Consider the following 256,264-nt stretch of genomic DNA (forward strand, 5'->3'; position numbering starts at 1 on the left):
AGAGGCTCTTTAGTTCTTCTTCACTTTCTGCCATAAGGGTAGTGTCATCTGCATATCTGAGGTTGTTGATATTTCTCCTGGCAATCTTGATTCCAGTTTGTGCTTCATTGATCATTTAGGAAGGCTTTCTCATCTCTCCTTGTTATTCTTTGGAACTCTGCATTCAGATGGAAGTATCTTTCCTTGTCTCCTTTGCCTTTCACTTCTCTTCTTTTCTCAGCTATTTGTAAGGCCTTCTCAGACAACCATTTTGCCTTTTTGCCTTTTTTTTTTTTTTTAGGGATGGTTTTGATCACAACCTCCTGTACAATGTTGCAAACCTCCATCCATAGTCCTTCAGGCTATGAAGAACTTTTAATTGTCTATCAGATCTAATCCCTTGAATCTATGTGTCACTTTCACTGTATAATCATAAGGGATTTGATTTAGACCATACCTGAATGGCCTAGTGGATTTCTCTACTTTCTTCTATTTAAGTCTGAATTTTGCAATAAGGAGTTCATAATCTGAACCACAATCAGCTCCTGATCTTGTTTTTGCTGACTGTATAGAGCTTCTCCACCTTTGGCTGCAAAGAATGCAATCAGTCTGATTTCGGTGTTGACCATCTGGTGATGTCCGTGGGTAGAGTCATCTCTTGTGTTGTTGGAAGAGAGTGTTTGCTATGAACAGTGAGTTCTCTTGGCAAAACTCTGTAGCCTTTGCCCTGCTTCATTTTGTACTCCAAGGCCAAACATGCCTTTTACTCCAGGTATCTCTTGACTTCCTTCTTTTGCATTCCAGTCCCCTATAATGAAAAGGACATCTTTTTTTTTTTGGTGTTAGTTCTAGGTCTTGTAGGTCACCACAGAACGTTCAGCTTTAGCTTTTTCTTCATTATTGGTTGGGGCATGGACTTGGATTACTGTGATATTGAATGATTTGCCTTGGAAATGAACAGAAATCATTTTGTCATTTTTGAGATTGCACCTAAGTACTGCATTTCAAACTCTTTTGTTGACTATGAAGGCTACTCCATTTCTTTTAAGGGATTCTTGCTCACAGTAGTAGCTATAATGGTCATCTGAATTAAATTTGCCCATTCCAGTCCATTTTAGTTCACTGATTCCTAAAATGTTGATGTTAACTCTTGCCATCTCCTGCTTGACCACTTCCAATTTACCTTGATTCATGGACCTAACATTCCAGGTTCCTATGCAATACTGTTCTTTACAGCATCGGACTTTACCTCCATCACCAGTCACATCCACAACTGGGTGTTGTTTTCGCTTTGACTCTGTCTCTTCATTCTTTCTGGAGCTATTTCTCCACTCTTCTCCAGTAGCATATTGGACATCTACTGACCTGGGGAGTTCATCTTTCAGTGCCCTATCTTTTCGCCTTTTCATACTGTTCATGGGGTTCTCAAGGCAAGAATACTGAAGTGGTTTGTCATTCCCTTCTCCCATGGACCACATTTTGTCAGAACTCTCCACCATGACCTGTCTGTCTTGGGTGGCCCTACATGGCATGGATCATAGTTTCATTGAGTTAGACAAGGCTGTGGTCCATGTGATCAGTTTCATTAGTTTTCTGTGATTGTGGTTTTCCTTCTGTCTGCCCTCTGATGGATAAGAATAAGAGGCTTGTGGAAGCTTCCTGATGGGAGAGACTGATAATAGGGGAATCTGGATCTTGTTCTGATGGGCAGAGCCATGCTCAGTAAGTCTTTAATTCAATTTAACCCAAGCAAAAACTAGAAGAGTTCATCAATACTAAACCTACCCTAAAAGAAATTTTTAAAGGTCTTTTCTAAGTATAAAAAAAAAAACAAAAAAAAAAACTACAAACTTAAGTAAAAATCTAGATGAAAGAAAAAATCCTACTAGCAAAAGCTGTGGATCAACCACTTAAATGAGCTAAATAAAGATGAAAAATCCAAAAATTGTCAAATGAACTATAACTATAATAAACAGTTAAGGGATAAACATGAAAGTGCAATATATAACATGTAAAACATAGATGGGGATAGTAAAAAATATAGACCTTTTAGAATGTACTGCTGTTGTTCAGTTGCTAAATTATGCCTGACTCTTTGCAACCCCACGGACTGCAGCACACCAGGCTTCACTGTCCTTCACTATCTCCTAGAGTTTTCTCAATTTCATGTCCATTGAGTCAGTGATGCCATCCAACCATCTCATTCTCTGCTACCATCTTCTCCTCCTGCCCTCAATCTCTCCCAGCATGAGAGGCTTTTCCATTGAGTCAGCTCTTTGCATCAGGTGTCAAAGTATTGGAGCTTCAGTTTCAGCATCAGTCCTTCTGATGAATATTCAGGGTTGATTTCCTTTAGGATTAACTGGTTTGATCTCCTTGCTGTTCAAAGGACTCTCAAGAGTCTTCTCCAGCACCACAATTTGAAAGCATCAGCCCTCTTTACAGTCCAACTCTCACACCTGTACATGACTACTGGAAAAACCATAGCTTTGACTAGACCGACCTCTGTCAGCAAAGGGATGTCTCTGCTTTCTGATATGCTGTCTAGGTTTGTCATAGCTTTTCTTCCAAGGAGCAAATGTCTTCTAATTTCATGGCCGCTGTACCAGTCTGCAGTGATTTTTGGAGCCTAAGAAAATAAAATCTGTCACTGTTTCCATTGTTTCCCCATCTATTTGCCATGAAGTGATGGGACCGGATATGCCATGATCTTAGTTTTTTGAATGTTGAGTTTTAAGCCAGCTTTTTCACTTCCCTCTTTCACCCTCATCTCAAGGCTCTTTAGTTCCTCTTCACTTTCTGCCTTTAGAGTGGTATCATCAGCATATCTGAGGCTATTGATATTTCTCCTGGCAATCTTGATTCCAGCTTGTGGTTCATCCAGCCCTGCATTTCTCATGATGTAGCCTGCATATAAGTTAAAGAAGCAGGGTGATGATATACAGCCTTGATGTACTCCTTTCCAAATTTGGAACCAGTCCTTTGTTCCATGTTGGGTTCTAACTGTTGATTCTTGTCCTGCATACAGGTTTCTAAGGAGACAGCTAAGGTGGTCTGGTATTTCTGTCTCTTCAAGAATTTTCCACAATGTGTTATGATCCACACAGTCAAAGGATTTAGCATAGTCAATGAAGCAGAAGTAGATTTTTTTGGAATTCCCTTGCTTTTTCTATGATCCAACAGATGTTATGGATTTGACCTCTTTTTCATCTTCCTTTTCTAAATCCAGCTTCTACATCTGGAAGTTCTCAGTTCATGTACTGTTGAAGCCTAGTTTGAAAGACTTTGAGCATTATCTTGCTTTTAGAATGTGTTTGAACTTAAATTACTACCAATTTAAAGCAAATAGATGTAGTTACAGGTCAACATAGATGAACATCACAGTAACCACACAAAAAGCCAACAACAGATACACAAAAAAGAGAGAAATACAAATACACCACTAAACAAGATTATAAAACCCTAAAAGCAGAAACTAAAAGAGAAAAGAACAGAGGGAAGCTACAAAAACAACCAGAAAACAACTAAGAAAATGGTAATAAGTACATATCTATTAATTAATTTATGTCAATGGATGTGCCAAATGCTCCAATCAAAAGACAAAGGATATAGATATTTCACCTCTTTGGTTAAGTTTATTCTTAGGCATTTTATTCTTTTTGATTAATTTTAATTAGATTCTTCAAAAAACTGAAAATAGAACTACCATGTGACCCAGAAACTTCACTCCTGGGTATATATCCAAAGAAAATGAAAACACTAATTCAAAAAGATACATGCACCCCCATGTTCAAAGCAGCATTGTTTAAAATAGCCACAATACTGAAGCAATCTAAGTGTCCACCAACAGACGGGTGAATAAAGAAGATGTGGTGTGTATATAATGGAATACTACTCAGCCATAGAAAAGAATTTAATTCTGCCATTTGCAACAACATGGATAGATCTGAAGGGTATTATGGTTAGTGAAATAAGTCAGACAGAGAAAGACGTTTGAGTGTATGTTATCACTTGCATGTTTCAATATAAAAAATAAAACAAATGAATGAGTATAACAAAACAGAAAGAGACTCACAAATAAAGAGAACAAACTAGTGTTCACCAGCGGGGAGAGGAAAGGGGGGAAGCACAAGATAGGAGTAGGGGATTAAGGGATACAAACTACTATGTATAAAATAAATAAGCTACAAGTATATATTATACAGCACAGGGAATACAGCCAATATTTTACAATAACTTAAAGTTGAATATAATCCATAAAAATATTAAATCATTATGCTACTGCTAAGTCACTTCAGTCGTGTCCAACTCTGTGTGACCCCATAGATGGCAGCCCACCACGCTCCCCCATCCCTGGGATTCTTCAGGCAAGAACACTGGAGTGGGTTGCCATTTCCTTCTCCAGTGCATGAGAGTGAAAAATGAAAGTGAAGTCACTCAGTCGTGTCCGACTCCTAGCGACCCCATGGACTGTGTAGCCCACCTGGCTCCTCCATCCATGGGATTTTCCAGGCAAAAGTACTGGAGTGGGGTGCCATTGCCTTCTCCGTTAAATCACTATATTGTAGTTAAAACTAATATAGTACTGTAAGTCAACTATACCTCAATAAAATATTTTATATATTAGATATGTGTGTTAGTCACTCAGTCATGTCCGACTCTTTGCGACCGCATGGACTGTAGCCTGCCAGGCTTCTCTGTCCATGGAATTCTCCAGGCAAGAATACTGGAGTGGATTGCCATTCCCTCCTCCAGAGAAATTTCCCAACCCAGGAATCGAACCCTGGTCTCCTTCTTCACAGGCATATTCTTAACCACTTGAGCTACAGGGAAGTCTATTTTTTATATATATATATATATATATATATATATATATATTCTCATTTTTAGGCCAGTTTGAGTCAAAATTGTTGTTATTTAGTCAATAAATTGTGTCCAACTCTTTTGTGACCCCAGGAGACTGCCAGGCTCCTCTGTCCGTGGGATTACCCAGGTTAAAATACTGGAAGAGGTTGCCCTTTTCTTCTCCAGGGTATCTTCCTGACTCAGGGATTGAACCCACCTCTCCTGACGGCAGGCAGATTCTTTCCCACTGAGTCCCCTGGGAAGCCCACCTGGCTACAGCAGTTCCTTGATCATGGCTCCCATTATGAGGAACACTACTGTTCTTATATCTAAGCCATGTCCCCCAATCTAGTTTCTTGAGAGTTTTTTATGTCCCCCAATCCAGTTTCTTGAGGGTTGGTTTTTTGGGGGGTTTTTTTGGCCTCAACACATGGAATGTGGGATCTTAGTTCCTGGACCAGGGATGGAACCCCATGACCCCTGCCTTGGAAGCTCAGTCTTAACCACTGAACCATCTGGGAATTCTGCCAATCCAGTTTTGATTAGTACTAAAACTGAGGTTACAATCTCCAAATGCTTGACTCTATATCTCTCCCTTAAGTGGATCTGAACTCAAGCAAGTAAAATGTGTGTTATTGTGAAGCCTCCTCAAATCCCCACTGAAACCAAGAGAGACACATAGCTATAGCCTTTGCTTGGAGAGGTGCCTGTTATAGATGAAGCTACCTTCCTAGACAGGTCCAACACTGATTTATCAGTGGTGTGGCCAGAGCACAGGGCTCAAAGGGCCAGTGAAAATCAAGAGGTTTTAAATATCCGAGGTGGACACCATGGAGGAGAAGGAAACCACTGGAAGCCTTGGAACTGATGATGCTCTCCCTGAAAATTTACAAAGTGTACAAGACAGATGCCATTCGCTAGGGCACTCAGATAAGTAGATTTTCCCCAGCACATAGTGCCACATTTGACCTTCAGATGGAAACTAACCCAGGTTAAAATTAAGTTCCACAATGGACTCTAGACAGTGACCAACAATTTTTCTTTCCTCTGTGGTTTGATCTGTTTGTTGCTCACACCCCAGATAAGAGGAAGTTTTTACTAGTGTATAGCCATTGGTGTCCTGGGATCAGATTATACATTTCTAGGTTGGCTTCAAATTTTCTTGGTTTTTTTTTTTGTTTGTTTGTTTGTTTTGATTTCTTTGTTTAATTCTGTGGGGTGGAACCAGACTTGTGATATTCTTGTTAGTTCTGGTTACCCTCTTGCTCCAGGGACTCAAGAAACACAGGACACATAAGAGACCAAGGCATAGATGACACTGGGTTGGCAGAGCGAAAAGAACCACATCTTCCAAGAGGCATAGCTGCTGCAGCCCGGACACTGAGAATCCAGACTCTACCTGGTCCTCTGCAGCTAGGTCTAAGCGAGCAAGGACATCAGCCTGGGGCACTTTGGGCTACAACCCCTTTGGGAGCTTAACTTACAAAACAGTTCAGTTCAGTTCAGTCGCTCAGTTGTGTCCAACTCTTTGCGACCCCATGAACCACAGCACACCGGGCCTCCCTGTCCATCACCAACTCCCAGAGTCCACCCAAACCCATGTCCATTGAGTCGGTGATGCCATCCAACCATCTCATCCTCTGTCATCCCCTTCTCCTCCTGCCCTCAATCTTTCCCAGCATCAGGGTCTTTTCAAATGAGTCAACTCTTCACATCAGGTGGCCAAAGTATTGGAGTTTCAGCTTCAACATCAGTCCTTCCAATGAACACCCAGGACTGATCTCCTTTAGGATGGACTGGTTGGATCTCCTCACAGTCCAAAGGACTCTCAAGAGTCTTCACCAACACCACAGTTCAAAAGCATCAATTTTTCAGTGCTCAGCTTTCTTTATAGTCCAACTCTCACATCCATACATGACCACTGGAAAAACCATAGCCTTGACTAGATGGACCTTTATTGGCAAAGTAATGTCTCTGCTTTTTATTTTTTTTTTATTTTTTTTTTCACTTGGATAATCACTGTTAATATTTATTTTATATCTACCATATTCTTTTCCTCTAGAAATCATAGCTATATTGTATCACATAATATTTGTATTTTATAATTATAAAAATACAATTTTGGAGTCTATTGATTTTTAATTTGCTGTTTCACTAAGAAAATATTTTGATTCTTTTTCCATTGTTAAATATTCTCCTACAAGAGCAAGTAGAACAGAATGTTGAACAGTATTAATTATTTGAATTTGCCATAATTTATTATAATCTTAGCCTTTTTGAGATCTTTCCCCAAAGAAGGTAAAACAATGAGGGCAGGGGCTTAAGTTAAAGCTGCCTGGACTTCAGACAGACATAAAGAAGAGGTTACATGCTAGGACTGCACTAGGGGATAGTCCTGGATGGTTGCAGTGTTCAATATTCTGACAGTAAGAGGCCTAATGAAATGATCTCTTGAGATTCATTTCTCTCCCTCATTTGTTATTTCTGTGATAATTTAATATATATAAAGGAAACTGACACTTGATTAATCATTAATCAATTAATTATTAATTAATTATCATTGCTGCTGATGCTGCTAAGTCGCTTCAGTTGTGTCCGACTCTGTGCGACCCCAGAGACGGCAGCCCAACAGGCTCCCCAGTCCCTGGGATTCTCCAGGCAAGAACACTGGAGTGGGTTGCCATTTCCTTTTCCAATGCGTGAAAGTGAGGTCGCTCAGTCGTGTCTGACTTAGTGACCCGGTGGACTGCAGCCTACCAGGCTCTTCTGTCCATGGGATTTTCCAGGCAAGTGTACTGGAGTGGAGTGCCATTGCCTTCTCCAATGTCTCTGCTTTTTAATATGCTGTCTAGGTTGGTCATAACTTTCCTTCCCAGGAGTAAGCGTCTTTTAATTTCATGGCTGCAATCACCATCTGCAGTGATTTTGGAGCCCAGAAAAATAAAGTCAGCCACTGTTTCCACTGTTTCCCCATCTATTTGCCATGAAGTGATGGGACTGGATGCCATGATCTTAGTTTCATGAATGTTGAGCCTTATGCCAACTTTTTCATTCTCCTCTTTCACTTTCCACAAGAGGCTCTTTAGTTCTTCACTTTCTGCCATAAGGGTGGTGTTATCTTACAAAACAGGGGAGATTTTCTTTGGGTCCTTGGTGACTGCAGGCATGAAATTAAAAGATGCTTGCTCCTTGGAAGAAAAGCTTTGACAAATCTGGACAGTGTATTAAAAAGCAGAGACATCACTTTGCGGACAAAGGTCCATATAGTCAGAGCTATGATTTTTCCAGTAGTGTACGGAGGTGAGAATTGGACCATAAAGAAGGCTGAGCACCAAAGAATTGATGCTTTCGAACTGTGATGCTGGAGAAGACTCTTGAGAGTCCCTTAGACTGCAAGGAGATCAAACCAGTCAATCCTAAAGGAAATCAACCCTGAATATTCATTGGGAGGACTAAGCTAAAGCTTCAATACTTTGACCACCTGATGTGAAAAGCTGACTCACTGGAAAACACCCTGATGCTGAGAAAGACTGAGGGCAGGAAGAGAAGGGGACGACTGAGGATGAGATGGTTGGATGGCATCATTGACTCAATGGACATGAGTTTGAGCAAACTCCAGGGGATAGTGAAGGACAGGGAAGCCTGGCATGCCACAGTCCATGCAGAGTTGGGCACGACTGAGTGACTGAACAACAGCAACAATTTTACTATGGGGCTTAATTATGCGAGGGGGAGTCAGGAAAGATGGCAAAATGTCAAGCTCCAAAGTCTGTCTCTCCACTTAGACAACAGCTGTACTAGCAGAAACTGGCCACAGGGTGGGAGGCACCCAGCAAGGTCTCAGAGAGAGTGAAGAGTGAGATCCTAACAGATCACTCAGGTCTTGACAAATATCAGCAACTTCTCAGAGCTACACCTGAGCTTCCTATTCTGCTGGTTTCAACAAACTCGAAACAAGCTCCGGCAGAAAGCACTGGTCTCCGCTTGAAGGGAGCCTTCCAGGGGGCCCTCCTCCTCTTTTCCCTAAATTTCATCCTGGGGTGAACTAGGTGTGGCCAAGATGGACTTAATGGCAAAGGTGAAGAAGAACTCCTGTCCGCAAAGGAAGTAATCATGATCGGATCCAGACAAGGGACGAGCAACTGAAGCCGCGCTTGGGTAACAGAAGATCAGACAGAAGATCAGGCAGGAGCGGTTTTCGACCAGCAAACACCGGATGTTGGGGACGGGTAGGGACTTCCCCGCCGGCACAAGGTCGCTTACTGGAAGTCAGCTGCTAACGCAAGCTCAACCCCCTGGTAGCCAGCCACGCACTTTCCCAAACCACCCTCCCCCTTGTAGGGCAAAAGTCAGCCAAGACGTTCCTCTAAAGCGATGCACGTTATCAAACGTGGTTTTGACCCAGTGTGTAAGTAGCCGCTGCCCTGAGCCCCTTTAAAGGGCCTCCCTCCACTCCCTGCTGCTCTTGCCACTCATCTTAAACCTAAACAGCCCCCCCCCCACCCCACCCCAAGACCTCTCCAATTAGCAACCAATCAGTCCGGGATCCTCCAGGAACCTGCTGCAAACTGCGGCCAGCGTCAGTTTTCATCCGGAGCACACAGAGCAAGATGAAAGGAGAAGCATGCTACCGGGGTTACTATTTTAAAATTCTAATTTTAGCAGATGAAACTTCGCTTTAAATCTGCATTTTTCAGGGTGGGATGCGGGGACGTAGGAGGGATGTTCAAGTGGCAGGGGACATGGGTAGACCTATGGCTGATTCATGTTGATGTGTGGCAGAAACCAACACAATACTGTAAAGCAATTATCCTTCAATTAAAAATAAACAAATTTAATTTTTTTTTTCATTTTTTAAGGTTCTTCACCCCGTTCCCGGCTCCAGAACCTTCAGAACGTCTACACTGCCCCCTGGTGGCTGAATGTTGTTATTGGTCAGTTCCCTTTAGAAATGTCTTAAAACTTTTCCTCTCCTAATTCATCCTGTTGTCAGTCCTGAAAAAGTAGAACTCATTTTTTAATCCTCTAAACAAAGATCCCAAAATCAAGGTTAGAAGTGATAGAGTTTGTTTAGTTGCAAAGCCCGTCTGACTCTTTTGCCACCCCATGGGCTCCTCTGTCCATGGGGTTTCCCAGGCAAGAGTACTGGAGTGGGTTGCCATTTCTTTCTCCAGGGGATCTTCCCCACCCAGGGATGGAACCCAGGTCTCCCATGTCTCCTACTTGGCAGGCGGATTCTTTACCAGTGAGCTACCTGGGAAGCCCTAGAAGTGACATTATGAAAGTCGCTCAGTTGTGTCAGACTCTTTGCCACCCCATGGACTACAGTCCATGGAATTCTCCAGGTCAGAATACTGGAGTGGGTAGCCTTTCCCTTCTCCAGGGGATCTTTCCAATCCAGGGATTGAACCCAGGTCTCCCGCACTGCAGGTGGATTCTTTACCAGCTGAGCTACAAGGGAAGCCCAAGAATACTGGAGTGGGTAGCCTATCCCTTCTTCAGCAGATCTTCCTGACCCAGGGGTCTCTCTTCCCCATTCAGGGGTCTCCTGAATTGCAGGTGGATTCTTTACCAACTGAGCTATCAGGGAAGCCCAGAAGTGACATTATTTCCTTCTAAATAAAAGGGAGTGAAATAATATAAGAAATTGGTGCCTGAGATGGTTTTCCTGTTTGGCAGTTTATATGCCCATAATTGGATTCATGACCTAGACAGAGAGGTCTTAGTTCAAATTGTGAGGATCCTATGTCTTTGACTCTTTTCCACTCCCACTTCTGAGCTGTCCCTGAGAATGTCCTTGGGCCTAGAAGTCCTCGAGGACCAGACATTCCTGCCCTCCGGACTTCCCCCTTAGGCTGGGAATGCTATGAGGTGAGCTTCCCTCAGAGGACTCCAGCAGTGAACCAAGGGCTATCTGAAGCTACAGAGCAGCGACATGGTGTCTGCACATTCATCTGGACAGCCTCCACCTCAGCACGGAGCCTGTTGACTTCCACTGGCTTGCCTTACAGATTTTGAATCTGAGAATGCTTCTTAGGAGTCTCAATGGTGGCTTGCACAGAGAAGAAAGATCTGGGTATTAAGGTGAGCATAACTGCAGCTGACAGTTGTCTTTTAAGGGGAGATGAGAAGTGGGTTGCTGTGGGTGGACATTGTCCTGGGGAGGGCTCATCCGTGCACTGTCGTAACTGTTGTCCAGCGCGAGTTCATGTGCAGGATGTGACCTCTGGAGGTGATGTGTGTAGAGAAGTGGCTTCACACCAGAGGTCATGTTCCAGTGGGAACTCCCTCTGTGACGTGTGTGGTTGGCAGACGGAACCAAACTCTTCGTGCATTCATGAGGAGTCCCACACAGAGAACGGGGTGGGTTTTCTCAAACTGACAGTCATAACTAAGATGGCATCATGGCTCCAGCCCCAGGAAATTGTATCCACAAAAAGCATCAGGCAGATTCAAGCAAACACTGAAGCAGGAGCAACGTGCCCGGAGATGCGTGTTTCCCAGTCTCGTGACGAGGAAATCATAAGCAAAAGAACTTCACATCACAAGTCCTGAAAGTTGAAACCAAATAAAAATAAAGTCTGTTCAACAGGATGTGAACTGAGAACTTCCAGATGTACAAGCTGGATTTAGAAAAGGCAGAGGAACCAGAGATCAAATTGCCGACATTCGATGGATCATAGAAAAAGCAAGGGAATTCCAGAAAAACATCTACTTCTGCTTCATTGACTATGCTAAAGCATTTGACTGTGTGGATCACAACACACTGTGGAAAATTCTTCAAGAGATGGGAATACCAGACCACTATACCTGCCTCTGAGAAACCTGTATGCAGGGCAAGAAGCAACAATTAGAACCTTACTTGGAACAAAGTATGGGTTAAATTCAGAAAGGAGTGAGTCAATGCTGTATAGTCACCCTGCTTATTTAACTTATATGCAGAGTACATCATGAGAAATGCCAGGCGGGATGAATCATAAGCTGGAATCAAGATTGCCGGGAGCAATATCAATAACCTCAGATATGCAGATGACACCACCCTAGTAGTAGAAAGTGAAGAGAAACTAAAGAGCCTCATGATGAAGGTGAAAGAGGAGAGTGAAAAGGCTGGCTTAAAACTCAACTTTCAAAAAACTAAAATCATGGCATCCAGTCCCATCACTTCATGACAAATACATGGGGGGAAAATGGAAGCAGTGACAAACTTTATTTTCTTGGGCTCCAAAATCACTGCAGACAGTGGCTGTAGCCATGCAATTAGAAGACATTTGCTTCTTGGTAGAAAAGCTATGACAAACCTAGACAGCATATTATAAAGCAGAGACATTACTTTGCTGACAAAGGTCTGTATATTCAAAGCTATGGCTTTTCCAGTAGTCATGTGTGGATGTGAGAGTTGGACCATAAAGAAGGCTGAACACCGAAGAAGTGATGCTTTTGAATTGTGGTGCTAGAGAAGACTCTTGAGAGTCCCTTGAGCAGTAAGGAGATCAAACCGGTCAATCCTAAAGGAAATCAGTCCTGAATATTCATTGGAAGGACTGATGCTAAAGCTCCAATACTTTGAACACCTGATCCAAAGAGCCGACTTATTGGAAAACACCCTGATGCTGGGAAAGATGGAAGGCAGGAGGAGAAAGGGCAACAGAGAATGTGAAGGTTGGATGGCATCATTGATCCAATGGACATGAGTTTGAGCAAACTCTAGGAGATAGCGAAGGACAGGAAATCCTGGAGTGCTGCAGTCCACAGGGTTGCAAAGAATCAGACATTATTGAGTGACTGAACAACAATGTGTGTATGTCTGTATGTTTGTGTGTGTGTGTGTGTGTGTGCACCCGAGCTTAGTCATATCTGATACTTCGAAACCCCATAGACTGTATCCAACCAGGCTCCTCTGTCCAGGGAATTTTCCAAGCAAGAATACTGGATCTGGTTGCCATTTCCTTCTCCAGGGGATCTTCTGGATCCAGGGATTAAACCCAATCTCTTACATCTCCTGTACTGGCAAGCGGACTTTTTACCACTGCACCATCTGGGAAGCCAGTATGTATGTACATAACAGTTATATGTGTATATAACTGGATCATTTAGCTGTACATCTAATGCACAATATTGTAAATTATTATATTTGTAATTTTATCAGTTATAAAAATGATTATAAATACCTTCCATGATGCTGGCTAACTCTTATAAATAATTCTCCATGTAAATAATTTTTAAAGAAGCAGTCTCAGTGGTTGCTAATCAATGAAATAAGAGTTGTTACAGAGAACAAGGAATAAGACTATGAGGAAAATAGAACAGAATGATTTTATAGACTGGGAGCATAGGTGGCGCAGTGGAAAAGAATCTGCCTGCCAGTGCAGGAGACTCAGGAGACACGGGTTCCATCCCTGGGTCAGGAAGATCCCCTGGCGTAAGAAATGGCAACCCACTCCAGTATTCTTGCCTGGAAAAATCCCATGGACGAAAGATCCTGGCAGGCTAAAGTCCATGGGATCACAAAAGAGTCGGATACAACTAAATACACACAGCCCAGCACTGTAAGGAGGGAACACTTATCCTGTGACCCAAATTTTCATGTACAAAACCATCCAGACACAGTGGAGTCATCCGTGGAGGGAACGGTTCTGATAACCCCTTCAGTCCCTTATTGGCACTCTGTTATAATGTCTACCATGGGGCTGTCATATGTAATACTTTTTTATCTTGCCTACAAAGTTACCATGGATGATTCACTTGTGCCTCAACTAAGGCTACATCCCTCACTGGCACACTGGACCCTGTTTACCTCCTCAAGGGCATCTCTTCTGCAATCCTACCCTCCACCTACTGCATCATCAGGTTTTCCACTAGTTCTGGCTCTTTCCCAGCAGCATAGGAACACACTATTATCAGTTCAGTACAGTTCAGTTCAGTCACTCAGTCACAGGACAGTCACTCACTCTTCGAGACCCTGTGGACTGCAACACACCAGGCTTCCCTGTCTATCACCAACTCCCGGAGCTTGCTCAAACTCATGTCCATCCAGTCGGTGATGCCGTCCAACCATCTCATCCTCTGTCGTCACCTTCTCCTCCTGCCTTCAATCTTTCCCAGCATCAGGGTCTCTTCCAAGGAGTCAGTTCTTCCCATCAGGTGGCCAAAGTATTGGACCTTTAGCTTCAGCAATGAATATTCAGGACTGATTTCCTTTAGGATGGACTGGTTGGATCTCCTTGCAGTCCAAGGGACTCTCACTATTATCTCTTCCTAACATCACCGTTTCCTGTCCCGTTAGCCCCTCCACCCACTGCTGCATTTCTGTCTTTGCCTTTACAGCAAAATGCTCCAGAGAGGTCTCTGTTCACTCTCTCCACTTCCCCTTCTCCCTTCTCTCTTGAACCAGTGTAGCAGGGCTCTTAGTCCCACCACTCACCAACATGGCTCATTGTTGGGGTCATGAGCCAACTTTTATGTTGCTGAATCCAATGGTCAACCTTCATCCTTAATCTAACTGAAACTTCTGGCACAACCTGCCACTCCCTCCTTATTACACTTGCTCTTGGCTTCAGAGACTTGACTCTCTCCTGGACTTCCTCCAGGACTGCTTTCTCCCTATCTCTTGCTGGTTTCTCCACATCTCCCTGGCCTCTAAGTGAGGACATGGCCCAGGGTTCGATTCTTGGATTTCATTCCTTTCCTAACTATTCCTCAGAGATCTCACCCAGCCTCACAGCTTTCGATACCATCTCTGAGAGGATGATTCTCAAACACATCACCTAGCCAAATGTCTCACCTGAGCTTATTTGAATATATGTGGGTATGTATGTATGCATGTGTGTGTGTAGTCACTCAGTCATGTCTGACTCTGTGAGACCCCATGGACTGTAGCCCACCAAGCTCCTCTGTCTGAGCTCCAGGAGGAGATGTTAAACAGGCAGAGGCTTCCCCGATGGCTCAAGTGGCAAAGAATCTGGCTGCCATGCAGAAAATGTGAGTTCAATCCCTGGGTCAGGAAGATCCCCTGCAGGAGGAAATGGCAACCCACGCCAGTATTCTGGCCTGGGAAATCCCATGGACAGAGGAGCCTGTCAGGGTACAGTTCATGGCATCTCAAAGAGTCAGACACTGCTGAGTGAGTGAGCATGCCTGGAGCTAGAATGATCCTTTAAAGGGTGAGTTGGATGCTGTCACTCCCTTGCTTAAAATTCTCCAGTCCTTGCTAGTTTGCTCAGGGTAAAAGCCAAGGTCATCAAACCAGTCTGTAGCGTCCTCTCCCTGAACTTCCATGACAGTCCTGGATTCATTCTAAGATCTGCTTGTGCTGTAAGAAATTTTGCAGAATTGGAAACCAATGATCAGATACTAGTTCAAGTTCCCACAGAGCAGGTGAAGGAAGTCCCCACAAAAATGCCTCTTTGTCATTAAAATTATTTTGAGCTGAAGGCAATTAAGAAAGAGCAAACACAGGAAAAGCTCTCTCTACCCTCTGCTTTTCTGCCTAAACGCATGCGTGCTAAGTTGTTCAGTCACATCCAACTCTGTTCGACCTTATGGACTGTAACCTGCCAGGCCCCTCTATCAGTGGACTTCTCCAGGCAAGGATACTGGAGTTGGTTGTCATTTCCTCCTCCAGGGGATCTTCCCGATCCAAGGTTCGAACCTGTGTCTCTTGGGTCTCTTGCATTGGCAGGCAGATTCTTTACCACTAGTGCCAGCTGGGAAATCCCTTTCTGCCTAAAGATAGAATATAAATTATCCCTGGGCTGGCCACAGACTGTTAGCAGCCCCAGTGGAATCTGCAAGCAAGCTTTACGCCGTCAGCTTCCTCCCATGTATTTATTTACCTTATTGCCGTTTGTCACCCTAGAAAACCTAAACCTGCTTTCCCCTGTCCTCTCATTTCTCTGCAGGTTTTTGATCTTTGTTGAAGATGCTAATAAGCCAGGGTTGTAAGCCTCCACTTTGAGTTACTTTTTCTGGCGGTTTCTCCCACATCCTACTCGAGTTAATAAACCAGTTTTCTCTTGTTAATCTGTCTTTTTATTAGATTCCCCCATTGCAAGCTTAAGATGAGTAGAGCTAAGATTTTGTGTCCCCTCTGAGGACCAGGAGCAGGTCATTTCTTTGAGAAGTGGACTAGGACACACACATGATGGAGGGACTGCAGAGGGGAGGGAAAGACAGAACAAACGGCCTGTTTTTGAAGTAGGGACATCAGTGGCTCTGTCTCTGACAGAACTCCCTGAGGAACTATGGCCCACGCCGCTGAACCAGCTCATGAAGGGAGGAGGTGGCAGCTCCACGGGCTGACTCCTGTTCTCCACTCACTGATTGCTCCCAGGGACAATAACAGCTCGGAATTTCCAAGGTTTGCTGCCTGCAGCCCAGCCAGCTCCCACAGTGTCGCAGAAATCCCTCAGCTAGACAAGGGAGAGGCCAGGCACTTGGGGAGGAAGCTGTGAGATGCTGGACCGTCTTCCTCAGCCTCCATCAGGGAGGAAGAGGGACTCACAGGTCGGCTGTGAGCCCACACCAGCCTCTGATGGTTGAAGACCATGACATCAAACATCTGAAAACTTGACTTAAATGCTATTCCTGGCCCTTTCCTTTCAAATATTCCTCTTGCCCCATATTTTCTTCTCTTTCTGTTTCTGTCCTCTAGGTCTTTTATTCTGGCCTTCGTCCCTGGGTCTGACACTTGCTTTGGCACTAAGGCCCCACGGTAGAGACCAATGTGACCAGCAGACCAGTGAAGGGGGAGCTGGTGAGGTGGTCTCAGAGAGGAGGCAGATAGACAGATGGCGGAGGGCCTGGGAGGCTGTTTTAGGACTTTGCTTGAATGTGAAATTGATGGACTGTGTTGGATGATTTTAAGTTGAAATTTTCATGTTCTGTATCATATTCACAGGAAGTAAATTTTCCTTTCACCTTCAGAATCTCTTCTGTCTCTCCCTCTTACATTTCTCATTTCTTCTTTCTCTCAATTTCTTTCCGTCTCTCCCTTCCCAGGGTAGTTCACTCCATCCCAGCTCCTCCCCGCCTCCCTTCAACCTCAGCCTCTCTGCTCATTGAACTTTCTTCTGCTAAGTGCCCTGTAAGCCCTCTGGCTTCTCCCTTGGTCTGGATCCCTCCCAGTCATCACTGCTCTTCTCTGCTAGTATTTACCATTCAGAGGCTTTGAGCCATGCTGCTTGCCAGCTTATGCAACAGTGAGCCTTCTGAAATATGACTCTGTCTCTGACATTTTGGATCAAAGCTATCCTACCAGAAAAAAAAAAAAAATCCAGATATAAATTCCTGATGTCAAATGCATTCAGCATCTTAGGCAGTTTGCGAGTTCGGGTCACGTTGTTGGTGTGACCCTGGGATCACAACACAGGGGAAAGGCATCAGCATCTGTGAGGAGTCCAGGGGGCCATGAGTTGTCTGATGACATCACACCCAGCCTATCCCAGGCCCTGCACCAAGAAGAAGCCTGCTTCTTGCAGAAATTGCTCTAGGCAGAGGAAGGACCAGAGACTACAGTCTTTGATCCCTCCAAGTTGGGAAAATTGCACACTGAAATTAAGAAGCATTTTTCCATCTCCCAGGAAGTAAGATCATGCTCAGTCACTACAGTCATGTCTGACTCTTTGCGACCTCATGGACTGTAGCCCACCAGCCTCCTCTGTCCATGGGATTCTCCGGGCAAGAATACTGGAGTGGATTGCCATGCCCTTCTCCAGGGGATCTTCCAGACCCAGAGATTGAACACACGTCTCCTGTGTCTCCTACATTACAGGCAGATTCTTTACCCACTGAGCCACCTGGGAAGCCTGTAAGTAAGATCTGAACATACTTCCGGACCATGCTTGTCCTCTGGTCCGGGGAAACCTACTTTCAAGGTCACTGAGGTAGGCAGAATTTTGGCCCCTATAACTTTCACACTCTGGTGTCACAACCTCAATTATTTTGCCTTACATGACAAAAGGGAATTTGTAGATGTACTCAAGGCTATTAATCAACTGCTCTTAAAATAGTGAGATAAGCTGGATTGTCCAGGTGGACCCAATGTGACCACATTAGCCCTTGAAAACAAAAGAAGAAGTCAGAGATATTTAGAATTTAAGAAGGACTCAACACATCAACACCACTCAACATCAGTTTTGGCTTTGAGGACAGAAGAAGGGCCACAAGTCAAGGGATGCAGGCAGCTTCTGGAAGTTGAGAAGCTCCTCCAGCTGATGACCAATGAGGACATGGGGACCTCAGTCTTGCAACCACAAGGAAGTGCATTCTGCCCACAACCTGAATGAACCTGGAAGCAGATTCTTCCCAGAGCCTCCCAGTAGGAACACAGCTGGCCAATACCCTAATTTCAGTCTTAAGAGACCCTCAGAAGAGGTCCCTAGCTGAGATTTCTGACCAACAGAACTTTGAGATAAAAACATTCATTGTTTTAAGCCACTCGATGTGTGGCGGTTTGTTGCAGCAGCACTGGGAGACTAACAGGTCCCCTCTGATTAGACCACTATAAGCTGGAGCTATCTGCCTGACCTCTGCAGTTGTGTTCCTTCTGGCCTGACCTCTGCAGTTGTGTTCCTTCTGGAGAGGTCTTTCTTTGCCAACTGTAGATTGGGTCAACACTGCCCCCGAGCTCAACAGGAAAATCCTCTCCCATTTACTCTTGGAGACTTGACCAAGATATTCTTCTACTTCGCCCTTCCTTATAGTAATATGTGTGAGGATAATATAAACTTCCCATCAGTTCTAGATGTTATTGAGACCAGAGACATGATGTCTTAATCAGGGTTCTCCAGAGAAATAGAACAGAGGCTGTGTGTGTGTGTGTGAGTGTGTGCGTGTGCAGAGAGAAAGAATTTATTTCAAGGAATTACTGATGTAATTATGGAGCTGGCAAGTCCAAAATCTGCAGGGTGAGCAGGAGGCTGGGAACCCAGGGAAAAGCCAATGCTGTGGTTCAAGTTCAGAGGTCATCTTCAGGCAGAACTTCTTCCTGCTTGAGAGAGGCCAGTCTTTTGTGTTATTCGGGCCTTCAGTTGATTGGATGAGGCCCACTCACACCATAGGTCACACTGTGCAGCCATGTTGGACAAATAGCTGAGGAAAGAAGAGAAGCAAAAGCAAAGGAGAAAGGGAAAGTTACACCCAACTAAACGCAGGGTTCCAGAGAATAGCAAGGAGAGAAAAGAAGGCCTCCTTCAATGAACAATGCTAAAAAATAGAGAAAAACAACCGAATAGACTAGAGATCTCTTCAAAGAAATTGTAGATATCAAAGGAGCATTTCATCCAAAGATGGGCATCACTGATTCAATGGGCATGAACTTGGGCAAACTCCAGGAGATGGTGAGGGACGGGGAGGCCTGATGTGCTACGGTCCGTGGGGTCACACAGAGTCGGACACGACTTGGTGACTGAACAACAACAAAATGTAGCTGTATTACCTGTTCCTTAGAATGAGATGGATCCATATGTGTGGACATGGGAATTGTGCTAAGATACATCATTAAGCAACGAAGGCAGAGTGCACAGCAGGGCTATTGCATAATCCAATTTGTGGTGTTTAAAGAATTCACGTGTATTAAGTTCTACATAACCACTGTGGAAGAACTTTTTTTACTTTACACACTTCTGCAATTCTCATTTTTAACTGCATGAATGTAAAACTTTTGTTTTTTAAAGTTTATTTTTTAATGAGAAAAACGATGTGACAGATATTAAAATGGAGTGATATTATGTGGAAAAGGTTACACAACAGGATGTATATGATAATCGTATTTCTTCATGCATCTGTAATTATTTCCAAATGTATCTATGTGCATTAAAAAAAATCTGGAAGAATTTGGCCAAAATGTTAATTATAAAAATCCCCAGTAGATACTATTTTTACATTTGTTTCTTCGAAGTTCCTATTGTTCTACAAAGGATGTTTCAAACTTAGCAGTATTGACATTTGGGGCAAGACAATTCTTTATTGTGGGGGCTGTCTTGTGTCTTATAGGATGTTTAGCAGCATTACTGGCCTCTACCCACTAGATGCCAATAGCACCCACCAGCTGTGACAAACAAAAGGTCTCCAGACATTGCTCAGTGTCCCCTGGGGAGAAAAATTATATCCCCACCGACCCACATCCCCACTGTAAATCACAGTAAACATGATTTATGTATGTAATTAAATGGTTAAATATGTATAGATTGGACAGAAACATAGATAATAGACAAATGGATAAAATGAGAGAGGAAGAGATGGATATATACAAGACATGCAGGGTAACCACAGGGAGGCAGAGAAGTTAAGAAGCTCTTGGAAGTGTGTTAGTCACTCAGTCGTGTCCAACTCTTTGTGGCTCCATGGACTGTAGCCCCCCTGGCTCCTCTGTCTATGGAATTCTCCAGACAGGAATACTGGAATGAGTTGCTGTTCCCTTCTCCAGGGGATCTTCCCAATCTAGGGATTGAACACAGGTCTCCTGTATTGCAGGCAGATTCTTTACCGTCTGAACCATCAGGCAAGCCCAAGAAGCTCTTAGTGAGCAGCTAATGAGATCACTCCACAGAGATTTTCTTCTGACCTTTCTCCAGGTTCCTTTCAGAGGGAAATAAAGATAGTGACTGTCCCCATATTCACCAGAAGGTACTTATCCAAATGAGTGAGTGGCCACAATATCATTCTTTGAAGGCTCTGCCTATATGCTAATGATATTGTCAATGTAAAAATATTTTTGATACTCCTCTTTGGAGTTTATCTTCAGAATAGATAGCATGAACTTTTGAATAACTTCTGAGGGGGTTAATATTTCTTCTTGCTTTCTTCTTTTAAGTGAAATTGCTTATGAGAAATAAGCAAATGTCATTTTCATTCAAGTGTGATGAGTAAATTACATAATCAGATTAAATGCTTCTGTGTGAAAATAAGCTGTGAGAATAGTTTTACATAGATGTCTGTTGTTGTTATGAGTTGAATGGTGTCCCCAAAAAAGGTATGTTGAAGCCTTAATCCTCAGTATCTCAGATGGTGACTCTACTTGGAAATAGGGTCATTGTAAGTTAAAGTGAGGTCATACACTAGTAGAGTGGGTTTTTAATCCAGTCTTACTGGTGTCTTTGTAAGAGAAGAGAGCATCTTGTGAACACAAAAACACTCAGAAAACAACATGAAGATGCACAGGGAGAGGACAGCAATGTGACTACAGTGACATATCTATAAGCCAAGGAATGTCAAGGGTTACCAGCAAACACCAGAAGCTAGAAGGATCCTCTCCTACAGTTGTCAGAGACAGCAAGGCCCGGCCAACATTTTTTTGGTCACAGCACGCGGCTTGTGCGATCTTAGTTTCCCGATCAAGGACTGAACCCAAGCCTTCAGCGGTGAGAATGTGGAGTCTTAGCCACTGGACCCCCAGGGAGTTTCCCCTGCCAACCTCTTGATTCAGACTCCTAAAACTGTGAGACAGTGAATTTCTGTTGTCTTAAGCCATCCAGTTCAGAGTTCTTTGTAACAGCAGCCCTAGGAAACGAATACAGTTGACTATGCATCACCCTCTTTCTAACAACACCTAGTTTTCATTTGTGCATTCACCCCTTCTTCACACCAACCATGTACTGCAGAGGAACTGATATGCCTCCGGTCATATCAAGTCAGACCCTGGGAGGCTTAGCCAATCAGCATCTTCCCTCCCCTCACCCGTAAGTCCCTGGTCCATAAACAGGTATCTTAAACTGGGTCAATCAGAATGACTCCCAGGATCCTCCCTTAGAGTGGTGGGACAGAGAGATCTCTGGAGAAGGAGGGAAACTGCTCGATGTGAAGCAGAAGACAGGAAACCTAAATTGCATCTGCAACAGTCATCTTCAGACGCAGCTGAGAGGGTTAGCAACAGAGCAGAGAACGCAAAGCCCCTGGGTCTTGGGAGAGATCTTTAAACTACAAGATCAGTCTGCCCTGAAACACTCTTATCTTGCAATTTAGAAGCATCATAGTTTAAGCCACTGTGACTTGGATTTTGCATTACTCTCAACCCAAAGCTTCTAGCTGACAAGCTGGCGTCGCAAGGCAGTACAAACTACCTCAAGCCACCGAGGGGAGCTTTAAGAGAGACCTTTGGAAAGCTAGATACGAAAAGCACAGGACTTGCATCAACATCCACAGAATCTAAAGATTGGAGGTTGTCGCTGAACTCCCCGCTGTGAGTCGTAGGAAGCTGGCAGCTTGCAAGAAGAGGCATAACCTGAGTGGGAATGGGAATGGCTATAACTTGGAGAGCCTGATGGGACAACAATGGGTGTGCATCTCCCAGAGGCCAGAGCTAGACTTGAGGAAGGGAGCTGGACCAGGTCTTCTTGAGAGTCTGCCCAGAGAACCACAGTGAAGTTCAGCAGGAGACTGAAACAGAAAGAGGAGGTCGGGGGGCACCTACTGATAATCAGTTGGCCAGCAGGGGGAGCCATTGCCCACTTCAAGGGAACTGCAGGTGCAAGACACCCAGCAAGGTTAGAATCCCTAAAAAGCAGCAACCACCCGAAAAGCAACCCCCCCACAAAAAAATGCTCCCTGAGAAAACTTGTCATAGCAAATGACATCTCCACCATGCAGAGACCGCCAGAGCCAAATTGCAAGGGAGCTAGTCAGGTCACGCCTTTCCTGCCCCTTTTGTCTCCTCCTCTACTGCAGCCCTGCAGAGACCAACCAGAGCAAGTAGTAGAGGAGGAAAAAGATGGAGACAGAAAGACAAACAGTTAGGTCATCTTCCTGCTGGTGTCCAGACCACGGAAGGCCTCAGCTAATGGCACGGGAAGGATTTAAGGACAATAAAGTATCAAATATGATGAGACTTTTTTGACCTTTAAGAGGAGTGAGTCTTCTCTTGTGACTAAAATGGCCTGGAAAATCTGTGGACCCTCCCTATATCTTAACCCGTTCTAGTGAACACTCATGACCATACCCCTTGGATTTCACCCTGTGCAGGAAGGCCGTGTTGCCAATACCTGCAACTCTGGCTGAGGGCTTTTATCCAAGCCTTGAGCAAGGCAAACCAGATGTGCCACAGAACTCACATATCTGGAAGCAGTCCTCAACCAGGGAGGAGCAGCGGGGTGTTGGTTAAGTACCAAGCCCCACAGCTGGCAGGGCTCTGTGATCCCTGGCCAGAAAAGTCACTCTTCACTGGCTCATTCCCTTTCCTGTCTCACCTCCTCACTCCTCCTACCTGTGTGTTCTGGGATGGTCTCCATATGAATAGCTTGCACTCAAATTCTGTCTCAGAGTCTGTTTCTAGGGAGAGGCAAACCAAGAGACCAGAAAAAAGATAAGATGATCTCAAAGAGCAGGTTTGAGTTGTCATGAGGGGACAAAGTGGCACCTTGCCGCTTATCCAGTCAACACATCAGTCACACTGGTGTTCTGGATGTACTCATCGCTGAGCTTCCTGTCTAGAACCCGGGGATGGGAGGCCTTGGGGTTTTTCCATTCCCTTCTGCATGCTCATCAGATCTTGAAACTGAATCTAAATAGAGGCAGATACTCATCACACCACTCTTCTGACTTCTTCCTGCCTACTGAACCCTCCACTTCCTCTTACGCTGCCCTCGGAATGGGATGAATTGTACATGGGGTGGGGCTCACATGATACACCGTTCATCAGGTTGGACTTGGTGACTGACCAGTGTCAGGGACACTAGCTCTGATCAGCCCTGACTTACTTTGCCTTTTTATTTTCCTATTAAAGTGTAATTTACTCACAGTAAAATGTAATCATTTTCGAGTTCTTTTACTTCTACCTTGCTTTCCAAATAAATTTTATTGTGGACTATAATTCAATGATTAGAAGAGCAAAAAACACACATATCTGGGTGGATGAACTGTCATGAAGTGGACAATCATATAACAAATTATCCCACCATATACCACCACACTTATTGTTTTCAGCTTTCACATTTAGGACTGTGATCCATCTTAAACTAATTAATATATTGTGTGAGGTAAGGGTCAGGATTATTTTTTCCCCATTCAATTGATCCACATCATTTATTGACAAAAGTCTTTCTTTACTGACTTGCCAAGGAGCTTTGGCCATAAATCAAGAACCATGTATGTGAGGACAGTATTTTTTAAGTCCAATTTTATTTTTTTAATATTTTTATTATTTATTTATTTGGTTGCAGCAGTTTTTAGTTGCAGCATGAGAGATCTTAGTTCCCTGACCAGGGATCAACCACCAGACCCCGGCACTGGGAAGACTGCATGAAGTCTTAGCCACTAGACCAGCAGGGAAGTCCAGGACAGTTTCTTGATTCTCTTTTCTATTCTGCCAATCTATTTGTCTATTCTTGCACCATCACCAAACTGTCTTAATTGTTGTAGCTTCATAGTAAGTCTTGAAATCAGGTAACATGTCTTCTTTGTTTTTATTCAGAATTTCCTTGCTTGTGTGCTAAGTCACTTCAGTCATATCCAACTCTGTGCAACCCTATGGACTTTAGCCAGCCAGGCTCCTCTGTCCATGGAATTCTCCAGGCAAGAATACTGGAATGGGTTGTCATTTCCTTTTCCAGGGGATCTTCCCAGCCTGGGATCAAACCCATGTCTCTTATGTCTCCTGCACTGGCAGGCAAGTTCTTTAGGACTAGCGCCACCTGGGAAGCCCAGAATTTCCTTGGCTATTCTAAATTATTTTAATTTCCACACAAATTTCAGAATCATCATCTCAATTACCACAAAGTAACCAGCTGGGATTGTTACTGGGATTGCCCTGAATCTATAGGCAGATTTAGAAAGAACTGTCATATTTAACTTTTTAAAATATTTAGTCTTCTAATCCATCACCAGGGTAGAGATCTTCACTTTTGTCCTTCTTTAAATTCTCTCAGTAATGTTCAGTATATTTACTATGCAAATCTTAAATAACTTTCATTGGATTTTTTTCCTGGCTCTTTGATATTTCTTTAAGGTCAAGACTAGAGTAAGGTGAGAGATGAGAAGGAGAGTGAATTCTTCCTTATGTTTTTATTTGTTTACTCTATGGAAGTATTGTACACAGTGTTGCGGGTATACAGCAAAGTGATTCAGTAATATATGCATCTTTTCTTTTTTAGATTCTTTTCCACTATAAGCGATTACAGATACTGAAGCCAGTTCCCTGTGCTATACAACAGAACCCTGTTGCTTGTTTTATATAATATAGGATGTCTGTGTTCATCCCGAACTCCTAATGTATCCCTCGCTTAAATTTTGCACCCTAGATACTGCTCTAACTTTAGCCAAAGTCCTAGCTGTGGATGTTCTCAGGTCATTTCACTTCAGTCCCTCAGTCATGTCTGTCTCTTTACGACCCAATGAACCACAGCACGCCAGGCATCCCTGTCAATCACCAACTCCCAGAGTTCACCCAAACTCATGTCCATTGAGTCGGTGATGCCATCCAACCATCTCATCCTCTGTTGTCCCCTTTTCCTCCTGCCTTCAATCTTTCCCAGCATCAGGGTCTTTTCCAATGAGTCAACTCTTCGCATCAGGTGGCCAAAGTATTGGAGTTTCAGCTTCAACATCAGTCCTTCCAATGAACACCCAGGACTGATCTCCTTTAGGATGGACTGGTTGGATCTCCCTACAGTCCAAATGACTCTTAAGAGTCTTCTCCAACACCACAGTTTAAGAGCATCAATTCTTTGGTGCTCAGCTTTCCTTATAGTCCAACTCTCACATCCATACATGACCACAGGAAAAACCATAGCCTTGACTAGATGGACCTTTGTTGACAAAGTAATGTCTCTGCTTTTTAATATACTGTCTAGGTTGGTCATAACTTTCCTTCCAAGAAGTAAGTGTCTTTTAATTTTATGGCTGCAGTCACCATCCGCAGTGATTTTGGAGCCCCAAAAAATAAAGTCTGCCACTGTTTCTACTGTTTCCCCATCTATTTGCCATGAAGTGACAGGACTGGATGCCATGATCTTAGTTTTCTGAATGTTGAGCTTTAAGCCAACTTTTTCACTCTCCTCTTTCACTTTCATCAAGAGGCTTTTTAGTTCTTCTTCACTTTCTGCCATAAGCGTGGTGTCATCTGCATATCTGAGGTTATTGATATTTCTCCCGGCAATCTTGATTCCAGCTTGTGCTTCCTCCAACCCAGCGTTTCTCATGATGTACTCTGCATATAAGTTAAATAAGCAGGGTGACAATATACAGCCTTGACGTACTCCTTTCCCTATTTGGAACCAGTCTGTTGTTCCATGTCCAGTTCTAACTGTTGCTTTCTGACCTGCATTCAGGTTTCTCAAGAGGCAGGTCAGGAGGTCTGGTATTCCCATCTCTTTCAGAATTTTCCACATTTTATTGTGATCCACACAGTCAAAGGCTTTGGCATAGTCAATAAAGCAGAAATAGATGTTTTTGTGGAATTCTCTTGCTTTTTCAGTGATCCAGCGGATGTTGACAATTTGATCTCTGGTTCCTCTGCCTTTTCTAAATCCAGCTTGAATATCTGAAAGTTCATGGTTCACATATTGCTGAAGCCTGGCTTGGAGAATTTTGAGCATTACTTTACCAGCATGTGAGATGGCAACCCACTCCAGTACTCTTGGCTGGCAAATCCCATGGACAGAGGAGCCTGGTACGCTGCAGTCCATAGGGTCGCAAAGAGTCGGACACGACTGAGCGACTTCCCTTTCCCTTTTCACTTTCATGCATTGGAGAAGGAAATGGCAACCCACTCCAGTGTTCTTGCCTGGAGAGTCCCAGGGACGGGGGAGCCTGGTGGGCTGCCGTCTCTGGGGTCACACAGAGTCGGACACGACCGAAGCGACTTAGCAGCAGCAGCAGAGATGAGTGCAATTGTGCAGTAGTTTGAGCATTCTTTGGCATTGCCTTTCTTTGGGATTGGAATGAACACTGACCTTTTCCAGTTCTGTGGCCACTGCTGAGTTTTCCAAATTTGCTGGCATATTGAGTGCAGCACTTTCACAGCATCATCTTCCAGGATTTCAAATAGGTCCACTGGAATTCCATCACCTCCACTAGCTTTGTTCATAGTGATGCTTTCTAAGGCCCACTTGACTTCACATTCCAGGACGTCTGACTCTAGGTGAGTGATCACACCATCGTGATTATCTGGGTCGTGAAGATCCTTTTTGTACAGTTGTTCTGTGTATTCTTGCCACCTCTTCTTAACATCTTCTGCTTCTGTTAGGTCCATACCATTTCTGTCCTTTATTAAGCCCATCTTTGCATGAAATGTTCCCTTGGTATCTCTGATTTTATTGAAGAGATCTCTAGTCTTTCCCATTCTATTGTTTTCCTCTATTTCTTTGCACTGATCACTGAGGAAGGCTTTCTTATCTCTCCTTGCTCTTCTTTGGAACTCTGCATTCAGATGCTTATATCTTTCCTTTTCTCCTTTGCTTTTCGCGTCCCTTCTTTTCACAGCTATTTGTAAGGCCTCCTCATTACAAAGGGGAAACAGGGGTGGTTCACAAAACTGCCTACAAAGTGGCCAGATGAAACTAACGTATAGGGAAACCGGAGGGAAGATGGGGAAATGGCCCTAAACTGAAACCAGGAAGGGTGAGCAAAACGGTAGCGAAAAACAGGTCAGCGCCAGGGAGAGTTGAAGGCCAGAACCAGACTGACTTTAGAGCAGACCCAAGGCTCTGCCTTACAACTTAGAAAGTCAGAACTTATTTTGACGACCATCATCTCTTATCCGGATGACTACACTAGCCTCCTATCTGTTCTCCCAGCTTCCAGTTCTGCCCTCTTCCCACAATATACTGTCAAAATAGTAACCACAGCGATCTTTTGAAAACACAAGTCAGCTCCATAATGGGGTAAAAATATCTCCAAGTCCCATATGTGATAAGGGTATTTGTTGTCTTAGTTGCTAAGTCATATCTGACTCTTTTGCAACCCCTTGGACTGTAGCCCACTAGGCCCCTCTGTTAATGCGATTATCCAGGCAATAATACTGGCATGGGTTGCCATTTCCTTCTCCAGGGGATCTTCCCGACTCAGGGTTAGAACTTGCGTCTCCTGCATTGCAGGCAGATTCTTTACTGGTGAGCTACCAGGAAAGACCTAAAATTCGGCATATTTAAAAAATAGTTGCAACACATCAATTAAAAAAAAATTGTTTTAATGGGCAAGGTTTTGAATAGAATTTTCTCCCCCAAAAAAGACAAGCAAATATCCAATAATTGCAAATCTTGCTCAACATCACTAGCCATCAGGGAAATGCAAAGCAAGACCACAGTGGAACACCAGTTCATACCCATTAGGAGGACAGTAATTAAAAAGACACAAAATAACCAGTACTGGTGTAGATGGAGAGAAATTGGAACTCTCACACTATGTTAGTGGGAACTTAAATGGTGTAATTGTCTTAGGAAACAGTTTAGTAGTTCCTCAAATGTTATCATAGAGCTATCACGTGGCCTAAAAATCCTATTCAGAGGTACATACTCAAGGTCACTGGAGGCAGTTAAAGTGAAAAAGCCACTGCTGCGTACAACATGGATGAATCTCACCAACCATTGCATCAAAGAGACAAGGACAAATGGGTACAAATTGTGTAATTCTATTCATACAAAGGTCAAAGACAGGCAAAACTAATTTTTTGGCCCATACCAAAAGTACTAGCCCTGGGGCCTTGGGGATGGCAAGAATCGGAGCCTCCATCACCACTTGGGCTCTAGAGCTTTCTTTGCCTCTTGTCTCAGCTTCTATGTAGGAGTCAGCTTCAGTCTCTTTGGGATTTCAAACCTAGCTGTGGCTCACTGGTAACTACTCTGCCTGCCAAGTAGGAGACACAGGAGATGTGGGTTCCATCCCTGGGTCAGGAAGATACCCTGGAGAAGGGAATGGTTACCCACTCCAGTATTCTTGCCTGGGGAATCCCATAGACAGAGGAGCCTGGTGAGCTACAGTCCACAGGGTCATAAAGAGTCAGACACAACTGAGCAACTAACACTTCAGTCTCTCCAAATCTCTTTCTCCACAGTGCAGAAACCATGACCCCTGGTTGACTCTAGACACGCATATTTCCAAACCCCTCACCTAAAACAAGACTTGTCTTCCCTTGAAGTGAAGCAAAAGTCACTCAGTGGTGTCCAACTCTTTTCAACCCATGGACTGTAGTCCATGGAATTCTCCAGGTCAGAATACTGGAGTGGGTAGCCTTTCCCTTCTCCAGGGGATCTTCCCAACCCAGGGATCGAAGCCAGGTCTCTCACATTGCAGGCGGTTTCTTTACCAACTGAGCTAACAGGAAAACCCTGTCTTCCCTTACTTCCCATTCAAAAGTGTTAGGGGACTTCCCTGGTGGCCCACTGGCTAAGACTCCATGCTCCCAACGCAAGGGGCATGAGTTCAACCCCTGGTCAGGGAACTAGATCCCATATGTTGCAACTAAGAATTCACATGCCCCAGCTAAGACCTGGCACAGGCAAATAAATAAATATGTATATTTTTAACGTTAGGGAAAGCTTCCAGTTAGCCAGGGATTATATTTGCTGACCCTTGGCTCAGCCAGCAAACAACAGCATGGGCAGCTCCTACAAGAACCTAGTGTTTGAAACTGGGGGAGGAGGAAGGGGTCTCTCTCAAAGGGACTATGTTAGACACACAATTTCAGAAATCTCCCTCTTTCAGGCTTCAACTTACCTGAGATTCACTCAAGTGATGACTGTCCTTTCCAGACCGACAGTTTATCCTCTCCTGGGTTAGTCCTCACACACAAAGTTGCCTCAACTCTTGCAGGCAGCTGAGGAAACACTTCCAAGTTACACCCAAGTTGGACCTCCACTCCTTCCCGTTGTGAGCACTGGGAAAGTATCCTGTGGCATTCCTACCTTCACGAAATCCACGAACTGAACCCTAGTCACGGTGCTTAGTCAGTTGGGCAATGCCTACTAAAATTTAAATGTTTATACCTTTGGTGCAGCTTTTCTGCTTCTAGAAATATACCCTGTACTCACAGAAACACTCTCACAAGTATATAAAAAAATATGTGCAAGGATATCCATCGCAGTATTGTTTACGTAAAGTAAAAATTGGATTGGAAAGGGTTGAATTCCAAATATCTATCAACAGGAAGCTCATTAAAAATGATTACTCGTGGACACAATGAAACACTGTACAATTGTTTTAAAAATGAGACCCTAATACAGAAAGAAGTTCTGCATTAAGTCAAAAAGCAAATAGCAAAATCACATCTATGGTACAATGATAAAAAAAGAAGGCAATGATACTAATATGTATGTCAGTAGGGGCAGAGAAGAAAAATCTGAGCAATATATGCCAAAATATTAACAATAGTTTTCTGACACTGGGGAGGGGGGAAGGGGGGAGGTGCACATTTCTGAGGGACTTTCATCTGCCAATGTCTATATTTTTATATTATCTGAATTTTCAAAGAACGGTAAATGTAAAACAATGACCTGCTTTTTAAGAAAGGGTCTTGGAAGTTGGGGAGAGTATGACAGATGTTTGATTGCCTTTGAGACAGATGTCTTGCGTTCACCAGTTTGTTTAAGAATTCAGACTTATCTCCTTGCTCACTGACCCATAACACAGCAGACTAAATGTTTGACATGGGAAAATTCTCTGTGACAAAAGAGCTTATTCAAGCAGACTTAACAGCCATGAGCTATCTCATAATCAGCAGAGAGACAGACGTCGCTGTGCCTGTGCTGGGGGTGGGGAGAAGCCCGGTGGGGACCGCCATGGGCTGGGAAGGCAACTAACCCTTTTCTCCCAATTTCGGCTCTGGGGCCTTGGCTTTGCTGAAACAGCTGGGGAGCTCCTGCTCTGGTCTTGACTGCTGGGGAGGCCGCAGGAGGAGGTCAGGAAGCTGCTGCAGGGAGGAAGGCAGCTATGCACTTCAGAGGCAGAGCAATCATAGCAAAAATTCAGAGTGGGGAGTTGCATGTTTGGATGGTGAGGACATGGCATGCCATTGAAAAGGCCTAGGAGAGGGACACCTGTGTAGAACCTGCATCCTACCTGAGCTTTTCTGATGTGGAGCAGGTCATCTCTGAATCAGACGATAGTAATAATAAATCCCCGATTCACAAACCACCTTCTATTTTTCCAGTTATATGGCCATCTCATTCTTATCTCCATCGATCATCACAATGTTGGAGAGAGAGGAGCAATGCAACCCTCATCTGTGCGGGCAAAGAAATCAAGGCTCCCCCTCACGGTGTCCAGTTCCCTCGTCCCTCAAGGTGCGGCATCCCCTCCCAGAACCCATCGGACTGTGCAGGTCACTGTAAGCCTGTTGCTGAGACCCGGCTGAGACGCAAGTAGATCTTCTGTTGCTGTTGTTCAGTCGCTCAGTCGTGCCCAGCTCTTTGCAAGCTCATGGACTGGCAGTGCCCCAGGTTTCCCTGTCATACACTGTCTCCCAGAGTTTGCTCAAACTCATGTCCATTGAGTCATTGGGGCCATCCAGCCATCTCATCCTCTGTCGTCCCCTTCTCCTCCTGCCATCCATCTTTCCCAGCATCTGGGTCTTTTCCAGTGAATCAGCTCTTTGAATCAGGTGGCCAAAGTATTGGAGCTTCAGCTTCAGCATCAGTCTTTCCAATGAATATTCAGGGTTGATTTCCTTTAGGATTGACTGGTTTGATCTCCTGGCAGTCCAAGAGACTCTCAAGAGGCTTCTCCAACACCACAGTTCAAAACCATCAATTATTCGGTGCTCAGCCTTTTTTATTGTCTAACTCTCACATCTGTACATGACTACTGGAAAAACCATATCTTTGACTTGACGGACTTTGTCTTTGTGTAATCGCCTCTCTTTGTGGGAACAACTGAGAAAGTAGAGTTTGCATGTCTCCTTAGATACACACAGGCATGGCCACTGTCCCTTCTTTCTGGGGAGGCAGCTAGGTGGGCTGGGCACTGGCTTTCCATCAGGTTTAATTCCATTAAAGTTTATCTGAAATTTGCTCCTGCCTTTTACCAGGAATGCCAATTTCTTACCAGAAGAAAATTGCTAATTCCATCATTCAAAAAAGTTTTGTTCATAATCAATTTGGGTACCCTTCTTTTACAGATAATTGGCATATAATCTGTATTAAAATCACCCCAGGTGCTGATGAAAGAGCCGAATGTGTTCACCAGGGAGGATGGGGAGCTGACTCCACCACATCCCAGGTTCATTCAAATGACCCCCATTCTCAATGGGGACCCCTTCCCAGAACTGTCTGTCCTCAGAGGACCACCAATCGTTTTACTACCTCTCCCAGAGCCTCCCTGAGGGCCAGAGGGCAGGAGTTTGAGCTTGAGATGGAAAGAGTCTCCCTTCAGTTTCCAGGGGGAGCCCTCCAATTTGGGTGCAATCTACTTTATTGAAAGTTTGGGGAGACAAACAGGGCCCACCACACCACAATGACAAAGTGGGCATCCTTATTCTTATACAGTCCTCTGGCCATCCTGCACGCAGTGGCTCTACCCTCCCCGCTCACCCCCTTGACCAATCCCTGAACGCCTATCCCCAAATCCAGCTCCAGAAATATTCCTCCCCTCGTTAAGCAGAGCCATTCCACTCCATGACCGGCTCCCACGGGGCTCTTTGCATATTTAGAGACTCATTACTGTGCTCTTTCAGATAGTGCAGAGACTTCTGCAAGGCTCAGGCTCACTTCCAGCCCCTACTCACGTTGAGGAAGGAGCTGGGAGGTGGGTGGATCATTACTCGAATCCATCCCTTCTGCTCTGAGGCCCCTTGAAAGGTAGGATCTTGAGGTTTGGGATTTGAAAGGGAACAGGTCCAATGAAGCTACTGACCCACACTCAGTGGTTGCCCCCTTTCTGTCCTCTGTGACACGTTGAGAGGCTATCTCAGCAAAGGCTGGGGGAAATCTGCCTACTATGAAACAAAGGACAGAGCAGATGCCAGCCAGGCTTCAGCGTGGTCTCCCAAGACCCAATTCTTCCCCTCCAGTGTCCAGACCCTTCCAAGAGGCACCCTAACTTGGATCCTGTTATGAATTTGAGCAGACTCCGGAAGATAGTGAAGGACAGAAGAGTGGTCCTTGGGGTCACAAAGAGTCGAACATGACTTAGCCACTGAACAGTAAAACAACAGCAACAGAAGTGAGGAAGAGAAAATGGAATAAAAAGCATAAATTGGACAGGAATGGGGGGCCATAGAAAGTGGATTTTCTGGAATTGGCTTAAGTATCCACCTTGAGGCAGAAAAGGGGCTCCAGCTAGAAAATGAGTTGTAGAACTCTTTAATATTTTAATTTAAAACATTCAGACACTTATACCTATAGCTTACACTTAGTCCTATAGCTTTGAAACAGAAGATATGTTAAAAATATTTTGATGAATATTATTATCAAACAACCAAAATAATTCAGGAACTGCTGGGTACTGAGGATAGAACATTGAGAAACTGACAGGCATGAACCATTATAGGTATAACTACCTATGTGCAGTTCAGAGTCACCAGGGAATCCAGATTGAAAGCGCCCAGATGGGAAAAGAGGAAGGCATTGCAATGCAGGGACCCTGAGCAGAGTTACCATGCATTACACCAGTAGCCAGCAAACACTGTGGACATTTCCACTTAAAGAAAAAAAAATCTACAAGTCATATAGTGACATAAACATTGAAAATAAAAGTCAAGATAAGTAGAAGTTAGGAGGGAGAAAAAGGTCTGGGGTGAATTAGGTATTCCAGGCAGAGGGATCAGCTACAAATGTGTGCGGGTTCCAAGAAAGTAAAGGTCCAGGGGTTTTAGGGGGGAGATTTCAGTGGACCTGGGCCCCCAGGTCCAAGAAATGGGTGGGCAAGAAGGAGAGGGATAAGCTGAACATGGGGAGGAGGGCTTGTTGCTAAGGAATTGGAGTTTTAGCTGGAAGGTAAGTGAAAGCCATTAAGGGGAACTCTGGCAGTGGGCTTTGCGCTTCTAAAAAGATTCTTGCTTAGCTGTTTGGAGCAGGGCCCTGAAGGAGAACATCTGGAGGGGGGCCAGACACTGAAAGGCTAGTGTAATAACAGACAGCAGGTAGGAGAAGACGAGGGCCTGGGGGAGGAGGGGAGGGTGAGATGAGCCCTAGTCCCTTGGATATGTGTGGGAATGGAGTCCCCAGGCAGGCTGGGAGATTAAGATCTGCGTAGGTGACAGGTCTCTGCATGGGGAGCAGGTTTTGGGGCAGGGTCCTCTGAATGAGGCCCTGGCTTCTCTGAGTTGAAGTCAGGGTGGAGTTTCCTCATCTGAGTTCTGAAACACTCTCCAAGGTGCCTTGGGGCAACCCTGGGCTAACCGAAAGGATACCTGGACCCCACTTCACTCTGGGCAGTAAAGGCATCGCTCCAGAGGCTGAAGCAGCCCCAAGTTTCACAGGAGCTGGCCCCCAGCCCTGTCCCGTATCACCCCCAGAGGACAGGCCCAGGCAAGGTGAAAGGACGCCTTCATCCACTGGAGTGGGGTTCACGTGTTCGTGTCTGGGCCGGGGGCCAGGGCAGTGGGGCTGCCATGCCACCACGCTGGGTCTCAGCTCAGAGGAGCTGAGCTATGGAGGGCTGGGTCCACCTGGGGTCCAGCCCTGACCCTGGGGGCAGGAAATGGGTTAAAGGGCAGAAAGGGTGCAAAAGGGCATCCAAAATAGTTGTTGTTCAGTTGCTAAGTCATGTCCGACTCTTTGTGCCCCAAGGACTGCAGCACGCCAGGCTTCCCTGTCCATCACCAACTCCTGGAGCTTGCTCAAACTCATGTCCATTGAGTTGGTGCCAATGGATGCCATCCAACCATCTCATACTCTGTTATCCCCTTCTCTTCCGGCCTTCAATCTTTCCCACCATCAGGGGCTTTTCCAGAGAGTCAGCCCTTCGCATCAGGTGGCCAAAGTATTGGAGCTTGAGCTTCAGCATCAGGCCTTCCAATGAATATTCAGGACTGATTTCCTTTAGGATGGACTGGTTGGATATCCTTGCTGTCCAAGGGACTCTCAAGAGTCTTCTCCAGCACCGCAGTTCGAAAGCACCAATACTTCAGCGCTCAGCCTCCTTTATGGTCCAACTCTCACATCCATACATGACTACTGGAAAAACCATAGCTTTGACTATGCAGACCTTGGCCAGCAAAGTGATGTCTCTGCTTTTTAATACAAAATAGGCTGATGCTCAAAACCCAGGGCACCGGCTCATTTCACAGTTTGCAGGGGGGGTTGCAGTGGGGGGCAGGGGTCCGGCTCCTGGTCATAATAACAACTGCCATTTGCCAACTGCTCACCCTGCGCCAAGCCTGGGGCCAGTGCTCCAGAGCCTCTTTCACACCCTTATTGACTTGACAAGCCCTACCCTCATTACTCTAGCTGTTGTCATTTTAATTGTGATTGCTCAGGCCAGTTCTCACACCACCCCTTCCCTCGTGATCCTCGCCCCCTGGTATCTCAATCTGAGGCCCACACTACCCTCAAGGCCTAGTCCAAGGCCACCTGCTCCATGGCCACGGACCACCCCACGACCCCACAGTGGAACCCACATTCTGTGTCTGCTTCTTTGGGTGCCTGGGCCTTTCTGCCTCTTGTTGGACTTGTCACCTTCTTCCCCAGTGTCCTGCACACATCAGAGTCTTTGTGGCATCTGGAAGGAACTACTTCATGAAGGGAAATGTCCCCCAAAAGGGAGTGATGGGTGAGTGGTAGCCAGTGCCCCTGGGCTGGGGCCGCTGACCCCTCAGTGGCCGTGTCCTAGCCACAGTTCTCGGCCCCAGTCCTGCGCTGACTGACCACACAGCAGATGCCCCACAATGACTCTTTCCTGGACGTGAGGACCATCCCTGCCCTGCCACCAACCCCGCTCTGGGGGTAGCACCCTTCATGGAGTCAAGGGCCCTGCACCCGTCACATCCTCTACAGACTCTTCCGAAGGAAAATTCTTCATCCGGCAGACAGAGGCTCAGGCTACCTGCTTCCTCCCAGGCCTCCAGTGACTCCTCCACAATCTTGACGGGGAACCAACAGCAGCTGCCCTGAGCAGGCCATACAGCGATGTCCCTGGGACGCTCAGCTACGGGTCTGGGTGACCAGAACCCCTGGGACAGTCTCTGCTCCACGCCCGCGCTCCCATTGAGAATGGCACTGCCCAGACTGGCATGCCCTCAGCCTCTGTTGAGGCTGAAGCAGCCAGGCCTCTGCTGCCCTCTGGGGCTTCCCAGATCCCTCCCACACCCTCCGGCGTTGCCTGCCTGCCCAGCTCTCCCCAAGCACCCCAGTGATCTCAGGAACCCCGACCTGCCTAGTGAGCCTAGTCCTGCTCTTCTCTTCCTGCCCTTTGAGCCGCAAGTTGCCAGAGGTGTCCTGTGGAATCATGAGGTCTGTGTTGCCCATTTCCCTGGGTGGGGGTTGGGGGAGAGAGAAAGCACCTTTTTAGAATGCAGCGGGTTTTAATTTCTAGAACTTGCAGAATCATCCCGAAAATGAGAAACAGGGTGTTGGGTGTCTGCTAAGTGAAGATAGGGCTTCAGTGGCTGACAGGTTCCAAAGGCAAAGGCAAGTTATGCTATTTTTTCTAAAGAAGAGCCCGAAGCCAGCCTGTAAAGTGGGATACGTGTGGTTAGGAGGGCCCCGCCCGGACCCACGGGGACCCCCCCCTCCTCGTAGTGACCCTCCACCAGCCTGCGCCGGGCCCCGCCCCCTCAGAGGTGTGGCCGATGGCACTTGCCCAGCGGAGGCGGCCCTGTGGGCACCTGAAGCTGGGGCCCTGCTACTTCCTCAGGCTCGGTCGGGCGGGCGGGGCCCAGGGCAGCCTCGTCATGTCCTCTGGCTTCTCCCCAAGGCCGTCCAGTCCACCTGCCCTCTGCATCCAGCCGGGTGACACCACTGCCCTCTTCCTGTGCCAGGCACCTTCCTGGGGGTGGGGGGGCAGGGAATGTGCAGGGCAGGCTGGTCAACAGGCAAGGGCCATGCTCCTGGGCTCCATCCCTGAGGACCCCCTCCCCTAACATACACACACAGATGGCCCAGTCCTCACGGGGGTGGGAGGCATGCCAGCCCCATCAGTCTGCCACACTCACGCGTGGCTCACAGGCAGCTGTCCTCCAGGGAGGGGTTAAAGGAGAGCCTCCTTGGTCCACCTTTATCCAGATTCTGACCCGCAGAGTGTCCAGGGCTGGGAGGCCAGCAGAGAGGACTGAAGTTCCCAGCAAGACTGCAGAAACCAAGCTCACACAGCAGATCGTCGGGAGATCTCAGGAGGCTCCCCTACTTAGCAGTCTCAGCACAAAAGGAGCCCCTCACACTGTCACTGAAGGGGAGGAGTCCTGAGGGAAGAGCACAGGAGGGTCTCTGCCCAGGACCCACAGGCCTGGCTTCAGACCCTCTCCAGGTTGCCCTGGTCGCCCTGGGAAGGCCCGAACAATCCCCCATCGACTGGTGACTGACTAGGCTGTTCCAAAGCCGGCTGCCGACCACGGAGAGCTGGTGGTAGGGGCACCTCCACCTCCCAGTGACCCTGGCCAAGATGAGCACAGGGTGGCCTTGGAGGGGAAGACAGGCCAGACGGGGCAGACAGCCTCAGCTCCCAGGTGGAGGCGATCTTCGAGGGGTGGTGGAGGGTAGGCATGGGAGATTGCCAACTACTAGTTCAGACCTTTGTCACACTAGTCGTCAGAGTTTCCATCCTTTTTTCCACGAATTTCTTTCCTAACTCTCTAGAGCAAGGAGTTTGGGGAAAAGGCCAGACCATCTACAACCCAAGGCAGCACTTGGCAAGGAGTACAATCAGCGTCAGTTCATGGTGCAGGGACCCAGGGCTGAAGTCAGAAGGGATCGCAGCCCGACCACATGTGAGTCACTGGAGCTCGTTGAACCTCCGCTTCCTCACCTGTAAAGTGGCGATAATATCAGTGACCCTCTCACAGGGCTGCTCAGAGGATGAAAGGAGAAAGTCTCCATCATATCTTGAGGACAAAGCTGGGCACCTGGTGGGACCTCAATGAATGCCAACCACTGCTGTTATCCTGACTAGAGGTGCTGTCTGAAGAACTTCTCACACCCTTGTCTTGGGGGGTTCTGCCTCTCGGGACAGGCCTGTGGTCAGTACATCAGGACTAACTGCTTCCAGTTAGTCTGCAGAAAAATGCTTCTCCCCAAAGCTGTCTTCCTTCTTCTCCTCCCACTGGCCTCAGTGTCAGAACCATAGACACTTGTTTCTTTGGGTGGCTCTCAGATTACAGGTCTGTACAAAGCTGCTGGGAGAGCAGGTTAGCTGGTGAGGGGTCTAGCATAGACCGGTTCAGGGGTGGGATTGGGAGTGGGGCAGATGGAGGTCAGGCCTGACTGTCCACAGAACTCCAGATGAGAAGGAGGCCCTGGTGGGTCAGCAGCTGGGGCTCCCTCCCCGCAGCTCCAGGAGGCCTAGCACCCCAAGCTGTACCCCCAGCAGGCACCCCCATCATCACTTCCTGGGCTTCAGTTTCTGCATTTGAAAAGTAAGTACTTATCTCTCAAGGTTGCGGTTAAGATCAGATGAGACAACCCGTACAGGCCTTTCACACACAGCTGGGTGCTACTTGGGCTGCATAACAAAGGAGCACAGACTGGGTGGTTTAAACTAGAAAAATTTATCTTCTTACAATGCTGGAGGCCAGAAGACTGCAGTCAGAGTGTCAGCAAGGTTAGTTTCTTCTGAGGTCTCTCTCCATGGCTTGTAGGTGGACTTCATCTCTCTGTTGTCTTCACGTGGGCTTCCTTCTCTGTGTCCTAGTCTCTTCTTATATGGATGCTGGTCATACTGGATTAGGGCTCACCCTAAGGGCCTCATTTTAACTTTATTACCTCTTCAAAGACCCTGTCTCCACATACAATCACATTCTGACATACTAGGTGTGCGGACTTCAGCATACGAATTTTGGAGGGAATACAATTTAGCCCCTAATGGTTGGTGCCCAGGAAACATCCCAATTTAATTCAGTTCAAATACCTTCTTTATGCCAGCATTATTCTAGGCTCTTAGAATGTATTCGTGAGCAAAGCAGACCAAGACCTTTATTTCTGTGGGGCTTACATCTGGGGTGGAGAGAGAGGTGACCGACGTGGTATAGCCAACACAATAAAAGTAAGTTAAATACTCTGCTAGAAAGTGACTTAAAAAAAAATAGAGTAGGGTAATAACATCAAGAAATAGGGGTTTGAAATTTTTTAAGAGTGGTCAGGGTAGGCCTCCTTGAGGAAACATTTGCAAAGCCTTCAGAGAGGTTTTGATCTACTATTTTTATTATTATTTTCCTAAGGAATCACATCAGATTCACTGACCTGTGAACACCCACATCTCTGCCCACTCTCACCCACCCTAGTACTGGAGAAGAAATGGTGCTGAGACTGAAGATCTTACTTTGACACTTACTCTGTTCTTATTAGCTGTGTGATGCAAGACAAGTCACTTAACCTCTCTGAGCTTGTGCCCCTACACTCTGCACTCTTCTGAGCCAAACTGCCTCAGGGGGCTGGGCTCAGGGTAGAGGCACAGCTATCCTTGGGTGGGGCTGCTCTAGGGTTGGCTGGGGTACATGCTGAGATTTCAAAAGAAGCCACCAGAGTTTGTATAGGAAGGGCTGTGTGTCAGTTAGTGCTATGCGTTCCTGCAAGTACCTGAAACCTAGAGTAAAAGGAGTTTAAACAAACAGGTTTTCTTTTCAGTCTCTTGAAAAAATAAGTTCAGAGTTGGCAGTAAAAGGGTCAGTGTTGACACAGAAACATCAGCCAGATTCCTTCTATATTTCTCCTCTCCCACACTCAGCACCCGGTTTTTGTCCTCATGGGTGAAAGGTGGTTGCTGCACCTCCAGGCATCCAAATTGTCTTCCAGGAAGGTTGAAAGGGGAAAGAGTGAATCAGAGGTAAAGAGCTGACAAATGTGTCAGCTCTTGAGTCAGATCCTTTTTCAGTATCTACTTGCTGACTTCTCCTCTTATTCTATTGGACAGAAGTAGGTCAACATGGTCACCACTAGCTACAGAGAATCCTAGGGAGTATTTTAACTGGGTAGAAAGAAGGGGAAACTAGACACTGGGTAGGTGCCTAGAGCACCGCTCTTAGCAGAGCTCAGAACAGGCAGGGAGGGTGACACATCGGACCCCTGGTGATGTCAGGGCTGTCGCCAAGAGCCTGGCCCAAGACCACGCCCACCAGCAGCACCACCAGGGCTGGCAGGAGAGTCCAGAACTGGTAGAGGTGGGGCCTAGGGCTATGGATCTAGAGCGGGTGAATTTTGCTTCTTTAACAATGTACCCTCCTGTCTCATTCACACACGTGGGGCCCCTGTGCACCAGCATCCTGCAACTTCCATTTTTACCCCTCACCCTGGGGTCTCCCATGGTGAGCATGATACCCATGGCAGCCGGGCAGGGGGCAGTTGGAGGTGAGGGGAAGGGGTGGCCACCACTTCATATCGCTGCTTCTTAGAGGTTTTGTCCCCTTCCAGTCTGCCAAAGAAGGGATGTGAAGCTGGGAAGTGGGACTTGTGTACCAGTTATAATATTATTTCTAGGGGATCACGGCTGATTTGCCATCTGCTGAAGTCTTTGGTGGACAGGCCATTCTAAGTGCCATCACTTCCCGAGGCCAGGACATACAAACATGGTGTGCTGGGAAGGGGGTGCAGGCAGGCAGGTGGAGGGAGGAACCTCAAGATAATATTTCAGTAAATTCTGCTGCCAGGCATGTGGGATGCTTAGCAGGTCCAGGGGACACGGCAGAGCTCCGACGACTCTGCATAGAATGGCTCTTGTTATCATTAGCTTAGAGTGAGCAGTTTGCGACGGGGCTTGCGATCATCACACCTTCTCTGGAAGCCTTCCTGGGCCCTCCAGCCTGTGCTCGGTTCTCCAGAAGTTTCCAGCACAGCTGCAGACAAGGAGACCTCACGTCCACAGATGGCATTTGCAAATTAGAGCCGTGTGAAAGTTGGGGTGGGTGACGCAGGAGAAAAGATGGCAAGAAAATGAATGAACAGAAGGCACCAGACAGGGCATTCTGGGGAGAGAGACTGCTGGTCCACCTGGGCCGCCATGATAAGCACCACAGACAAGGGGGCTTCCGCAACCAACATTTATCTTCTCATAGTCCTGAAGGTAGATGTTCAAGATAGAGTTGGCAGGGCTGGTTCCTTCCAAGGCCTCTCTCCTGGGCTTGCAGGTGGTGTCTTCTCCACATGTCCTCCTGTGGTTGTCTCTGTATGTGTGTGTCTGTGTCCTGACTGCCTCTTCTTATAAGGACACTGGTCACATTGGATGGGGCTTCCCTGGTGGCTCGGTGGTAGGGAACCCACCTGCCAATGCAAGAGATGTGAGTTCGATCCCTGGGTCAGGAAGATCCCCTGGAGTAGCAAATGGCAACCCACTCCAGTACTCTTGCCTGGTGAATTCCATGGACAGAGGAGCCTGGCTGGCTACAGTCCATGGGGTCCCAAAGCCTTGGACATGACTGAGCGACAAAGCAAACAGCACACACATTGGATTCGGGCACACCTTCATTTTAACTGAATTACCTCTCTAAAGATCTTATCTCCCAACATCACATTCAGAGGTGCTGGCGGGGCTGAGGGTTTCCACAGATGAACTGGGGTGGGGGTGGAGATGTAATATAAGAGGAAGCACATGGTGATGTCTGATGTCGGGGATGGCCCTGCACGGGGCAAGGGGTAGAGGGCACCATAGAGGCTGCCCAGCTCCCCAGCCCCGACTCTGCCGGCATCCCCAGTCTGAGCCGTCTCCTTCTCACCTCCCTACCCGCCCTCCTTGCTACTCCTCACTCGCTCACACCGGCTCCAGGGCCTTCTAAGGCAAGATTAGCTTCTCAGACAACTTCTAAGGCTTGATGACAGCACCCTGCTCTTTGCCCGACGGTGAGTAATGGAGGGAATTTCAGGCAAGGTCGGAGAGGAGACTGGCACAGGGGAGCTGTGGCGGGGGGGGGGGGGCGGGGGGGGGCGGGGGGGGGCGGGGGGGGTGGGGGGCGGGGGAGGGAGAGGGAGGCTTCTGATCCCTCCTCCCCCATCGCCCCCGGAAGTTGCCTGCCCCAGGCCTCTGCCTCCGCCCCGCCCCCCGCTCCCACAGTGAGGCTGGCCCCGCCCCCGCTGGGGCCGGCCCCACCCCTGGCTCTGGTTTGCAGGGGGGCGTGCTGACCAGTAGCTGGCCCCACTCAGGCCCGCAGATCGGGTCGGACGGAGCACGAGGACGCCAAAGAGGAAGTGGTGTCAAGACAGAGAGGGGAAGGTGGGGGGCAGGGGCTCCCCCTTCTCTTTCATCAGGCTCTGCAGGGCTTGGGGTTCTCCCATGGGGGCGACCACATCTCTGCCGGGAGCTGCCCACCCCCCACCCCTGCACCCCGCCACTGCCCAGCCTGGCCCCGGCTACCCTGTTCTGCTTGCTGTGACCTGGGCAAAGCACGAGTGGTCCGGGCACACGTTCCTGCTCTCTGAAACCTGAGGAGGAGGCCAGGGCGGTAAGGGGGGAGTCCCACACCATCCGGACCCAGCTGGTCAGGCTAATTTTAGGTTTTTCCCAGCTTGACCAAGGCCCCCTCGTCTCCATTAGCCCAGAGAATGCGCACTGATCAGATGGTGCCTTCACTCACGGGGCCCCCCAGCCACCAAGAACGCACCTCCCTTTGTCTCCCTTCAAGCCCTGGTTTACCTCCTCTGGTCCCCACCCTTCCGAACAAATCTGCCCTGACCCGCTACCTCCTCTCCCATCCCCTGGGGCAACTGCAGTGTGAAGGCACAGTTGGGGCCCTGTGTCCCCAGCACTGGCGCAGTGCGGGGGGTTGGGGGGGTAGAGGGGGGAAGGGGGCGAGGGGGCCAAAATAAGCACTCGGTCAGTATGGGTGGAAGGAATGAATGAACACTATTCCCCAGGGTATTACGTGCTATGTAGAGGTTAGGTCTAAAGTTAGCAAATAAGGTCAAAAGAGCTCAGATTCTAAATCACCCTTGAAGCGCCATCAGGAAGACATTAATCTCTCGATAAGCTCAGTGCAGTGTATTTCCTCCATAAGAGCTGCCTGGCCCCCCAACCCCAACCAAAGGAGAGGTTCTCGGTCCACTCCCCCTACCCCAACCCCAGCCCTTTGCGCAAGACTTGAAGCTGACAGGTGCTTGCTCAGGGATTCCTGAGGTTCATACAACCTGTCCCTAAAAGAAGCCACATTTAGAAGTCTTAAAAGTAAGAGGCTCTCCGTCCTTTCTCAGCCTCCTCCAGGGTCTGCTCTGTTACCATGGCAGCCAGGGCAGGGTCTGGCAAATCCTCAGAAAGACCAGCAGGCTGAAGATGGAGACACTGAGAGGCAGAGAGCAGAAATCAGAGGCCTGTGGGAACTGCCCAAGCTTTAAAGAACCCTGAAGTGTGAGGGAAACACTGCCCAACTCCAGGCATGAAAAGGGAAGTGCCCTAGGCTAGATCCTAAAACTACCAGCCAGGAAAGCACAGCCATTCCTCTCATTTCATTTTCCCCCTATAATTCAATGAGTTTTCTCTACTTTTTCATTTGATGATTTCCAAACATAGAGAAAAATGGAAAAATAGGACAAAGAACACTCACAAACCCTCCCATCTAGGTTCAACAATTGCTACTATTTCCCCCTGTTTTCTATCAATCTATCTGTCTTTGAAACATTTGGGAGTGAGTTTACACATAGTGATACATCAGCCCTAAATGTTTTAGCTGCATCTCCTAAGACTGGCCCATTCTCCTACATAACCACAAAACCAAGTGCACTGGGTATTTGGATTAAAAAAAAAAAAAAGCAACCTGTAACTAATATTTTTTTCTAAATAAGGAAGATTTGCATGACTAGAAAAATAAAGGAAGGGCAGGAATTACAGAGTAAAATCATACCTAACCAAGCCTAGGTTTGTTCTGAAAGACTTCTAAATTGGGTTCTCATCACAAAAAAACAAGTGAGCTTTTCAGTTCTGCCAAACATCTACCCAGGAAGCATCTAGGTTATATATTTAACAGCAAGTCTCCAAATCATATATTTCCCAAAATAATGTTTTGTGAAACCAAAGCTGTTCCGTAATGTATGCTTACCACATTTTTGTTGTGGCTATTGTTTAGTAGCTAAGTTGTGTCTGCCTCTTTTGCGACCCCATGGACTATAGCCATGGGATTCCCAGGCAAGAATATTAGAATGAGTTGTCATTTCCTTCTCCAGGGGATCTTCCCAACCCAGGGATTGAACCCACATCTCCTACACTGGCAGGCAGATTCTATACCACTGAGCCACCAGGAAGCTTATCACATATTAGGTGCTTAATAAACCCGAGGGCAAACTGCTCTGGGGCAGTAGAAGTTCTTCAGAGCCTACCAGGTGGGCTTCACAGAGCTGGATCAGCCTGAATCTGCCCTAACTTGGCCTTGCAAGAATGATCTTCACTGAACCAAAGATTCTTGTAGTCCCCAAAGTGGTTCATATCTATAATGGAATATTACTCAGCCATGAAAAAGAATGAAATAGTACCATTTGCAACAATATGGATGGACCTAGAGATTGTCATACTGAGTGAAATAAGTCAGACAGAGGAGAAATATCATATGACATCTCTTATATGTGAAATCTACAAAGAAATGATACAAATGAAATTATTTGCAAAACAGAAATGGACTCACAAACTTTGAGAATGAGTTTATGGTTGCCAGGAGGAAGGATGCGGGAAGGGATAGTTAGGGAATCTGAGATGGACAAGTACACACCACTGTATTTAAAATAGAGTACCAACAAGGACCTACTGTATAGCACAGGGAACTCTTCTCAGAGTTATATGGCAGCCTGAATGGGAAGGGAGTTCGGGGGAGAATGGATACATTCTCCTTTGCTGTCCACCTGAAACTATCACAGCATTAATAATCAGCTATGTGTGCTAAGTTGCTTTAGTCATGTCCAACTCTTTGTGACACAATGGACTGTAACCCGCCAGGCTCCTCTGTCCATGAGATTCTTCAGGCAGAAATACTGGAGTGGGTTGCCATGCCCTTCTCCAAGGGATCTTCCCAACCCAGGGATCAAACCCGTGTCTCTTATGTCTCTTGCACTGGCAGGAAGGATCTTCACCACTAGTGCCACATGGGAAGCCCCATTAATCAGCTACATCCCAATACAAAATTAAAAGTTTTTTTTTTTTTTTTTTTAAAAAGATTCCTCTGGTCCCATCAGTCAGCAGCTCTGCACGCTCTGAGACCTCCTTAACCATCCAAATCATCTGTTATCTCATATAAACCCTAAACTGTCTGTGGCCTGCATCACAATTTAGCTTTTAATTTGCTCTCTATTTTCTCTCATGGACTGGTCTTATTTCCCCAACTAGAAGCACAACCCCTCCTCTTTCTGCAGCAGCTCAGAGCTCCCAGGCAGAATTTGCTACAGGCTCCAGGCAGGTGGTGAATCACAGTATCCCTGACTCCTGAAACGCCAATTCCCAACACGATCTCATTTAATCTTCACAAAACCCTGTGATGGCAGTCCTAGTTTGATCCCTAATTTACAGATGGGGAATTGAGGCTCAGAGAGATCAGCAGAAGTCACACGACTAGTAAGTAGCAGGGACAGGCCCTGAACTGGTTGCTCAGAAACCAAGACCTGGATTTTTTTTTTTTTAATTTATTTTTTTAATTTTATTTTATTTTTAAACTTTACAATATTGTATTGGTTTTGCCAAATATCGAAATGAATCCGCCACAGGTATACATGTGTTCCCCATCCTGAACCCTCCTCCCTCCTCCCTCCCCATACCATCCCTCTGGGTCGTCCCAGTGCACCAGCCCCGAGCATCCAGTATCGTGCATCGAACCTGGACTGGCAACTCGTTTCATACATGATAGTATATATGTTTCAATGCCATTCTCCCAAATCTTCCCACCCTCTCCCTCTCCCACAGAGTCCATAAGACTGATCTATACATCAGTGTCTCTTTTGCTGTCTCGTACACAGGGTTATTGTTACCATCTTTCTAAATTCCGTATATATGTGTTAGTATACTGTATTGGTGTTTTTCTTTCTGGCTTACTTCACTCTGTATAATAGGCTCCAGTTTCATCCATCTCATTAGAACAGATTCAAATGAATTCTTTTTAATGGCTGAGTAATACTCCATTGTGTATATGTACCACAGCTTTCTTATCCATTCATCTGCTGATGGACATCTAGGTTGCTTCCATGTCCTGGCTATTATAAACAGTGCTGCGATGAACATTGGGGTACACGTGTCTCTTTCCCTTCTGGTTTCCTCAGTGTGTATGCCCAGCAGTGGGATTGCTGGGTCATAAGGCAGTTCTATTTCCAGTTTTTTAAGGAATCTCCACACTGTTCTCCATAGTGGCTGTACTAGTTTGCATTCCCACCAACAGTGTAAGAGGGTTCCCTTTTCTCCACACCCTCTTCAGCATTTATTGCTTGTAGACTTTTGGATTGCAGCCATTCTGACTGGCGTGAAATGGTACCTCATAGTGGTTTTGATTTGCAGAAACCAAGACCTGGATTTTTAACCGCTGGGTACCAGAGATGGGATGTAGGGCAAAGGGGCCATCAGGGTTCCCATGCAGAGTGAGGTGGAGAGGGTGAGGGAGAGGATGATTAAGGCTGCAGGGATGGGGCCACTGAGCTGGCACTACTGTGGTTCTATTTCCAGGGCGAGCTTTGCATCCTTCTACAGAAAGAGGCCCATGGAGCCAGGGACACAATTGTGTCTTCCTGCCTGACCCTGGGATGTCACACAACAGGTGCTCCCTAAATACTCTGTAATCCCAGGCAGGTATGAAGAAATGTGACTTATTTCTCCTTTATCACCACCCTCCTCCCGCCCCCACCACCACTTCCTGAGCAAATGTCCAGAGTGCAAGGGGAGCCGTGACCTCCATTGGTGTCCCCTTGACAACTGCAGGTCACCCCCTCCGCTGGTCCCGTTGTGTCCTGCCATCCTGCCATCGTCTCCTGGGGAACGGTTTCTCCACAACCAGAGACAGGGAGAGACCCCACATTCTTCTGAAATATGTAGGGCAGCTGTGCGGGTGACAAGGGAGGCCAGAAATGGAGCCAGGATGGTGGGACTGGAGACACAAGAATAAAGGGCTGCCCCCAGCCCTTTATTCATCGTTTGACTCATTCATTATCCAGAAAATATGAAACAGAAAACAAAGGGCGGATCTCAGTTCTTTTCCTCAAGCAGCCAAACAAAACTTTTCAATTAATTTATTTGAGGGGGAGCAAGAACTTTGTATGTGATGAATGGATGAGTAGAAAAGTGTGCAATGGGTTTGAAAAATATTGGTGAGACTTTGAACCTCCACCTTCATCTGTGCTTTGTCTGCCTGGGGAAATATTAAGATTTGTTACCAAAGTTAAATTAAAAAAAAAAAATCTAGGTGCTATTCAACTTCCATAGAGAAAAGTAAATAGCCTTGCAAGTTAGACTATTGCCTTGATAAAGAATTCTAAATTACTTAATCCAGCCCCACACTCCACCCTCCGAGCCTCTAAGTGAGCTTGTGTGGAAGCAAGGGAGGAGCCAGCTCAGGAAACAGAGAAGAGCTTAGCAGAGGGCAGAGAGCAGGGGAGCAAAGCAATCCAGTGTGTACACCAGTCTGTGGGAGGCAGATAGGATATAAAATAGAGCCAGTTGGAGGGTAGAGGGGATCCTTCCTCTCCTGTCACCCTCCCCCACTCCTACTCCCTGTTCAGTCTCTGGGAAGAGGCTGCTGATACCTACCTGGGATGCAGCCGTCTTGGGGCCAACCTGAGGGGGCATCTCGATTAGCCCAGGCCCTCTCCACATTTGAGCTTGGCCAGAGCCACTTTCCAACTGTGGTGGTGGAGAAGCCTCTTGAAAGTCCCTTGGAGAGCAAGGAGATCAAACCAGTCAATGCCAAAGGAAATAAACCTTGAATATTCATTGGAAGGACTGATGCTGAAGCTGAAGCTCCAACACTTAGGCCAGCTGATGCAAAGAGTCAACTCATTGGAAAAGACCCTGATGCTGGGAAAGATTGAAGGCAGGAGGAGAAGGGGACGACAGAGGATGAGATGGATGGATGGCATCACCGACTCAATGGACATGAGTTTGAACAAGCTCCAGGAAGATGGTGAAGGACAGGGAAGCCTGGTGTGCTGCAGTCCATGGGGTCCCAAAGAGTTGGACACGACTTAGCGACTGAACAAGAGCCACCCTTGAATCCTGAGGTCATGGGCTGGACTTTGAAGGAGCTGTGGGTCTAGATGGGGCACTTTCTAGAGGGGCCATCACAGTAGGGGAGTTACAGTGTAAGCAGACTGCTAACTCGGAACCGAGTGCAGGCGGCAGGCTGACCTCAAAGGAGCCTCTTGCCCCAACTGTGTGGTGGGCCAGCTGTGTGGTGTGACACTCCTGGGAGGGCCGCAGGCCACAGAATGGTTTCTGAGAATGTAACAGAGACACCGTTCAGCGTCACTACCCTGTGCCCTTGTTCTGCAGAGCTGGCCTGGGGACAGCAGGCACATCTGCACAGGGCCAAGGAGCCTCCCTGAACCAGAGTAATCCTGACCCTGGCCACAGGGTCTATTGACCTTCAGTGTTGTATAGAGCGTCTCTGAGGAAGGGTGTGTGTGTTCAGTCGTGTCTGACTCTTTGCGACCCTTTGGACTATAGCCTGCTGGGATCCCCTCTGTCCATGATGCCCTGAGGTTGTCTCCAATGAGAGACTGGTGACAGCAAGGGCCTGAGAGGGGGAACTCACCATCAAGAGAGGGGGTGACCAATTCAGAACCCAGTTTCAACTGGAAGGCTTAGCATGTGGGGCTCAGCCTGTGGAATGGGATTAACCTCCAGAGATGGAGGCTGAGCGCGAGGCTATAAAGTGAAAATCTGTACCTCTGAAGCTGAGGGTGGGGTGCCTCTGCCGTCTGGGCTAAAAGCGGAGCAAGGGCACCGTCCCAAGCGAGAACAAGGAGGCCTTCTTCTGCAGGGAACGCTTCCCCAGCAGCATCTCCATGTGGCAGGAGCAGAGCAGCCCAGCCAAAATGAGGAGTCAGGTTGAAGTCGTCATCATTCATTCACTATCTCCCTGACATTCCTGGGGATGTGAAAGTGAATTCCAAGTCCCAGGAGTGCCCTGCTTAGAGGCTGGCCCAGGGATGCTGTAGCTGGGAGGTGACATACTAGATTGGAGTCAGTGCCCCATGCAAAGACGAAGCCTCCCCAGCTGGCTAGGGGAGAGTCGCACAAGTGTGCAGAGGGGTGGGGGCTGCAGGAGAGAGAGACAGAGACAAAGAGACAGAGAGATGGAGAGGTAGAGACAGGCTGGGTCTGACGGGCTGTGCTGCATGCAGTGGTGGAGGGCATGCCCACAAGACCAGCACGTGTCTCTGCCTGAAGATGCCAGACAGCAAAGCTTCCTGGCAGAGAGGTGATACCTAAGGTGAGCACTGAGGATGAGTTAAGAATGAGGCAGAGAAGAAAGGAGCGGAAGGGATTTTGAAGCTACATGTGTAAAAACTCAAAAGATGTGAGCCATCATGATGTGTACCGGCATTCCAGGGAGTCTGCCATGACTAAACAGAAAGTCAGACTTGAAGAAGGAGCGGGAGCTGAGACCTCAGGGTACACACCCCCAGGAGCTTGGACTGGGTGGTCTGCCGTCTTCATGGAGGAGCAATCCATAGAGGACTGAAAAAAATGTTTCAGCCTTAGAGGCAGTATCAGGACTAACGATATGTATCAGAGAATCAGCAGCATAGAAGTGATAGGAATTCTAAGATGAATGAGAAATGACACAGAGGAGAGGAAAGAGCCCCACACTGAACATAGAACTCCAAGGGGCAAGACTAGGGTCTTAACACCCTCAATCAAAGAGTCTTGGAGGAAGTGATTGACTGAGCAGAAAGAACGCCAGGTGAGAAACTGTCTTGGAAGCCAAAGAATTGAGAAGTCTGAAAAATGAGAGTATGGTCACCGTGTCACATCAAAGCAGCCCGGGAAGATAAGGACTGAATTGTCTCCAGTGGGCTGGATAATCTGGAAGTCCCTGGAGACTTCTGTAAATAGTTACAGTAGACTGGTCGGGACAGGACCAGAGTCAGGAATGGAAAGCGATTGAGTGGCGAAGGATAGAATTACCCAACGATGATGGATCTTTTACCAAGCTCGGGGCCAAAGGAAAGGAAAGAGGAAGTGCAGGGGGAGAGTACTAGGTCAAAGGGAGGGGTGAGCATGTGGGCGGGGGGTGAGTATTGAGGGAAGCTTGAGCATATTTCCAGGTGAAAGGCAAGGAGGGAGATGTTAAAACAGCAGAGGGAGATAGGAGGAGAAGGCAATGGCACCCCAGTCCAGTACTCTTGCCTGGAAAATCTTTCAGTTCTTAAAGTCTTTCCCTGGAGGGGACACACATCATATCCACTCATGATCCTTGGCCAGAATTCATCTCTTGGCCCCAACTGAAACTGCAAAGCAGGTTGGGGGCCAGGGGGAGGCAGTTGTTGGGAGATGCAGAGGAGCACACAGAATACTCCGGGAGCGCTATCTCAGCTACCGGCCTTCCTGAGAACCTTTTATCACAGTTGTCATTTTACAGTAATTTATAAGCTTCTTTGATGACAAGTGTCTCTCTCATTAGACTGTGAACCCTAAGCGGGCAGGAACTGTGTGTGCACTGGCTTATCACTCATCTTCAGAGTACTATGAAGTTGATCCTCACTAAGTATTTATTAGATCACCCAACAAACGGGCAGTGGGCTCAGCAGTTGGGGAGTTCATCTCCGGAGACACAGGACATCACTTGAGAAGGAAAAAAAATTTTGAAGTCTAAGGGGTGATGCTGAGTTCAGGATCAGCAGGGGGGTAGTGGATTTTGCTGGGGAAGAGTGAGAAGATCTGATCAGGAGAGGTGTGGGTGGATTTGCCCTGCAGCTTCTAGCTTCCTAAATCAGCTTTTATTCATCCACTTGCAAAAGCTTCGGGTACCCGCTTCCCTGCTGCCTCAGGGCAAGTAGAGAAGGGGGAGGGTGAGCATAACCATCACCAACACCCACTCCTTCCCCTCCCTCCATCCTCCTGCCAAAAATAATATAGCAACAGCACAATGGGCAGTCTCTATAATTAGGCAGGGCCAAGAGGGGTTGCTGTCTCCGAAGAGTACTTGCTTTCTCTCTGTTAGTAAGTAGTTAAGTAGTAACCCGAAAGGGGAAGCTCTTTTTTCCAGGACAGATGGCTTAGGAACTGGTTCTTGAAAACAGGTGAGGAAAAGGAAACCACGGGGGAGAAAAAGCCTTCAAACCTTTGGAGAAGCAGGGACTCTGGCACAGTCTAAACCCAGCTCTGCCTTTGATGAGCTCTGTGGTTCTGGCCACATCACACAGCCTCTCTGAGCTTCAGCTTCCCCTGCAAAATTCACCATCGAGTCTAAGATGCACTTTTTTTTTCTTCCCATTTTAACATCTCTGAAATTAGGCTACACTTTGCAATCAATGTCAGGTTATAATACAGTTGATAGGGTTTTTCTCTTGTTTTCTCCTTCATGTTACATCGAGTAGGGGGATTCCCTGGTGGCTCAGGTGGTAAAGAGTCTGCCTGCAATGTGGGAGATCTGGGTTCGATCCCTGGGTGGGGGAAGATCCCCTGGAGAAGGAAATGGCAACCCACTCCCGTATTCTTGCCTGGAGAATCCCATGGACAGAGGGGCCTGGTGGGCTACAGTCCACGGGGTCGCAAAGAGTTGGACACGACTGAGCAGCTTCACCTACACTGAGTAGCATTAGATCTGATGAAATACTGCCTGTCCCTTTTTGTGTTGGGATCAGCAATCACTTTGGCACAGGACCTGCACGTTGGAATTTCAAGAACTGTGGCTATTTTAATAATATTGCTTCAAGATATTAAAGACAGTCTTGTTACTTCTCTGGTGGTCCAGTGGTTAAGAATCTGCCATCCAATGCAGGGGACTTAGTTTCAATCCCTGGTCTTGGAACTAAGATCCCACATGTACAGTTGTCATTGCGGGCCTTAGGAGGTACCCTTGCAAAGCTTCTTGTGGGAAGTGCTCTGATTTGTAGGTGGGACTGGAATACAGGGGCTTCCCTCGTGGCTCAGCAGTAAAGAACCCCCCTGCCAATGCAGGAGACATCAGTTCGATCCCTGGGTCGGGAATATCCCATGGAGAAGGGAGTGGGAAAGAGCCCACTGATGGGAAAAGACCCTGATGCTGGCAAAGACTGAAGGCACATAGAGAAGGGGGCAGCAGAGGATGAGATGTGATAGTATCACTGACTCAGTGGACATGAATTTGAGCAAACTCCGGGAGATAGCAGAGGACAGAGGAGACTGGCATGCTACAGCCCATAGGGTCACAAAGAATTGGACACAGCTTAGCAACTGAACAACAGCAGCAACAACTAGAATACAGACTAGAAGATGAGCGGGAGTGGGCGGGGGCAGAAAACAGAGGGATTAACAGGAGGAAGAATTAAAGGTGAAGTAATCGACGATCATCTTGTTGGAACTTTACAATGGCAATGGAAATGTGAGCCATGCTGGTTCCAAGCCTAGGAAAGACAAATGAGCTCGAATGAAGTGATCAAGCCTCACGGATGACTCAGCAAGGAGCAAAGAAGAACATCCAGGACAAATCTCCCTTAGCCTCAGAGAACCAGAGGCTAATCTCTGCCAGACCTGGAGGAGTTAAGAAGTCTGATTATTATAAAGTTGGAAGGTGAAAATGTGACCTTTTCGTTCCTTTATTCTTTTTAATCAGAAGATAGAGACTGTTGTTTGGTGCAAAGCTCCCTATTAATTTTTAAAGACATGAAGGAACACTTACATGCTTGGGAGTAGATCTGGGAAGAATGTCTACCCCTGGTTTAGGTCCCTGCTCCTTCCCCCTGCCCTCACACCCCACCCCCAAGAGGTTTGTTCAATTTGAATTGTATCTTTTTGTTAAATTTTTGTTAGTGTGTGAACATCTGGGTATTTCTACTTGAATTTAATACTTGATTGTATAGTGTACTTTTGGAAATGCTTTTTATGAAAGGATTTCATTACTTAATGGAGCAGGGTAATGTTTAAAGTAAAATCAGGGTTTGATCTGTATTGATCTGGAGAAGTTCCACCGGATGTCAAATGTTTATGGTTTTGCAGGTCCCAATTCTAAGAATCAGGGAAAGACATTAAAACATCAAGATAAATAAAGGTACAAAGAAATTTGTGTAAGGAGTGACTCAGGACATTCATTATTTTAGGAGAAGAGAATTATTAATGAATTACTTTAATGGTAGAATTGCTAATTGCTATGTTACCTTTATGGCTGAATAGAGCAAATGTGGAAATTCTGTTTCGCTTATAACTTAGCATGTAATTGTGTGAGTGTGCCCAGTTCTGCTCAAAGAAAGTATAAAGTTGTAGAACAGATTTATGTTTAGAAAATATAGATTACACAAAAATGCAGAATTGAGTTTTTGATCATAAGATAGCTTGGCAAAAAACATTATGGCAATTGAAATATGAGCGATGCTTATAAATACTTTCTATGATGTACTTTATCCTTTAACTTAATCAACATGACTTTTGAGATAATTTTTGTTAAAACAGTCAGTGATGGAACTTACATTTGAAATGTTGAGATAGAAATTGGGCTGTTTTCACATAATTTTGATTAGACACATTCCATAGTGTTTATTTGCTTGGTAATTTTAATATAAGCCTGCAATGATTATTGGTGAACTTGAAGGGATTTATATTTTTTTTAGTGGTATCTCCAACCCATAACCTGGCCTGCCCTCTGAGGTGGTTTGTGGTATAATCATCATAAAAGAGGCCTGGACCATTAATACTTGGGATCAACTCAGATCTACAAAGACATTTCAAACACTTTCAATGACAATGTTACATTGTTGATACCTTATATATTTTGAAAATAATTTTTATTTCTTTTCATTTGAAATTTCTGTACTGTATAGTGGGGTCCCTAGCCCTGGTCTGGTTTCCAGAAATTTACTTGCATGATTCTGGGAGTGGCTAGTAGGGTGTTCTGTGGAATTGGTATGGCTGGATGCACTGGGATTTGCAGAAGCCACACCAGAGACACACAGATCCTCAGCCTGGAAGAAACCAAGTTTCAGTTTGATGAATTTGCCCTGGACCATCTCCAGCACACTTTAGGTACTTTATGTACTATTCCTCAGACACTGTGGTGATACAAATAACATCTTCTGTATCCACCCTAAAATAGCTGGAGATACTGCAGCTCCTTCTTGGGGGCTCTGCTGGCAAGTAGAGGCCAGGTGCCAAGACCATCAGCTGCATCCTAGCTGCCCCAGCTGGGCCTGAGCCCTGGAGTGCTGTCACCCAGCCTGTGCCTGGACTGGAGGGAGTCTTCTTCACCCTTCTAGGTCTGAACAATCCTTTCTGGAAACAGTGGGACTAAACCACAGTAACTGACAATTTCCCTGGGCTCTCTTCCACTGTAGCAGAGTCTTGGGGAGTTTGGATTCCAGCCCAGGCTACTGCTTCAGTGAGGGCTTCGTGCCTCCCTTCCAGTCCCTGGAAGGCTCTGACCCCTGGATTCTTCTGGCAGAGGTCATCAGTCACCCTTCACTATGAGGTCAGAGAAGAAAATGGCAACTCTCCACAGTTCTTGCCTAGAAAATCCCATGAACAGAGGAGCCTGGCAGGCTACAGCCCATAGGGCCACAAAGAGTCAGACACGACTGAGCCCATGCCTGTTCTGAGATTTGTTCTACCTGCCAAACTCAACCCATTTTGGGGGCGGGGGGATGGGTAGGGAGTTACCTGGATAGAATACAACAGGTTGATAGAACTCTACATCTTTTTGCCTTTCTGACCAGCCCAGCATGCACTGCCTGAGGTAGGTCAGTGGGCTTCCTATGTAAGTGTTATAAGCCACCTCCTGCTGTACCTCCCTGACATTTTTACACAGTCATGTTCACTCTCACCTATACTCACTCACCTGTATGCACTACACACCACATCAGCCAAGTGGACAAACTACCCAAGGGAACCATGGCATTTCCTCAGCTTAATAGATGCTCTTTTCCAGCTATCCCCTCTCAGCCCCCAAGAATGGTGTCCTTCACCAGGAATCAAGACCCAACTCTCCACCCTAAAACCCAGGACAGCCAGGATCCAGCTCCCTTTCACAGGGAAAGGAGCCTGTGATCTTCGTCGAGACAAATTACAGGGTGTCAAAAAGCCTCCTCGACTCTGGTCCACGTAGCACCATGGACCACGTGGCACAGTACGGACACGCAGCACAGGTGAGTCCCTATACTAGGGCGCCCCACGGCCACCGAGACCGTATCCACAAGCCCCTCAGCTGCTGTCTGTAAGCCATGCCGGAAGCCCCACAGCTCCTGGCCCCACCCAGGAGCAACTGGAATAGAATACAACAGGTTGATCGAAGGACACCGTTGGTCTCATGTTCACCTGGGTACTTGGACACGGAGCTCCATCCAGTTCTTGCATTCAGCACTCTCCTAGCTCGGTGTCCTCCAGCCAGACTATACCATAAAGAGTTTAAACAGCAGTCCCCAACCTTTGTGGCACCAGGGACCAGTTTTTTGGAAGGTAATTTTTCCACAGACTGGGGTGGGGGATGGTTTCGGGATGATTCAAGTGCATTACATTACTGTGCACTTTATTTCTATTATTATGGCATCAGTTCCACTTCAGATCATCAGGCACTAGGTCCTGGAGGTTGGGGACCCCTGGTTTCAAGGGTATATTCATCTTTTGAAGGTCAGGTCTTCCAACTAGGACAGTCTGGAAGAAACTTACCATGAGTAGTTAATAAATCCTTGACCACTCCCAGCAAGGACTTGATGTCTTTGTAAAAATTAAAAACTGGGAACTCTAGCTAAAACAGGATATCCCAGAGTCAGGGCTGGGGCCACCAAGACAGGGGACATCAGTCTGGAAGGGAAATTAGGATCTAACTAGGTTGCATATACATACAAATCCCACATAAGTACTTTTAGCCATCAAATCCCTACCTCTCTTTTTTTCTCACCAGGCCCTCATATGGTATAATGGCCCTAATCAGGGCGGTCACAATAAAAGACTCACTTCCAATCATTTTCAATTCATGAAGTCAATTGGAGGAGCCTGTCTGTTCATAAAGCTGGACATTCTGAGGATGAACAGTTCAGAGGTGCACCTCTGAGCGAGCAGAGAAGGCCTTCTGCATATGCTTTGACCAGACCCGGTATTTGGTGATACTCTGAAGCCTGAGCCACACCATGTGGATTCTGAGGACTCACACGTGTGGTCCTCCGAGGCCTCCCAGTCAGGAGCGAAGCCCTACATGACAGGTGTTCTGATATACTGTTATTTCCTGAACCTGGTCTTCAACACCACATGTGGGCCAGTGTCCCCTCCCCCAATTTGATTCAAAATATTTAAGGTTGAGTTGACCAGGTTTCTACATTCAAGTAGCCAAACTCTTATACACCAGAAATAATACTTCTCTGATTACCACAGCTATTAAAAAAACTCATTTACCATTGCATCTTGTCAATAGATCTCCTCAAAATAAAAGAAATATTCTCTGGACCCCAAAGTTAGCAAAGCTCCTCCCAAAATCATAGACCTGATTTTTCCTGCCCTCATCCAAGCCCACCCTAACTCAGCCCACCCATGTCTGCCTGGCATGGGAGCCTCCCAAACATGTACACAGGGCCGCCATGTTGCTAGGAAACTTCTGCTTTTGTGTCTATTTTTCAAAGAATCTAATTCTGTGAGAAGTCAACTCCCAGGACACAGATAGCATTAAAAAAAAAGGCTTTAATGCTTAGACGAGATGAATTCAACAGAAACTTACATAGTGGGCCCCAAAGGCTAATCACTGTGGCTTGAAATAGCTCTAAGAGACAAGAAAACTCAGTCCTGGCCACTTGACTTTCAGTGATTGGTGTTTTCAAATAGCTAGCCTAGGCAACCATATAGCTAAATCCTTATCAAATGAGATTGAATAACAGGAGCCAGCTGAGGTCACCTAATTCAAGGAAGATCCTCCATTCTAAATAAGTCATAGCTGAGTACTCCTAGAGGGCTTCCCAGGTAGCTCAGGGGTAAAGAATCTGCCTGCCAATGCAGGAGATGCAGGTTCGATCTCTGGATGAGTAAGATCCCTTCCTGGAGAAGGAAATGGCAATCCATTCCAGTCTTCTTGCCTGGAAAATCCCATGGATAGAGGAGCCTGGTGGGCTACAATCCAAGGAGTTGCAGAGTTGGACACAACTGAGTGCATGCACACACACACACACACACAAGTACTCCTAGAACCCCCAGCATGATCAGACACCAGCAACAGGCCATTGTTGCATTCAGCAGTCCCTGGACAAGGTCCTTACCATTCTGTGGGGACTTCCAGAGTACAGAGGACAGGAGAGGCTTGCTCTGCCATTATGACTCCTCCAGCATGTTCCCTGGGGAAGAGCTGGAAGACAGGTATGTACTGCTGCCAGGAGGGCAATCCAGACGTCAGGTTTCTGGCAGAACATGCTCAGGGCAAGGCAAGGCCCAAAAAGACCCTGCAGGCTCCCTTATTTCGGATGCCAGAGGCCCCTGAAAACCGGACTCTGTAATAGTTTTGGCCTCTTGATCACTGGTGTTCTATATGAGGTCACCAAGACAACTCACAGGACCTTCTAGACCAGAGCCCTGGATCCAGCCATCACAGCCTTAGTGGTCAAGGCTGGATTCTAATCCACTGACTAACCAAGTGGCCTCAGTTTGCACACCAATTCTGGAAGCACAGTTCAAAGCCCTATTGAGTGCCCGTCCATCCTTCTGTCCCATGATTTTGTTAAAACATTAGGTGAGCCAGACCCCAGAGAGGTCCTACCATTGCTATACACAGAGATGATCTTTCAGCCAGAATCCATTCTGCTTTGTAGGTACCTACGTAGTTCTAGTTATTAAGCATGCTTAATATGACTTTTGGCTACCTGTCATAGACTCAGCATGACACATTCCCTCATCCTGCCTCTAATGAGGTTTATAGCTTTGTCTATTTATTTTTGGCTATGCTGGGTCTTCACTGCTGCACAGGCTTTGACTAGCTGGGGTGAGCAGAGGCCACTCTCTAGTTGCTGGGAATAGGCTTCTCATTGCTATGGCTTCTCGTGGAGCACAGGCTCTAGGGCGTGTGGGCTTCAGTAGTTGCGGTTCCTAGGCTTAGAGCACAGGCTCAGTAGTTGTGGTGCATGGGCCCAGTTGCTTCACGGCATGTGGGATCTTCCCAAACCAGGGATCAAACCCATGTCTCCTACACTGGCAGGCGGAGTCTTTACCACTGGACCACCAGGGAAGCCCTGTCGAACTTTACGACCCAGGACACACTTTGTACGGTAAGGACAGATTCTCAAGCTTCATAAACTGTCTCCTCTGTCTCAGGCACTATGCTAGGCCTGGGGACAGCACAGAGACACCCAAGGGCCCTGAGAATTCTCAGGGGCTCCCTGGCTACCATTGGCCCCTGGACCCAGCCTCAGACACGCTTGCTTCAAACGGGGGAAATCATATGTGATATATTAAAAACAAACAGAAACCCTACCACCGATGTCTAGATCCCTCAGGCTGCAAAAGAGACAACTTCAGGACAGAGTTCAGGCTCTTCAGCCTTCTCAATCATGCCCTTTGAAATCTTGAAGGCCACTTTCTGATTCCTGTACAGTAGCAGAGGTAGTGAATTCTGTCACCTGCTGCCATCAAAGACCCCTGAGAATGCACATTCTCCCCAGTGGAGCCTTCCCTGCCTGCCCCCGTTCCCCACCCAGAAGAGGGATGAGATGCGGTTGTGCATACATGCACGCTCAGTCATTCAGTCGTGTGTGACTCTTTGCTACCTTGTGGACTGTAGCTCACCAGGCTCCTCTGTTCATGGGATTTTTCAGGCAAGAACACTAGAGTGAGTTGCCATTTCCTACTCCATGGGATCTTCCAAACCCAGGGATCATACCCATGTCTCCTGCATTAGCAGGCAGATTCTTTCTTTTTTTTAAATTTTTTAATTGAAGGAGAATTGCTTTACAGAATGTTGTGGTTTTCTGTCATACATCAACAAGAATCAGCCATAGGTACACCCATGTCCCCTCCCTCCCGGACCTCCTTCCCATCTTGCTCCCCATCCTACCCTTAGCCTGTCACAGAGCCCCTGTTTGAGTTTCCTGAGTCATACAGCAAGTTCCCATTGGTGATCTATTTTATGTATGGTATAGTAAATTTCTAAGTACTCTCTCCATACATCTCCCCTTCTCCCTCCTCTCCTCCCACTGTGTCCATAGGTCTGTTCTCTATGTCTGTTTCTCTGTTGCCGCCCTGAAAATAAATTCGTCGGTGACATCTCTTCAGATTCCATATATATGTATCAATATACAATATTTATATTTCTCTTTATGACTTACTTCACTTTGTATAATAGGCTCTAGCTTCATCCACCTCATTAGAACAGATTCAAAACGCATTCTTTTTCATGGCTGAGTAGTATTCCATTGTATATATGTACCACAGCTTCTTTATCCATTCATCTATTGATGGATATCTAGGTTGTTTCCATGTTCTAGCTATTGCAAATAGTGCTTCAATGAACACTGGGGTACATGTGTCTTTCAGTTTTGATATCCTCAGGGTATATGCCTAGGAGTGGGATTTCTAGGTCATATGGTGGTTTCATTCCTAGCTTTTTAAGGAGTCTGCATACCATCTTCCATAGTGGCTGTTCCAGTTTACATTCCCACCAGCAATGCAAGAGGGTTTCCTTTTCTTCACACCCTCTCCAGCATTTATTGTTTGTAGACTTTTTGTTGATGGCCATTCTGACTGGTGTAAGGTGGTAGCTCACTGTAGTTTTGATTTGCATTTCTCTAATAATGAGTGATGTTGAGCATCTTTTCATGTGTTTGTTAGCCATCTGTAAGTCTTCTTTGGAGAAATGTCTCTTCAGATCCCTTTCCCACTTTTTGATTGGGTTGTTTGCTTTTCTGGTATTGAGTTGTATGAGCTGCTTGTACGTTTTGGAAATTAATTCTTCGTCAGTTGTTTCCTTTGCTATTATTTTCTCCCATTTTGAGGATTGTCTTTTCACCCTGTTTGTAGTTTCCTTTGCTGTGCAAAAGCTTTTAGGTTTAATCAGGTCCCACTTGTTTATTTTTGTTTTTATTTCCATTTCTCTAGGACGTGGGTCATAGAAGATCTTTCTTTGATTTATGCCATCGAGTGTTCTGCCTATGTTCTCCTCTAATAGTTTAATAGTTTCTGGTCTTATATTCAGGTCTTTAATCCATTTTGAGTTTATCTTTGTGTATGGCATTAGGTAGTGATCTAATTTCATTCTTCTGCTCGTAGCTTTCCAGTTTTCCCAGCACCACGTATTGAAGAGGCTGTCCTTGCCCCATTGTTTATTCTGGCAGGCAGATTCTTTACCACTGAGCCACCTGGGAAGCCTCACAGGGTTGGTCAGAGGCCTGTATACCTTTTACTTTCTGACCAGCCTTTTCCTGGACTTTCTCTCTTTGGGGCCTCCCTGCCCCCAGTTTTCAGGGAATGTTGCCCCTGGCATTTCTGACTTTTGGACTCACTCTTCCCCTCACACTGGTCACTCCGACAGCTCTCCAGTGACACAGCTCTCCAGTGACCAGCTCGGCCTCAGCCTGTGCTCCGCCCCACACCTACTCACCTCAGACCCCAGCTGCCTTGACTCCCATCTCCTTTTTTCCTTCAAAGGCAATCCTGGGTGTGTTTCCCCCCGGTTCAGCTCAGAAGCGTCTCAGAATGGTTCCTTACTATCCTGCTCGGCACAGGACATGGACATTCCCTTCTACAACTCCACCACCACCTGAGGTATCCAGGGCCATACTGTTGCTCTCTGTTTACACACAGCCTGAGTTGTCTAGGGGTGGTTATCCACAGGGCAAAGTCATGGAAGGGGTAGACAGAGTCTCAGGGCACAGATGGTTGTCATCCCAGGGGGACAGTCAGGGTCTGCCATCAAAGAGAGGTCCTCTCTGGAGCTATGACAAAATTCACCTGAGAATTAAGGAGATGATTTGTTCAGGCTACTGTATTAAGGAGAACATTCATTAATGAGAAAAATCTCAAAGAAAAGGAAGGGAACCTGGGGTTTTATAGAGGCAGGTAAACAAGGCAGTCAGCTTGGGGTCCTACGGGAGGAAGGATGGAGTTGAGACTTTCCTCGGAAACTCTGAAAGCAGCATGGTCCTTCGTGGTTAGCTGGTTTGTCATTTCTGAGGCACAAAGCGTAGGAGGAGTTTCTTAACCATCACTGCTGAAGTGGCACAGGGCACAGATAAAGATCGATATTGTCATTCCCGCCTTCCCTTTCAAGATGACTATCACTTATCACTGAACAACTCAGAGGCAAGCATAAACCTCCTGAGTGGCATGAGGCAGGGCCTAAGAAGGCGTATCTCCAGGATTCAGGCTGGTGTTGTTCTTATATAACTGGTGGCTCATCTGTTGAGTGGTGGGGGCAGAGGTCAGTTGTTTTATGGTCCTGGAGATCAGATATCTTAAAAGAGGGATGCCTAAAACAGAGAAATAATTCTTTGAAAGTTGTGTTAAAGAGCCGGGAGTTGAACCTTGAGAATTAACCAGTGGCTCTGCAGAGTCAACCTTAGTTCCTTAAAAGTGTCATTTCTGATTAAATGAACATCTTTCTCAACTATGGTATTCCAGGCAAAGCCTTGGGTTCATAACCAGTGTTTCTAATTATGCCTTGTTAATAAGGAAGACAGATTCTTATTAAAGTATGAAAATAATTATACTGCCATGAAATTAAGAATAGTCACCAGAGTTTCCAGAGAAGGCAATGGCAACCCACTCCGGTACTCTTGCCTGGATCCCATGGATGGAGGAGCCTGGTAGGCTGCAGTCCATGGGGTCGCAGAGTCGGACACGACTGAGCGACTTCACTTTCACTTTTCACTTTCATGCACTGGAGAAGGAAATGGCAACCCACTCCAGTGTTCTTGCCTGGAGAATCCCAGGGATGGGGGAGCCTGGTGGGCTGCTGTCTATGGGGTCGCACAGAGTCGGACACGACTGAAGCGACTTAGCAGCAGCAGCAGCAGCACCAGAGTTTCTCAATTTTGGAACCATCGAGGAGAGAAAATATGTATTTACACATGGCTTGTTTCTGGTTAGCTAAGTATAGTCCACTGAATTGTTACAAGTTATACATGACTCTGGGGCTTTCCAGGTGGCACTAGTGATAAAGAACCTTCTGCCGATGCAGGAAGACGTAAGAGATGTGGGTTCGATCCCTGGGTTAGGAAGATCCCCTAGAGAAGGAAATGGCAACCACTCCAGATTCTTGCCTGGAGAATCCTATGGACAGAGGAGCCTGACATGTTAGTCATAGTCCATAGCGTCACAAACAGTCAGACACGACTAAAGTGGCTTAGCATACACATACATGGCTTTAGAGAAAAGAGGATGGAGTTCCTTATATACCCAGAAATCAGAACATTAAAACAACATCAACAATATTCTAAACAAAACCCACCATCACCCCTCATCCTTTCATTCAGTCCTATGTAACTAACTCGCCTTTCACTGGGCTTTGGTTTTGTTGTTGTGGTTGTTGTTGTTCAGTCACCAAGTCATGTCCAGCTCTTTGTGACCCCATGGACTGCAGCACACCAGACTTCCCTGTCCCTCACCACCTCCTGGAGTTTGCTCAAGTTCATGTCCATGGAGTCAGTGATGCCATCCAACCATCTCATCCTCTGAATTCATCTGTGTCTCAACTAAAAATCTAGAAATCCTGAATCATCCCACTAGTATGGTCTCATAGTTGTCTAAATAAGGCCATCAGAAGACTGTACCCCAAAATGTCTAGCCCAGTCCTTTTCTACAGGTCTCTAAGACAGCCCTTCTTTGTCAAAGACAAGCTCTGTAGTCTGTAGCTGATTGTAATTTCTTTCAGGGGAAGCATAAGAGAAATCCCAAAACTATCTTTAGATGACAAAACAAGATGGCTGTGGTTAACCTATTACTGACACACTTCAAAAGTGAAAGATCTGCTGGAAGTTCCTAACAGGAATAGTACAGCTGACAAGGAAATTTAGTGATTTCTACGGCATACAAACCAAAACGACAAAGTCAACCCAGAAAACATTGTAGACAAAATATCTGTTAATGTAATGAGTAACTCTATTTTCAAAGAAGAGTGAATATCATATTTAATTTATAAAAATGGAGTAAGATAATCTTCAAAGGAAAAACTCTTCAGATATAACATATAGTAATCCTCACGTAACAATATTCCGTGAATTTACTGAACACATAGCTATAGTACACTAGGAATATATAAAGATTATAAAATAGACTCGGTAAATCTGGAACTGGTCCTAAACATCTGCATATTACTATAACCCCGTAGTTAAGTGATATGAGTTTCCAGCTGAAAACCACTACTCAGGTAGATGCTAGATTCAAATTAAAGCTATGACCAAGTTGCCATTTTAAAATAGCTGGAATTATGACTGACAGCACCTACTGTGGTGGTCAACAGTCTGCTCTGCGTCCATGGATTCTACATCTGTGGATTCCAACAACTGAAAATAGAAAATATTCTGGAAAAAAATTCCAGAAAGTTCCATAAACCAGAACTTGAACCCACAGCACATTAGCAACTGTTCAAATAGCATTTACTTTGTGTTTGCATAACATTTACAATGTATTAGGCAAAGTAATCTAAGGAATACGGTGGGGGGCACATAGTTTATATGCAAATACTTTGCCATTTTCTGTGAAAGACTTGAGCATCCACAGATGTGTTAGGAGATCCTAAAACCAAGTCCCTGTGAATACAGTCTTCCCTGGGATGACTATTGTACAGCAGCACCAAGACACAACAGGGCCAGTGAGAGCGTTGACAGTGCTCTAGGAATTTCCCTAGAGCATATAGTTCCTGAAATCCAAACTTAATCACGTTCTACCATATGATGTACCCGGGGACATGCTAAGGAGCATCTCTCCTGATTTAACAACTCTTTCCATGCAATTCATCAATATAAACTCCTTATTTCTGCCATTTCTCTTTTTACAATGAAAGATCAAATCATTTGTGTTTTTTCCTTTGGGAAATCTTAAAGACAGTCTAAGATGCAAAAGGAATCATTTAGGGTCAATTTGGGGAAAGGCAAAATATCAAAAGTTGTCAGGAAATTTGAACACCCGAATAAGGTAGGATCATGAGTCCCTGAGAAAGAATGCTTGGCTACTCCGCTTAAAGTGACAAGAAAGGATTTAAAAAATAAACATAGGCGCTAACATGATTGTAAAGAATCTTAGCTCTTTCCAGAGTAAGAAAACTTTGTTCTTTTAAACAACCAAGGACATAATAAAGTCAGCAGAAGCCATAGAAGGTTATTCTGGCAAAACACAGAATCTGTTACCTTGGCAAACTACACAGAAGGTAAAGAATAACCTTTTACAACCTCATATTCATGTCCGATGACTGCTCTAACAAATTTAGGAGCTTGAGACAACATAGATAAATTATCTTATAGTTCTAGAGATCGGAAGTCCAAAACCCAGTCTCACTGGGTTGAAGTTAAGGTGTCAGCAAAGCTGCTTCCTTCTGGGGGCACTGGGAGAGCATCCATTTCCTTTTCCAAAAGCTACAGTCTCTTTTCATTCCTGACTCAGGGCCCCTTCCTCCATCTTCAAAGCCAGCAATGAACTAGCTTTCTCTCTCTTTCAGCTTCTGCTGTCGTTTCACCTTTTTCTTATTCTGACTTCCTTCCTCCCTCCTATAAGGACACTTTTGACTACATTGAGCCCACCAGATGTCCAGAATAATCTCTCCGTCACAAGTCCTGAACTCAAATATTCACAGGTTCCAGAGATTGGGCCATGGCCACGTTTAAGGGGTCATTAGTCAGTCTGCCAAACCTCTTGCTAAGGGAGACCAATCATTTTCTCATCTTAACAGAGAGAAAACCAAATTTTAATTTTATGTCAGTGTATCTGATACTAAAACTTTTTTTGAAAATTTTATAAGTAAATCCATCAAACCTTAGCAAGCTTGGACAAATAAAATTTCATTTTCTAGAACCTTCTATTACTTTCTACATTCATCAGGTTGCGACCTACTCTTTCCTCTTTCTCATTCTGGAACAACCAGTCTTTTTACCTTAGGACAAAATGACTCTTTTTTTTTTTTTTTTTCTTAACAAAAGACATCCTGCATATCTCAGCTCCCGGAAACATTCTCCTGATTTCACAGAGCCAGGATCTTCGTGGATCTCCATCCTCTTCTTTCTTTGCTCTTACAAAGAGGGAAACTTCTTCTTTCTCTTCTGTTCCCATGAAGCTTCCTCCATCCTTAGGGACCTCCAGACATCTGTGATGCCCTTCTCTTCCTTGTATCTTCAACTTGTTTAACCATTTCTTCCCACAAGCATTTAAACACGTGCAAGTCTCTGCTGTCTTCCAGAGCTCATCTGGACTAGGCCTTCCTCTCCACTTCCCTGTCTTGAAAGTACAAACTCTGCTTATATTTTCCCTTTCCAGAGCTGCCATTCACAATTTCAACACACTGCCGTACAAGCACCTCCTCACCCATCACTCCACTGGTATGGATCTCTCCAAGATCACCCAAATCCTCCTGTTGCCCCAGCCAACCACAACTTCCACACTTGTGTCACTTGGTCCGACTATAGCACTAGACTGCTGACTGTTTTGTTGTGGCAGTCCCAGAGCCGGTTGGAAACGAATTTCCAGAGACAGAGTATTTCAGAAAGGAGTGAGTTTATTAAGAACAAACAGCAGAGACGCGGTAGGAGCAGTGGGCAGGCTGATCTCCTGATAGACCAGGGAGAGCTGACGGGATGCTGTTAGGAGAGCGGGCCAGCTCAAGGGAGAGCTGACACTTTGGTAGTCGATTTTTATAGCCTTGAGATAAAGAAAATTTCTGCAGGAAGCACAGCATAAGGTGATTGGTTAGCACACTATAGGGTAAGTATTCGGGTGGGCGTTTTTGCCTAACTTGGAGTCAGGAAGCTCACCAGTAAGGATCAGGAAGGCTTTTGGCAATGGTCAGCTCTGGAGGTGACCTTGGTTCTGGGTTCTGCATCTGTGGCCTTAGTACAAAGCCTCACAACTGTGACCTTGGTGTGAAACTCCACATACTCTTTCTCTGGAAGTATGTCTGTGGGATATATGCTTTCCTGTCATGTGATGGTTCCCAGATGGTGTCCATCTAACTAGATAGCTCTATTATCCAACCAGTTGCCTGGTTTTCATCCTGTATTCTTGATTCTCTCTTACCATCTATATTCTTCAAATCACCAATTATGGCCTCTTGAGAAACCTATATGCAGGTCAGGAAGCAACAGTTAGAACTGGACATGGAAGAACAGACTGGTTCCAAATAGGAAAAGGAGTACATCAAGGCTGTATATTGTCACCCTGCTTATTTAACTTCTATGCAGAGTACATCATGAGAAACACTGGACTGGAAGAAACACAAGCTGGAATCAAGATTGCCGGGAGAAATATCAATAACCTCAGATATGCAGATGACACCACCCTTATGGCAGAAAGTAAAGAGACCACCCTTATGGCAGAAAGTAAAGAGGAACTCAAAAGCCTCTTGATGAAAGTGAAAGTGGAGAGTGAAAAAGTTGGCTTAAAGCTCAACATTCAGAAAACTAAGATCATGGCATCTGGTCCCATCATTTCATGGGAAATAGATGGGGAAACAGGGGAAACAGTGGCAGACTTTATTTTTCTGGGCTCCAAAATCAATGCAGATGGTGACTGCAGCCATGAAATTAAAAGATGCTTACTCCTTGGAAGGAAAGTTATGATCAACCTAGGCAACATATTAAAAAGCAGAGACATTACTTTGCCAACAAAGGTTCGTCTAGTCAAGGCTATGGTTTTTCCTGTGGTCATGTATGGATGTGAGAGTAGGACTGTGAAGAAAGCTGAGCGCCAAAGAATTGATGCTTTTGAACTGTGGTGTTGGAGAAGACTCTTGAGAGTCCCTTGGACTGCAAGGAGATCCAATCAGTCCATCCTAAAGGAGATCAGTCCTGGGTGTTCATTGGAAGGACTGATGTTGAAGCTGAAACCCCAATACTTTGGCCACCTCATGTGAAGAGCTGACTCATTGGAAAAGACCCTGATGCTGGGAGGGATTGGGGGCAGGAGGAGAAGGGGACGACGGAGGATGAGATGGCTGAATGGCATCACCGACTCAATGGACATGAGTTTGAGTGAACTCCAGGAGTTGGTGATGGACAGGGAGGCCTGGCGTGCTATGATTCATGGGGTCACAAAGAGTCGGACATGACTGAGCAACTGAACTGAACGGAGATACTTTTTGTTCTAACTGATCCACTTTTCTCCATGCCGCCTAGATCAGGCCCCATTATCTCTCGTCAGAATGAGAACAACCTCCTACTAGTCTCACTACCTCTAACCTGGCCTTTTCCCACCCACAGTACCAGTAGGCTCAGAGTGATGTCTGTAAACCTAAAGAATGATGTGAATTGGTCACTCCACAGCTTAAAGTTTTGATACTCCCTCTACCCAACCTACCCCCTTTGTCTTCATGTTGAAACCCCGTCTCCTTAACACAGATGATGTGGGTCTTCATTCCTGGGACTTTGCTTATCCTCCAACGTTATCTGGTGCCAATTTCCCTCCATAAGTCCTGGACAACATGAGGGACCTTGAGGATATTCAGGTGTTCTACTAAGTGAAATAAGTCAGACAGAGAAAGACAAATGCTGTGTGTTCTCATTTATATACACAGAATCTAGAAAAGATGAACTCACAGAAATAGATAGTTGAATGATGGCTGCTAGGGGCTGCAGCTGGGGAAAATGATGTCCATACTATGTCTAACATAAATGTAATATGTATAATGTGCCTACACTATACATATGTCACATGTATAATGCACACAGAGATGTACATATCTAATGTACAGCATGGTGACTACAACTAGCAGTACTCTATTTTAATGGAAGTTATTAGGAGAGTAGATCTTAAATGTTATCACTGCACAGTTCAGTTCAGTTCAGTCGCCAAGTCCTGTCCAAGTCTTTGCAACCCCATGGGCTGCAGCACGCCAGGCTTCCCTGTCCATCACCAACTCCCGGAGTTTACTCAAACTCATGCCCATCAGGTCAGTGGTGCCATCCAACCATCTCATCCTCTACCATCCCCTTCTCCTCCTGGCTTCAATCTTTCCCAGCATCAGGGTCTTTTCCAATGAATCCACACAAAATCATGTGAGGATTATGTGAGGGGATGCAGATTTGAACTAAACTCATTATGGTAATCCTTCTGCAATGCATATATGGACCTAGTCATCGTACTGCACACCTAAAACACATATGTTGCAAGTCAATAATATTTCAATAAAGCTTGGGAAAAAAGAAATAACAAATTAAAAAAAAAATAAAAGTCCCCTCCCCAAGCACTAAGCTCTATATAGCGAATTACTGGTATGCACTTCCCCAAACTCATTGTTCTTTCCTGTGTTGGGCGCTATTCACATGATCTTCCTTGATCATTTACCTCCATTTTCAGCTGGCTAAATCTTATTTACGCATCTTGTCTCACTCTCTGTAATTGCTGTTTCTTTGTGTGCCTTTCCTGGACTGCAGGCTGGCTGAAAGACATTGGGTCATGCCTTGGCCCAATGTCTCCTTCCCACTGTTTGTGCCCAGTAATTATGTGTTCTCAATATGTATTTGTTGAATACACAAAGTTTCAATGAGATTCAGAGCAGGTTTGGTGGGTATGAGGGTGTGGGAAGGGTGGATGGGTGGGAGGAGCAGTTCAACAGGAGAGTTACAGAGTTCAAGCTTCAAAGGTAGAAGCTTGGTAACTGCAGAGACCAGGGTGGGGCTAACCAAGTGGTTGCTGAGTGGAGTGGAAGTGAAGGTCACTGGGGCAGAGAACATGAGGGAATCATGACCTAATATGTTGGATGAGTGGCACTTACGTTGGCCTGGAGAAGTCAGGCACAGGGTGGGGCGGGCAGGGAAGCTGTGAGTCAGGCTTCAAAGTCCTTCACGAGTGGTGTGATTAAGGCAGGGAGGTGCCTTTATCCGATGGCCTGGCTTCAGCAGAGGAGAGGAAGGGAAATGAAAATGATGGAGGAATTACACAGGACCAACACAGACTCCAGCAGAATGTGACGTTGCCGTATGACCCTGAGGTCTGTGGACATGGCTTGAGAGAGTGAGGGGCCTCTGTTGAGACGGCCTCTACATGAAGAGGTTGAGGAATTTCCCAGAAAGAGATCATGCTTCATATAGTATAAATTATAGGATATATCATAAATGCATATGTAATACATTAAAAGAAAGGGGTTGGAGTCTAGTAGAAAGATTGAGAAGGATCTCCCCAAGTGCAAATTCAAGTGGTCAGATGGTCAACTGGTCAGATGCTACTGCTCCTTCCACTTTGGCTTCAGAATTTGTTACAAACCCCTTATCCAGAAATTTCTGCCATCTTGCTGCTACAATTCTTGGCTGTAGTGGACTTATCCCACTTTGAGAGATTAATCTGGAATCCTGCTCTGACCCTTAAATCAAAGGAATCAAAACTTGCATGTGGGATTATCCACCCCCATGCATTCTTTTATTCTGTGGGAAACTGGGTCCCAATTTGTTTTTGTGGTATGTCAGCACAATAAAGGCCACCCTTTGGGGGACTACAGTTAAAAAGAATTCTCTTCTTTAAAAAAGAAAAAGTTGTGGGGGTAAAGACCTCATTGAACAAAGTTTTAAAATTAGATAAAACTTGCATTCTGCTCACTGTAGAGGGCCAGGCGCCTCCCATCCATGGCAACTGGAGAGAAGCAGAGACAGCTCCGGGCATCTGCTTGCTCAGGGCTTTTCATCAGCTGATTTCTCCCTGAGCCTAGACAGCTATAGTTTTTCTAATAGTTTCTGATATGTTTGAGATCAATTGCCCTTGGTTGGAATGAACTTTACTTTTAGTGTGCTATTATTTTACTTGTATTCCATACTTTTTATTTAGGTTTTTCATATATACATGGGTGCATGCTAAACCACTTCAGTTGTGTCTGACTCTCTGCAACTCTCTGGCCTGTGTAGCCCGCCAGGCTCCCCTGTCCATGGGACTCCCCAGGCAGGAATATTGAAGTGGTTGCCATTTCCTCCTTCAGGGGATCTTCCCAACCCAGGGATCAAACCCTAGTCTCTAATGTTTCCTGCATTGGCAGGCAGGTTCTTTACGACTAGCACCATCTGGGAAGCCACATAAGTATATACACACACTAGCAAGATTAGTCTGGTTTTCTTGTGTGTGTGTTGCATTTACCAAGGTTTTGGTATCAAAACCATAACCAGAATAAGAAGAATCCTCCCTGCTTCCAGGCACAACTGTTAGAAATGCAGAATCCCAGGCTCCACTCTAGACCAATGGAATCAATATCTGCATTTCAACAAGACCCTCTGGTAACATACGTGGACATGAGTATGAGAAGCTGCCCCAGACCTTGTCATTTACCAGAAACTGCTTATTCCATGGGGGCTTCCCAGGTGGCACAGTGGTCAAGAATCTGCCTGCCAATGCAAGAGACCCAAGAGACATGGGTTCTATCCCTGGGTCGGGAAGATCCCCTGGAGGAGGAAATGGCAACCCACTCTAGTAGTCTTGCCTGGAGAATGCCATAGACAGAGAAGCCTGGCGGGCTACCATCCAAAGCGTCGCAGAGTCGGACAGACTGAGCAACTGAGCACGGCACAGCTTCTTCTGTACACTCAGTGCAAGCAGCCTGGCTCTCTACTTTTCCAGCTCACCTGGCCTGCTGTGCTGACCACACCATCCTTTCGCTTATCACTCCTTAGTTCCTGCCACCACCTTCGCAGGGTCTCTGTCCTCACATTGCCCCACCTCCTCCCCCATTTCCTCCCTCCCTCCTATCCAGCTTGGAGGCAGCAGTTAGGCATTATTATTACTTCCTTGCATACACCCTTCCCTTTCTTGCCCCTTCTTCTCCTCATGGAGTCATGCAGCAAAAATTAAAAAAAAAAAAAAAAACAACCAGAAAGTGAAAGTCAGTCAGTTGTGTCTGACTGTACAGTCCATGGAATTATCCAGGCCAGAATCCTGGAGTGGGTAGCCTTTCTCTTTTCCCGGGATCTTTCCATCCTTTCCAGGGATTGAACCCAGGTCTCCTGCATTGCAGGGGGATTCTTTACCTGCTGAGCAACAAGGGAAGCCCAAAATAACCCTGGTTGAATTCAGGTCCCCACCATCCTGTACTTGCACCTTTCTAGGAAATTGTGGCCCCCGAGAAACAGAATGATCCTACTGACCGGCCCTTCTGTAGACAGTCCCTTCTCCCCTCAAATGTCCAACTCCTCCTCCCCCTGCACGCTCTGAGCTGATGACCTTGCTTCCTATTGCCCTGAGAAAACAGAAACCCTCAAGGGAATGTCCATGCATTCTGGCTCCTCTTCTCCGGGGCTGCCTGCCCTCTGTTACTGTGAGTGAACTCCTGCCTTGTTGGTCTCCAAGGTCTGCCCGCTCCCCCTCAGTTCCAACTGTATGCTGTAACCTTCTCTTCTTGCTCACTCCAGGACAACTCTCCAGGAAATGCCACCCCACCCCAGTCATCATCAAATTTTCCCTTGTTACTGAATCATTCCTATCAGCACATAGGCTGTCTCTAACAGTTCCTATCCTCAAAACAAAACGAAATAAAACAAATGAACAAAAAAGTCTGTCTTGACTCCACATTCCTTTCTGGCTACCACCTCATTTTTCTGCCCTCCTTTAGAGCAAAGCTTCTTGAAAAAAATGTCTGCACCCATGGGCTCTTGTTCTAGAGCCCAATTCTTTCTAGAGATCTTTCTAGGTCTCATTCTTTCTAGAGGATGAAGCTTTCCCACCAACCTCTGCTGAAGCAGCTCTTCCCAACTTCCCACTAGTTGCCCCTGTGGCACAGACACCAACGGCCAATCACCAGGACTAACTGTACTTGAACTGCTAGCTACATTGGGAGGCATTCCTCCTCTATCCCAGCATGCAAAGCTCTCCTGGGCCTTCTCCTCCTGCCATGCTGGCTCCTCTCAGCATCCTTTGCTGGTTCTTGACCTCCCAATGTTGGGGCCTCGGCTCACCTTTGGCCAAGTCTTTTATTAACACTCTCTGCTTAAATGATCTCATTGAATGTTGAGATTTTACTTACTCTGTCAGTCACTCAGTCGTGTCTGACTCTTTGTGACCCTATGGACGGTAGCCCACCAGACTCCTCTGTCCATGGACTTCTCCAGGCAAGAATACTGGAGTGGGTTGTCATTTCCTTCTCCATACTTACTCAGAGGACTCCCCAAATTCCATATCCAGCCCAGACCTCTCCCCCAAACCCCAGATTTCTACATGGAGCTTCCTACTTGGGTATCTAATTGACAGCTCAAACTCAATATGTTGTTGTTGTTCAGTTGCTCAGTCATGTCCAACTTTTTGAAACCCCATGGACTGCAGCACACCAGGCTCCCTGTCCTTCACTATCTCCCAGAGTTTGCTCAAACTCATGTCCACTGAGTTGATGATGTCATCCAACCATCTCATCCTCAGTCGTCCCTTTCTCCTCCCGCCCTCAGCCTTTCCCAGCATCAGGGTCTTTCCCAATGAGTCGGCTCTTTGCATCAGGTGGCCAAAGTACTGGAGCTTCAGCATCAGTTTTTCCAATGAATATTCAGGGTTAATTACCTTTAGGATTGACTGGTTTGATTTCCTTGCTGACCAAGGGTCTCTTAATACACTTCTTCAGCACCACAGTTCAAAAGCATCAATTTTCAGCACTTAGCCTTCTTTATGGTCTAAATGTACTTCTAAGTTACTCACCTTCATATCTGTTTTGGGTTCTTGCCCATTTCACCAAATTGTATCTTCCAGTTGCTTGAGAAAACAAAAAACAAACAAAACTTAGAAATCAGCAAAATCACGTCAGCTCCTCTTTTTAAATGTGTCTAGAACAGGACCACTTCATTAGTCTTCCACTGGGCTGAGTCTGTCTTCTTGTCACTTGATTATTGCAAAAGCCTTCCAACTGGTCTCTTGGGTGAAACTCTCAGGCCCTTCAGGCTAGTCTTCACACCACAACCAGAGTAATTCTTTTGAAATGTCAGACCACGTCCTCTCTCTGCTCAAAACACTCCAAATAGCTCCCGCTCTCATTCAGTGTAAATACCAAAGTCCTCACTTTGGCCTATATGGCCTCCTCCTCTTCTCAACTCTCCCTTCTAAGCTCAGGGCTCTTGCCTTGGTGGGCTCCAAGGCATCTCCCCCTCAGGGTGTTGGTTTTTGCTGTTCCTTCTGCCATTCCATATACATAGCTCATAGCAGGCTCTTTCTTCAAATAGCTACCCTGGGCTTCCCAGGAGGCATTGTGGTAAAGAATCTGCCTGCCAATGCAGGAGATGCAAGAGACCTGGGTTCTGATCCCCCGGTTGGGAAGAGCCGTTGGAGTAGGAAATGGTAACCCACTTCAGTATTCTTGCCTGGAAAATTCCATGGACAGATGAAATTTCACGGGCTACAGTCCATGAGGGTTGCAAAGAGTCAGACACAACTGAGCAGGCACGCATGCACCCTTTGTGGGAGCACTGTAAATAACAATTCCCTGCACTCCCTCCCCTCCTTAGCCTGTGTGGTTTTCTCCACAGCACTGAAAGCCATCTGAAGTAATATATTCAATAAATCAATCAATCACATGCAAACTTTACAGGACACCCTGTATTCTCTATGGGTGGTGGGTGGTTTAGTTACTAAGTCGTATCGGACTCTTTGCCACCCCATGGACTGCAGCCGGCCAGCCTCCTCTGTCCGTGGGATTTTCCAGGCAAGAATACTGGAGTGGGTTGCCATTTCCTTCTCCAGGGGATCTTCCCGACCCAGGGATCCAACCCGGGTCTCCTGCACTGCAGGCAGATTCTTTACCGATTGAGCTACCAGGGAGATCCAAAGTCATATATATGTTGGTTTGTTTATTGTCTTCAGTTCAGTTCAGTCGCTCCCTCCTATCGGACTCTTTGTGACCCCCATGGACTGCAGCATGCCAGGCCTCCCTGTCCATCACCAACTCCCCTTTACTCAAACTCATGTCCATTGAGTCAGTGATGCCATCCAACCATCTCATCCTCTGTCGTCCCCTTCTCCTCCCGCCTTCAATCTTTTGGAGCAGGGAATGTTTTGTTCACTGCCCCACCACCTAGAATAGTGCCTGCCACACAGTCAGATCAGATCACATCAGATCAGTCGCTCAGTCGTGTCCGACTCTTTGCGACCCCATGAATTGCAGCACGCCAGGCCTCCCTGTCCATCACCAACTCCGGGAGTTCACTCAGACTCACGTCCATCGAGTCAGTGATGCCATCCAGCCATCTCATCCTCTGTCGTCCCCTTCTCCTCCTGCCCCCAATCCCTCCCAGCATCAGAGTCTTTTCCAATGAGTCAACTCTTCGCATGAGATGGCCAAAGTACTGGAGTTTCAGCTTTAGCATCATTCCTTCCAAAGAAATCCCAGGGCTGATCTCCTTCAGAATGGACTGGTTGGATCTCCTTGCAGTCCAAGGGACTCTCAAGAGTCTTCTCCAACACCACAGTTCAAAAGCATCAATTCTTCGGCGCTCAGCTTTCTTCACAGTCCAACTCTCACATCCATACATGACCACAGGAAAAACCATAGCAGTAGATGTCCCCAAATACCTGCTCGATTACAAAGTAAAGCAAAGCAACTGAAAGAAATGAAGATATACATGTATGGTAACAGATACAGAGTCTGTTGTCGGAGTTTGCAATGCATTATCTCGTTCATCCTCATTCAGTTCAGTTCAGTTCAGTCGCTCAGTCGTGTCCGACTCTTTGCGAGCCTATTATATATTATACTTTTGTGTGACTATGTGTGAAAGAACGTAGGAATAAGGACAGGAAATAGCCCATAAGGACTAAACGGTAAAGTGGAGACTGAAATCCAGGCTGTTCGATCACTTTCTACGCTCTTTCTCAGAGGATGCTAAAAATGAGAGTTCTCTCTCCCTCGGAAGTATAAAGGAGTCTACACAAGTCGGCGCCCGACCTTTTAGCAGAAATAAAGCTCTGTTAAGAGTTCGGGAAGTGATCGGAGAAAGTGGACGTAGGATTGCTCCGGGAAGAAGTGGTTGCACAGAAGAGATGGGGCTGAGCGCCAACGTTTAAGTGTCAGGTGAAAGGGGAGGAACCCTGGTCCTCGGCTTCCGCTTTTGTCTGCGTCCCTTCCCGCTTCGGCTCTGCGAGGACTCCTACGCGCCCCAGCCCTGAGTCCGCCCGTCCGCCTCGGGGCGCCCGAGGCCAAAGGCGTGGGGCGGGGGGCGGGGTGTTGCGGCGCCGCCCGACGTCGTGCCCTCCGCGGCTGCGCAGTTCGCACGTCAAAGCCGGGCTCGGGCCGGGAACGGGGGTTTCGGGGAGCAGCGCGGCCTGGGGAGCGTCTGAAGCTCCGGGAGCCGGGAGAACGCGAAGGCAACAGCGGGCCCCACCACAAAGCCGCAACCCGAACGAGTGAGCGAGAGCAGCAGCAGCAGCAGCAGTGCGGCGGCCGCCGCGGGAGCCTCTGGGCCGCCGTCCTCCCGCGCAGCCGCCGCCGCCGCAGGATCCTGTCGCCGGGAGCAGGAGCGGGCGGAAGACAACGGAGGGGCCGAGCGCCCAAGCCGCGCCGCGGGGACCGAGCGAGCAGCCCGAGGCGGCGGCGGCCGCCGAAGACGGGGACGGCGACGACGCGGAGGCGGAGAGGGAGCCGCCCGGCCCAGCCCCGTGAGTGACCCGCCGGCCCGACCCCGCTCGCGGCGCGGACGCCAAGCCTGGCTTCCGCCTCCCTGCGGCCCCGGCCCGGCCCCGACCCCGAGGCTGCCTCCATTTTCTCCGGTTGGCGGTGGCGGGTTCCACACCCCCACCCCGGCCCAGGAGTCGGCGGGAGCGGCCCGGCCTGCCCGCTCTCCGCCCGGCCCGGGCCCCTCGCGGGAGCCTTCCCCGTTCCCCGTCCCTCCCCGCAACCTCGTCCTAGCCGGCGCGGCGCTCAGGGGTCTGCGGCCCGGGGCCCCGGGGACCCTATGCGCCCCTGCCCGCCCTCCGCGGTTCTTTGGCGGGGCTGTCGGCGCCCGGGTTTGTTGGGGGAGGGCGTCCGGGGCCCGGGCCGAGCCAACTGTCACTCCCACCGCACCAGGGCTCGGGGCCGCCGCGCTCCTCGCCCCCTGGTAGACTTACCTGTGACCCGGAGGCGGGCGAGCATCTTTGCGATCTTCCTCTCGGGAACACTGCCTAACCGATTTCTGGTTAGGGAATGGTGCGGTCGGAGCGTTCCCCCGGGTTCGGTTGGACCAACCTGCGCGCTGACCCCGCTTGCAGGCGCCACCCCCGCCCTCCGGTCGGTCGGCGCCGGAGGGATTCAAAAGGTGAACCCGGGCTCCGGGGCCCCCTTCCCACCCTCCCCCCACCCCGGGGGGTACCTTAGACGCTCTTGGTGGGGGAGATAAGGCACGATACCAGGAAGGAGGCGATAGTCCTGTGAAAGACCTACAGAATGCTAAGAAAGGTACCCGGGAAAGACCGGGACCGATCGATCACACCCTTCCGCCTAGTAGAAATTTGGAAGACTTCCTGGGCGAGGCGGTACACAGCCGATCTTGAAGGCTTGTGGGGATTTGGGAGAGAGGAGGGTTTGCAGAAGAGAACAGTGTGTGGAGGGGCAGCAAAGCTAGAGGAGGACAAAGGTAAAAAGGTACAGTCTAGGAATAGTAGATAATGCAGTTGGTTGCGTAAGGCCACGGTGAGGAGTGGTGTGGGGGCGGGGGGCGGTCGCCACAGTCGTTTGGGGTCCACATCCTGGAATACTGTAGAGGAGCTGTTTGAGTGGCATTCTAAGGAAAACTTAGAGCTCATTTCTCGGTGACTCATGGGCCTAGAAATGGAAGCTGGGGAATATTAAAGGCGTTCCTGTGAAAGAAAGAGAAGGAGGCCCAGTAGAGAGTTGACATTCTGTGCCTTGAATATAACGTACTTTGAGGTAGATTTTGACAGCTTTCTGGATGTTCAGATAAATCCATGTCCAGGCTAGGCCAAAGTACCTTTTGCAAAAAACTTCATTGGATGTCAGACTTTTAAGAAGTAATGGAAAGGTGTGTATAAAATGAAGTGTTTCTGTTGGTGCGGTTCACTAAAATGCATCAGAACTTCTCACACTGTGTATTAGATGCCTGCATTTTGGGACTGCTGAGCTGAACATAACTCACTTCTTTGAGATGGTGTTTGTGTAAGGCAGTATAAATGGATGTTTTAAAAAATCAGATTGTTACTAATAAAAAGTTGGACATAGAAACTTTTTGTAGGAATGTAAACATTTCTTTATTAGTTTTTTAGTTATGAAAATATAGGAGAACTAGAAGTGAAAGTCTTTGGCTTTATTTTGTTCCATTTTTCCAGATAACTAATGAATAAAGCCCCTGTATTTGAAGTCTAAGAAGTCTAAAAATTCTATGGAAGCAGCTTAGAACCAGTGTTGGTTTTGTGAGCACTTATTTGTTGTTTGCTTATATGACAAGTGAATGTCAATTTTTTTTCAGTTAAAAAGACAGACTTGTAAAATGCAGGAAGTATTGTAAAATTTTTAAAAATTATCTTCTGTAATCTTATCGCTTAGGTTTTGTTCTTGTGAACATTTTTGCATGTTTCCTTTTTATTCTTTTTTATATTTTTTCTTTACATAAGGAGATAAACTATATATATATACATATATATAGTTTTTATTAGGCTTTTCCTTTTTGTCATTGAATATCTTCATATAAAAATATTTTTACCCAGATGTAAGGGAAATCTTAAGTATATTATTTTTTTTCTGTCAGGATTGCCTTATTTACCTCAGATAAAATGCAGTAGTCATGCTTAGTAATTATTGCTGAGACAGAACTTTTTGTTAAGCCTTCTTGTTCGAAGACTTTGTTAACTTTTCTGTAAGATTTGGATCCTGTTGCTTATTGAATAAAGAAAGGTTTTATCATTTGGAATGTGTGCTGTCATCAGGTACAGAAGAGATCGCATATTTCTGTTTTTTGAGTGGATGTAATTTTAAAAAGCCACTATAAAAAGAGTACTTTCATAACTGGTATAATATCTCCCATACACTGTGATGCACCTCCCCCACCCACCACATCCACCTCCCCTTACCCCTGAAAAAGTCTTTATACTAAGGCCATCCATGTAGGTTAACTACCTTTTGACCATGACATCACAAAGATTCAGGCTAGACGTATTTCATCTTTCTGTTGGTATATCTTTGTGAAATACAGAATTTGTTGTGAAATAATTTGCTGCTGTACCAAAATGGACTTTTTAAAGTTTCGTGGCAGATCACCGTAGTTCATTAGCAGGTTCTTGTTTAAACCCGTTTTTCCCTTGTGCTTTACAATCTGTAAAGACTGTTTATGTTTCTCATGGCATTTAAAGTGGGATACTGAGTTAGATTGTGTAAGTTTTCATAAGGTTAATATAAAAGAATAGCTGAGAAAGCCCAGTTTAATTATGGGGCTTGGTTTTATAATATGGTTTCACTTGTTTTATGTATGTATGTATTTATTTTTTGGCCACACTCTATGGCATGTGGGATCTTAGTTCCCAGGCCAGGGATTAAACCTGTGTCCCCTGGCAGAGTCTTAATTGCTGGACCTCAGGGAAGTGTGAATGTGGTTTTATTTGAATCTTTATTTGTATGTTGTAAATGTATACCACACGGCATCCTTTATTACTTTTGAATATTTGTTAAAGTATTTTTCTTCGGATAAACTTATTTAGGTTGTGTGTGTGTGTTAGTCACTTAGTCGTCCCTGACTCTTTGTGACCCCATAGACTGCAGCCCACCAGGCTCCTCTGTCCGTGGGATTCTCCAGGCACGAATATTGGAGTGGGTTGCCATTGCCTTTTGCATCTTGAGGTGTTAGATTTCTGCAGTAACTGCCATACTATACCAGAAGCCTTTTTTCCAGGAGAAGTTGATCATTCACAGTTGTACCATCTGCCATAAAAATACAGACACAAACCCAAATCCCCCCACTTTGGCAGGGAAGATTAAAATCCAGTATAGGGTAGGGCTTCATGTCAGATAGTGTCTTCTGGTTACCTTTCCAGTGGTATCTCTTTTAAAAATCAGTTTCCCTCCTTTCCATGGCTCCTTTTACTTAGAAATTTGATTATATGGGTGTTGTCTGGTGTTAGTAGAAATAGGAATCTGATAAGTGGATTAGTACAGATAATGGCAAAATGTTGGTAAAACTTAATGTGATGAAATTGTGGGAAAGATGATCAAATTAGATTGCTCGTGATTTCTTTTGTTATTATGAGGTTATAAAGATCTTGTATTTGTGTGAATGCATATCAAATCAAGTAGCCTAAATATTACATAATTTAGTCATCTGTCTATATTTTTTATTGAAAAGACTGGTTTTGGAGCCATCTTTAATTTAAAAAGGAATTGAGCTGTGTGAATTCTTACTTTGTCTTACCACTCAAGTGACTATCCAACTGGATCCTAATCACTACCTTTATCAGTCCATAGTGTGAGGGGAGAACAAAGTGAGGCAAATGTCTGTACCACCAGTATTTATAGAGTAGATCCGTCTGGAAGTAAACGCTAAATGTTCTTTATGTTTCTCAGGCCTTCCAAAGACTCTGAAAAGCTATTGTAAGACTGGACAGCAGATGATAAGATTGTGGTGGCTTATTGCAGTCAGCATTTTTGGGAGGAGGGGATGTGTGTGCATGCACATGTGTGTATATGTAAGTGTGTGTGTGTTCTTCAATGTACCATTTCTCCTCTGTTGAGCTTCCTGGCCGTACTGTGCTTTTAACTTTTCTCTTGAGATAGGGGTGAGGGGATGGCAGAATTGTGGTTTTTAGCAACTGTGATGTCAGGTTGGCGGAGGAAGGAAGAGTGGCATACGGAGAATTGCAGGAAATCAGTCAGGTGTGAAGTAGCTCCAAAGGAGAGAGGTCAAGCCTGCCCCGGTCATTTATGTTGGGCAGTGGCCGGCACATACCTGTTTTCATAACCCTTCATACATTGTGTCTAATTTGAGATTTCGATGCTCTGAATACAGCGTCTAGATTGTAGGTTTGTATGTGCTTCTTTATGTGTGTATGTGCATTTTCCTGTGTGCAGTCACAAAGGCAGAAAAATCTGGTTAACCAATATTTAGTGGCAGTCTGGTTTTATATGATAATTATTCCTTAGGAGCATTATCCGGCAGATAAATTTTTGATGACCAAGGAAGTATGATAATGTTAAAGCGGCATCTCAGCACTTTGATTATTTTGATAAAATGTTTGTCTGAGAAACAAAATACACATTTTGTAGCTTGATCTTAATTAAGTTGCTGCTTTATTACTTTGTTTAATGATCTTTAGCTTGTTCTTTTACAGGGTACTGTTAACAGGTTAGTCACTGTTCTCTCCTTCCACAGTAGATTATTTATCAGCTGTATTTAGGCACAAGGAAGAAATACCATAAACAGATTCCATTTACATGTCTATAGTTTAAGACCCACTCTGGGATTTATAGGATTCTGAGAGCCAGTGTTACTAGTAGTTAAAAGCACCGATGCAGCCAGACTCCTGCATTGTTGAACCCTCACCCCCTCCTATGGGCTCTGTAACTAGGTGAATTCCTTCACTTCTCTGTAGCTTAGAGTCCTTGGATAGGTATGGACCTGGGGTCCTCACCCTCCAGGTCATGGACCAGTACCTCCTGTCAGATCAGGAGCAGCCTTAGATTAGAAATAAAATACACAATAAATGTAATGTGTTTGAGTCATGTCGAAACCAGCCCCCTGCTTCCCAGTCCCTGGAAAAATTGTCTTCCCCGAAACCCGTCCCTCGTGCCAAAAAGGTTGAGACCGCTGCTCTAGACCATCTGAGAAGACCGTAGGGGGTTAAATGAGTTACTGTGTCTAGAGTGCTTAGAATACGGCCTGGCACACACCAAGTTTTGAGCTAGTATTTGAACCCAGATCCCCTCACTTCAAAATGTGGCACCCGGAAACAAGAGTATGACTGTCTCGTATGAAATAGTGTTGTTTCTCTCCTTAGGGTCTTGGTTTCTCGCTGACTGTTTTTGATTTAGTACTTTAGAATGAAGGTTTGTATGCGAACCCTACTGTGATGGTGCTGACGCTAGACTGTTTCTAGTAGAAGAAATGTGAGAGCTTTAGGAACCCTGTAGTCGGAATGGTTCTTTCCACACCATGGCTGGAGCAGCAGGTGGCTGACTTTGAGCTGTAACTGGCAGAGCTTTCTCAAAGTAGAGTCACTTGCTCAGGGTTGTGCTGCAGGGCTGATGTAGAACCTGATTCTCTGCTCTTTATCCAGTTTGCTTGAAAGTTAGTTTTATACTTTATGTAGCAGTGTCTTCTTAGAGCATTTGTTGTTGTTGTTGGGTCGCTAACTCGTGTCTGACTCTGTTGCAACCCTGTTGTGGACTGTAGCCTGCCAGGCTCCTCTGTCCATGAGACTCACTATGACTCTCTCATATGAAATAGTTTCATTTCCCTCCATAGGGTCTTAGTTTCTTGCTGACTTTTTTGATTCAATAACTTTAGAATGAAAGTTTGTAAATAGACCCTAATAGGGGCATTAATAGGTTTCTAGGCAGCAACCACATATGGTAACACAGAATGAGATGTTGTATTCTAAATGCTTTAGTTATATAAAGTCATAATTTGATGAGTGGTTTATAGGTTTATTTGGCCGGTAAGTAATGTTTATTTTCCATGTTAGTCTTATAGAGAAGATGGGAGACCTTGTGTTATAGTGGGCAAAGCAGAAACCTGGGCCGATTGAAAGGTTTCTGGGCTGGGTCCTGATTTGTTCACTAATCGTGTTACTCTGGGTGAGTCTTTCCACCTCTCTAGGCTTCAGTCATCCCATTATTATACTCAGGGGACCAGACTGAAAAGCCCTTTCAGTCTCTTGCTCTTATTTTCAGTGATCCTGTGTGTAAGCTTTCTGTAGGCTTTTTTCCCCCTCTCCTGGGCACCTCTCCTTTGCCTGTGGTCTTGAAGTCAAGTTTCTTGACATGAGCTTTGAGGCCATGCTCTAACTTTTTTTCTGCTGGTTGTGTTCTGATGCTTCGTATTATTTCACAATAATTCTGCTTCAGGTAAATCAAAATCTATTTTTTCCCCAAATTTTCTTTTTTTTGTACTTACAAATAAATGGTTGGGAACTAAGCTTATTAGCAAGTTAATGATAAACAAATCTTCAAGCCTCAACTAGTTTCATTTCTCAGCTTTTAAGCACTATATGTTGTAAAGTTCTGTGAGCTGTTGTTTTGGGGAAAGGGAAAATATTAACTGAAGGCAGTGTGAGTGGAAAAGAAAGGGCCAATAGTATAGAAACCAGTTGGAAGATGTGAAGAACATGCCTAAGATATTAATAGTGTTCTTTGGTTGTATTGGTACTAGTCCTCCACCTGTGAAAGGGTGGTAGGCTGGCTTAGATAGGATTGTTTCCAGCCCAGAGTTCTGTCACTGATAAGAGAGCAGTGTTCACCACCCCTGAGCACTTACAGCTTCTCAGACATCTATGATGCATGCGTTTGTTCCGCAGGCAGTTTTTATCGCCCGTTACGCTGGTCCTGTTCTGTATGCCAGTCTCAGAGTTTCCAGGTAAATAGCTCTTCCCCTCTTTGATGGCATGTTAAGAGCTAGTTTATGACTTTGGATTCTCCAACAGGGAGACAGAAACTCAGGTCACAGAATGATCCTTGCAGATCATTTGTGTGCATGCTTGCCAAGTCGCTTCAGTTGTATTGGACTCTTTGCAACCCTATGGACCGTAGCCCACCAGGCTCCTTTGTCCATGGGATTCTCCAGGCAAGAATATTGGAGTGGGTTGCCGTGCCCTCCTCCAGAGGATCTTCCCAACCCAGGGACCAAACCCCTGTCTCTTCCGTCCCCTGCACTAGCAGGCAGATTCTTTACCACTAGTGCCACCTGGGCAGCCCTACAGACGGTTTAGCTGTTTCTTTGCAGTATGGTTTATTCTCTATTCTGCCTGTGTGTGTGTGAGACACACATTTCTCCTGAGTATGTAGATTTTTGTATCAATAGATTTCCTATGTAAATTTTGTACAATAGATGGGAATATAGTTGAGTTGCTGGTTTTCATTTAAGCTTTTTGCATATCTATTTTCCCCTCTTCCCCCATATCCTGTTTTCAGAGTATGATACATTGTTTCTGTAAGTATTAAATGATTCAGTTATATAGTATTCTGATAAAACTACTCAGCAGAGATGAAATACTTAACCAAAACACAGGTTTCTGTGTATTTTATTTCTCTCTGCCATCTTTATACTTATTTGAATGAGGTTTCTTGCTGTAAAGCTGAAGCTTATTAGGATCTCCTTTGTCCTGATAAGTTCACATAAAGCAGTATTTCCTAAATTGTGTTTTGCAGAACACTAGTCTTAGAAGCTGAGAAGGCAATGGCAGCCCACTCCAGTACTCTTGCCTAGAAAATCCCATGGACGGAGGAGTCTGGTGGGCTGCAGTCCATGGGGTCGCACAGAGTCGGACGCAACTGAAACGACTTAGCAGCAGCAGCAGCAGTCTTAGAAAAGATTAATAGTTGGTGGGAGAGGTTCCAGAGAAATTTTTAAGTTTAGGAAAGCACTGGATTAAAAACAGTTAATCAGTTTTTATTTTTTGTTGATAGTTGTGTTACTGTGTTTCTGCAGAGCTTTTCAAAGTTTTAGTAATGTGCATTATGACTGTCCAGGAGGGACTGCAGTGTGCAGTATTTCACCATTTGTCAAGTGCATTTGGTCACAAGAACATCTCCTTTCCCCAGGAAATGACCACAGACACTTTGAAGGAGGGGTCTATTAGAGCATGATTTGGAAAACTCTCTTATTTTCATACTTACTAGTAAGGAATTCAGAGCATTTGCTTTTTAATTTGAATGATTACTTACAACAAGTTGGAATTTAACTAAGATTGGAGTAATTTATTTTCAGTTTTGTTTGGAAGAATGAACACCTTAGATGAGTGACTTTTCAAGCTTTTTTTTTTTTTTTTCTTTTTTTTTTTAACTTCAGCCTGTAGTGAGAAATTACATTTTTGATCAATGACCTAGCACATATATAAACACACTGTCAAAACTGAAAAAGAAGTTTCATGAAATAATACTTAGGCCTTCCTATGTACAATGGGTGCGTTCTGATACTTTTTATTCTGTTCTGTTTTTAAATGTATGTTATTAGGTCCTAAAATAATTTGACATTCAATTTGAGAAACACTGTGAGATTACATGAATTTATAAACTCTTAAGATGTTAGGGTGAGAAGATACTGTCAAGATTGTTTTGTGAGTGGGAAAACTAGAGCTTAGCCTGCAAGAGGAAGGGCTCTGGCCTTAGAATTCCTGGATTTAGATTCTGGTTGTTTTCTTGGGCAGGGTGTTCAGTGCCCATTCTGCCTCAGCTCTCTCATCAGTAAAATAGCGAGAGTAGAACCTATGCATGGAGTAGTCCTGAGGATTCGGTAAGAAATGCTTTGCATAACGTCTGATAGATTCTAAGTGCCCCAAACCTTGTAGCTTTTATGATAACTGAAGTTCTAAAACTCTTTCCGCTGCACTGTATATACTTTCGAAAATATTTTAGGACTTTGGAAGTGTTAAAGTGGCCTTCAAGTGAACCTGAACTCTTTTTTGATGTGTAACTGGATATATCGTTTGTTCTGATGTTAGCCCTTTGGAATACTAAGCTTTAAAATAGCCATAAAGTGAAAGTTGCTTAGTTGTACCCCAACTCTTGGCAACCCGGTGCACTGTAGCCCGCCAGGCTCCTCTATCCGTGGGATTCTCCAGGCAAGAATACTGGAGTTGGTAGCCATTCCCTTCTCTAGGGATCTTCCTGACCCAAGGATTGAACCAGGATCTCCTGCATTGCAGGTGGATTCTTTACCATCTGAGCCACCAGGGAGGCTGTTAGGACCCACTTAAAGTTGATTTGCCTCATAATTGCTTCATGCCATATTCTTGTATTTTTTAAACTATTTGTAACAGTATCTTAAGTTTAGAATAATCTTTCTTTGTAACATGTAATTAAATACAAATAAGTGCATACCTGTATCAGTGATTACTTTAGTATTCTTACAGTTGTAGTTCACTGAAAGAAGGACAAGGTAAAGTTTGCTGTTTCCTGTTATATCTCTTTTTCTGCAGTTTTTAAAATCCCCCTCTTAATATTTTATAATACTATTGGGGGTTTAATTTTTGTGTCCTAACCTAAGAAAAGGAATATTTAGAGGGTGTTAACAATGGCAGAGGCCAAATCAGTTTGTAGACGACTCTCCATCGTCCTGAACTTAGCTGGCTACTGCAGACATTTTTGTCACTCACTGAGGCATTTTCATTGTCTGTCCCTGATTATATCTTTTCTTTTTGTTTCTTTACTTGTCCATTTGTCCTCAGTTCGACCTGAAATTGCTGAAATGAGAGGTTCTAATGAACATCATTGAGGCAGACCAATTCAGTATTAAGAGGCATTCTGTGCTTGCGTAAGCAAAAGGAGTGAGGTAAAAAGAATAAATACACTAATATGGCTCATGTGTGTTACCTGCTGGTATAAAGTTTAAGACCTCTTTATGTATCTGCCTCATTTAAACCTATAATCTATTTTCATCCCCTGTTTTCAGTTGAGAAAGAGAAGCTGAGTGATCGGCCTGAAGCCATCCACCTAGAAAGGGGCCCTAGGTGTGAAGCCCTGGCTGCAGAGGGCGCGCTCATGGCCCGCCATGCTCTGCTGCTTTCACCACAAGGTGTTGGAGTGCCGACTCGTCCCGGAACATAGGGAACTTCTGTGACAGAAACAGATAACATCAAGGTTTTCAGTCAGCACATGTGATCTCCCAGGATGCTGAGAGGACTTTTACATTGCCGGGTAGCTGTTGGTGGTTTTTGAGGAGCTGTGAAGAGAGGGAGCTGTGTAGGAAGAGGAGGGAAGCTCACGTACTGTTCTTCCAAAAAAGGAAAAGGTGGAATCCACCACTCATAGGCACTAAACTCGGTGTTGATTGCTGGACAGATTCCAGAAAGCGGTGCAGCCTTAGCAAAGTGCTGATTTCCAGCGGGTACTGTCCATTTATTAACTGTTTCTTTTCCTCCTAGGATTCTGTTAAGTTCTTGGATAATAAGCATGTAGCCAGAGTACAGATATGCAATTGTTCATAGTTTAATTCATATTTGAGATTGACTGAAAAAATGTTAAATCATACAATTTAAATTGAAATATCTTTTAGGACTTAGAAATCATTTTGATGTCTTTACAAGATCATCTTATTTAGGTTCACTGTATTATAATATAGCTTTATAATATTTGCTTTTCCTAAGCTGCATCTGGCAAGTCAGTCTCAGAAACAGTAGCCTTGTGCCTTGCCTTCTCAAGTAGGCGAGAAGGAACTAGAACTTGTCCCATCTTCCTGTATGTGCACACAACAAAGTAAATATTGATACTGCCTAGTTTCATGTTGTGCAAATCATTCATCCCTGTTCCCTGAGATTGGCTGTAACCATTTGTTTACTCAAGAGTTAGTTGTCTTGCTCCTGAAGACAGTCTAGTGAGTGATGGAAGTAGGTTGATGGGAAGAGGACTGGACACTAGGAGAGTGTACTCTACCCTCACAAGAGCTAGAAACCTACTGAGAGGGGGCCAAGGTGACAAATGTTAGCTCTTTTCTATTCTGTGAAAGCTCCCACACTTTTAAAATGAAATATAGTGAGGAGTGAGTGTCCTTATCCTAGGATATCATAGGTGTTGGGAAGGGCACAACTATCTTTTGCAGATGCTTCTTAAGAAGAGGAAGGAATAAGGAAGAGGAACAAGACATTGCAGTGCATCCAGAAGGAAGTGACCAGAGAGAGAGTCAGTGGCTCCAAATTTGTATGTCATGTGCAACTTTGAAAGAGCTGATGGTGAAAGCGGAACTGGTTGCTCTTGGGGATTGTTTTGAGCTGGAGCACTTGAATAGTGTGTTAATTATGAAGTATAGTAAATGTATGTTAAAGGCCATGGCCTCCCAACCAAAAAAGGAAGGGGAGCTTCAGACCTCTATAATATGGAAGTGATAAGTTCTTTTAAAAGTCTTGAAATACTTATCAATAATCTATCTTGATTATTCTAGATCTAGAAAAATACCAGAAGATGTAAAATTCATCTTTAAAAGTCAGCACGAACTCTTAAAAACATATTAAAATAGAAGAACGACAACCTGATAAGACATCACAAAAGAAGAAAACTGTTTCAATTTCACTTATCAAAATAGCCATGAAAATTCTCAATAAAACACCAGCAAATTTAATTAAGTAGGAAATTCTCTTAATTAAAGAAGACAAAGGACATGTAATGCTTGGTATTTCCTGTATGCCTTTATATTCTAATATATTATCTCAGTTCATAGTCCTCAAAACTACCAATGGCATTTTTCACAAAACTAGAAAAAAATTTCACAATTCATATGGAAACACAAAAGACCCTGAATAGCCAAAGCAGCCTTGAGAAAGAAGAATGGAGCTGGAGGAATCAACCTTCCTGACTTCAAATTATACTACAAAGCTACAGTCATCAAGACAGTATGGTAATGGGACAAAAACAGAAATATAGACCAATGAAACAAGATAGAAAGCCCAGAAATAAACCCATGCACCTATGGATACCTTATTTTTGACAAAGGAGGCAAGTATACAGTGGGGCAAAACAGCCTCTTCAATAAATGGTGCTGGGAAAACTGGACAGCTACAAGTAAGAGAATGAAATTAAAACACTTCCTAGCACCATACACAATGATAAACTTAATGGATTAAAGACCTAAATGTAAGACCAGAAACTGTAAAACTCTTAGAGGAAAACATAAAACGCTGAATGACATAAATCAAAGCAAGATCCTCTATGACCCACCTCCTAGAGTAATGGAAATAAAAACAAAAGTAAACAAGTGGGACCTGATTAAACTTAAAAGCTTTTGCACAGCGAAGGAAGCTGTAAGCAAGGTGAAAAGACAACCCTCAGAATGGGAGAAAATAATAGCAAATGAAAAACTGATACAGGATTAATTTCCAAAATATACAGGCAGCTCATACAATTCAATACCAGAAAAACAACCCAATCAAAAAGTGGGGAAAAGACCTAAACAGACATTTCTCCAAAGAAGACATACAGATGGCTAACAAACACATGAAAAGGTGTTCAACATCACTCATTATTAGAGAAATGCAAATCAAAACTACAATGAGATAACACCTCATACCAGTCAGAATGGCCATCCTCAAAAAGTCTACAAACAGTAAATGCTGGAGAGGGTGTGGAGAAAAGGGAATGCTCTCGCACTGTTGGTGGGAATGTAAATTGATACAGCTACTGTGGAAGACAGTATGGAGAGTCCTTAAAAAACTAGGAATAAAACTACCATATGACCCAGCAATTCCACTCCTAGGCATATACCCTGAATATGCCTGGCATATGGCTGAATATGCCTAAAACTGAAAAAGACACATGTATCCCATTGTTCTTTGCATCACTGTTTACAATAGCTAGAATGTGGAAGCAACCTAGATGTCCATCGACAGATGAATGGATAAAGAAGTTGTGGTACATATACACGACGGAATATTACTCGGCCATAAAAAGGAACACATTTGAGTCAGTTCTAATGAGGTGGTTGAACCTAGAGCCTATTATACAAAGTAAAGTAAGTCAAAAAGAGAAAGATAAATATCATAGTCTAAGACATATATACAGAATCTAGAAAAATGGTACTGAAGAATTTATTTACAGGGCAGCAGTGGAGAAACAGAACAGACTATGGACATGGAGAGAGGGGAGGAGAGGGTGAGATATATGGAAAGAGTAACATGGAAACTACAAAAAAAAAAGACAAAGGACATGTAATTTTGGTACTTACTGTATGCCTTTGTTCTAATATATTATCTCAGTTCACAGTCCTCAAAACAACTCAAAAAGGAGGTTGTTGTTATTACCCTCATTTTACGAGTGACAGAATTTAGGCCAAGAAGTTGAATAATCTGCTCCTGGATAAATTGCCAATAAGTCACAGAGCCTAGTTTTTGAACCCTTGCAGTCTGGTAGGGCTCAGACTGGGCGGAGGAGCCTGGTAGGCTGCAGTCCATGGGGTCGCTAAGAGTTGGACATCACTGAGCAACTTCACTTTCACTTTTCACTTCGATGCATTGGAGAAGGCAATGGCAACCCACTCCAGTGTTCTCGCCTGGAGAATCCCAGGGACGGGGGAGCCTGGTGGGCTGCCGTCTGTGGGGTCGCACAGAGTCAGACATGACTGAAGCAACTTAGCAGTAGCAGTCTGGTACCAGCATACATTGAACATGCTGTATCATATTAATATAGCCAAGATAACAATGTTAGTTCAACAGTTCTTGTTGATTATGAACTCTTTAAAAGCTGGTAGAAGATAAAAGAATATCTTAAACCAACAGCAAACAACCTACTAATTGGTAAACACTAGTAGAATTCCCCTTGAAATCAGAAAATGAAACAAGCCTGCCCTACACCTTTAGCATTATCCTGGGCAATGCAAGATACATCAAATAAAAGGTACAACTGTTTGAAAAAAATGGTGCAGCTATATTTGTAGATGTTGCAGTCTTAAACCTAGGAAAACCAACAGAATCAATTGAAAGACTAAAAGTAAGAGTTCAATAAGGTAGCTGTATACCACATAAAAACACTTAAAAGTTGGTAGCATTTTTCTTGCTAGCAATATCCAGTTCTAAAAATACTGGGAGAACAATCTCATTATAGCAACCAAAAATCAAATTCATAAGTTGAGGGGATTGCTGAGAAATGTTTGGAATCTCTGAAGAAAACTAGTATAAATTTCATTGAGTGAAAAAAAGACTTAAAGATGGAGAGTTACCATGTTTTTGAATGTGAATACTGAATGTTATGAAGAAATAAAATCTCCCAAATTAAATTAGTGTATCTTGGCCAGAGAGTATAGCCAGATTTTTAAGAAGTCACCTTAGGGAGTTTAGTGAAAGATAAAAATAAATGTACCTGCTACATAAGTGAAATCATACATCACTGGGAAGGAAGAAGGATTATTTAGCAAAAGAGTTTTAGATAATTGGTTATTGTTCTTTGGGAGAATCAATTTTGATAACTAAGCTACCCCTTTATGAAAATAAACCTGATGGGAGAATGAATTAAAAAACATAACTTAGGAAGGACATTTATATGAGTATTTATCAGACCTTTGAATAAGAAGCAGGCTTATTTCCATTGCTATCAAGTGATTGAAAGGGGGGAAAAAACTAAGGTTAAATATGTGAAAAAACATTACATGATGACAGAAGGTTAATCTTTACTTCAGTATAGTAAAGGCTCATGCAGACTGATAACTGCCATTTATTAGTAAGCTGTCCCTATGTTTTAAATGCAATCCTGGGTGTTTTATTCATGTTAAAAATTTAATAGTCATCGTAGCATTTGTAAATAATCAAGACTCAGAAGGTAAATGTTTTGTCCAAGAGTTCTTGTGTATACTTCTACTAAGTGGTGGAACTTGGATCTGAACGTGGGTCTGATAAGAGCGTATGCTATCAACTCTTAAAAGGGTTGTTTTCCAAACAGGTTGCTAGCCCTTGCTCTCAGTGGAGAGTGCTTTACCCTTGCTTGATCAGGGTAAATGTTGCCTGGTCATAGGGGAGGCAGTTTAGTAGGGATAACCAAATATCTTGGTTTGCCAGGAAAAGTCCAGGTTTATGACTGTTGTCCTCACATAATTATTCATTGCATCCCCATTTATTCCCCGCAGCTTCCTGGTTTAGATGGTAAATTATGTCATCTAACATTCAGCACCTGCAAAACTAGCTGTTCTTTGACCACTACGATCCTGTTTTTGATGCTTAAGGAGCAAGGTTGTCTCTCGAATCCCAAGGTGTCTCCTCCTAAAGTAGCTTGATTTTTGAGGCATCAATTGTGGAGTCATGGCAGCTATCTGATCCTTCTTTGGAACTGAAAGGGTTTTCTGTACATTGAAACAAAAAGACTTTTTTGTCTGGGAACTGTGATGTTCTAACTCTAAAATGTTCTGCTTTTCTTCAGGTCAGACACTTGAAAGGAGAGGTTCTAAATGCAAACATCTTATTTTTGCCCACATTCGCTCTTTCACTCCTTGTCCACTCACATATGCAGCTTCTCAGGAACTATTGAAGAAAGAAGTTATGGAGTTCCAGTTTTTAAATGGTTGTTGTTTGATGCCATGCAGCTCTGAAAGAGACTTAAATTTTTGTCTGAGTTACAGTTGATTTACAGTGTTGTGTTAGTTTCTGATGTACAGTAGAGTGATTCCTTTTTCAGATTCTTTTCCCATATAGGTTATTACAGAATGTTGAGTAGTTTCTTGTGCTAAACAGTGGGTCTGTTTTGATTATGTTTTATATATAGAAGTGTGTATATATTAATCCCAACTCCTAATACATCCCCCCTCCAACTTTCCTCTTCAGCAACCGTAAGTTTGTTTTCTGTGTCTGTGAGTCTGTTTCTGTTTCGTAAGTAAGTTCGTTTGTGTCATATTTTAGATTCCACATGGAAGTGACTTCATTATGTTTGTCTTTCTCTTTCTGACTAACCTCACTTCGTGTAATAATATCTGTAAAGCCTCATAGATAATAGGGGCTTGAAAAATATGTGGAATAAACTTGGAAGTATTTTTTAATTTATCCTTACTGAATGGCTGGGACTGAACAGGAGTTGCATGCTGGAGTCAGGGCTCTTTGAGAGATGGAGGAGCTGTGACAATAATCTCTCACTTTAGAGAGGAGGCCTGGGCTGTGGGTTAGTCACAGAAATTATTTGACTCTAAAGAAAAGTAATTAGTTCAGTTCAGTTACTCAGTCGTGTCCGACTCTTTGGGACCCCATGGACTGCAGCATGCCAGGCCTCCCTCTCCATCACCAACTCCCGGAACTTGCTCAGATTCACGTCCATCGAGTTGGTGATGCCATCCAACCATCTCCTCCTCTGTCATCTCCTTATCCTGCCTTCAATCTTTCCCGGCATTGGGGTCTTTTCCAATGAGTCAGTTCTTTGTGTCAGATGGCCAAACTCTTGGAGTTTCAGCTTCACCGTTAGTCCTTCCAGTGAATACTCAGGACTGATATTCAGAAAATCAGTGAAGATGATGGAAGCACTTTATTTCGTTGTACACTGTGCATGTTGATTGCTTTGATACACTTTCCCTGTTTGACTTAATCTAGTCATCTCTTCCCCAGATGGGATGTTCCCTCAGCAGTGTTACCTGTTTCTACCTGAGCAAGAAAACTGCCGCACTAGATCTTGCGGTTTTTAACAAATTTATCATGGTGGTAAGGTTAAAAGCCACACCCTTATGTTAAAACTAGCTAGTTATTTTTTTTCTTGTTCCTTGCCTTCCGTTTTAGGGAAATGAAAAAAAAAAAAGTATGTGTCCTTCTCTTTTCTCCTTTCTGTCCCATTCTCTTCCTCATTCCAAAGAATTAGATAAGCAAAGGAAAAATAAAGAAAGACAAAATGATTCTTGGGGCAACCTTAGGACACAAATAAATGTACGTGTTTTATACTAGCTTGTTGGGGACCACACATTTGGCTTTGAGTTTAGAAGCCAGAACACAGAAGAAAAGATCAGTTGCAAGGCTGTGTTCATGAGATAAAAGATAAACCAGCCACTTAGGAGAGGCATAATTTTTCCAGGAATTGAGACCCTGTGGATGCTTTATTAATGCAGGCGCTGGGTCCTTGGTACACTTCTCTCTGTTCTCTACAGTGTCTATAAAAGTATCCTGTTGAAGTTTAAGGCATCTTAGTACAAGGCATAGGAATAGTGTTAGACTGGAGTGCAGTTTAATTAAACCACCACTTTTCTGATGCTCTTTAGCTATGGAAATAACCCTCTACAGTCATTCATGCCATTGAACTTTTGATGAAAATCAAGTGCCATAGAGTCCAAGGTTATAGTTTTCTGCTTTAACATGAGCTGAGGGGACCAGCAGCACTAATCATCTGCCTTGGTACATTGAAGACCTTCACCAGGACTTGATTTCGAATCTACTTTAAGTTGACTTGGAAGCCAGGTGATTGTTTTCCTCAGAAAATAGCTCTGTGTCCACCATACAGATATGTTTAATGAACAATATTTTATGTCATGAATTAGTAGTTTTTTTTAAATATGTCAAATTTCTGACACAGAAGCCCAACATAAAAAAAACACAAAAAACGATAAGAGTGAGGTGACTCTCACCTGCTCTAGACCTTAGGGCAGGGTTTAAAAGCCACTGTCAGATTTATGGTGAATGGCGTTTTAGTTTGGAAAAACTTCAAAGCCTGGATCGCCAGACTCCTACTTTTATGGAACAAACTCACCCGGTGTGCCACCTACCCCTAGAATACCTGTAAAAAGCCTGATTTTAACATTAACTCATTCACTTCCCGTTTAAACCACTATGATTCTGATAGGTCGACAATATGGTTAGCAATAACCCAGACATTTGGGAAAACAAAAACCACGAAGGTAGATTTTTGAGGCCTAGTAATCATATTAACTTTAGTTGGTAGCATTGTTCTGCTGAGAATCCCATGTTCAAAATTGTTGTAGAGGGAAGTAAGTTTTTAATGTAAGTAAGTACATGTATCCATTGTAGCTTTTCCTGAATGTTTGAGGTCTCTACCTAAAACTCAACTTTCATACTCCCTTGGATATAAAATGTCTCTGTTGTACATTTTCAGTACAGCTTTCAGATTAAAAAGCAAATCTTCCATTGTGACTGTATTATGAGTGTCAACACTCACCTGAAAAGAACTGCTCCATAAAGTGTGGAATGTTCCTTGAGCAATAAAAGGGACCATGTGGTTATTCTGTAAACAGCACTTAAGTTTACAGTGAGTTCTGTAAACATACTGCTTTCTGCCTTCCTTTTCATTCGACACTTTTTTACCCCCCTAAAACTTGATGAAATTACAAAAAGTAATTTTTGTTTCCTTATTGTAGCTCAGATTGTTTCATAAAGCTCTCTGATCAATTGTAATACATTTTCTTTTATACAAATTTATTGTGTCTACAAAATGCAGCTCAAGAAGCATCTTCTCTGTTGAGATGTGAGACCTTCAGCACACAACGCCCTGTCTGTTCTCTGAGCTTGCCTCTCATCTCCTCTGTTACTTGGGTTTTGCCATGCAGGGTCTGGTGGCATGAATTAGTCTTCCATAGATTGCACACTTCCTGTGTGCGCGTTGTCTCCCTCGCTGTATTCTAAGTCCTGAAAGAACTCCTAGTGAGTGTATACCACCAGATGTGGTATGACCACATCTTTTGGTCCATGAGTTTTAGCTATAGGATTGGGAACCTTTTCCCTCCAAAAACACAAAAATTTTATATATGATCATGCCAGTCAGTTGAGAGATGAATTCAGTCACTTCCTCAGAAATAAAATGTTTTCAGCCTCATTATTTCATCTAGAGTTTTTCTTTCAATCTGAGATCAAACCTCCATATACCAGTTAGTGTGCTGATTTGGAAGGGTAAAAGAATTCTCAGAGAAATCACCGTTGGGTAATATGTTCTAAATGATCCTCTAAAGGGCCGTGCAGTTCTGTGACTCTAAATATTTCTGCTGGAAAAAGTCTTATTTACACTGAATACCACCATACGGTGGCCTTTGAGCCGTTTAAAAAGGAAACAAACTGAATCTCCAACTATGGTGCTTCGGCTCAGGCTGGTTTTGTGGCGTGTTTGTGCTTTTTTGGGCATTTAGCCAGAGCAGAAATAGCGGTGCTGGACCTTGAAGGAGAGTGATTTTCCAGGTTTAGATCTGATCTTCTAGAAATAGTTTTTAAGGTTATAAATTTTTAAAAGGATTTTTTTCCCAAAATTTAGTCCTTCACTGGAATAACTAAAAGGGGGAAAAATCATTTCAACACTCTCAGGTGTAACATTTTAGAACCACAGTATTTGCTTACTTTTTCTATCTAAATTCTTGACCCAAAAAAATAATTTTCTAAAAGGGTTCTATTTTTCATATTTGAATCTTGTTTCAAATTTTCCTCACTTATTTATTTGAAATACACATTCTTTTTAAGGAATTACCATCTTTTAAAAAGAACAGGATTGGCTGTTTGCTTTTCTTATTTACCAAGCATGGGCCAGACTGTGATGTTTGATCATGATCGTATGGACGATGCTTCCACAACCTTGTGGCAAAGTGAGTAGTAAATTTAACCAGAGGAAAAATGGATTTATAATTTTACCCTTGAAGATTGATGGCTTCATATTTTTAAATGTGGACACTGATTAACCTTTCATATTACTAAGTTCAGTGCTGGTTTGTCAAGAAATAGTTGAAGTTCGTGTTTTCTGAAACTAATTCTTAAACTGATAACGTAACTTAATTCCTTAGAATCTCTGTGAATGAATCAGTGTTGTTTTACTGTTCAGTTGCTAAGTTGTGCCCCACTCTTTGAGACCCCATGATGAATTCAGCATTGTGAATACAATAGCTTCCATTAATAAGTGAACTACTCAGGTTGATTATAAATCTCTTTTACAAACTGCAGGTCCCATTCTATCAGTTGGTTATGAAATCAACTTAGTGGGCTATGACTAGCATTTTTCAAAGAGAAGGAAGGAAGCAGGAGGCTAGGAGAGAATAAAATAGGGTGGAGAAGCTCACTGTAGTGTACATAGTGAGGGAAATGCTCTTCAGTGATACTGTGTGTGTATGTGACATGAAGTGAAGTGAAAGTTGCTCAGTTGTGTCCAACTCTTTATGACCCCATGGACTATAGAGTCCATGGAATTCTCCAGGACAGAATACTGGAGTGGGTAGCCTTTCCCTTCTCCAGGGGATCTTCCCAACCCAGGGATCGAACCCAGGTCTCCCACATTGCAGGCGGATTCTTTATCAGCTGAGCCACAAGGGAAGCCCAAGAATACTGGAGTAGGTAGCCCATCCCTTCTCCACCCAGGAGAAATCTTCCCGACCCAGAAATCGAACCAGAGTCTCCTGCATTGCAGGTGGATTCTTTACCAACTGAGCTATCAAGGAAGCCCCATGTATGTGATGATTATTTTTTGTGTATGAGCACATGTTGTTGTTGTGTAGTCACTAAGTTGTGTCCAGCTCTTTGTGACCACACGGACTACAGCATGCCAGGCTCGCCTGTCCTTCACTGTCTCCTGGAGTTTGCTCAGATTCATGTCCTTTGAGTTTTGGTGTTGCTGTCAAACCATTTCATCCTCTGCCATCTCCTTCTCCTTTTGCCTTCAGTCTTTCCCATCATCACAGTCTTTTCCAGTGAGTCGGCTCTCTGTATCAGATGGCCAGAGTATTGGAGCTTCAGTATCAGATGGCCAAAGTATTGGAGCTTCAGCTTCAGCATCAGTCCTTCCAGTGAATATTCAGGGTTGATTTCCTTTAGGATTGACTGGTTGGATCTCCTTGCTGTCCGATGGACTCTTGCGTCTTCTCCAGCACCACATTTCAAAAGCATCATTTCTTTGGTGCTCAGCCTTCTGCTATGGGCTTCCCTGGTGGCTCAGACAGTAAAGAATCTGCCTGCAGTGCAGAACACCTGGGTTCAGTCCCTGGGTCGGAAAGATCCCTTGGCAGAGGAAATGACAACCCACTCTAGTATTCTTGCTGGAGAATTCCATGGACAGAGGAGCCTGGAGGGCCACAGTCATGGTGTTGCAAAGAGTTGGACACGACTGAGCGACTAACACTTTGACTTTCATTCTTTTTTATGGTCTAATGCTCACGTCCATACATGACTACTGGAAAAACCATGGCTTTGACTAGATGGACGTTTGTCAGCAGAGTGATGTCTCTGGTTTTTAATATACTGTCTAGGTTTGTCATAGCTTTCCTTCCAAGGAGCAAGCATCTTTTAATTTCACGGCTGTGGTCACCATCCACAGTGATTTTGGAGCCCAGGAATATAAAACCTGTCACTGCTTTCATTTTTTTCCTCTTCTGTTTGCTGTTAAGTGATGGGCCTGGATGCCATGATCTTAGTATCTTGGTATCAGAGAAATTTGTAAGCTATCACTACTAGGGGTAATGCAGTTAGGTGGTTCCTTGTGGTTGTTTAAATGACTGTACATACAATACAGACTGATGGCCAGCTTTAATTGGGAAGTTCCAGTATTGGTACTTTTAACAGGGAATAAAGGAAGAACTTTGCTGGTCAGGTTTGTAGTTGACGGGAATCTGGTACGGAAAGCTAGTACTGCTCTGGATAACAAACTCAGGAAAAATTTTGAAATGTCAGAAGTATATTGAATCTAAATCAGAAGCAATTTGATAGGAATAATTATTCAGCCCAGCAGGAATGTCCCAAAAGGCAGTAGTAAACAATAGAGGAAGATGTGGTTCACTACAGAACAGACAGGTCAGTTAAGTCACTCGGTAGAGAACTGCCATGTAACGTATCAAAACTATGAATGGAGTTTAAGACTGTATTATGAAATCTGTGGATAGATGGTCTTGCCTGGTTAGATCATATGTGGAGTATAGGGTCTGGCTTGAAATACCACACTTTTCTTTAAAAAGGATGAGACAAGCTGGACTCCTGGAGAATTAACTGAGGGGAATCTTCTGACTGAGTCAACTCTCCCAAGTTTTATCTTCTTTATAACAAAAGCACAACTGGATACTATTGACAGGAATTTGGTTACCAACAATGCTAAAGATAATGCAGACTGAATGTGAATATTATGGCCTTTTTTTTTTTGATTGGGTTAAGTGGCTTTATTAGAGAGAGCCAAGATTAGAGGATTTAAGAGTTGGCATTGGGGTCTTTCTTCTTACCAAAGGTGGGTTTGACATTGATTAAGCGCCAGTTGTATAGCATACACCTCTTGGCCCAGTCTTTTTTTTTTCTCTTGTTTGGCCACTTTGGAAGTCTGACCTCTTACTTTCCCAGCATGGGCCAGGGAATAGTTCACAGGCTAGCATGGTGATGATAATTTATATATTGTTAATAATATGTCTGATTAGACTTTTCAAAGTACTTTGAGTTCTTCTTTCTACATGACATCTGAAAATATTCTCAAGTCACGGAACTATACTTTTAAAAATATATCATATTTAAATGTTTATTTAACATCATCCTTATTTAACATGGGCTTCCCAGGTGGCTCTGTGGTAAAGAAACTGCCTGCCAAGCAGGAGACCTGGGTTGGGAAGATCCCCTGGAGAAGGGACTGACTAGCCACTCCAGTATTTTGGCCTGGAGAATTCCATGGACTGTATAGTCCATGGGGTCGCAAAGAGTCGGACACAACTGAGCAACTTTCACTTCTTTATTTTACATATATTTTAGTATAATAACCATTTATAAAGAACACTTTCTGCACACACACACACACCCCATAATGTAATTGGGTGGCTACTGGAGAAAGGTCATGAATTCATGGTATAGTGGATTTCTTGATTAATTTTCCCCCTCAATTCAGCAGTGCTAGTGTGAAAGTTGCCTCACTGTCAGACTGATTAAAATAGTGAGGTTTGTTAGGTTAGATTCTACTAGAACTAATTTCAAAGAAGAATGTGCTGTTTAATTGTAAATAATGTCTGCATCATATTCAATATGCAGTTACAAGCCTGATAGGATATCCAGAATTTGTGAAGAAAAAGATTATAGATAAAGCTATAAGAAAATGAAAACTTTGTACATTGACAAAAAGTCGAAATGCAAACAGCAAATTAGGGAAACATATTTGGAAAAAAGATACAGCCAAAGGGATAATGGGATTCCCTGGTGGCTCAGATGGTAAAGAGTCTGCCTGCAATGCGGGAGACCAGGGTTCGATCCTTGGGTGGGGGAAGATCCCCTGGAGAAGGAAATGGCAAAACACTCCAGTATTCTTGCCTAGAAAATCCTATGGATGGAGGAGCCTGGCAGTCCATGGGATCGCAGAGTCAGATATGACTGAGCGGCTTCACCTGCACCTACCCAAGTATCCTTTAAATCAGGAAGAAAAAGACCCCAAACCCGGTGTAATAATAAGCATTAGAGATGTACAGTTTTGCTAAGGAAGTCCAGATGGATAATAGAAAGAAATGTGTTTATTGTCATTAGTGATCAGGAATTCAAATCAAAGGAGTCAAATTGATGGTTCGGTGGGTAGAGAAGGAGGTCAAGAAAATAGTGTTTTTATTCTGACAGATTGGCAAAAATCACAAGGATTAGTAGGGCTGGTGTTGGTTGGCTGGTGAGGAAATCACTGCCTTCTAGTACTGTTGATGACAGTGTAAACTGGCAGAAGCTTTTGGTGCAGGTTGTAATCTTTGTGTTTTGAGCCCCCAGGCACTCAGAATCTCCTTGGCTTCTTTTATTCTGGCATCTGGTATACAGAACATTGTGTGGTCTTTCTGTGGCCAGAACAGCCCTTTACTTAGTCATTCTTTATAGAAAATTGCTTCCTAAGGTGGGAAGGTCAGGAATCATTTCTTTGGTTTTTATAAAGCTGAACTGACACATACGCAGTGACTCTGCTGAGTGAGATAGATCTGGCTAGCAGACAAAAAGACAAGGGCTTTCTTTACTCTCACTCATTTTATATGACTTGCAGGAGAGAGTAAAGCTGGGCAGGCTGGTTGGACACAGAAGAGAAATACAGTAGCACATTAGAAATAAGACCCAAAGCCTATGACCTAGTATTTTTGCTGAAAGAGTTACAGAACAACTTGTCCTTTGGAGAAATGCTGCAGTGACCCCTGCTGACTCAGAAGAGAGCTGTGTTGGTCCAACAGGTTCAGCTATGAAGAAAGTATATGTTTACTTTTATAATGAATTTAAAAGACATTGTTAAAAGTATATTTTGTGTGGAATTATTGATATAAAATATTATACATTTTGCTAAGCTGTGCTCATACAGAAATTTGAAAATAGAAGGACCCAGATCAAACATGTGTAAGTGTAGTCTCATTCATGGCACTTATTTTAGTGAGCAAACTACCTTTCATTTAACAACAAAAGATGTTTGAAAACTGTTATCGGGCTAGTATTCAACTGAAGCAAAAATCAGATATGTATAGAGCAAACTTTTCTGCAGAAGTAAGATTCAAGTTAGGTGTGTATGCATGTATGTCTATTTTTAATGTAATTTAAAGTTACAAGAAAAGTCAGAGAGCTCTGAAACATGATACTGTCTTAGCGCTTAAGAATTATTTAGCTAATTACAGTTTGACTAAAATACTTGCAACCATATGTTTAAGTGAATTCTAGAACTGTTTAAGTGATTGTTCATCCATGCCCCACCTTATTCCAGAGAGGATTTAAGGCAGCTTGAAGTATTCTATTGTACTTAATTATCATAATTTTAGTCTTGAAAATCCATAATGACTGCATGGTTCACTGAGATTACCACAGTAAAACTTGACACTAGTCGTATGGTTCTCTCAAAAAGTGTTTGAGGTTTAACTATGAGGTTCCTATTTGTAAAACTAATACACAGATTTTTTTTTTTTTTTTGGTGATGCTTTTAAAAATCCTTGTAAAATTACTTTTCTCTGAAAATTGCTTTGTTTGAAGCAAAGATCTCTCCTATAAGAAGATGTCTTTTGATTTCTTGTTGAAATAATGAATGTTATCATTAGAGCATATTTCATAAACATTCATAATTTGACACTCATAGTGTGAGTAAAAGAAACTTTCAAGGATTAACAAAAAGCCTATCTTAGAACACAAAAGTGAAATTATTTCTGACAGCACATTTACTAAGTCTATTTCATTAAGTTCTTGTTCTGTAATTCGTTCATAACAAAAAGTGTGAATTTGAAATAGAAATTTTTTCTAGAAATTTAAACTTGTGGGAATATTATTAAAGATTGATTTACCTATAATGATTATTTGCTACTTTTGATTACACCCCAAAAAATTGAATTAATGGTTCATATGACATATGCAGTTGGGGTCATGGAGAATGTTCCACCAAGAATAGTCTACCCTAACCTATACCTCTAAATTCTGAAAATGTGAAAGAGATTAAAAGTCCCCAACAGTCTCTCTTTTAAAAAACATTAAGTGTGTGCCTAACAGAGTTTTAATTAGTCTGAACTTAATCGACTCATCACTTTGACATTATGTCGTGATGTGTATTCTCTAAATCCAAGGTCTGTGAACACTTTCTATCCATGAAACCACCCCTTCCTGCTTTCCCCAGTTCCTGCGGTGAATACTTCCTGTACTTCCACAAGCTAGAGAACTCATGGTCACTCAGACCTATACCCATATTTGGAACTAGACTTGATTAGAAGTAAAAAGTAGTTCCCTATGCAATGCATTCCTGATATTTAATAGAAAAGAAGCTTGGGTTGTCAATGATGAGCAATAAAAATCCTTTCTAAAGCATATGGAACAGAGGTATGGGCCAATTTTTGTTTTTTGATATTTTGGTGGATTTTTTTGAGGGAGGGAGGGAACAGTCAAAGGTATCTTTTTCATATTTAACTCGTAATAGTTTTAGAAATTGCTCTTTGTTTATTTGATCAGAATTTAAAAATGAGTATTTTTTAAAAAAAGTATTATTAGTGAACGTTTATTTTTGGTTACTTTTTCATAATTAAGTCATACTTTTATGTTGTACATTTTTGTAATAGTTGATCTGTGTATAAGATGACAGGACAAATAAATACAAGAGAATTTGAAGATAAGAGACTTACCTTGAATTCTGATGGACATACTCACCATGGGATCTCAGGGCTGGTCTTTTATATGAGCCTAAGCACAGCCTTGTCTAACTCAATGAAACTAAGCCATGCCGTGTGGGGTCACCCAAGACGGACGGGTCATGGTGGAGAGGTGTGACAGAATGTGGTCCACCGGAGAAGGGAATGGCAAACCACTTCAGTATTCTTGCCTTGAGGACTCCATGAACAGTATGAAAAGGCAGAATGATAGGATGCTGAAAGAGGAATTCCCCAGGTCGGTAGGTGCCCAGTATGCTACTGGAGATCAGTGGAGAAATAACTCCAGAAAGAATGAAGGGATGGAGCCAAAGCAAAAACAATACCCAGTTGTGGATGTGACTGATGATAGAAGCAAGGTCCGATGCTATAAAGAGCAATATTGCATAGGAACTTGGAATGTCAGGTCCATGAATCAAGGCAAATTGGAAGTGGTCAAACAGGAAATGGCAAGAGTGAATGTCGACATTTTAGGAATCAGCAAACTAAAATGGACTGGAATGGGTGAATTTAACTCAGATGACCATTATATCTACTACTGTGGGCAGGAATCCGTTAGAAGAAATGGAGTGGCCATCATGGTCAACAAAAGAGTCCAAAATGCGGTACTTGGATGCAATCTCAAAAACGACAGAATGATCTCTGTTCGTTTCTAAGGCAAACCATTCAATCACGGTGATCCAAGCCTATGCCCCAACCAGTAACACTGAAGAAGCTGAAGTTGAAAGGTTCTATGAAGACCTACAAGACCTTTTAGAACTAACACCCAAAAAAGATGTCCTTTTCAATATAGAGGACTGGAATGCAAAAGTAGGAAGTCAAGAAACACCTGGAGTAACAGGCAAATTTGGCCTTGGAATACGGAATGAAGCAAGGCAAAGGCTAATAGAGTTTTGCCAAGAGAACACACTGGTCATAGCAAACACCCTCTTTGAACAACACAAGAGAAGACTCTACACATGGACATCACCAGATGGTCAACACCGAAATCCGATTGATTATATTTTTTGCAGCCAAAGATGGAGAAGCTCTATGCACTCAGCAAAAACAAGACCGGGAGCTGACTGTAGCTCAGAGCATGAACTCCTTATTGCCAAATTCAGACTGAAATTGAAGAAAGTAGGGAAAACCACTGGACCATTCAGGTATGCCCTAAATCAAATCCCTGATGATTATACAGTGGAAGTGAGAAATAGATTTAAGGGCCTAGATCTGATAGAGTACCTGCTGACTATGGATGGAGGTTCATTACATTATACAGAAGACAGGGATCAAGACCATCCCCATGGAAAAGAAATGCAAAAAAGCAAAATGACTGAGGAGGCCTTACAAGTAGCTGTGAAAAGAAGAGAAGCGAAAAGCAAAGGAGAAAAGGAAAGATACAAGCATCTGAGTGCAGAGTTCCAAGAATAGCAAGGAGAGATAAGAAAGCCTTCCTCAGCGATCAGTGCAAAAAAATAGAGGAAAACAACAGAAAGGGAAAGACTAGAGATCTCTTCAAGAAAATTAGAGATACCAGGGGAACATTTCACGCGAAGATGGGCTTGGTAAAGGACAGAAATGGTATGGACCTAACAAAGGCAAAGATATTAAGAAGAGGTGGCAAGAATACACAGAAGAACTGTACAAAAAAGATCTTCATGACCCAGATAATCACGATGGTGTGATCACTCACCTAGAGCCAGATATCCTGGAATGTGAAGTCAAGTGGGCCTTAGAAAGCACCACTACGAACAAAGCTAGTGGAGGTGATGGAATTCCAGTTGAGCTATTTGAAATCCTGAAAGATGATGCTGTGAAAGTGCTGCACTCAATATGCCAGCACATTTGGAAAACTCAGCAGTGGCCACAGGACTGGAAAGGGTCAGTGTTCATTCCAATCCCAAAGAAAGGCAATGCCAAAGAATGCTCAAACTACCGCACAATTGCACTCATCTCACACGCTAGTAAAGTAATGCTCAAAATTCTCCAAGCTAGGCTTCAGCAATACGTGAACCGTGAACTTCCAGATGTTCAAGCTGGTTTTAGAAAAGGCAGAGGAACCAGAGATCAAATTGCCAACATCCGCTGGATCATCGAAAAAGCAAGAGAGTTCCAGAAAAACATCTATTTCTACTTTATTGACTGTGCCAAAGCCTTTGACTGTGTGGATCACAATAAACTGTGGAAAATTCTGAAAGAGATGGAAATACCAGACCACCTGACCTGCCTCTTGAGAAACCTATATGCAGGTCAGGAAGCAATAATTAGAACTGGACATGGAACAACAGACTGCTTCCAAATAGGAAAAGGAATACGTCAAGGCTGTATGTTGTCACCCTGTTTATTTAACTTATATGCAGAGTACATCATGAGAAATGCAGGGCTGGAAGAAGCACAAGCTGGAATCAAGATTGCTGGGAGAAATATCAGTAACCTCAGATATGCAGATGACACCACCCTTATGGCAGAAAGTGAAGAGGAACTCAAAAGCCTCTTGATGAAAGTGAAAGTGGAGAGTGAAAAAGTTGGCTTAAAGCTCAACATTCAGAAAACTAAGTTGGTCCCATCACTTCCTGGGAAATAGATGGGCAAACTGTGGAAACAGTTGTAGACTTTATTTTGGGGGGCTCCAAAATCACTGCAGATGGTGACTGCAGCCATGAAATTAAAAGACGCTTACTCCTTGGAAGGAAAATTATAACCAACCTAGATAGCATATTCAAAAGCAGAGACATTACTTTGCCAACAAAGGTCCGTCTAGTCAAGGCTATGGTTTTTCCATGGTCATGTATGGATGTGAGAGTTGGACTGTGAAGAAAGCTGAGTGCCAAAGAATTGATGCTTTTGAACTGTGGTGTTGGAGAAGACTCTTGAGAGTCCCTTGGACTGCAGGGAGATCCAACCAGTCCATTCTGAAGGAGATTAGCCCTGGGATTTCTTTGGAAGGAATGATGCTAAAGCTGAAACTGCAGTACTTTGGCCACCTCGTGTGAAGAGTTGACTCATTGGAAAAGACCCTGACGGTGGGAGGGATTGGGGACAGGAGAAGGGGACGACAAAGGATGAGATGGCTGGATGGCATCACCAACTCAATGCACATGAGTTTGGGTGAACTCCGGGAGTTGGTGATGGACAGGGAGGCCTGGCGTGCTGCGATTCATGGGGTCACAAAGAGTTGGATATGACTGAGCAACTGAACTGAACTGAAAGATGTACTAGTTGGGAAAGACCTTCATGCTGGGAAAGATTGAAGGCAAAGGGAGAGAAGCACAGCAGAAGATGAGATGGTTGGGTAGCAAGCATCACTGACTCAGTGGACATCAATTTGAGCAAACTCAGGGAGATCCTGAAGGACAAGGGAATCTTGACATGCTGCAGTCCATGGGGTCACAAAGAGTTGGGCATTTTGGTGACTGAACAACCACAATGATGTACAGGATGTATTTACCTTACCATAGGAATTGGGAAAAGTGGGAAGGGGTAGTTTCATGGATAGAAGATGTTCGTAGACCTTGAATTTAGAGAATACACATCACCATATAATGTTCAAGTGGTCAGTTCGTTAAGTACATTCTAATTTAACATTAATTTAAAAAAATCAATGCAAAAATGTTGTGAAGATCCCAAACAGGATGGTTCTACAAATCATGCCTCAGTCTTTGGAACCCAGATCCACCTTTTCAGTGTTCCATCTTGGTTAATTACATGTGTACATTACACTTTAGTTAGAATTGTGCCATGTTGCTCTTCATGGCACAAACAACATACAAGTGGCAGCACATATGTATTAGGAAACTTAAGCGAGCAGGTGTGGGTCCAACTTTGTACATAGTAACATCTAGATTGTAGGTGCTTTCCTGGATTTCGTGCTCACCCTCCAAGAACCTCCACAACAAGCCAGGTGGTGGCACCTGGCCCTGTACTGCCTGGGTTTCAGATTAAAACTTTCTAGTTAACTCCTGCTTGCTTATGTATCAAGTCCTTTCTGTGGCCTTCTTTTACTTTCAGAACTGTTTTTTGGGTTCCAGTCAAAACGTGTATCTGGAGTCTTACACAAAGTAGCATGCCAAATGTCATGAGCGTGCAACAAGCTGGCTAGTATTCAGTTCTGCCACATTGGGTTTGGGGACTTCCTGACTTGTTGAGGGTTATACATATGTTAATTTTAAAAGCACACTATAATCAACATTTTGAAACTTCAGGAGTGTGAGGAGAAAGATTACTTTTACTGTGGGGGCCTTCATGGAGGAGCTGTTATTTAAAAGTGGAGTTAAAGATGGACAGGATTTGGGACAAGTGGAGAAGGTGGGGGCATTCCCAAAGAGCTACTCACGCTGGCATTGCTGCAGTTGTCTATGAATTTCAGGGAGGGTCACTGTAAGTCAACTGTTGAAGGCATTGCCTGAGCACCTGTTTCTTCGGTAGACATTTTTTTTCTTTTTATGTGCCATCAACAGGTAAGTTTATTTATTGAATTTGTAGTGGACAGAATGACAACACGTATACATTGGAACTGTTAAGTAAGAGCTGTGAGTCCAGAGAGAAGAAGGAGTTGTTTTTATGGTTTAAGGTGATCATTTTGCATTTGCACATAAATTTAACTTTGACAATTTAGGCAAATGGGAAAAAAGCAAAGCACAATAGGCATGTCAATTATAGGAAACATAATTCTTCAGAATAAAAAATTTTCCCAATTTCTAATTTTTAAAAATTACGAAAATGTTCAAGTATATACAGATACTGTAGTATAGTGAAGTTCTAGCCACAACAGCAGTTATTAATATTTTAGCCTTGTTTGATCTATTCCCTCCACCTTACTCTTAAGGAAGAGTGTACTATAGTATTTTAAATCAAATCCCAAATCACCCATATTTCAGTACATATGTCTAATTGATAAGGATATTTTTACATACTATAATACATAACAAAATTATCAGTAATTTGTTAATTATCCTACCTAGTATATAATTTTTCTGATTTGCCCATATATCTTTTGTATAGTTGGTTTATTTGAATCAGGTGCCAGAGAAGATCCATGTATTTGACTCTGTCTAGTGAGTTTGTTTTATTAAACATTTGCCACTGCCTTTCCTGTCCCCCATCTGCTAATGCTTTTTGATTTGCTGCAGAAACCCAAATTTGTCTTGTTGAGTGGCCCTGGTTCTGGGTTTGACTTAGTGCTTCCTTATTATGTTGTTTAACTTGTTCCTTCATCCCCTGTGTTTCCTATAGACTGATAGTTCTAGGAACTTGATTAGATTCAGTTGATTTTTTAAGTGAGGGAAAGGAGGTAAATATTTTTATAGATAGAGCTTTGTACTTCCTGTACATCCTACCATGAGTCACACTGATGTTTGATTTTCCTAGTCACATTGATGCCTGATTTTCTTATTTTAAAAACACTGATAGATCAGTGTTCTAAGTTATCAGCTCCAGTATACCTGCTATGAAGTTCTCGATCATCCTTTCACCTTTAATTTTAATGGCCATTGATAATTGTTGCCTATATCCCATATTTCATCAAAATTGCACAATGTTAATTTTCTATTTTTCTTTCTGCATTTATTAACTATGTGAATCTTCCGTAAAGAAGATTCTTTGCGTTTCAACTATTTGGTTACTCTCAAATGCAGGCTATACAGAAAAGACAGGATAAAAGTGCCATTCTCTTATTTACCAATTTTGCGGGTATTGAGTTATTGTTCTCACAGACTTTAATGTGACCAATGAATTTTCTTTTTTGATATTATAATCTTCATGAGTTTTAATCTTTTATATTAACTATGGTATAGTTTACTTATACTACTGTCAAATATATAATTTATATATTATATATGCAAATTTTAATTTTCATGTCAGTTCATTGCAGTAAATTTTTTATGCCCGAGTTGTATTATCTTAGGCTTGTGGGAGGGCTTCTCAGCGGGCACAGGAAGAATCTGCGTGCCAGTGCAGGAGATGCAAGAGATGCAGGTTCAGTCTCTAGGTTTGGAGGGTCCCCTGGAATAGGAAATGGCAACCCACTCCACTATTCTTGTTTGGAAAATCCCACAGACAGAGGAACCTGGCAGCTACAGTCCATACAGTTAGAGTCAGACACAACTGAGTGCACACGCACATACACACACACATGCACACACGTGCCTGTGGGAACCTTTCACATTGGGTCCTGTGTCTTTTTTGGCATGACATCACCCATCTTTGCTTTCTGAGGTAGCATGTCCCATTATCATCTTATATATTTTCCAGCTCCTTCACGGGGCCCTGGTTCCTTTACCTGGGAATGATCTTATACTAATTTTTTAAATCAGATCAGATCAGTCGCTCAGTCGTGTCCGACTCTTTGCGACCCCATGAATCGCAGCACGCCAGGCCTCCCTGTCCCTCACCGACTCCTGGAGTTCACTCAGACTCAAGTCCATTGAGTCAGTGATGCCATCCAGCCATCTCATCCTCTGTCGTCCCCTTCTCCTCCTGCCACCAATCCCTCCCAGCATCAGAGTCTTTTCCAATGAGTCAACTTTTCGCATGAGGTGGCCAAAGTACTGGAGTTTCAGCTTTAGCATCATTCCTTCCAAAGAAATCCCAGGGCTGATCTCTTTCAGAATGGACTGGTTGGATCTCCTTGCAGTCCAAGGGACTCTCAAGAGTCTTCTCCAACACCACAGTTCAAAAGCATCAATTCTTTGGCGCTCAGCCTTCTTCACAGTCCAACTCTCACATCCATACATGACCATGGAAAAACCATAGCCTTGACTAGACGAAACTTTGTTGGCAAAGTAATGTCTCTGCTTTTGAATATGCTGTCTAGGTTGGTCATAACTTTACTTCCAAGGAGTAAGCTTCTTTTAATTTCATGGCTGCAGTCACCATCTGTAGTGATTTTGGAGCCCAGAAAAATAAAGCCTGTTTCCACTGTTTCCCCATCTATTTCCCATGAAGTGGTGGGACCGGATGCCATGATCTTCGTTTTCTGAATGTTGAGCTTTAAGCCAACTTTTTCACTCTCCACTTTCACTTTCATCAAGGGCTTTTGAGTTCCTCTTCACTTTCTGCCATAAGGGTGGTGTCATCTGCATATCTGAGGTTATTGATATTTCTCCCTGCAATCTTGATTCCAGCTTGTGTTTCTTCCAGTCCAGCGTTTCTCATGATGTACTCTGCATATAAGTTAAATAAACAGGGTGACAATATACAGCCTTGACGTATTCCTTTTCCTATTTGGAACCAGTCTGTTGTTCCATGTCCAGTTCTAACTGTTGCTTCCTGACCTGCATACAAATTTCTCAGGAGGCAGATCAGGTGGTCTGGTATTCCCATCTCTTTCACAATTTTCCACAGTTTATTGTGACCCACACAGTCAAAGGCTTTGGCATAGTCAATAAAGCAGAAATAGATGTTTTTCTGGAACTCTCTTGCTTTTTCCATGATCCAGCGGATGTTGGCAATTTGATCTCTGGTTCCTCTGCCTTTTCTAAAACCAGCTTGAACATCAGGAAGTTCACGGTTCACATATTGCTGAAGCCTGGCTTGGAGAATTTTGAGCATTACTTTACTAGTGTGTGAGATGAGTGCAATTGTGCGGTAGTTTGAGCATTCTTTGGCATTGCCTTTCTTTGGGATTGGAATGAACACTGACCTTTTCCAGTCCTGTGGCCACTGCTGAGTTTTCCAAATTTGCTGGCATATTGAGTGCAGCACTTTCACAGCATCATCTTCCAGGATTTCAAATAGCTCTACTGGAATTCCATCACCTCCACTAGCTTTGTTCGTAGTGGTGCTTTCTAAGGCCCACTTGACTTCACATTCCAGGATGTCTGGCTCTAGGTGAGTGATCACACCATCGTGATTATCTGGGTCATGAAGCTCTTTTTTGTACAGTTCTTCTGTGTATTCTTGCCATCTCTTCTTAATATCTTCTACTTCTATTAGGTCCATACCATTTCTGTCGTTTATTGAGCCCATCTTTGCATGAAATGTTCCTTTGGTATCTCTGATTTTTTTGAAGAGATCCCTAGTCTTTCCCATTCTGTTGTTTTCCTCTATTTCTTTGCATTGATCGCTGAAGAAGGCTTTCTTATCTCTTCTTGCTATTCTTTGGAACTCTGCATTCAGATGTTTATATCTTTCCTTTTCTCCTTTGCTTTTTGCTTCTGTTCTTTTCACAGCTATTTGTAAGGCCTCCCCAGACAGCCATTTTGCTTTTTTGCATTTCTTTCCTATGGGAATGGTCTTGATCCCTGTCTCCTGCACAATGTCATGAACCTCATTCCATAGTTCATCAGGCACTCTATCTATCAGATCTAGGCCCTTATATCTATTTCTCACTTCCACGGTATAATCATCAGGGATTTGATTTAGGTCATACCTGAATGGTCTAGTGGTTTTCCCTACTTTCTTCAATTTAAGTTCGAATTTGGCAATAAGGAGTTCATGATTTAAGCCACAGTCAGCTCCTGGTCTTGTTTTTGCTGACTGTATAGAGCTTCTCCATTTTTGGCTGCAAAGAATATAATCAATCTGATTTTGGTGTTGACCATCTGGTGACGTCCATGTATAGAGTCTTCTCTTGTGTTGTTGGAAGAGGGTGTGTGTTATGACCAGTGCATTTTCTTGGCAAAACTGTATTAGTCTTTGCCCTGCTTCATTCCGTATTCCAAGGCCAAATTTGCCTGTTACTCCAGGTGTTTCTTGACTTCCTACTTTTGCATTCCAGTCCCCTATAATGAAAAGGACATCTTTTCTGGGTGTTAGTTCTAAAAGGTTTTGTAGGTCTTCATAGAACCGTTCAACTTCAGCTTCTTCAGCGTTACTGGTTGGGGCATAGGCTTGGATTACTGTGATATTGAATGGTTTGCCTTGGAAACGAACAGAAATCATTCTGTCGTTTTTGAGATTGCATCCAAGTACTGCATTTCAGACTCTTTTGTTGACCATGATGGTCACTCCATTTTTTCTGAGGGATTCCTGCCCGCAGTAGTAGATATAATGGTCATCTGAGTTAAATTCACCCATTCCAGTCCATTTCAGTTCGCTGATTCCTAGAATGTCGACATTCACTCTTGCCATCTCTTGTTTGACCACTTCCAATTTGCCTTGATTCATGGACCTGACATTCCAGGTTCCTATGCAATATTGCTCTTTACAGCATTGGACCTTGCTTCTATGACCAGTCACATCCACAGCTGAGTATTGTTTTTGCTTTGGCTCCATCCCTTCATTCTTTCTGGAGTTATTTCTCCACTGATCTCCAGTAGCATATTGAGCACCTACCGACCTGAGGAGTTTCTCTTTCAGTATCCTATCATTTTGCCTTTTCATACTGTTCATGGGGTTCTCAAGGCAAGAATACTGAAGTGGTTTGCCATTCCCTTCTCCAGTGGACCACATTCTGTCAAATCTCTCCACCATGATCCGCCCGTCTTGGGCTGCCCCACGGGCATGGCTTAGTTTCATTGAGTTAGACAAGGCTGTGGTCCTAGTGTGATTAGATTGACTAGTTTTCTGTGAGTATGGTTTCACTGTGTTTGCCCTCTGATGCCCTCTTGCAACACCTACCATCTTACTTGGGTTTCTCTTACTTTGGGCGTGGGGTATCTCTTCACGGCTGCTCCACCAAAGCGCAGCCATTGCTCCTTAGTTTGGACGAGGGGTATCTCCTCACCACCACCCTTCCTGACCTTCAATGTGGGATAGCTCCTCTAGGCCCTCCTGCGAATTTTTTAAATAACACTTCTATAATCAGGAAAAAGTATCACATGTACATTATAAATATTTGTCCTTAAGAAAAACAATATACAATACACATTCTCAGTGCCCATTGTTAAGCTTTGATTTTTTTCTTAGTCAACATATGTGTTTGCATATATAGAACACACAGGTTTATTTTATATACGTATACATATATATGTACATATGGGGCATATAAATATGTGTATGTACCTTTCTATCTAAAGTGTTTTCAGTTAAAAGGGATTGTGGGCATTTTTTTCAGGTCAGTAGAAATCTTCAGAGTTTTTTTTGTTAATTGTATTTACTTATGCCTGTGCTGGGTCTTTATTGCTCTTCTCTCGTTGTGGCGAGCAGCGGGGCCCCTCTCCAGTTGTGGTGCATGGGCTTCTCATTACGGTGCCTTCTCGTTGTAGAGCACGGGCTTTAGTAGTTGTGGCACATGGGCTCAGTTGCGCAGCTTTGGGGCTCTGAGCACAGGCTCACTAGTTGTGGTTCATGGGCTCAGTTGCTCTGCAGCATGTGGGATCCTCACGGATCAAGGATCTAACCTGTGTCTCCTATATCGGTAGTTGGATTCTTTACCACTGAGCCCACAAGCCCCAGAGCATTGGTTTTTAAATGATTTCACAGTGTTCAGTTACATTTCCTGGGAGTTTTTCTCTTTTTCACCTGTCTTTAAGTAATGATTCATCTGCCATCTTGGGACATAAATCTTAGAGAAACAGGTTTACCGGAGAAGCATTTTTAAGTCTACTGATACACAATGGACATATTCATTATCATACGAGAGACACTGAACTAGTACCTGGTGCAAAGTTGGAGTCCTTAGAAGTCTTACCCCTTGCACTTTACTAAGTATTAATAGCTTCATGGTGTTTGAACAGATTATTCAATATTTTTGTGCCTTAGTTTACTCATCTTATTTAGAACAGAAAAAAAATAACTTCTCTTAGGAGTGAAGAATCAAAAAGTGTTTCTGCTCTTTCCTTGAGAATCAAAAGAAATAGTTTGGTCCTTCTACATATTTTCTACAGGTATGTTCTAGGGTTCAGGTATAAAACAGTGAATGAGTGGAATCAGCAGAGCACTCTTTGTGGGACTTATTTTATCTGCTCCTGCTGCTCCTGTCTCTATTAATATATCTCAGGTAATGGTGACAAGTACTGGAAGAGCAATGAAGCAGGGTAAGGAGATGAGAGTAGGGGAGAAGTCCTCTGCGGGAAGGCTTGGTCAGGAGGGCCCTGTGGGTAAAATGAGGAAGAGAGCCATGATGATCTGCGCTATGAGCTCTCCATGAACAACATGGAAAATGTTCTTGGGCCTGGCCAGGAGTGTCAAGCCAGACACTGTGGCAGAAGCCTAGAAGGTAAGAGATGAGGACAGAGAAGAGTAAATCACAAGGAGCCTTGCAGGCTGCAGTCAGGAGTGTGGATTTTATTCTCAGGGAAATGGGAAGGATTAAACAGAGAAGTGACAGGGCTTTGTGAACTGTGAAGTGTTGTGCTATAGAAGAGATCCTATATTATTTTAAATACTGCTACTGTTACCACCATGATAACCACCTGGTTTACTCGCTAAGCTGTAAAAAATGTCAGTTTGCTTCCTGCATAGTATCCAGTGTTGCACATCATTGGCCCCTGAAAGTCTGATCAAGATATTAGTTTGGCTAAAAAGTTCATTTGGGTTTCCCTGTCGCTGTTATTAAAAAACCCTAACAACCTTATTGGCCAATGCAATATATTAATTGCAAAGAACACTTCACAAGTCTTCTTGTGTGCTCTTGAACAATTAATTTTGGTTTTACATATCTGATGATGAGCTATGTGAATGACAGCTTTTTTAATTAACCAGAGGTTAATTTAACCTTCTTTAAGCTACTGCTTCTTTAAGCTAGTCACGGGTTATTTTAATGAAGCTGCTGAATCATTGCATCTTATTTGCAGCTTAGAAGAGCATATAGCCTATCCTTCCAAAAACGAAATCAGAACTTTTAGATGCAGTTTTAAAAAGGAGAAAATCACTCATTTTGCATTGCTGTATAGTCTGTGTGGACACCTTTTTTTTAAACCCATTTGGCTCTGAAAATTGTAGCCATGAATCAGATGTTAGAAGGAAAAAAACCCACAGAACTATCTTTTTCTACTATTTATTCAGATTTTACCACATGCGGATGCTCTTCTAAGAACTTGTCGTTTAGTCGCTCAGTCGTGTCCTGCTCTTTGCAACCTATGGACTGAAGCATGCCAGGCTTCCCTGTCCGTCACCGTCTCCCAGAGTTTGCTCAAACTCATGTCCATTAAGTCAGTGACGCTATCCAACCATCTAGTCCTCTGTCACCCCCTTCTCCTCCTGCCTTCAATTGTTCCCAGCATCAGGGTCTTTTCCAGTGAGTCAGTTCTTCACATCAGGTGGCCAGAATATTAGAGCTTCAGCTTCAGCATCAGTCCTTCCAATGAATATTCAGGGTTGGTTTCCTTTAGGAGTGACTGGTTTGATCTTGCAGTCCAAGAGTCTTCCCTGGCACCACAGTGTGAAAGCAGCAGTCCTTCGGCGCTCACTCTTCTTTATGGTCCAGCTCTCACACCCATACATGACTACTGAAAAAAACCATAGCTTTGACTAGACAGACCTTTGTCAGCAAAGTGATGACTTTGCTTTTTAATATGCTGTCTAGGTTTGTCATAGCTTCTCTTCCAAGGAGCAAGCATCTTTGAATCTTGTGGCAGGAGTCACACAACCCACAGTGATTTTGGAGCCCAAGAAAATAAAGTCTGTCACTGTTTCCATTGTTTCCCCATCTATTTGCCATGAAGTGATGGGAATGGATGCCATGATCTTAGTTTTTTGAATATTGAGTTTTAAGCCAGCCTTTTCACTCTCCTCTTTCACCTTCATCAAGAGGCTCTTTAGTTCCTCTTTGCTTTCTGCCATTAGGTTGGTGTCATCTGCGTATCTGAGGTTATTGATATTTCTCCCGGCAGTCTTGATTCCAGCTTGTGCTTCTTCCAGCCCAGCATTTCTCATGATGTACTCTGCATATAAGTTAAATAAGCAAGGTGTCAGTAAACAGCCTTGGCATACTCCTTTCCCAGTTTTCAACCAGTCCATTGTTCCACATCTGGTTCTAACTGTTGCTTCTTGACCTGCATACAGGTTTCTCAGGAGGCAGGTAAGGTGGTCTGGTATCCCATTTCTTTGAGAATCTTCCACAGTTTGTTGTGATCCATATAGTCAAAGGCTTTAGTGTAGTCAATGAAGCAGAAGTAGGTGTTTTTCTAGAATTTTCTTGCCTTTTCTATGATCCAACGGATGTTGGCAGTTTGATCCCTGTGCCTTTTCTAAATCCAGCTTAAACATCTGGAAGTTCTTGGTTCACATGCTGTTGAAGCCTAGCTTGGAGAATTTTGAGCATTGCTTTGCTAGTGTGTAAAATGAGTGTAATTGTGCAGTAGTTTGCGCATTCTTTGGCATTGCCTTTCTTTGGGATTGGAACGAAAACTGACCTTTCCCAGTCCTGTGGCCACTGCTGAATTTTCCAAATTTGCTGGCATATCGAGTGCAGCACTTTTAACAGCATAGTTTTTCAAAGCTAGACGTTTTAACTCTCAGTGGTAAACATAGGTTCAGACTTCATTTATTCTGACTCCCAGTCTAGCCCTCTTCTCCCTACCTCACAGATATAGAAGCTGGCTGAGGGCTATGCTTTTGTGAACAGTGACACAAAAAGCAATCTCCTCCTCCTTTTTAAAGTGATTTCAGTGGGTCAGTAAGTGTCCCAGTCATCTTGACAACCAGATTTTCCAGGACATCTCCTAGGGGTGATATTGGCCCCTTTGACAACTACAACCCTTCGTGGAGAATAGTGAGAGTCTCCACTTGGTGTCCGTAGGGGTAGAGAGATTTAGAAAATTGAATTTACTAAAGTTGTGAACTTTAATAATTTCCTGATTATATGAAAGAGTTAACAAATGGAAAGAGTCTGCTCAGACAACCAAAGTTTTGTGATTGGGTGAACACTGGATCCATTCACTGTGAAGGGGAATTTAGAAGAATAAGAAGAACTTGGGGGTGAGATTTGAGGCGCCTGGAGGGCATCTGTAGCGAGCAGCAGTTAGAAATGTAGGCTGATGGGTTGGAGCTGGAGATGGACTTCAGGTGGGTAGATGAGATCACTCAGAGAATACAGGGTAAGAAGACAGCCAAGATAGAGCCTTGAAGGACGTCAACGTTGGAATAAATATGAGTCATTGAATTAAAGGCGGAAAGAAAGGGCATTTGGAAAGACAGGAAAACAAATGTGTGAAAGCTAAGAGGTGTGAAGTGCTAAATGTTTGTGTAAATTCCTTTCTTGCAGATTTAGCATGTTATTTTATAAATATTAATTTTAGTATAAAGGCATACTAAATTATTCCCCACCCCGTCCTCCCAGTTTTCATGTTAAATTTCCCCTCTGAGTCGTCTTTGGGATTTGGGCATGTCCCACTAATTTACCATCAGGAACAAGCTTACCCTCAGTTTGAGAGACGCAGAGATGGGTCTCCACAGCCCTCTGTAATGCTGACAGTGGCTGGCTTTCTCCCAGTGGCATTAGTAATTTTGACTCAGCCCAAGGAATCCTATTGAGATTTATTATGAACCAGGTATTTTTTTTTGAAGAGACAGGGAAAAGAGTATTTAAAAACTAAAATTTTTTCAACTACAGTATACATTTTTGTCCATTTCCTTCATGAACTCCGGTTATGTCTAAAACATAGCTTAGGCAAAACATAGTTTAAGAAAAACTTTGAACATATGCAGTAGTTGAGAAACAGTGAAAACACATAAATCCATCTAGATTTTAAAGATTTTTTTACCATATTTTCAAGTGTGTTACTCTGGCTTAGAGGTAGTTGGCATATTTAGGGAACCAAAAGGACCTCAGTGTGGCTGGACTCCCGTAATTAGAGGCTAGAGGGCTGTGTGAACTGGAGATGGGTAAAGCCATGGTAGACAGTTTGGATTTTACCAAAAAGGCAATGAAAAGTTATTGAAGGGCCTTACTCAGGGAACTCTTGCTGTTATTGTTCCCTAGAATTCTCTCAAATCCTTATGGTAAAGGAAGAAAGGGGGAAGTGAGAGCAAGGCAGGTGAGGGATGTCTTATAACCATCTAGAAGTGAAGTGAAGTAAGTCGTTCAGTTGTGTCTGACTCTGTGACCCTATAGACTATACTCTCCAGGAATTCTCCAGGCCAGAATACTGGAGTGGGTAGTTGTCCTCTTCTCCAGGGGATCTTTCCAACCCAGGGATCGAATCCGGGTCTCCTGCATTGCGGGCATATTCTTTACCGGCTGAGCCACAAAGGAAAGCCCTTTAACCATTGCTACTGCAATACTTCAGCTTGGGCATCTCCATACTCTTGGAGACGTGTGCCTGGGTGTTTCACATCCTTCACGGACACAGAAGCCTGTGAATAGTTCAGCTTGATGGTGGACCAGGCCCCTTGGAAAGCACCGTCTCCATTCCTGGGAGGAAGCAGAGTGGGCTGGAGAGTTGATTGTCAGTGCTGCATTTGCTATCATTTGGGCATTGTTGGAAGGTCATGAGTTGTTCTGTGAAGGGATTAACCTCTGTTGCTTGTAAGGACTGGGCTTCCCTGGTGGCTTAGATGGTAAAGAAGCTGCCTGCAGTGTGGGGGACCTGGGTTTGATCCCTGGGTTGGAAAGATCCCCTGGAGAAGGAACTGGCAACCCACTCCAATATTTCTGCTTTGAGAACCCCACAGACAGAGGAGCTTGGAGGGCTAAAGTCCACGGGGTTGCAGAGTCAGACACGACTGAGCTAACAGCGCATACACATACACCATAGACGCACAAGCAAACTGAAGCCTCACGCTCGACTCAAACTCAGTTTGTATTTGGTTCCAAATCTTCAGGTAGATTTCAGATAGTTCTTTGTTGCTAAAATGAATTTAAGTGATTTATGAAATCTAGTTTAGTCGTATTTCTTTTAGCTGTGTGTGTGTGTGTGTGTGCACGCACGTGTGTGTACTATTACATATTTTAGAAACTTTAGTTTTCTTACATACAGATCATGGTCAAAGTCTGCTGGTTCTGTTGGTTCTTCTGACTTGGTGGATTAGTAAGGTTAGTAAATTGGCAGCCTTACTTTTCTGTCATTCAGCCTTCCATGGAAATATTTTATTAATAGTACTTTTTATGTATTAAGGATAGTTTTATATATCCATTGATTTCTTTAAATTCAGTTTTGTGTTTACCAGAATTATACATGTCAAATTGAAGGAGGCAAATAGTTATAGAAAGAGTTTGTAAGAAAAATAACAATCCTCCACACTTTTCCTGCTCTCTAGAGGTACAGCCTCTTTTGATCAATTGTTTTGGAATCTTTCTCCACATCTTTAATGAACATACTAATACTTCCATGACAAATCCATAATTTCACCATGTTACTTACAACATTGCCTCAATAGCTGCTTTTATTTTCTTTACTCATCGTAAAGTCAGTAACAAAAAATATGTACTCAGTAATTCTAAACACGTTAAGCTAACGTGTTTATAAGACTTTTTATTTCTCGAAGTATTTCTCTTAGCCTTTTAGCAATGTTCTAGGCACATGTATTGTCTGCCTGCTCAGTCATGACTTAGAAGCCATTCACAAATTTTAATTTGTGAATTAATTCTCTACATTTTCAATTAATTGTTTAAAAAGTTGTATCACAAGTGACATACAGTAGTATAAGGATAATTAAGCTTAATACAAAGCAAATTTAGCCATAAGAAGTTCTAATGCAGAAGTTTTAAGGGATACTATTTCCTTGTTTTTGATCCCCCAAATCTTGGTTGTATTAAATAAGAATTGGTGAATTTGAGGGTGTAAATGAAAGAAATAAAAGGATTTTTATTATTGCACTTAGGCTTTAAAATAAGAACTGTGTGATAAAGTTTTTATTTATACATTTGTAATGTTATTTAAATAGTTCTTATTTATTCTTTTACTTAATAATTATACTTAACTGTATTTTTAAAATAATAAATCAAAAGAATATTTAAAGTGTGTGTATGAGAGATGGGGAGGGAGGGCAGAGAGAAAACACAAGCATGTCCTGAAGACCTTCAGCACTGGGACTGGATTAGAGCTTGCTGAGGAATGTCCGCCATGTGTTACTGACTGTATTCCTCTAAGTATGGTTTATTAGTTTATATGTTCAGCAGAATCCTGTCTGCCTGGTGTATTAATTAAGAGAAATGATTGTGGCATGCTTCCCCTTGCCCTCACAAAAGCAATTTGTATATGTATTCTCTTCAGCAGCTGTGTTTTTTCTTCTGTGACCAGTATTTCACGTGTAGTAGCTGGAAAGTCACTTCTTCCACCACTGAGCCAGAGCTGAAAATAATCTCTGTTGCATAGCACCCTAATATTTCCTGCAAAATAGCCATTAAACATTCCCAGGCTTTACCCAGCATAGACTTGTTTTATCGCTGCTATTATTTGTGGAATACAAATAGGAAGATTATATATTCATAGGATTTATTGTGAGTGTGAATTCACTGTTTACAGAGAAGCAGTCTGCATTGCCCTCTACCCTTCTTAAAAATAAATAAAAGAAAAAAGTAATGGAAAGGAATGATCCAGAATTTGGGTCCCATCTTGCCAGGTAATCAAAGAGAAAATGTAACCACCACCTGGGGTAACTCACCTGTAGTTGATCCAAACTTCTTATTGTAGAAAAGATATTTAGAAGTAAATTTATGCATCTTTGAATTTTGAGAACCTGTGTTTGAGGGCATTTCTCTTTGATTAAAGAAGATGTGGTTTTAATGTGATCAAAAGAAGATTTACAAGCTGACAGAGGTGAACTGTGTAGGTGACTGATTCGGGTATAGAGATTGATCAAAACAGATCATATCAAACCATGTCAAGAAGTAACATACCTGTTCATGGTTTGTCGGCTTCTTGTTAGAAGTCATTTACATGTTCTTTCCCCCTAAATGTTTATTTGTAAACAGACATGCGGCTCTCTGTATCTCAAACTTTAGAGAAGAAACATTCCAACACTTTCTTCAGTGAAGTCTTAGGTGAAGGTCAAAGGAAGTGTTATGATGCTGTGCAGAGAGATTTTATGTTGATCAGAAAAAATACAGAGTAGGGTTGGGGTGTCTGAGACCTACCTCCACCTGGGCAGTGGGTGCCAGGGGCAGTTAACTATAGGAGTTTGGAACTCCTGGGTTGAAAGTCACTGAACTAAGTGATCTTTAAGGTTCTTCTCAAAAGTGTTAATCTTTTGGTATCTTATATGAGGTTGTTTAGTGAGGGTGGGTGTAACTTCTTTTAGTTTATTTAGTGAGAGAAATTGTAACTTCTGACCTGTTCTCGTTCCTTCCATCGTTTATCTTGTTAACTGTGTTTATTCATGGTGACTTCTTTGAATAGTTGATAGCCTCCTTTTGCCTGATGTAATTGAAACATTGTCTTTTGCTTCCCACAAAAAATTAAGAACTTCCAGAAGTTCATTGTCTCCAGAATTTATCAAGTGAGTTCCTTCATAGAGAATAGCCATATCCAGGCAGAAAAAGTACACCTTGAAACCATCACTTAAAGAATTTGCAGATCTGATGGGGAGATGTGCCCAAGGCTCTCTCCAAGGTTCCTCCAGCCCTGAGCCCTTGGGCCTCACTGAGGAGGAGGAGGATGGGTGTGCCTGCGGGACGCTTAGCAACAAGCAGCATGAACCTGGAAAAAGCGCATCTGGTGAGACCTAGAGAGTGGGCCTGTTGCCATTGTTTTTTGGCTAAGCCCCTTACTAACTTTTTACCTCAGTTTCCTCAACTGTAAGATAGAGGTGTCTATTAACTGGAGGTATAGTGTGGTGATTAAGGACCCTTTGGATCAACCTGAGCCTGAGCTGGTTTTACCCTTTAGTACCTTGAACCAGTTTCTTTAAGTCGTTCAGCTTTACCTGTAAATGGAAGTAATATAATGTCCTTGGAGAATTGTTTGAAAAGATCCCATAGATGACGGATTCCGTTGCTTAGGAGGGGCCCTGGCAGCACTAGCAGGCCACCAGCATCGGCACCATCATGTTCCTCTTCACATGGGGGTTAGGAGAGCAGGGGATTAAAAAAGTGTTTTGAAAAGTACAAAGTGCTCTATAATTCTACAGTCATTTCTCATGTATTTGTGGATTTCCTAGGACTGATTTTGAAACTGATGTGAAGTAACTTGCTCAAGCCTGGCTGTCTTCTCAGATGAGGGTTTAGAAAGCATGTCTTCTGTCTGCCTCCCTTTTCCTCACTGGTACCTTGTGCTGTGTCCACAGGTAGAGCAGGCGGAGCGCAGTGAGGCGCCTGTCGCTGCCGCCATGCCGTTCCCATTCGGGAAGTCTCACAAGTCCCCTGCAGACATCGTGAAGAACCTGAAGGAGAGCATGGCTGTGCTGGAGAAGCAAGACATTTCTGACAAAAAGGCAGAAAAGGTATGTATTTGGCTTTATTTTATATTTTTAATCTTTGGATTAGGAACACATGTAAGACAAATTATGAGGTGATTCCTAAAAAGCAGTAAATTCAGTTTGTGTTTATTTAAGGTTTTTAAAATATAGTCCGACTAAGTAGCGCTTGCTGGTGCTATTTAAATTCCACATGTTTTCACCTGTTCTGCCATCTAACACATATCTAACTTTTTTCTCAAGTTTTTCATTTGAGGTTTCCAATTTTATTTTAACTTTTGGGGTTTTTGTTGTTGATGTGGTTTATCTGATTTCTAAAATCAGTGTTTCCACTGGTAGTCTGCCATGGGAGAAACCTCTCCTGATTTTGTGTTTCCTGTATCCCTGACAAGTATCTTCTACCCAGTCATCACAGTCTAAAACATGACTTTCATCCCAGTTTGTCCACCACCCCCTCCCCACCAAGAAGCATCAACTTTCAAGAAATAGCACGAACCTCTACTGCTTCCTGAGAGGTTTAGGAATTGATCCCGACTTCCATTCCTACTTGACAAAAATTCTCACGACCTTGTGGACCGTAGCAGTAGTCTCCTTAGGGCTCTTTCTGAAATATCTCCCCTCCTTTAACCCTTCAGTTCAGCCTTCTCGCATGGTACATGAGACCCTTTGTGACCTGGCCTGTACGGCTCTCGGTGAATTTTAACCCGTTTCTTCCTTATTCTGTGTGCTCAACCAATCTCAGCTTCTCTCTGTTTATGGAAAGCAGTTAATAGCAGTCAGCCAGCTGTACTCTTTGTCTTGTTTCACTGCCTCCACACCAGTTTCCCTTAGCCCTCATTTGTTTTTCAGAACCAACCTCTTCATCTGATTTTCCCAAATGGCTTTCCAGAATACTCCCTCTCCTGACCTTATCCTTACCCACTAAAACAAATAGCCACCATTTGGCCACCTCCTTTGGAAATAGCCGGACTGCTGCTATCTTCAACATGGTTTTATTTGCATCATATTTTTGTCTTACTTTCTAGACTTTAAGCTCTTTGACCCATGTGTCATTTCTGGCCCACCTTTGCCCTCCGTGGTACCTGTCTCCCCATGGGCTGAACACCTGATGATTCATTGGATGAGTGCTTGAGTGGAACATTTTCCATCGTATCTTTTATTTTAGGAAGTTGTTTCTGTTTTGAGTTGACAGTTAAATTGCATCATTTCTACCATCTTTTTAAGTTTGAGATTCTGTGGTTTACCTGTATTCTTATAAAGAAAAGAATATCACAGTCATGGGATTAAGATTTGTAATTATAGGCTATTTAGTTATATAACTTCCTGTCATTGGAAGCAGTGTACAGTTAGTGAAGTTTGGTATAATTCAGCTTTTCTTTAGATCTTCCATAGAAAGTCTGTAGACAATTTCTTGTATACCTTAGTAAGATATGTAGGTAACTGTTAATAATATGATGAAGTGAACTTCTTTTAAAAATGGCTCTTATGTTATTTTGGTTGAAATATATAAAGAAAATCTGGCCTCATACAGATGCATAATTGGGAAAGAGGAGTATTTTAATAGCCCTTCAGATTTTTGAAGTTTCTGATACCACACCAGTATTCACCAGTTGATAGTTTCTTGGTTGTAATAGACTCAAAATGTATAAATGAACTTCTCATACTCCCTACTTTGAAGAGGTCCTTTATCCATACACAACTTTGTTACAGGCATTGGTCATTTAGAAAGCATTGGATCATTGACTTATATCTTCCAAATGTTGACACATTATTCAGTATCAAAAATTCACACTTTAAAATTACACTACTGTGATCTCAGAAAAGTAAAACTTTTGGAAAGTGGTCAAACTTCCTCGTGTTGTATTCAAGTTTCAAAATTCAAGTTTGGCAACAAATACTATTTGTTGGTTGTTTTTCTTAAGGTGACAGGTTCACTTTGTTTATTTTGAAAAAATATCTGCCAAGGATACAAGCCTGAATAATTTGTCAGTTTTTCTTTCAAGGAAAAGTGATATTGCATGAAGAAAACTGTTTAGCTCATAGCCCAAGCATTATCATACAAATACTTTCTTCAAGACAAGCAGCCATACTTCTGGAAGGGGCAGAAGGTGCTTTGTGTGTACTTCCCATTCAGTTCAGTTCAGTCCAGCCTCTCAGTCATGTCCAACTCCTTGTGACTGCATGAACTTTGGCATACCAGGCCTCCCTGTCCCTCACCAACTCCTGGAGCCTACCCAAACTCAGGTCCATTGAGTTGGTGATGCCATCCAACCATCTCATCCTCTGTCATCCCCTTCTTCTCCTGCCCTCAATCTTTCCCAGCATCAGGGTCTTTTCACATGAGTCAGCTCTTTGCATCAGGTGGAGATGTATTGGAGTTTCAGCTTCAACATCAGTCCTTCCAGTTAACATCCAGGACTGATCTCCTTTAGGATGGACTGGTTAGATCTTGCAGTCCAAGGGCCTCTCAAGAGTCTTCTCCAACACCACAGTTCAAAAGCATCAGTTCTTCGGCACTCAGCTTTCTTCACAGTCCAACTCTCACATCCATACATGACTATTGGAAAAACCATAGCTTTGACTAGAAGGACCTTTGTTGGGAAAGTAATGCCTCTGCTTTTTAATATGCTGTCTAGGTTGGTCATAACTTTCCTTCCAAGGAGTAAGCATCTTTTAATTTGATGGCTACAATCACCATGTGCAGTGATTTTAGAGCCCCCAAAAATAAAGTCACCCACTTTTCCATGTTTCCCCATCTATTTGCCATGAAGTGATAGGACTGGATGCCATGATCTTAGTTTTCTGAATGTTGAGCTTTAAGCCAATCACATCAAATGTTCCTGCTTGCGTATACTCAGAGGTCAAAATTTAATGAATTATTTTTCTGCTTCCTCATACTACTCTTAAGTGAAACAGTTTTTTAAACTGAGTACGTGAGGATGAAAAAACTACAATGATAGCTGTTGTAACTCGGACAAGAGGTCAGCACCATCAGTGAAAATGGCAGCAGTGGAAAAAGGCAAATTATGTATTTACATTGATATGAAAACAGTTTTGACCTCATTGACCCCTTGAAAGGGTGTCAGGGAACCTTTTTCAGTAACACAGAGGTTGAGAATTCCTGCTCTAAACCTAACCAAGAATAGACCTCCTGCTATTAGGATAAACAAAGCAAAGAGAATTAGTTGAACTTTTGAAAAATAAGTTTTGTTTCAAAGAAAGGGGACAACTCTGAAGACCACTTGATACAAATTACTTATTCTGGAATAGATTATTAATAGAGAGGAAGACCCTGAACTTTGTGGTTTCACTTTCTTGTCAAGATTCAGGAGACATCGCTGATACAAATGGTAAAAGGAAGTGAAACCTGAAAACAATGGAAAGATAAAATATTACCACTAAATTAAACAACATGAAAAATGACTTTGATATCATATTTAAAACTGAAAACTTGAAGGTTAGGATGCTTTGTATGATTTGTTATCTAGCATTGTTCTGGAAATTCTAGGCAATGCATAAAGAAATGGTGTAGAAATTAAAAATACATCTATTTCAAATAAAGAAGGGAAATTACAGTGTTGACATATTTGTGTATCTTTACAAAACACAGAGGAATCAACGTAAATATGAGAGTTCACTAGGGCAGCTAAATACAAAATCCATAGCTTCCCTAAATATCAATCAAAATGATCTAGAAATTATAATTTTTTAAGAAGTATTTTATTTGTAGTAACAACAAATAAATAGGGATCTGGGAATACTTTTATCAGGAGGTGTGCAGAACCTGTCCATGTCATTGGACAATATAGTTAAGATATCTTATCAAATCAGTTCTTAAGCTTAAAGCTATTCCATTCACATCACAGCAGGATCTTTTTGTATCTTGACAAAAAATGATTATGAAGTTCTGGAAGAATAAAGAGCTGTAAAGTGCTGGAATTTAAGGAATATGAATTCTCCTTTGTTTTGAAGAAAAGCACACATTTCATACATCCACTCTCAGTCTTCTCGATCATGATTAGTGAGACACCATCCTTCTAGTTGTTCAGGCCAAAAGACTTGAGTCATCCATGACTCCTTTCATACTTCCCAAATCCAATTCATGAGCAAATTCATCCACTTTATTGGGGTGGAGAGTGTTAAAAAGCCAGAATCTAATGACCCCTTCACCCCATTTTCCTGGTTCCCACTCTGGCCTAAGCTATTGTTATGTTTGCTCTGCATTGCTGCAGTGTTCTTCTAACTGGTCCCCCACAACCATAATGATTCTTTCAAAACATGCGTCAAATAATATTTCCCTTAGAGTAAAAGTCAAAATCCTTACAGGAGCTGAACTAAGTTCTACAGGTCAAATCCTGCCTAGGCCCGTTTTTGTAAGGCTCATGAGATAAGAATGATTTTTACGTTTCTAAAGGATTGGTTTTAAAAGCAAAGAAAAGTATGCAACAGAGACTCTGTGTGGCCTGTAAAGCTTAAAATATTTTCTGTTTGGTGTTTTTACCTAAAAATAAATGCCCATCCTTGCTCTGGTCAGTCAGGCCTGTCCCTTTGCCTAGTACTCCGGCTGTGTTGGCTTGCTCTTCCTCATGCATTCCGGTCCACCCCTGCCTCGAGGCTTTTGCACTGGGCTGTTGCCTTTGCCTGGAATGTTCTTCCCCCAACTCTCTGCTTGGTTTGCCCCATTGTTGCCTTCAAGTCTTTGCTCAAATATTGCTTTCACCCAACCCTCTATTTAAAAGTGCCACCTAGTCCCCGGCATTCCTGTTTACCCGATCTTGCTGTTTTCTGTGTATCACTTAACATCTTTAATATACTTAATGATTTTTTTAAATTAGTTCTTCCCTCTGTTAGAACATAAGCCTTCCAAAGACAGAACCATAATTATTTTTTATTTATTGAAAATGAAATTCAGAGTTAACATGAGACACTGTCAGCTTGTACCTCTTCTAAACTCTTAGTGTCTACTGAATAGGATAAAACATGTATTAATGAGGATGTTGTAATAATTTGTATGTTGAGTTTATGACCAATAAGAGAGTATCCCAACCAGGTATCCTCTGAATTTTATGATGGTGGCCAAGTATCACTTTCCTTACAGTACTGCCACCCACACAAATAGATAAATGACCCTTCTCAAGAGGTCTACCCTTGTTAATCCTAGTATCTTCCATATTGTTTTGTGTTTATTATCTTCCTATGTAGTTCAGGATGCTCAGTGGACACTTTTCATGATTGGATGAATAATTATACCCAGTGGATCTAATTAATGGATAACCAAGCACCTAGGCCTGGTGGGCTACAGTCCATGGGGTCTCTAAGAGTCGGACACGACTGAGCGACTTCATTTTCACTTTTCACTTTCATGCATTGGAGAAGGAAATGGCAACCCAATCCAGTGTTCTTGCCTGGAGAATCCCAGGGATGGGGGAGCCTGGTGGGCTGCCGTCTATGGGGTCGCACAGAGTCGGACATGACTGAAGCGACTTAGCAGCAAGCACCTCAGCAGGTTTTTGGTGACCTGTTGCAGGATACTGTCCCCAACTCTAAACTTTTGATAACATTTATTATCACTGAGGAAGGGCTTAATCAACAGAGCTTGTGAATGACAGAAATTGGAGAAGAATAGAAGACTCTGTAGGTGACTAAATCAGGCACCACAGAAGGGTTAATTAGCTGGGAGAAGGAGGGCAGGAGGAAGGATATGATTGTAACTGATAAAGTGCAGCACAGATACAAGTATCACTCTGTATAAGGGTCTGAAAAAGCAGATGGGATACCAAAGGAGAAAATAAAATATAATCACTAAAAGTATTTGATTAAACCAAAAGAAGGCAGAAAAAGAGGAAAGAACAACATTATAGAATGGGTAGAACGAATGGAAAACAGATACCAAGAGATTAGACTCAAGTGTACTGTATCAGCACTCAGCGTTTAATATAAATGTCTGAGTACTCCAGTTAGAAGGCAGTGCTTGTCAGGTGGGATATGAGAGTCCTAACTGGATAAATTCAGAGATTATCATATTAAGGGAAGTATGTCAGAAAGAGAAAGACAAATACCATACGACATCACTCCTATGTGGACTTTTAAAAAAATGATATAAATGAACTAATTTACGAAATAGGAGTAGACTCACAGACATAGAAAACAAACTTGTGATCTCCAGAAAGTATAGCAAGGATAAATTTGGAGTTTGGGATTAACATACACATTACCATATATAAAAGAGATCAACAACAAAGACGTGCTGTACAGCACAGGAAGCTATATTCAGTGTCTTATAATAACCAAAAAAAGAATGTTACATATGTAACTGAAATCATTTTCCTATATAATTGAAATCACTTTGCTGTACACCTGAAACTAGCATACTATTACAAATTAACTTACTTCAGTTTTTAAAAATGGTTAAAAAGAAGAAAAGTCCTAAGTGTATGTGCCTACGAGAAATGCACTTTGAAGACAAGTAAAAAGATGGAGAAAGATATACCATGTTAACACTTGTCAAAAGAAAACTGAAATAGCTTTATTAATATCAGACAAAAATAGTTTTCAGAGAAAATAGTATCAGGGATAGTTATTTCATGATAAAATAGGGATCAGTTAATCCAAGGGACATTACAACCTTAAATGTTTATGCACCTAATAACAGCTTTAAAACAAAGCAAAAACCGATAAAACTATGAAGTGAAACAATTAAATCCACAATTAAAATTGAAATTTTGATTCCCCAATCTCAGTGATTGATAAAAGTCTGTTAGGCACACCAATAGATCAGTGGGACAGAAGAGAGAATCCAGAAATAAAACCTACATGTGTATGGAAATTTTTTGCCAAAGATGAAAATGCAGTTCAGTGGAGCAAGGATAGTAGTTTTAATAACTGGTGCTGAAACAACCTAATAGCCACATGTACAAAAAATATGTTGGACGCATGCCTCATGTCATATACAAAAATTCATTCAAAACGGATCACACAACTGAATGTAAAACCTAAAATTTTAAAGCACCTGGGAAACAGGAGAAAAATCTTCATAACCTTGGGATAGGCAAAGAATTCTTAGATGTGATACCAGAAGCATACTCTATAAAACAAAAAAATAATAAATTGGAATTCATCAGCACTAGAACCTTCAAGTCTTCTAAAGACACTGTTAAAAGAATGAAAAGACAAACCACAGACTGAGAAAATCTTTGCAAAGTATATATTTGATGAAAGATTGCATCAAGAATACTTAAAGAACTCTTAAAACTTTATAAGAAAACAATTTAATAAAATGGATTCCATATACACTTCACCAAAGATGATATTACAGATTTCAGATACCAATACAATATTGTGAAGTAATTAGCCTCCAATTAAAATAAATAAATTTAAATTAAAAAATAAAAATAAAAGGTAATACAGATTTCAGATAAACACTTGCAAAGATGTTCATCATAGGAAATTGCAAAGTAAAGCTATGATGAGATAACCACTACACACCTATCACGATGGCAAGTATTGAAAATACCAGCTATATCAAATGTTAGTGGTTATGGTGAGCAGTTAAAACTGCTGGTAGGAATGTAAGATAATATAGCTACTTTGGAAAACAGTTCGTCGGTTTCTGGAAAAGCTGAACTTACATCTAGCCATTTCACTCCCAAGTATTTACCCAAGAGAGTGAGAAGCATATGTCCATACAAAGACTCAACATAAATGTTCATTGCAACTGTATTTGGAAGAGTCCAAAACAGGAAGTAGCCCAAGTATGTGAATAAACCAGTATGACACATCCATAGAATGGAATACTAGTCAGCAATAAAAAGGAACAAACTCTTGCTATATACAGCAGCATGAGTGAATCTCAAAATAATGTGTTAAGTGAAGGAAGCCAGGCTATAAAGAATACGTAATGTATGATTTTGTTTATATTACAGAACTGTGAATAGCCGCAGTGACAGAAGGTAGATAAGTGGTGGGCAGGTTAGAGTGGGGTTGGTGGAATGAGGGGATTATAGCAGGATCATGGTAGTCATGGATATGTTCACTTGTCTTAGAGCTGTGGACCTAAGTCCAGAGTTATCAGCTTGTACACTTTAAATAGGGCTTCCCTTGTGGCTCAGCTGGCAAAGATTCTGCCTGCAATGCAGGAGACCTGGGTTCAGTCCCTGGGTTGAGAAGATCCCCTGGAGAAGGGAAAGGGTACCCACTCCAGTATTCTGGCCTAGAGAATTCCATGGACTATATAAATATGGACACTTTAAATATGTGTGTTTTATGTTAACTGTAACTCAATTAGAAGGGAAAAGGACTCTCCATGTAGCAACTGAGGTATAGGTAACTTAGAACCATAGATGTTTACCCTAAGAAGGAATAGACCATGTAATAAAGCATACAGAGAGACTATTGAAAGCCTAGGTTGCAATAGTAGAGAAACAGCTGCCTCAGAGTGACCATCTTCTGCTCTGTGTAGACAAGTCCATACAGAGTTTGTGGAGAAGCTCGAGTGTTGAGAGGGGAGTGACCAGGTTAGCACCGAAATTCAGAGTCCTGCCATGAGAAACAGTTGAAGGAACTGGAGATGTAGAGAGAGAATCAAATTTGAGTCCTAGTGCTCTTAGTAAAATGTTTTTAGGGGATCATTTTATGTTAGAGAAGCTTCTAGACTGACAGAAGATAGACTTAAGACCTGTGAGTGGAGATAAAACAGGGAGTCCAGTTTCATCTCGATATTCAGGAAAATAAGTGGAAGTTAGCTTCCAGAGGAGATAGTAGGTTTCTTGTCTCAGGGTTTGTGTTGGTGTGGGTTAGGTGATCACTTAGGTCTTGTAGAAGGAATTCAAGCTTTGTATGATTGGCACATCCTTACATTGATACAACACCATTACTTTGCAAGGTGCCTTTGTAGAAAATAGGCCCCCATATTATTTAGAGGTAAAATAGTTATTATTCTCATGATCCACGTGAAGAAAGCTTGTTTCCAAGGACATTCATTATAGTAGAATCAGAGGTGGTATTCACTCCTAGCTCTGCTAAACCTGTGGTAAAATTTTGTCTTTATCTCCTTTGTTCTTGATATCCATGGGCATTTTCTCATTCATTTCTTGTGATCTTATAAACAAAATGATAAATATAACATTTGAATGTTTCTTTTTTTATAGTATGTTGATATTTTTCTTTATTCTGTATGGTACACAGTTGCCATATTAAGAATTGTCTGTAATGGAAATAGATTACTCCCTTAGGAACTGGGTCATACCTTTTAAAGAGAATTTGAAAACTACTTTCCTTATACCTTTAGAAAAAAGTGGTTTATCTTGCCATCTTTATTTTTAGGTAACTGGAGCATGGGAGTTGGGTGGAATGGAATTTGTTCTCTCATTGCTCACAGCCACAGAGATCTGGTATACATAATGACTGTTTACACACTCTTTGCCACTGCATGCTATATAAAGAAGGTATAGCTGCCTTGCTCAGCTTATACTTGGTTTCCTTCTTCACTGTGAATGCATGTGTTCACAGGATTGAATAGCTATATTCACTCATTTCATGAGAGGACTAAGTTTGCTGGCATATTTAAGGAGGGGGAAGGGAGTAGTCTTTTCATAGCATAGCCATTTAACAGTGACTCATGGTTACTAAACTTGTTTAGAGTAATCTTTGACACCAGAAGGTTATTAATAGGCTTTTCTTAGCCCATGATCTTTCAGTTTAGTATACTCAGATATTTTCTTTAGTAGAGAGACACATATATGTATAGGATTTTTTTAATTTAGAAATTAATTTGATAATAAAATTGGTCTTATTTGAGTATTTAGTGCCAGCAATGTTCCTCAGTTTACTTTTAGATTCCATCTCACATCTTTTATCTTAATTTACTTTAAGAACTTCCTCTTTTAAATGAGGTCATCTAATAAATCGCTTTTTGAGAATGAATTGATATTTGAGGCAATAAATACAGGCTGGAAATATTAAGAGGACTTTTGTTTAAAATTATTCTTTTGCATAAGAGTGGGTATAAAGAAACTCAAAAATGTATAATACAAAATAATAAATGATATGAGCCCCCTCCTCCTCAAAAAATCTGGGATTTTTGAGGAATTTCTCAATAATAACAATTAGTTGCATGTAAATTAGAATAAACTTGATTGTATAAACCAGTAGTGAACAGAAGAATGGAAAATTCTGCTTAATAGATCACTTCAAAATTTTTTCTAAAAAGAGGACTTTATAAATAACAATTCCCATGTGATTATGTTACCTTCTGTGGAGTTCCATACAGTAATTGGCAGGACAGGTTTTTATTTTTGTTGTTTGCTTGCAAAAGATGACAATAGAAGTAATTACTGTCATCAGTTCCATTGTCACCTTTTGCAAAAGATTCCCAACTTGATTGAATCCATAGACATTTTAGTGCCCTTCCATATAGGGCAGACAGATGGGCACATGGATCAAATTTTGTCTTTGTTCTTAAGGAATTTATAATCTAATAGAAGGGCTTCCCTGGTAGCCCAGATGGTAAAGAGTCTACCTGCAATGCAGGAGACCTGGGTTTGATCCCTGGGTCAGGAAGATCCCCTGGAGAAGGGAATGGCACCCACTGTAGTCTTCTTGCCTGGAGAATTCCAAGGACAGAGGAGCCTGGCGGGCTACAGTCCACAGGCTCACAAAGAGTCAGACACGACTGAGTGACTAACACACATACAGAGGAAATAGACATGTCAAATAATATAATACAGTATAGAGATACTTGGAGGTATGAGTGAAATTCTGTGGGAACCCAGAGAATAAAGCAGTTACTACCTCTGTCAGAGACAGGTACAGAGATAGCGTGCAGTGACATTTGAACTGGTTTAAAAGTGTTTGGCAAGTTGAGAGTGAAAGGGAACGAAATGTGAAACATCTTAAAGTATGGCATGGCCAGAAAACAGTGACAAGTTTAGGGTGATTTTGTAGGAGTGATTAGAGGAGAATGTGGTAGATTGAAAAGGGCCTTTTGTACAACCTAAAGATAGACTGAGGGAGCTAAAGAAATCTATTGTTGTTTTTCTGCTTTGTTTTAAATCTTCAAATAATTTTTAATTCACAGGAAGTTGCAAAAAAGTATACAGGAAGATCCCATGTACCTTATACTCAGCTTCCCCCAGTGGTAACGTCTTACTGAACTATATACAAAATCAAGACAAGGAAATTGACATCGGTACAGTCCGCAGGCTTCATTCACCTTTTCCCAGTTTTACAGTTTTTGAGTGTATGTGTCTCTGCAGTTTCATCACATGTCTGACCACTACCACAACCAAGATACAGAACTTCTCCATCACCACAGGCCCCCTCTTGCTGTTCCTTTATAGCCATCTCCTCTCCCCTATCCATAACCGCTGCTGGCAATCACTGATCTGTTCTTGGAACCTGTAATTTTGTTACTTCAAGAATGCCTTGTAAATAGAATCATATAGTATGTAACCTTTTGAGACTGGCTTTTTTTCTCCCCACCCAGCTTAATTTCCCAAGAGATCTGTGCAAGTGGTTATTAGTATCACTAATTCCTTTTGATTGCTGAGTGGTATTTCATTCCATGAATATACCATAGTGTGTACATAGGGTGAATGTTTAAGTAGAATGTTTCCAGCTGGGGCTATCACAAATAAAGCTACTGTGAATATTTTCATAAACATATTTTGTGTGAACATAAATTTTTTTCCTCTAGAGTAGATGGCCAAGAGTATAGTTCTTGGCTTGTACAGTAAGAGCAGGTTTAATTTTATAAGAAACCAGCAGCCTCTTTCCCACTACATTCCACTAGTAATGTTTCACAGTCATAGATGGGATGAGATTTGAAGTGTTGAACTGCTGGACTTAATGGCAGAAGATCAACTTGGTATGAGGACTCTGATGACAAGGAAGTCTTAAGAGTAAAGAGGAGAGGTAAGATGTGAGACTAAATTTCTGAGGGAGAATTGAAAGGATTTGATGGGTATCCAGAAGGGGGTGACAGAGAATGAGATGGTTGGATGGCATCACCGACTCAATGGACATGAGTTTGAGCAAACTTGGGGACATAGTGAAGGACAAGGGAAGCCTGGTATGTCAAGGTCCATGGAGTTGCAAAGAATTGGACACAACTGAGCCACTGAATGACGACAACAATGTAATTAACTATAGATTCATATATCCTTTGGCCTATCCTTCTACCCACCAGATATTTTCAGAGCATGAGTCATTAAACTATGTCCCAGGTTAGCCGAGTACTGGTTTTGTAAATAAAGTTTTATTGGAACTCAGCATACCCATTCGTTGATACATTGACTATGGCTGCTTTCCTGCTGCAATGGCAGAGTTGAACAGTTGTGACAAAGACCATGTGACCCACAGAAAGACAGCTGCATCCTTATCGAAAGAAACTTGATAAGATGCTTTTTGATGAGGTAGATTATAACAAGGTGCTTATTTTAGTTAGAAATTGGAGGTAGGGATGAGGTGCAGGAAAAGTATGTTTGTTTTGCTTTTTTTTAAGGTTTTTATTTAACCATTAAAAAATTGAAGTATAGTTACTTTACAATGTTATGTTAGTTTCAGGTGTATAGCAAAGTGATTCAGTTAGTATATGTGTGTGTGTGTGTATTCATATATATTTTTTCAGATTCTTTTCCTTTATAGGTTATTACAAGATCTTAAATATAGCTACCTGTGATATACAGTAGGTCCTTGTTGTTCATTTTATATATAGTGGTGTATGTATGTTCATCCCAACTCCTACTAATTTATCCCTCCCCACTCCTTTCCCATTCGGTAACCATAAGTTTGACTTCTATGTCTGTGAGTCTATTTCTATTTTGTAAATAAGTTCATTTATATTATTTTTTTCCTGTTCCCCATTGAAGTGATATCATGTATTTGTCTTTCTTTGTCTGACTTACTTTACTTAATGTGGTCATCTGTAGGCCCATCCATGTTGCTGCAGATGGCATCATTTCATTCTTTTTTTTATGGCTGAGTAATATTAATATTTTTGTTTTGCTTGTAAACTTAAATGTTCTGCAAACATGCAAAGGGTGCTCTGAAAAAGCAAGTTAGCCATGGTTTCGGTGCCCTTTCTACCTTCATCGACTTTTTCAGTTTCACCCTATCCTTATTTGTCTGTTGGGTCTCTATACAAGATCTTTAATTTGAGAAGTGATGGCAGCAGGATTAGGAAGTATGTTATCAGTGCCCCCAAAACATTTAAAAACCACAGGTTTGATGACCTCTGATATCTCTTTCAACATTTAAGATACTGTGATTCCATATTGAGGCATCCCTTCAAACTTAACATATTCAACTCAGAATTCATCTTCTCTGTTCCAGAATTGGTCTCTCTTCCTGATCGCCTAAGCTTAAGAAATGTTGGCTTTCTGGGTCAAAACCTTAGAGCATCAGATTCTTTCTCTTTACTTCAGTATCTGCCAAAGTTCTGTTCATTTGAAATCATTTGATGAGGAGAGATGAGGCTGAAATTTGCAACCCCTCCCTCTTTGCCTTTTTGTAAGCACTCTGTAGGTAATGTGGGAGTGTGGGTGTTTGGGTACATATGTGTGTGCTAGTATGTGTTCATTCCAAAAATTAAGGAAGTTCAGCAGAGCATAAAAGAAAAACTAAAGCTCATCCCCAGTCCACTCCTGCATGCAGTGACTACTGTTAATGTAGTGGGACAGCCTCTCGGATTCTCATTCATATTCTCAGTCTCTCTCTGTTTCTGGGGCAGGTAAGTTACTCAACCCGAGGTCATGTTATTTTAGGTCCTGGTTTGTTTGTTAATTTTAAATCTTTGCATGTCAGTATAGATCTACTTAATTGTTTTCAAAGCTTGTCATAATCTTCCATTTTTATGGGTATATCATTATTTAACTAGTTCCATTCAGGTTTGTTTTTTTTTTTTTTTTGCTGCATCTTGCAGTCTTGCAGCACACGTGGGATCTAAGTTCCCTGATAGAACTCATGTGCCCTGCAGGGAAGTACAGAATCCTAACCCCTGGCCTCCAGGGAATTCCCAGAGGTAACTTTTACTTCTGATCTTTCACTGCAGTAAATGACCCTGCTAGTACTTATATTTCTGTGTAATTATCTGTTTCCCCAGGGTAAATTCCTTAGATGTATAATGGGTGACTCAGAGGGATTGCACCTTTTAAAATTTTTTGGGTTTTTTGTTATATTTTACTAAATGGCCGTCCAATAAAGTTGTACCAATTTATTTTTCCACTACCAATGTATCTTCCAGAAGTCTTTGCTTCTGATAGGTGGGGGAAAATATTTTATCATTTTCAATTCAGTCCAGTTACTCAGTCGTGTCTGACTCTTTGCGACCCCATAGACTGCAGCACGCCAGGCCCTGTCCATCACCAACTCCCAGAGTTTACTCGAACTCATGTCCATTGAGTCAGTGATGCCATCCAACCATCTCATCCTCTGTTATCCCCTTCTCCTCCTGCCTTCAATCTTTCCCAGCATCACAGTCTTTTCAAATGAGTCAGTTCTTTGCAGTTTATCATTTTAAGCTAATATTATTATATTAGCTTATATTATAAAGTAGTATATCTTCTTTAAGATATCTATTTGTCAAGAATATCTTCTTGTCTTTTAGTTTCTGAATTAGATATATCTGTACTTCAGCATTTTACTCTTGCTCTGCTTAAGTGTGCTGTGAATTAGTATGTTAGGCTTAACTTTTATCCGTTAAAACTTGGGGCAAAGGGGAGAGCATACCCAGTCTTGTACTCCACCAGATAAACCCTGTACCTCCATCTGTGAGTAGACACCTTGTCACCTTTCACCTCCTACCATGAGGCCACTTTGGAGTCTTCTGAGTAGTTGGGCTTTGTTGGGACCAGAAGAGGTGTGGGTGATAAGGACTGTGAGCACTGCAGGGATGTGGTCTGCAAGCCCTAGTGGGAGAGTGAGGAATGCCTCTGGTGTGAAAATGTTTCTTGCATCACAGCTTTGTGTCTGAGTGGTTGCCACTGATGGTGGTAAAATGGTACAGGCCTGGGTAGTGTGGGAACATGGGGTTCAGGGGAAGAGAGTTAATGTGACCCCTGAAGTTTTGGAAGTCTTGAACTAGGCCACTGATGTTAGGCTTTCTAGTTGCTTTTTTCCTACCTCTTTGTATTTTTTGATGAGAAAGCAGGCAGCAGGAAAGTCTCACAGCCTTAGTTCTAATTGGGGGAGTTATTATGGGCACAACCCTTAAAAATTTGAAGTATTTACTTGTCTCCTCACCCTGGTAGGTAAAGAAGTATAGTTCTGATATTGTCACTGCCAAGTCGCTTCAGTCGTGTCCGACTCTCCGCGACCCCATAGACCGCAGCCCACCAGGCTCCTCCATCCCTGGGATTCTCCAGGCAAGAATACTGGAGTGGGTTGCCATTTCCTTCTCCAGATATTGTCACTAGTGAGGTGAATAGTTGGTATGAACTTTAGAGTATTGGTTGCTACTTAAGTAGATCCTGTACCTTACATTGTTTGATGTAAAAATAATTTTTAAGATACTGATTAGAAATAAAGTTGTCTCCAACTGGTTATTTGTGGAAGTCAATGAGGCTTCATGGCATGAGATTAATATGCCTGCCCCCAACCCACCCTACCCAGGCCTTGCCTCTGAGAAGCTCTGCCAAGCCTTAGAACTTCTCCTCTGTGACTCTGCTCAACAGAGGTGTCCCCGAACTCCCACTATATGGCCACTTAGTAGAATCACACAGGGTAAACCACTTCCCTGAAGCTGCAAGACAAGTCAGCTGCGAGTGAGTGAGGCACAATCCACATTTTCCAGTCAAGTGAGTGGGCTTATCACCGGCGTAGGGGTAGAGGGCAGTTCTCTCACATGTTTTTCTTCATGACCAGGTATTTATAAAGCAGTTGGCCACTGTTAGTAGTCTATACCCATGAAGCATATTAATACTCTGAGGCTCACTGGCCACTGGCATCTGTGTCTCAAAACACCACATTTTACTGACAAAATGTCCCAGCCGGTTAGTTCAGTGTTAACAACATCATGGAAGTTAGACTGTGTGTTAGTCACTGTCTCATTCACAGTGGAGGGAGGAGGGTAAGCATGCCGTTTCTGAAGCCCTTGAGTGTTAGGGAAATGAGAGGTGTGGAGGAGAGGCTAGAGCATTCAAGGTGGCAACTGCTGCAGCAGGAGGAGAATGGCGGGAGCCAGGACGGGCTCTGGAGGGGAGAGGAGGAGTGTGGGCATCCAGGCCACTGGAGCAGAGACAGCCTCCAGGGCAAGAGGGCAAGAGTAGAGGAGAACTGGGAGGACCTTTGCTGGGGATCTGACATCATAAGAAAAGAGTACCCTTCCCCAAATGTTAACATTTTATGTAGCCGCAGTACAGTGATCTAATCAGGAATCGAACATTGATATGCTATACTGCTACTACTAACTAATCCACAGGCCTTTTTCACATTTCCACTGTTGTCCTGCTAATGTGTTTTTTTCTGGGCCAGGATCCCATTCAGGATCACACAGTTGCATTTAGCTGTAACATCTCCTTAGTCTCCATTAATCAGGAACAGTTTCTCAGTCTTTGACTTTTATGACCTTGGCACTTTTGAAAAACACTGGCCAGTTATTTTGTAGACTGTCGCTTAATTTGGGTTTGGCTGATATTCCTCATGAGTCAACGTAGGTGATGCCTTTTTTGGCAAGAAAAAAACAGAAGTGATGTGCGCTTTCCAGTGTGTCCTTTCAGGAGGCACACGAGGTCAGTAGTCTCAGTGCTGTTCACAGGTGAGCACATGGTTAAAGGGCATCTCCATGTAAAAAGAATGTTTTTGTTACTAGTAAGTCTCTTAGGGAAGTGAGCGTCTTTGTTTAAAAGTCCCCCAAGTGATTTTGGTGTATCTCCAGGGTTGAGACAAAGAATGGCAGAAATAAATCAGGGTGGATTGAGGAAGTCGAAGATGTTTTCAAGTCTTGTCTTGGTATGGGGGAAGTGAAGCTAGCTGTTCAGATATGGACCAGAGAAAGAGAGCTAAGGTCTCTGGAGGAAAGTGGAACAGTTTTGGAATATTTGTTGCTGGGAGTGGCCGGTCGGGAAATCCATCCAGTTTGAAGGAATGTTTCTGGCTGAGTGAAGGTAGTTGAACAACATGAATTTTCTTGAACCAGGTGTACACAGATTCCATCACCTTCTCTACCCTGCGGCTGAAGCAGAGAAAGTTTTCAGTAAAGAACATCTGATGTTGTTTAGGGAAGAGAACTGGAACTGTGAGCACGGGCAGCCCTGAAACTTGCAGGCTTAGCAGGACAGGTATAACATGACCAGTAAGGAGCCCAGGAGATGAGGTGTCATGGTGATCTCAGCAGCTTGACGAGGGTACAGTTGTGAGGAGCTGTAAGTGTGAATAGCTTACTGAGTAGGTGTGAGGGGACAAGCTGGGAGGTGGCAGATAAGGTGGATGTGGTCAGAGGCAGAGAACATGTGGACAGAATGCAGGCTGGCCAGACAGTGGGCACTGGGCAGGGTCCCTAATGTGAACGCTGATGAAGGGAACCATGTGAAATCTAAATGAGAACAGCTAAGTTTATTTATTCTGTACATGGCATCTTCATTCAGTAAATTCTTGCTGCATCGCCTTTTCTGGTGAAACACTACATAAGCTTTTCAGATCATGTTTAGTTTAATATATGGTCATTTTTATTTCTTTTTTAAGCTTTTTTTAAAAAATCAACTTGTAATTTATATAATGGGGAACAGAAATTACACAAATGGTTGAAATATGCATAAAATTAAAAGTCATCAATTGAGATATGAACTTGATTATTCTTATATATCAGGCCTGTTAATAAACAATAAAGTTGATGAATTTTAGGGAATTCCCTGATGGTCCAGTGGTCAGGACTCAATGCTTTCACTGCTGAGGGCACAGATTTGATTGCTGGTTGGGAGCGAGGCCAAAAAAATAAAACTTTAAAAGTTGATGATTTTTAGTTTTTCTTTTATATCATGCTGCTGATTATCCTATGTGGGTGGTGACTAACCATGGAAGTACTCAGGTTTGGAAGTGTCTTATTCCCAGTGCCATTCTCTACTTCGGAGTAGTTTGAGTCAACCTTTTATCTGTTAAGCCCTATTCTAGTCTTCAGCTTTTTATTTGGCAGTTTTTCAAGGTGTGATTGGTAGACCTGTTTACATATGTCGAGCTATATACTTAGTTATTTGTTAGAAATCTTAAAAATTTAGGGAGGGGTATCATGTGGGGAGGAGTGAAAAAGAGAGAAGCAAAAATAAGACAGTTGTTAGAAGTATAGTGAAGACTTTGATCTATTTCTCTCATTCCCTTTGTTATTTTGCTCTTTAAAAATTAAAATGTGAATTGTAAACCATTCAAACATATCTGAAATACAGAAGTGCACAGTGAGAGTATTGTTACCTTCCCCCTAGGTAGGCGGTGCTCACTCTGGTATGTATTCTCCCAGACTACTTGGAGGAAACAGGGAGCTGGGTTCCTTGCTCACCACTGTCACTCTGCCGGGTAGGTTCCCTTCACTTTTCTTGGTGAGATGCTGCAAAGTGTCCTTCCTTCAGGTCCCTGTATCTGCACTTCTTTTTAAGAGGAATTCCTTGATTTTTATGGTGTAAGAACAGCACGTTTCCCTACATCCAGTGTCCATCTGCATTTTATATCCAGCAATCACGTGCACTCATGTTCAGTCAGGTATGTACAGAGCCTCTGCAAGCATGGGGCTTCTGATGGTGCAGGAGGAAGCGGACGTGAGCTGAAAATCACAGGGGAGAGCAGGGTTGCTTGTAGCTGTGAGACACTCTGAAGAAGAGGCAGGAGGACGGAGTTGCCTCAGAAAGACTTCTCTGAGGCGCTGACCAGAGCCAAGCCGTGAAGGGAGTGGGAGTTGGCCAGCAGGTGGGGCACCATGTGGGCACAGAGAACATTGTGGGCTCAGGAAGCCACGTGCACAGGGGCCCGAAAGGGGCCCAGTGTGACCAGCGCTTTGGTGTGTGGATAGTGGGGAGGAATTGCAGCGCAGGGTCAGGTCAGAGGGGACACATCCACCATACAGGGTTTTATGGGCCACGTCAAAAGGGAATTTTCTGCACTCTAAGAGCAATAGGTAATTGAAGTATTTTAAGCACAAAGATTTAAGCATTTTAAGATTTAGTCAGAAATTGTCATCATTTTGTGTTGTGAAAAGATCGTCCTGGTTGTGATGTGGAGAACAGACTGTAGGGAATTCAAGTCAGTAGGCTGCTTAGTAGTCCAGACAGGAGTTATGGGGACTCCAATTGAATGGTGATGTGGGGTCTAAATGGATGGATTTTAGAGATTTTGTGATAAATGAGATGTTGAGGCAGGGTGCTGAAGAGGGAAGAGTCAAGGATGAATCTTAAATTTCTCGCATGTTATAAGAATATCATTAGTGGTATATCATTCCCTGAAATAGGGAACAAGGGAAGAACACCAGGCTTTGGGGCAAGACCGTGAGTTCTGCTCTAGACACGTTAGATCTGAGGTACTTTGAGACATCCAAGTAGAGACACTTCAAGTAGTAGACACTGTGAATAAACTGCTTAATACACTAGGAAGAGAACAAAATTAGAGATAAGAATCTGAGGCATTGCATTTAGGTGTTAATTAAAGTTGTGGGTGTGGATGAGGTCACTTTTGAAGAGATGATAGAATGAGAAGAAGGCCTTGTACTCTGCTTGGAGATAGTCCCAGTATTTAAATGACCCACTCAAGAAGGATGAGCCAAAAAGGAGACAGAAAGAGCAACCAGGAAGACAAAAAAAGAGGGTGTTGGTAAGTCACAGAGTACAGGGAGAAGCAGTTTTAAAAGAAGGGTGTAATCAACAGCTTCAAATGCTGCCAAGAGCTCACATGTAATGAAGACTAAAAATTGTATTTAATGGCAGGCAGGTCCTTGGTGGCTGTCTAAAACCTGTGAAGTACTAACTATAGAAGCCACATGGGATTGGCCCGAAGAGTGAATAGGAAAGAGAGAAAGAGATGTGGACTGTAACAGACACAAGATGTTTTGAGAGATTTAATTATGGGTGGGCAGTAGCCGGAGGGGCGGGGGCTTATGGGATCAAAGGAGAGCTTCTTTAATTTTGTTAATGGGAATCTAGATCATATTTAAAGTTGAGTTTGGGAGAATCAAGTAAGAGGGGGGTTGACTATATGAGCCGATAAGATAACAGACAGGATGGAGGAGATCCTGAGAAGGGAGGAGGTGAGTGGAATTCAGAAGCCAGGAAGGTTAGTATAGGTAGATGAGTATAATGGTTAGCAGAGGAGAGAATTGGATGGTGTTTTCCTCCCTTTGTGATTAGGTGACAGTGTCGTCTGCTGAAAGGGAAGAAGCGAGCTTTATGTGTGAATCCAAGGGTGTTTCATCATAGAAGCATGTTACCTTGCTTCTCTCTTCTGTTTTTTAAAAACAGCTTTGTTCAGATATAACTTGCACATCACACAGTTCACCCATCTAAAGTATACAGTTCAGTAGTTCTTAGTTTATTCACAGGTGATATGCAACCGCAAACAACCACAGTCAATTTTAGAAATTTCATTACCTCAAAAAGAAACCCCATACCTTTAACTATTCACTCCCCCTTCCCCCACCTTAGTGAATACTTCATTTTTGCTATTGGAAAGCAGAGAGTACAGTCTGAATTCAGATTTAAAATCATATCATGGTTTCAAAGCAAAGTATAAACTGAGACATATGAAGGGTTATTAAGAGCCTCAAAACTTTGATCTAGTCAGAGAAGCAGAGAAGGCTAAGCTCTACTTCTTGTTTGTTTGTTTGCTCAGTCGTGTCTGACTCCTGGCGACCCCATGGACTGTAGCCTACCAGGCTCCTCTGTCCATGGGATTTTCCAGGCAAGAGTATTGGAGTGGGCTGCCATTTCCTTCGCTAGAGGATCTTCCCGACCCAGGATCGAACCTGGGTCTCCTGCATTGCAGGCAGATTCTTTTACCAGCTGAGCCACCAGGGAAGCCCAGAGATGATTAGTAGATCATTACTGAAAGGAGCGTGACGATTCAAAGGCATACTGTTAGTCTCCATTCAGTTACTTCCATTTCAGCATTTTGGTTAACGATAAGGCCGTGGGAGGCACGCCTACCTGTCAGATTTTCAAGTGGTACAAATATGAGAGCAATAGCTGACATTTTGGATGTCCTTCACAGTCTGGAACACAGTGTTGACTGATGGGCTGTTAATGAAATTAAATAGTGAGAAGAGTTAAAGCTATCATTGCAGTGTTATTCAAAGAACCAGCTTGGAATGAGAATTGCAAAAATCCTTAAAGGAGCCCTGAGCTACAGTACATTTGCCACATTTGCAGGGAAGTGGTGGCCTGGTGTCACCATCCATCAGGATGGATTTGGAGCATCAGTCCTGCCTTTCTGAGAAGGATAGTTAAAGAAGTTGAGAGGAGGTTTTTCTGGAGATTTTCTATTTAGGAGAGACAGGCAAGCTGTTCTCAGTGAGTAGTCTTCATGTGGAAGAGAAGTTTGGGTACTACCGTATCTGCCTTGCAGACCCAGGACCAGCAGATGCTATAGTAAGGCAGTGTTTGTCTCAACTATAAAATTTTCAAACAGTTTTCTGTCTAAAGTCTACTATTACTGCATTTCTAGATGCTGGAAATACTTAAGGTGAAGCAGTGTGATCATTTGGTAAGATTAGAAGGTTGTAAAAGGGAGTACCATGGACACAGATGATTCTTTAAGTACTATGAAGTGCTGATGCCCTCTGAATCTGTGCTAAGTAATCTCCCTAAAATATATTTCTGGTCATAAATATTTGTTTATTTAGCTTTTTTATAGCCTTTATGGTTTTCCACATAACTTGAATATTCTACTTTGTTGGCTTATTAGCTTTGACAGTTTTGGTTTTCCTCACTGTGTGTGTTTTTTGGGTGTCTTTTTTAGGACTGAGAGTGTATGCTTTTATCACTTGTGGTTTGTCTTCAAGAAGCACTATACTGCTTCGTGTACCTCTTTGAGCTGCCATTACCACATATTCTTGTTCTATATTTATGTCATAACCCCAGAATACAATTGTGGTGTTGTGTTAGTCGCTCAGACATGTCCAACTGTTTGTGACCCCATGGACTGTAGCCCACCAGACCCCTCTGTCCCTGGAATTCTCCAGGCAAGAATACTAGAGTGGGTAGCTATTCCCTTTTTTAGGGGAACTTCCTGACCCAGGGATCGGACCCAGGTCCCCTGCATTACAGCGAGATTCTTTACTGTCTGAGCCACCAGGGAAGGCCCTTACATATGTCATAAACCCAGAATACAGTTGTTTATACTTTAAACAAATGATACTTTAAGTATAATTTTTTAAGTTATCTTTTAAAGACTTTTTTAATAATGGAAAAATCTTTAAATCTATCCATATCTCTATTTCCAGTGCTCTTCATTCTTTTCTGTATACACAGATTCTCATCTTGAGTCTCCAATATTTCCTGTAATGCAGGACTGCTGGTGACAAAATCTGCCAGCTTTTCCGTGTCTTAAAAACTCATTTCCCCTTCACTTTTGGATAATATTTTTACTAGGTATAGAATTCTGCAGTGACAGTTTAGTAACTTTAATGACGTTCCTCCGCTCTCTTTTGACTTGCATCATTTTTGTCAAGTCTGTTGTCAGTTTTTGATTCTTTGTCCGTAATGTTTTTTCCCCTCTGGTTGCTTTTAAGATTTTTTTCTTCACTGAATTTAAGCAGTTTGATTGTTTTCTCTGTTTCTTGTGCTTAGGATTTTTTTTTTTTTTAACTTCTTGGCTCCATGGGATTATAGTTTTCGTCAAATTGGGAAAATTTTTCAGCCATTGTGTGTTCACGTTTTGTCTGACCCTCCCCCTCCCCTGGGGACTATAGCTACACATGTATTGGGTAGGCCAAAAAGTTCATTGGGTGTTCCTGAAACTTCTCACAGAAAAATCTGAACAAACTTTTGGCCAACCCAGTATTAGACTGCCTGCAGTCATCCTGTAGCTCACTGATGTGCTTTTTTCCTCCCTCTCTTTATGTTTCATTGTGGATAGCTTTTATTGCTCTGTCTTCGTATTTACTAACCATTTCTTCCTCACTGTGTAATCTGCTGTTAATCCCATCTAGTGTAATTTTTATTTCAGAAATTGTAGTTTTTAAGTGTTTGATTTTGGTCTTTTTTTTTCCCTAATGCCTTCTATATCTTTACTTAACATGCTCATTTTTTTCCTGAACATGCTGTCTGTAGTTCTGGTAACTTTTAATGTCCTTGTTTAATTTCTACCATCTGGGTCACTTTGCAGAGCTGTTACTATTGACTGGTTGTTGTCCCCATTATTGGTTGTATTTTCCATTTTGGATTCTTTGCAGGCTGGCTTTTAAGTTTTGTTGGAGAGCAGAGTTTAGTCCCCGGCTAGTTTTTTATAACTGCAGAGACAAAACCCTTGGAGAGCTCTGCTTGATGCCTGTGAACATGAGGTTTTTCCATCACGTTGATGGGAGCCTTGCGTGAGCTCCATGGCTCTGTTCCCTGGCCTTGGGTACTTTCCTCACATGCATGTGTTCACCAGCGCTCAGCTGGAGAAGCAGGCAAGCCTTCTGCAGGTCTCTAACACTCTGCAGTGGAGCTCTCCTCTCTTGTCTTTGCCCTGAAAAAGGACCAAGGCTCCCCACAGATTCCCAGCTCTGTCTCCTCACGTGGAGCTTGTCCTCCCTGTGTTGTGGTCTGGCAATGAGCTAGGGCAGTCATGAGGCTCACTTCATTTGTTTCCCTTCTCTCAGGGATCGCTGTCCTGTGCTGCCCGAAGTTCAGTGTTTAAAACTAATTATGTGATAGATTTTCTCCCATTTTTTTATCTTTTTCAGGGGGATAGGTAAATCTGACCCTTGTTTTGATCTTGGCCAAAGTAGAAGCTTTTTAGCAACTTGTAATATATTGCTGACATTTTAGCTTTGCATTCAGAGCTTCTTTCGGCTTCGTCTCTTCAACCACTCCCTCCACAACTGTTCTCTGCCTGTCCCTCACCCCCAGTTCATGCCATTCCCCCTCAGTCTGCTTCTCCCCAGCTGGTCCTTGCTTGTCAGGGTGTCTCCATTCTCAGGGGCAGCTCAGCTGGCTCTTCCATGTGGTTTCCCTCCCATTTGAGCAGAACTGAACCCATTCTCCCTGTTCTCTTTCTACTCTAACAGCCTGTTTTCAGTTGGGGTGTACAGGTTGGGCAGCTGCTGGCCTTCCCTGTTGAGCACACACATCAGTGCCCACCTGTGCAGTGTTTTACTGCCGAGGGCAGGGACGGGGCCTGCCCACCTTTGTGTCCCTTCTGTGGGTATGTAATATGTAGAGAAGGTATTGAGCAAATGTAGGTGTGTTATTTATGTTTATTAAAATGAGTTGTTCTTCTCTTCTTCCCCCAAAATCAGGCTACAGAAGAAGTTTCCAAGAATCTGGTTGCCATGAAGGAAATTCTGTATGGCACAAACGAGAAGGAGCCGCAGACAGAGGCAGTGGCACAGCTCGCCCAAGAACTGTATAACAGTGGGCTCCTCAGCACCCTGGTAGCTGATTTGCAGCTCATTGACTTTGAGGTAAGAAATAAGTTTTTTATTTTTCCAAAACACTAACTTCTTCATAGTCCTTTTCCTATGCTCTCTCTTCTGAAATGTTTTAAGATTCTTGTTGGGCTCTTGGCTCCAGGGTACTGACCAGTAAGCATGCCTGGGCTGCCTGCCTAATTAGCGGTGCTAGGTCAGGAACTTAAGCGTATCACAGACTTAGGCCATGTCTTTCCCCCTTCTTTGACGACATCGTATATGAAGTTTTTTAGGTATTTGTTATACCCTTTAATTCAGGTATATTTATTAAATAGATGCTGTTTTACATAATTCACTGGTCCTTGGCTCTCAAAGAGTAAATAATCTAAAGAAGACCATAGAATGTTAGAATTTTTGAGGTAGATAAGCTCTTGTGTGCACGCTAAGTCGCTTCAATTGTGTCTGAATCTGCTACCCTGTGGACCGTGCCCCGCCAGGCTCCTCTGTCCATGGGGTTCTCTAGGCAAGAATACTGGAATGGATTGCTATGCCCTCCTCCAGGGATCTTCTACAGGGATTGAATCTGGGTCTCTTAAACATCTCCTGCATTGGCAGGCGGGTTCTTCATCACTAGGCCACGTGGGAGTCCCTGGATAAGATCTTAGAGAACATCTAGTTTTTTTGTTTATTTGTTTCTTTAACTTGCTGAAAACTCATTGCAGTAGAGATTATGTATGTTTTGTTTGCATGGCACTGCTTTTAAATATTTAAATTAGGATACCATTAAAACAGCAGGAGATTTTATACACAATTTGGAATTTCTGGCTTCCCTTGAAAAATCTGGCAGCATGGGGCCTGTAGCCCTGGATGGCCCCTCAGCCTGGACATGCATGGGCATCCATACTTGGGTATGCCCCGGACGGCGCAGCTTGCTTTTCTACTGCAGGCCTGCTGCACTCGTTTATATTTCCTGGTCAGCACTTGTTATTGTTGCCCAGGTTTATACAGCCAAATCACGCCATGCTAGATATTTAGTGTATTTATTAGTGAGAAGAATGGCCCTTGATAACAGTCTTGAGTAAACTAGTCTGAGAAGCATATAATGAAGGGCTCTGGCATGGTCATGAGCAGTCCCCCTCTTTGATGCTCTGTTATGGATGTGCTTTGTTTAAACCCCAATATTTATCATCCTGAGGGTGATAAATCTGTGCCAGTTCAGTTCAGTCGCTCAGTCATGTCCAACTCTTTGTGACCCTGTGGACTGCAGGACACCAGGCCTCCCTGTCCATCACCAACTCCCGGAATTTACTCATACTCATGTCCATTGAGTTGGTGATGCCATCCAACCATTTCATCCTCTGTCGTCCCCTTCTCTTCCCGCCTTCAATTTTTCCTAGCATCAGGGTCTTTTCAAATGAGTCAGTTCTTCGAATCAGGTGGCCAAAGTATTGAGGTTTCAGGCTCAGCATCAGTCCTTCCAGTGAATATTCAGGATTGATTTCCTTTAGGATGGACTGGTTGGATCTCCTTGCAACTCAAGGGACTCTCAAGAGTCTTCTCCAACACCACAGTTCAAAAGCATCAGTTCTTCGGCGCTCAGCTTTCTTTATAGTCCAATTCTCACATCCATACATGACTACTGGAAAAACCATAGCTTTGACCAGACGGACGTTTGTCTGTTTAGGTACTTGGAAAACCAGGGGAGAAAATGACAAACATCTATAGCCAGGTTCAGGCTTCCCAGGTGGCACTAGTGGTAAAGACGCTGTCTGCCAACGCAAGAGACATAGAGGCATGGGTTTAATCCCTGTGTCAGAAAGATCCCCTGGAGGAGGGCATGGCAACCTACTCCAGTATTCTTGCCTGGAGAATCCCGAGGACAGAGGAGCCTGGTGGGCTACAGTCCATAGGATTGCAAAGAGTCAGACACTACTGAAGTGACTTAGCGTGCACATATAGCCCACATTCAGTTTTGGAGAAGGTTGAAGAAAGTGTGGTTCATAGGTTACTTGAATGTACTATCAGTAGATAATTAAAAGAGAACAAAATTTATTTCTATCTTTTAGAACAGAAGAACTTCCCTGGTGGTTCAGTGGTTAAGGCTTTGCCTTCCAATTCAGGGACTGTGGGTTCAATCCCTGGTTAGGGAGCTAAGATCTCTCACATGCCTGGCAGCCGAAAAACCAAAACATAAAACAGAAGCAATAATATAACAAACCCAGAGTTTTTTTAATGGACCACATCAAAAAACTCTTTACTAAAAAAAAGAACAGAACTATGATAGTTTCATTTGTGTAGCTGATTTCATATATTTTTCATAGAATGTCAAATTCCAGCAACGATTTTTATTTCCACTGCAAAGGTGGGGATGCATTGGGACCATCCAGTTCCTCCTCCTTTGTCTGCCCATCCTATTCCCCAGCCTGGACCCAGATCTTAATATTCATTTGGGACTTTAGAGACATAAATTTAAAAGAAATGTGTGCCCTTGAGACTGGTTTTTGAGATTGCTGTTACTACCCCTAACCTAGCACAGGCCCCAGGGTGATCTCGGTTGCTGGAAAGCTTTAATGTTTCCTTCACTCCCCTGCAGACTTGTCAGCCTTGTATAAATGGCCATTCTGAAACTCACTTCTTCATTTGTTACTTCCTTGTGCAGCTTTCTGATCAAGACAGTTTCACTATATGAAGTTAACAACCACCTATTTTGTTTAGCAAAGTACAGTGGTGGAATTCTAATCTCTCAACTATTGAGTCATGTGATACTTAGTACCTTAACTGTTAATCTATATAAAATTTTTCCCAAGTAGACCTTGTTTAATAGGAGGAGATGGGGAATTCCCTGGTGGTTCAGTAGTTAGGACTCTGCACTTTCACTACGAAGGGCCCAGGTTCAATCCCTGATCAGGGAGGTAAGATCCTGCAAGCCACAAGCTGTGCTGCCCCCCCCCACAAAAAAAAAATAGAAGGATATGTCTCCATGCCATTAAAGCTCAACTTCTTACAGAATTCTTTCATTTTTATTATAATAGCAGAATACAATTTCTCCTCCTTCCATCACTGTTAAAAGGAAGCTGCATGTATTGTTTACAATACGAGCATCCTATTTGAAGCTGCTTGCTCCCTTTGGATGGGAATCAGATCCCTGAACAATGTAAGCATATAGCAAGGTTTTGTTTTTCATACCTGAGTCAGCATCATTCTGAGAATTAGAAATCACTGAAATTATGTGTAGTTGAGATTTCACTTTGTCAGCACATTATTCATGTCAAAAATATTTCACTACTAGAACTTGGAATTATAAAGGAAAAAATAAAATTCAATGTCTATGAATGTTTAAAGTCAGATACTCAGTCATAATTATAAATACGCAGACCCATGATTTGAGTTTATTTGGGAGGGTGGGTGGGCATTGGATATTTAATCGGTATGTTGATTTGAGCTTATCTGGGAATGTGGATGGGCATTGGGTGTTTAGTCAGTACCTTGATTTGAATTTATCTGGGAGTGTGGATGGGCATTGGGTGTTTAGTCAGTACCTTGATTTGAGCTTATCTGAGAGTGTGGATGGGCATTGGGTGTTTAGTCAGTACCTCGATTTTAGTTTATCTGGGAGCATGGATGGGCATTGGGTATTTAGTCAGTACCTTGATTTTAGTTTATCTGAGAGTGTGGATGGGCATTGGGTGTTTAGTCAGTACCTTGATTTGAGCTTATCTGAGAGTGTGGACAGGCATTGGGTGTTTAGTCAGTACCTCGATTTAAGTTTATCTGGGAGCATGGATGGGCATTGGGTATTTAATCAGTACCTTGATTTGAGTTTATCTGGGACCGTGGATGGGCATTGGGTATTTAGTCAGGCATTTTGCTATTTTTGTCTCCCTAATAGGGCAAGAAAGACGTGGCTCAAATTTTCAACAATATTCTCAGAAGACAAATTGGTACAAGAACTCCTACTGTTGAATACATCTGCACCCAGCAGAATATTTTGTTCATGTTGTTGAAAGGGTATGTATAATGTAATAAAATTGATATTTTTTACTTTAAAAATAAAAAAGGAAAGATGATTGTGGGCAAAAGCAGGATGGTGAATGTGGGAAAGCATTTTCTCTGTAGTTCCATCAACTCCTTTTCTGGTAGTTCTTGATTATGTTTCCCCCCTTAAAATTCAACCTGTGAGCTAAACAATTTGAAGATGCCCAGGGGATTTTAAAGTTAGTGAATTATGAGCCTTAAAATCTCAAACCTCAAGAAAAAAATAAGTCCTCTGTGGTCTTGTTTCTGTTCTGTAAGATGTAAAAACCTTAATTGTATGAAATATCAGCTAAATAAGTCATATACCTAAAGACTTCTTCTTTGGACATACACGCACCCTGTATGGCAGTAAAGGCTGCCCAATTAATGGAGCATGGATGCTGTAGCACTTAGCCTTGTTCAGTCAGCAACAACAGAGTACATGTTTATGACGTACTTCCCTTTGCTTTTCACCTGTGTGTGTCCACCCACTAACCCACTTAGTTTGGTAATCCACAATGCATCTTCCTGGCATTACTGCTGGACTGAGTAGTCATTTATCTTTGGATAGACATCAGTTTCCAAAAATAAAAAACCAGAAAAGCCTTAAAATTAAAACATTAAAGAAAAAGCTCTTCTCCCTCATCACTGATTGGCAAGGTAGCCTCCTGTTGTTTCACACCTGGGTTGTTTGCCACCTCTGGGTACGTGTGCATTGGCAGGGTTCTGTTAAATTGGTGGGCAAGCGTTTTCTTGGCATGACTGTTGGCGTGAATCAGCTTGCTGTCCTACCTCAGCCTTATAGCTTGCCTCACTCTGATTCATATCTCTGTGGTTTAACACTTGCCCCAAGTTCAGACTTGTTTAGACAGAGCATGCGTCAGTGCCTGTGTTGGAGGCCAGCATTCCATTTCCTTCTTTCTAGTTATAACTGTCCATGTTGCTTCTTGAGATGTTGCTGTATGGAATTTTTGGCATCCAGTATTTTGTTGTATCAATCCACAGCTGCCTGTATGAACATGTAGTGAGTAGTCTGAAATTTTGGTGTTCTTGGAGCAGCTTCCGGATGCCTTTGTGTATTTTTAAAGCCAATTATTCCTTTTTTCATAGAAAGCAGTGATTATTAAAATCTGTGAATTAGTTAGCTCTGCCTGTGTTTACTGTCAAGTAGCCCAGGGGTATGAGAGGAACATTGCTGAATGTCATGTAAAACTTTTGAGGCACTATTTAAAAAAAGGTTTAAAGCTCTCAACTGAGCTGGCCAGAGCAGAAACCTCAGCTTAGGGAGGTGAGGAGAAGCAGCATGGAGAAGCCACTGGTGAGACCCCACTCCACCACCCCTTTTAGTTTTTATTGTGGAAAATATACATAAAACTGGGGATAATACAGCAAGCCCTTTCCTAGCCATGACCAAGTTTCAGCAGTTATTAACATCTTGTTGATATTTAACAAATTATTAACATTCCTGTTTCATTTATTTCTTACCTCCTGTTTCTCCTCCTCGTGGATGTACAACATCACTTCCATATCATAATCATAATATCACTTAAAAACCTAAGCATAAAATAATACCCAGTAAGTGTTCAGATTTCCTTGATTTCTACCAAAAATGTCGTTTTTCAGGTTGTTTGAATCAGTCTTCAAGCATAGTCCACAAACTGAATTTGGTTGATATGACTCTTAATCACTTTTAATCTGTAATAGTTCCTACCCTCTTCTTTTAATACTGTTATTTGTTGAAGCAACTGGGCCATTTGTTTTGTAGAAAACTCTCATGTTTGGTATTTCATGCTGTGGTTTCACACATAACCACGTTCCTCTATCCTCTGTTCTTTTGTATTTGGTTAGATTCAGCCTCAGTTGAGGGCGTGGGAACAGGATTCTTCACGGATGGGACTGTGTGCTTCTGTTGGGCGGTGCTGGTTGTCTTTCTTCTGGGATGTTAGATTGATCAGTGGATGCAGATGATGTCAGCCTGTCCATTATAAAATTGTCCATCAACCCTGTACCTAATGGTTTTACTATCCATTTAGGATCATTCAGTTCAGTTCAGTTGCTCAGTCATGTCCGGTACCTAATGGTTTTACTATCCATTTAGGATCATTCAGTTCAGTTCAGTTGCTCAGTCATGTCCGACTCTTTGCGACCCCATGAATTGCAGCACGCCGGGCCTCCCTGTCTATCACCAACTCCCCGAGTTTACCCAAACTCATGTTCATTGAGTCGGTGATGCCATCCAACCATCTCATCTTCTGTCGTCCCCTTCTCCTCCTGCCCTCAATCTTTCCCAGCATCAGGGTCTTTGCAAGTGAGTCAATCAGGTGGCCAAAGTATTGGAGTTTCAGCTTCAACATCAGTCCTTCCAATGAACACCCAGAACTGATCTCCTTTAGGGTGGACTGGTTGGATCTCCTTGCAGTCCAAAGGACTCTCAAGAGTCTTCTCCAACACCACAGTTCAAAAGCATCAATTCTTCGGTACTCAGCTTTCTTTCTTTGTAGTCCAACTCTCACATCCATACATGACCACTGGAAAAACCATAGCCTTGACTAGATGGACCTTTGTTGACAAAGTAATGTCTCTGCTTTTTAATGGGTTGTCTAGGTTGGTTGTAACTTTCCTTCCAAGGAGTAAGTGTCTTTTAACTTCATGGCTGCAATCACCATCTGCAGCGATTTTGGAGCCCCCCAAAATAAAGTCAGCCACTGTTTTCCACTGTTTCCCCATCTATTTGCCATGAAATGATGGGACCAGATGCCATGATCTTAGTTTTCTGAATGTTGCGCTTTAGGCCAACTTTTTCACTCTCCATTTTCACTTTCATCAAGAGGCTCTTTAGTTCTTCTTCACTTTCTGCCATAAGGGCGGTGTCATCTGAATTACTGAAGTCACTGACGTTTCTCCTGGCAATCTTGATTCCAGCTTGTGCTTCCTCCAGCCCAGTGTTTCTCATGATGTACTTTGTTGTCTAGGTTCAAAATGGTGATTTACTAATTCTCTTTTTCCTTCTCCGTGTATCAAGTGTTTCATGACTTCTGTAGGAAAGACAATACATGCTTGACTTTTTTCTACATTATCATTTAGTATAATCAGTTGATGCCCTAGCCACTTTCTTAAGTGAGCAATGAGTATGTTATTGTTTTAAGCATCATGATGCATTTAAGCATCAAAGCTGAAGTTTTTTTTTTTAAACCTGAAGTTTTAATCATATTTTAAAATATGTTTAATATGTCTCAAACCCTTTCAGTCATTATGACCATGTTTTTATGTCCAGATTGCCCCGTCTTGGGCACTCCTTCAAACTGGCTCCTGTGTCCTCTTGGCAAGACCCCCTTAGTCTTTGATAGCTTCCTTGCTGTCTGGCACAAGACATGCAGTGCTCATTTTGTATGGGTTTCTTCCTCAGACCTAGAAACAGGCATTTCTTCCAGGGCCCTGTGATTTTTCTGTTTGTTTTTTTTTTTTTCCCAGAAATTCCCTGAAGTTCCAGTGGTTAGAACTCAGCTCTTTCTGCTGAGGCCCATGTTCAGTCCCTGGTCAGGGAACTAATGAAAACCATGCAGCACAGCCAAAAAGGAAAAAAAAGAAGAAACAAATTTTTCTGCACTTGTTTATTAATTAGTTCAGACTGTTTCAACACAGTGTGATTATCCACTCAGGCTACAAGTATTCTGATGTTAGAATACTTGTAGAATTGTTAGAATACTTTGAGAAGTGACGCTGCCGGTGTTAGTGTGCCTTTGGGACACACCGTGTTACTTGTGTCGGCCTGCATTTGGAGGCAGTCGTTTTTCCACTGGCGATTTAAATGTTAATGCGCTCTCCTGCCTAGTGCTAACAGGTTGTACAGCGTAACTGTTTGCCTTGTACTCAGTGGTTTATGGTTTAATCATTTAAGGCCAGCTTGACAAACTGCCATCAAAACCTGCCCGACTTGTTGTACCAAATTGTCTTACCCGTGTCTTTCCAGTCTCCTGCCTGGTTCAGAGCAGCAGGGAGGAAGCTGTGTGGTCGGCCATTTTGTGAGCAGACGTTTTAGTCACCTCAGAGCCTGTCACCGTTCTAGCTGCCGTGCCACCAGCGACACAAAGGAATGTGGTTTTGGTGGTGTTGAGGGTGTCCTACCAGACAGCACTCCCAGAGGGTATCGAGGGGTGAAATGTGGGGTTAGTCAATAAGGCAAGGCTTGATAACAGAGATGGACTTAGGATTGAGGTTCCGGATCGTTTCAGATTTGCATGGGCAGAAAAAAGAGAGTAAGAACAGGGGCAGGCATGAACACAGTGACCAGCAACAGTAGGGAGGGCATCGGAAGGTTTTACAGCATAGTGGAGGTGGTGGTGCACCAGAGGTGTTGCTGTGATGTGGGGAAGCCCAGATGTGAGTCGCTTAATTAGCAGGAAGAATCATTTCAAGCTCCTGAATTGGAAAAGGCTACTGATGCACTTGGAGCCTGGCAGGCTGCAGTCCTTGGGGTCGCTAAGAGTCAGACACAACGGAGCCACTTCACTTTCACTGATACACTAGTGTGTCGGATAGATTTGTTAAGACACAGTTTGAACAAAGATACTGCTTAGCGGCACTCAGGCGACCAGGCATGATTTCATGCAGCACTGGATACAAGAAAATAAAACTGAAATATTGCAGAGGAGCATTAGAAAGGAGTGATGACGCTGAAGATGGGAAGACTGGGAGTAGACAAAGAGGGCAATGTTCAGATCTGCACTGTTCAATACCGTTCTTACTAACAGCATGTAATTATTTATTTTAAATTTAAATGACATTTAAAATTCAGTCCCTCAGTCATAGTAGCCAAATGTCAAGTGCTCAGTAGCGGCAAAGATAGAGAACATATCTGTTATCAAAGAAAGTTCTGTAAGACCTGTTTTAGACCCGGATATCTGAAGCAAAATAGTGATGCTGTATTAGACACATCAAGTTTATGGAATTGTCCAAAAGCAACAGAAAATACTTCACTACAGTTCAGGATGGATCTGGGCTGGGGCAGTTTAGGAGCCATGGTGGGAACTGTGAGGTCTTAGGGGTCACAGCAATGGAAGAAAGACTTCAGCCAGGAAAGAAATAAGAACAGAGGAGGTAGAAAGGAGAACTGGGGGTCTTGCTTTCATTTTGTAAAGAAAGAGATGCAGAGGTCTGCATTGTCCAGAAATTAAAAGCAGAATTTGTGTTAGAAGATCATTTTTTTTAGCCACGAGGTCTTTGGATTCAGTGGCAGGAAGCTAAAGGCGGCTGTGAGTGGGGAAGGAGATTCAGCCTGAGTGTGCAAGTGTGAGAGGAAGTGGAGTGACGAGGTGACGTGTGTGAGCAGATGGCAGACAGAGTCCAGTCCTAGAGGTTTGGTGCACATCAGAATGGAGAAGGCTGCCGTGTTGAGAGGAGAACGAGGTTCTCTTTCTGATCATGGGGAAGGAAGAGGCGAGCGACCTTGAGATGGAGTAGAAGTCTGTGTGGAGCTCCATCTACCCCTGTGTCCACTTGAGAGCCCTCAGGCCCCACGACAAGGTGCTTGGTGATATCCCCAAGACCAGGCTTTCGGCTCCAGCGTTTATGTGTTGCCAACAGTCTTGAAAGTACTATTTTGAGTATTAAATTGAAACAATGAAGTGTAAATGCTATATAATTTGATAGACCCATTTAGATACTGTGAATTTAGGAAACTTAACATTTCTATTGTTTTTCGATTCAGTGTTTGGTTTTTCTGAAAGTTTTGGTTTTTCTGAAGTGTTGAGAGCACCTCAGGTGAGAGCACCTCTTTGGAGGTGTGACCCTGAACACCTCCCTTCAGGTCTTTTAACTGGAGGAATGAGCTGTTTCCACATACTCACTGGCAAGGCTGTCGCTTTTCTTGACGTTGAAGCGGTCACCAGCCACTGACGCATGTGTGCCCGCCAGACTCACCCCTCTGAGCACGTACTCTGCTGAGAGAGATGCACCTTGTAAGCTTCTCTGCCACTTAGTTAGAACATGTCTGAAACTTCCTGTTCTAAAAACTGGAACTTTTGGGAGTTTGAAAAGAACAGTGATGGGGGGAAAGCAGTCATATTTGTCTTTTCTTTTTGCAGGTATGAATCTCCAGAAATAGCCCTAAATTGTGGAATAATGTTAAGAGAATGCATCAGACATGAACCACTTGCAAAAATCATTTTGTGGTCGGAACAGTTTTATGATTTCTTCAGATATGTCGAAATGTCAACATTTGACATAGCTTCAGATGCATTTGCCACATTCAAGGTAACAAAAACTGTAGAATTCTAAATATATGTACAAGTGAGATTAACAGGTGTGCTGTTCTTTCCTAAACGTTCTGTACCGTCCAAAGCTACACACGGCTGCCCTCTAGTGGGAAGACAGAACACGTATTTTACACGTGTGTTTGTGACTCAGGTGTGTGCAGTAGAGTCACAGCTCTAATAGGTTGGAAAAGTTAAGACTCTCAAGTCTGTCTAAAAGGCATAAGTCCTGTATGGTCAAAGGTACACTTTTCTGTTAAATTCCCCATCAAACACAGTATGTAGATGTACAGTGTATGTGAAAATCAGATTTGTCTCCTGTGTGGGAACATAGTGCAGCAGTTTCCTTGGTAAAGCAGCAGACAGAGTAGTTGGCTTCCGTTCAGGGCCGTATCAGTTTGGAATACACATATCTTTAAATAGTAGAACCACCTTCGGGACAGATCACCCTGTTGTGAACAGGCCCAAGGGCACAATGAGCTGCTCTCTCCCGTCTCATGCTCAGGCCAGAGCTGTTTACTAAACCCAGGGTACAGGGGTTGTGGAATCACCAGCAGTGTCCCTCCCCCCCTGCCTGCCTTACTCCTCTGTTGTGTGTTTGTATAAATTAAAGACACATGATATGGCATCAGTGTACAGCATGCACATTTTGTTTTGAATTGCAAGGTTCTGTGCCGTTTAAGGTATGTGAATAAAGCAGTAATGTTTATTAGTGCTTTTTACAGTGAGAGCAAGCCTTTATATGCTGTTGTTGTTGTTGTTCAGTCGCTAAGTTGTGTCCAGCTCTTTGTGACCCGATGAACTGCAGCACACCAGGCTTCCCACCCTTCTCTATCTCCCGGGTTTGCGCAGACTCATGTCCATTGAGTCAGTGATGTCATCTAACTATCTCATCCTCTGTGTTATGTTAACATTCCCTTATATAAAATGTCTGACCTCATAAGTGAGTGTTTAGAAGTGCAATTTCAATATATTCAGAATTTAATAATCTAACATACACTACTGTGCTTGCAAACCATAAACACTGTTACAGTGAGAAATGGCCACTATTATTGTAAAGGTTCAGTTTTATGTGTAAAGACCCATTTAGACGATGAGCACATGCCTTGGTCTTTGAATAAAATGTGTTCCTTCAGTAGAATGAACACCCTTAAAATAGGGCGAAAGCCTGGAAGCCTGGGATTTCACATTGAATGAGAATAAGGTAATAATTATGTGAAAGGTGCCTAGGGATTATTCAAGATGTCAGAAACCTTAGGTACAACCTCAGTTATTTATATGTTAATGTACAAAGCAAGGGTTTCCCAGTTGGTTTACTGGTAAACAATCCACCTGCCAATGCAGGAGACGCCTGTTCGATCCCTGGGTCGGGAAGATCCCCTGGAGAAAGAAAGGGCACTCCAGTATTCTTACCTGTAAAATCCCATGGACAGAGGAGCCTGGCAGGCTGCAGTCCATGGGGTTGCAAAAAGTCGGACACAGTTGAGCGACTGAGCACACACACAATGTACAAAGCAAAACGAAATGACATTGAGATTATAGCGGGAGTGACAAACATGGCATCTTAGGTATCACTGCACTCGTGATTGGGACGTACTGGTGGAAAGGGGCTCCCCTTCAGAAGCAGCAGACCTGTTACGAGGGAGGTGTAGCAGCACCAGGTGTCAGGAAGGGATGCTCCTGGGTCGGAAGCAAGCTGGAAGCCTGAGCACAGGACCCTGGGAGGAGGAGGACCAGGGCAGAGGAGAGGAGCAGCAGCGGGCTGGGAGAGTTCAGCGGGACCGCCTGACCAAGAGGGTATGAGGGACATGCCCCTAGCACAGACGGCACAGCTGAGGTGAGAGGCACGCTAACTCTGCCAGAAACGTGAGTCCCAGTCTCTGACGGTCTGATTGGCCTTGCTGGTGATTCCGTCTCAGCACCCTGCTGGGTCCTGGTCGCCAGAGATGGAGAGACTGAGCAGAGTCAGGCAGGTGTTCTCTACCTGAAGAAGGGAAACTTTAAAAACCTGGTAGGATTCTAAGGATGAGCTCTAGAGGAGAGGGTGCTAGAGCAGTGAGGAATGGGTTTGGCTCCTGTGTCTCAGCTACTCCCGATAGAAGGGGGAGAGCCCGCCAAGAGGCAAAAGGAAGTAGGGCCCAGAATTAAGAGTGTTTCAGGAGAGGCACAGGCCTGTCAAACAGACTGAAGCTCCCTCCCGAACCTTCTTTAAGAAGTGTGGTCAAGGCAGGGCTGGTCTGACCTCCACGCCAGAGGTGCTGATAAGGGAAGGAGGTTGCTCCTCTTCCCGTTTGCTGGTGGCCTCTTGGCAGAGGACATGTTTTATAATGGAAAAAATAGATCCTTGGTTCATGCTCTCCTTTGAGAATGACCAGAGCTACCTTCCCAGAAAATGCACTCCACACACAAAACCTTTCAAATAAATGCAGCTTATCCGTAACCCTGGACGAGGAGGTACAGCTGCTGGGTCTTAAAGGGAAATTAAAACTACCTGCTTGAAATATGTCTATGGTTCAGAGCTTGAATGAATGGGATACTGAGACAGTAAATCAGTGGTCAAATATTTGTTCGTGATTTTTTTTTTTTTTTAAGAGGAATGAAGAAGACAGGGAGGGGTATCAGAAGGTCAACAAATATATTTCCCATTTTCCAGAGTAAAAGAAGGTAGACTCCCCAGAGAGGCTGGTGGAGCTTGGAGCTTGATATTATACCTGTGTAAGGTTCTAGAAAATATTACTGCTAAAGAGATGATTTCTGAGCATTTTGGAAAGGAAACTGTGTACCCACAGCCAGCATGGATTCACTAAGAGTAAGTTCAGTCGTACTAATCTCATGGACACGTGTAGATCAGGGGGCGAAGGGCATGGCTGCCTGGATTCAGTTCTCTGCTCTGAGACTGATTTAACCTGTCTTTCCATCTGTCAGAATGTAGGTGACAATATGAGTATGTTCAGGTTATTATGTCCTCACATAGTCTATGCACAGAGAACAGTAGCTATTAGAATTATTCCTTTATATATTAGATGTTGAATGATTGTACAGGTCTGTTTTAACAGACCTGTAAAACAATGAAAAACTAGGAGCTGGATGGAGTTTCAGGTTAGCAATTCATAATTAATTGAACACCATATCCATAAGGTGCCAGAAAATGGATTGCCACCATCCTGGAGAGAAATTTTTAGTGGATTTGTCTTCACTTAGCACAGCCGAAGATTGTTATTAAAGACTCAGATAAAAGGTGACAACAAATATATGCCACAAAGGAATAGAAAGCAGATCGCAGAGATCCTGAAATAAGGCTTCATAAAGATCCAGAGAGGCCAGAATATATAACAGGCTGAAGTTAAATACAGATAAACTGAGGTCTTCAACACAACACTATAAAGCAATTATCCTCCAATTAAAAAAAAATTTAAGGATTAAAAAACCCTCAAAAACTGAGGTCTTCCACTTGAGGACCCAGCTTTGTAAATAAGAGATGTGAGAATAAGGCATAATAATAGGAAATAATACTAAATGTAGTCATTACACAGTGTAATAATTACTAAAATGTAGGTAACTTCATATCATATTCAAACTACGCTGTGAAGGAAGTATTATTATTATCTTCTTTACACATGAGGAAATGGAAACCTAGAAAAATGTTGAATGAAGTCAGACACTAAATGGGGAAGCCAGAATTTGAACCCAGGCAGTCTGACTGGAGAGCTGACCCTGAGTAAACAAAATTCTGTGTAAGTCCAGTAAAATTAAACAGAATGATGCTGCTGCCCCAAAGCTACCTGTGACTACATAACGTGTGACTTCAGGAGCCTGCTGAAGGTCTCGTCCCACTGTAAGCTTATGAGGCAGCAACAGCACACACGTGCCCCAGGTGCTGTGCTTTTCAGGGCACACCGACAGAGAGATGACTTTCAGAGACAACAGATGGCGAGGGGGCTCAGAACCTGTCATTCGAGGTGTCCTTAAAGGAACTGGACAAATTTAGCCTGGAGAAGAGAAGACTCGACAGGGACTTGCCAAGAGAGCACGGCTTGTATTTAAAGTGGATCCTCAAGAAAATGGATTCCACCTAGTTCTGTGATTCTTGACAGTTTTCTGGAAGTAGCCTGGGTTTAGGTTTTAACTCTATCACAAGAGGAACTTTCTAACTTTTGGAGCTCCAAAGGTGAACCACACAGTTGGAAGAATTGAGTCTCTTGTCTTCGGACATAGACAATCATCAAGTACAACATTGGGCCAGACGGCTTGCCGAGGCTCTCTGAAAATGAGCCCCCTGGGTTAGTAGCATTTCTTCAGGGATTCCAGGGCCATCTTTGTCACATGATGTTTGGGACCAAAACTCACGTAACTTGTGGGAATCTTTTTAATTCAGTCCACCCTGAAAGTTGGCTGCTCCATCTGCTGGACTTGGGAGATGACCCCTGACCTGTCTCTGGGTCATGCCAGGGCTTGGCCATATGGGAATTTAGATAGGTTGGGAAGTCAGACCTCATGCTCTTTGTGTCCCCTGCTGGCAGACCCAACCACTCTGCTGATCTGGGACCACGTGCACCCTGTCAGCTTTGCCAGTCGCTCACCAGATTTCGACTACATGACCGCTTCCCTTTGTTTTCTAGTCTGTTGGTTTCTGTGCTCTCCCCGCCTCATCCCCTCACACAGCCCACAGCCTGGTTTGAGCTCGCTGAGCTCTTGGCTCTAGTCCCGAGGGTAGGGTTTTTTCCCGTCTCTCAGGAGAGAGACGCTCTGCCCGAGTCCCCACCTCTTTTCCCAGCTTAGTATAGCCTTTTTCCTCTGTGCCGGCTCTCAAGAATTACTCCTTCCCTGCTGGTGTTCTACTGTCTGCTCCAGGCCCTGGTCTGGCCTTTATTAGGAAGGACTTCCCTCCGCCAATGCACTGGGGTCAGGCTCCTGCTTGAGCAGTCTCAGCAACCCCTTTCCAGTCTCTCTCCTCCCCCAAGGCCCCGGAGATGTGATCCCTAGGTTGGCAGTGGTTTCCTGAGCCTCCTGGTCTGTCTAAACTGAATGGTAACAGGTAGAATCTCTGATGAGGGCGTACTGGACATTCCCCCTTGCTGTGTGTGGCCCAACTGTGAGCCTCTTGCTCCTACTGGAAATACAGCCTTCAGGATGAACAGTCACCTTACTCAGACCAAAAAGAAAAACACTTGTACAGCATGTTTAGGATCTTTGCTTTTCAGAGAAATACTTTCTACCTCCCTGTACCCAAGAATCCAACCCCAGTTGAGAGCCATTGCCTCTGAGACGCCTCCTTTCTCTTTGGTCAGATCGTGACAGAGCAGTGAGCTCTTGGTTCTCAGCCCTGTACTTGCTCAGAGTGGCCTCCAGAAAGACTTAGCCACAGAGTAAATGAGACACTCAGTCTTGCATGAATCCAGACACAGCAGTCTTTAAATTTGCTTATTCGTTGTTCATTCCACAAGTCTCTTGACTGCTTGCTCATGTTGGGCGCTGTTCTTTAGGTTCTGGGGATCAGCAGTGATCTTTTTCGTTTGTTTTCAGGAGATTTTTGTGGGGGTTGCGGGGGGCATGCTGCAAGGCTTGCAGGATCTTAGCTCCTTGACCAGGGAGGGATCAAACCAGGGCCCCCTGCAGTGGAAACATGAAGTCCTAACCACTTGACCACCAGGGAACTCTGGTTTAGCAGTGATCTGCCCAGACAAACCCCTGCCCTTGAGGTCCTAACTCAGGGGAGAGCTGTCATAGATCACATGTTATAGACGTAGCACTTTACATTGAGAGTAGCATGTTAGAGGCAGGACACTATTTAACAAGCATTCTTGATATATTCCCTTAAAGTTCTCATGTTCCTCTCTCCTTCACATATGACCCTATGGGACAATATAAATATATTAAGATAATATAAATTCTTCTAGCCCTGCCATCTCCTCCTTCCCCATATTTCTTTCCAGATTCTTGAAGTTAGTCCGACTCCAGGTTTTCTCATTTTGCCTGCTTAATCCCCAAAGGACACTTGGGGAAAATCGGGTAGATCTTCCATGGGCATAGGATGCATACCCTATCCAGCAGTTTGAACACCTGTAAATCTTTGGGGTGGGGTTAGAAGCCTAAAAACGTTCTTCAAAGATTGCTTACTGTGGTGTGTTTCCAAACATGTTCCTGAATTCTGTTGGTTCATTCATTTATTTATTAAATATTAAGCTCTTACTATGTGCTGGTTACTGCATAGGTGCTGGGAATTCAGAGATCAGTAAAAATAGACATGAGCTTGTGTTTATAGAATTTATAGCCTACCCTGACTCTTGCCTGGAAAATGCCATGGACGGAGGAGCTTGGTAGGCTGCAGTCCATGGGGTCGCTAAGAGTTGGACACCACTGAGCGACTTCACTTTCACGAAGGAAATGGCAACCCACTCCAGTGTTCTTGCCTGGAGAATCCCAGGGCCAGGGGAGCCTGGTGGGCTGCCGTCTATGGGGTCACACAGAGTCGGACACGACTGAAGTGACTTAGCATAGCATAGCCTACCATGAGAGAGATGTTAAGAGCATAATCCCACAGATGTCAGGTCATAACCGTGACCATGCTTTGGTGCCGGTGACCAGTCAAGAAGGGTTCCCCAGGGAGGCGATATGTGTGTCAAGGTCTGAAGGTAGGAAGTAACTGGGCCAGGGGCAAGCCCGTGCAGAGCAGGACTTTTCAGGGCAGGATGCTAACGAGCAGGCATCAGAAGAACTCCCTCCAAAACCCCCTGAGACCTGAGGGGTTCGTTTCCATGAGGGAACCAAATCTGCAGCCCTTTCCTCCTTTGTTGACCATGAAACATTCCTTAGGGCATTTCTCAGGACATACTTCAGGAAACACTAGTCATTGTAACCTAAACAGCAGAGAAAACAAGTGAAGGAAAGTTGGTTCAGAGAAGGGATTATTGACATGACCTCTCGGGTCAGCAGCTCTAAAGGAACTGTGCTCCTGAGTTCCCTGAAGATGAGTGGGCTGTTCTGCTGTCACCTGTCTCCATTCTCCTCCCACCTGGTGAGTCCGTGGCTAGTTCACTGCTGACCTCTAGGTCCTTGAAGGTAGGGACCACCTCTTTTTGTCTTTGTAGCCCCAGGACCTAGACCTTTATCTAGCACATAGGAGATGTTTTCTGAATGAATGACCCTGAGTAATTTCCAGGGACATCCATGGGGTCCGGCGTAAGCTCTGTTTCACAGGGATGCAGAATTGGACTCTACTATTCATAACTTTTGGTTCTGTATGTTTGCAGCATAAGTCTGCTTGCTTTGGAGCTAATGTTTATGATGGGGCTTTTAAAAGAGACCTTACCTCTGAAAAAAGGTGGTATTCAAGATGAAACTGAATGTAACTGAGTTAAGGAGGAAAAAATGAAACCTCCTGTACTTTTTCTAATAAAAGATGTTTCTTCTTTCTCTACCAGGAGCAGTATGCTGTTTGGCATTTTATCACAACTGTTTACTTTTATTTCATTTCGGTTCTTGATTCCCTTTCTTTGAGTTTTTATGTCCATTACCTTATAAATTTGCTTTTTAATTTTTCCATCTAAGAGCTATTAGACCTGCGACAATCATAACCATTACTTTCACAATTTCAAATTATTGATGATTTTTATTTGCTCTTACATAGAATCAACATTTTCAATACAATTCATGCTCAAATATTTTTAAGTGTAGTACTTTTTGACAGCTGTTTTTATCAGGTAAAATGGTGCGGAATTTTAAGATTCTCTTTTCTAAAAGAACTTGAATACCAACAACTGTAAAAAGTATGTTTTCTTTTTCTAGGATTTACTTACAAGACATAAATTGCTCAGTGCGGAATTTTTGGAACAACATTATGATAGAGTAAGTATGTGAAATTCTATTTTAAAATAGCACACTGTAAGTTTTGTTACCAGAATGAAAGCTTTTAATTAGATTTTGTACCAGAAGATTTATTTTGGAAATATGTTTTTAATTGGTGCTGTAATCATTTCTCTATGAAAGCCGAGATAGAGAGCATTACTTGGTCAGAAGCAGAATTTTCTTTCTGATGACACACTCCCCTTTGCATCTTTTCTTGCTTTAGAAGAGGAAAATAAAGCACTTTGCTGCTGAATGATAATACATAGTTAAGATAAAGAGAAAATTACTATGTGGCTTCTTTTCTTTCCCTATACTTCCCATCCATTGCTCACATCCCAGCTGCTTACGAAGAGAGAGACAGGGACTCTGTGGCCGTGGGTGAGCAGAGGCCTAGCCTAGAGGACACAGCAGGTGGATGAGCAGTGTCCCCATTCTGCTGCTGGCTCCTGTGGCCAAGGCCGAGGCCTTAATTCTGAAGACTCAGGAGTCAGTACTTATTTGTAAAGTAGGACATTGGTTAGTTCAGCCATAAGGCCCCCTCCAGCTGGAGTTGATGTTAGACTTCCTGGTGATAGAACCCACAGAGGTTTGTGAGCAGGTCTGGGCACTCTGATGACCTGGTTGCCCTTGATCATTATGACAGCAGGGTCACTCCTTCTCTCCCACGTGTCCCCTCTGCTCCCTACGATGCCCACGAGCACTTCTCTGTGCCGCACTAGTTTAATTTTGGCGCTGTCCAAAACCGTATAGGTGCTCCTGGAGAAGTTACCATGATCACAGTCCATTTAAAATTTCTATCTCTCCTCTAAAATTTGGCTTAGTTTTTCATTCTTCCACTAGTTATTTGAATTTCTAAAATCCCAGGTTTTGTTAATACTTCATTACTCACTGTTCAACTAGCTTTTCTTTTCAGGGGTGGGAGGGCAGTTTGGCTATGTCACAGCCTATGGGATCCTAGTTCCCCGACCAGGGATTGAATCTGTGCCCTCGACAGTGAAAGTGTGGAGTCCCAGCCACTGGACCACCAGGAAATTCCCTGTGCTGTTCAGCTAAATTAGAAGATTCTTGGAGGCAGAGCTTATGCTTTCTAGTTCTTCCATGTTCCTGTTCCCATCTTTCCCTCCCACTAGCAGTAACATCATAACACAGTGCAGAGTCCATAGTAATTCCCTCAGAAATAGCCTCATTGATGACATAAGCATCAGTGGTCATTTATTTTTATTTTTGCTCGTGTGCACTGCGATGTTGGAGAAGGCACTGGCACCCCACTCCAGTACTCTTGCCTGGAGAATCCCATGGACACAGGAGCCTGGTAGGCTGCAGTCCATGGGGTCACTAAGAGTTGGACACGACTGACGACTTCACTTCCACTTTTCACTTTCATGCATTGGAGAAGGAAATGGCAACCCACTCCAGTGTTCTTGCCTGGAGATTCCCAGGAATGGGGGAGCCTGGTGGGCTGCCATCTACGGGGTCGCACAGAGTCAGACATGACTGAAGTGACTTAGCAGCAGCAGCACTGGGATGTAGGGTGTTTTTTCCATGTGTTTGCTGGTTTTAGTCAGAAGCACGTTTTGTCCCCGCCTGTGGCAGAGTCAGAAGCGTGGGCTTCAGCACCACACTGTGTGCAGTTGGCTTCAAGTCTCAGCTTCACCATGTGCTTCCCTGACCCTCTGTACCTTTAGGATCCTCAGCTCTGAGAGAAGGCTCATAACAGCACCTTCTTGTTACTACTAGGTTGCTGTGAGGATTAGGTAAGAATGTGTATGCCGAGTGCAAGGCACAGTGCCTGGAACACAGTAAGCATTTAATAAGCATTAACAAATTGTTTTTATTAGAACATGATCTCAAAGGTTTTTATAATTAAGCATACAAGTGTCTTAATTTAAAACCTACCAACGATATTTCCAAGAAACTTACTATAGGCAATGATGTCACTTTAATTTTGCAATAAAATATTTTCCTGTGTTATTAATGGGTGACATTGGTTATCAGGATTTTAGAAAACATATGTGCAGCAGCTAACTGAAATATATATGTAAATATGTATGTATGTATGTATGTATACAGTGCAGTCAGATCTGGGAGAGGAGAAGAAAAGGGGAGATACAAGCAATTTAAGCAGAACATGGAGTTATTACACAAAAACACATGCTCTAAAGTCTGTACACTTTGGTTCTGAGCTTTCTAATAATCAAAACATAGAGGGAAACAAAACCATTAAAAGATCACAGTGTCTGTGAAGCTTGTTTAAAAGAAACAGCCTTTTCTAGCACTGGGGCCTGAAGCACATTTCTCCCATTGGCGTTCTTAGATAGGAGTTGAGTTGCAGCGTCATGGAGTTGACGCCATCCCCAAGGGTGACTCTGCAGTGAAAAAAATGCTGAACTGAAGTGCAGCTCACGGAGAGCAAATCTCTGAGAAGCCCAGACAATGCCAGTCCTTTGTCTGTCCTAGTCCTTTACTGCTGACCCGGGGCTGAGATCTAACCAGGCAGTTCTCCTTCAGGATAATCTCCTGCAACTAAGCTTACCCTAAAAATTATGCAGCAGAAAATCTTAACTTGCATATTCTGTCAAGAACTTGAGGTGTTCCTGTGTTACTGATCAAAGGCGGATCCAACTGTTTTCCATCATGACTTGATGATCATTTGAGGAGAAGGAAGGGGTAACAGCCACCTCTGAAGACAGAAGTCTAACTCCCTTGCATACTACATAGAGGGCGATCCCACCTCTGCCTAGAGATAAAAGAATGGATGCAGGGGTGGTTCTGGGTTAGCGCTAAAACCTCTTCTGTAAGGGGCCAGCCAGAGAGCAAATATTTGAGGCTTCATGGCCATGCATTCTTGGTCAACTTTCCTGTCAGTTCTACCGCAAAGGCAGCCATAAACAATTCATAAATGAATTTATTTACAGTACACGAAGGAGCACGGCTGTGTTCCAGTAAAACGTGTATAAAAACACACAATGGGTTGGATGTAGCCCAGGAGCTAGAGTTTGCCAATCCCTGCTCTAAACCACAAATGAATGGCGGATGAGGGCCCATCATAAAGCAAAGGCAGAAGTCTGAGCGTGGACAGAATACACAGCAGGCATCCTCAGCTGCCCGCCACAGCCAGGGACAAGTCTCAGTAATGCACTGACACCCGGCAGTGTCACACTAGTACTGCAGCATTTTGCAACTTCAGAAGCCTGTCCATAGTTCAAACAAACAGAAAGCTAACTGGCCCACTCCTCTGAACTTTGGGGAGGGGGGCCCTGTCCCTGTGTGTCCCTCCTGTCTGTGCCCCACCTCCCTACTGTCCTCTGCTTCTGCTCCTTACCCTTCCAGGGACACAGTTCTTGTCAGTGAGCCCAGCCCGTTTGTAAATCTAGTGGATCCTCGTCAGCTCTGCAGTCTGTATCATTTTGCATTTTCCAGGTCTTCAGTCTTGTGTTCTGTTTTTATCCCGAAGAGTATCCCTTCTCCCCATATCTAAACAAAATCTCTCTCATTATTAAAGTTGAGCTCAAGTCCTACCATTTGTGGGACACCTTCCTACCCAACAGTGCTGAATTTCTCTCTCTTCTATTCTTAATTATTTTCTTGCTTTGAAAGAATAGATAACTTTTCTCTTTGTGGTTGTGCTTTGGACTAGTTGAGTTGTAAAAAAAAAAAAATGTGAATTTTCTAATTCAACACAAGGAAATGAGAACAGTGAGAAAACAGTGGGATGGGGAGGTGGGGAAGGGATTTAAGTTGTGTGCATATGAAGTGTGGGTGACAGAAGAGAGAGAAGCTCTGTGCACGCTTCTCTGGAGCCGCAAGGGGGCCAGCCCAGGAGCCTTTTCATGACAGTAACCAGCGGATATCACTCGAGGATGAGTGTGAAACGGACAGGAGGAGCAGAGCTTGGGCTGAGATTGGCCTCTGTGCCATTAAAGTGTATGCTCAAGCTTTTCAATGTTTTCTACTGCTCTTAAGAAAATCCTCTGATGTGTGTTTTCTTGTCTTTTAGTTCTTCAGTGAATATGAGAAGTTACTTCATTCAGAAAATTATGTGACAAAAAGACAGTCACTCAAGGTATGACAGATCATCTAAGTTGCTCATTTCTCTCCACCCCTTGTTGGAAACGTGTATGGGTCCCAGACCTTTGTAGGAAACATGCGTGTGTCCCTGGTCGAGATTTTTGTGGAAAGGAGCAGGGCTCAGCAGTGGTTCACCCAGGGCACCCACCCCAACTCACCTCCTTATGTGTTAAAGATACCAAAATAGAATATGCAGAATTTTGAAGAGGATCTAATCTCCAAGTGAGGAAGTTCTTTAGGTTTTAGAGCCTTATTTTTAAAACTTAGAATCGTTGTCACGGAGTTGAAGGCACCACAGGTGTTGTGCTCCTGGGATTCTGCCCAGAGGGTCCCAGGCTTGCTGTGTGAGGGGAGGGACGGCTGCCAGCAGTGACCTGGGGAACCAGAGGGCTTTGGCTGCTTTGTGTCAAAAAAGGATGTGGACAGTTCCATTTGAAACTTAAAGACTTAAAACTCTAGAATAGGGGCTGGCAAGCGACAGCCCATGAGCCATATCCAGCCCACTGCCTGTTTTTGTAAATAAAATTCTGTCTGAACGCAGATGCACTTGTTCATTTATGTATTGTCTGTGGCTGTTTTGGCTACAACAGCAGATTTGAGTGGTTGCCTCAGACACTTTACGGGTAGCAAAGACTTTAGTGTTTCCTGTCTTGCTCTTTACAGATCGTTTGTTAACCCCTACTCTAGAAAATTCTCACTGTATTTAATAAATGTATGCCCCTTCCTTCTGTCAGGAAGTGGTCCTGACTGGAGTTACAGACGGAATCACAAAGGATTTGTGGGCGGAAATTTGCAATTCCATTTGTGTTTTTTGTCTGGTCCACTTTAAATTCTACTCTGCCCAGAGCGCTTCCCCTCAGAGATATCTGAGTTCATTTTAATCAAGACAATCCATTCCGCCTACTGCTGCTCCTATGGGGATTTCACTCTTTTACACCTTGTCTTTCTGTGGAAATTGACTAAAGGACATTAGGAACATTCCCAAAAGATTCCTTTCCCCTGACTAGGTCCTTCGTTTTCCGTAAGGCCATGAGAAATGTGTCACCGCTACAGTGCTCGTCAGGTGGAGCCTGGCCTCCCAGGCATCCTTTGGTCCAGTGCCAGGGATCCTTAACCTGCTCTCCGTGTGCAGGTGTGCTGGCCGGGCAATCGCCGGTGGTTGTGGTAGCTGATAGGGACAGTCCGTTCGTTTTCAGGGTGGATGTGGTACACCTGGTGGCTGTTTAAGGCATTGCTCCTCCCTGTGTGTCAGTGTGACCTAGTGCGGGCTCCCCTGAGAGCCTCGAGGAGAAGCAGCCCTCTGCCAGGAACCTCTCTGTATCCAAGGGCCTCTTCCCGCCGTTGGATGCACTCAGTATTTTCTGAGGCCAAGGAGGCTAGAGAGGTTTTCCTTGCATACTAGCTTCCAGGACTGATACCTCCTGGGGGGAGGGAGGGGGTTCTTAATTGGCAAATCAGAAGACTTGGACCAAATGCTGAATTCTTGGGCTGCTTAGATAGGAGAAAGGCTTTCAAGACCTTCTAACACTTAAGAATTACCAACATGAAAGGAAGATTATGACTGCCACTTGTAAGACCTTAGTAATGGATATGAAGCCAGCCTTTCATGCCTGCAGTTTCTCCTGAACACATGGAGAAATTTTGAGGACCAGTGGTACTCTAAACATGTATTTTAATTTGTACTCCCTTTTTTTGCAGCCACATTGGCGTTTATTTAAATTTGGATTTATTTAAATTTATTTAATTTTAATAATAATTAAATTAATTTATTTATTTAAACTTGAATTCCCTGTACCAGATTTCAGGGGGTTTTTTGGCCACGCTGTGTGGCTTATGGAATCTTAGTGCCCCGACCAACAATTGAACCCTGGCCCTCAGCAGTGAGAGTGTGGAGCCCTAACCACTGGACTGCCAGGGTTTTATTTTTAATAAGATTGTCCTGACATTTCTAAATTTTTACATCCAAAGAAATATTTTAAATTACTGGTTACCCTCCCCTAGATAATCAAGCTGAAATGAGCCATTTTCAGTATCTCTGGTTTGTGTGACAGAAAATGAACACTGTGAGTAAATCTGTACTCACTTCATGCTAACTTCTGAGCCTCTGAAAGTAAATACTGGGCTTCTTACTTTGAAAGTTGTAGATTTTGTGATTCGGATTAGTGTGAAACCTGTCTGAGCTCTTGAATTCTTCCTCTAAATTCTTTATAAATCCTAAACAGATTTGTTTTCCTGCACATCAGGTTATTTTTGATTTACTGATATGTTATTTATCTAGAGATCAGTTATCTGGAGTCTTCAGGTATGTAGAACATAGCCAGGAACCCAGAAAGGAATTAACAAAAGCAGGTGAACCATGGCAAGGTAGCTCTGGCCATGCGTTTTCCTCCCCTTGGACCTCACTCCATGTCTCTGTTGGACTCAGGTCCACTGTGCTTTGCAGGTGTTCATGCTGTTATTTCGCACTGCACTGTCGTAAGATACAGGCGCCAGCATCCGCTCCCTTGTGCAGATGATGAAACTGAAGCACAGAGAAGTTAAATAATATGCTCAAGGATATAGTGCTCCCAAGGAGCAAAATGCCAGGATTTGAACCCAGGCAGGCTGGTGCCAGGAGCCAGGCTGGATGCCACTCTGTTGTGCCTCTGGCTCCTGCCCCCACGCAGGCCACACCACCTGCACACTAGTCCTTGACTGGAAGTTGGCACCATGACAACATGAAGAGGTGACCGCTAGTTTCAGAAAAAGAAATCTAGAAAAAGCAGGTTTGATTCTAAAATTCAGAGCTGATGTGGTATAATCAACTCCATAGAACTCAGTAAGCACAGACTTAACTGAAGCGACAGATTTTTTTTTTTTTTTTTAGCTTAATTAACATCATTAGTGATATTATGGTGTCACTAAGAGAAGCTTAGAATATCTTCAGGATACCTTGCTTAAGAAGGACCAGAAAAGTACTTGTTTTTATAAAGTTTTTTGAATCAGATAAGATAAAATGATGTTTGGCGTGTATCAGTCAGTTCAGTTAAGTTCAGTCACTCAGTCGTGTCCAACTCTCTGCGACCCCATGAATCGCAGCATGCCAGGCCTCCCTGTCCATCACCAACTCCCAGGTTCACTCAGACTCACGTCCATAGAGTCGGTGATACCATCCAGCCATCTCATCCTCTGTCGTCCCCTTCTCCTCCTGCCCCCAATCCCTCCCAGCATCAGAGTCTTTTCCAATGAGTCAACTCTTCCCATGAGGTGGCCAAAGTACTGGAGTTTCAGCTTTAGCATCATTCCTTCCCAAGAAATCCCAGGGCTGATCTCCTTCAGAATGGACTGGTTGGATCTCCTTGCAGTCCAAGGGACTCTCAAGAGTCTTCTCCAACACCACAGTTCAAAAGCATCAATTCTTTGGCTCTCAGCCTTCTTCACAGTCCAACTCTCACATCCATACATGACCACAGGAAATACCATAGCCTTGACTAGACGAACCTTTGTTGGCAAAGTAATGTCTCTGCTTTTGAATATGCTATCTAGGTTGGTCATAACTTTCCTTCCAAGGAGTAAGCGTCTTAATTTCATGGCCGCAGTCACCATCTGTAGTGATTTTGGAGCCCAGAAAAGGAAAGTCTGACACTGTTTCCACTGTTTCTCCATCTGTTTCCCATGAAGTGGTAGGACCGGATGCCATGATCTTCATTTTCTGAATGTTGAGCATTAAGCCAACTTTTTCACTCTCCACTTTCACTTTCATCAAGAGGCTTTTGAGTTCCTCTTCACTTTCTGCCATAAGGGTGTTGTCATCTGCATATCTGAGGTTATTGATATTTCTCCCTGCAATCTTGATTCCAGCTTGTGTTTCTTCCAGTCCAGCATTTCTCATGATGTACTCTGCATATAAGTTAAATAAACAGGGTGACAATATACAGCCTTGACGAACTCCTTTTCCTATTTGGAACCAGTCTGTTTTTCCATGTCCAGTTCTAACTGTTGCTTCCTGACCTGCATGCAAATTTCTCAAGAGGCAGATCAGGTGGTCTGGTATTCCCATCTCTTTCACAATTTTCCACAGTTTATTGTGATCCACACAGTCAAAGGCTTTGGCATAGTCAATAAAGCAGAAATAGATGTTTTTCTGAAACTCTCTTGCTTTTTCCATGATCCAGCGGATGTTGGCAATTTGATCTCTGGTTCCTCTGCCTTTTCTAAAACCAGCTTGAACATCAGGAAGTTCACGGTTCACATATTGCTGAAGCCTGGCTTGGAGAATTTTGAGCATTACTTTACTAGCATGTGAGATGAGTGCAATTGTGTGGTAGTTTGAGCATTCTTTGGCATTGCCTTTCTTTGGGATTGGAATGAACACTGACCTTTTCCAGTCCTGTGGCCACTGCTGAGTTCCAAATTTGCTGGCATATTGAGTGCAGCACTTTCACAGCATCATCTTTCAGGATTTCAAATAGCTCAACTGGAATTCCATCACCTCCACTAGCTTTGTTCGTAGTGATGCTTCCTAAGGCCCACTTGACTTCACATTCCAGGATGTCTGGCTCTAGGTGAGTGATCACACCATCGTGATTATCTGGGTCGTGAAGATCTTTTTTGTACAGTTCTTCTGTGTATTCTTGCCACCTCTTCTTAATATCTTCTGCTTCTGTTAGGTCCATACCATTTCTGTCCTTTATCGAGCCCATCTTTGCATGAAATGTTCCTTTGGTATCTCTGATTTTCTTGAAGAGATCCCTAGTCTTTCCCGTTCTGTTGTTTTCCTCTATTTCTTTGCATTGATCGCTGAAGAAGGCTTTCTTATATCTCTTCTTGCTATTCTTTGGAACTCTGCATTCAGATGTTTATATCTTTCCTTTTCTCCTTTGCTTTTCGCTTCTCTTCTTTTCACAGCTATTTGTAAGGCCTCCCCAGACAGCCATTTTGCTTTTTTGCATTTCTTTCCTATGGGAATGGTCTTGATCCCTGTCTCCTGCACAATGTCATGAACCTCATTCCATAGTTCATCAGGCACTCTATCTATCAGATCTAGGCCCTTAAATCTATTTCTCACTTCCACGGTATAATCATCAGGGATTTGATTTAGGTCATACCTGAATGGTCTAGTGGTTTTCCCTACTTTCTTCAATTTAAGTTCGAATTTGGCAATAAGGAGTTCATGATCTGAGCCACAGTCAGCTCCTGGTCTTGTTTTTGCTGACTGTATAGAGCTTCTCCATTTTTGGCTGCAAAGAATATAATCAATCTGATTTTGGTGTTGACCATCTGGTGATGTCCATGTATAGAGTCTTCTCTTGTGTTGTTGGAAGAGGGTGTGTGTTATGACCAGTGCATTTTCTTGGCAAAACTCTTATTAGTCTTTGCCCTGCTTCATTCCGTATTCCAAGGCCAAATTTGCCTGTTACTCCAGGTGTTTCTTGACTTCCTACTTTTGCATTCCAGTCCCCTATAATGAAAAGGACATCTTTTCTGGGTGTTAGTTCTAAAAGGTTTTGTAGGTCTTCATAGAACCGTTCAACTTCAGCTTCTTCAGCGTTACTGGTTGGGGCATAGACTTGGATTACTGTGATATTGAATGGTTTGCCTTGGAAATGAACAGAAATCATTCTGTCATTTTTGAGATTGCATCCAAATACTGCATTTCAGACTCTTTTGTTGACCATGATGGCCACTCCATTTCTTCTGAGGGATTCCTGCCCACAGTAGTAGATATAATGGTCATCTGAGTTAAATTCACCCATTCCAGTCCATTTCAGTTCGCTGATTCCTAGAATGTCGACATTCACTCTTGCCATCTCTTGTTTGACCACTTCCAATTTGCCTTGATTCATGGACCTGACATTCCAGGTTCCTATGCAATATTGCTCTTTACAGCATTGGACCTTGCTTCTATGACCAGTCACATCCACAGCTGGGTATTGTTTTTGCTTTGGCTCCATCCCTTCATTCTTTCTGGAGTTATTTCTCCACTGATCTCCAGTAGCATATTGAGCACCTACTGACCTGAGGAGTTTCTCTTTCAGTATCCTATCATTTTGCCTTTTCATACTGTTCATGGGGTTCCCAAGGCAAGAATACTGAAGTGGTTTGCCATTCCCTTCTCCAGTGGACCACATTCTGTCAAATCTCTCCACCATGACCCGCCTGTCTTGGGTTGCCCCACGGGCATGACTTAGTTTCATTGAGTTAGACAAGGCTGTGGTCCTAGTGTGATTAGATTAATGTTTATAGTTATCCAGTAACTTATCTTCTGACCACTTTCTTTGATGGTTTCTTTTTACTGAGATAACACAAATGCATATTTAAAGAATAGATCCTGATAAGTCTCAGATTCTGAGCCACATGTGACTTGAATTTGGTTTTCTTCAGGGAGCAGTGTCAAGACCCACCATAGGTTTAAACCCCAGAAGAAAAAGGAGGTGTCCAAGTAGCAAACAGGAACCGTTCATTAGCTTTCAGGTCATAATTCAGTTCATCCATCTTTTGAGTGCCTGCCTATTAATATTCTATGCTTAATAATATTATTTAATGAACTGTTTTTAAAACTTTGATTTTATTTCAAATCTTAAGTGATAATTGTGGAATAAACGGATAAATTGTTTGTTTTCTCAGCTTCTTGGTGAATTGCTACTAGACAGACACAACTTCACGATTATGACAAAATACATCAGTAAACCTGAGAACCTCAAATTAATGATGAACCTTCTACGAGACAAAAGCCGTAACATCCAGTTTGAGGCCTTCCACGTTTTTAAGGTACTAAAACCATAAACACTAGTTGTTCATCCCATTTTATTTGCAAGTTACTTATTTTATTAGCTTCATTTTGGTAATCTGAGTGACACAGTTCCATTCAGTTCATTTTCACAGTTGTGTGGTACAACATTTTAACAAAAATGGACCCAGAAACAGGGCATTTGTATTTGGGAATAAGAAAAGTTGATTTGTAGAGGAGTGTCACCTATCTTTGGCATCAGTTCAGTTCAGTCACTCAGTTGTGTCTGATTCTTTGTGACCGTGCAGCACATCAGGCTTCCCTGTCCATCACCAACTCCCAGAGCTTGCTCAAACTCATGTCCATCGAGTCAGTGATACCATCCAGCCATCTCATCTTCTGTTGTCCCCTTCTCCTCCCGCCTCAGTCTTTGCCAGCATCAGGGTCTTTTCCAGTGAGTCAGTTCTTCGCATCAGGTGGTCTTTGGCATGGAAGATTACTAATCCCAAAGTAAAGGGTAATGCATTTCTTAATGCTTTCCATGGAGATTTTTGTTCTTGAAATTCATTCTGACTTCCTGTGCCCAGAACTAACTTCTGCCCATTTTATTCTAAAATCAAAGTCTGTATTTAATACAAACTACAGAGCATGAGTGAACATGTCAGTCCTTTTTGTGCTTAAACATGCACTTCTTCCCTCCTTTTTTAATTGTAAAAATAAGGTCTTCCAAAGCAGACACCCCGAATGAGTAATCCTGACTTCAGCCCGTGCCCCGGGGGAGCAGTGGGTGTGGCCACATGTGCTCTGCAGCATCTCCGTGTCGCGCCCTGTCCTGTAGTTGACATTGATCTCTCCCTGTGCAGGTGTTCGTAGCCAACCCCAACAAGACACAGCCCATCCTTGACATCCTCCTCAAGAACCAAGCCAAGCTCATAGAGTTCCTCAGCAAGTTCCAGAATGACAGGACCGAGGATGAGCAGTTCAATGACGAGAAGACGTATTTAGTCAAACAGATCAGGGATTTGAAGAGACCAGCTCAGCAAGAAGCCTGATTTCCAATAAACATCGAAAATATTAAATCCAAGTTCAGCGTCTGCTGTTAGCTATTCAGCATCAGGCACTGTTATCGATTCATGAGGAACATTACTGCTAATCTGCTGTTAAGTGAACGGTTTTCATTTTACCTTTTTTGATTTTTTTTTGTTTGTTTTTTTAGTCCAAGTTGGAGAACGTAGCTGCTGCTTTCTTGCACACTAGAGCACACGTGGACTTTTTCTTGATCTTTGTGTCATTTCAGAATTTAAAGACTCCGTTCGCTGTAGAAGTTCTGAACATGGCTAGGTCCCTTGAAGGCAAATGCATAGATGATAGTATGTGTTAGGGGAAGAGGGCATTGATCTGATCAGAGTAAACCTGCCTGTTTGCGTTTATCTTTGTTAAAGATCTGAGCATGGATTCTGGGTAAGATTGTATGCCTTCACTCATGGAAGATCGTGCAGAGCTTTATTTTAAATCCTAGGGGAACTGTATCCGAGATGGGAGCTCCTTGAGTGGATAAAGTTGACACACGAATAAATTGATACTGAAACTTAGCAACTTCTCAAAAGTGTGAAGCTTCATAAGGTCATAAGGAAAATGTATATATGCTTTTCACAGCTTTCTAGAATTTTTTGACATTTGATTTTCTTGAGACTTGTAAACCTGGATATGTTGAAGGGTATTTGTTAATTTTACTTTTTGAAGGTATTTTAAAACAGTAGAGCTAGCAACGACACCTCGCATTTCATTTCAACAGTGCTTACAGGTTTCTTTTGTATATAATTCTTAGAATGCTCATTTCTTTTAAATGATTTAATTTGTACAGCAGAGGAATGTTATTGTATTAGTATGTAACTATTACCTAATATTGAGTTTTTGCAAAAAATGAATGCTCATATGTAATTGAAATACTTCAGATCACCTGAAAATGCTGATTTAACATTTAAGTATCACAGCATTAAAAGAAAACAAAGTAAACCAGTCCTTTGTATTCAGTTGTCTAATGGGGTGCCATCAGTAGACTACAATGCAGACCTGGAACTCAGCTACACTTTTTCCCGCATAATATTGGCCTTACTCATTTAAAATGAGTCAAGAGTTCTCCAGATCTACGAATGATATGGATTATGCTAAATTAATGCTGATTCTTTGTGTGGGGGGAGACCTCTTTAGAGCACCTTTTCTTTCTTAGAGTAAGTAATCCAGTACAATAGTTGTGAAACTGAATAATTAAAACTTTGGCTTCTCTTAGGAAAAGAAGAGTTCCTAGTCATAGGTGTCCTACGGGGAAATTTATTTTTTTTAATGTCCTGTTCCTTAATGCTGCAAATTATCAGTATTTATAAAGTAACTGATTTTGCACCACTTTTTTGTTACTGTGGCCACGGCAGAACAACGTCTCCTAGAATATATCTATGTAAAATTATTAGAATGGTATCTGGCCATCTTAGTGACATGACGATCACAACTAACAACTTACAAATCAGAGTTTGCCGGTTCGAATTCAGCATGGCTGTAGCTGATTAAGAAATTTATATAATTATTCTTTGCTAGCCTCTCTTACTAATTGAATTACTTATCAGCCAGTAAAATGAGACTCCCAGCTGATGTTTCAGCAGGCTTTAAAATCTCCTTCCAGGAGCACCATTTAGGAAAAAAGCCCCAGAAAATACAGATATATTTTATTCTGTTTAATTGAAATGGTGGTCTACATTTATAATTGGTTTTCCTGAGCCTGTCTTTACCAAAATCTATGTAAAATAATCCATGTTTTTTCTGTTGGAACTAAAGAAAGCAATCCAAACTCCTTGAAGTGAAACTATCCAAGATGTTTAGGAAGGCAGAGTTGGCTGTGATGCATCGTTCTGATTCGCGTGGTCCAGTGCTGGGTGTCTGGATTCAGGGTGCAAGCATTCATTACACCACATGGAAGAGAGGTTTCCTTGCCACGCTGGACCTTAGAACTCGAGGCAGCAGCTTCCTCTCTGGTGGTGCTGTTGTAGCACTAGAGCCTTTGTGTGGAAGACAGTGAGGCGTGCAGCGTGTCAAAGAAAACACGGATGTGTTATTCTCGCGTTAGAATCTGGGGATAGTTAAGACTTTGGGTTTTTTGTTGTTTTTAAACAAAATGTGAAAACACTCAAAAAGTGCTTTTGAAATTCTGATCATTTAATATATTCATGTTACCAAAACTATTATACTGGAAGTGGTTTCTTTTTGTGTTATAAAGGTTTAATTTTACATAAGTCAGTTACTCAATGTGATTTTTAACCCTTAAAAAAAAAAGGTGGAGATGTATACAGTTGTTAACAATGCCTTGGAAGCATTTCCTTTCTCTTGAGGAAAAGTAAATTTCTTATCAGAATATCTGGCTGGCCCTGTAATTTAAATTAAAATAAAATTTTGGAGAAACAACATTGTCAGTTGTTTAGTTTACATGTCTTTAGATAGTTGCGTTTGTATCACTGTTAACAACCCCGTCAGGAGATACACTAGCACGAACTGTGTCACCAACTGTAGCTGGGAACAGTTAATACACAAGCCTCAAAGTCTTTTTTTCCCCATTTGAGGTTCTATTTTTGGTGTCCAAAATGTGGTTTTCACTTGGGTCATATATAGCTCCCTGGTCCTTCCTTTCACAGTTAAGTATTAAGCCTTTTACTCGCCTCACTTCTCAGACCGAAGATCCTCTCTCTGGTTCTGTGACCCTTCATTATCAATACACTAAGATAAAACTGAGCACTCGGCAGGACTCCTTAGAAGTAACCGGAGTGAAGTCACAAAGAAGCTGCAAGCACTCTGAAAGCACAGGGTTCAGTGGGCCCCTCAGGAGGTCGGTCCTCCAGGCCACCTGCTGCCACGTGGTGCCCAGCCCCATCCTCGAGGTGCCCCGTAACCCTTGTCAGCAGATGGCGTCTCCAGTCTCCCACACACACACTCTTCCCAAAAATGCCTCTCTGAAATCTGAATAATGATGTTCTGCTCGTTACAATCTCTTGTAGGAGGTAGTTGAGCCCCACAGGTCTATCTTGCTTCTCCAAAGATGATGTTGGGACCAGGCGATGCTGCCCGTCCTCCAGAGGGTGAGCAGGGAGCTGCAGCAGGCTCGTCCACACCGAGGCCTGGACTCGGGTCTCCTCCCGCAGCCCCTGCCCCCACATCCACAGCTGAAGTCACCAGGCCACCTTCCTCGTGTGAGGATCGAGCAAACTGGATGCAAAGGCTCACACAACGCTCACTGGTTCTTGGAAGCTGGAGCCGTTGGAGGCGTGAGTCACCACCGTGCACACCTCTCAAGAGGCCTCAAGGCCAGCACTGGCCACTCCTGTGTCCTCCCCACACTTGCCGTGACCCTCCTCCCAGCGGAGAGCTAAAGCCATGAAGGACTAGGTGAGACTCCCCACCAGAGCCTCCACGTTCTCCCTGCTGGTCCTAGAACCGAGCCTCAGGCTACCCTGGAGTCACCTGCGTGTGCCCCCTTGCCTCCTGATGAGCAGCGACATCACTCTTTAGCGAGGTGTCCTGGGCTTAAGTCCCAGTAAAAGCTATGGTTTTCCCAGTAGTCATGGACACATGTGAGAGTTAGACCATAAAGAAGGCTGAGCACTGAAGAACTGATGCCTTCGAACTGTGGTGCTGAAGAAGATTCTTGAGAGTCCCTTGGACTGCAAAGAGATCCAACCAGTCCATCCTAAAGGAGATCAGTCCTGGGTGTTCATTGGAAGGACTGATGCTGAAGCTCCAGTACTTTGGCCACCTGATGTGAAGAGCTGACTCACTGGAAAAGACCCTGATGTTTGGAAAGATTGAAGGCAGGAGGAGAAGTGGATGACAGAGGATGAGATGGCTGGATAGCATCACCAACTCAATGGACATAAATTGAACAAACTCCAGGAGATAGCAAAGGATAGAGGAGCCTGGCATGCTGCAGTCCATGGGGTCACAGAGTTGGACACAACTTGGCAATGGAACAACAACAACAAAAAGATGCATTTGAACCCTGGTCCCAAGTTGCGCTGCCAAAGAAACCCCACCTAAGACATGCTCTCTGTGTTCCTTCTAACCCGGAGGCAGGAGCTGCCAGGCCTGCAGACAGCTGGGTGCGGGGCCTTTCTCAAAGGAGGCCTGGGACAGCAGAGTGGCACTGCCTGCTCTCTGGAGCTCCCTTCGTGATTTCCTTTCCTGCACAGAGAGACTGTGGCCAGCACAGTGAGGCTGATCAGGACCAGAGCTGCTGCTGCCGCCTGAGGAGACAGCTGGACAGGGCGCGCCCACAGCTCCAAATTGTTCTTCACGGCTGTCACAGCTCCTAGCAAAACTGGAAAGCTCCCAGTTCTCCCTCATTCTCTCTCCTGCTCTCTTCCAAAAAATTTATTCTTGAAAAGTATAATATTAATATAACCTTACAAAATGACTGCATAAGTGGGAATTGGGGCTGAGTTAGGAAGTGTCCAGGTCTCAATTAGAACTGGAATGGGACTTAGTGGGGAAGGGGCTAGGGTGGAGTCAACTCTGGGCTCACAGTTGCTGGCAGCCTGAAGGGTGCTTTTGCCTATCTGGCCTCCAGCTGTTCCTGCACTTGGCACTTTAAAGGTCCACCAGGTGGCAGTAGAGCTCTTTGTTTGCAGCAGCTGTTCTCAGGTGGTGGTAAAGAACCCACTTGCCAGATGTAAGAGGCACAGTTTCAATTCCTGTCAGGAAGTTTCCCTGGAGGAAGATGTGGCAACCCACTCGAGTATTCTTGGCCAGAGAATCCCCGTGGACAGAGGAGCCTGGTCAGCTACAATCCATAGGGTCGCAAAGAGTTGGACACAACTGAAGTGACTTAGCACACACAAGCCTAGGGAATGGGGCATCCAGAGAGCAAATCCAGCCTCACAAATGTGCAGGGACCCAGAGACCCTGTGGCAGTTGTGAACCAGGTGGTCCCAGGCTTCCTGAGTCTGTTTTGAGCAAAAAGGATGAAGTAACCAAGAGAGGGTATTAAAAGAAAGAGGGTGGAACAGATTGTGATAAAAATGCAAAGTGTAATAAAGATAGTAAACTGTGAAAGATAAAATTTACATGGTGGGTATATGGTTGTGTTTTTTAAGAAACTTTACTTTTTAGAAACATTTTTACAGAAAAAAAATGCAAAGATAGGACAGAGAGTTTCATTAATTCCCACATCTGGTTTCTCCTATTAACAAATTAGTATGGAACATTTGTCACAATTAATGAACAGATACTAATGTGTTGTTATTAACTAAAGTCCATAAGTGGCCCAGAGGGTAAAGAATCCACCTGCCAGTGCAAGAGACACAAGTTAGATCCCTGGGTTGGGAAGAGACCCTGAAGGAGGGCGTGGCAACCCACTCCAGTATTCTTGCCTGGGAAATCCCATGGACAGAGGAGCCTAGCTGGCTAGTCCATAGCGTCGCAAAGAGTTGGACACGACTGAAGCAACTGAGCACACACATCAAGCAGATATCCTTCGTTTTCCCCTAATGTCCTTTTTTCTATGCCAGGATCCCATCCAGGATCTGACGTAACATTTAATCATCAAGTCTCCAGAGGCTCCTCTTGGCTGTGAGGGGTCTCAGACTTTGTTTTTAACAGTTTCCAGGAGTACTGGTCAGGCATTTCATAGACTCTCCCATAGGTGGCATTTGTCTGATGTTTTCCTCATGATTTGAATGAGATTGTGGGTTCAGGGGAGGAAGACCACACAAGTAAAATGCCATCCTCATCCCATCTTATCAAGAACACACACTATCACCAGGACCTATTCCTGCTGACAAAGGTGAAAACGGAGAGTGAAAAAGCTGATTTAAAACTCAACATTCAAAAAACTAAGATCATGGCATTCGGTCCCATCACTGTATGGCAAATGCATTGGGAAACAACAGAAACAGTGAAAAACTTTCTTGGGTTCCAGAATCACTACAGACGGTTATTACAGCTGTGCAATTAAAAGACACTTGCTCCTTGGAAAACAAGCTATGACAAACATAGTGTATTAAAAAGCAGAGACGTTACTTTGCTGACAAAGGTCTGTATAGTCAAAACTATGGTTTTTCCAGTAGTCAGGCATGGATGTGAGAGTTGGACCCTAAAGAAAGCTGAGCACCAAAGAATCGATGCTTTCAAACTGTGGTGTTGGAGAAGACTCTTGAGAGTCCCTTGGACTGCAAGGAGATCAAATCAGTCAATCCTAAAGGCAATCCATCCTGAATATTGATTGGAAGGACTGATGCTGAAGCTGAAGCTCCAACACTTTGGCCACCCGATGCTAAGAGCTGATTCACTGGAAAAGACCCAGCTGATTCACTGGAAAGATAGAAGGCAGGAGGAGAAAGGGACAACAGAGGATGAGATGATTGAATGGCATCACCAACTCAACGGATGTGAGTTTGAACAAGCTCCAGGAGATAGTGAAGGACAGGGAAGCCTGGGGTGCTGTAATCCATGGGGTCGCAAAGAGTTGGACAGGACTGAGCAACTGAACAGTGACAACGTTCCTGCTGATGTTGATCTCCTGCTGAGGAAGTGTTGTCAGGTTGCCCCTCTGTAAAGCTGTTCTTTCGTCTTCCGTCAGTTCTGTCCTCTTCGGAAGGAATCACTATGAGCACGCTACATTCAAGGGGTGGGCGTTAGGCTCCATCTCCTTAAGAGCAAACGTCTACATATATATTTTGGAATTTTTCTGCATGGGAGCTTTGACTCTGCTCCCACATTATATCATTTTCCCCTGTAAAATCTTTTCAGTTTTCTGCTTGAAACTTTTCATCATCAAATGGTGGAAACAAAATAACTCCTTGGAAGGAAAGTTATGACCAACCTAGACAGCGTATTAAAAAGCAGAGACATTACTTTTTCAGCAAGGTCCATGTAGTCAAGGCTATGGTTTTTCCAGTGGTCATGTATGGATGTGAGAGTTGGACTATAAAGAAAGCTGAGCACCGAAGAATTGATGCTTTTGAACTGTGGTGTTGGAGAAGACTCTTGAGAGTCCCTTGGACTGCAAGGAGATCCAACCAGTCCATCCTAAAGGAGATCAGTCCTGGGTGTTCATTGGAAGGACTGATGTTGAAGCTGAAACTCCAATACTTTGGACACCTGATGTGAAGAGCTGACTGATTTGAAAAGACCCTGGGAAAGATTGAAAAAGATGCTGGGAAAGATTGAAGGCAGGAGGAGAAGGGGACAACAGAGGATGAGATGGTTGGATGGCATCACCGACTCAATGGTCATGGGTTTGGGTGGACTCGGGAGTTGGTGATGGAGAGGGAGGCCTGGTCTGCTGCGGTTCATGGGGTCGCAAAGAGTCGGACACGACCGCTGAAAGTAGGGTGGGGTGAGGTGTACACTTGGCATGTGTGGCCAAATGCAAGGGGAAAGGAGTTCGGGTTTTCAGGATGTGAGGGGACAGAGCTGTGTATCCAGTATCTTTGCTGCTGCATGTGGGTGTCCAACAGCAACCCCAGATGTCCCAGGTCCAAACCGGAACTCAGGCAGGCTCCCCACCCTCCAGGCTTAAGACTCTGGCTGATTAAGTCAACAATCAGCCTTGATTCCTTGCCTTGTCTCCCACCTCCTCCCATCCAGTCGACAGCAAATCCTGTTTGTTCTGCCTCAGAATGCTTTGGTTTCAAGGTCTCCAGTCAATTGTCCTTGGAACGATGATAACAAGCCTTCTAAAATTCTAAGAAAGCTTTTTTCCCTTCTTAGGAAATAGAAATTCAATTGTATAATGATGCAACACAGAATAAGTATAGATTTATTTTTGTGGTAACTAGGTAAACATTTGCTAACCATCTCCATCCAAGTCTTCCTAAAGCCCCCATGTTAACAGATTTTTTCAAGGTTCTTTGTTAACTGCCAACAATCTTCATTAATATTGACAGTAATTACCAAGGGTTTTACAAGGGCTAACTCAATCCTCACAACACTCAGATGGATAAACCCTCTAGTATCCTGATTTAATAGAAGAGGAAACAGAGGCACAGAGAGGTTAAGCCACTCAGCCAAGGCCACACAGCAGTCGGTAGCAGAGCCAGAAGTGGCCTCAGCAGGCAGCATCTGTTTTCTTCAGCCCTATCACTTCACATCCTCCACCAAGTGCCTGCCTTCCTCCAAAGTTGTCAAGAGCAGATGACTGAGTCCCAGTGAACGGTGGCAAAGGGGGTCTCAGGATCTCACCCACACCCACTGTTGACATCAAACACCCAGGAAGAGAGACCATTTGTCTGGCATCCTCCTCACAGGTTCCTGGAACCAGGAGGCAAGGCTCAGAGGAGCTTCTCAAACTACTATGACCGTGCCACTGGGGGATGCTAAAGTCTTGACTAAAAACTGAGGCTCATCCAGTCTGTCTGCGGCAGTGCCCAAATTCCTGCTTTTCTAACATAAGCTCCCAGGGTGCTACGGCCCCGGGACCATACCAGGAGGAACAGGAAAGGGCAGGTGACAGCCAAAGGGGCAGTTGCCAAGAACCAAGGTGTAGATGACCCAGCTTCTGGGGTTGGCCAGGGTAAGAGCAGAGAGGAGGTCTGCCCGGGCAAGCAAGTAAGGAATAGTTCTGACAAGCGCTGGGGTTTGAGATAGATGGTCCTCTCCAGACTGAGGGCAGGCAGGGGACCGAAAGTGGCGGGGATGTGGGTCTCAGGGAGCTCACTGAGCCATGGTCAGCAGAGAGGTCTGTGGGCCAAAGGACTGAGTCTGGCCTGAACCCAGCACCTGGGGCCGGGGTCTGCACAGCCACCCAGAGAGGGCACAGTTCTGCGCTGGGCTGTAGACCCGTGCAGGGCGCCGCAGGGCCCTGCGCGTCCCTCCCGTGGCATCATGGTGTCGTGGTTTCTTTTTATGCATCTGCTCCCCCACCTCAGACCGAGGGTTTCTCAACATCAGCAGTGGGGGCTGTCACGTCTTCATGTGCCCAGCCCTCACTCAAGACTCAGCTGAGAGCTCCAGCCTACCAAAATGGCACACTTCCGGGGGCACGCCGCTCGGCTTCCGATGGCCGCAGGGTGGGGTGGTCTGTTTAATTCCAGCAGGCGGTAGTAAAGCGCCTCGGGGGAAGGAACGCCTTTCTTTTTAAGCGCCGCGAAACATCACCAGGGCCGTGTCTCGCTTGACTTTGTTCTGTCCACACCACAGTAGGTAAACCCACTCTGCCCAGGAGCGCAGCACCTGGCTCTAAGGATGATGGGCAGGAGGAAAAGGTCCTGGAGCTTTGGGGCCTTCCTGACTCGACCCAGGCCTGGACACCCCACTCAGATGGCTTGTGAGTGACAAGAAAACACCCTTATTTGATCCAGCCACGCCGCAGGAGTTCCTGCCACGTGCATCCAAACACCACCCTAAGGAAAGGCCCCTGTAGGAGGGGTTCAGCAAGCCACCGAACAGTGTGGGCAGTGGGAGGGGAGGGTGGGCAGGGGGAAGGGACAGGAAGGTCCCTGTCCCCAGAGACGCCCACCAAGGGGCTGCTCCCTGACATTGAGAGGAGTGTCACAGAGACCAGTGTGACTGGAAATCCGTTCTTCCTCCTGCAGGAAGTTGGAAGATTTTAGTCCTTCCAGGCTGCTATAACAAAATACTATAGAACGAGTGGCTTACAAACAACAGACATGTATTTCTTAAGTTCGGAAGGCTAGAAATCTGAAGTCAGGGTGCCAGCCAGGTCAGTTCTGGTGAGGGCCCTCATATAGGTTACAGATGGCCACCCTTTCCCTGTGGCCCCATGTGGCAGAAAGAGGGGGAGCGAGTTCTCTGGGGGTCTCTCTTATCAGTATTAGAGCAGGCATCCCGTTGGTGAACACTCCACCCTTGTAACTAATCACCTCCCAAACCTCCCACCTCCTAATACCATCACATAGGGGTTGGGACTTTGACATATGAACTCTGCAGGGACACAGACATACCATCCTGCACTTGTGAAAGTCAGAGGTTTAATAACTGTCTCAGTCAAAGGATTTGTCCATTTAAATATTACTGTATTTTGAACATGTGAAAGAAAAAAAGTCAAGTTCATACAGGAGTTTCAGTTAAATTGCATTTCCTGTTTCTTTCATCTTCTTATCTGTGTGTGGGGGTGAGGGGGAGTAAGACCCTTCTTTCAGACTTTCTATGGTAATGAAACAAGCCCATATTTACGGACTTAGGAGCTTGCCCAGTATATCGTAGGCCCTCAATAAGTGCTTGCTGGGAAAAACCATCGAGTGTCACATTTTTGGCAGTGTCCTTCAGAATTATACTTATCCTTGATTCATCACACTGGGTGATGGATAAAAACAAGTTCACTTCAGTGTCATTTGCTGTGCCAGGAATTTCCCAGCGCCTGCCCTGCCCAAGGCCACCATGATTTGTAATCAACACTATAGCTGCTGGTTGTTGAGCACTGCTGGCTGCCAGTCTTGGGGTGGAGGCTGTAGGTGCATCAGCTCATTTAATCCTCACAGCAGCCCTGTGAGGTCAAGACTGAAATAACAGTAAAATTGAGTGGTTGAGAGCTTTCACTCTACGGTTCAGTACACCCAGTGGAAACTGCAAACTTGACCTCGGCTTCCAACCTAGGTTTAGAAGGACACAGAAGACCTTATTCCCATGGTAAGAAGAAGGAAAACAAGCAAAATGAAGTCATATGTTTCTATGAAGCTAGCAAGAAGTGGTGGACACAGGAAACCTTGATGAACTAAACTCCTGAGAGGACTGAGGCTTTTGTAGATGAACGGGAAACTGAGACAGCTTCCATAACCTGATCCAGGTAAGAGCAGTCCTGTCATTGATGGAGAGACTTTGCCAAGGTGAGGGAAAATCAACCAGACCTTGGAAAAGGGTGAGTTTGTGGTACAGATTGGAGTCTGGAAAAGCACCAAACACAAGGACAGATCACTTGGTCCAGAAACTTCCTCCTCCGAATTTTGCCAAGAAAACAGCAATAGGGAGGAGGCTGGTAAGTAGAAGGAAACAGCACAATCTCAAACATTCTTATGGTGATTGGATTCTGGGGCTCTACCAGAGCTGAACCCAATGATGTACCAAAAATATCTGAAGTTGAAGCCAAATGCCAGTTCAAAAGATAAAACCAAATTTGGTGGGCCATGAGACTGTGTGTTGGGCTAACCACAGAGAACACAGTTGAATTAAAACTGCAGCCTAGTCAAAGCTCATCCTGTTCTAGGAGAAATTTGAACACCCCCGCACCAGGTGGGAGAAAGGGCTTACAGTCAACATGAGTGTGTATATGACAATATTATTCTACACATTCAAGAATCTCAGTGAATACCAAGTAAGATAAACACAAAGAGATTCACATAGTAGGGCCTCAATTATGTTGAAAACACCAAGAGAAAATTTTAAAAACGAGGAAAACAATTCATCAGTAAAGGCAGATCAGATCGGTCACTCAGTCGTGTCCAACTCTTTGCGACCCCATGAATCGCAGCACGCCAGGCCTCCCTGTCCATCACCAACTCCCAGAGTTCACTCAGACTCACGTCCATCGAGTCAGTGATGCCATCCAGCCATCTCATCCTCTGTCGTCCCCTTCTCCTCCTGCCCCCAATCCCTCCCAGCATCAGAGTCTTTTCCAATGAGTCAACTCTTCGCATGAGATGGCCAAAGTACTGGAGTTTCAGCCTTAGCATCATTCCTTCCAAAGAAATCCCAGGGCTGATCTCCTTCAGAATGGACTGGTTGGATCTCCTTGCAGTCCAAGGGACTCTCAAGAGTCTTCTCCAACACCACAGTTCAAAAGCATCAATTCTTCAGCGCTCAGCCTTCTTCACAGTCCAACTCTCACATCCATACATGACCACTGGAAAAACCATAGCCTTGACTAGATGGACCTTTGTTGGCAAGCAACAATATAATGTGGCTGACTTCTCTCATCTGAAAGGATGGAAGTAGGGGCAGTGGAATGATACATTCAGAGTGCTGAAGAAAAAACTGTCAACCAGGAATTCTGTATCCCGTAAAATATATCGTCCAAAATGAAGTAAAATAAAGACATTTTCAGATAAAGACTGAGAGACTTTATTGCTAACGGACCTGCCTTACAAGAAATACAGAGAAAGTCCTCTGGGGGAAAGGAAATGACTCTAGATGTTAACTGAAATCCATGGAAGAAGTAAAGAGAAACAGAAAGGGTAAATATGTAGGTTTATGTAACAGATAACCATATTTTTCTCTTAGTTCTCTTAACTTCCAAAAGGCATAAGTTTGCATAAAGTAATAAGTATGACACTATAACGTTGTGCTTATAACATAGATACGTATAGATAGATAGTAGATAGATAGAATGGTTTGTTATCTATGATAATAATAGCACAGAGGAGAGGGAGATGGAATCAGATTAGATTGGAACAATTTTCTGTGTTTTACCAGAATTGAATTAGTATCAATCTGAAGTAAATTGTGGTAAAATGCATATTGTAATGCCTATCGCTGGTTTTAGAAAAGGCAGAGGAACCAGAGATCAAATTGCCAACATCCGCTGGATCATGGAAAAAGCAAGAGAGTTCCAGAAAAACATCTATTTCTGCTTTATTGACTATGCCAAAGCCTTTGACTGTGTGGGTCACAATAAACTGTGGAAAATTCTGAAAGAGATGGAGTATCAGACTACCTGACCTGCCTCTTGAGAAATCTGTATGCAGGTCAGGAAGCAACAGTTAGAACTGGACATGGAACAACAGACTGGTTCCAAATAGGAAAAGGAGTACGTCAAGGCTGTATATTGTCACCCTGTTTATTTAACTTCTATGCAGAGTACATCATGAGAAACACTGGACTGGAAGAAGCACAAGCTGGAATCAAGATTGCCGGGAGAAATATCAATAACCTCAGATATGCAGATGACACCACCCTTATGGCAGAAAGTGAAGAGGAACTCAAAAGCCTCTTGATGAAAGTGAAAGTGGAGAGTGAGAAAGTTGGCTTAAAGCTCAATATTCAGAAAACAAAGATCATGGCATCCGGTCCCACCACTTCATGGGAAATAGATGGGGAAACAGGGGAAACAGTGTCAGACTTTATTTTTGGGGGGTTCCAAAATCACTGCAGATGGTGACTGCAGCCATGAAATTAAAAGACGCTTACTCCTTGGAAGGAAAGTTATGATAGATAAACCTAGATAGCATATTCAAAAGCAGAGATATTACTTTGCCAACAAAGGTCCGTCTAGTCAAGGCTATGGTTTTTCCTGTGGTCATGTATGGATGTAAGAGTTGGACTGTGAAGAAGGCTGAGTGCCGAAGAATTGATGCTTTTGAACTGTGGTGTTGGAGAAGACTCTTGAAAGTCCCTTGGACTGCAAGGAGATCCAACCAGTCCATTCTGAAGGAGATCAGCCCTGGGATTTCTTTGGAAGGAATGATGCTGAAGCTGAAACTCCAGTACTTTGGCCACCTCATGCGAAGAGTTGACTCATTGGAAAAGACTCTGATGCTGGGAGGGATTGGGGGCAAGAGGAGAAGGGGACAACAGAGGATGAGATGGCTGGATGGTATCACTGACTCTATGGACGTGAGTCTGAGTGAACTCTGGGAGTTGGTGATGGACAGGGAGGCCTGGCGTGCTGCGATCCATGGGGTCGCAAAGAGTCAGACACAACTGAGTGACTGAACTGAACTGAACTGAATGCAATGACTGTGGGAGGAAAAGAACTTTAAAGGTCATTTAAAAATCAACAAAAGAATTGTAAAGGATATACTAAAAATATGTATTTAACACAAAAGAAGGCAGTAGTGAGGAACAGAGCGGGGAAAGGCGTACAGAAAACAAATAGCCAAATGGCAAATATAAATCCAGACGTATTAATAATTACACTAAATGTAAATGGTCTGAACATCCCAATCAAAAGGCAGATATTGTCTGACTTGTGTAAAAGCAATATCCACCTAGATTCTACCTACAGAAGACAAACCTTAGATTCAAAGACGTGAATAGATTGGAAGTAAAAGGATGGAGAAAGATAAACCATGCAAACAGTTAACATAAATTTACCACATCACCAAGAAATTTCACCCCAAAGAATCTTCCCAAGAAAAGTAAAAAGATACACCCATAAAAAACCATAGACCTGAATGTTCATAGAAGTATCATTCTTAATAATAAAAACCTTGAAACAATCCAAAAGTCCAAAGACTAATGGATATATAAACAAAATGTAATAGACTCACAAGAAAATACTATTCAGCAGTTAAGAAGTAGTCTGAGTGAAATAAGTCAGAAGGAAAAACATCAATACAGTATACTAACACATATATATGGAATTTAGAAAGATGGTAACAATAACCCGGTGTACGAGACAGCAAAAGAGACACTGAGGTATAGAACAGTCTTATGGACTCTGTGGGAGAGGGAGAGGGTGGGAAGATTTGGGAGAATGACATTGAAACATGTAAAATATCATGTAAGAAACGAGCTGCCAGTCCAGGTTCGATGCACGATACTGGATGCTTGGGGCTAGTGCACTGGGACGACCCAGAGGGATGGTATGAGGAGGGAGGAGGGAGGAGGGTTCAGGATGGGGAACACATGTATACCTGTGGCGGATTCATTTTGATATTTGGCAAAACTAATACAATTATGTAAAGTTTAAAAATAAAATAAAATTAAAAAAAAAAGAAGTAGTGATATAAGCTACAACATGGATGAATCTGAAAACCATTATGTGAATGGAAAGAACCCAGACAAAAGACTACTTTTATATGATTTCATTTACATGCCATGTCCCAAATTTATGAGACAGAAAGAAGATCAGAAAGTGTTTAAGAGTGAGGATGGGAGCAAGAATGAATTGCAAATGGGCATGAAGGCACATTTTAAAGTGATCAAAATGTTCTAACATTAGATTGTGAAGATAGTTGCTCAGTTATACAAATCTACCAAAAATAACTGAATTGAAAAAAAGTATACATTTAACAACCAAAAAAAGTCATATGACAGGATATTTTGCTTCTATTCATCTGCTTTAATGTTTGGAAACACTTTAAAATACAAATAAAAGTTGTATTTTTTTCTATTGCCTAAAATCCATTGAGAAATAAAGAAATAATTGATAGTGTACTTTTTCTAGTACGAAGTGATAGAATATTGCTATAATATTGAAATAAAGAAGAATAATTTGTATTATACAAAAAATTAATGAAGGTGAAATAAAGATATTTCCAGAAAAATTACAGCTGAGAGAATTCATAGCCTGCAAACTCGCTGTGCTAAAGGGAGTTCATTAGGCTGAAGAGAAATGATACCAGATGGAAAGACAGAGCTAATAGGAAGGAATGAAGAATGCCAGAAATGCAAATACACGGGTAAACATAGAAGACTATTTTCTGCTTTCCTAATTTCTTTCAAAGGCAGTTGACTTTTTTAAAGCAAAAGTGATAATATACTGTGCGGTTTATAACATGTACAGAAGCATGGTATGATCCAGGCAAAAGACAAAAGAGGACTAATTATACTGTTAAGAGTTTCTTGTGTTATACAGATGTGTCTTAATTAAACACACACTGTAAGAATACATGGGCTTACCTTGTGACTCAGCTGGTAAAGAATCCACCTGCAATGCAGGAGACCTGGGTTTGATCCCTGAGCTGGGAAGATCCCCCTGGAGAAGGGAAAGGCTACCCACTCCAGTATTCTGGCCTGGAGAATTTCATGGACTGTATAAAATACATGCTTTATTTAATCTATGAAGCAACCACTAAAAATTCAAAAAAATGAAAATTAAGAAAGCACAGCAGCAAAATCAATAAAAGAGATAAAATAGAATACTACAACACACCCGATTCATTCAAAAAACACAGAAAAAGAGAAACCAGGAACAAAGATCAGAGAGGATAAATAGAAAACAAAAAGCAAGTTAATGGACTGAAACTCAACCATATCAATACTTACATTAAATGTATTAATACACTGCATAAAATTAATAATTAATTTCCAGGCTGCAGGGGAAAGCAAGACCTAATGGCATTTATAAATAGTGTTTATAATAGGTGCACTCTAAATTTAAAGATGCAGATAAGCTAAAAGTAAAAGGATTAAAAAAAATATGATGCAAGCACTAATTACAAGAAAGCTGATGTAACTATATGAACATCAATAAAGCAGATTTTGAGACAAGAAGTATTACCAGAGATAAAGAAGGAAATTTCTTAATAATAAATAGGTCCATTCATCAAGATGATTAACAGTCCTAAAATGTGTCTGTACCTTGGACTTCCCTGGCAGTCCAATGGTTGAGAATCCATCTGCCAATGAGGAGCACACGGATTTGAGCCCCGATCCAGGAAGATTCCACTTGTCGCAAAGTGACTAAGCCTGAGAGCCACAGCGACCGAAGCCCGCACACCTAGAACCCGTGCTACGTAAGAAAAGCCACTAAGTCAACACACCACAGCTAGAGAGGAGCCCCCATTTGCCCCAACTAGATAAGACTCAGAGCAGCCAAAAATAAATAAATAAAATTTTCAGTTCAGTTCAGTTCATAGCTCAGTCCCGTCCGTCTCTTTGCAACCCCATGAACCACAGCATGCCAGGCCTCCCTGTCCATCACCAACTCCCGAGTTTACCCAAACCCACATCCATTGAGTCAGTGATGCCATCCATCCATCTCATCCTCTGCAGTCCCCTTCTCCTCCTGCCCTCAATCTTTCCCAGCATCAGGGTCTTTTCAAATGAGTTAGCCCTTCACATCAGGTGTCCAAAGCACTGGAGTTTCAGCTTCAACATCAGTCCTTCCAATGAACACCCAGGACTGATCTCCTTTAGGATGGACTGGTTGGATCTCCTTGCAGTCCAAGGGACTCTCAAGAGTCTTCTCCAACACCACAGTTCAAAATCAACAATTCTTCAGTGCTCAGCTTTCTTTATAGTCCAACTCTCACACCCATACTTGACTACTGGAAAAACCATAGCCTTCACTAGACGGACCTTTGTTGACAAAGTAATGCCTCTGCTTTTTAATATGTTGGCTAGGTTGGTCATAACTTTCCTTCCAAGGAGTAAGCGTCTTTTAATTTCATGGCTGCAGTCACCATCTGCAGTGATTTTGGAGCCCAGAAAAATAAAGTCTGCCACTGTTTCCACTGTTTCCCCATCTATTTGCCATGATCTGATGGGACTGGATGCCATGATCTTTGTTTTCTGAATGTTGAGCTTTAAGCCAACTTTTTCACTCTCCTCTTTCACTTTCATCAAGAGGCCCTTTAGTTCTCCTTCACTTTCTGCCATAAGGGTGGTGTCATCTGCATATCTGAGGTTATTGATATTTCTCCCGGCAATCTTGATTCCAGCCTGTGCTTCCTCCAGCCCAGCGTTTCTCATGATGTACTCTGTATATAAGTTAAATAAGTAGGGTGACAATATACAGCCTTGACGTACTCCTTTTCCTATTTGAAACCAGTCTGTTGTTCTATGTCCAGTTCTAACTGTTGCTTCCTGACCTGCATTCAGGTTTCTCAAGAGGCAGGTTAGGTGGTCTGGTAATACATAAATATGTCCATACCTAATTACAGAGTTTCAAAATACATGTGACAAAAATTGACAGAACTAAGTGGGAGATAGTTAAATCCACAATTACAGGATAGGCAACTCCCCTGTGGTAAGACTGCCTCCAAGGACGGCCACTACCATTTCCTCCATCTTCCAATCACATGCCACGTATTCTTACACAGGACGGAGATGTTTTCTGGCTCCTTCGGTCCAGACTGCCCTTGTGACTTGCTTTGGCCAACTGAATTTAGCAAAAGTCACACGATGCCAGTTCCAGCCCGAGTCCTTAAGGGGTGTGAATTCTCTTTCCCTCCCTTGGCCTAGGCTCTTGACCACTGAGAAACCACACAGAGACAGGGAAGCCACGTGGAGGAGAGCTGTTGCATCTTAGCTGACTACCAGCACCAAGACTCCAGACGTGTGAGTGTTCCAGGTGGTGGTAAAGGTAGGAGCGACACTGGCTGACCCTTGAGAAGAACTGCCCCGTGGACCCACAGAACAGTGGGGAACGATGAGTTGTTTTAAGCCATGACATTTTGGGGCAGTTTGTTATGCAGCAATCCATCATTGAAACACACGTTTCTCAGGATTTGGTGGAACCAGCAGACAAAACCCAGTGAAGACGGCAGTTTTGCCACTCAAGGACAGCGTCCTGTGTGCCCACTTCCGCACCCCCACCCTTCATTGCAGCTGCCCAGCCCAAGGCAGGCATCATGGGAAGTCCTCAGGGAGGACCAGTGACATCTGAGAGATGGAAACAAGAGATGACGAAGAGCAAGATGGCCCATTGGCTGAGATCCTGGAGCTCTTACTGCAGCCATTCTTCCTGGGTGAGAATGAAAGACGTGTGAGCTTTGGACAAGGTGTGGGAGGGGTGATGGTGCGCCAACATATGCAGCTTTGACGGGGCTGCTGATTTACTCCTCTGTGGAAACTCCATGGTGGTCAAAAACTAGCTTGATCAGAAAAAATGGTCCCAGTCCTGCTGAGGAGGAAGTGTCCACACTCGCTGGGGATTTTTTTTTTTTCATGTGTTTTCTGTTGTTCAGTGGGTGGTGAAGTGCCATGAGCCACAGAAAACAAGAAATGGATCCAAACTCATCAAATCATATATATTAAATGTCCATGTCCTTGTGTTGTGTGTGCTGAGTCGTGTCTGACTCTTTGCACCCCCATGGAGGCTCATCTGTCCTTGGGATTCTCCAGGTAAGAATACTAGAGTGGGTTGCCATTTCCTCCTCCAGGGGATCTTCCTAACCCAGGGATTGAACCCAGGTCTTCTGTGCATCTCCTGCATTGACAGGTGGGTTCTTGACCACTGAACCACCAGGGAAGCCCCATTAAATGCCCATAACTTTTTGTATATATTTGATGTACAAATCGGAGAAGGCAATGGCACCCCACTCCAGTACTCTTGCCTGAAAAATCCCATGGGTGGAGGAGCCTGGTAGGCTGCAGTCCATGGGGTCGCAAAGAGTCGGACACGACTGAGCGACTTCACTTTCACTTTTCACTTTCATGCACTGGAGAAGGAAATGGCAACCCACTCCAGTGTTCTTGCCTGGAGAATCCCAGGGACGGGGGAGCCTGGTGGGCTGCCGTCTATGGGATCACACAGAGTCGGACATGACTGAAGTGACTTAGCAGCAGATGTACAAATATATGTTTGTATATATTTGATATATTTGTATATATTTGATAATATTCTTTAATAAAGCTGTTAAGAAGGGGGAGGAAGAAGGGAAGGAGTAGAAGAAATGGGTAACTACACCTGCTGCTACCTGGTTTCGGAAATCTACCATCTTCCTGGGGATGATGACTTCAGGAAGAGACATAAAAGAGTAGTTGACATCTCAGAGGAAGATGAAAGACACATGGCTCTTCAAGAAGGTACAGGCCAACCTGAGCAAGGAAGACATGATTTTCGACTTTACCTGCATTGAGATGTTAGTGAGGAAGAAGCCCTGAGAGGCAATGGCTGGGGACTGGGGGGAGATCAGTGGCAGGAGGTTTGGGCCATGGCAGCCTTGAAGGACCGAGCACCCGGCTAAGCCCTGCACACCTCAGCAGACACGCAGCCAGCCCTGAGACACACGAGCAAACGCAGTCAAGATCAGCAGGGCCACTCAGCCCATCTCAGCATCAGCCAGGCTCCAGTAGACACTGAGACCCAAAAGAGAACGAGGCAGAGGCCTGCAGATTGGTCAACCTCCAGCTGACCCTAAGATGCAGGAGTGAACCCAACTGAGGTCAGCAAAGCTGTCAGCCAAGTTCAGCCCGAATTAGTCAACCCCAACCAACCTGCAAACCCTTTATCAACATCAAGCTGTTCATCAAGCTGGACAAGGCCCGGATGACCCGGGCAATGCATTTGGAGCAAAGATGGGTTTTTCCACCAATGGTGCTGAAACAACTAGACAATCACAGGCAAAAGGAAAGGAGGGAGGGATGAAGTGGGGAGGGAAGGACAGAGGGAGAAAGGAAGGAAGATCAAAACACAGATATTTCACTCTTTGCAAAAATTAACTCAAAATATATCACAGACTTAAATGTAAGATACAAAATTATAAAGTTCCTAGAAGGTAACATAGAGAAAAGCCTAGATGATGACCTTTCAGATAGTATAGTGATGGTATAGTGATGACCTTTTAGATACTCCATCGAAGGCATAACCCATGAAAGAAATTATTGATAAGCTGGACTTTATTAAAATTAAAAGCTTCTGCTCTGTAAAAGACAGTTATCAAGAGAATTAAAAGACAAGCCACAGACTGCAAGAAAATAATTCCAAAATATATATCTGACAAAGTATTATTATCTAAAATATTTTTTAAAAATACAAAGAACTCTTAAATTCAAAAGTAAGAAAGCAAACACCATGATTTAAAAATGGGTGAAAGAGCTTAAAAGACACACCATCAAAGAAGACATCCAAATGCAAAATAAGCATATGTGAAGATGCCCCACATCATATATCATCAGAGAAGCACAAATTAACACAAAAACATGATACCACTACACACCTATTCTCATGGCCACGATTTCTAGGGCAGGAACAGTACTCTGTATGATACTATAATGATGGATGCAGGTTGTGATACATTCTCTAGACCCAAAGAACTTCCAACACCAAGAGTGAATCCCAACGTAAACTCTGGACTTGGGGTGATGATGCTGTCAGTGTAGGTTTATCAGATGGGACAAATGTACCGCTCTGATGGGAAATGTGTATCATGGGGAAGGCTATGCACTCCAGGAGATGATGAAGGACAGAGAAGCATGGCGTGCTGCAGTCCATGGGGGGTCACAAGAAGTCGGACACAACTTAGCATCTATACGGCAGCAAGATGCATGTGTGAAGTCAAGGGGCCATCCTGGAAATCTCCATACCTTTCACTCAATTTTGCTATGAATCTAGTCTGCTCTAGAAAATTAACTCAAAAAAGAAACTGGAGGACATGAATTAAAAGCTGGAAACTGCCAGCTCTTTACTGGGGCTTGAAACAGAGGCTTTTAGAAAAGGACATACCAAAGAGAAATCTAAATATCCAGACAAGTTGAGCTGATGGCTAGCATTACAAGAAACATTCAGTCTTTAGAAGATTCATCAAACCATCCAATATCAAGTACCTGCAACTGAAACAGCCTTCAGAATACATCAGGAGGAAAAAAAGAAGGACAGCTTCAAATATGCTAAAGGATGATTTAGATGAAAATGAGCTTTGGGGATGCCTGAAGCTGCTTTCACAAGAAGCCAAAGAAGGGAAAATGAGAGTTGGAAATGTTAGAAAATTCTGAAGAAAATCAGATCAAGCCTCAAAAGTGGCCACCTACTACAAAGGAGTAATTGTGTGTCATTCCTGGAAAAAGACAACATGGACAGTGGGAGTTTGGAATTAGTTATAAGGAATGCACTAGAAAACGGAGACCTTCTTAGAAGGTCTTAGAAGGTAGATCAAAAGGACTTTTGAAGAAACTGCTTGATGTCACTCAACTAAAGGGTTATTTTTAAAACACTATACAAGAAATAGAATGTACACTCAATTCTCTGAGGAAGATGAAACAATCAGTGTCCTCATATTTAAAGTCTTCAAACTGAGAAAGTTTCACTGAAGTTAGAAAATCACAAAAAGGGAGAGGCAATAGCATCAGGAGAGATTTCAAATCCTTCCTGAATTACAGCAAGAAAAATAAATGAATGTTTGCCAAATATCCGAGCTAGAGAGAATTTGCCCTTTAATGTTATAGGAGAATCTTTCCAAAGCAGATGGTAAGATCAGTGGAGCTGGATACCTACAGAGCACAAGCCAAAATTCCATCAGAAAAATTCAAAAGACTCATGGGCTGTTATGGAAGCCAGCTTACTTCCCACGAGAGAAAAAAAGCTCATGGTAATGGAGCTGAGCGCTCTCTTGGCTGAAAGAAACCTTGAGAACACAAGAAGAGCACTTCATTTTTTCCGATGAGAAATTTTGAGGCAGAATTTTAATCTTTCAAAGAGAATCCTATGTCCCTGATGTTCCAAATCAGGGACACTTGGCAGAGTCCCAGAAGACCACGAGAGGCGGTTGCCAGATGCAGTACAGGATGCCTGTTGTTGTTCAGTCGCTCAGTCATGTCTGATTCTTTGTTACCCCATCAACTGCAGCACGCCAGGCTTCCCTGTCCTTCACCATCTCCTGGAGCCTGCATGCGTTCTAAGTTGCTTCAGTCAGGTCTGACTCTTTGCAACCCCATGGACTGTAGCCCTCCAGGCTCCTCTGTCCATGGGATTCTCCAGGCAAGAATACTGGGGTGGGTTGTCATGCCCTCCTCCAGGACATCTTCCCAACCCAGGGATCGAACCTGCAGCTCCTGCACTGCAGGTGGATTCTTTACCACTGAGCCACTGGGGAAGCCCCAGTGGATGCCTAGTAACTGACAAATATTACCCCAGCCAGGTGATCAAGGTCAACATCAACAGTGATGAGTGATACTGATAATATATATCTTTGCTATAATGTGATGAAAATGGCACTTTACCTCTGTGATCTTCCTCCCCCAAACCCATAACCTCTGTCTAATCATGAGGAAAACCATCAGACAAATTCTCTTTTAGAGGGACATTCTACAAAATATCTCAAGACTGTCAAATATCATCAAAAACATGGAAATCTGAGAAACTGTCACTGCCAAGAGGAGACTAAGGAAATGTGATGACTAAATGTCCTGTTGGATCCTGACTAAGATCCTGGAAGAAAAAAGCACATTAAGTAAAAACTAAAGCAATCTGAATAAAATATGTTTTATTTTTTTAATCGTTAATAATAATGTATCAATATTGATTCATTAATTGTAATAATTGTAATAAAAATATCATACGAATGTAAAAGTACCATACAGAAGGGAAATGCAGTATAAGGTGCATGAGAACTCTCTCTACTATATTTGCAATTTTTCTATAAGACTGTTCTAAAAAACAAAGTTAATGTTTAAAACAGACAATGAGGATATAGGAGATTTGAACAACATTATAAACCAACAGGAGACTCGGGTTCAATCCCTAGGTCAGGAAGATCCCCTGGGGTAGGAAATGGCAACCTACTCCAGTATCCTTACCTGGAAAATTCCACAGACAGAGGAGCCTGGTGGGTTATAGTCCACAGGGCGGCAAAAAGTCAACACAACTGAGTGACTGAGTACATAGAACTTTAAATTCCAAACTGCAAAATACACATTTTTTTCAAGTGCACATGGAATGTTTGTCAGAGTCTACTGCATGTTGGACCATGAAGAGAGTCTCAACAAATTCTGAAGAAAAGGATTGAAATTATAAAGAGTATGTTAGGTGATGTTCTTGGAACACAACAGAGAGAAATTAGATATCAATTACATAAAGAGCTCTCTCTCAAATCTCCAAATATTGGGAAACTAAAAAGTAACCTTCACAATATTCCCCATGTCAAAGAAGAAATAACAAGTGAAATAAATATTTTGATACAAGTGAAAATCAAAGCCTAACACATCAAAATTTATTTACCATTACACTTTGATTCTTTTAAATTTCATTCTAAAGATAGCATTCATCTAAGTATATCAGTTTGCAACAGCTGCCATAACAACTATCAGCTTAAGTATCTTGCTTAAACAACAGACATTTATTTTCTCATAATTCTGGAAGTAGAAGTCCAAGCTCAAGTCAGCAGGGTTGATTTCTCCTTGGCTCTCTCCCTGTGTCTTCATAGGATCTTCTTTCTGTACATGCACGTGTCCTAACTGCCTCCTCTTTAAAGACAACAGCTATTTGGGATTAGGACCTACTCTAATGGCCTCAGATGAAAAAAGGGGGCTTCCAACGTGGCACCAGTGGGAAAGAATCCATGCCTGCCAATGCAAGAGGCATAAGAGACACGGGTTCAATCACTGGGTCAGGAAGATCCCCTGGAGAAAGGCATGGCAACCCACTCCAGTGTTCTTGCTTGGACAATCCCATGGACAGAGAAGCCTGGGGGGCTACAGTCCAGGGGGTCCAAGAGTAGGACAGGACAGAGCGCGCGTGCGCATGCACACACACACACACACACACACACACACGAGTGGCCTAATTTTAATTTAATCACCTCTTTAAAAGCCTTGTCTCCACCCACTGACATATTCTGAGATAACAGGGGTTAAAACTTAAACATAGGAATTGGGGAAGTGACAATTTAGCTCACAACATATGTGTTGTTAATTCCTAGACTTTCTTCTTTGTATTGTCAACACTAATTTCAGGGGAAAAAATCCTTAAGCACAGTCTGAAAGACAGCTCAAGGTCTAAAGCGAGGTGCCTCCCACACCAAAGCTGCCAACACTCACATTCCCTGAACAAGTATAAATGGTGGGGTCTGCAGACAAATAGGAAATTCACTCTTACCTTGTGGGTGAAGCACAGCTGCATCATAAAATGTGAATATGAAAAAAACGGACAAGACAACAAAAACACATATATTCCACTGTCTTCCTGATTGAATTTCCATTTCTATTTAAAAAAAACAACAGTCTCTGGATTTGACCAGAGGGGATAATCTCGAGTCCATCCTCTGGAGCTGATTCCTTCCCATCCACCTTCCACTTCCATGACACCTCCTCAGAGAAGCCTGCTCTGACTTCCTCTCCATTCTTATACATCACTGTTTTATTTTCTTTAAAGTATGTAACACTCTTGGGAATAATCACATTTATTTCCTTGTTTATTTTTGGTCTTTTTTCATTAGAACATAAGATGCAAGTGAATGGTAGGGCCCTTGCCTGTCTTAGTTCATGCCTAAATCCCTACAGCCCAGCCCATAAGACACCTTTCATCAGCAGATGGTGAGAGAATGAAAAAAATAGTTGCTACATTTATGAGTCGATCTGGCTTTACAGTGACTTTTTCACGTTCATCTTTCACTGTGCTTCTCTGAGTCAAAAATGTTGAAAATGTTTGCCTTCTTTGATGAGAGGTGTCTCAAAATTCTAACAGGGAAGGAAAATCCAGGGAGGTGATTTGAAAGTGATATTAAAAATTAGCAGAAGCATCGCCCTGGAGGTGGCCACCAGGGGGCGTCACCAAATCTGCCCAAGCAGGCTGGGTAGGTGCCAAGCTCTACGTGGGCTGGCATACCCTGGGCATGGCCACAGCCTTTTAAGTTTTCCATCTCCAAATGTGCCTCTCCTTCCCTTCAGATACTCCAACAGCAGGAAGAGGGGCCTGGCCTGGGATGATGTCCCCAGGAAGAAGGCTGGCTGCAAATATATTTCCTTCCCAAAAGCAACTAGAGGGACTTCCCTGGTGGTCCCATGGTTAAGACTTTGCCTACCAAAGGAGGGGATATGGGTTCAATCCCTGGTGGAGGAGCTAAGATCCCACATGCCTCAACGCCAGAAAAAAATAAAACATAAAACAGAAGCAATATTGTGATGAATTCAATGCATGCAAAGTCACTTCAGTTAAGTCTGACTCTCTGAGACCCCACAGACTGTAGCCCTCCTGGCTCCTCTGTCCATGGGATTCTCCATGAGACAATACTGGAGTAGGGTGCCATTTCCTCCTCCAGGGAACAAATTCAATAAAGACTTTTAAATGGTCCACATTAAAAAAAATTAAAAAAAAAAAAAAAGCAACTACAAACCAGAATTTCTAGGGATCAGTTTTATGATCTATATTTAAAAAGGTACAAAACTTTCCTAGGAACCATAAAGCTTAAATGGAGAGACAAACCATATTCCTGGATAGGAATGTAGACTCTCCCCCAAATCAGAGGAAAGCCAATGGAAAAAAAAAAAAAAATCTCAAGAGGGTTTTGCAGACAAGTAGAAAATTCATTCTAAAATGTGTTTTGAAAAGCCAATACCTTCCAATCGTTGAGAACATTAAAAGAAAAAGTAATGACCAACAATTTCAATGTTCTATATATATAACAAATTCTAGAAGAAAATGTTGGTGAATACGTGAGTTTAAGAGAAAGGGAGTCTAAGTATACAGGCAAGGAAGAAATCAGAATGGAAAATTTGAGGGATTTATATATCAAAACAGTCTGTGAATGCAATAAAAAAGGCAGGTGTTGAAGTGGAAAAATACCAGTGACTTCTGATGGACAGAGCCAATATTCTTAATATACAAAGAGATCTCTGTTTTTTATGACGACAAACACACGAATAAAAAAATTGGGAAAGGACACAGGCAGAGCCTGGTAGATTAGAGTCTGGATCCTCCTAGGCAGGCTGTGGGCATTATTCTGAATGAAGGATCTGGGTTTGGGGCAAAGGCGGGGCTTCGTCCACTTCGTTTTTTCAAAGTGCGCGCTCTGACGATGGAAGGGAGAACAGACTTTGCGGGGGCGGGGAAGATGGGGAGGACCCTGCAACCGTTCACTGAGATACCAGGTGAGACGATGGCATGAACCAAGGTGGGAAAAGCGGTCAGAGAAGCTTAGACTTTGGAGGCACAGCTCAGGCAACTTGCTGGTAGATTCAGCGCGGGGTGTGAGACAAAAAGAGACACCAGGAAGATCCAGATCTTGCTTCAGCTGCTATAACAGAGCTGTCCTTGCTCAAGTGTGAGCGGGTATGGTAGAGGAATTGCTTTGATGGAGGGAAGGTAAAGAGTCACAGCTCTTCTGAAGGGCAGGTTGTCAATATGTGTCCAAATATCTTGCTAGAATAGGTCATTTAAGGGCTTTCCAGGTGGCGCTAGTGGCAAAGAGCCTGCCTGCCTGCCAATCCAGGAAACCTAAGAGATGCAGGTTCCATCCCTGGATCGGGAAGATCCCCTAGAGGAGGGCTCGGCCACCCACTCCAGTAATATTGCCTGGAATCCCCAGGCAAGGGGATTGGACAGAGGAGCCTGGCGGGCTACAGTCCTTGGGGTCGCAAAGGGTCAGACACGACTGAGTGACTAAGCACAGCACAGCACAACACAGGCCATTTAAACCAGCAGGCCCCCTTGTAGCAATTTATCTTAGGAAAACAGCAAGCCAGGAAGCAAGGAAACACACAGCATATGAGTATCTTCATGGCTGCTTTGATTGGAAGAACAAAATTTTGAAATATTCTTCAATCGATCATACATGGCATATCAAAAGATAGAATTCTGTGCACTCATAAATATATTCTGTATTTGATGATGTGGAAAGGGGTCCAGATCATTTTTCTAACTGAAAGAAGATTAGAAAAGTATATAATCCCCCCTTTTTTTTTACTAAATAAACTTTGTGAATGTTGATATGCATGTAAAGGAAACCTAGAAGAATATATACCAATTGCATACGGACACTGAGAACAGAAGTTACTCTGCTGCTGCTGCTGCTAAGTCACTTCAGTCGTGTCCGACTCTGTTGGACCCCATAGACGGCAGCCCACCAGGCTCCCCCGTCCCTGGGATTGTCCAGGCAAGAACACTGGAGTGGGTTGCCATTTCCTTCTCCAATGCATGAAAGTGAAAAGTGAAAGTCAAGTCGCTCAGTCATTCCCGACTCTTAGCGACCCCGTGGACTGGAGCCTACCAGGCCCCTCCGTCCATGGGATATTCCAGGCAAGAGTACTGGAGTGGGGTGCCGTCGCCTTCTCCAGAAGTTACTCTAGGGAAGTAGAATTATGGACAAAACTGCTGCTGTGGGTTGGATTGTGCCCCCAAACCCATAGGTTGAAAGTCCTACTCTTCAACACCTCAGAACATGACCTTATTTGGAAATAGAACTGTTGTAGATGTAATTAGTTAAGATGAAGTGATGAGTATGAGCCCCAATCCAATATGATGGGTGTCCTTATTAAAGGGGAAATTTGGACACAGACATATATACAAAAAAGTCCATGTAACAATGAAGGCAGAGACTGAGTGATGCTTTTATACACAAAAGAATGCCATAGATTGCCAGTAAATCAGCAGAGCCCGAGGAGAGGCTTGGAAAAGAGTGCCCCTCCCAGACCTCAGGAGAAACCAACCATTATAACACATTGGTCTCAGACTTCTGGCCTCCAGAACTGAGAGACAAAAAATTACCCTTGTTTGAACCACTCAATTCGTGATACTTTGTTATGGCCTCCCTTGCTAAGTAAAACAGCTGACTTTATATACTGTCTGAAATTTCCCCAGTATGCAAATATTTGCTGCATCCTCAGAAAAACAAAGTATTTCCACTTTAAAAAGATTTTACTAGTTATGTCTTGCATGATTTGATGGAGTAAAAAACAATGTGATTCAAAATATATTTCAAATGTATATACCTGTTGATGATATTTTAATCTTTCTGAGTGATATGCTGAAAATTCAGATAAAATAATGTTGCTGCTGCTGCTGCTGCTAAGTCGCTTCAGTCGTGTCCGACTTTGTGCGACCCCATAGATGGCAGCCCACCAGGCTCCCCTGTCCCTGGGATTCTCCAGGCTAGAACACTGGAGTGGGTTGCCGTTTCCTTCTCCAATGCGTGAAAGTGAAAAGTGAAAGTGAAGTCGCTCAGTTGTGTCCAACTCTTAGCGACCCCATGGACTGCAGCCCACCAGGCTCCTCCGTCCGAGGGATTTTCCAGGCAAGAGTACTGGAGTGGGATGCCATTGCCTTCTCCAAAATAGTGTTACTCTTTTTCAAATGATTTAAATAGAACCTGCCTCCTGTCCCCCTGCCATCAACTGGGGAGGCTACAGAGAGGAAGCAGCAGAAGTGGCAGAGCTGGTGGGGTTTGAACTGGATGCCCTTTGTGAAGAGTAGTGAGGATGTTCACCGCAGCATTGTTTATAATAGAGAGAAATGAAAAGCAGTCCCAACAACCAGCAACAGACCGTTATTTGTGTTGTTTATTATCTCAGTTCAGTTCAGTCACTCTGTCGTGTCCGACTCTCTGCGACCCTGTGAACCACAGCATGCCAGGCCTCCCTGTCCATCACCAACTCCCGGAGTCTACCCAAACTCATATCCATTGAGTCCATGATGCCATCCAACCATCTCATCCTCTGTCGTCCCCTTCTCCTCCTGCCTTCAGTCTTTCCCTGCATCTTTTCCAATGATCCAGTTCTTCACATCAGGTGGCCAAAGTATTGGAGTTTCAGCTTCAACATCAGTCCTTCCAGTGAACACCCAGAACTGATCTCCTTTAGGATGGACTGGTTGGATCTCCTTGCAGTCCAAGGGACTCTCAAGAGTCTTCTCCAACACCACAGTTCAAAAGCATCAATTCTTCAGTGCTCAGCTTTCTTTATAGTCCAACTCTTACATCCATACATGACTCCTGGAAAAACCATAGCCTTGAATAGATGGACCTTTGCTGGCAAAGTAATGTCTCTGCTTTTTAATATGCTGTCTAGGTTGATCATAACTTTCCTTCCAAGGAGTAAGCATCTTTTAATTTCATGGCTGCAGTCACCATCTGCAGTGATTTTGGAGCCCAGAAAAATAAAGTCTGCCACTGTTTCCACTGTTTCCCCATCTATTTGCCATGATGTGATGGGACCAGATGCCATGATCTTTGTTTTCTGAATGTTGAGCTTTAAGCCAACTTTTTCGCTCTCCTCTTTCACTTTCATCAAGAGACTCTTTAATTCTTCTTCACTTTCTGCCATAAGGGTGGTGTCATCTGCATATCTGAGGTTATTGATATTTCTCCCGGCAATCTTGATTCCAGCCTGTGCTTCCTCCAGCCCAGCATTTCTCATGATGTACTCTGTATATAAGTTAAATAAGCAGGGTGACAATTTACAGCCTTGATGTACTCCTTTTCCAATTTGAAACTAGTCAGTTGTTCCATGTCCAGTTCTAACTGTTGCTTCCTTACCTGCATACAGATTTCTCAAGAGGCAGGTCAGGTTCTGGCATTCCCACCTCTTTCAGAATTTTCCACAGTTTATTGTGATCCACACAGTCAAAGGCTTTGGCATAGTCAATAAGGCAGAAATAAATGTTTTTCTGGAACTCTCTTGTCTTTTGGATGATCCAGCAGATGTTGGCAATTTGATCTCTGGTTCCTCTGCCTTTTCTAAATCCAGCTTGAACATCTGGAAGTTCACGGTTCATGTATTTCTGAAGCCTGGCTTGGAGAATTTTGAGCATTACTTTACTAGCGTGTGAGATGAATGCAATTGTGCGGTAGTTTGAGCATTCTTTGGCATTGCCTTTCTTTGGGATTGGAATGAAAACTGACCTTTTCCAGTCCTGTGGCCACTGCTGAGTTTTCCAAATTTGCTGGCATATTGAGTGCAGCACTTTCATAGCGTCAGCTTTTAGGATTTGAAATAGCTCAACTGGAATTCCATCACCTCCACTAGCTGTATTCGTAGTGATGCTTTCTAAGGCCCACTTGCCTTCACATTCCAATTAAGTCTAATATTATTACTTAATCATTATTAACTATGAAATGGGTAATATTTCCCCCAATTGGTAGACAGAAACAGAGTAAACATGAGAATAAATGCTTTATCTTCACAATTAAAAATAAAAGGAAAAGAAAAACAGAGCAAATCTGAAGAGAAAAAGGATATTACTTTTTTAAAAGGCAGAAATAATGTAACTAGAAAACAGAAAAAAAAAACCAGAATTGATAAATCTAAGAGGAAGTTCTTTTAAAAATACATAATTGGCAAATATCTGGCACTTTAAATTTCCTGAATAAAAAGTTAAAAAATATTATAATAGTGAATAGAGCTACTACATGATCCAGCAACCCCATTCCTGAATGTATATCCAGGAAAAAAAAAACAACTGTAATTCAGAAAGATACATGTATCCCAGTGTTCACAGAAACATCATTTATAATAGTCAAGAGATGGAAACAACCCAAGTGTCCATCAACAGATGACTGGCTTAAGAAGATGTGGTATATGTGCAATGGGGTATTATAATACTCAGCCATTAAAGAGAATGAAATACTGCATTTACAGCAACATGAGTGGGCCTAGGGAATATGTTTAGTGAAGTAAGTCAGGCAGAGAAAGACAAATGTTATATGATATCACTTACAGGTGCAGAATGTAAAAAATAATAGATATGAATCTATGTGCAAAAGTGAAACAGACTCATAGACATAGAAAACACACTTACGGTTACCAAGGTTGTGGGGGCACAAATTAGGAGTGTGGAATTAACAAACTACTAGGTATAAAATAAACAACCAAGATGTACTGTATAGCACAGGAAAATATAATCGCTATCTTATAATAACCTATAATGGAATATAGTCACAAAAAATAACTGAATCATGATTACTTTGATTACTTTGCTATACACCTAAAATTAATGCAATATTGAAAAACAACTATGATTCAATTTTTAAAATTATAATATTGAGATATATGTTTTTTCTTATCAAATTAAAGGACACATTGTAAACGACTTCACCAAAGGTGGTATAGCCGTTTCTCACAAGCAAGCATGACTGAGGATAAACAGAATAAAAATTTCTGGAGAGGACCATGGCAATGTTTGAAAAACAGCCTGAAGACTTACAAACGGGAATAACAAATATCATATAGTAACTGATGAGCTATATGTTGAACATATCTGATGGACGTATCCTATAGGTTCGGTATCAGATACTGATGAACGCATCTGCAGGGCAGCAACTGAGACATGGACGTGAAGAACAGACTTGCGGACATGGGGAGGGAAGGAGAGGGTGGGATGAATTGAGAGAGTAGCGTTGAAACACATATATTACCCTATGTGAAATTAGACAGCCAGTGGAAAGTTGTTGTATGATGCAGGGAGCTCAAATCCAGTGCTCCGTGACAACCTAGAGGAGTGGGATGAGGTGGGAGGGAGGTTGCAGAGGGAGGGGACCTACATGTACCTATGGCTGATTCATGTTGATACCCGGCAGAAACCCACACAATATTGTAAAGCAATTATCTCCAATTAAAAATAAATAAATTTAAGGAAAAAGACACGTTTTAAAACAAGATTTACACACCAAGAGATTCATGAATATGAGACAGTTTTTAATCAAGTCAGATGTATTTGTTTTATATGACTTCTTTGGTGCAATACAGCCTGCTCAGCTCAGAGTTCTATAGGTCAACAGTAGAGATGGGCTCCACTGTTTTCTCCGCAGCTGATCTCACAAGGTCAAAAGCAAGGCGCCAGCCAGCTTGGACTCCTTATCTGAGGCTTTGGACAGGGATGTCCTTCCAGGCTCACTCAGGTTGTGGGAAGAATCCAGCTCTGTGTGGATGTAGGATGGAGGTCTCCATCTTCTTGCTCTCAGCTGGAAGCCCCCTCCTTTATTTAAGGGCACCTGCTTACCTGACAACAACCTCTCTCTTCCCACCCGCCTCATCTTCAAACCAGCAACACTACATCCAGTCAGAGTTCAAATCTCTCTGCATTCTCCTTCTGCTACATCCTTCTCAATCTAGCCAGAGAAAGTGCTCTGCTTTTAAGAGCCTATGTGATTAGCTTGGGCTCACACAGATAATCCATGATCATCTTCCTATTTTAAGGCTCATAACCTTAATTGCGGAGAAGGCAATGGCACCCCACTTCAGTACTCTTGCCTGGAAAATCCCATGGATGGAGGAGCCTGGAAGGCTGCAGTCCATGGGGTTGCTGAGGGTCGGACACGACTGAGCGACTTCACTTTCACTTTTCACTTTCATGCATTGGAGAAGGAAATGGCAACCCACTCCAGTGTTCTTGCCTGGAGAATCCCAGGGACGGGGGAGCCTGGTGGGCTGCCGTCTATGGGGTCACACAGAGTCGGACACGACTGAAGTGACTTAGCAGCAGCAGTAGCAGTAACCTTAATTGGGGAGGGGGGAGCACTTGTGGTAAAGAACCTGCCTGCAAATGCAGGAGACATAAGAGATGCAAGTTCCATCCCTGAGCCGGGAAGATCCCCTGGAGAAGGGCATGGCAACCCACTCCAGTATTCTTGCCTGGAGAATCACATGGACAGAGGAGACTGGCAGTCTACAGTCCACAGGGTCACAAAGAGTCAAACACGACTGAAGTGACTTAGCACGCACGCAACGTTAATTACGTCGGCAAAGTTCCTTTCACCATTCAAGGTAAATTCACAGGGTCCAGACACTAGGGCATGGGCTGCAGGGACAGGGAAGGGGGAGATTTCTGCCTATGACATGAGAAAATATGGAAATTATCTTAAGAAAAAAGACAGGATATTAATCAAGGTTTCTCAACCTTGGCACTATTGATATTTTTACACAGCCTAATTCTTTGTCTTGTGCATTAAAACATGTTCAGCTGCATCTCTGGTCTCTATACCCACTAGAGGCCGGTATCACCTACCCTGCCCCCCTCCTCTTCTGCATTGTGACAACCGAAAATGTCACCAAACATTATTAAGTGTTCCCTGAGGGTCACAATTACCCTCGGCTGAGAACACAAACACAGACACAATATGTGGTTCCAGTTTTGTAACACACACACACACGCACACACACACACACAGAGTAAAAAATATTGGAGAGAAAATAACAGCACATTAATAGTGGTTATTGTGGGTTTTGTCATAATACTTGTTTTGTTTTCTTTATGCTTTTCTCTGCTTTTCAAGTTTGAATAACTATTACTCTTAAGCATTATTTTACAAAGCCATTTCTCCCCAAACAGATTTTCAAACACAAAATCTGTGTCTTTATTCTTAGGAGCCTACTTGATGGCACTTCATTTTTCTTATAATTACTGTTGAATTTTTGTATCTCTATTCATAACTAAAATTGTTTTTCTCTTTTATTTGTCAGATTTTTCTATCAGAATATATCATCTATGCCTAAAATTCATCAGAGCATCAGTGGAATTAACTGTTGCTTTAGTTGGAAAGAATTATTATCCAGTTAATTGGTCTGGCTGCTCAGAACTATTTTTTGAGATAATTGTTTGAGAACTTTTTCCAGTGGTTTCCTTGATTATAGGGCATTAAGATTTTCTACTACTTCTTGGCTCCATTTTGGCCAAAAACTGCTTTTCAATAAAATCATAACTTCAGGATATTTATATTTATTAGATATAATTATATATAAAATACATTATAATTTGTAATATCCACCTTATCTATAGTTACATCTTCTTTCTATAAGATATAGAAATGGACTGATATTTTCTCTCTTATTTTTTAATTAGACTTCCCAGAGATTTGTATCCTTCTATTGATTTTTTTTCAGCAGAACTCTCTCCTCAGTATACTTAATATACTTAGCAGGTATAGCCATTATGGAAAATGTATGGAGGTGCCTCAAAAAATTAAAAATAGAACTGCCATGTGCTCTGGCAATTCCACTACTGGGTATACAGCCAAAGGAAATGAAATCAGTATCTTGAAAAGATATCTGCACTCTCATGTCCACTGCAGCATTAGTCACAATAGCCAAGACATGGGTACAACCTAAATGTCCACTGATAGATGAATGGATGAAAAGAAATGTGGTGTATCTATAAAGTGGAATATTATTCAGCCATAAAAATTAAGAAAATCCTGCCACTTGTGACAACATGGATGACCCTGGAGGATGTTATGCATAAGTGAACTAAACCAGACAGAGAAAGACAAACGCTACCTGTGATCTTATTTATATGTGGAACCTAAAATAGTTTAGGTCCTGGAACCAGAGACAGCATGGTGGTTACCACAGGCTGGGGATGGGAGAAATAGGGAGAGGCTGGTCAAAAGGTACAAACTTTCAGTTATAAAATGGATAAGCTCTGGAGAGCTGATAGAACTCTGAGGGTGGTGGTAGATACTTTTCTGAGACTACTGCATTTCCAGCAGTGGTCCACTGACCTTCTAGGGCTTAATTATGATGGTAAGCTGTAAATGACCAGTGCTTTACATTGTAATAAACCAGATCTCTTTTAAGAACAGCACACAACGATTCATTTTGGAGAAAGAGGTACAACACGTAAAAATTCACATTTGAGATTTTAGTTTCTAAATGAACTGTTGCAGGGGTTGATTCCAGGACACCTTCCCCTGGGGCCAATCCTGGCTGCTCTGCAGGGTCCACCGGAGAGTGAGAGGAGTCACGGAGCAGGGCGTGGTGAGCATCCCAAAGCCATCCCAAGATGAGGAATGAGCCTCTAGATACCCTGTCCTGCGGATCTTTCCATCACACTTGCCAGAATCCCCCTGGGTGGTTGAGAAATGGCCCACAGGACCCTTACTGCAGGTAACCAAGAGAGTCAAAGAACAGGGGCTGTCTTCATTTCTCTACTCTCCTGATCCTCCGCATTCACCCCCAGGGGCCGTCAGGAAGATTCTGCCGGGACTAAGGATGAAGGGGAAAGACTGATGGAGAATAAAGGAGGTGCAGATGGGTTCAAGAGGCAGGACGGCAGGACAAAGACAAACAGTTAGGCACCTGGCCCTGAAGCCTCCTTGCAGGGCCCAGGACACGTCGGAAGAGGAAGTGGGAGGACGGAGCGATGGGACCAGGTACACCGGGGGCTCCAGCATTTCTGAAGAAGGGGATAGGAAGTGGGGTAAAGGGGGTGGGAAACTTGTCTAGAAGATGCCTGCCCGGCAAACACGGATTCAACAAAGACTGTGTACTCTGAGGATGCTGGTCTTGGAGAAGCAGCTGGAAGGGATAAGGCGGCGGCAGAGGGGGACAGAGTCCATGCCTGATTGGACGAATGGATGGATGCACGGATGGATGGATGGATGGATGGATGGACGGACTAAGTGACTGAGCGGTTGCGGGAACCTCAGACGTTCCCAGGTTGGAGCAGCGCGCCCGGCAGGGGTCACTGCGAGCCCCGACCGCGGGTAGGGGGCGCAGGCGCGGCTGGCGCCAAGGCCCTCCCTCGTGGGGGTGGGGGCGGGCCGGGGGTGGGGAGGGCTGGGGGTGGGGTTAGAGAAAAGGACCCGAAAGAGATCCAAACTTCCGGTGCCTGCGGAGAGCCGAGCGGCGGTGCTACAGAGAGAGGCTGCACCGAGTGGCTTTTGCTCGGGCGGAGGCTGCAGGGCGGACGCTCGGGCCGGCGCAGCCATGGTGAAGATAAGCTTCCAGCCGGCGGTGGCCGGCATCAAGGGCGACAAGGCCGACAAGGCTTCGGCCTCGGCCTCGGCCTCGGCCCCAGCGCCCACCCCGGCCGCTGAGATCCTGCTGACGCCGGCTCGGGTGAGAAGGGCCGGGGATGTCCGGCGGCCGGGGGTGCGGGGGACCGAAGGTCGCCCGGCTGCCTCCGGCGACTGCCCGAGGCGAATCGGGACCCCGGCGTCTGGAGCGGAGGGGCGGGGGCTGGGAGTCCGGGATGGGTCTTCCCATCCGGAAGTGGGGAGGGGGCTTGGGTCCCGATATTCAGCGGCAGCAGAAAGCGTTAAGTCTGAAGAATCGGAGGGGGCCCGGTCGCTGTCCCAGGCGGGGAAGAGCTCCAGGTCTCTTCCAAAAGTGGAGGGGGGCCCTAGGCGCTGGTCCCCAAAGAGGGGAGGGGGCTGGTCCGAAAAAGTTCGAGGAATGTTGGTGGGGGGTATAGTCGTCTGGTTCCAATCAGGGAGGAGGGGCCGCGGGTCGAGTCCCCAGGTGGGGGATGGGAGAAGAGTTGGCCATTGTTTTCCCCAAAGTAGGGTGGTGGGTTGTGATTGGTGGGGAATAAAGGAGATGGGGGGTCTGGTGCCAACGAAGGGGGAGGGACTGTGGATTTCGTCCCAAACGGGAGACTGCTGGAGGGGGGGTGGGGGGCGAGGGGCGAGGGATGTACTGTTAGTCCGCACCTGAATTAGTGGATCAGAAAGTGATGAGACATGAAATGAAAATAAACCAGAACTCGCCTGGCCGCACGTCCGGGATTCGAGATTCGGGGTTGCGAGTTTGGGTGCCCTGATCCCACCCTACCCCAGGCCGCCTGGGCCTCCCTGCCCTCCTGTTCCTTCCTCTCCCGGCCCTCTGGAGCTCTGGGCTACCCCGTCCAGCCCGCGTTGCCCCGGTGCCCTCCATCCCTGAGCCTGCGCTTTGTGGAGGCGGACCTCGGTGCACCCCGCCCCCGCCAGCTCCCCTCCTCCTCTTTCCCTCGGGCCTGGGGTAGAGGAGGCATTTCCGCCCGTGGAATACTGTCTGAGCTGCGAGGAGTCCGACCAGGGGAGGACCCAGAGGGGCCGGACGCGTGGCGGGCGAGGAGGGGAGGGAGAGCTTGGTTCAGTCTGGCTCTGGAGTGGCCCCGGCAAAGGTGTCTACGCCGCCCATCCCGTTGCTGGCTACTGGGATGTCTTCCTCAGCACCAAGGCCCCTCCCCAAATTGATGGCTCCAACTAAACCTTGCTAGGGTATGGCAGGCCAGGTGCTGCAGAATGACCTGTGCCCTGGGAGAAGGGGACACAGGAGAGGGTGGTCAGAGGTGGGTGTCACACACCTGAGCAAAGATTGCCTGAGTGCAGAATTCCAGGAAGAGCCTTGGCGAGCTCCCCTGCCCTGGCGTGGTCACTGCGGCATCAGTAACACCCGGGCTGGGTTGGGGGGTTTGCTCTGCAGCCCGGATCAGAGCAGCTCCGTCTTCTGATGCTTGGATGGGAAGGGGACATTTCCTATTTGAAGGCCTGGCCTGCAGCTTTTAAAGTTTGCAAGAGGCTCTTTAAACCTCCTTCCTACCCACTCTGCCCCCAGAGAGTGCAGGACGCTCACCCCTTTCTTCTCCCAGCTGCTTCTCCCAGAGCCAGGTACCCAGCTGAGGCCTGGAAAACTGGACCCTGATGCCCAGAGCTACAAGATTCAGGCAGGAGGGAGGACCAGCCAGACAGTGGGAGGATGCAATTCAAACTCCATCAGAAGGTCTGCCAGATTTCGCAGGAGCCGCACATTCTCCAGTGGCAGCCTGCTTGTGGTGTCGGGAGGGATGGCGGATGCCAGCATCGCCTTGGCAGTATCTGACATCCAGCTTCTGGCTCCCAAGTCCAGTGTCCTCTCTTCCCCCTCACCCAGCATGAAATGGAAATATCAACATCTTCTTCCCTGGGGGCTGTTTGCAGTGGCCTCGAGCCTGCTGAGTGTGCTTCCCTTACCCCAGGCAAACCTTGTTAGTTGGGCAGGGTCCCCTCACTCTTAACTGGCAAGGGGGAGCCATTGGGCCCCAGGAGGAGGATTAATACCCCAGTACCTTTACATCAGATCTGCTTATTAATAAACTTTCACAGCTTCTCAGCCCTGAGGGGTCAGGGGAGGCTTTTGGGTGTTGCATGTTGGCTCTGCCAGTCCCCTGATGGAATTGGAGCCTTGGGAAGAGAGTTCACTTCTGTGAACCTCTTGTGGCCTTAACTGGCCAGTGGGCACACTGCCCCCACATCCAGTCCCTGATGTAGAGCAAGCCCCTCTGCCATGGCCACCCCCTCCCTCTGCATGGCCACCTGCCTCACAGTAAGTTCAGGAAGCGCCCAGCATTTACAGTAGCCCAGGACAGCATGAGCAGGGACTGCTTCACCAAAACAGGGCATTTGAGTTGGTCCCGTGCTGATGGGTTGTCAGAATGTGGAAGTGTTAGTTACTCAGTCTGTTATAGCGAGTGTTCTTCGTTCATTCTGACTCTTTGCAACCCCGTGAACTCTAGCCTGCCAGGCTCCTCTGTCCGTGGGATTTCCCAGGCAAGAATACTGGAGTAAGTTGCCATTCCCTTCTCCAGGGGATCTTCCTCACCCAGGGATCTAACCTAGGTGTCCCGCATTGCAGGCAGATCCTTTACTGTCTGAACCACATGGGCTGTGGAAAGCTTATTAGAAGGTCTTTTTTGGCTGGGGGTGACCCTGGAACCATCCCTGGTCACTGAACTGAATCAAAAATAAGACTTAAAGCCTTGGAAGGACCAACTGATGAACAGAGGCATTCCTGAGTGCCTCTGCCCCATGAAGCCACTCTCTAAGCTGTCACAGTAAAATGTCAACCTGAGTGCAGGCCCCCGGGCCCAGGCTAGGGGTAGTGGGCCCTCGCTGTGGGCCTCCCTCTGCTTCTCTGCAGAAAAGTGAAACAAGGAGGATTTTGTCCCCAGACCTGCTGCTGGAAGGAAGCGCCTCGGTGGGGCCGGGAAGGGATGGGGGTGGGGGCCCATCTGGGCCTCCAGCTGCCCACCCTCCCCACGTGGTGCTTGCCTCTGAGATAATGAGTTGCCTGCACTGATGGGCAGCTGGCCAGAAGCCAGCTCGGAAAGTGGGCTGGACGGGAAGCACCCCTCTTAGCACCCTCTGGCCAGCCCTATGCCTCTCAGCCCACTTCCCCTCTCCCCACCATCTGCCTCTGTCTTTGCTCACCCATGTGTTATACACACGCACACGCACAGAGCCAGGTGTGGGCATGTACAGGAACGATTGGGCTGGGGGCCTCCAAGAGGGGAGAAGTGAGGTCAATACAGTCATCTTCTCAGTGCTGTAATTTTCTCCTTGGCTTTGGCCTTTGATTAATGTCACCCCCTCCCCCAGCCCACATACCTGGGGATCAGATTTCACTTTCCACCTCCCGGCCTCAGGTCCTTGGCAGGAAGGAGCTGGGTCTCCAGGAGTGGGGTGAGCGTGGGGGGAGGGTCCCCTAACCAGCCCAGAGGGTGGAGCAGGGCTCTGCATCCTCGGGTCCCAGGGCCCCCTCCCCACCCACCAGCCCCGTGGGCTGGGCTAAGAGGACCTCCGTGGCTGGGCGGTCCTGCCCCCAACCCCAGGCCTTCCCTGAGGGGCTCTGGCATCTGGGCTTGGGCCACGGCGACTTTTTTCTGCTTTCTCTCTCCTTTCCCTCTCCTCTTCGTACTCCCCTCAGCCCGTTGGTCCTTGCATGTTTCCAGGCTGTCAGCAGATTGCCACAGAGGATGAGTTTCTCTTACCAGAAAGAAAAAAATGTTTCTGGTGAGACCAGGGGAGCGCAGCCAGTGCCTGGCGAACCGTGTACCCCAGGAGCGCTCTGCCGGCTCTGCGTCTGTCTTCCCCAGCCTTTGTTCTCCGGGGTCTCCCCTTGCCTGTCGGGAGCAGAACAGGAGAGCAAATGAGCAGAGCAGAGGGCTGTGGAGAGTGTTCTCGGCCCACACCCTTCCTGGGGCAGCAGTGGGTCCCTGGGCCACCCTGGGTTTCACTGATGGAGGGTTCACGACTAGTCTAAAGCATTCACCCCGCTGATGTCTGCACTTCTGAGCACAGCTCTGCGAAGAGGCCCAGCCCCCTTAGCCCTGCGAGGCTTGTTTCTCTCTCTCACCCACACACACAGTGTCTCTCTCACTGGTGGCCTTGTCTCTGTGATCTGCAGCCTGGGAAAGAAAGATGCTCAGGAAGAAGGAATGATGCTGGGGAGGTGAGGGTGGGGATCCCGGCCACGGCCGTCGGCCTGCGCCCACAGTGGGTGCATTTCTGGCTTCCCTGCCACCCTCCTCCGCGCAGCCTGCAACTGGAGTTTCATCTGCTTGCAGCTATTCTGGACATTGTTACTGAGGGAAAGTCGCTGGGAGCTCTCTCCATGAGCCCTGGGGCAGGGGATTGGTGGCGGGGGTTGGGGGGAGGTCTTCTGAGTTAATGCTTCAGTTGGCTGAGTTCCTCAGACTCTTGAGGCCCTGGCTTTGCCAAATCATTTAGTGAACACTACCGTGGGCTCCGTGAGACATGCCGGCCGAGGCCTGGGCCCCTCTTGGGTCCCAGACACGTGGCCCACATGCTTCACACAAGCGCACAGTGAGGCCTGTTGCCCAGGACGCCCAGCTGCTGTGGAAACTGCCTTTTCCTGCTTCCTGGAAGCCCCCCCAAATCCCTGGCTGGGGAGTAACTGCTCCATATGAGGGCAGGCATTCTCCTGGAGCTCCAGCATGACAGGTGAAGCAGCTGAGGGTGGGGGTGGCGACTTCAGGAAGGACCCTCCTCAGCCGACATCCTGGGTGCACTGAGCAGTTAGGATCCTAAGGGTGAGGCCCTGGGTTCTGGCCCAGGCTCCCCAGAGGCCTCGGAGGGCGGCCCACCCCTGTGGGGCTTTACCTCCCAGTGCCTCTGTCTGGAAGCTGGGATACCAGCAGGCTCTGGGTCTGCTCTCCCCAGTCGCCGCTGCTCAGCCATGTTGCTCCTGGGGAGTTGGCCCCCGGAATGCCAGGGCGGAGGGGTGTCAGGTAGGGAGGGGAGCAGGGCGTGAGCCACGGGTGTGCACTCAGGACCGTTAGTAGGGGCAGGATGTGTGTGTGTGCTCAGCCATGTCCAACTCCTTGCAACCCCATGGACTGCAGCCCGCCAGGCTCCTCTGTCTGTGGGATCCTCTAGGCAAGAATGCTGGAGTGGGTTGCCATTGCCTGCTCCAGGGAATCTTTCCAACCCAGGGATCAAACCCGCATCTCTTGTGTCTCCTGCATTGGCAGGCAGGTTCTTTACCACTGTGCCACATGGGAAGCAGGATCGGGAACCACTGTCCACATCTGGGAAAGGTGGGGGGACCGTCCCAAGCCTTCACAGGGACCTCCACAGAGACATATGAGGACATGGGCGTGGGGCATCAAGGGGTCCCGGCTGGAGACTGTCCTTCTTGGCCACACTAGCCTGGCCTCACTTTCCTCTGGGGCCCCTCCTCCCTTGCCATCCTTAATGACCTCTCTCCCAACCTCGGTGCCCTACCCAGCCCCTCCCCCAGGCACCTGCCCCAACCAGGAGCTGAAAGGCGGCTGTAAAACTGGTAGGCCTCACCTTGTTCCTGAACTTCAATTATGGACAGGCCCCCACCCCGCTCTTGCTTTATAACCATTGACTTTTTTGTTGTTGTTGGGTGGTTTTCTGTTTGTTTGTTTGTTTTTAAGCAATTCTCACAGGCTTGCTTTTGCTTCTCTGGAGCAAAGCATGGCCACAGTGCAGCCTCGACAGCTGGCTGCGGTGGTGGCCCTAAAAAGGAATGGTTTAGCTGATAAAGACCTGCTATTTTTATCTAACACTTGATCCTTTTCAAAGGGCTTTCAGGGCCTGTGTCTCCTTTAATCCCAACAAAACCCTGTCAGAAAGAGTCTGTTCACATTTCACAGGAGGACAGTCGGAGGGTCAGAGGCTCCCTTACACGTGCACGCGGCCCCTGCTGGGGGCACCTCTGGCTTCTGCAGCCCCACCCATCTCACTGAATACAAATGTTGTGTCCCCAGGGCAGGATTTGCAGGGGGGTGTGGTACCTGGCCTATCTTTTGGGTCACCCACCTTTCCTGGGGACCCACTTAGGATGGCTGGAGCTCCTTGGGTGGCTTGTTCCTGTGAGTCACTCGCCAAGCTCAGCCGTTGGTCACCCTGTCCTGTGCTGATCCTGGGAGCCCATTGGAGAGTCAAAGCCCTTGCAGCCCCCTGCCCACTGCTGGCAACTGTCCTGTGGGCAGTGGCCACATGCACTAGTGACCATGGTCAGTGCTGCCAGGGAGCCCCGGGGTGCTGGGGAGAGGCCAGCCAGGCGGGTGGTCTCACCAGGTGCTTCTTCGGATCACAGGGACCCCATAGTAGGGCCAGGGTGGGGAGAGGCCCCAGGCTGCAGATAGCCCAGCCTGTGAGGGGGACGGGATGGGCAGGGGCACCTCTCCATCCTCTGTCTCCATCCCAGGGTGCTGGAGGCAGGGGGGTGGGGTGGGGGTCACTGGCCTGGTGATACGTGTGCCTAGAGATGGGGGTACGTCTTTCAAGCATTTACTATGCCTGCAACGTGGGACACCAGGGTTCCATCCCTGGGTTGGGAAGATCCCCTGGAGAAGGAAATGGCAACCCACTCCAGTACTGCCTGGAAAATTCCATGGACTGAGGAGCCTGGTAGGCTACAGTCCATGGGGTCTCGAAGAGTCGGACACGACTGAGCGACTTCACTTTCACTTTCCTGCAGGAAAGGTGTGGGGAGAGGGGAGAGCCCCAGGCAGGAGGCTTCACCCGGCCCCACAGGGGACGCCCTTCTGCTCTCTGAGGCCTCGGTCCCACCCTCCCATGTGCCCCAAGCACAGCAGGCCTGCACCCCACCCCTTCCAGGCTGAGCCCACTGTATGCACTTAGTAAGGGCCTGTCCTGGGCAACTTCAACCTGAACTGTGTCTACACTCCCAGCCACTTGGCTGCAGGGTGAAGAGTGGAAGCACACAGAGGGCTAAGCAGACAGTGAGAGGGTCCGGGCTCTGGGCCTCCCCTCTGCACCCCCAACTCTGCCTCAGCTCCCCGAGGTTGGGGGTGGAGCGGGGTACCGGCCCCTACACTCACCCAGCTGCGTCCGAACACCATAGAGGCAGGGTTGAATGGTGGACCCTGGAGGCAGAGCCAGGCCTGGGCCTTCACGAGGTCTCCAGGGTGAATGAGGCCTGGGGTAGGGCAGAGGTGGCAAGGATAAAGAGGAGCGATGGCCCAGGCCACACAGCTGGGTAAGAGCCCCAAGTCACTAGACTCTCAGTCCAGTACTCTGGGGAGAGCAGGGTTTCTGAGTTACACACCCACCTCCAACTGCTGGCCCAGACGGGTGTGGACCGGAGTTGGGTCAGGATGGTTTACTTCTTGGCAGCCCTGTAACTACTTGTCCCGAGCCGGGGCCTGGCTCCCCAGAGAGGGTGTTTCCAGGAACCTCCTGCCCTGGCCGCCACAGCCACGTTTCCGTCCTGGCAGAGGGGCCCTGGCTTCCAGAAGCCTCTAGACTCCACCCCGTGGGCTCTGCTCCTGACAGCCTGCTCCACACCAGTGCCCGGTGATTCCATCGCTGCCCAGCAGACTGCTCGCTGCCTAAGGTGGCCAGAGGGGACAGGCATGCATGCCCATGCTGGGGGCCTCCTAGAGCCCTGTCCCCACCAGTGAGCTACTGGGAACCTCCTTGGTCCAATGCAGTGGCTCCCAACCTGCCTGGTACACCCTGGTTCCTACAGGTTCCGAGGCCCAGTGTGGTCATCAAGGTCACATCTGTGCTTCCCCCCCACCACCATCCCCAGTTTGAAAGAATCTGCTGTGGTCACATCTGGTATAATGAAGAGGACTAATAGCATAGGGGCTTCAAAATACTCTTGCCGAGTCCCTATGGGTCATTTTACGTGGCTTCCAGGTGGGGCTCGGTTTCTCTTTAGAGGGAACAGCTGGGGGCCTGGGGATGCTTCCTTTCCTTCCAGATGATGCTCTGTGTGTCCTGAGCATCGCCCTCCCCCGCCTCTGCTCCCCAGGCTCCTTGCCAGCCAGCAGGGTAAGGCCTCACTTTGGGGAATGGGGGAGGCGGGAGGGATCCCCAGCAGACGTGGGACCACCATGAGGCTGACCCTGCACTGCCGTCCGCAGGAAGAGCGGCCCCCCTACCAACGCTACAAGAAGGGGGGCTCCGTGGGCGGCGTGTGCTACTTGTCGATGGGCATGGTCGTGCTGCTCATGGGCCTGGTGTTCGCCTCTGTCTACATCTACAGATACTTCTTCCTGGCTCAGGTGAGGTGGGCAGAGGGAGGTGGGGAGAAACAGTGGCCTTTAGAGGAGGAAGTGAACACCCCACCTCCCAGGTGGGAGGAGTGCCCCACAAGCCTAGAAGATTCGCAGCCTCCTCCTCCTCCTCCCTGGTCTGTCCACGAGACAGGACTGGGGTCCCATCCTCTGACTGCCGTGGGGTCTGGAGGAGTGGCCTTACCTGTCTTTTTGGACACATCTATCTGAAGCTGACAGCTCTCCTGGGAGTACAGTCCATCATGGGGGAGCCAGGATTAGCATCTGGGCTGTGAGGCTGGCAGCCCCTTCCCACAGTGACCCCAGAGCATCAGCACCAGAAACTCGGGGTGCAGCAGAAACCAGAACTCTGCAGGCCCTTCAGAGCCTGGCCCCCTGTGCCCTGCAGGTCGAGCTTCAAGGAATTCCCATTCTGTGCCTGGTCATCTGGGCTACGACCCATGAAAGGTGGAGGGTGGCTTACAGAGTCAGCTCCGCCCCCTGTTAGGGTGGCCCCCGCCCAAGATCACACACCGTCATCTGCTCGCCCAGGCCATCTGGGCACAAAGCTGGGCCAGAGACCTGGCCATGGTCACAGCAGCCTGTCATCTGCCTGGGGAGGGAGGCCGGGCCCCCAAGTTCTCGGAAGGGAAGGTAGTTCAATGAAAGTTTGCTTAATGACCATAAACATAACAACATGGGGAATCTCAGTGACCAAAAGGCTGGGAATTGCCAGTCGCTTATGACCCAAGTGGCCCCTTCCCACCCTCAAGCCCTGGGCTTTGACTTCCTCGTCCCCCAGTTTCTCTAGGGTGGAATTCACTGAAGAGCTTGCAGTCCGGGTGACTTTCCCCTTAAAACCTCAGCTCCCGCACACCCACCCACTTCCCCTTTTGTTTGGCATCCTCCCCTCCCCCACGACCTGCTTTCCCCCTGGTTCCTGGTTTTTGCTTTCTGGGGCCTTTTCCTGTTGCAGCTGTGCTGCTGTCCTGGACTTCCCCTCTGATTGCAGCCCCAACTCATGCCTGGTTCTCAGGGCATGGGGAACCTCAGAGCAGCCTCGCGCCTGCGCCCTGGGACCCCTGGGACAGTATGATTCATGTGTGATGATTCACCCTCCTGGGAGAGCACAGCTGAAACAGAAAGGGACATCTGCCTGTCATGACCTGGAGGAGCCAGAGGGGGGCCCCCCCCCCCCCCCCCGCCGCGGCCACCAGTCAGTCACGTGGCCTCGGTTGCACCCGGCCACCTCCCTTCCCTTGTTGATGGAATGATAAGCGGGCCCTTCAAACGGGGGACACCGCGTTTATCAAGGTTCCTCAGGAGGCCCAGGTCCGGGGAGGTGGTGGGGCTTGTGTGAAGTTGAACACAGCTTGGGGAGGGGCAGGAGGTGGGGTTGCCACCAGCATCTGATAACAAGGCTGCCTCTCAGTCCCTCCCCCTTCCTCCTGGCCCTCCAAGGTCTCCAGGGCCCCCTGCAGAGGCAGCAGGAAGGGTGGGCGGGCACCCCCTGGTGGCAGTGGAGGGTGGCATCCCACCCCACCCCAGGCTCTGTCTCGGGTATCTGTCCTCCCACTGGCCCATCCCCTTTCACTGCCATAGACTCATGGACTTGGTGGGCAGAAGGGGTCTAAGGGGTCACTTTGTTTTACAGATGAGGAAGCTGAGCCTCAGCGAAATCATCCTCCTAGGAACTGGCACACCTGGCTCACCCTCCCTGACTCCCGTGTTTCTCAGTTTCTGCATCTATGAGATGGGCATCCCAGCCCTGCCCTTCCCGCTTCCCCAGGCCTTCAGAGCCAGGAGCGGTTGGGCAGGCAGCAGGGGCCTCGCGGAGGGCCCTGTGTGACCAGGTTGTCTCTCTCTCTCGCCCCGCTCCCCACCTTGCTCAGCTGGCCCGAGACAACTTCTTCCACTGTGGCGTCCTCTACGAAGACTCCCTGTCCTCCCAGGCCCACACTCGCATGGAGCTGGAGGAGGACGTGAAGATCTACCTCGAGGAGAACTATGAGCGCATCAACGTGCCCGTGCCCCAGTTTGGGGGCGGTGACCCTGCAGACATCATCCACGACTTTCAGCGGGTGAGGCCAGCCAGGGCCCGGGGTGGGGCTGGAGAGCGGGCATCTGAAGGAGCAACAGACGTGAAGGGAGAATGCCCACACCCTTTGTACAAACTTGGAGTACATAACCATGCAGTACAAACTGTGGTGCAGACGTCTATGGTTTAGGTCCATCGGGGGTTTAGAGACCCCACCTTTATCACGTAGTTCTTGCGGTTATCACTGACTATGAACTCGTCATGGTTGATTTTCTCCTGGGCCACCTGACAGCTGCAGACACTGGCTCTCATGGGCAAGGCCAGTGTTCCTTTTAATGAGCTCTTTCCACGTTGACATCTTATCAAGATGCAGCACTCGGGGGTCGGGAGGAGCCGCTCACTAAGGGTCCCGGCTGTCCACAGGGGTGGCCGGACCTCCCAGGTTTGATGAGATACATAGTCGGGCATTACCCTGATTCTCAGAGCTCAGCTGTGTAACCTCCCGAGAAGAATCCTTGTCACAACTGAAGCATTTGATAGTGTTTTCATCTAGTAAGTGGAATCTACTATAGATACAGCCTAGGAAAGGAGAGCGGGAGAAGGGAGCCCCACCTAGATGTTGAGGAATCCGGGGTACATCACTGGGAGCACTGTGGGTTCACACCTCGCACAGCCCGCCGGGGCCAAGCCCTCACCTGCAGACACTGATGTGGCCCTTTCTTTCTGCTCAGGGTCTCACCGCTTATCATGACATCTCCCTGGACAAGTGCTATGTCATCGAGCTCAACACCACCATCGTACTGCCCCCCCGCAACTTCTGGGAGCTCCTCATGAATGTGAAGGTGAGCGGGACCCCGGCAGCGTCTTGTCCCTCCCTTGTCCCCCCACCACCATGAGACAAGGGAGATTTCTGGGGCCAGCAGGGATGGGGGGGCTGGGCATTGCTGTCAGCTGGTCCCAGCACCCTTAGTCAGTCCCTCTGGCTGCGGCTCCCTTCTCCCTCACACAGAGTCAATGCCTCTCCTTTCTGCCTCCCCAGCCCCCCACTCCTGCCTCCCTCACTTAAGAACCGAGACCAGCTTCCTTAGCATTCATGGCCGTGCCCCATGTTGCTCTATTGACAGCAGTGCAGGGAGGAGACCGGGGCCCTGCCTCGGAGGAGCACTTCCCCTAGGGTGGGGGGGCAGACTCGTGCGTGTGCGAGCACACGTCCACACACACACATGCCCACACTCACACGCACGTACACACACACATGCCCCCCACACACACACCCACATGCTCACACACATGACTCACTGGCAATGCAGGTGCAGGAAGTGCCCGGGGACATCAGAAGGGTGAGCCATGCGGTCTCTGGATGAAGGGGTGGGCATGTTGGACGGGCATTTCAGGTGCTGAGGGGACTCAAGTGAGCAGAAGGATGTCGGTGGGGGGAGGTCTGTGGGCAGTTGGGGACCCTGAGAGTTGGGCCCGGGTACTGACCTGGTGCTGGGCTGCTCTCCCTTTGCAGAGGGGGACCTACCTCCCTCAGACGTACATCATCCAGGAGGAGATGGTGGTCACGGAGCACGTCAGCGACAAGGAGGCCCTGGGCTCCTTCATCTATCACCTGTGCAGCGGGAAGGACACCTACCGCCTGCGGCGCCGGGCCACCCGGAGGCGTGAGTGGCCATCTCCACCCACCTTGGCCCCTGCCCTGAGCCCAAACCACGGCCCAGCTGAGCCTGGCCCCAGAGCTGGAGACCAGCTGTCAGAGAGCTGGGATTGCAGCAGCAGTAACGACAGCTCATGTTAACGGGGCACTTACTGCATGCCAGGCACTGCTTTACACTCTCTGTGTCCTCCTAAGGCAGTGTGAGTCGTCATCACCATCATCATCCTTGTCATCTTTTATTCTTGCTGTCCCTTTTAGAGATGAGGAAAGGAGGGGCGCAGACAGGTCAACAGACAGCCCTGAGATCACACAGCAGGAAGGTGGCAGAGCTGTGAGGTCTGACTCCGGCTACTGCGCTCATGCCATCTACTATGCTGCCTCTGGGTGAAACTGGGTGTCATTTCCTGGGCCTCCCCACCCCTGGTCCTGAGACCCTGCTCAGGCTCCGAGGCTGGTGGTCTTCGTGGCCCAGCCAGTTCTAGGCCAGGACATAGGTCTTACTAGACTTTCTCTGTTCTCTCCCAGGGATCAACAAACGAGAGGCCAAGAACTGCAACGCCATCCGCCACTTTGAGAACACCTTCGTGGTGGAGACGCTCATCTGCGGGGTGGTGTGAAGCCCCGCCCCCGCCCTCCAGGCCCCGCCCCCGCCCTCCAGGCCCCGCTCCATCTTCCAGGCCCCGCCCCCTCCCTCTTCCGTTTTCTCTTCCGGCCACTCTCTTGGCCCTCCTTACCCTGCTTAGCTTGTACTTTGGACGCCTTCCCCGTAGATGTGATGTTTCTCTCCCAATTTCTCTCCAGCCCTGCCCACCTCCTTGTACCAGAGCTGTGACCTCTCAAGGCCTCCCCCTTTGCTGACCTCTCAGGTGTGGGGGAGGGAGGGGACGTCCCAAGATGGTTTCTGTGACCAGCATCTTGAGGTCAGGTCCCTGGGGCCCTGGCCCACAGCGGCACTGGTGGCCCAAGGGGAAGGACAGGACGGAAGGAACCAGGCATGTGGGGGTTCTGGCGAAGAGAAGGGGTCGGGGGAGGGGGTGTGGAGTGGGGTTCAGGAACATCTGCACAGCTGGGAAAGGCCTAAAAGGCCTATTGCTTGCTTCGCACGCATCCCCTACTTTCCAGCTCTCAGACCTGAACTGAGGATGGAGGGAACGTGCCCAAGAATGGACCGCCCCCCCCCAGAGCACAAGGGAAGGTGGCTGTCCTGGGGCTGTCCCCAGGACTCTAGTCAGTGCCTTCAGCCCACCTGTGGGAGCCTGGAGTTTGGGGTGGGGGGTTCAGATAAGTCCGTCAAGCACAATCAATCTCCGGGTGGAACCAAAGAAGGAAGGAGCCAGGTCTGGGGGCGCTGGCCCCCCAGGAGCACATGTGGGGTGCCCACCAGCCACAGCCACAGAGCAACAGGGTGGGGGTGTCTTCTCCTGTCCAGGGGCGACCCTGCCAGCTGAGCACTGAGCAGGGATGCTCAATCCTTCGGAGAGAGGGGGGCTCCCTGCTGTCCCCGGGGTAGAGCTCTTGTAGGAAGCCATGGGTGGGTGGGTGGGGGGAGGGGAGGGAGAGCCAGCTGGTACTTGGGAACCCTGCCTCCTCTCTGGAATTCCAGTTCCCTCTGGGGGAATGCAGCGTTTCCTTTTCCTTCTCACTTTTGCATGTTTTTACTGATTGTTCGATATGCTAACCGTTCTCAGCCCTGAAGAGAAGGGCTCCGACACCTCCAGTCAGACTTTGGTGCTCTCTGGAGATGAAACTCTTGAAGTGCTTTGTATATTTTCTCAATTAGATCTCTTTTCAGGAGTGTCTGTAGAACAATAAACATCTTTGACTTCTGATTTTGGCTTGGGAGAGATGGGTGGTGGTGGTGGTGGTGGTGGTGGGTGAGGGGTGCACCTCCACCCTGTAGACTGGGCTTTGAGGGGGGTGCAGGTGGACATGCAGGAGACAGGCAGGAGAAGTTCTTGGGCCTTGACATCCAGCACTGCTCCATGGTTCAGCCAAGGAATGTAGGTGTCCCCTTCTTCCTTCCCTCAAGTCCTTACGTCACCCCGAACCAGGTGGATTCACCTATTACAGGCAAGGGAGGAGGAAAAAGCCGGAGATTATGCAGTTTGCCCAAGGTCAAGCTGCTTTTTAAGTGCCTATAAACCACCCGTTCAGTTCCACACGGAAGATGACATCATTATTGCTTGTCCTTAAGCACAAGAACAGTGTCATGTTCACAATTTCTGGGCAATTAGTAACCATCTTGGGTCTGAACTGAGGTTTGGTGTGAGTCACAGGCTCACATTCTGCAGAAAGGGAGGGGATGGGAGCTGTGGTGAGTGGAGCCCAGGGGTGTGACCCAGGTCCTACCCTGCAGACAGAATGGGTGCCTACAACCTTGGCTCACAAGCTCTGTCATCCTGTGAAGGATATAAAAGATTCAAATTCACGCAGACACGTGTTTGTTCTCAATTCCAAAGTCAATCTTGCAAAGGTGTCATGTCCTATTACAGTTCCCAATCTAAATGCAATGCAATCACAATTAAAACACTGACATTTAACTGATAGATTCAGTTCTTTCGGGGAAAGTAAACATGGTGAGTGCACAGGTAAATCCTGAAACGAGAACAGTTTACAGATGTAAAACATAATTTAAGAGTTTGGTGTAGCGAAGCAAAAGATCAGTGAGACACAATTGAGTGTCCAGAAGTTGACTTAAGATACAAGAGTTAGGTTGTTGACTTAAATTTAGGTTAGTGGAGGATTTCTGAGTTCTTTTTATTGGACAAAAATTAACAAAAAATTAACATCTTGACAAAAAATTAACCTGCATCCTACATCCTCTACAAAATTAATTCAAACTTTTTAGGCATGAAATGAAGCCATAAAAGTACTTGAGATGATTTAAAAGATCATCTTAGAGGAGGGCCATCTTTTTAAGCATGATACCCATGACAGTTCAGTTCAGTCACTCTGTCGTGTCCGACTCTCTGCGACCCCATGAACCGCAGCATGCCAGGCCTCCCTGTCCATCACCAACTCCCGGAGTCTACCCAAACTCATGTCCATTGAGTCCATGATGCCATCCAACCATCTCATCCCTTCTCCTCCTGCCTTCAATCTTTCCCAACATCAGGGTCTTTTTAAATGAGTCAGCTCTTCGAATCAGGTGGCCAAAATACTAGAGTTTCAGCTTTAACATCAGTCCTTCCAATGAACACCCAGGACCGATTTCCTTTAGGATGGACTGGTTGGATCTCCTTGCAGTCCAAGGGACTCTCAAGAGTCTTCTCCAACAGCACAGTTCAAAAGCATCAATTCTTCTGTGCTCAGCCCTCTTTATAGTTCAATTCTCACATCCATACATGACTACTGGAAAAACCATAGCCTTGACTAGACGGACCTTTCTTGACAAAGTAATGTCTCTGCTTTTTAATATGCTGTCTAGGTTGGTCATAACTTTCCTTCCAAGGAGTAAGCATCTTTCAATTTCATGCTGCAATCAACCATCTGCAGTGATTTTGGAGCCCAAAAAAATAACAGTCATTGTTTCCACAGTTTCCCCATCTATTTCCCATGAAGTGATGGTACCAGATGCCATGATCTTCGTTTTCTGAATGTTGAGTTTTAAGCCAACTTTTTCACTATCCTCTTTCACTTTCATCAAGAGGCTCTTTAGTTCTTCACTTTCTGCCATAAGGGTGGTGTCATCTGCATATCTGAGGTTATTGATATTTTTCCTGGCAGTCTTGATTCCAGCTTGTGCTTCATCCATCCCAACGTTTCTCATGATGTACTCTGCATAGAAGTAAAATAAGCAGGGTGACAATATACAGCCTTGACATAACTCCTTTTCCTATTTGGAACCAGTCTGTTGTTCCATGTCTGGTACTAACTGTTGCTTCCTGACCTGTATACAGGTTTGGACTAATGAAAAGTTAAAAATTATATGCAACAGGACATACCACAAAGTCAAGTTTTATAAGTGGCAAATGGGGGGAGATACTTGATTAATAGAAACATTGGACATAAGAGGGCTATTTTCCTTAATATGCTAAGTTCTTATAAATTGATATGAAAAATGAACAACCCAATAGATAAAGTAGCAAAGAATATGAGCAGGCAACTCACAGAGAAATACAAATGGATCATTGCTCAAACAGGAACAGATGTTTAATCACAGTTACATAGAAAATACAAATCAAAACTAGGGAGATACAATCTGCAATAAGTCTGGGTGTTTTTATTAATAAAAATATTTTTATTCTGAAGCATTTCATGCATTCAGATTATATCTGTGAATTGCCAGCATGTAAGTTGAAGCAGGCTTCCCAGGTGGCACAATGGTAAGGAATCCACCTGCCTTGGATTGAGTGTAGGCGACTCAAGAGGTGTGGGTTTGATCCCTGGGTTGGGAAGATCTACGGGAGTAGGAAATAGCAACCTGTTCTGTTTTCTTGCTTGGAAAATTGCAAAGTCAGAGGAGCCTGGTGGGCTGCACATTATCACAGAGTCGGACATGACTGAGCAGCTGAGCACACAAGTTATGACACACAATGACCCCACAGTGACGCATGAAGCAGAAGCCTGCCAGTACCACTGGATTCTTTGTAGGTACTGTTCCCCTTGCTGCTGAGTAACAGACCACCCCAGGACTGAATTCTGCAGGATGGCTGAGATCCACGCTGACCGATCTAAGTCCTTGTAGGTTACCTGCTCCCTTTCTCTTTGCATTCAGCTGAAGGCTAAGCTGGGCTGGACCATCAAAAATGACCCCTGCTCTCGAGGGTGTGGCTCTGAACAGCTGCCAGTCAATACCCTGGCCTTCCTTATAGCTTGGCAACTGAGCACCAAATGAGAGGAAGCATAAACTGCCAGTCCTTTTAATCCTGGAATCAGAAGTTCTAGAGCATTACTTCAACTCTTTATTGATCAAAGCAAGTCACCAAACTAGCCCCAATTTGAGTGGAGAAGTTGACCACCTCCAGATATGGGGCAAGACACACATGCTCAGGGGTGCAACGAATTGTTGGCTCCCATATTCTGAGGCTTTCATGTCATCCCAGCCTCTACTCTCCGCCCCCCACCTCTATATCCTGTGATAGATATTAAAAATATTAATACATCTATTCTTAGATTCAAGGACAATCACAAAAGCATATCAATTTTCCATCTCTTAGCCAATCTCCTTATGTTAATTAACCAATCCAGGTTAACTCTTGTCCTGAGTTTCTCTGCTTCCCTTTATAAGTCTTTATAACCACATATCTATGAAGCCCTTAATGTAATTTTATTTAGATCTGACTATTGTAAAAGCAGTAATAAAGTGCTTGTATTGTTCTCTGATTTGTTGTCCTCCCTTCAGCCTTGTATATCTAAGATTCATTCATATTGACACCCATAATCGCATTTAATTCACTTATACTGCTGTGTATCAATCCATTATGTGAATGTATAATGTAATTGCCTGCTCTAACAATGACTCTTTGGCTTCTTTCTGCTTTTTTTTTTTTTTACTATTACAACAAAATGTTAATGAATATTTCTTCAATAAGGCTTCTGTCCACCTCTGCAGGGCTTTCCCTATTACATATACCTAGAAAGGCAATCTTTGGGTCATGCAGTATGCAAATGTTCAACTCATAAAAATTCTACCAGATTGTTTCTTATAAGGAGTTAACTGATGTACTTTCTCACCTGTACCTCATAGGCAACCTTCTCATTCCAGATTCTTGCTGTTTGTTGTTTTTAGGTGCTCATTCATTTCCAACTCTTCTGCAACCACATGGACTGTATGCAGCCCACCAGGCTTCTCTGCCCATGAGATTCTCCAGGCAAGAATACTGGAGTGGGTTGCCATGCCCTCCTCCAGGGGATATTTCCAACCCAGGGATGAACCTCAGTCTCCTCCGTTGTCAACAGATTCTTTACCTACTGTCTGAGCCACCAGAGACGCTCCCAAGTTCTTGCCAACACTTCATGTTAACAACCCTTGAGATTTTTTTGTTAATGGATTGAGAGTAAAATGATATTCATTATGGTTTTAATTTTAATTTTCCTGATTACTAGGAAAGTTTCCCTGATCACTGGGTCAAGTTTCACATGTGTATCAGACCTGTCTTATAAAATGTCTGTGTTCTTTGGCCTTTTTCTATTGGATGCTTCATTTTCTTCTTATCAACTTGTAGAATTTCTCTATATATTTTATGGAGAAGGCAATAGCACCCCACTCCAGTACTCTTGCCTGGAAAATCCCGTGGACGGAGGAGCCTGGTGGGCTGCAATCCATGGGGTCGTGAAGAGTCGGACACGACTGAGCGACTTCACTTTCACTTTTCACTTTCATGCACTGGAGAAGGAAATGGCAACCCACTCCAGTGTTCTTGCCTGGAGAATCCCAGGGACGGGGAGCCTGGTGGGCTGCCGTCTATGGGGTCGCACAGAGTTGGGCATGACTGAAGCGACTTAGCAGCAGCAGCAGCAGAATGCTGCTTGCAGGATCTTAGTTTCATGACCAGGGATTGAACCTGTGCCCCTAGTGAGGGAAGCTCAGAGTCCTATCCCTGGACCACCAGGGAATTCCCTCCATCCTTTTCTTTATAGTTAGGGTTTATTGCACCTTGTTTTAGAAAGCCTTCCTATCCAAAGAATGGAGAGAGATTATCCTAAATTTTCTTCTATTCTTCTCAGTTGTGTATATTACATTTTCAAATCCCCTGGAATTTATTCCTTGGTGTAGTATGAGTGATATTCTTTTGTTCTGTTTGTGATGGGGTTTTTTCTTTTCCTCCTTGAGCTACAGTGTGTGTCTGCATTGATCTGGCTTCCACATGTATAAGGCCTATTTCTAGCCTCTCCAGTCTGTCCTGTTGGTTTATTCTTTGAACTATAAACACACTTAAAATAAGGTGTGCACATCTGACAAGTGCAAGTCTCCCACCTTGGTTTTCTCCAGCAGTGCCATGACTATGCTTAGCCTTTTATTTTCATATGCATTTTAGGAATGATTTATCAAGTTCTATGAAACATTCTGTTGAGGTTTTTATCGGACTTGTATTAAATCTATAGATTCTCTTGGAGAGAATTGAAATTGTCATGATACTGACTGTCCTGATCCATGAACATGGTATTTTTAAAACTTATTTGGATTTTTAATATTTTCCTATATAATTTCATACTTTCCCCAGTAGAGGTCTTGCACAGCTTTCATTAGGTTATTCCTAAATCTCTTATGCAGTTGATACTATAATTCAGTTCAGTTCAGTTCAGTCGCTCAGTCGTGTCCGACTCTTTGCGACCCCATGAATCACAGCACGCCAGGCCTCCCTGTCCATCACCAACTCCCGGAATTCACTCAAACTCACGTCCATCGAGTCAGTGATGCCAACCAGCCATCTCATCCTCTATCATCCCCTTCTCCTCCTGCCCCCAATCCCTCCCAGCATCAGAGTCTTTTCCAATGAGTCAACTCTTCGCATGAGGTGGCCAAAGTACTGGAGTTTCAACTTTAGCATCATTCCTTCCAAAGAATACCCAGGGCTGATCTCCTTTAGAACGGACTGGTTGGATCTCCTTGCAGACCAAGGGACTCTCAAGAGTCTTCTCCAACACCACAGTTCAAAAGCAGATACTATAATTAATAATTACAATATCAATTTGTTGCTAGTGTGCAGAAATGTAACTTATTTTTGACTATTGATTCAGCAAATTTGCCAAGCCATCTTTCTTATTCTAAGAGGTTGCCCAAGTATTCTTTTGTGTTTTCTGTATGAGCAACTGTATTGATTATAAGTAGATTGTGTTTCTTCCATTCGAATAATTAAAACTTTTATTATTTCTTTTTCTTATCCTGCCTCACTGACTAGAAACTCCGCTACTATGGAAGTAGTTATGAATCTTATTTTGTTCTCGATTTTAAAGGGAATTCACTTTGAGTGTAGGTCCACCCCGGAGAAGGGAATGGCTACCCCCCCCAGTATTGTTGCCTGGAGAATTCCATGGACAGAGGAGCCTGTCGGGTTACAGTCCATGGGGTGGCAAACAGTCGGACACGATTCGAGCATGCATGTAAATCAGTTATTAATGCTACTCATTAAAGCAGAGAAAACATGTAGTCATATGAATAAATGCAGAAAAAACATTTGATAAAAGAATTCAACATATATCCTTGATTAAAAATAAAAATTAGAACTAGAAGGTAACTTCTTTAATTAACCTCAAAAAAGTATTCTTTCAATGTTTATACTAGAAAGGACAAAAGTGAAAGTGTTGATCACTAGTTGTGTCTGACTCTTTGCGACTCCATGGACTGTAGCCCGCCAGGCTCCTCTCTCCATGGGATTTCCCAGACAAGAATACTGGAGTGGGTTGCTGTTTCCCCCTCTAGGGCATCTTTCCAACCCAGGGATCGAACTTGCATCTCTTACATCTCCTGCATTGGCAGGTGGATTCTTTACCACTGCACTACCTGGGAATCCCAATAACCGATTTAGTCAGGATGTATTATCTTGTGTCTATGCTATCAGATTCTATTTGCAAATATTTTGTTTAGCAGTTTTAGATATGTTTATTATTAAGACTGACTTGTAATTTTCCTTTTTCATACTGTCCTTGTCAGGCTTTTATGTTAAAGTTTTGCTGGTCTAATAGCATGGTTGGGAGAGATTGGTTTTCTGCTTTTAAGTTTAATAATACCCACTCTTCCTAAGTGTGTATAAGCCTTCTTGCATCAATAGTGGCAGTAAATTGGCTTGACAAGAATCAGATTTAAAAATTTCAAATTTTAAAATGATGTGTTTGACCCAGCCATTCTACCCCAGGGAATTTATCTTATGGATATACTCAAACAAGTATACAGAAATATATGTACGAGGATATTTATTGTTGTAATAGCAATAAACTGAAGTCCAAACCAAAGATCTCCAATTGAAGAAATAGCTTTGGAAAAAAAAGTGCAGTATTTTGTCGTCATTGCAAAGAATCAGGTAGATCTATTTGTGCTGATGTGTGAAGTTCTCCAAGATCTGTAATTAGGATAAAGCAGGTGGCAGAGCAAGGGAAAAAAAAAAAAAAAAAAATATATATATATATATATATATATATATGTATATGCCATTTGTGAACTTTCTAAAAACTAGCTCTGTGGAGGTGCATATACTACTTCTGGAAAGATTCGCTTTTTTTTTTTTTTTTTTTGCCATACTATGCAGCATGTTGGATCTTAGTTCCCTGACCAGGTATCAGACGTGCACCCATTGTGATGAAAGAGTGAATTCTTAACTGCTGGACCACCAGGGAATCCCCTGAACGGATTCTCAAAGCCTTGTAACAACCAGTTACCTCTGGAGAACAGAGGTGGCTGGGAGCTGTAAGACTTTAATCCTTCCACATCACGAAGATGTGCTGTTTTTATATTTTAAGTGTGTGCATGACTCGGCATGTATATACCCTGCAGCTGGGTTGGAGGAGGGCCTGCTAGCTGAGGGGAAGCCTCACTGTCAGCTAACCGCTCAGAGTTTCATCTGTTTCCCCTCTGTCCCTTGAGATCTGTCCCCCATCCTAGAAAGGAAACCCTGCGTTAGTCCCAGGTTGGCCAGTAGAGCAGTTGGAAATGTTAAACTGACATAAGTAGGAAGCTCTAACCTCTTGCAAGCGTTGCTATGGAAACCAGAGCCTGGGTGGTCTCCATGGAAACCATTCTCAGCCTTCTGCCTGAAGGAGTTACCACCCACTGGTGCTAGAGTCTTACTTATAAGAGACCTCAGAGCATCAATAAATGCTTAGGGAGGGAATGTTAGACAGGCTTCTGCCCACCCCAGAGATGCCTGGTGGGCTCTGGGCACCACCTGCTGCCCACCTGAGAAGCAGAAAGAGCCCATCCCCACAGGACGTGCCCTTGTGGGGAGGCACAGCACCCTTGTGTGAAGCAGACACCCGAGGCAGTGTGTGCAGCACCCCTGGAGGGAGAAGGCGGGCTGGGGTTTGTGGGTCCGGGGGTCTGGACTCTGCCAGTGATCACCGGTGTGGTTGTACAGCTATGGTGGGTTAACAGTCCCGCGTGCCACGCAGTGTAGCCAAAAAGTAAATCAAGTGGAGAGTTTGGACTAAATCATTCTGAAAAGACTAAGTCTTTTCTAGCTTTACAAACACTGGTTTGCATGTGACCTGGCAGCATGGGACTCAGAGGAAAGAGAGACCTCACAGTGACCAGAGTAGGCGTCCCAGGAATTTATCAGGGCTTGGAAGGGCGGTGAGGAGGAGTGGTTGGGGCTGGGGGTGGGCAGAAATGCAACAGGGCAGAAATGCAAGAGGTCCGCCCTCCATGGGCCAGAGGACATGGCACCTATGGCCCTCTGGGGCTGAGTCCTTTGAGAGAGGGTGGGGGGCTGGAAGGGATGTTGGAGTCCAGGGCTTGGGGGGCTCCAGAGATGGGTAATGCCAGCTCAGGAGGGGGGGTCCAGAGCATCAGCAAGGTCTTGATCCTGCCACCCCCCACCCACCCAATGCTGCATCTCCTGGCATTGCTGTCTGCCACACAGGCTCCAGTAGCCCAGAACACAGAGTGAGCCTCCCACCTGTGAGACCAAGCACTCACATGCCCCGTTTGGCCCCTCAGGGGGGAAGGCTCTGCCCCTAGTTGGGCAGTGGCGAGATAGTTGAGGGGGGAGAGGAGGGGGCGAGAAGGAAGACCATGACTTTAACCAGCATCCTTATCCAACGCTTACTGAGCGGATGACCCATTGTGTTCAAGTGTAAGCCAGGGGCTTTCACTGATTCAGTTTGTTCATTTCTTGCATCGTCTCTGGGGTGAGTAGGAATCTCATAGCTGCAAACTCAGGCATGCGAGAAAGCATCTTTATTTTTTCTCGACTATCTTGTAGAGCAGTCTAGTTTTCAAATTCTTATTGAGCCTGGTGGCAGAAAATGTCTTCTTGATAATTTAGGGGGTAAATGCAGCTGTTACTTCCATTTTAAGAGTGATCAATAGACTCACCCTTTTTGTACATTTTTTGTCAGTTCCCCTTCCTCCAGGGCCCAGCACCTGAATCATGGGCCTGGATTTGGCATCTTCCCCACCAATGAGGCTTTGATGGGGGAGATGGTGGCTGCCCCCTGTTATAATTTCTAGAAACATGTGAAGACTGCATCCCCCAGTGCCCTGTGGGCAGAGGGAGGTAGTGGCATCCTCTTCAGGGTCCCTTTTGTCACCACCCAGTCACTGGAGCTGCCTTTCCAGCCCACTGATTTTCCAAGCCATCCAGTAGCCTATCAATAAATCCCTTGCTGGCTAAATTCACCGAATTCTTCCTTGTTTGTATAACAGTCTTACTGAGCAAGGTGGGTAGTCAGAAAACCACTTCATCCTCTCTTCCCTTGTCCTTTTCAAACCCATTCTGTGGGGTTGGTTCTCCCCCAACCCTGGATGAAATCTAAGGTCAGTTTCTTCATTTTTCAGGTCAATCCAAGATAATAAAAATTCCTCAGGTCAATTTTAGCCACAAAAATCCGATTTCAGTAATTATAGCCTGGAGTTATGCACAATAGTGGAGACTCCAAAGTTCATGGACGTTGGAGCTGCCCCCTCCACTGTGGAGACCCATACCATGGGGAAGCCCCTCTGGTCCAGGCAGGGAAGCCCCTCCAGCCACTCCCCACTGTCTGCCTTGTGTTTTCAGCCCTCCTCTCTGCCCCCTCCCCACCCCATCAGGCTACCAGCTGATAGGGGAGAGGGGCTAGTGCAGGCCTGGGAGGAGACAAGGGACAGGAGAGGAAACTGAATGGAGTTTCTGGCACCTGTGGGAACCTCTGATCCACCCTCCCCCCAACCCCCACCTCCTGCTTCATCTCAGCGCCACTGAACGCTCCACCAGTTCCAGTTTTCCCTGGCTGGATTCAATTAACCCAGAACAGCTTCTGAGACATTCATGTATCTTTCAATGCACTGGTTCTCCTGCACAGCCACCTCTGCTTGCTCTGTGCTCCACGCAGGCAGCTCCAGCCACAGCCAGTCACTCTTCAGGTGCTGATCACTCACCAGGTCCTCAGGATCGCCCATCTCAGCAGCAGAAACAAGTCCCCTGGCAGTCTCAGGGAAGCCCTTCTCACTTAGCAAAAGGCCGAGTGACGTAGGATGCTATTCATTCTCTCCTTCCAGACTCTATCCAGGCTCTATCCAGGTAGCATCCTGGAGTGGGGGAGGGGTGAGAGCTGCAGGATTGGTTTGGGGCCACCTCCTTTCCAAGTCCTTTATTTTGGAGTATCTGACTCCAATACTTTGGCCCCCTGATGCAAAGAGCCGGTTCATTGGAAAAGAGCCTGATGCTGGGAAAGATTGAGGGCAGGAGGAGAAGGGGGCGACAGGGGATGAGATGGTTGGATGGCATCACTGACTCAATGGATGTGAGTTTGGGCAAACTCTGGGAAATGGTGAAGGACAGGAAAGCCTGGCGTACTGCAGTCCATGGGGTCACAAACAGCCGGACAAGACTGAGGGACTGAACAACAGCAATCTGACTAAGGGACACTATTTTTCTCTTTTCTCAGATCCCCAAAGGGTGTAGCAAGTCTCCTCCCGGGAGCTGACCTCAGTGATGAGGTGCAGGAAGACATAGGACAGCCTCTGCGACCTCGCTTGCCTCTGACTTCTTTTTCTTTCAGCTGGCGGACTCTTCATCTACACCCAGAGGGGGATGTGGGGAGAAGTGGCCCCCATGGGCATAGTAGACAGCTGGTTCAGTGGCTGAGAAGAGGCTGGAGCAGTGAGTCTGACCCCCAGGCCAGCACTTTGCATCCTCCGGGCAGGGCTGGGAGTTCCAGCAAGCTGTGAGAGGAGGAAGGCTCAGACACTCCAGAGTTCCTGGAGACGGAGGGTATCCAGCCTGCATCCTGGACGTAAAAGGAAGTTTGCACAGCCTCATCTTGGGGCGATGGGTCAAATGATGCCCTGCATGTCAGGGTGGCAGGTCAGCCCTGGGATACAGTGGTCAGAGAGTGAACCTCAGACTACCCGATCTGGATTTGAATCCCATTGCTGCCGTTTACCAGCTGTGCAGTTGTTTGGTGACCTATTGCTGCATAATAAACACTGCAAAACCCGTGGCTTAGGGTAGCAGGTATTTACTCAAGATTTTACAGTTTGGGCAGGGCTCAGTGGGGACAACTGGACTTTACCCTATGTATCATAGCTGAGTTGTCTTAATGGGGGAAAGAAGATACACTTCTAAGATAGCTTCACATCACTTCAGGGTTCAGCTGGGCCCATCAGCCAAGAGCCTTGATGTTGTTCCCAGTGGGCCTCTCCTCCGGACGGCCTGGGTTCCCCACACCTTAGAGGTTGGGTTCCGAAAGGGAGGAAGTCACAGCCCCTAAGCCTTCTTAATGCCTGGGTTTGGCAGTCCCAGCACTTCATCTCCTCTCCGTTCTATTGGTCAAGAAATTCTGGGCCCAACCCAGATTCAAGAAGCGATATAAGCTCGCTCTCTCTCTCTCTTTTTTTTAAAACTCATTTATTTATTTGGGTGTGTCAGGTCTTAGCTGAGGCACATGGGATCTTTGCTGCGTCATCCGTGACCTTTTTGTTGAGAAGCGTGGGCTTCTCTCTCGCTGTGACGTATGGATTCCGGAGCCGGTGGGCTCAGTTGTCGCGGCACACAGGCTCAGTTGCCCTGCAGAATGTGGGATCTTAGTGCCCTGACCAGGGATCAAACCCAAGTCCCCCTCATTGGGAGGTGGATTCTTAGCCACTGGACCACCAGGGAAGTCCCCGTAAGTTCCATCTCTTAGGCAGAGAAAGTAACACCCGTGTACAGGAGAGGATGAAGTTATTTGAGGCTGTCTTTGGCTACAGTGAACTGGAGCAAGTTATTTAATCTCCCCAAGTCTCAGTTTTCTCCTCTGTAAATGGGAGATAATAATTTTTATCTGACTTGGTTATGGATAGGATTAGATAAGCTCTCGACTGAGCTCACAATAGTTGGAAGAGTGTATAAGCCCAGTCCGGAGCTTAAAAGAATTCAATATGAGTATCAGATAATTCTGAACACACACAACATCCAGAAGACAGTGGAAAACTTTCCCCACCATTAGGCCTTTCGGTGTCTGCCTTTGATGTTTCCTCTCTCTGGTCTCTGGCCTATTTAGGGTCCTCACCAGAGATCCCCCAGCCTTCCTCCCCTTCTCCTGGCCATGCAGCAGGATGCCTGAGGCTCTGGGTTTCACTCATGGAAGGTCTTTTACAGGCACCTCTGGGGAGGGGGGCAGTGTTGTTCTTCCATCAATTTCCCCAGATTGGGACACATCCCTCCCCTCCTGTGTAAGGATGCTAAACTTGCCCACCCCTTCGTGTCAGGAGAAGCCCCTCCTGATACGAAGCCCCTCCCCCATGGGCTCCTACCATTTGGGAATAACTGATGGTTGTAAAACTATAACTGAACTCCTGGGGCCTCCACAAAATCTCCTCTTGTAAAGTTAGTGGGGATGGAAAGAATGAAGCTGGAGAAGAGAAAGAAGTGGTGACTCCAGGCTTGGAAGAGGACAGACCCCCCGACCCTCACCCCTGCAACCCCTGCCCCAGCCTCTGCCAGGGAAGCCCTGGCAGGTCATTAGTGAACCGAGACCCCCACTCTGTGGGGCCCAGGCTGTGTCATTCCTGGAGGGAAGCAGGGGTGCAGCTGGCTGGGTTGGGGCATCCCCAGGGCTCTCTGGATCTGGGCGATTGGAAGCAGTTGGCAGCAATCTGATGAAACACTGAGTGATATGGGAAATGAGGCAGCTCTAACTGATCTGAGAAGCCAAAGGCCTTTCTTCCCGTTTCAAAAGAGAGGGGAAAACCTGATTCTCTGGGTGTTCAGAGATGCCCTATTCATGGGCCAGAGTGGGGGCAGGGGCAGGCCTGGGCTGTGCTGACTGGGGCCTTACAGTGTGGGCTTGGAGGGGTGAGATGCCCTCTGTCTCAGGAGTGTCCCCACCTCCTGGGTGTCGTGGAGGACATCCCAGCCTCTGACCGCCCAGGCTGCACCCACTTCCTTGGCCTGCAGTGTGACCCACCCAGGTCATTTCTTCTCTCAAGGAACCCATCAGAGCAGAGCTGCCCCACACAGGCTGCCCCACTGGCTCCAGAGATCCCCCCAGCAGGGCCTGATGGCCCCATTCTTGCCATCATTCCCCGGGAGGCTGTGGTCACCAGGGCTCCAGGGCTGGGCTTTGCTGAGCAGAGACGGTGCCTGAGACCAGGAGCAATTCCAGTTGGATTCCCTCCAGCTGGCGTTATGCTCCTGCCTGTTGTTGCTGCTAACGCAACTCGCATTTCCCAGAACTGGGACAAGCCCTGGGAAGAACAGTATTTCGGTGATGCACACCAAGTCCCAGGCTTTAACAGCCCCCTTGGGCAGTCCCAAGCCCAGGGAATTTGCTGTGCTGATTCAGGAGGGCTGTCTCCTACCAGATTTGTGGGGCAGTCAAGCGGCTGCCCCTCCTTGGGGCAAGTGGGCATCCACAGATGAGAACACCGCACACCGCTGTCCTCAGGGGGCAAAAAGGAAACCCCACCACGTCCCCTCCTGCCTCTGCACAGAGAGGGTGTTGTCCCGGTTTTCCAATCTGTTAGGAGAAGGAAAGCTCTGGCTCACCCGGGCCAAAGGCTGAGATGGAGCCAGAAAGGCACTGAGTGAGGAGCTGATGTCAGTCATTCGCTCAACAAAGAGCTCTGAGCTCCCCGACCTGCTGGGTCCTATCCGGGGAATGGGGACAGAGATGAGCAGGACATGGCCTTGCCCTCTGGGAGCTCACAGACCGCATAGCCAGCCTCCCTGGCCTGGGTAGACCTGCCATCTAGACCAAGATACAAAACACTGGCATTCAGAGCATGGCTGAGAGCCTGCAGCGTGGCCGGCCCTGGGTGTGGGATGGCGAAAAAGAAACGGACCTTGCCCTCCCCAGGGCCCCAGGTCTGGTGGGATAGAGAGTAAACTGGAAGTTGTCAGGTGGTGTGCTAAGTGTTGTGATGGGGAACTCCAGGGTACCATGGAGATGGGGGCCAAAAATGCAAAGCAGGGAACCTATGTGTTGGGTTCACATTAAATGACAAACTCTGTCATCAAGACCACGTGTTTTCACAGTTTCGTGATGTCACTTCTTTCACTTGTCATTTTGACCTTGGCCAGGTCCCCATCAGACAGAAGCCTTGACCATTCCTGCACAGGAAGACATGATCAAATCCCACAAACAGCCACCAAAGGCCACCCTCACACACATCCTCCCTCAAGGCCAAGGGATAGGACACAGCTCCTGGGGTTCCATGACCTTTGGCACCTGCAGAGAGAGGAGGGCGGGGGCTTGACTTGGACATGGTGAGATGAGCAGAGTCCTGCCCCATGGGGACTGGAGACCAGATCCTTCCCCTTTCTTTGCCCACAGATGGTGCTGGGTGGACCCTGGTTCTTCTGAGATGTTCGGTTTCTCATGTGCTTGCAGCTCCTCCAGATCCTTCGGCAACATTTCAAATCTCGCTGTTTAACTCTCGAGTCCCACATTGCCCCACACAGACCCCACTACATTTAAGACAGGGCTCCTGGAGTTTGTGACTTCTTCAAGCCTGTGTGTGTGTGTGCTTAGTTGCTCAGTTGTGTCCGACTCTTTGCGATCCCATCGGCTGAAGCCCACCAGGCACCTCTGTTCCATGGGGATTCTCCAGGCAAGGATACAGGAGTGGGTTGCCATGCCCTCCTCCAGGAGATCGTCCCAACTCGAACCCAGGTCTCCCGCATTACAGGCAGATTCTTTACCATTTGAGCCCCCAGGGAAGCTTAATTATTAAGAAATAACCACTGAGCAACCTTTTCAGATCTCTCTGGGTTCCACTGAAAGAAGCTCTTCCTGCCTTTTCCTCGGGGGGTGGGGCACGAAGACCTGTCCCTTGGTTCTCACTAGAGATAGCTGACTTATCCTTGACCCAGAGACTGTTCCAGCCCTGCTTGTCTTTGTACAAATGCCGGCTGGCTGTGGTCTCAGCATCAGCGGAGGCAAGAGACCAGAGGGTGTGGAGGAGGACAGTGGTCACTCTTATCTCACTGAGCACTATCTGGGCCCCTCTGGATCTGACGCTTCTCAGTGCCACTTTGGACCTTCTCACTTATCTTTGGGTCGTTGAGTTGCTGCTGAGGCCACCATCTCTGTGTTGACTTGGACCAGTGGCCTCCAGTCTCCTGTCCACACTGTATACTTCCTGCCTGGGGCTTCCCTCACCATGAGGGTGTGAGACCCCCACACCTGCCCCTGAGCAGCTGGGAAGCCTGGCAAGTAACACCCTGCAGGTGAACCAACGAGAGATGAGTGCCTGTGGACAGCTGGTCTCCCTTCTCTTCTGCAGGACCGTGCTGAGAATTGGATGGCTTTTCAGAGGATGGCCCTAGAAGACTGAGCAACCAGTGACCTGTGTTACTAAGCTGTGTTCAGCTCCATAACTCTCTCCGGAACGGGTTCCCCTCCATCCCAGACATAGTCCTTCTCCCTCTCCTGCTCCCTAATAAACGGGCTGCACTGAGGCTTTTTACTTTTTCGTACTGTTCATGAACAGATGCTTTCGGATTGTGGTGCTACAGAAGATTCTTGAGAGCCCCTTGGACTGCCAGGAGATCCAACCAGTCGATCCTAAAGGAAATCAACCCTGAATATTCCTTGGAAGGACTGATGCTGAAGCTAAAGCCGCAATACTTTGGCCACCTGATGAGAAGAGCCAACTCATTGGAAAAGACCCTGATGCTGGGAAAGATTGAGGGCATCAGGGGAAGGGGACCACAGAGGATGAGGTGGTTGGATGGCATCACTGGTTCAATGGACATGAGTTTGAGCCATCTCTGGGAGATTGTAAAGGACAGGGAAGTCTGGCATGCTGCAGTCCATGGGGTCGCAGAGTTGGACATAACTGAGGAACTGAACAACAACAATAACAACAACAGAGCCTTTGCTTCCTGCTCTGCTTTCCAAGGAACTCAAACCTAAGCCACACTTATTTCCTTTTCGGAGCTCCTCTTCCTCTCTGAGGGATGCTTTTGGTGGACAATCAGCACCCCTCTGCCCCCTCTGAGACAGTCATGAGACCATCTAGCTGATCAACACCTCATCCTCTGGTTACAGAAACTGGCTCAGGAACAGCCAAGGGACCCACCTGATTTTCCCCCAGAAATTGACATATGGACACTGGAGGCCTCATACATCAATAAAGGCACTGCCTTGCTTCTTCTCCAACAGTGATGGATTCCTCTTCATTCAATCAAGACTTGGCTGGGCTCCAGCTCCCCAGGAGACTTTCTTCATCATTCTGGCCCAAAGAGATCTCAGCTGCTTCACTCACTAATATCCAAGATCCCCAGCACCATTGCCTCTCCACCCCCCTTGCTACCATCTTCAGGCCTTGCTCTTACAACCAGTTGTTTGAACCTGTTGCTGTTAGACAGCAACACGTACCTGTCTCTGCTGGGCATGCAGCTTTACCAGCAACCCATGTGGATTCATCAGCCAAAATGCAGCAGGCAGATGCCCCAGATAGAAAGAGGCCAGGCTGATGAACATAAGGTGACCAAAGTGTCTGGGTGTGCCCCAGACTTTGCCAGCTTTCCCACTAACTGTCGCATGTCCTGGGAAATCCACAGTGCTGACAGGCTGACACTTTTGGTCATCCTGTCCAGGGGGCAGGAGGGTGCTGTCTAGCTGAAGCTTCATTGTTTAAACATCTCAGAGAGTAGTTCATATGTGCATTTTTAAAGATATATTTTAATTCCATAAAAGGTGACTAGTACGTTAATTTGAAAATAATACTCCTTTCCCCTTTCACATTTTATGGAACATTTTCATCTCAACGTTTCAATAGCCTCCTGGGTGTCTGTGTCTTCACCATCCCTTGGGCCAGGTTGAGCCACCAGGGGCTTTCAAAGCTCGTGACCTCCCCCCAAGTCTCAGTGACTCAGATTCTGCACTTTTTGAATCCCTATGTGACACTGTCACTGGAGACTTTATCTCAAGCCACAAGTACCTCTTGCTTTAACATTGGAGTTTTTATTTGAACCTTATGAGAAATGTGATCTTTTTTGCAGTTGGTGATGTGGGACACCCCAGTCTCCCCAGCATAGTCATCACTCCTACCAGGTGGACTGAAGCTCCCTGTACCTTTGGGGATGAGCGATGTGGTGAGGGGACCCTGACTCTCTGTTACCTCCAGCAGGTGCTATGGGGCCCAGGATCCAGATGTAGTCAAGTCTCCCATTTTCTCCTGACTTGAAGTGCAGGCTGGGACAATGGTATTGGCTGAAGCTGTCAGTCAGCAGGCATTTAACGACTCCACTGTGCACCCAGCCTGTGCCAGACCCTCGAGGCAGAGAGGGGGATGAGACTGCTCACTGGGAGAGACAATTAAGCAGGACTGTTTCTATTTAGAGCTCCATGGCTGGTGCCCTGGGTAATGGAGGAACAAATGAGGCAGAACAGAGGAGAGAAATCTGCTCTCTATAAGGTGCTGACTTGGGGAGGCTGGCAGGCATGCTGCATTCATCTTGGGGGCAGACTGGTCATGCCGTGACAGCTCAGGGTGTCTGAAGAGCCCCAAGAGGATCTCAGGGAGGGGAGGGGGGCCAAGAAGAGACCCAAAGTGGTGCCATGGAAAGAGCCCTCCCCCGGGAGTTAGAGAGCTGCCGTCTTTCAAACTTCCGTTCACATCTGTTTCCACATCTGTGAAAAGGTTCCGTTCCAAGGCAAAGTCCTGTTATACCTATTTCTAGCCCCAAGTCCTCAGTTTTATGGGGTCACCATTACTTTAATCTCCAAACTGAAGGCGATTTCATCCCACATTCAGTGGGAACACTTGTGTCCCCTTCACCAACTCTAAGCTCACTCTGCTCACCACACGACAGGCCAATAAATCCAAGAGATGAGGTGTTGAGTCAAGGAACATGGCTTTATTAAGAAAACTGGATGACCGAGAAGATGGCAGACTAATGTCTTAAAATAACCATCTTACTGGGGTCTGGATGCCAGGTTCTTTTACAGAAGAGAGATGGGAGGAAGTGAAGAAGCAAAGTATAAAGCTCAGCAGTCTTGCAAATATGTCCTAGAATGGCAAGCCTTCCTTCCTGTAGCCTTCCCCAGGTGAACAGCATCCTGAACAAAGGCACTTTGGTTTAATATTCAGGCAGAGGGGCAGGGCTCCCCAAGTCAGGCCATTATGTATAAGCAGTATGCTTTTAGTGAACAAAAGCAACAGGAAGCAAAGGTTAAAGTAACAGATCCAACATGGAGTCAGAATTGACTCTTCCCTCCAATGTCCCTACAATAGTCTTAGGAGCCTTCCAGGAAACTGCAATATCCTCCATCTTAGCCCTGGGTCCTACAAGTCTGTGTGTCTGACTCACATGGAACACATCTCTGATTCCCTTCTCCTATAATGGATGACTGATGTGGGCTATTGAGTGTGGGATGCTCTATGGAAGCACAGGGCTAATAGAGATGGATTATAATGTACTGCAACTTAACATGTACTCAAGCCCCATTCTCTGCTCAGGGACCCCCATTCGCCTCTGAGGACCCCTCCCCAGGTGCGCTGATACTGGGTGTTCGACAGCCCTTGGAAGTCTGCAGCACCTTACTCATGCAGGCTGTTTGTGTAATTTCAGAAGCATGGGGGTGTTTCTAAAAGTGTTTCCCCTTTGTCCTCTTGGAGCTTCCCTGGAGACTGATGGTAGAGAATCTGCCTGCAATGCAGGAGATCGAGGTTCCATCCCTGGATTGGGACGATCCCTTGGAAGAGGGAATGGCAATCCACTCCAGTATTCTTGCCTGAAGAATTCCGTGGACAGAGGAGCCTGGAAGGCTACACAGTCCACAAGGGTGCAAAGAGTCAGACACAACCGAGTGACTAACGCTTTTGCTCTCTTGATTCCTTCTTTGAGTTACAGCTTTGTCTGGTTTCATTGTAAATATCCCCCCCAAAAAGAACCACATAGCCAAACAGCTATACCAGGAGTAACAACTCCTAAGAGCAGAGGCTGAAGAGTGGGAAGAAAGCAGATGGTGGTGGGGTGGGGAGCACTACTGGGGAGGGGGTGCTGGAGGAATTGGGAAACAGAATTCTCAATTGCACCAGAAGCTGGATCTGCTGGTGTGATTGGAGATGCTCTATGGGGTGATGATAAGGTTATGTAAGTTCATCCTCTGAGAGCGGAACTTATTACAGCAACACATGGGAGGAACAGTAATAATAGTAAATTATCGTATATTATGATATGATGATAATGGAGCTGGTATGACCTGCTTCATCAACTTAGATTACAAATATGTTCACATTTCTTTCATTGCCTCAGTTCATGGCTTTGGTCCCTGTGTGTCTTTTGGGCAAGAAGAGAGTTTCCCAAAATTATTTTAAAAAATCTAAGCATCCAAGGGGAGGTCAGCTTCGTTTCCTTACACCAAGAGAACCAGGGTCCCAAGAGCCCACTGCTACCATTGCTCCTTGCTGTCACAAGGTGTCACTGTTGAAGCTTGCTCTCACGGACCATCTGCTGCCCCAGAGGATGGGCGCCCTTCATGGAGTAGGTGCAAGTTTGCTGCTGCTGCTGCTAAGTCACCTCAGTCGTGTCCGACTGTGTGCGACCCCCAGGCTCCCCCGTCCCTGGGATTCTCCAGGCAAGAACACTGGAGTGGGTTGCCATTTCCTTCTCCAGTGCATGAAAGTGAAAAGTGAAAGTGAAGTCGCTCAGTCGTGTCCGATCCTCCGTGACCCCATGGACTGCAGCCTTCCAGGCCCGTCTGTCCATGGGATTTTCCAGGCAAGAGTACTGGAGTGGGGTGCCATTGCCTTCTCCAAGGTGCAAGTTTACCTCTCTTCTTAGTCTATTTCCCCACACTCAGTCATCACTTCCCAAATCACAGCCCCTGGGGCGGGGCGGCTGAGTGGGCATGGTAATTAGCATTAGCCTCCTTCCATGCTAGCCTCAGCCTTCCGCCTTTGAAATGAGAACAGCATATCAGCCAAAATCCCCCTCCACTCAAGGCGATTTACTTGGAGGGCTTCTCTACTCTTCCTTGCCACTGCTCCTTGGATCACGCTAGCTCACCAGGACAGATGTGCCTGACTTTGCATCTCAGAGATGAGGACTGAGATGTGGGTGTCTTTGTTTTCAGAGAGTGCCAGGGAGCCTCACGGATACCAGCAGGGGTGAGTCCTTTTCTGCTAAGCCCGACAGCTCACAGCCCAAGAGGAAGAGGCTGGCGCCTGTGCTGGCCCACATTTGTATAACCAAGAGGCTACACAGAACTGGGTAGAGGTTCCCAGAGAGGAAGGGGTGTGTATTGTGTAAAGGGGATGGTGATTATGGTGATGAATGAAGACTACATTTTTTTTTGTGGTGAGCACACTACAGGGTATACAGAAGTAGAAATATGATGTACACAAGACACTTACATATAAGCCAATGTCATTTCAATAAAAAATAAATCTAAAGTTAAAATAAAGAGGGCACACAAATAATCTTTCTCCAGAGGAAGAAAATACGTTCCAGGTACTCCTTGTCTCTGCCTAAATCAGGAGTTCCTAACCTGGGGATCAGGAGTGGAATTCAAGGGCAAGGTATGAACTGGTGCAGGAAAAGCCTTATGTACTTATGTTCACTAATCAGCCACTGAAACCAGCCTTGCCTTCCTTGGTGCTCATAGGCATCACCACAGGAGTATAGACAGTGCCTGGGACTTTGTCAGCAATAGAAATCACAGCTATTATTTTTACATCACACTACGGTTACTGCAGATATTTTTAAATACCATTTCAGCTCAGCTCATCACTAATTCAAGATCATGATAAGTTATTGAACCTGTCACTAGATGTTATCCAAGTTCTCAGTATTGTTACATAACTACTCTTCAATTCTGATCAAGGTATCTCAGTATATTTGGTTTCCCTTGACATCCTCTGCATTTTGCTTCATGCATTTAAAACTATGATCCTGGGGAAGGTCCATGGGTTTCCCCTAACTGCAGGAGGAATCCATGCCACAAAACTGATTAAGATGCATGGCCACTCAGAGAACAACTGGCCACTTTTTTTTGTTTGTTTAAGAAAGAAGAAGAACCTCACCACAATCCAAAGAGTTAATATTTACGGAGCCCTTACCACATGCCAGGCATTTTCTGGGTGTTGCTGCATTGCAGCTAGAGCTGTTATTTCCATTTAAAGCCAAGGCACAGTGCACTGAATGGGATAACGTGGCCATGAGCACGCAGCAGTCATGGTAGGCGCCAGGAGTCAGCCTTGACCTTTTAAACCCAGTACTTGTGCTCGCTTTGGCAGCACATATACTAAAATTGGAACGATACAGAGAAGATTAGCATGGCCCCTGCGCAAGGATGACACGCAAATTTGTGAAGCGTTCCATATTTTTACTGTACCAGCATCTGCCCACAGGGAAGGTGTCCTCGTCAGAGCCCCGCTTGCCCCACTCAGACATTTGTAAGCCAGGCCAGCATCAGGCTCCTGGTGGAGGATGGGACTGCAGAAGCTGTGGTGACCTGTAGAAATCATCAAGTGCAGCAGTTCTAGGGCTGTGTCCCAGTGAGTGGACCTCCCTCCTCGAGTTTGTCCGAGGGCCGGGGAAAGTGGCCTTGCAATTTACGGGGCCTGGAGCCCAACTTGAGTCCTCAGCTGAGATGGATGAGCCCTTGATTCTCTTCCTCTGGACCCTCTGGACCAGTTTCTCTGTCCTCCGCCCTATGGTGCTTTCTTTTGAGCTGGAGAGAAAACCCTCCAAGATCATCCCATTAGAAGCTCCTCAGCTACAGCGATTCCAGTGTGGGGAGTCCCCTTTCCTGACTCGAGTGAACCCCAAGATCCGACTGTCATGCCTCTCTATCCAGGAGCCTGAGCACCCCAATGCCCTGGGGGCCTTAGTTTCCTCCTGCTAACCGAAACTGCAGTGGCTGGAGATCTTGAGGCTGGGCTTCAACTCCTTTCCCTGGTCATGGCCCTTACCTTCTCTGAAACTGAACCAGGACCCCAGATCCTTGGATTCACAAAATGCTACCCTGCTGTTATTGCTCCGTATTCTAATGCCAACTTGCCTTGAGGAAACTGTGGAAATCATAGTGCTGTTGCCTTTCCTCTCCAGTAGGTGTCGAGGCACCTGTACTCACAGGTGGTCCTGAGCACCTGGATTCTGTCTTTGTGGCAGGGACTTGCCCCTCATGGGTTTGCTCCTGACAGGTTCCTTGCTCTACAATAAAGCTCTTGGGATGTTTCTCACTTTCAAAAAAAAATTAAATAAATAAACCAAGTACTTGAGCTTTCACCATTCTCAGACAGACTGCCTGCAAGGCCCGGAGAAGCTCAAATTGAGTGTAGCTCACCCTCGAGGGCTGAGGGCTGGGCCGTAGCCAGCTCAGTCCACAGGAGGGAGGTGGTCTCAGGGGCTCGAGTGTTCAACTCACCTGGGGTGACTATGGCCAGGTCTGATCCCAGGTGACTGTGGCCAGGTCTGATCCCACAGGCACCAGGCAATCTTCAGTCCCCTAGGTTTACCCTGGTTCCCCTGTCCCTTGCAGGCCTGGATAAACCAGACTGGAACCCCAGAGTCTTAGGGGGCTTAGGGGGCAGAGCTCTCCCCAGGACAGACACACACTCTAGGGCTCACCTCCTTCAGCATCTTTCTTTCCTGTGCTGCTTCTAGCCACCAGCCACCAAACCTTCCTTCCCCGGTTTTATGATGTTTGCTCCCACCAGGCGCTGCAAGATGTCCACCATGAACTAGAGGTGGTCCAGGTCACACACGCCCTCTACCATCCTTCTGGTTCTTCCCCGCTTCCTAACCCCATCTCCTTCCCTCTTTCCTCCCTTTCTGAGGCAACAGGCCACAGCCCCCTTGTCTCTTGGAACAGTTCCACAATTTTCACCTACAAGGACTTTCCCAAATGGTTTGTTTTCTGAAGGGGAATTTTTGTAAACAACAATTTTCTCAAGTAGTTGTATGTGCTCAGTGATATCTGACTCTTAGTGACCGCATGAACTGTAGCCCACCAGGCTCCTCTGTCCATGGGATTTTCCAGGCAAGAATACTGTAGTGGGTTGCCATATCCTCCTCCAGGGGATCTTCCCAATCTAGGCATTGAACCCAGGTCTCTTATATCTCCTGCATTGGCAGGTGAATTCTTTACCACTAGCACCACCTGGGGGATAAGGCAATGGCAACCCACTCCAGTGTTCTTGCCTAGAGAATCCCAGGGTCTATGGGGTAGCACAGAGTCGGACACGACTGACACAACTTAGCAGCAGTGCCATCTGGGAATCCCAGCGTTTTCTGTCTCCCTAATCACTAAACTGGGTCCTGTCTTATTTCAGGCTGCTATAACATAATGCCATGGATCAGGCAGCTTAAACAACCAAGGTATTTCTCAGTTCTTGAGGCTGGAAGTCTGGGATCAGGTCGCCAGCACGGCTGGGATCCGGTGAAAGTCCTGTTCCCAGTCCTGGACTGCTAACTAACTTCTCACTGTGTCCTCCCACAGCCGAAGGAGTGAGGGAGCTCTCTGGGGTCTCTTTGATAAGGGTATTAATCCCATTCACTCTCATGACCCTAACCACCTCCTGAAGGCCCCACATCCTAATACTATCACACTGGGGAGCGGGGGAGCAGGGGTGGTGGCAGATTTCAACGTATGAATTGAGAGGGGAGCACAAATATTCAGTCCCTAACAGCCCCCAAGTGTCCCAATCAAGGGAGGAGGGAGCCCTGAATAGGTGACATGTTTGAACTTGGTCCTTGGGATTGGACATCACTCTTTCACATGACGGATACCGGGGCTTTTTCAGCTCATCCTCTGTGCCGCCCAGCTATCAGGAAACAAGAGGCATTAGCTGTGTGCTGAGAAAGCCCACCACTCAGCCCCAGCCCCATCGGCCCACTCAGGATCGGGGAGCTGCCCTGAACATACTCCGCACCCTCACAGAGTCCCAGAGACACTTCAAGGCAGGGCCCCTTGGTCTGGTCTCTCTGAAGACCCCGCACCTGGGCACTGAGGTCTCTCGCCACCTCTGCTCCGGAGGGCTCTCTCTGCCCAGCTGCCCATTTTGCTTTCCCTTCTGAAATAAGGTGATTCACTCTGCCCTCTGTGATTTCCCACCTCTCCCAGACCCGGCCACTTGCTTCCTGGGGCCAGCCACACATGATCCTTCAATCACGCCTCCCAGACCCAGCTGGACATCCAGCCGAGTGGCTTGGGCACTAGGCCTGCTCACTTCTGGGTGGAGGAGTGGCCCGGGCCTCCCTGCAGTGACCTACTGCCCAGCAGCTCTCAGGCCCTCAGTGCAGGGAGCCGCCTACGCTAGGTCATGAATTCCAAGGCTGACATCTGAGACTGGGTCAGTTGCGGTCTGCAGGCGTGGGTCCCATTCCAACTTGGGACAACTCGGGACAGACCTCAGGGCTGAAGGGGTCTTGTGGGCACTGGCTGAGGCATCGTCAGGCCTGCATCCCAGCTCGACTTTCCCATCCACCCCCACTGCTTAGGAGGCTCCTTGAAAAACCACCCACATGCTAAGCTCCATCTCAGAGGCAGCTAGCTTTTCAGGAAACCCAACCTGCAAGACACCCTTAGGCTTCAGTCTGGGGAGGAAGCCAGGTCTTTCAGAGGAGAGAGTGGGGCTGGGAGGAGGTGTAGGTGGCAGTGGGGGGATCTGTGGGTACCACCAGAGCCCCAAGGTCTTGGCCACTCAGACCACAGGCTTCAGGACACCTTCTGTGAGCCCACAGCTAAGCCAGCTTGCGTTGGGGTGCTTCTGTAGAGACACTTGGGGGACCCACCCCCGATGTTGCTCTTCTTTTATCATTTTACATATCAGACCACTATGGCCTGTCATTTAAATGGCCACTGTGATTTTTTTTTAAGTTTAGAAACCACACGCCACATACAAGATCTACAGGTGGTATGGGTTCAGGACTCGCCCTGTTCTCCGATCCCCATGTATTCAACATCTCTCAGAGGGGCTCTGAGCCTCCAGTTCTGTCATTTTTGTCTCACACAGGAGTGGACACACAGTGGCTGTTCAGGAAATATGAGGTCAGTGGACTTGAGTTGGACCTGAAGGTGGTTCCATTGCAGAAGCAAAGGGCACTTGCCCATCAGGACCACAGGACCAGGGCACACTGGTGAGAAGTCTCTTCTGTTACCTCTGTCTGAAAAGGAAGTCAGGTTTTGCATCCGAAGGTCAGGTTTAAAAAAAAGCCCTGCAGGATTAGGGGCTGTGGGGTACAGAGGAGTATGGCTGGGCTCAAGATTAGAGCACCAGCCCCCAAACCTGGAAGAGTGCAGGCCTGGGCTGGTTCCTTGGAAGAGCCAGGACAAGATTCTGCCACCCCATGGAGTGTCAGGATGGCCAAAGAGAGCCTCGGGCTTGAAGGAGAAAGACCACTTAACACTGAGTTCTCAGGGGCTGCAGGGAGGAGCTTCTTGCCCAAGTGTTTGAAGAGCCTGTTACATGGACACCGTGGCTGTGACCAGTAGGACCTGAGACTCAGAGGCCCCTGTAAATAGGGCAGCCATCAAAGGACCCCATTCCTAGGGCTTGGGTATGTCCTGGGAGAGGGAGCGAGCCCCAGATGATGGAGCTGGAATATACTGTATACTGTAATATACAGTACAGTAATACAGAGTATACTATAATACTGTAGCTGGAGCTACAATAAGGCTTGCTGAGCTCAGAGCAGGTTATATATGCATTGAAGAAACAAAAGAAGCACAGTGATTCTTTTGTTCCAGGTCACAGAGTAAATCTGTATGCAAGGCCTGAACTGTCCCTCCCCCACAAAGAAAACTTATATGTTGAAGCCTTAACCCCCAATGTGATTGCATTTGGAAATAGGGCCTTTAGGAGGCGATTAAGTAAAATGAGGTCATAAAGTTGAGACCCTGATCTGACAGGATTGGTGTCTTTATAAGAAGTGATACCAGAGCTCAGGTGCTTGTCTCTCTTGCCCTCTCTTCCTGCCTTGTGAAAGTGAAAGTTGCTCAGTCGTGTCTGACTCTTTGCAACCCCATGGACTACACAGTCCATGGAATTCTCCAGGCCAGAATACTGGAGAGAGTAGCTGTTCCCTTCTCCAAAGGATCTTCCCAACCCAGGGATCGAACCAGGGTCTCCTGCATTGCAGGCAGATTCTTTACCAGCTGAGCCGCCTTTTGAGGACACACTGAAAAGGCACCTGAAGGCTCTCACCAGAAACCACACGCTGCGGGACCTTGAACTTAAGACTGCAAGAACTGTGAGAAATAAATTTCTGTTGTTTAAGCCCCTCCGTTGGCAGTGTTTTGTTATAGCAGCCCTACAGATTAGGCACCAGTCTCTTTCTAGAAATGGGTTTGCAGCATGAGGTCCCAGGGAGGAAATCTTCCCTGGGGGTCCAGTGGTTAAGACTTCACCTCCCAGTGCAGGGGATATGGTTCGATTCCTGGCCCAGGAGCTGAGATCCCACATGCCTCGTGGCCAAAAAGCCAAAACATAGAACAGAAGCAATATTGTCACAAATTCAATGAACACTTTAAAAATTTAGGTTCACATCCAAAAAAATCTTTTTAAAAAAGAGAAACATCAAGTTTCCAGCTCCATGACATCAATTTTCATCCCCATTTCATCCATGTGACTTCAATGTCCCAGCCTTTGAAGTCAAATGTTCTTCATACTCCAAGAATGTTCACCTTGCTCCCATCTTTTATTAGTTTGCAGGAGTGCATTTTCCTGCCAGTTTTCCCTCCCCGAGTACTTCTGGGTCTCCTGCCCCCAGATGTGCTGACAAGGTCCCCATATGCCTCCTGGTTTTGCATTTACACCTGCTCCACTCTGCTGCATGTGCGTGATTCCAATCAGTGAGAGGTGAACCCAGCTACCACTTGAAGTCTGTGCTGAGGACTCAGAAAAATGGGAAGGAAAGCACAGCCAAGAGGCTTGTATCTGCTGTTGGAGGTGGCCCCTCCCAGAACCCAGGGCCAATAACATCCAGCACATCTTGGGGGTGGTCTGCCCACCTGTCTGGTGCCAGGCCTTTTGGAAGCTTCCTTGACCATCTCAGACCTTTGGCCATGAGGCCTCCTGTCCTTCAGGGAAGGATGAAACCCTACCATCCACCCTTAGAGCTGTGGCTGGATCCTGGACCTCACACGATGGTCCCTGGGTCATTGGACGCCTGTTATGTTTCCCAAGTCAGGGTCATTCAGGCACCACCATCCATGACAATCAGCTTCTTGGATCTTCTGCATTTAGCCAGGTCAAAGCTGATAACTGCACCTCTTCCCTAACTTCTCTATGGCTTCTACTGGCCCTCACACCTTGAATGAGAGGCCACGCACACACATGTCTGTGCACCACCATCCACAATGTGCCACCGGCAGAGAGGGCTCTCTGGCCGGGAACACACTTCACAGAGACGTTCGTTACACAGACGCACCCTGAGGTTCCTCTTGCATGACTATAGGTGCCCCTCAGATTCCCAGATCTCAACAGCCTCCCTGCAGGGTTGCTTTCGAGGGCCACAGAACAAAGTGTGTCTGAGGCTTCAGGGTGAACTCAGGGCCCCTCTCCCCAGGGGAAGTGACGTCAGCCTTTGAAGTGACAAGGCTTCGAAGACCTCAAAGCCCTGAGGGGCACATTTAGCTCCCGATCAAGCGCCCTGTAGGCCCTCCTGCAGTGCCTTTGTTTGGAGGACACATCTCGCAGGCTTATGGTGGGGGTGGGGGGATGGGATGCTCAGGCCAGTGTTAGGGCAGAAAGACGTCTGTTGGTCCTTCCACCCCAAGCTCCTGTGCCCACCTTGACCTGCCTGCCATACGCTCTCCATCAAATGTCCATTCATGGCTCTGCATTCTGCGAACACTGGAGAAGCTGCCTCTAGGTGAAAAAAAGCAAGAGGTGGCTGTGATGGAGATTTCAGGGGTTATTCCCAATCCTCCTTCCCCAGACATTCTGTGGCACTTTTATGCAGACCTTTGAGTTCTCTGTCCCCCTCAGAAGTGGGGTCTAACAGTGGCCCTGGCAGGTGACAGCCCATAGCACAGCCTACGCTCTTGGGTTGATGGAGGGGGGTCTGATGTGGCTATGACCACCATCCCCACACGGTTCCTATGTGGGGATGCCTCTGTCGCTACCTCTTAACTGTTTTGCACACCAGACTCTCCTCACACCCACACAATTGTACCTCTCAACTGTTCTCTTAACTTATCTTTCAACAGAATGCTTTTTAACCTCTGTTAGTCTCTACAGTCGCCCACCAGGTCTGAACAATTTCAAGCCTCCGTGCACTCTGTTTATTTGTGGTAACAAGGCTGTCATCTCACTGCAAATGTCATTTGTATCCTGTGGCAGCTACACAGCATTCATACAATGACTCTCGGCTTCACAGGGTCTCCGGAGAGAGAAAGACTCAACAGGAATACAGTGGCGAGTGCAGTTTGTGGACTAGCATTCTCCATGTAAAAGCTCCCTGCAGGCCGATATTTCAAGGGAGCATCCATCCTTACCCCCTGCAGGGACATCGTGGTCCAGATGTGGGGTGGCTTCTGGGTCAGCCGAAGATGGCTGTTGTCTTAGCCTTCTTGTGCTGCCAGAGCAGAATACCACAGACCTGGTGGCTTTAACAACAGTTCTGGCAGCTGGAAGTCCAAGATCAAGGTGGCAGTAGGGTTGATGTCTGCTGAAGGCTCTCTCCTTGTGCTGCAGAAGGCCATCTTCTCACTGTGTCCTCAAAGAGCCTTTTCTCAGTGAAAGGAGGGGGAGGAAGCAAGCATTCTGGTGTCTCTTCCCATAAGGGCACTAATCCCAACACAAGGGCTCCACCCTCAGGACCTTATCTATACCTAAGTATCTCCCAAAGGTCCCATCCCCAAATACCATCATATTGGGGGTTAGGGCTTCAACATACAGATTGGGGCTGCTGTTGTTGAGTCACTAAGTTGTATCAGACTCTTTGAGATTCTTGGCAACCCCATGGACTGCAGCACTCCAGACTTCCCTGTCCTTCACTATCTCCCAGAATTTGCTCAAGTTCATGTCCATTGAGTCAGTGATGCTATCTAACCATCTCATTCTCTGCTGCCACATTCTCCTTTTGCCTTCAATCCTTCCTAGCATCAGGGTCTTTTCTAATGAGTTGGTTCTTTGCATCAGGGCCAAAGTATTGGAGCTTCAGCATCAGTCCTTCCAATGAATATTCAGGGTCAATTTCCTTTAGGATTGACTGGTTTGATCTCCTTGCACTCCAAAGGACTCTCAAGAGTCTTCTCCAGCACCACAATTCAAAAGTATTAATTCTTGAACTCAGCCTTCTTCATGGTCCAACTTTCACATTTGCATATGACTACAAAAAAAGCATAGCTTAGACGCTACGGACCGTTGTAGGCAAAGTGATGTCTCTGCTTTTGAATATGCTGTCTAGGTTTGTCACAGCTTTCCTTCCAAGGAATAAGCATCTTTAATTTTGAAGCTGTGGTCACCATCACAGTGATTTTGGAGACCAAGAAAATAATAAACCTGATTTGGTGGGGAGGATGGGTAACATAATTCAGTCCACAACAGCCATCATGGAGCATGGGTATCCCCAGTCGTCCCTTGGCACCCAGGCCACAGCTGGACTGAGTTCAGGATTCTGGGAGGCTCAGGAGAACAGCCAGCACCTGTCTGTTCACATTCTCAAGGAGTGCTGGATAGGTCAGAAGTACTCACATGGGATGAGCCATGAAGGAAAAATCAGATCTAACCTGGGCGAAATGGACTCACTCAGTGGGCAGTCAGAGCAGGGAGGGGTCATTGGTGGAAGGCTCCTGGAGAACTGGCCCTGTGTCTTCAGCCTGTTCATGGTCAGCAGGTCTCCTGTGCTGGGCTGCACAATGTGTGCAGAGGAACCAGAGCCTTTGGAGGTGGCTCCAGCATCATGGTGGTGGTGGGACAAGACGGCAGTAGCAGGGTGAGGTGGACTCAGCACCACAGCCTGTGGGGTCCAGGGGGCCCAGCTGCCACCAGAGAGAACCAGATATATCCAAGTGACTGTGAGGAGCTGCATTGTGACCCTGCAGGGTCTGGCTCCTGGCCACTTGGGACAGGTCCCAGCTATGCTCGTGAGGCCAGAGTGCAGTTCTCTGTGGTCCCAGACTCAGTGTCTAGGTGGCTTCTTTGACCTGGCCCTTTCATAGTTCCTTTGACCAAGATTACTGGGTCCCCTGACGAGGGCCATCAGCTGCCAGCTCTTTTCTGGAGCCAATAAGTGTAGCCTAACACAAGGTTATTCAGCATCACAGGAATCTATTTATTACTCAGCATCACAGGAATCTATTTATTTGGAAAATCAGATCAATCAAATTGCTGTTTCCAATTAATTGTCTTAGTTTCATACATGTCCATATAGCAAGTGTATCTCAGAGCTTTTCAGATTAGGAGTACAAATAAGGTCACATATATGCCCAGACGACGTCCCTAAGCCTGAACTGATTTTAGTGGTGACAATTTCGGCTTTTCCACAACTGTCCCCAACTCACAGACTGCTACTTGCTGCAGGTGGATTCATCAGCACCCTGACCCTAATCCTGCCCCTCTGCCCCTCCTGTGTCAGCTGGGCCTGACTGCTGATTATGGGCCAGGCTGAGCCCCGAGGGTGGACCCTCCTACAGAGAAGCCTGGCCTGCAGCACTGGACCTGTGCCCAGCCCCACCCCACAGGCCAGGATGGGTGCCCCTGGGGAGAGAGAGCAGATCCATCTCCTCCCCCCGAGAGTACTGGGATCAGTCACAGCTCACCCACAGGTCCACAGTTGTGACATCCATTCCATACCATCACATCCCCCCATACCATCACATCCCCCCAAGGACCTACACCTAACAGTTAATTACACAGTTTGAGTCTAGACTCCCCTCCCACCCTCTGTCTCCTGGCTCAGGCAGAGTCATGCTGCCCACAAGACTGTATGCTTACAGACATCTCCATCACTGGGGATGATGGGTTTTCAGGGTCCCCTCATCCCTTTCCTCTTTAGAAGCCTGTCTGGCCCTGAATGCAATGGTGGCATGAACTGTCCACTCAGCTCCACCAGGCAGGCTCCCAGCTTCTGGCTCAAAGAGAGAAACTGGGGGAGGGGTGACT

General features: G+C 45.0%; 2 protein-coding genes, 2 long non-coding RNA genes and 1 other non-coding gene across 7 annotated transcripts; 4 read left to right on the plus strand and 1 right to left on the minus strand.

The window, feature by feature from the left end:
• The first annotated feature begins 8,576 nt into the window (after positions 1–8,576).
• Positions 8,577–31,653, plus strand: LOC139177598 (uncharacterized). Of its 2 annotated transcripts, XR_011562109.1 has the most exons (3): positions 8,577–9,232; positions 9,684–10,908; positions 30,899–31,653. It is a non-coding gene; the product is annotated as an uncharacterized lncRNA (long non-coding RNA). The 2 variants fall into 2 exon arrangements; XR_011562108.1 differs by lacking the exon at positions 30,899–31,653 and having other exon boundaries at positions 9,684–15,843.
• Positions 31,654–46,966: 15,313 nt separating this feature from the next.
• LOC109571885 (uncharacterized) lies at positions 46,967–76,236 on the minus strand. The gene is made up of 4 exons (XR_002182698.2): positions 76,063–76,236; positions 72,670–72,723; positions 47,524–47,647; positions 46,967–47,125 (listed from the first exon to the last, which is right to left on the minus strand). It is a non-coding gene; the product is annotated as an uncharacterized lncRNA (long non-coding RNA).
• CAB39 (calcium binding protein 39) lies at positions 75,262–177,617 on the plus strand. The gene is made up of 9 exons (XM_070773765.1): positions 75,262–75,612; positions 120,630–120,785; positions 145,165–145,329; positions 149,165–149,283; positions 155,373–155,541; positions 163,326–163,385; positions 167,383–167,448; positions 174,060–174,203; positions 175,026–177,617. The coding sequence occupies exons 2-9, from the start codon at positions 120,672–120,674 to the stop codon at positions 175,212–175,214; spliced, it is 1,026 nt and encodes a 341-aa protein (XP_070629866.1). The 5' UTR covers positions 75,262–75,612; positions 120,630–120,671; the 3' UTR covers positions 175,215–177,617.
• Positions 177,618–210,988: 33,371 nt separating this feature from the next.
• Positions 210,989–224,966, plus strand: ITM2C (integral membrane protein 2C). Of its 2 annotated transcripts, XM_070773780.1 has the most exons (6): positions 210,991–211,242; positions 219,311–219,451; positions 221,335–221,523; positions 222,212–222,322; positions 222,994–223,144; positions 223,663–224,966. In XM_070773780.1, the coding sequence occupies exons 1-6, from the start codon at positions 211,111–211,113 to the stop codon at positions 223,752–223,754; spliced, it is 816 nt and encodes a 271-aa protein (XP_070629881.1). In that variant the 5' UTR covers positions 210,991–211,110; the 3' UTR covers positions 223,755–224,966. The 2 variants fall into 2 exon arrangements, with proteins under 2 accessions (XP_070629889.1, XP_070629881.1); XM_070773788.1 differs by lacking the exon at positions 219,311–219,451 and having other exon boundaries at positions 210,989–211,242.
• Positions 224,967–246,429: 21,463 nt separating this feature from the next.
• On the plus strand, positions 246,430–246,536 carry LOC139179312 (U6 spliceosomal RNA). Its single transcript, XR_011563665.1, has one exon. It is a non-coding gene; the product is annotated as a U6 spliceosomal RNA (small nuclear RNA).
• The last annotated feature ends 9,728 nt before the right edge of the window (positions 246,537–256,264 follow it).

This window comes from Bos indicus, chromosome 2 (genome assembly GCF_029378745.1).
Source record: "Bos indicus isolate NIAB-ARS_2022 breed Sahiwal x Tharparkar chromosome 2, NIAB-ARS_B.indTharparkar_mat_pri_1.0, whole genome shotgun sequence".
NCBI lineage: Eukaryota > Metazoa > Chordata > Mammalia > Artiodactyla > Bovidae > Bos > Bos indicus.

What these genes read in the sequence shown, in the direction of transcription:
- ITM2C (XM_070773780.1), top strand. Translation starts at nt 211,111, where the DNA reads ATGGTGAAGATAAGCTTCCAGCCGGCGGTGGCCGGCATCAAGGGCGAC. An exon ending in TCCTGCTGACGCCGGCTCGG is followed by an intron (nt 211,243 to 219,310) that starts GTGAGAAGGGCC and finishes TGCCGTCCGCAG; the next exon opens with GAAGAGCGGCCCCCCTACCA. An exon ending in TCATCCACGACTTTCAGCGG is followed by an intron (nt 221,524 to 222,211) that starts GTGAGGCCAGCC and finishes CTTTCTGCTCAG; the next exon opens with GGTCTCACCGCTTATCATGA.
- CAB39 (XM_070773765.1), top strand. Translation starts at nt 120,672, where the DNA reads ATGCCGTTCCCATTCGGGAAGTCTCACAAGTCCCCTGCAGACATCGTG. An exon ending in CTGACAAAAAGGCAGAAAAG is followed by an intron (nt 120,786 to 145,164) that starts GTATGTATTTGG and finishes CCCCAAAATCAG; the next exon opens with GCTACAGAAGAAGTTTCCAA. An exon ending in CAAAAAGACAGTCACTCAAG is followed by an intron (nt 167,449 to 174,059) that starts GTATGACAGATC and finishes TTGTTTTCTCAG; the next exon opens with CTTCTTGGTGAATTGCTACT.